Source organism: Drosophila erecta, unplaced genomic scaffold (assembly GCF_003286155.1).
Source record: "Drosophila erecta strain 14021-0224.00,06,07 unplaced genomic scaffold, DereRS2 tig00000055-arrow-pilon, whole genome shotgun sequence".
Classification (NCBI taxonomy): domain Eukaryota; kingdom Metazoa; phylum Arthropoda; class Insecta; order Diptera; family Drosophilidae; genus Drosophila; species Drosophila erecta.
This window is the reverse complement of record NW_020825200.1, coordinates 2,115,483-2,384,653: the sequence shown is the minus strand read 5'-3', so window position 1 is coordinate 2,384,653 and position 269,171 is coordinate 2,115,483. Positions and strand designations below refer to the sequence as shown.

The following is a 269,171-nucleotide window of genomic DNA, read 5'->3' as shown; positions in this document are numbered from 1 at the left end:
GTTTTCGCGGACTTTCACCGCGCGACGCACCAATCCGTCGGAGCGATTCATTCCGGAGAGTTGGGTAGTCGGGAAGTTCGGGTCGCGTTGGAGTTTCAGAGATGGTGAGATGCGAGCGAAGCACCTATGTTTTTCTGCTGCTGCTCTTCTTCCTCTTTCCTCGTTTTGTGTGTGTGGCACAATTTGCTGACTCGACGTTGGGAGTTTCACAAGTGTGTGTGGGTGTTTGTGTAAGTGCGGGTGTTTGCGTTTTTCTCTGTGTAACTTGTCTTCTGTTTTTGTGTGTTGTTGTTCTCACTGCCTCTTTTGCGCCCCCTTTATTTTGTATTCTTTTGCACACACGCACTTTTCACACTATCGCAAAAATGCAGGCCCTAAACTGCGTTTCGTTGTTGCTGCTTTGCTCGCCGTTTTTGAGTTGGGAACTCCACGATTTGATACACTGTTTGGTGGCCCGTACTAAATGTGCATTTGCATTGGCCTTGCATTTACTGGGGATATGCGAGTGCCTGCGCGAAATAAGCTTTTTCCTATTATTTGTGTCTTTTGTCGACGTTCCGACGTGACATGCTTTCCGCACTTTCCAGCACTGGCAATTTTCCAGACCCTTAGTGTTGGACAACGTTGCGTTTCGTTTCTAGAGCAATTAGAACAAAATTAATTGTATAATTGTTAATTTTTTTTTTAATTTGATGAGTTTAATATATTTAATCATACAGTTTTTGTCCAAAATATGGTTACAGCAGTTTTGGGGTATGCCTTGAAATAAACAACCGATACTGTTGCAGATATCAATAGAAGACTAAGAACTAAACGACATCAAAGTTAAATAAATAATACATTTTTGTTTAATTAAGAACATAAAATTGTTGCGAATTTTTTTATTGCAGTTTTTATCTTAATAATTTGATACTGTTTGAATCCGAACCGATAGCTTGGCCGATAGCTGTTATCGCTGCATGACCCATCCCTAACAAAAACACAAAACAAAACCTGCACTTTAATTGGTTGAATATTGCTAAAATACTTCACATACACTGCCGTTTAATCGTGTATAATGTCCTATTTGACCAACTTCAACAGTGAGACTGCCAAGCAAATTCTTATGGACATTATACGCTGTGTCAATCAGCCGGAAAACTCCAAAAAACTCTCAGAGGCAAAGGCTTCCGCTGGAAAAGAGATGATTCTCATGATGCAGCACGTAAATACCAAACAAATCAAAACAAATAACTACATAATTAAACAATTTACTGTTATGTAGGTGTTTCCCTTGGTGATGCAACTCCAGCTGGAGGTCATCAAGGGTCATGGTTTTCCAGGAAACCGCGAGGGATTGGTCCAGTTCTCCCAGCTCATCAGGGAAATGGAAAGGGACGACATGGAAATCGTACGCCTGCGCAGTCAAATCCGCGCCATATACCTGCCTCCCATAGCTATAAATACCACCAACGACATCCTAATCTAAGCAGGGGGTAAATACCCCAAACAAGACTGTAATTCTACCACCCGGTTTGGGGATATTTTGATTATATTTTAGACGACTTGCAATATTGTGTCCGTTTTACTATTATCAGTAGTAAACAGTTCTTTAGAGCTTCGGAACCATTTAAATGCAATTTTCTATATTCAATTTTTAATTATTCTTCAACGAGTATTTTAGCAATTTATCTAGAAAACCTTATTTTCAAAGAATCTTGAAACACTTCCGAAATATAAAAGGCTGAAATAGGCCACCAAAATAGACTTAAGTTTGATCTTCGTATAAAATGCATTTCTTTTGATAAATTTGTGATCTCTTGTGTATTTTTTGTTGATGTACAAATGTTTTTCTTGTTCTTGCTAACAATAAGTAACATGGCAAAGGTTGCTATAAACAATTAAGGATCTGTGCCGTTCCATCGTCAGCTTTTAGGATCTAGGATATGTTGATCAGTCACGGCGATAAATTAAACACATTTCTTTCGTACCTATATAATAAGTTCCTTAAAAGCTATACTTTTATGTACACGTCAAGTAGTGAGCTGCCCATCCAGCCTTCATCTTATAAACAATTAGGCGAGGATAACTAGTAACAATGTGGATTCCTAATGCGCGCTACCACCATTTGTGGTTCTGGCATTGTTGTTATTCCCGTTTTCGAGGTCTGTAGCCGTTAATTTAACCGGATTAATGGATTTAATGTCGTTAGCGTTTAGTTTGTGCTGCAAATGCTGCAGCTGCTGGGCGAGATGTTCGTCCTCCGCCTGCGTAATGCTCTCTACATCAATGGACATCGACATGGGTGAGTGAGGCGTGAGCGGAGTCACTGGATTGCTGACGCACAACTCCTCAATGGTGGAATCACTGTTACTTGAGGGCGTCGAGGAGCGTGACCGCACTGGATACGAATCGTCCAGGGGCAGGGCAAAGCCCTGGGTGATCATCAGATCGCCAATATTCAGTTCAGAGTTATCGGCTGGATCGAAAAGTTCCACTCCGGGCAGCGGGGTTCCCTCCTTGGCGGCGGAGTTTACAGCGGTTGTTGCCTGAGGACGCTCCTTGTAGGTCACCACTCGAGCAATCAGCTTTCTCCAGTGTGCCACTAAAAATGGTCGGTGTTTAATCATAAAAATATCTAGCAGCTGTTGTTGCTGAAATCATACCCTCTGTCAGCTCTTCGAATTTCGCGATTGAGGACTTTGGCCAGGTAATAGGCTCAGTCTGGATGGTAGACTTTACATTGGCCAAGAAGCATTCAACAGCTTGAAACCTAAAAGAGTGAAGTATAAAATACTGCTCATTCAATTAGCGGAACTTCTTACCTGAGCGTGAGGAAATCAGTGCGCAGCTCGCAAATATCAGCTGGCGAAATATATTCGCTATCGCCATAATCCACAAAGTAGAGATCAATCACCTGCTCCTTTGGATTGTACTGATTGGGCATAATGTCCACGATTTCGGCGCGATACCACTTCTCGTCGAACTTGAAGACAGCTGCCACAATCTGACCCACATAGGGAGCAGTGAGCACGTGCTTGGCTCTGTTTTCCGCACTACTATAATAGCTGGTCATCTCGTGGACCATGCTATCGAGCTTCTTGGACTGCGGTCCGATAAGCTGCACCCAGAATTTAGTAGGCGATGCCACGGCGGACACGTAAACCTCCATTGGCTTGCCCTCGCCCTTGGAGGCCATTAGCTTATCCCTGGGCTGTGTGTGAGAGCTAAGGGATGTCTGGGAGGAGTACATGCTGGAGGACGCAATGCTGTTGGTGGGAGATCGACGGGGTTCGCGACGCTGTTCCACCTCCTCCATGGATCGCACGAGTTCCTCATCCTCCTCTATCTGATCATCGAGCATTTTTCGCGCTATGTTCACTTGCTTTTGATTGCCGATAATCGTAATCTTGGCCTTCCCATTCCGCCCATTCAAATCGATATTCAGTTTGGCCAGCGAACTGCTCCGGATCTCCTGGAGGAGCTCGCCACCGCGTCCATTTAGTTTGCTGGCCAGTCTCTGCGGCACCTGTAGTTCCACTTTCACTACGGGCGCACGTTCAATCTCCTTGATCAGCAGGACACGAGCTGCCTTGACCGCATCAGGAACGCCGTTTATGTCGCAGAATTTGTGACCACTGTCTTTGTCCCTAGAGGAAAAACACGATTCTTGTTAGTCAGGTTTAATTCCTGGGTCGATTATTTTCAAATCCAATTACCGTAATCTTATCTTGGCCAAGGTCTTTTCTTCAATCAGCTTGATATTGGATCCACCGCGTCCCATTATCAGGGGCACATGCTCGTTGTCCACCACGATTTTGAGGCACACTTCCTTCTGGGGCTTCTGTTCATTCGACTGTCCTCTAATCCCGGGTGCCTGCCGTTGGCCACTTGCGTCCGCTTCCTCCTCGTCGTTTCGAGTCTTGAAGTAGGCATATAGCATGGCTCCTCCAAGGGAGCAGAGTCCAAAGCCCAGGAGTAGTTTGTAGGTGGGCGTGGCCCCGAGAGGCGTGTTACGCAACATGCTGGCGAAGTTGTTGTGGGGGGATGTGGGTAGAACTGGGTGATTGGGGCAGTCTTTTCAAGTCTGCCTCTCCTTATTTTTGAAAACTGAAATAACATAATTCAAATGGTTACTCTTTGGTTACAACATTGCATATTAACAGTACAAGCAACCAAATCCCACGGAAACAAATTGAAAATATATAAAAGACTTTCAAGGTTTCTTTTATATGTTAATATTGTTGCGTGTGCTTAAGAGCACAAAAATAGAACAAGTTCAAGGCCATCTGATGTCCCAAGTCGACTGGTACGAGCATTAATGTCGTCTTATGGAATCAATAAAGGTCTATGGGTTCGTAGTATCGATGTACACTCCCCCTTTTCTTATGTAATCCTATCACCCACTGGATATCAGTTTTGACAAATAGCCAAAGACAACCAATTCTGGCCGCAAGCAAACAAGATTTGGCACACAATTCTCGAATGACTTCATAATTGAAATTGTTTAGGTAAACAGTGCACGGAATAAATAGACAAGTGACGTTATTTGAATGCACTAGGCCACATAATTCAGCCACTTACAGCGATTTAATGCATTGTCAGGCGGATTTTCGCCATTAAAACTGCGAAATTTTGTGCCGATTGAGGAATCAAACAATTTCCAGACGAAACGAACAAATACTTTTGTGCTTTGAAAGGAAATTCAAGATTTGCTTTAAATAAAATTTAGCTTAAAAATGCATTTTTAATATTCCTTTACATTGAAGATAAAAAGTTTTCGGATATTCCTCGCACACAACATTTGCATATGTGTATCTCATATTCCACTTGTTGAGCCTCAATAAATCACAATATTCCGAGCTTTGCACTGGTTCTTGGACAAGTAAAACGGGTTTATGCGCTCATCGGCGTTATCGTATCATACCGGTTTAACCTTTGGGCTCCAAGCACGAATGCACTTCCGCCAAAACCTCCAAAACAACCTTTATCTCGAACTGATAAAAACGAGTCCCAATTATTTTTGGCCATATGTAAACAAGCAACAAACACACAATATAGTACTTTTTATCCACTAACCTTGATCGTGAATTCCTGTCAATGTTTGTTTTAAGTTAATTTAATAGGCTGGAGCTTCCTTAGATAAAAAGCACTTAAACTCAATGAAGCGTTTTATTTGAGGGCCACTCGCTGTTCGGGTTTTGCATTTTCATTTCTCGTTTTTCGTTCGAAAAGTCGTAAAAATTATTATGGGGCTAGAAAATAAAAATGCTAAATACTCGCGGGCGAAACTTGATTTCGCCTCTACATCTCCGGCATGACTGAGGAAAACTTTTGCATTCAGACGGTCAGCTGTTTCGCGATTGCAATCAATGCTCTCTCTTCTCTCTCTCTCTCTCTCTCTATCTCTTTCTCTCTCTCTCTCTGTTGTTTACTTTGCCGGTTGATTGGCAAATAGCGAATTGTGAGTTGTAGGAACTGGTAATTAACAGCGGTACTGGCACATAGACAAATAATGCAAAGCAAACAACGAGTAAATTAAGCAGCGGCCATATGTCTGATGAAAAATAAGGGAATTAGGGGGTCACACACCGAGAGAAAAGCCGTGGCACTAGCAGCGACACTTGAATGTAAATGCTTAGTGCATTCTGAAAATATCCATGTCGTTTAAGCATTCGATTAATATTACCAACAATTACAAAAATAAAAATATGTTGCGATATCAGCAAATTTTCTGAATTTATGTACCTTGAAATACTATAATTTATATTTTATATAAAGTTATATTTTTCTCTGTGTAAAGAGCGCGGAGAGAGTAGTGCGCAGAGTGCTAAATTTAGTGGAGTGACATAATGAACCGTTCGTTTCGTTTAAGTTGTGTTTGGGTTCCCCACTTGATTTATAACCGATTTTTGAATGGAAACCAGCAGCTGAAGCATCAACCATTAAAGCCAGCTCCAAGTCTAGATATTCTAAAATGTTTACCTTATTGTTTAATGGGTTTTCGGACGCTCTATTTCCTCCGGCGAAACCCATTCAAAAAACGCTGCGTTTTCGATTTTCAATGGGTCACGCGGTGAAAATGCCTGAGATGCGTCGAGTTTTGTTGGCAAAGTTTCAAAACATTTTCGCACACGAATTTATTGTCTCGATTTCTAAATAAAGCCAGTTCAACCAGAAAACACTACGTCACCAAAGGTATTTAATAATCCGCCACAAGCTATTTGGAGAGACCTTCTTTGATCTTCGCATCAAAATATAAATAAACTGTTAGCTGCGGCTTGACTACACATACATATTTGCATTTCGGTTTTGTGGTTCGGTTTCGGTTTTGATGCGCTGCAGGCTTTAAACTTCGGACTTCTTATTGGGAAAACCCGTTCTCGGGCACTCAGATTAGACAAAAGTGCCAGGTGTAGACACGGAACGAGTTGAAAAGGTCAGGTAACCGAACTATCTCTATTTTTATAGCTATCGTAGCCAAATATTTAATCTTAAGTACCAGTAAAAACAAATTCCGTCCACTCACATGCTATAAGAATTTGAGCCCCCACCCCCAACTTACCGTCTTTATATATGTATCCTGTGTATCGGCGCTGTCTTTTGGGTTCTTCCACTCACTATATCTTGATTTGTTTGTTTTGGTGTTATCACATAATATTATTAACCATTCACTTAAGCCTTACGAGTGGAAGCACGATTTTCGGGGCTTTAACAACTACAGATTTACGTCAGAAAGCAACAAAAAATAATAACGCCGCATAAAAACGTGCGAAGCGGTGTGACCGTTATCAGTTCTAACAGGAATGCTTATAAATAGTGCCTGAAAGTGTTGCAAAACGCACAGATATAACGCTTTCCACTTTCAAACGCAAAGCGGCAAAATATCTATAGTCCTTTATTTGAATGTAAGTATAAAATGCATTTGAGCAGCTAAAAGCTGATAGGTCATAAACACTAATGCTACGGGCACATCCCTTGTCTAAGTACAATGAACACTTCTGAGTTTGTTTAAGGCGCGCGCGTTGGGAACAAATCAACAACTTAATGCATATGCATATGGCCTGGGCGAGTAAGGGCTGTGGATAGGTGCTCCGGACAGCTAGGAAATGTCTCTCAACGTGTTCGGCTTGGTGCCGTCCATGTCGAAGCAGCGGCAGTTGCACGACGACACGGGGCACTCTGAATTTTGCCTGAGAAAGAAATGCGTACATTGGTCACAAATCAATTACGGATTGCAAGTCAAGAGACTTGGTACTCACTTGAACCACTGCATGATGTGCTCGGTGTGTCCACCGTGGCGACAGGTCTGGCACCAGGAGAACCACTTCGAGAAGGGCTTGGTCTGCCAGCCGGGTACGTCGGGCGTGGTGCTCGGGGTCTCCCCATTGTTCATGTTCACCATGGTGCCCATGTGCATCAGGCAGAGGGAGCAGCGGGGCAGGGGCTTTCGGCAGCTGGGGCAGGAGGAGAGCCGATTGGTGCTAGTGGTGGTGCTCCGTGGGCGCGGCTCGTCCAGCAAGGCATTGGACACAGACTTTCCGCAAAAGTTGCACGACAGGAATACCGTGCGGGATCTGCGGGAGGAAGGGCGTATGCTCTCGATCTTGATGTCCAGCTCGGCCCGCTTCTCCCACATACCCCAGCTATTGAGGTGATCCAAGTAGCTGGCGATCCAGTACTGGATGCGCTTGTCCGCAAAGTGCTCTTGCCGGAAGTAGTTGATGGCCACCAGGGCTACCGTCTAGGGAACGGATCCATTTATATACAACTTTACTACACATCTTCTGTTAGCGCAAGCTCACCTGCACATCGAAGCTGGTGTCCATGTAAGACTGCAGTATATTGATTCCGTCCAGCGACTCTCCAGTGAGCAACAAGCCATTTAGATCGCCGTGATCTATGGCCGCCTGGATTTGCTGCGTCACATAGTCAGCCAGCTTGGTCTCCGACAAATATTTGCAGGCGAAGGCCATGCGGTCTGATAAGGAAACGCCTTCCTCTTTAAGCACTGCATCAAAATTATCCTTCTCCATGGTTAGAAAGGAGAAGACAGCTCTTAAGTGTGGATCGTGTATCTGCATGTTGGCGCTAGATCGCTGATTCCGCCACGTGGAACTACACCGATCTGCATTGAAACTGGACAACGCGATGACGGTGATCCTGTACATGCTGGGATCCCTCATGTTGTCCGCCGCCGACGACAGAATGTTGCAGGCATGGAAAATTTGCAAGTGGAACACGCAGATCATGGCTGCCCGGCTGTACTCCTTGTTGGCATATAACTGGTCTATAAAGCGATCCAGCTCCTGCTCAAAGGCCCAGCCGCAAAGTTGGAGGGCCATATCTCGCTGCTCACTCCTAAATAAAGATTGGGTTTATCACACGTTTATCACACACAGAGAACAATTAAAATAAACTTACCTGTAGCATATGAGTTTGTTGGAGTTGTTAATGCCCTCTGGCCACTGGAGCACCTGAGATTCGATGCGGGAGCTGGCCATCAAGGCCTCCGAGGTGTGTCCCAAATTGATGCCCAAAGTGGCCTTTAAGCCCGTCAATCGATCCTCGCTGTAGACATTGTTTAAGGTGGCCCACACATTCCGCAGATACGGCGTCAAATGGAGTTCTCCAAATCGCTTGTTATCGGGCTTAATGCCGTAATCTTCCAGAGCGCGCTGACGCGTCTCGTCCACCAGATCCAGTTCAAAGAGTTCCGGTTCCAGCAGGTCCACATTGAAGGGCGAACCACCAGGACTGCTGAAGTCCAGGGAACTCGCGCTATTCGTGCTGCAGCTGGTCGTGGGCTGCTGCTGAGTGGGCGTGACTGCAGAGGAAGTCGGTGAGGCGGGTGGGTAGAGCGGACGCTGCATAAGAAGTGGCAATTTCCGGCGATTGCTGTGCGCCGTGTGCAAGGTGGCTGGCAATCGAAAATCCAGGATGTTCAACGCATCTGCCAAGAGCAGAGCTCTCTCGAAATCTCTCGAATGCCACGACAGACAATTAACAAACGTAAACTTTCCACTGTGCTGATATTTAGCCGGAAAGGGACTAATCTGCCGTTTTACGTGGTAGATCTCTCCGGAATTTTCTGTGTCCACACTCCGGATGTCGTAGAGAGTGATGTAGGAGGAATCCCGTTGCAGCGAGGAGAGCAGGCTTGTCCTGGTGGGACACCAAGCGATCTGCAAATGGTTCTTGGAGGACTGAATCTGCCTGAGAGGGCTCTTGATATTCCGCGGATCCCACAGAGTGATCACCGAGTCCACATAGCTGCACAGATAGTTGCCATTGGGGGAAACTGAAAGTCCCTGCACTGTCTTTGTTTGAATGCTTTGGCAGGTGGCGTTGCTCTCTGCGAAAGGGATTTCAAGATATCATCAGCAATGGGGCAATAAGTGATGGAAAGCTGATGCACTTAATACGTATGCAGTAGATGTGTACTCACGCCTGAGATCGAACAGCTTGATCATCTTCTGGCTCATCCCCGCAATGACCGTGCGATGATTGCGATCCCAGCATATGGAGTTGGCCGACTCGCCGACGCCGAAGAAGTTTGCCGTTTCCTTGGGAACACCACGCTCGATGTCCCAGATGGTGATGCAGGTGTCATTCCGATGGCGATCGTGTCCAATGGCCAGGATATTGGCATCCAGCTGGTTCCAGGCGAGGCAGGTGCACATGCGCTGCTGGCGAGGAGCTACGAGATAAGAACAACCATGAAATGCAGCTAAGAAACATCGTTGTCGGCCACCCACTGTACTCCCAGCTGCTGTCGTAGGTGTCCCTGAAGTTGCAAATCCCGACTTTGCCATCCGCCAGACCCACTGCAATTATGGGCTGGTCACTGTGATAGGAGGCGGCCACGCAGCGGGCATATTGATAGCGCGACTCGTTGGCGAGGTAGTTCACGGATATATAAGGCAGACGACCTGCAAAGAGGCGGTTAAATAAAGCCGAGTAATCTATTGGGGAAAACCTCACTTTTCTGGCTGTGGTCATCTTTGCGGCGCACCTCGTACAAATGGATTTCCTGGCCCCAGGATACGAATTTGTTGGGAAATTGTGGAAACCAGCTGAGTCCGTGTGTATTGCCGCTCATCGTGGCCGATTTTCCATCGATATGAAAACCCAATTTTCACTACAGACTAAATTGCGTCGCGTTATCAGTTTGCAAAAACAAAAACGTGAGATAAACACTGCACTACGTAGTAAGAAGAAGAAGCACACGCACACTAGCCGGTCGAACAGCTGTTGCCGTATGCTAGCCAACACTGGCCCATTTCGATAGTTAATTTTATCGATAAGCTGGTAGGTGATTTTGTTTTTCTTTTTTTTTCTTAGAAAGGAAACGTGTTTAATATTTAAAACTCCCAATTAAAATGCTGCCGAAAACACCAAAACCTGCCATTTGGAAATTCATCAAAGGAAGTGCCAAAACACTGTTTGTCCTCGAGGCAGTTTGCTTTGCAGCCAGCTACGGTGTTTATTATCGCATGAACACAAATCGAGGTGCGAGGATATTTATATAATTATTTTGATTGTTAATAACAATTCGCTCTTAGAGTTTCGCCAGCACATTCACGAGAACTATCCCTTCGTCTTGGACTATTACTATAAAATCGGTGAAATCGTGGGAGACAGCACAGTGCGACAGGCGGATGCGAATTATTGGAAACATTTAAAGAAAAGCGACTAGAAGATACCGCTGTCAAAATGCTTAGTAATCGCTATTTTAAGTCCATTTTGTGGTTAATTGGCTTCGGAGGAATGGGCTACGGCTTAATGCTGCTAACTGAGCCGAACGTCGAGAAAATAGAGCGCATCAAAGCCTCAGTTTCAAGTACCAAACTGAGTGAAGATGATCAGCGAAAGGCTTTGTTTATGAAGAAGTTGCAGGAGGCGTCCACTACCAGTGCCCCAATCTACAGTTCATCGGCAGACAAATAGGATAGTTAGATTTATTGTCAGCAATTTATCAATTTGTTATACTTTTTAAATATAAATGTTAAGCATTTAATTGGCATCAATTATTAAGGTACGGTCATTCCGTTGAAGAACATTTGTGTCATACAAGGCTGCAAAATGGGAAAAGAGGCTAAAATTACAAAATTATTAATATTCAACTGGCTTTAAAGGTTTGCAGAATCCTTAACATTTCTGTTACTGTTAACATGATCTGTTAAGGATCTTGACCACCCCTACTTGCAGTGTTCGAAAACGTCTGATTCTTGACAAAGCGAATCTAATCATAGCGCAATTGCATTTAAATGCTTATTTAGTTGCCATTATTGACAGATTCTAAGGCAACAAAGACGCACACCATGTCCGCGGGCGATGTGCCTTTGGTGGCGATGGCCAAGATGCCGCCGCCCATCCAGTTCGAGGCCACAAAGGACTTCCACACGCACACCCAGCAGCAGGAGTTGGATGTAGCTTTCCTGGGCAACGAGCGGCGTCCGTGGATTCGCCCGAAGGATCACAAGGACACGCGTCGGGAGAGGGAGATTCTCAACGGCCTGCTGTCCTCCACCAGCGTGGAAACGGACAACGCCAGTACCTGTGTGGACAAACTCATTGCCGAGAACATAAGCTACCGGGATTTGGCATCCCTCACCGACGAGGATTTAAAATTCTTAGGGTTCAACTCTGAAAAGTATCGGCAACAGCTCTTAGAGATGTTCGGAAAGATGCCGAACCAGAATCCCAGTTACAAATACACTTGCAACCATCCAGAGGCCGAAACCTATAACAATCAGATCCTGGGCAATGCTGGCAACCACTTCATGTCCCTGCGCGCCTCCTTGGCGGTCACCAACTACAAGCTGCAGGTCTCCACTCCCGAGGACGTCGTGGTGGGCGACAAACGATATGCCAGCTGCTTTGCCCAGGAAACTCTGAAGAGCGTAAAGCAGATCACCGAGGAGATAGCCCAGGATCTCAGAAAAATCGAAGCCAATGCCAAAAACACAACTAGCCACAAGAAAATGCAGGCTAACGAGAACCACAAGAAGGTGAATATTGCACGCATTCAGGTTTTTTTATTTACTTTCATTTTATAACAATTTTATTTACAGAAGAAGTGGAGCCTGGCCACTATTTTATACTACACCACTCTAGCTGTGGGATTTTCGTGCGCCTGGTTCTGGTGGTGGACCAAGTTCCGCAGCGCTCCCCGACTGGAGCACAACGAAGCATTTAATAGTTGCATTCCCCTTTTCTAATAGGCATTCACGTATTCCTTGGTTAAGCTTTAGCATAATTTCAAGCTGTATTGAAGTTTTACTGCCCAACATGAACATTTGATAGAAACAAAGTGTATTACCAGTTCTTTAATTTATTGCCTTAAACTGACTTCTTCGGCAAGGAGAACAAATCCCAGATGCACATAGGAATCCACGTGCTCGGGAAATTCCCATAAAGTTGTGTATGCGATGAGCTGGCTTCTTTCGGTAGAATGCGCAATGTTTTCTATAAAAAACAGTAACAGATTTAAGATTTAAGATAGTGAACGCTATTTAGAAACCGAGCTCTGTTTCTTAGAATAGAGAGATAAGTATTTCCTACCGGCAACTTCCCTTTTGACCAGTGCCTCCTCTTCATATCTTTCGGACAGCTCCTTTGCGAAAACCACGAATTGTGGCAACTTCCAGGACCTGTAGAATATCGTCTCCGCTGCAGATCCTGGTAATTTACATAGAGCCCTCAATTGTCTCAATATCTCTTTTGTATTATTTGCGATATCCCCGAAAATAGAGGCTATAATGGCCAACTTGTTACAGGGCAGAAGTAGATCATCCGGGTAAGTAGAGCTGGCTTCATCCTGGCTTTTCTCCAAACACTTGGTCTTCTTCGCCTCGATAGTATAGCAAATGGAGGTGCCCCGCTGTTGGGCCAGATGCCATTTGGCGTAGTTATCCTGAAGTTGTTTGACTACGGTTTCCAACCTCGTTTTGCAGTTGGCCAAATTCGCGTCGTGACTTGTGGGCGACTGCAGACGCTGGCTGTCCAAATCTGCGTACGATTTATATAAGGAATAAGCTATTTTTGTTCTTGGAGATAACTTACATCGAACTGGTGTCAGGGACGCATTTGTATTGGGTTCACTGGCTTTTTGCGGCGTTTTATTAGCTTTGGTCATTTTGTAAACAATGTTGTTTACTTCAGCCAGTGTATGCACTACTTCTTCTGGCGGCACATATGTTAGTTTAGTTTGAGCGTTTATCAACACTCATATCCCTAATATCGATATGTGACTATTATACAAATTGGCACTTATTGAAGAATACATTTTTATATGCAAGGTTCAACATTTTAAATTTATAGTATGGTACAGAGTAAGGACTCGTTTGGTGTTCTCCTTCGCTTAAATGCAAAGCGCATCTGTAAACACACTAAATTAAAAAGCTTGTCATCGATATATTTTAACCAAATCAATGTTCACACACCACATTCAGAAAAAAGTAAAGCTCGACAAAAGTGCCGGTAATTGTCTGTAGAAATCCTTCATTTTCCTTTGAATATTCAATCAGAACACAGCTAAATCCAAAAATTTGAAAATATGTTGACCTGGACACCACTTGAATCTAATCCCGAGGTAACGACTTTACCACCGAAGGCTTTGTTTAAAGCAGTTCTAGTTTTTACAAATTCATGGTTTCTTTGTCCCAAAATGTCGGCTTCCTTTGGGTAATAAAGTAGAAAGACGCCATTAAATTTTCCCATTCCCGCTTTTAAAGGTTTTGACCAAGTACATACATAAATTGGGCGTGTCGCCAGCCTGGTCGGTAACTGACGTCATCGGATTGGAAGAGGACACCTTGGAGTGGATTCCGCGTCCCGTGAAGGCGTTCATTTTGCTCTTCCCGTGCAGCGAATCCGTGAGTTTATCTTCAACTCCCCTTCTCATCTGATTACCCTGGCTAACCAGGTTCCATTTTCAGTATGAGAAGCACCGCGCCGAGGAGCACGAACGGGTGAAGGAGGTGCAGGAGCAGCATCCCGACGATCTCTTCTACATGCGCCAGTTCACCCATAATGCCTGTGGCACCGTCGCCTTGATCCACAGCGTGGCCAACAACAAAGAGTGGGTCCTTCAACCATTTCCTATATGAGATTAGTCCTAATTGAATAGCTGTTTTTCTTTAAAATTTTTCTTTCTCCAGAGTTGACATCGACAGCGGAGTACTGAAGAACTTCCTGGAGAAGACAGCTTCCTTGTCCCCGGAGGAACGCGGACAGGCCCTGGAGAGCGACAAGGAGTTCACCGCCGATCATCAGGCTTTGGCTCAAGAGGGCCAGACCAATGCCGCCGATCACGAGACGGTGATCCACCATTTCATCGCTCTGGTGAACAAGGAGGGTACTCTGTACGAGCTGGATGGGCGCAAGTCCTTCCCGATCAAGCACGGATCGACTTCGGAGGAGACTTTTGTAAAGGATGCGGCCAAAGTGTGCAAGGAGTTCATGGCTCGCGATCCCAACGAGGTGCGCTTCACCGTCTTGGCCCTGACTGCGGCACAACAGTAGGCTGGAACTAATCCCATAACTCAGAACCACCAAGATCCAAGATCTGCCAGAGTATACATTTATATATTCTCCATATTTTAAAACTGGCTGCAAAGGCGAACGAAGCCCCGCCTTTCAGCCGGCCAATAATTTACGCATATTTATTTTGCATTGAGCCAAAGCCGCATATGTATTGGGAACACCATGATTGTTATTAAAGAGTGCACTCTAGCTTGATGCTAAGCTTATATCACAGTATCACAGTGCTTTTACTTATGGGCGAACAAAGAAATTATTATTATACATATGTATAAGCTGGGCTGTTACGCATTTCAAACTCCCCTTTGTCCACCACCTCTGTGCCAACAGCTGATAACGATGTGGCCTCCAGTGCGCATGCCCTGCCACTTAGTCGTGCTCCACGTAAACGATTAAATCTGGTTTTTTTCTGCCCTTAGCACTCAAAACTCATTCCCCGTGAAGCGGAGCAATTGCCTGGAATTTTAGACGCTGGATAGGAATATAACAGAGCTATCTTATCGACAGAAACCCTCTAAGAGTGCCGCCCATCGAGTTGATGCCGAGGAGCAGCAGTGGAGCTAGAGGGCAGCAGTTAAGAGCCGGACTTTCTGGCCAGGATGAGGCTGCTCAAGGAACTGATGCGAGTGGCCACCCAACACAGAGCCTTCTACTGCTACGTGCTGCTCAGCGTCTGGATATTCCTTCTTATAGCGGGTGAGTGGCCAAAGAGACATCCATGGCAATTATAGCAAAACGTATAATATACCTATGAACGTTTATATAAATCTATAAAACGTTTCTTAAATTGGCCCAATTAGTTAAGGTCAGGACTCACTTGAGATGAGAAATAGTTTCTTATTTCCCTAAGCAAAAAGGTAATCCTAGCCTTTGATAATCCCTTCTAGGAATGTATCGCTACATGGGCAATGTTGAGTCGACTCCAGGCGGTGGCTCAGTTTTTGGACCCAGTTCGTCCGGCACCGTCAGTTCCTTGGGCGGCGATAGCTCAGCATCTTCCACTGCCCAGCGGTTCGCCAAGTACAGAGAACGCTGTGCTCCGTTGGCTCAGCTGCAGCGTTTGGATGATGGCGGCATCTTGGAGGGTTGGAAGCTTCAGGGAGTGCTCCTGGTCATCAGGCACGGGGATCGAGGACCCATATCGCATGTCCGCAGTGCTGGCATCAACTGCGGCGTGAGTGGTGGCTCAGATAGCCTGGTCAACAGGTGGGTATATCATAAATGCGAGTATGTAATCATTGTTCATGTGTTTTTCCTTCAGATATCGCAGCTTTTTATACAACTCCAGTAGCTCCGCTTCGGGATCGAATCACATGTACTGGAACAAGGTGGGGCCGTTCCATGGGTTTCCCCTGCTGCCGGCAACAGAACGTGGTTGTCCACTGGGTCAGCTCACCTACAAGTGAGTGAATGCACAGGCTTCAATCCCACTATTAATTCAACGTCTCACTTTTCATTCGCCAGGGGAATTTCACAGCTGCTACACGTAGGCGACATCATGCACCAGGTATATGCTCATCCACTGGGTCTCCTGCTCAAACCGAATCCGAACCGTGCTTCAGTGGAAACGACGCCGCACACGCTTCTGAATTCGGATGAGGTGGTGGTCTTTACCACTCGCTATCGTCGCACCTTCCAGTCCGCCTTGGCCATGTTGTTCACCCTGCTTCCGGCGGACAAGTGGCTGGCCCTGAATGTTCGGGAATCGCACAGCATGGCTTTCTGCTTCGGGGAGTGCAGCTGTCCTCAATCTGCCCTGCTGCGGAAACGTTTGGAGGCCATGGGAGATAAGCAGCTCTTGAAACGTCGCGATGTCCTGGATGTGATGCAGTGGATCGGAGGCACCATACTGCAGCACACTCCGAATGGCATTAGTAATCCCTTCGAGGTGGTGGATGCCCTTTTGACGGTTCTATGCCACGATGCCGCTTTGCCATGTCGCAGGAAAAAGCAGGTTTCCACTCCAAAGTCCCTCAGAAAGAGCTCCAATCAGGAGCTGGTGGATGTGATTAATATAGATCAGGATGAAACAGCTGCCAACTTGTTGCAGGTAATTACTCAAGAGCTCCTCCAATGTTGAAGGTTTCATGTTGTCTTCTCCCCAGGAGGCACAAACGCAGACGGAACCCGACTCCCCCGAGGTGGAAAATGGGAATCCCTCCGTGCAGGCGGATGAATCTCAAGAGGGCTGCGTCGAATCCAGCCACGTGGACACCCTGATGTCCTTTGCGGACGAGCTGTCGCAACGCTCCGCTGGTCACTCGTACTACAAGCTATCCGGATTGCTGCGATCATATGGAATGATCCGGCACATAGTGAGCTATATGCTAAAGATGATCTCTGGCGACAGAACGAAGTTTGTCCTGTACTCTGGACACGACTGCACCATGCAGTATCTGACAGCTGCCCTCGGAATCATCACCAGCCAGGGCCAAACCATCGCCTATGCCTCCAGACTAGCATTTGAAGTTTACCGGAGCGAAGCACACACGGATTACTACTTCCGGGTAGTTTACAATGGAAAGGATGTCACCCAACAGATCGACTTTTGCGAGGGAGGCAAAAGCCTGCGGGTCACCAGGGATTCCAGAGGCAACAAGGCCGATCTCTGTCCCATTGAGAACATCATTCGCTTCCTGCACGAGGATTACTTCAGTCCGCTGAACGCCACCAATTTTAAAGAAGCTTGTGGTGCTGTAAATCCCCCAAAAACTGGGGAGTTTTAGCAGCCCGGCAGGTGAAAAGATCGGCAGGAGAACCCATTTCCAACTGTGATAAGTAGTTAAGATGTCCAGGCTTATCCCAAACTGGAAACGACCGCTTTTTAGCGATGTTATCTTAGTTCGAATTTAGTTAATACATTCAACTTGTTGAGCCACAAATCGAAAACGATACATATCAATGGAGCACTTGTTAGATTATAAGTACCTCTTTCTAAAACACTCGCGTTTTTGGGAAGTGATTTAAATGAAACTTAAAGTCGCAAACATATCAGCTTTTTGAGGTTTATTATGAAAAATCTTAGAAAAACACTTCCACGAATTCTACCATTAATAAAATATTCTAAGGGACATATCAAACTAAACTCTTGGAAAATGCGATTGTTTAGTTTTTGTTTCTATGCCGTAAAAAACAAATTTTTTTTTCTCCTATTTAAGAACTAACATACACCAAATTATAATATGGATTCGGAAACAACACAAAAAATTGGAACGCAAACATATCAAGCCTAAAGTAATATTTTTAAGAGATCAAATGTAAATGTGGATACACAGAAGATTTGAATTGAAATAAATGTTCTCGAATTTTATTATTATCGTCGCCCTGAGTGTTTGCGAATGCAAATATGTATTTTCTTGAATCTCATTCATATAATATGGTTTTTATGATGTCATGGTTTTGGTCCATTGAAAAATTGGGAAACATACATACGTCATTGATTTTCATTCCATGCCCACCAGCCGGCAAATATTTACGATATATTTTCTTTTAAGTTCATTTTATGTGACTGCGGATTTTTTCAATGCCAAAATTTGGACGTTTTTTAATTTATTGACCGCAATGATTTTATTTATGGAACTACAGCTAAAAGGTACACTTAAAGCTGCTGCTCTATTAAGCAAAAATCACATCAAATTAGCCGTTCGATGGAAGCGGTAAGTAAGAACGCGTTTGTTTAAAACACTATTTACAAAGCCATTGCGTGTGCGATAATTGAATTTGTAGATCAAATATTTGCCAGTGATTTACTCTTTTTATTGGCCTCTAGAAGCGGCTATAGCTGGAAACATTTTATTTGGCTCATTAACATGCTTTTCGCGGCTATGAAAGTGTGTTTACAACCACACCATAGTCCTGCTATGGTGTTTGTCGCAGATAGCATATCTAAGATAACTCAAGTTTCGGCAATCTCAGCTCCATTGGGCACTACACCTAACATAGATGGCATTTTCCCGGAAGACACCAGCCAGCATGGACACCTACAGATTCGGAACGGTTGACTACACGGTCTTCCTGGGCGTGACCATACTATCCATCGCCATAGGACTGTACTTCGGCTGGATAAAGTGAGTAGTACCCCAAAACTGCGAAACTTGCGTTTCAGGGCAAGCAAATTGTAATCCTGAAACGCACCATAGGAAGACCAAGAAGACGGTGGAACCCGACACGTCGTCTTCGGATTCCCCGGTAACAACCATGCCGAATTTCGGATCGAAGAAGTTGAACGAGTATCTGATGGGTTCGGGCAATCTGAAGGTTTTCCCAGTCGCAATGAGCCTGATAGCCAGGTGAGAAAATCGGCTCCACTGCAAATATCATTCCTTCGATTTAGTTTCATTTCGGGCGTTGCTATACTGGGAACTCCTTCCGAGATCTACAACTATGGCACGCAATATTCACTGGTTTTCGTAGCCATTGCCATCCAAGGACTAGTTGTATCCTACATCTACTTGCCCGTGTTTACGACTCTTCAAGTGCGTTCATCTTATGAGGTAGGTAGGCAGCCAGCCTATAGTGCCTATGTATGTTTAACGAATTTACATCTAGTACTTGGGAATGCGCTTTCACCCGGTCATACGAAACATAGTATCCATACTCTTTGTCGTCGAAATGGTAAGTTGCACTCATCTGCAAATCGTACAGAAGAATGAATGCGAAATTTCAGCTACTTTATACGCCTTTTGTGGTCTATGTGCCGGCCCTCGCCTTAAACCAGGGTAAGAATTATTCGATCGACTCTCGCATGATGTATCTAGAACTTTTTGTTGACCACAGCTTCCGGCCTAAATATTCACATAATTGAGCTGGTGACCATTGTGGTGTGCGTTATATACACCCTATTGGTAAGATATTCCCCGAAATTCGGAGTAGTTTTTAACATATTTCCCGTTACTTACCTGCAGGGCGGCCTCAAGGCGGTGGTGCACACGGACATCTGGCAGGTGGCAATCATGTTTGTGTCCGTAATGGTTGTGGCCATTCTTGCCACCTGCTACATCACCGACCTGGATGCCTTCTACGAAAGTCTGGAGGTCGGGGGACGAATCATATTTGGCAACATCAATCCCTCACCATTTGTGCGTAATACGGTGTGGAGCGTGGTGATCGGTGGCATGTTCTACTGGACCTCATTTACGGCGGTCAATCAGACCATGGTACATCGGTATATGTCCTTGCCCAGCCTGCGGATGGCCAGGACCTCCATCGCCTACTTTGTCATTGGAGCGAGCATCTTTTACTGTGTTCTCAGCTTTTTGGGACTGCTCATCTATCACATGTACAAGGACTGCGATCCACTGACCGCCGGACATATCATGGTGGGCACTTGAAGTGTATTTGAATTCGTTGAGCCATGCATTTATGTATCTTATTTTCGATCTGAGCAGAATAACGATCAGCTGGTGCCCCTGTTTGTGGTGCAGAGTGTCGGTCACATCTATGGAATGCCCGGGCTTTTCATAGCCGGTATTTTTGGAGCTGGCCTGAGTTCGCTTTCCGTGGGGTTCAACTCCATGTCCTTGGTCATCCTACAGGACATAGTTCGAGGTTGTTTCAAGAGGCAGCCGAGCGAAAAGACATCCGCGATTATCGTTAAGTCCAGCATCGTAATCATAGCCGTTTTGATATTTGGTTCGGTCATTCTGCTGGAGAAGGTGAATGGCATCCTGAGCATCTGCATGTCCCTGGTGTCCATCGCAACTAGTTCCACTTTCGGAATATTTACCCTGGGAATGCTGGTTCCCTGGGCAAATACAGTGGGCACCTTTGTGGGCGGAATCGCGGGCTTTGTCTTGACCGGCTGGATAAGTTTCGGGTCACAGATTGCGGCTGCATCCGGACAACTGCATCCCAAAAGACTTCATATGTCCGTCGAAAGTTGCCTTGGCAATGTGACTGCTCCCGAAAATGTTGGACTGGACGAGGATGAGGTGTTCCCACTCTACCGACTTTCCTACCACTGGATAAACCCCATCGGAGTGCTTACAGTCGTCATTGTGGGCTCCCTGGTATCTCTGGTGACCAAACCCACGGATATCAAGAGTCTCCATTCGGATTTGATATCTCCAGTGATCCACAGGTAATACATACAAGTTAGGACAGCTATTACGACAAGTATTAAAGTAATTGTTCAATCTCTTAATTTCAGATTCCTTCCAAAAGAATGTTTTGTACAACGCAATCCCGATATAAATGCGGGCAACGTTATTTCCACTATCACCTAAAATTACATTTTAGATTGTTTATGAATCTAATAAATACACGCCTTAACATAGTTTGTGCTCAATAAATAAAAACTAAATTATATATTTGCCACATATTCCGCTGGCATTATTTATGAAGCACTTTCGATTTTGAATAAAAAAAAAGCTCTAAAAATCTATTTAAAGTAAGACTATGCGATATAGAAAATATGTCGCTCTTCTCTCAAGACCACAATGAAAATTCTTGAGATAAGTAATTTTAAAGCTTTATATTGTGAATAAAATTTTATTGCTTACCTTAGATAAGCCAAAAAAGATTCAACCGAAAAGATATATAGACCTGATTTAAATGGCATTTCAACAGAACGGCCACCTGGAACAGAAATCTACAGGTTTGGAACCGTTGACATGTTGGCATTGAGCTTGATAGCGAGGTAAGCTTATGACCTTAGACCAACTTACTATAACCTTAAACCGTAACCCCGTAATAGGCACTACTTCAGATTTATGCACTACTTACAATTATGGCACACAGTTAACAGAAGACGCCAATTACGACCAACATTTTGGGTATTATCAGTTAATATACTTTATAAATCATTATTATGTTGAATATTTCCCATTCCCACTTTGGATTTCCCCAACTTATCAGTATGCATCTCTTTGCAACTGAGAAGAGAGAACTGCACTTACATTGCAGTTATTTGCCCGCTCTCGCACACACAGACACAAAAGCGCATCAGCAAAACAGAGGGGCAACAAAAGCAAGAGTGATAAAGCAAACGAGAGCAAAGACCGCGCCAAAGGCGAAAAAACGCTGGGCAAGCGAGGGGGGAGTGGTGTGGAGTCATTGTACTCCGTGTTCGAAAGGGTGGGGGGCGGGTAGAACCAGAGCGCAAGTATGCCGCACACACACACACACACACACACACACACACACTCGCGCAGCCAGCAAAGCAGGCGAAGTATGGAGCAAGAGAGGGGGGCGTCGCGCAATGAGCGCGTGTACCGTACTGAGAACAGCGTAATGTAAAATCGTCGCTCTCCCCAAAACTGAGAGCCTGTTGGCATTCAGTACATTTTGTTACTTTTGTGCACGCAGCTCTCGGCCGAAGATGGGAAAAGCAACAAAAGTGAAGCAGGAGCGCGCATTTGCAAGGGGAATTTACGTGGCTCGCAGGAGAAGGTGGAGTTGTAATGTGGGGTCCCAGGCTTACTCCTTCGACGGCTGCTGTATTTTTCCTCCTCTCGTATGGCGGCGGCCCCCTTACGAGATCCTGTAAAATCAGCAGCGTACATATGTGTCGTAATGGACCCTAGGGGCAATCTTCGCTCGCATGGTGCATGGTTGTGTTACATTGGGAAAAGGAGCCCAGATTTCGCAGCCAAGCGATGCACTTGCCAAGCGAAAAAAAATCACAGTCGACGCGAGCGAGCGAGAGAGAGAGAGCGAGAGAGATACGAGAAAAAGGGGGGCGGAGCAGGTGCGCCCACCGACATGCGATGAGATTTTTGCACGAATCTCCGCGATACATGTTAGTGCAACGCACACCACTCAATGTGCACCAATACGCGTGCAGCGATGAATGCTTCTCTGCTTTTCTGCACGCCGCTGAGTGCGCCTTCGTCTTCTGGGCTGTTTTCGTGTTTTGGCGAGTGGGGGCACAGTTCGCAGCCTGCACTCAGTTGGTGGGCAGTTTCGATCCGCAGCCGATTCCGCTGCACTTGCACTTGCATTCACAATTGCTGTGCACCAACCCCCTCCCGCCGCCTTCCCTGCCTTTATCGCCGTCTCTGTCACGCTCAACTGCAGTTACACGTGCAGTGAGAGAGGCGAGAGAGGGGCCTTGCACTCGCACAGTGGGACGGTCATGTGTAAACTAGTGCACAATGCATGGTAAATATTGGGATCTTTTAATAACTTCAATTTAATTTAGGTACTTCGTGCGTACTTCGACAAGCAAGTAATATGATATGATTTTTATATCCATTCACCAAGTTTTCGTTCTCATTTGATACCACTGTGCCAAGGCAGTCGTCAACTGCATTGCTTTTTTGCATTGCTCTTTCCTTCGTTCGCCGCCTCGCTCGGCCGCATTGAAAAAAGCAACAACGCACACGCACACCAACTCAGAACTGGGGCATTGACTGCAGTGCGAGAGGGAGACGGCGATGGGGAGCCTCCCTCTAGCCCTCTCTCACTCGCTCTCGGCCCGTGCATTTTTATTTCGTTACACAAGCATTTCATTTCGAGCAGAGGAGCCGCTTCTGCATCGGTGCTGCGCCTCTGTTACAAAATATTGACGAAGAAAAATCATACAACGTTTTTTTTCAAACTTTTTCTCTCAACCATTTTTCATTGGTGCAACGCCAGCGAAATATGAGTTTAATCCCGAGTTTCGAAGCGCAGGGGCTATTCTATTGCGGGGCAGCGTGTCGACTTCTATGTGCGGTGGAGTTTTCCGTTTTGGGGAAAAACTATGCACAGGATTTTTCCTAGGCGCCCGAATAGATGCAACCAGTTGGAGTTGCACACACACAGGTGGTTTGCCACTTGCAACCGCAGGTCGGGCGCTGCATTCGAGGGGAGGCGCAGGAGGGATCGTCTAACAGAAAAGCAAACAGCAAACACGAAAGAGTTTTCCCAAGCACTCGGATCTAGGCTCGTCGAACTAGGCTTCGTTTTTCTTGTTTTTTTATATTTTTTTTTATTTCTGTTGCTCTTCGGCTGGCAGATGGCTGAACGTCGGGAGATGCACTCGCTGCACTCGTTGCACTCGATGCACTTTTCAAATGGGCGAGCGCAGGGGCACACAGTTTTCCATCCGCAGCCACATCCAGCAACAACAGCCAAAGGGGGCGGCGATAGGAGCCCTAGGCACCACCCCCTGCCCCCCACCATCCTCACGATTCTTGCACTCTCGTGCTCTCACACCCATGGGCCACAAACACAGAGAGCTCTTCTACACGAAGAAAAACTAATGGCTCGCGCGGATCCATTTGATTAAATTAATAGCATTTGGGAATCAGAGTATGGGATTGAATATGCTATGGGAGGACCGAAATATTGAAAATATCCTATTTCAGATTATATTAACTTTATGATTCTTACCAGAGTATCTAGTAAAGTGCAATAGCACATACGTTTTCTTTCAATGTAAGATATTTACATTTCAAATTTATTTTGTGAATAGATAAATATTAGACCAGAGCGTAGACTGCCTGCTGTCGTAACGTCTGTTTTCAAAGCTTATCCGAATAAAGCTTCTTGAATAAAAAGTTCAATGCTTGAATAATGCTAATATGTTTTAAACGTGTTCCAGAATAACCACTTATCTTTTTCTTTCTGTGCAGCCAGGGAGGGCGGACAGGAGGGGCCGATAAGTGCAGCTACGTGCACATAGAAGAAATTGCACGCCGTACGAACACGATGACGTTGGCGTAATTGCAGTCACTATGCAGCTGGCAAAAGGGCGCAATCGTGTGGAGGGGTGAGGAGTACCTGAAAGCATCGAGCTGACTTGGCAACAGTGGAGTTTCAGCAATAAAGCATAGTTCCCAACAACTCTGAGAATAAATACACTGAGCACCCGATTTGGTAATAAGTAAGGCACTTTGTCACAAAATAAGTAACAATATCAGAATCAAATGAAATACTATATATATCACGTATACTACTTCACAGGTAGTATGGAATATCCCACAGCTACTGTCCATTCCTGCACTCCATAACCATATCCAAATCCAAATCTGCGCCCCGTTTAGCGCTCTTTCTTCTGAGCCCAGAAGAACGAGCGAAGAGCGCGAGCGGAAAGATTGGAATGAGAGGGTGCAATGCACTGACCGCGAGTACATTGGCCCCACTCACACACCGACAGTCTAGACAGGGTTGAGTACGACCTTCTGGGGCCTATCGCTGTCTCGCTCGCAGCGTAGCGACGTTTTTTGCCGTTACGTGTTACGTCATCCGCTTAGCGAGCTCTGATCGCCTGTTCCATTAACATCGCATGACGCAAACTCCACCGAAAACGTACATTTTACAACCACACCGAGCACATGGAACCGCGAGTGGATCCCTCGGCGCAGCTCCATGGGGCCTCCCCGCCTTCCGGGGGCAACTGCTCAACCAGCGGCGGGCATAGAAAATCATTAGAAGTTACCCAAGAGCTACCAAGTTGTCATAGAAATAGCAAAAGTCTGGCCGACAACTTGGTGGTAGCCCAGCTGGGGAACCGGCAAACTGGCAACTGGCAACTAGCAACTGGGAAACTTGGAAACTGGGAAACTGGAACCGAGCTCGAGGTAGGGGTCTCGTGTGGAGCCGGGGATTGGGTTTCAGGTTTGTGGCTCCAGTGCGGGATTGGGATTGGTTTCTTCTGGCTGGAGCAGCGAAACGCTGCTAACATCGATTGGGTGGCCATGTGGCTGTAAGAATTAACATAACAAGGCCCACTCCTCCTGCTGAGCACCCCGCATTTTCCATTTTCGCGTTATAATTTCAAAAAATTTTATAGCGCAGTTTCTTGGAGCCTGTTCGTTTATATTTTAAACACACAAACGTCGCGCTTCCCACAGAAACGGCCCAAAATGCCCGGCCACTTGGGTTCCTCCTAGCCGCTTTTCGGCTCCGGGGCACGCCTTCTAAAATTATAATTTATTATTATTATATCTCGTTTGCCTAATTACACCAGGAAAACAGAAGTGACCCAGCACTCCAGCACCGGCGGTGCAGAGCAGCCGAAGTTCGCGACGTGCATTCACAACCGCAGCGGAGGCAACAGGCCACCATCCTCATCCAGACCATGGCCAGAAAGCAGATACAGTGAGCGGTCCAGACCCACTTCCAGCACCACATCGATCGCTCACCGGGAGAAAAGTCGTCTGCCTTTCCTGAGAATCGCAAAAGTGCACCAGTGATAAGGATATCATAAAACGTATGACAAATCGAATGAAGAATTCAATACAGTTCTTATCCTAGATAAAGGTAGATAACTTTGGAGCTATATATTCATTCATATTTTGATTTCATTTGTTTTTCACAGTGCATTTCCACAACAATCCGGGGCGAATGTTTCCCGATTTCTGCGCTTTCGTTTTCGCCTTGTTGGGCAAAAAATCGAAAAAGATGGCTACTAGCAGGGCGGGCTAACAGAAACCATAGCAGAGCGGACCAGAGGCGCCCGCCCCGCCCAAGTGGGGAGCACACGGCGTGGCAGCGGTCCACCACCACCTCAAAAGTTGGGGAAGATGCCACCAACTCTCAGTCGCCGAAGAACGGAACGGAAATGGTTGCTGGCGCTGTTAGATAGGGACGGCGGTACTATGTATTTAAGGGGCTCCACTACGGAACGTAGCGCAAATCCGAGACCTTCTGAAGGTCCCGTTCTCCAATCGGGGGCCTCCACATTTTTAGTCGCAGCGCACACACGCCGACATGGGGAAGTCTTGACTATCGTAGCAGGAGATCAGAAATCGCCACAGAGGCGGCAGGTGGCAGGTGGGGCGGTGGTTTGTGCGGGGAAATCCGATTGCCAGGCATTTCAATTGTGTGCTCGTGTTTGTTTCGCCGTATCAGTAAAATGCGCTGCCGTCTCGTTCCGCCCCCATCTGCGCTCTCACTCGCTCCTTCCGTTGTTTCGCCCGCTGGTTACGTCACGCTTTAGCGGCATATCGTCCGGGGTTTCGTAAGGGGACATCGACTAAGTGTGCTCAAGTCTTGGGACTCGTAAAGCTCCAAAAACTGGGGGTCTATGGGGCTTAAAATGGGAACAAATGGGTACTATATAGTTGTAACTTAGATGAATATATACAATAACAAACTATTAACTACTAGAATTCTTCATATGTTAGCTATGCGGATCCAAAGGATAAAGGATCTAATGTAGACGAAAGGCTTGTACCTTGCAGTCATAGCGCTATGACCCCTAATTTGTAATCCAACATTTCCAGGCAAGCCCCAATTTGTGATTCTTTCCCCCGCTAGTCAAACGCCGACAACCCAAATCAATATTCTCCAGCTCAAAGGCAAAGTTGACACAATCCACCTGGCCAACAGGTGCGGCAGCACGAGAATTGGTCTCCAAAATAAGAAGCCACCCCCAACTGGAAGCACCGTTTGGAGGAGCTCTGGGTATCTGGGTATGCCGCACCGTTTGCTGGGGGGCGTCGCCCAAAGGATACTTTCATTTCGTGCCCGGCGAGAGAGTGCAAACAATTTTTAGTGAAATTTTCGAATAGGCGAACAGCAAGCTCCCTTTTTTTGCGAGGGGTTTTTGGTTCCGATTCCGATTCTGCCGACGACACTTGATGATGATGATACTCGTACTGCTCGCTCGTACACACACCCGTATTTGGTTTGTTGTGTGTGTTTGCGGTGTGTTACGTTTTTTATGCCGCCTTCTTTTTTGTTTTTGTTCATGCGCACACGGAAAAAGGTTCTAAATGATGACGGGAGCGCCAGCCAGAACAGCAACAACAATCACGACCACCACTTAGAACGATAAAACAAACACAGCAACAAACAGGAGGAGCAACAACAACGCGGGCTAAGAGCACACACGCACACCACTGCGAAATGTGCTACAGAAAGCGAAAACAAGGTGGGTGGTGTGCGAGGGAGAGGTGGTCAGGGGGGCGGTGTGTCGGTGGGTCGGTGCTGCTTGTCTCGCTCGCACTCGCACGACATTGACTTTGAAACACATTTGACAGCCGCAGGCCGAAAAAGAACAAGAACAACTCGTGATCGTGATCACGACTAAAAGGCCGAAGCAGCAACCACAAGATAAGCAACATGCAGACCAAAACTATAGGCAACAGCAATTTGTTCGCTTCCCATCAGTGGTGAGAAGTTTGGTTATACAAAAAAAGTACTTACTACAATTCTAAACTCGAAGTCTCGTCCATAATTTATAGCCTGTGGTCACAATTATAGCCATCAAGTATAATTACCATCCGATTATATCGCAAACATATGATATTCAAATTAAAATGATCAAAAAAGCTAGACATATATGTTAGCTATAGCATAGCTTTTTCCCGCTGATTGAGCGCCACCTCCGATTGCCCAATCGTGTGCTCCCGCCAGGTAATTAGCATTTCTGTCTGCCTCTCTGTCGCACGCACAAGCAACATGACAAGCCAATTCACCACGCCAGAGCGAGCGCAAAGGTAAACGAACTGTATCCCCCTCCCCCTCGCAAACACATAACTCTCACACATGTGCTTGCTCGTTTCTTTGTGTGGGTAGGCATATTTCAATGCCAAGGTGACGACCTCGCCGCAGTAGCTCGCTCTCGCTCTTCCGCCGACTGGCCGCCGGTCGTCTCGCTTGCTCTTGCGGGGCATAGATCGACCTGCTGCTCTTGCTGCTCTACTGTTACCGTTAAAACTTAAACTTAAAACAGTTCAAACATTTTTTACAACACAAAAATCGCCGCCAGAGGAGCGCGAACCTCGACGTATCGTATCCACCATTATCGGCACTGAATGCCATTCAATCCACTCGGCAAACTCACTCGCACCTGCCACGCCCCGAAAAAGCGGGGGGCGGAGGATACGAGTACGACTACGAGTACGAGTGAGTGAATAGTGTGAATGCCGTATATTCGTAGCGGTTTTGTGAATTTTGTGACGGGCCAGCAGGAGCTGGAGTTGGTTGCTCGCGGCTGTCGTGCGGGCACGAAAGGGACGAATATATGCCGCAATGTTTGCTCAGTGCTCGCGCTCCCTCTGCTGCGTGCGCTGCGCGCCTGTTAACTGTTTTAGTTAAAGAGCAATCCATTTTGTTTTGCCCCACGAAAAGGAGTAGCGCCAATGTTCTGTCCCCATCGCAATCGCACACGCCATATCGTCGTCTCAACTGGCACGCAGCAAAGTCGCGGGCCACTGGACGCGAGAAAGAGTGCGAAAAGGGCAGCGATGCAGTCGTGGAGATTCTTTGGGGCAGCACTATGTATTAAGGGGCCATCGTGATGAGTTCCCCTTGCACCTGTTTAAGTACCAAATTTAAAGCTTTGTTTCCCTTAGAATAATAATTATTATTTTGCACTTAAGCTTAAAGCGCACTTGCACAAAAGCTTAGGTAGAATTTTCAACCATCTTCCAAAGGGCTCTGCAAATCCATAGCTTATTTTTAAAGCTTGGCGTAGGAAGAAGAATTGCTTGACATTCTTTTGAACCATTCTTGCTTTCATTTTGCTCCAAAATACATGTGCAATCGTATATCTAACAGCCCCAGCGAAAAAATGCTTGATATTCTTGTGAGCTGGGAATTGCATGTTCTTGTTGTTTATGCTGGATGAGATGGGGAGATGCTCCCCGCAGCCCCCTTTCCCAACATTTGGCTTTCTGATAAAACTTTCAATCCGCAAAGCACGAAAAAAGCATTAACAGCGCTTTCTGCAAGTGTGTGTGAGGTGCTTTTATTTAATAAACTTTAATCTATATCAATAAAATAATCTAAATAGTTCCAAATAGTGTGTTTTATGTATGTATTTTCTTCAGCACTTCAAAAGAAACATCTCCGTAAGGAGATTCATGGCATTTGAGCATATTACCCCCTCCACAATCTTGGTAAATACAAAAGTTGTTAAAAGGCGCAAGGTTGTTGCATTTTAGAATTTGATCAACTCCGCACATATTTTTTGCTTGTATAAATTAGAACCAACAGCATAGAAATTCATGGTGCATGGTTCGAGATAAAATATGTTCATTTAAGAGGAAAATGTTGGTCTTAATATATAAGTAACCGAATTCTAGTAGCATAGCTCCGTTTTTCACGCCATTAAAGGGAGCAAGGAAAAAGGTAGTGTTGAATAACTTTAAATCACAACCACGGTAACATAGATGCATTGATCATGGGGTTAGTGAAGATATCACCCACACTGTAAGGAGCAAGATCAAATGTTGAGTTAAGTTAGGACGCAAACCCCCCTACTTATCTTTATCTAAAGGGGTAATGAATGAATTAGGGCAAGAAAACCATGGTAAAATTTACCGCTAATCAAGGATATTACCAAAATAATCATACGCACAGTTCACACCTAATGTATGTTAGCCTTACTAATTCTTCACGTCGATTAAACAATCAATCATGAGATTATTAATTTAGATTTTTAAGAGGATGATCATGCACCAGAGAATCGGTATGTACATACATACAAAGCCATTGCTCACTGTACTCTACTGCTATTTTCCGAGCTCGAAAATATGTGATAAGATAGTGTACCAATTCGAGTTGCTCCAAATAGCTTAAATTCAGGATTGTTGTCCAGAAAATTTCTACCCATTGATTCCAGCGATCCTTTTCGGTTCTGGCATAATCCAGACATTTTCAATACTTGATTTTAAGACCCCTTCATAACATTGAAACGCTTTCCGCTAAAGTTCTTCCACTCATTGTGCTTGTGGACGAGTGCCCTAGAACTTTTGAACACTCACTCGAGGGGCAAATCGAGACGGAACTCCTCTTTTCGAGCGATGCAGCTTGCAGAACAAGTTTGCAACTGCAACGTGCTAGAGCGAGAGCCCACGTGCCACACAGCCCTACGAAGCGCAGTTAGAGCGAGAAAGGGCTGGTGGCGGACCCTAGAAGCTAGGAGTCAACTAGCCTGAGGAGAACCCGGGAATGTTGCCAAAGTCTGGCCCGCCCCCATATCATCCTCATCCATCGGCTGGCTATTTTAATGAAAGCACTCGGAGGTGAACTTGGCAGATTTAACTTTTTTCAAGTTTCGTTTCTGAATACCGAAAAGCGGCCGCCTCGCAACTTTGGCAAGTTAATTTAGCATGGAAGCTACAGTTTTGAAAGTTCTTTTGCTGGGCGCTGAAAATCGGCGATGGCTTTAGCAGGGCGATATGATATGTATTTGTTTCGTTTTGAAACAGGTCGCCGATGCTTGTGGGTGCCGCGGGGCGTGGCGGGGCGGCTTGGGGGAGTCAACCGATCCGAGCGTAAGCGTTTTATACACTTTTTCGGCCGAGAGAGCTTAAACAGCTTTTCAGACGGCACATTATACTAAAGAATTCATTTATTGGCCGCTGTGCTGCACCGATTGTGTAAGCAAAGTAAAGAACACAGGGCACCCGCCAAAAGACTTTCGAGTCTCTGAATAAGCAGTTGCAAAGATATCGGGTATAATTATCACTGAATTAATTGCTGGGGTAATGAACCCCACATTACCTAACTCTGAAAAGCAAAGCGACTTTGACAATTTCTTAAGTGCTATCTTTAAACTTCGAAAACGAGTTGCAAATCTCAGTCTTAATAATATTTAATATTTAAGTACCAAATTCAAAGGGTTGTAATTTTAATTGCAGAATATACTAATTGCAGCTCGGAGTTTCTCATGATTAGTCCGAAAAGTTCAAATTACACTCGAGTCAATTAGAATAATACCTTTTTCTCAAAAGCGCATAAAACTTCCACTAACTTGACTGCATTTAAAAACAAATGTGGCCTTAATTAGAATAGTTTTTAAATCTGCTAAAAAGCGGGGTAAGACAAACAGCTTACGTTGTATAGCATGCTTGAAGTCTAGTTAACAACATACAAGAAATGCACTCCGAAAGCCCGCCATTTTCACTCCCAAAGGAAAAGTTCACCACCCGCCGATTTTTCGTGCGCAAATCGCACACATGGCGAAACGGAAGCAGTTTTTTCGAAGAAATTGCACAACTCATTCGGTGTAGAATTATTGTAATCCCCACCAGGCGCACAGGAACCGTTAGCTGCTGGCTGAGCCCAAGTGGCTTCGGAGTGCTTTTCGCCGCAGGTGCTTTTCGCAGCGGGTGCAAGCGGGACGGCGGCTGTGCTTTTGATGCGCCACACTTGGCAGTGGTGGCGTCTCGCTCGCGCCCAGTGTTGCACTGGCGTAGAAACGAGCAGTGCAGAAAAGACGCCAAATCGCTGCCTGTTTCGCCTGCGCTCCTCATGAAAAATTCACAAAAAGCCAAAATAGCGCGGAACACACAATTTTTTCCCGAGCGGCGAATCACGACGCAACTCTAAAATCCGGCAGTTGCGATTTGAAATTGTACATCAAGTGGGGGATTTTTAATTAAGTCCATTTGCTGTGAGCGCCATTTAGTGTTTAGCTTTAGATATCATCTTTAATAGTAAAACTAATAGATTAAAATATTTCTATTCAATATTTGAGTCAATTATCGCAAGTTTGAATTTGTAACGTGCGCTGCGTGGCGCGAAATTCAAAAAGAGTTCAAGCAGTGGTAGAAAAAAGTGTATTAAGCGGCTTAAAATATAATTTAAATAAAATTATGCCTTTTTTATGCGTCTAATATTATATTTTTAATTTATTTGTTTCCAGATACATTTATCCCTACAACTTGACAACTCTTCAATTGCATTTCTTTGGCACTTCCCTTTTGCTAGAGATCATCTGTGATTTATTCTATTTTTATCTGTTGCAAGAAAGTGCAGCAAGTCAATTGCAATTCACTAATTGTCGCACATTCGTTAGAAGGTGAGTGTTTTTTAAAATTAAAGTGTATCTGGCATTTTAGGGAGAACATACAAATGCATTAAATGTGACAAAAGATTCACTGCGACGGAGATTCTTTGCTTAAATACGACTATTGCATTTTATTCGGCAGTTACATAACAGGCATAGGCAAAAATGGCTCTACCCGATGGACTTTCCAACAAAATGAAGGTTTTCCAGGTGAGTTTTCTAGAGACTGGCAACTTCGAATAAGTTTTAAGCCTCTTAACTTTTCAGGCCGTCAACGAGATGCCCGTTTTTCTGAAAGGCGGACCAGCGGATAAGATTTTATTCGGCATCACTGCTGGACTGTGTGGCATTGGCATCGTTAGCTTTGTCCACTTGGTCTACACAATGGGATTCGCCAAGAAGAAGGCCTAAGCTATGTGCTTAAATACTTCCTCCATTAAAGAGAAACTATTGTAATTAAGTAAAGTTGTTTTAATTGATTTCATTTCGAAATTCAAAAAGACCGCCCAAATAATATTCCTCTTAAATAGGTAGAGCAACACTGTTTTGGCTCACGCAATTGTGAGTTAGGCATTTTCTAGGTATATTTGCTATGGTCACACAGTTTCACACCGTTGAGGAAAAATATAAATACCGAACTATCGAAGTGCGATAGGCCCCGATAGGTTCGCCTCCAAATAAAAACAAAGAAAATTCGGTTTTCTTGAACGAATTTAGCGAAATCTTGCGCGGAAAACCAGTCAAATGGAGCCCAACGATGAGGTGGTGGAACGCCAGAAGCTGGTGAACGATGTGGAAACGGAGGAGGAAGCCCAAAGCGCACCGAAATCGGCCACACCCGCCTCGCCCGCCGTTCCGAATGTAAGATACCTTGGGATTCTGTTGCGCCAACCACACACTACATCCAGCTTTCCTTGCAGATCAAAATCAAAGGCATATCCAGCGGCGAGACGACGCGCAGCAGAAACTCCGCCTCCTGCTCCATCGAGAGGACGATATCCGAGAAGGAGAAGGACAAGAGCCAGGGCCAGGGTCAAGCGGCCACGAAGGTGACCTATGTGAATGAGCGCCGGCCACGCCCCCAGGCGCACGGCGGCAGCAGCGGGGGCGGGGGCGCCGGAGACGAAAGATTCGAGTTCAAGACCCGGCCGCGCAAACTGCTCAAAGGTGGGTGAAGCCATAATGTCCACTAACTCATCGCTTCTGCCCCCTTAGTGCCTTTCAGTCGCTGTGGATCGCGGTTTTTGGTGTCAGCTGGGAAGGCTTCGGTGTTCGGGCTTACAGACAGAAAATATTGCTCCAAGCAAGCGCAATCTTATATCCTTATACGTGCTTATCATTTTACTACTACTTTCTATATTTGAACTTAATTTAACGCAGTATGTTGAGTACTTCATTTATCGCGCACCTAGAAATACACAAACTGCCTTATGTTTCGCCATCAATGATAAAGTATCCGGCTAATTGCCGGCTATCACGGCCACCAACGAGCTTCGCCCGCGATGACGCACTTTTTCCGTGGCCATATGGCCGGAATACATCACATTTCATTATTCACAGCCCATGTACACACGTTCCCCACCCGCATCACCCGCACACAGACACTTTGATAGGTGGTTATAATTTCAATTATTGAAATTACAAGCCTTCGAGCCTTTCGCCGCCCTGTGCGAAAAGCTCGAAGAGAACAGCCTGCCAATCGTTTCGCTTGACACGGCGGTTGAGGTTTAGCTACAGTTGCTTATAGGACGTTTTGAGCCATAATTTGTAGCATTTATTTGTAATATTACTTATAACCGAAGTAGTTGCAAACATATCCTTATTAGTTTTAATTAGTATTTATTTAACATTTGTGCACACTTTTCAGTTCTTACTTATGATTTGTTCGTTTCTTGTATATTATTATTTGTACTTTCATATCCCCACACTTGATTTGCTGACCAACTCATGTCGAGACCAGATCGCGACGAGCTGGAACCCAGCCAAGGCAGTGCCAACAGCTTGAACGCGATCACTTTGGTCAGTAGCGAGTGGCTAGCACCTGATCCCACTGCCACAGGCACAACCAACCACAACACCCCCAAGAACAACAATAACAACAACAACAACAACGATAGCACGAAACCGAACAATAACAATCAGCACAATAACAATAGCAATCAAAACACGCCGCGAACGCAGCGTCGCCAGAATCCCACAGCAGCGATGCCAAACGCCAGTGTCCACAGCGATAAGTTCGACGATCGTCCAATAAAACATCATTCCTTTGTCTCCGAAGTGCCCGATGTGAAGCACATGGAGAGAGCCCTCCTCGGACTGCTGGACGACTTCCACTCTGGCAAGCTGAGGGCATTCGGTTAGTGCACAGAAATCCTGGAGAAGTCACGGTTTCGCTAATCCCCATGCGTTTTCTTCCCAGCAGGTTCCGGCTGCACTATGGATCAGATGACCAAGATCCGCGAGCAGCAGGAGAGCCTGGCCAAACTGCATTTCGAACTGGCTGCCGCCGAGGAGGATTCGCTGGAGCACGGCAACGAGTTCAACACCAACAAGGCGCAGGAGAACATGCTGCAGCTGATGCAGCGCCTGGAACAGCTATCCATTTCCATCGAGCAGCTGCAGACGAGCCACACGGGTCTCTGAGATTTGGCCCAGCCGCAGGCCTGGGATCAACGCCTGCTCTGGCTCTGAGCACACCGAACGAACCGAGGAATGCCAAAGTGGAGTGGTTGTGGAGGTTTGGGATTCAGGAGTTTTACACAAGACTAGCGACTTTTCGATTGGGGCGGACAGCTGGGATTCTGTGTAAATATTTTAAGTTGTACGCTTAAGTGGGAGGATTCGATGGGCTTCTCATGCTAAATAGTTTAGCGAACTCGCAGTGATTGTGAAACTAATTTAGATTGTCTTCGCGTAGCCATAGCCATAGCGTTAAATATTATAATAGACCAAGGGTGCCAATGGGTGGTGCTAAACGAATTATTTCATTGCAATTCGATTCGTTTTGATTGATGTGTGCTGCAGGTTATCAGGCTTCGATAATGATGGGAATCTGTTCCGCTTATTGTTTGTTATAGTTATTTGCATATATGTAAACACCTAATCATACACATGTACCAAACTCGGACCTATTAAAGTTATCATTTTTATACATACACCTCCGAGCTCTATGCTGCAATCTCGGTTGCTGGAAACAATGATTATAGCTAGTTTACGTGTATGTGACGGAGCAATAGTAATTGTTATTTCTCCTACACATGCGAATGGCCATAAATTGATTTATTTGCTGGGCAACTTGAAAGCGTCCTTAGTATTCGCATCACTTCTGCTTCGTGGCGCTTGGAGTGACAGCATTTTCGACCAGCTTGGGCTTCTAAGGAAACGGAATTCCCCACAACCGACCACCGACCACCGACCCGTACCCATTCCGCTTCCAAACTTCCAAAAGACGCCCACCGCGTACTCCGCGCTGCATGCACAATTTCAGTTCGGGATGGGCACATCAATTGCGAGAAGCCAGAAGCCAGAAGCGAGAACTGAACCTTTGGACAAGTGCATTCGTACATAGGAAATTTTATGCCGCCGCTGGCTGGCAAACTTAATTTATGCATTCGTATTCAGCTGGTGTTCGCCGTTCCCTGGGCCGGCGTGGCGCAGTCGCAGCCGGGTTATCTTGGCCGTTCCAAGCTCCAAGCCGTTGTTCTTGTAATCCGACTTTAATGTTGTGGCTACAGTCGTTGCTCTCCTCATTTCGGCCTGGGGTTTTGTTGTGCCTTTTCTCCTGGGCTGCGTGCGATCGGTAAAAGTAATTTGTTGCTCATTCTTTCTTTTAATGGCGGTGTAAATCCGGGTTTCAAATAACAAGAACTCCGCACTGCGAGAAAATACCCAGTATTTAGTGTACATATAGGTGTATATATATATTAATCAAAATGCGTTTAGCTTTTGCTGTACATGTAATGCTCGAAAAAGTTCTGACTTGATTAGGCTGGCATTTGTTATGAGTGCTTAGTGATTTTCTTGCAGTGCACTCCCACTTGTTGTCTGTTGGCCACCGTTCCCCTTTGTATTATTATGTCTTCGATTCTTTTGGGCTTCTCTGTTTGGCTAGCGGTTTGACGCATTCCTTGGGCCTCCGTCTCCGGTCTCGGGTCTCCGGTCTTTGGTCTCCCAATCCCCATTCCACACTCCCTAGTCACCGAGAAATGTAGAAGTAAACGCTCGGACCGTCGCATCCGCCACGCTGCATACAAATGCATACCGCTGGCCAAGGGCGTGGTAGGTAACATCCAACCACCAAGCGCAACACGCAACATCTATCCCAAATCGCTGCCACAAGTGCCACTGCCACCGCCACTTCCAGTCATCAGCCACGGATCCACGTTCCATCACGTGCGGGGATTGGGTTGGGGATCCCATCCCGGCGCGGGATTGGACATGGAAATGGGGAATATCCGCGGCAAGGCCCAACCCTACACTCGGAAAAATGCCAGTTGCAATCATACTATAAGACTCTTTACCCCATTTAAAGTATTGCTCAACATGCTTGTACAGTCAGTAGCTCATTTTCTTCGAGTACAAGTGCCGCCTGGTTTATTAAGGTGGGTGCAACAGGGGATCCGATTCGTGTCGCATCGCATCGAATCGGATTGGGATCGTTGGCAGTTCATCGAATCGAGTGTTATGTAAAGACGGCAACCGAAAGAAGTCATTAAATATGTGAAGCGCATATCAAATTTCGAATGAATTGAACTTACTTGGCTTGGTCACATGAGAATTTGATGAACTGCCAGGCGGACAAAGAGTCGTTGATACCTCCACCAGGAGGTGGGCATGGGCATGGGCATGGTGACGGGGATGGGGATGGGCAGGAGCAGCACTTGTTGCCCGGGCAATCCGATCCGATATGCTGTCGCTGTCGTCGGGGCACTTCATTAACCTGAACTCTGACTCCTCCAGACAGTGTGCACTCACCCAAATGCATTTCACCCCACATGAAGTAGCCTAACTGAAGCCTTGACTTTGTTTTCAACTTTGAATTCAACTAGTTCGCTTCACTCTCTGGATACAACGAAGTTAATAATTGAAGCCTGAAGACACGAAGTTCACTTATACTCTCCTTGGGCAACTCTCCCCCCTTTCTTAAAGTGTACTCCGCCGCACGAGCAGCTTGCTTAAAGTCTGTCCATGCCCCAGTGGCTGTCTGGACTCTTAATCCTTGCCCACCCATCAGCACACGGAGGCAGCTGCTCTGGCTGTGCGGAAATTACGTTGCTGATGAGCAGAGCTCTGGGAAAGCGGAAGACGCACGAAGCTTTTCCACCTACAGGAAGTGCGACAAAATTCAAACAGACTCTGCTGCTCTCCGCTCTCCTCACTCTGCATCCTGCATCCTGTATCCTGCTGGCAAAGCGGAAGCAGAAAGAGCAGAGCGAACGAGGAGCGGCGGGCGGCGGGCGGAGGATTGGGTGGGCGGAGGTGGGCTGGGTCAGTGGGTGGGCCCTCTGACAGCTCTGGGCTGGCATAAATGCGCACACGGCGCAAGGCAAAAAGTTTCCTGGCAGGAGCCAGGACTCCCAAAGAGGAAGTGACTAGTGGGGGCATGGAGTGGCATGGAATGGCATGGTGGGCAGTGGGTTTGTTATCGTCATTCCCTTCGGCAAGCGGCGGGGGAGAGGGGGAGGGGGCTGAGGGCGACGTACTTTATTTCCTGAAAATGTCCTCGAAAATATGAACATTATATCCCGGAAACGGAAGCTGCAGCATTTGCAAGGAAGTGACGCAAGGGGCAGGAAGCAGCCCGCCCGCCCACAGAGCACAAAACATTCCGTGGACATGGGACAGGGACATGAATGTGGATTTGGATGGGTTGATTAAGGCGGGTAAACAGCAGCGACAGGCGACCAGGAGGCCAACGAAACGAGGACGAGCGCCAGGACACCGTTGAAATGTACACACAAGTGAAACAGCACACAGCACACAGCACAGTGAAAAAATCAGCTCCAAGTGCTTTAATATAATGAAACGATTTTCCGAATAAAAAGGTTATAAGAATTTCCGACCATGACGGGACTCGAACCCGCAATCTTCGGATCAGAAATCCGACGCCTTATCCATTAGGCTACACAGCCACAGGGAGTTATTTTTTAAACAGTTCCTGCAGGACGAGATTATCCAAGTTGAACTCAGGGTTCGGTATTAGAAATCCGTTTTAATCGCAGACGAGAGGATGCCCCGCTTTTTTGCCGTGTTGGCCACAGTTGAGAGCGGGGGCGCATTGGACATCTGACTACGATGTCGCATCCTGCAGGAAGCGTGACGCTGCCGCCGGCATCTGTGGCTCCCTCCCTCCCCCTCGGCCATTTCCCCCTTTCCATGGTGTCCCCTTCCCGGAGGCGGAGGCGGAGGCGGAGGCAGAAGCCTTTACGTCAAGGAAATGACGGAAGCAGCCTCAGCAGCTGAATCCTCCGTCTCGGCTGCTCGGCACTGCATCTCCGGAATATGGACTACGAACTGTGGACGCAGGATCTGGTGGAGCAGCCTTAGAGGAGGCAGCGGTTGGGGCTCTCTGCTTTGGCAGGAAATCATCGTCCCGTGGGACGTAAATTAAATTCCATGCAAAGTTAATTTTTCTCACCCACCCAGGGAGCTGGGAATCAGGAGCAGCTTAGTCCGGATTCCGGACTGGTTACTGGGGCTGCTGAAGTAGTTCCATTTCCGCAAAACGGGCGGTTGTGGCATTTATGCTTGGGGCACAGACATGGCAAAACTTTATAAATCAAGGAAACTTTGCCATGGCAGTGCATGTGCTGCTTAAGTAGTATATCGATATGGATTGATGGGTTAGAGGTGATGGTTACTACTACTTAGTGCCAATAAATTCCAAGACCATATGCCCACCAGCTCCCAGTCGAAGTGACCGACTTCCTGGAGACGCAATTAGAAAGAAGCTACATCCTGCCTGGGATTGCCATTTCCCAAAGATTCCACTTACCCAAATCGAGACTGCAGCTCCTCTCTCTGCGCGCCGAGCCAGAATCGGAGTATTGGAGAAATATGGGGTGTGTAATTTACCTCAATGATTGCCAGGCCTCGCCGATCCCCAGATCCCCGGATCCACCGATCCCCACATCCAGCGATCCGCAATCTATGGCCAATGTACCGCTAGATGATGCGCTGCCTGGTCCATAAACAGCGATCCCAAATGCGAATGCGAGGAGCGGCGCACTGTAATTGAGTTCCTCCAGCTGGAAATGGTCAATTGGCAAATGGCAGCGACAATAAATGAATCTCCAGCGGATCTGCCGAGCTGCGAAAGCCTGGCCCAAACAGATTTCTTCGGCTTCGCCAGATTACGTGAAAGGTGAAAGTTGTCGAGAACCGCAAGGCAGGGGCCAAAAGGCTGGTGAGGAGGAGGAGGAGGAGCAGCAGCAGGAGGAGCAGAAGAGCCACAGGTGATCAGATACACGCACAGAAAAGAGACAGTCAAAAATGTAACTGGGTAATATAGCAATATGTTATATGGTTTCCAAGAACATAAACTTCATTCTTATAAATGAAAGATATATAAAAGATGTCTTATAAATAAAAGATGATGGGGATTAAAGATTATCCTATATTTTGGTATATCTATATTCTGACGTTTCCCTTGAGCACTAACCTTTTGTAGTTAACTTTTACACTTATGGCCTATGGATTTCTCTTGGTGCACCCTTGCCGATAGCAGGTCATGCTGAGATGGTGAGAAAAGCGATCCGATCCAAGTCGATGCGATCCCAGCCAGCCAGCCAGCCAGTCGAGGCGAACCGGACCCCACCTGTCGGCGACCTGTTGGCGGTGGCGATGTTTCCGTAATCCGAATGTGGAACAGTGGCACAGTAGCCAGTAGCCAGTAGCGGCAGTCTCCTCCATTTCTCCACAGCCGCATCTTCATCTCCCCCTGCCCCCTTGGCGACTCTTGGCCATTTATGGTGCACAAGCTGACAGCAAGACATCCACATCCACAGCCACATCCCAAGACTTCGACGACCCACTGGCTGACTGCTGGCGCAGCCACAGCTCCTCCGCTCTCCAGATCGCGGGACAGGTTAGCATTACCATTACCATTACCATTACCATCTTGTGCGCCGTCTTCTTTGGCGGCGCATTACCGCATTGCAAACCTGAATTCTTCTCGTCTTTCATTAATAATGCTCTTTAGCCTGCACGGCGGTTATGCAAAAACCATAATGAACCCCTAAGACAGACTAAAGTTAATAAATAGTTTAAGGTTTGTGTGTTTAGGCAAGGCTTTAACTTCTTGGGAGACATAAAAATGGGGAAAAAACATTCAATTTGTGTTATTACTAATTTGGTTTAGGTAAATGTTGCCTAAGCCAAGTGAACTACTCCCATTTCAGTTATTATCCAACCTTCCCAACCCCACATCTTTGTTTTCAGTGCACTCCCCGATCGTTTATTCGTAGTGCCGCTCGTTTCTTCTCATTTTTGGCATTCCTATTCCGGATGCTGTCTCCCTCTTTCTCCAGCTCCACCTGGAGCCATCTTGGAGCCCAGTCTTCTGCGGGGCGAGCGGTGGCCAAGTAGATTATGAATGTAAGGCAGTGGGTGTCGGAGTCTCCAGGTCGGAAAGTGGTGGTGTGGGTACCCACATCGGATTTCGACGGTAGCGTGTCTGCAACACTTTTACCTCCGCCGCCTGCCAGACTTTTGAGCTTTGTGTTGCTGGCGTCTTGGGGCTCGATCGAGGAAGTTATATAATCGAGGCAACATCGCGATATGTCGGCAATATGCCTCAATCAATTCAGCATTTATGAGCCAGCCTGCACCCGAAGAAAACCGGGATTCCTAACAGCCAAGCAAAACATGTCAATGGCAGTCACATAGTAACTCTAAAAATCCACATGCACATGCGCTGATTAGAAATGAAGATGTATTACAATAATATAATAATAATAATGACAGTTTCTTACGGTGTACCGCTTTCTGCCTGAAAGTTAATAACCGAAAAATGCGAAACTCTTCGGGCTTCGTACCTGGATCATGTGGGTGGGCAATCAGGTTGAGATGGTCGGATGAAGTGCAGGAGGGGAGCAAGGAGTCGGGGAATGGATAGCCATGTAACTGATCCGTTTGACTGCCTACCGGAGTTTTTTCGTGCTTCCTCATTAAACTTTGTCGGGAGTCGCTGAGATTCCCATTAGGTGACCGATATGGGGATCGGGTGAACATTTAGCAGACTTCGAGGACCGATCAACCTGCTCGACGTCTTGGGAATTTATGGGAGTTTCGTTTACGGCTCAGTGATTAGCTCGGTTTTTTGTGGGACACTGCAGTTTGGTTTTAACTGCATAGCTGGGAAAACTGGCTGAATGTATAATATACATTGGCTTGAGATCAGTTTCCATACTTCTGCCGCAATCCTTATGGTTGCTAACATAATCATTTCCTGCTTCTACGCGCCCCATTCTAATATACTCTTTACGCATAAAAATGCCTTGTAAGTGATCCTTAATCTACCGAAAAACACTTAAATATTTATGACCAAGGAACTGCGAGTCTACTTTCCCAACCCATTGAAAACGCTTCCTGCCAGCAATCTGCCCAAATGTATCTGGCCAAAGTGTGACTATTTGATTGTTCCGAGCGTATGCAACCAACACCCGATCTTCGCAAGACACACACATAAAACTATGGATAGATTTTCAATTAGAGCCACACAGCACTTTCCAACCGTTTGCCGCTCGTAAAACGGGGAATTTATGTATCTTACGATCGATTTTCATGTGTAATTTCCCTTTGCGCCGCAGAGGCGATAGGCCATGTGCTAGGATAACTTCCTTTCTTCATTTCCCGAAAGGTTCCCAGGCCACTCGATGCTGGCGATGTGTTTGCAACCTGCTGCAGCAGGTCTTTGTGCCTCATAAGCCCCCACCACTGCACCACTTGCTTCTCCGGACCCCCGAGCGATCCTCGGTCTGCGTAATTAATTACACAGCATTTTCATTTGGAGTGCGAGTGTGTACCTCTCGGCCTCTCATTTGCTGCCATTTCCACGCCTCGGAACGTTCGATCTTCCATGGCTCTGGCTGCTGTGGTTGTTGTTCTTGTTCTGGTTCTAAACGATTTCCAAGAAGCGCTCGAAGAGATCGAAGTGGACGGAGGAGCGGATGTTGGGCGCATTTTCCAAGCTGCAGCTCAGATGTAATGTGCGTGCACCAGCCTCTCTCTATCGCCATCCTAGTTCTTCCTCCGGCTGCACAGACGAGGTCGTTCAAATAGGTCAGCACAGAAGGCTATACTGCAGACCTATGCAGTAAGTAACTGAAATCACTATAGAGCGTGGGGAGACTTGGTGCATGATACACCCTGGACCTCCAACTTTGATCGTGGTGCTAAGTTTGTATCCGCGGCTATAAGTCCACTAATTTTCCAGCGATGCCTGCAGGGCTCAGCTGATGATGATGATGATGAGGCCCCCTTTTCATATAATATCGTCTGCTCATCTCGGCTGGTGCGTGTGTGTGCGGCGATTTTTTAATTGATAAAGATTTCCACATTCCAGCGATGCCCGGGGGAAGCCAAACACAGTGCGCATGGGGGAGCTCTGTCCCGGCTTATCCTGTCGCACAGGATCGGATCCCGAGCTCATATCGAATGCCCCGTTGCACAATGCCCTCCACGGCGATGTATGTGCTCCAGCTGAGCCATCTGAAACATCCAAGAATGCACTGAAATCATACTGTCCTAAGACTTCTACTTCAACAGCCTCTAAAAACTTTTCGAACCATGTTATCCAGTGCATATAAGATAATTGGAACAACAGAAGTTCAAGGAATTTTTCTCCATGCAGGCCTGGTACCTCGACAGCCATCGGGAAACATGAAACCCGAAACCTTTCACCGTCATTTGCACTGCGTTCTTGTGGTAAGGGCAAGGTGCCCCTCGACACGCACACTCTCCCAGATGAACGCACACCAGCGCATGGTGGCACCAACACACTGATAAGGCGAGGAGTGCCTCGACCTGCCAACACTTGTGGATTGCTGCGATCTGCGATCACTTTTTCATCCCTTAAGTGCACACTTGGGACTGCATACCCAGTCGTAGTTGGGGTATACGCCTTACACGATCAATATCCCAAATCAATACCCAGATTGCTAAAGAATTCGAGTTCCCTTCCACAATACTATGGCTTTCTCTCTTCTCTCTTCCGCACCTATTGTTCTTAACATGGGGTATCATATAGTCGATCACCCAGCCCCTCCATCAGCTGGGCCGTTCTGCTTGGCTGCGCTCCGCTTGGGCGCTAAATTGGAACGTTTCTGGGCTGCCATAATCCTGGCCAGCAAGGCAAACGTCGCCAGAGATCGATATTTGAGCGTTGGATGGGTTCTGAGTTGCCGATGGTTGCAGGGTTCTTCGATTCGATCAGTTTTCCGCTTTGGGCCTTTGTTCGCTCGGCACTCGCTTCCTCAGCTACGAGCCCAGACATTCGGATTCGGATTCGGGCAGGTTTCCCACGGTCTCTTCTTTCCTCGGTGCTGGGTGCACATTTCATATCCTGCAGACGCACAACTGCCGCGGCAAAGTCCTTAATGCGTGCGATGGCGGCAAAAATCTTACAATTACCCATTGTTGCACGAGGGGAATGTGTAACAATTAGGCCAGGACTCAGATTCAGGTCGAGGATCACCGCACAGGATCTCTGCCTAATATCCTTTTCGGCCGAAATCCGAGCAGAACACAATTCAATTGAGTTTGGGAAAAGTGTAACGAAAAGGATCCGCCGCGATTGCGTCTTGCTCGACCTTTATTTACCTAATCCTGAAAAATTACCGAATGTTATGTGGGTGGTTTCGGGGACGATCCCCTTTGGATCGGCTTCTGCGCGGGTGGGAAAGGTGTGTAATGATCCCTAATAACTGTGGCAATAATGCTAGTTTTTCCAGGAAAACTAATTGGACAATCTAAGCAATTCCGTGCGTTGTAATGGTTTATTTTCACTTTCCCTGATTGCCTTCATTTACTGTAAGTAGTAAAGGCCACAGATTCGAGCAGATATTAGCTTTAGATACATCCGCTCCAGACATGGACATTGGCTGATCATTGGGTCACCTGCCGCAGTCCCCACCCCCTTCTGCACCACCGCCCCTGCAGTTTGGTAAGTTTAGTAATTGGCAAATTACCAGCAACAAATGAAGGGGCGAAAAGCTAAGAACAAGAAGCGACGCGCGTCTGGAAATACTTCCGCATCGGGAGGCGACTTTGTCGGGGCTGCGACCAGACTTATTTATAGATCCGGGACTATACTATACCATATAGTGCAGGGCATATATCAAATCGCTGGCTGTCTGGCAGGCCTCCGCGGCTATATGTGCTCTGCTTATGTGCGGCCATATCTGTGTTTCGGTGTCTGATTCTAGAGCACAAGTGGATGCCACTTGGCTGCTCTGCCCCCGCCTCTGCCGCCGCTTCTGCCCCTGCCGCGGGCTCTGGACATTGGCATTCTATTTTAATGAATTATCTGCACTTAGGCATCGAACTAAGAACTAAGAACTAAGAGCTAAGAGCTGCGACTATAGCGATCACAGATTCGTATTCATTCGCTACTGGAGGGAGTGGTGAGAGGTGGATGGTGAGAGGTGGGCGGTGGGCGGTGGCGCAGCAGAGGCAAACTGGTTGCATTGCAATGGCGAAATACAGACGTACAGATGCTGATTGGCTCAATTGGACGACTATTTGAACTCTGACCCCTGTGCGATCCTCAACGACGGCTCTGCCCCCTCTGCCTGCTCTTCCACTTCCCCCACCGCCGCCTGCCACCCTTTCACCCTGGAATTTCCCGCTGGGCGACGCACCATGACCGAAGCTACTAATTTGGGCCAGTGATCGTCGTTGCGGCGATCACTTGGAAACGTCGTCATCACCATCGCAGCTATCGACGGAAAAGATAGCACTTGAAAAAATATCTCTATTGTATTTCTTAATTGGAGTGCAGTAAAAAGCGAAAGCATCAGAAATTTATAATCTTGAAGTTCTGTAATGTTTCATTTTCCTTTATTTTATCGATAAACTATTTATAGCAACGAAAATGCAAGTAACAAGTTATTATTGCAAAAAGCCTTGAATGGCTATCAATCGCTTTGGTCGATGGATTTTCTTCCAGTGCAGGACCATGGAACTGAGCAGGGGCGTGGAGGGCGTGGGCGGGGTCGTCCGGCTGGTCGCCGTTTATGGGCATTTGACTTGAAATGTCAACGTTAACGCTGCTCGGGCAGAAACTGGTTAGCCAACTGAGGCGACTGGAGACCCAAAGCGGATGCAGTGCAACTGAGCGCATCTTCAGGCCCACCGACGTACCGACCAACCGACCAACCAACCAACCAACCAACCAACCAACCAACCTGACAAGGAACCCCAGCCCCGCCCCCTTTTCCGAGGAGATTTTCAGTCGCAGCCGAGCGGAAATGTTCCAACAATTTATAATTAAAGATTGCCAACTGGTTTCCATGAAGATCCAAGATTTATGGGATCGAGAACACCTATCAGCTAGCACCTCCAAACATTTTGCATTACAATAGGGGGCTTTTTCCCAGGCGCGTGGCGTTTTTCATTTTCGGCCAGGGGGATACATAATAATTACGAACACTTGAGAGCATTATCGCACACTGATTACAGTTCCAGGTATATTGTCTTATCTATGTTTATGTGGACAAAGCTCGCCAATGGCCGGCCTAGATTGCGGTGTCATTCGGGTAATGGGCATTGCGTGTTCGATCAGTTTCAAATGTGGAGTGTTGGGCTTTTGGCGCCCATGCTGCTGGGCTATCAGCATGAATCGTTTGTTTAAACTTTATCTTCTATTGATTAACAACTAAATCTAGCGCCCCACGCGAACTCGACGCCGCCCACAGACAGACAGCGGTTTCCTATTGAGTTGTTTCGTAGTAAACTTGGTGGGTTTTAAATTATTTAAATTATTACCTCTGCGAGCTGTTTGCTTCGTTCGCTGCCGTTGCCAAGGAAGTGGATGGGATCTGTAAATGTTTACGCGCCTAATGATTTGTTTGTAGTCGTTGCACACACTCCATAATCGAGATTATTATGGCAATTGTGAGGAATCTGGGAATGTTAAAAATTACCAAAATAAAATACGAATGTTAATTGAGATAATTGTGAAATAATCCCGTTATTGGAATATTGTGGCGCATGCAAGTCTTACAAACTCTGATATGGAATTGTTTGTAAATATTTAAATATAACGCGTTAAAACTGTAAACTTAAGCTAAATATCCTATACAAAACTGGCGACGAAGCTTCACTGTACCTCGAAATAAAGCTCCGATTTAAGATATAAATCTTGGGCGCTAAAACGGATCAAAGCGCGACTTCCTTAAATAATTATCTTATTTTCGTATTCTCCGCGAGGCGCCAGTTCTTCTTTAACTGTTTTAACTGTCCCGCTCTCGCTCTCGCTCTCTCTCTCTCTCTCTCTGCGCATGCGCTGACTGCGACTGCGACGCCGACGCCGCTGCTTTGTTCGCCGCCTGTTCGAATCGAAATCGAATCGGCAGTCAAAACGCCAGAAACTGCCGTGCTGGGCGGACGTGTTGAAGTGTCGCTCCTGAAAGCAACTAGACATTCTGCTGTAAATGGCAAACTAATATGTTTTAAATTGATTAATTCACAATTAATAGAATTTAATTCGTGCGCGGCGTTGAGGTAATGAACGGTTCTTCCCGCAGACAACTTAACTCGGTGTGTGTTTACTTTGCCCGGAGTGCGAGAGTGTGTGGATGTGCGCGAAACGGAAATAAGAAATAAACAAGAGCGACAGCAACAGCAACAACAACAGCAACAGCAGCGAGAGCAAAGCGACGCAACAAGAAGTGCAAGCAAAAGTGAAAAGGAAGACGAAAGAGGAAATGCCAAAGTACAACAACAAATACACGAACAAAACGCCAGAGTGCAAGTGCATCGCGTGAGTGTCTTACAGTGTGCGTGTGAGTTTGTGTGCTCGCTTCTGCTTGTGTGTGCGTGCTGCTGAGGCGGCGGCGGAAGTAAAAACGCTTGACTTCGCCTTCTTCTTATTTATTTGCTCCGCTTTGCGGCTGGCATTCGTCGCAGAACGAAGCGAAAACAAAAACAAAAACAGAGAGCCAGGATTAGCCCCAAAAGCACACAACCACCGCCCACTCGGCGCCCGCCCCCCACCAAAAGGAAACAGCAACACAAACAACAATGGCAACTTGGCGCGACGCCCTCTTCGTCATCAGCAGATAACAACAAGAACAACATCGAATTAACAGATACAAAACCAAAAACAAAAAAAAAACAAGAAAGCGAAGCAAAAGCTAAAGCATTCTGGGATCTGGACATATCCGCTTCCGCGTTGCTTCTGTCGCTAAAAAAGCTCAAGAATCGAATCCGAAGCCCAACGCAAACAGACGAAATCACTCACTCACCTTTACAGTACGTAACCACAGTGCACAGTGGAGCAAACAGGTAAGAAACTGGCTCATTTCTATACATTTATTGGGAACTGTTAGGAATATCCTCTCAAAAATAATAGCAGAAAAGAAAGCAAAAAAAAATACATATTTTTCTCAATATGTATGCACAATGATTCTTACAATGTCTGGAGTCCTTTATATTCTTAATCGCGCAAAAGCAGCAAGCCATTAGGAACAATCTTTAATCGCTGTTAACAGACATTAACCTTGTATCATCCCATTGTCGCTGTTGCTTTTTTACGAATTGGTTAAAATACCGTCTCTTGGTACATCTATTTCCCATAAGTACGTCACAATGGTCATGAAAACAGAAAAGTGTCTTGTCTGGGCAGCTGATAAATAATTGCTCCACCTTAATCTGCCTTTGGTTATCTGTTGCATATGACTTCGCCACCGCGCTCCACCCGACGTCTTACAATGTCTCCGTTTTGGTCTCCGGTTGAGGTCAACAATTTGTCGGATCTACACGTGTAAAAAGATAAGTTGGACTATATTTCGTTCGTACTACACACATTTGGGATGGTAAAAGACTCGGCAACTACGGTTTATCTACGGTTTTAGTTGATTTATTTGGCTGTTCAGAGGATCTGATTGTGGCGTTTTCATTGGGGCTTGTTTAAATATTACGAGTTACAATTTTATGGGAATCTTGGGAGTGGTTTTATAGTTTAATTATTGTTATCTGATTTTTGTATGTTGAACTATTGTGGAAAACCTGTTCTTGTCTTCTCCAAATATGATTAGATATTTCTTACAGTCGAGTTGGATTGTGATGTATTATTAAATACGGTTGAGAACCATATGCAAATAACTCAGTCTAATAACAATATGATGTGATAGTAATTTCTCTTCCCAAGCCTACTGTCTTGACTTGCATTGTATGCATGGCACGCTCCACCGATTCCCTAGCATTCTACGATACGAACGAGATCGATTCACCTGGAAAATAGCCTCTTCTATTCACATTCCACTCCACATTACGGTACCTATGTATGTACCTAGGGGCTTTTCGTAATGCCCGTTGCATCATATTGGCCAGTCCCGAGTTTTCCGCCACGAAAATGTTGGAAACGGTAATTATCGGAGTGCATATCGGTGTGCTATGCGCTAATGCTATATACTATATGCTATATGGTATAGAACCGGGCTTTCGGAATGGTTCCTTCTGTTCGGTTCACGAGTCTCTTGTTGCATGCACTTTTCTATGGAAGTGAAGTGAAACAAAAGCGGAGCGTTGAGCTCCAATTAGGGTGACTCCGGCGACTCTGGCAAGCGTCAGCGAAATCTTATCGCCGGGGCGCTTTGGCGAAATAAATACCCACACTGCCATAAAAGCGTATGTACATACATATGTGCATATATATGTATGTACATATGTATATATAAAAAAAAAGTAAAACAGCCAGCAGAAATGTGTTTATTTATTTGCCTTTGCCGACCGACGACGTCGAACAAATCAGCCAAACAGTTCCTGCTTCTGCCGCAGCTATAAGGTATATTGTTTGTATGTATATGTGTATGATTTCAGGAGGTGGTGGTGGGGGGTGCGAACTAGACACACACCTGATCGTGCGGCCACCTCCGTTATTTTATTTTTTTTTGACGAGAGCAGAATTCTCGCCAATAAATTTCAATATGTATAAAACAAACACTCATACTGTTTGGGACACAAAAATAGATCACGGGAAAAGGAATACTTCTTTAAATGTTAAGAAATGGAAAAAATGTTAAGGTGATTGTCGTATTTCTATAGCCAGTCACTTTTAAAATTAAAGAAAAAGAATTGGAAGTTATATTACCTTTTAATATCTAATCGGTAATCACCTATAATAAATCAAAAGTAAACAATCCCCTAGGATGGTAAATAAGTTTATAACACAATGTCATTAAATTTATCGGTACCTATTAACCTGCCTACGACTGTGCGCACGGATGTATTAAGATTTGTTTCTCAAAAATAAACAGTTTCTCTCTTCAATTAGCGGAAAACGAAATAAAACTTGTAGAAGCTGCGATTTCGCTTGGCGGTTTTCCTTTCCTGGTTCTCTCTTTCCATCCGCTACCCCCTCGCCAAGCCCCTAGAGACTTGGCCTGGTGACCAGCCGGCGGCAGAAAAGCGGCAAAAGCAGCGTAAATACAATAAATTAAATTCACTTCCGCATTGCTCCCAACAAAAAGAAACAACGTAATGGGGAATGGGTGAATATGTGCAGTTGTGTCTGTGTGTTTGTGTGTGGGGCGTAAGACAAACGACGTAAGAGAAAGAGCACGGCAAGTGCACGGAAGAGAGCGGGTCAAAAGTGTAAGCGGGAGGGAGACAAGCGGCGATCGCAAGAAAAGAGGAAGATGGAGAAGCAAAGCAAACAGGTATAAAGACTGTTGATCGTGGGGAGAAAAAGTGTGGAGAACAGAGGGAGATGGAGCAAGAAAACATCGACCTATTCCCTCGCACTCACACACACATACAGTCGGCCACCAACTGACTCACTCGCACTCACACGTGCGAATCACAGCCAACCCGAACAACAACATCAAATCAACAACAACTTGCGGCGGCAAAATAATGAAGGGAAGAGGAAGAAAACGCCAAGCAGCAGCAAAAACAACAATAAAAAAACGCCTTAAAGCGGCTGAGATATTAACACAAAATGTCGAGCCAGCAAAAAGTGCATGTGTGTGCGTCGCTCTCTTTTTCCAGTCTGTAAGAAAACGACATGACAAGTTCTTCAGAAGGGCCAACTATTTGAGAATTAAACCAGAAGCAAATGTACAATTTCGGGATTATCACAGTTGTTTTTTATTTTGGAAATACTGCTCAGCGCTTATTCATTACTTTCATACAGAAATAACAAATAATAAAGATATGGTAACCACAAGCCTCAATTAATCATATTAGGGTCACTTAAGGGTTAAGGTCTCAGAGAACGTCGCCGAATACTCACACACTGATAATTCCGTGCATGTGTGTACTTTGTTGTGGTCTTCTTCTTGTCTTTCCTGTCTGTTCGCTTTTGTTGTTAGGCGAATGCTTTAGCTGTTTTTCTTCTTCTTTCTACATTGCTTCCTTTTCTTCTATTTCGCTTGCGTTTGTTGGTGTAACTTGCATGCGGAAGCTTGCATTCAATACGTATCGCACACATTTACATACAAAGACGCATTAAAACATACATATGTACATGCATATGAACATTCGTATATTGTTGCTATCGCGCAGCAGATGTTGCTATTGTTGTTGGCCGCTGTTTTTGTACATTTGCATTTAAAAAGCGGCGAACGAACCACTTGTGCGTACTATACATCCCATTGTAACCCATTTTATAGTGCAACGAAATCACACTAACCTGAATTTGCCATAAATGCAGTCAGCTTCCATTACGTCGCGTCTCAAATTCGCAAAAGAAATAAAGAAAGTAGTGCAAAAGGCAGGCGAGAAAAGCAGCAGCAGCAGCAACAGCAACACTCCAATCAACGATCGTGCGAATTTGCCATTAAAAGCGGTAAAATATAAACACAGCGCTTCCCTCTCTTTCACTCAGCTCATTCTGTCTCTTTTCATTGGCTACAGTGGTCAAGTTTCGGGAATTTATTTTAGAATTAGGCTTAAAGGATCTGCTCAGTGGGAATCTCTATAATGTATTCATGTATTCAGAAAAAACTTTGATATTGTCTGTTCCAATGAGATCATGCCTTTCAGAGAAATGAATCACTTTGTTTTCCAGAGGAATTATAAGTTATTTGTGTAGTCAAATGATGAAAAGCTAATCAGTAAAATAATACAGTACATTCATCATTTAAAATTATTTAAAAATATGTGTAGATATCAAATGACAAATTCGATGTTTTAATTTTAGGACAAATATCAGTAAAAATAATATTACGGGGAAGTGTTCAGCATTTATATCCGCAACTTGCTATGCAATCTATATACATATATTTAACTCTGCACTGGCAGATCTCCACCCAACGGGCGATCCATTCATCTTGGACTTCTGACAAGTTCCCGCAATCTTTTCTCACGATCATCATTTCCCCATGTTTCCCAATTTCTGCCCGCACCGAAATCCGACTAAAACCTAGTGCACTAATACTCGTATTACTCCACTAGTGTATGGGATGGTGCTGCCTCTGTCGCTCTGGCCTGCACCCATCTCTTTCGCTGTCTGAGTAACCTGTTGTGTGAATTATGTTACGAACGTAACGTGTTTCAAAATATAGGAAGTCTTGCTTGAGTTATAATACTCCGCTCAACTCGACTTTGGTGCTTTAACGGTGACTTGCTATTATCTAACTACACTGAGCGGGATAGGGAGAGTAGAAGATAGAGTGGGAGAGGGAGAAAGAAGCGAACGAAGCGAAGCAACAAACAGAAAAAGCCAAAACACACAACACAAAAACAACAACACAAATATTCGCCGCAATTTCTGCAGTTTGTGGCACATTTTCCTTTTGGCACACATACGGAAAGGGGAAGGGGCACCCAAATGGGGAAGTGGAGTGGGTGGAAAAGGGGGGCAAAAGTACATCAAGCAAGAAGTGGAGTAATGTTGTGGAAAGTCGCTTTTAAGTCGTCGTCTGTCGATGCAACACAATTAGGTAATTTTCCTTCTTTCTTCTTATTGAACTCCCATGGGTGGTTCAGGGGGGTGGAGGAAACCCCCTGGCCCCCATTGGGGGGATTGCGTGGTGGCGTATAACGTAACAGTTTTGGGTGCACCTAGCCTAAGCTGATGGCGTAACGCCAAAAAGGAAGTATCCGTAACGCTTGTCTATCGCTATAAGAGATAAAACCCAGAGACGAAGCAACAAGGAAACCTCGAGCTGAAAGAAAGAGACGGGCTACCCGGGGGGTACGAGAGTTACACACCCAAGTGTTATGGCCTGGTAACAAGAGATACTTGAAGCGACCCTTCCTACGTCACACACCGGCCGACGATTGTCCATTATAGTCTCTATCTAATACAAAGGGTAACTGTAACTATACGGAACTGATAAATTAAGTATGGGCACACTGAGAAAAAGTAACATATAAATCAGTTTGAACAAATCCCAAGTTATTTATCCTCAATTTACAATAAATGCCCCCATTTAAAAACGCGCCTATCCAAAAGGGCAATTAATATATTTTTGTGGTATTACGATAATCTGGATTAAGTCTCAAATGAAGAGCAAACCTAAATCAATGCCCAAAGGAATAAAAAACCATTACCTGTAGGATATCGAAGCCGTACCATCACCTTTAACCTACCTGTTGGACCTACAACAATGGGTCGAGTTGAAAGCGGAACAGGTTCGCAACTTTGTGGGTGGTCCCTGGCAATAATTGTCACTCTCGAGACCCTAACTGTGCGACCCTCTCAGCCTCTCACGACCTCTCGATATGATCCCGACCTAAATCGACCCCTCGACTTGACCCGTGCAAACAGAACGCACAATGGAGTTTTGGCATTTGGCACTTCAAGGAAATTGCATTCAAAAGGCGGAAGAAGGAAGAGGAGTGCACCGGGGGGCGGTTCGAAACAGCAGGCCCTCCACTGAGAACAATGCAGCTGGTGAGGAGCCGCATTCCCAATCCCGTCGTCCTCCGGATTGCCTACTTCAAGACTCAGCGGGCAGCGAAGAGGAAATTTAGCTAGTTATTGTGCCACACTTGCAATGAATTGTGCACGAGAAGTGCACAAAAGGAGGTTGTTTTTGAAAGCGATTTTCATTTGGTATATATTTCTACCATTTCGGTATGGTATTATGGTCTATTGATTCCTTATTTCTAGCTACGAGGGTACTTAGCGCTCTCATTCCTTTATTTTTTTTTAATCGAAACCGAATTTTGGCAAATCTTTCATAAATCAATTTGATTTCGGAGCCGATAGCACAGATAACGCTGCCCGAAATTCAGTTTTTTGGGACCCTCTAGCTGGTAAACCCTACGTGCAGTGGTAGTACTACGTACATACATACATAGGTATGTGCCAACAGGTGTGCGTTTGCGAGTAATCAGTTTGCGCTGACTGATAAGAAAAGTGGAAGGCAGCTCGGAACCAAAGTCATGTGGATGGTAAGGGGCGGGCGAACAGGAAGGAATCCAAGGGAGCGGGAGGCTCCAAAATGTGTTTTCGATACAGTGAGTGGTCTTTGTTGGGGAGTTGGGAGAGGGGAAGCTTGGGGAACCGGAAATGACGGCAGTACAAGAATTTACGCTTTTGCTATGCGCTCGAGTGGGTGGTTCTTGTTTTTTGTTTTGTTGTTTTTTGGTCTTAATTGATACAGTAATCAGTCGCAATCCATGTCACATTTGCCATTACCCTTTCTTTTGCTTTTGCTATAATTTATTTATTATTATTACACTTCTACACAGTTCCTATCTGGGCACACGTACAATCGAAATACGAGGAAAGCAAAGAAGCAGCAAAACAAAAGTATTTAGTTTTTTATTTTTGGCTCTTTTGTTGCTTTCTGTTTTGTTTAATCATATCGCACGGTATTCACAAGTGTTATTATAATGATTGCAGTTGTTGTTGGGCCGAGAATATTGGGCTGTTCAATTATTTACACCTTGATACGCAGAGATACGAGCTTTGAGATTATTTTATTGCTCCTTTCGTCAGGGCAGCACTTCAAAATGCGTTTACGCAATGGTGGAACCGCCGAATATAAATAGGGTTCGTTTCCAAGGTCGAAAGGGGTAGGGGTAAAGGTCGAAAAGGGGTAAAGTGGGGCATTTTCAAATAGACGATTCATTTGTAATATTTATTGTATCAGTTATTTTACTGTTTCCAAATATTCAATTTAAATAGTTCACTAACTAATAATCATATTTCTATTGTTTATTTTCAGGTAACTAAAATATTCTATACATAATATCTGCTTGTACAAGTAGATCGGGATCTCCTGAACGAAATTTGTAAGTCCCCAACGAACTCGATTGATTCTAAGACATTATTACATTACTATTAGGAAAAGAGCTTTCCTTAAAAGTTGCCCATTATACGTCTTACTACGGAAAGGGTTCATCTAAGGAGTCATTTTACTTCAAAGTCCACTTGGCAGTTCTCTTTTTCGTACTCAAGGAAGTCAGTTGTGTCTGCTCAAGTGGCAAGGAATCCTCTACCTATGCCTCATCTCCTCCACCAGCACCTAAGCCCAAATTGTTTTATTAATTCTGGAATTACAGTTGAGAAATTTTCAAGCCAACGCCGCCCTGTCTGCGGACCAAGTGTCAAATGAAACGACAGCCTCGAAAATACCCTCGGGCCAGATGAGATGAACCCACAAATGAGGGGATGGGATGGGATGGGATGGTATGGTATGGTATGGGATGGGGTCCGAGTCAAGCAGGAGATTATATTATAATTTTCCAAGTAAGGCAAACACGAATTAAAACAAACAACAAAATTGACACGAACAGCACGTAGCACAACGATGTTGAAGGAGCTGAAACAGAACAGAACAGAAACAGAAACGGAGATTCCGACTCGGATTCCCGGGCCGCAGATGGGCCACTCTGCTCCTCTATTGTCGCCAAATTCATAATTAGCAGCAGCTTAAATGAGTTCTTGGCCGCCAGCAATGCGCAGCAACCTCAAGAGATCCCCAGATCTTAGAGGGCTCTGTCTATTACAATTGTTAGTTCTTGGATTGCCAGATTCTGGGTATTCCTCTTGTTGTCTCGTGCGCCGAGTGCTGTGTCGGTGGTACTTTTTATCTCATTAGGTCGGATTGCCACGTTTTAGTGGCTACTTAAGAGCAACTTGCGGCATAGCCAGCAATTCTTTATTATTATTGTGTCCACACTCACTCCCCCCTGCCATTGTCCGTGCTTATCAAGCTTCAAGCTTTTGCTTCTCGTCCCCATATATGTGCGTTCATATAATTATCATCGTTATTGTGGACTTGGGTGAAAACAATCTCTGGAGAAGCCTTTTCAAAACGCGCGCTCGCCTGCTAATCAGCTCTCCTAGCTCAGCAAGAAGTGAAATGCAAAAAGCCAAACTATCAAAGTGCAGTCGGGAAATTCCGCCTGGAAACCAAAGTCAAATTAGCCCTTGAGGAAATTCTCCCAACCCCGCCACCACCTTCCAAGTGCTTTGGATGCAGCTGATTGATTGATACTACTCGCTTCCTTGATTAAAACTCAATAGGTTCGGTTGCTGGAGAGCTTCACATCGTTTCTGTTGACTATGGCATTTCCAGCTAGTAAATAAATAATAGTCAAACGGATTTCATTTTCCTGTGAAAAGCAACATTAATAAGTTTTCAAGGAAATCTTTCCTTTCGCTGCGCTGCACTTCAATTGATAGTTGATATGGAGCATGGGCTTTACCGTCTTATCTGCAATCCGGTTCCGATTTCAACCGTTTTTTATGATGTTTGTAACGCTCTTCTCTTAATCAATAATTCGTGTGCCGCCCTTTTTAAAAATCCCCCTTCCCACCCACCAGCACCCTAATCGCTTAAAGATATGGCCAATTTCCTGAACACACTACAGAGCATTAGCTCATGTATTACACATCATCAGCGATTACATGCTGTGGATTCCCACAATCGAACTGTCGGAGGAAGTGAGCGATGGTCATGATGATGACGATGTTCCTGCTGTTCCTTAGTGGACTTGGACGTGGACTCGGCATTTCCCGGCCTCCGTACAACCCGTGCTCACAACCTGCGGACGTACTACACTCGTATGGTATTAACTTACGCGCACTTACTCTTCATGCGATCGCTGATTTTTTGCATTTCCCTGTTCCCTGCGTCGCTTGGAACCAGATTGTGATTATAGACAAGCGTCAGCGTCTCTCTGTTTCTGTTTTCTGTAGCTCGAACATCCGCTTCCGCATTTATTAAGTGTCTTTCCACGACGACGCTTAAAACGTTCCCCACCGGCCAACTCGGTTAAGTTGAGATCGGTTCGGTTCGGTTGAGTTCAGTTCGTTTAGAACGTTTTTACAATTCAGGTTTGGCGGGCTAGCTCTGGGCTTTGTTTTTTCTTCGCTATTTTTTGCTGCTCGTTCTCCTCTGTAATTAAGATGCGAAGCGCGATCGTCAAAGTTCTTTGGCTCCAAGTGCGGGGTAGCAGGCGGATGAAGCCGCTTCGCCTCGCCATGCATGCCTAGATGTTAGCTATGTATGTGCTTGATTACTAGTGCAAATACTAACTACCGGTTTAGATGCCCGACCAGATTGTGAGCAAAAAAAAATAAGCAGAAGAAATGGACAGGCGATCGAGTCAGCTAGCGATCACTTATTGCACAGAGAAAAATTGGGTCTCAGATCGGGACTATGATCGTGAACATGAAGAGAAATTGGAGATCTAAGCACATTTATGTACGGTTTTAAATTTAAATTAATACCATACACAAATCATTCTTAATTAAACACGTACTTTGGATTGAGATACATTATATTTCAATTTGGATTACAATTGCATTTTTCTGGTGCCTTGTTATTGATTTTTAATCGGTTTATCAAGAAAGTGATAAATAGAACTTAGTTACAGCTCGAGGAATGCCATAGGCCATCCAGTTTACTTCAAACATATAACTTCCCTCCGGAAAGGGCAGTGTTTTGGTTACCTTATTATTTATACTATGATATGGCAACTTGTCGAGGACAATATCATGCTAAAATGAATATAATATGAATATTTATCTAATAAACATAGGGTATACCTACGTCATAGGGACAAGTGTGGTTCATGTTGGAATACTCTTTGTAAAAGTTGTAAAAATAAAGAGCAACCGGATTGGATTTCGGCGATTTTAGGAATCTGCACGCGTCAAAGGTAATATTGTAGAGAAAAGGCTTATAGCCATTCAAACGTTGATAAAGAGCAAAATTCACCTAAATTGAAGAATATCAACTTATTTTGATTGCTTAAAATATAAGGAAATATATTTAATGTATTACCTTAACTTTGTTTATGGGTCGCTTTAGGAGGTTTACTTTAATGGAGACATATTTGTAAGATCGGTTTACAGATTTCAGATAACAATATTCAACTAAAGCGAAGTCTTTATCCAGAGACTCGCACTGTACGTTTGTAAATTCCACTAGGGAATAAACCTAAAAGTATATATTTAAAGATGGGTTTTCAGTAATAACAATTTTTTACCTCTGTGAAAAAATATATGGAAATCATCAGAAAAGCAACAGACAAATTCAGCTTCATTGCTTTTTGTGTATATATTAAACTGGCTTATAAACTTGAAGAACACTTTATCTATAAAAAAAATAATGCAATTGTAATTACAATAACGCAGTTATACACAGTATAAAAGTCTCCAGTCTCCAGTCTCCAATGTTTAGCTACTTTTTTTTTGGTAAAATATGATTCTTGCAAATCATTCCCTTTTCATACCGCACTATTTTAAATAGGCAAATTTGGAGTATTGGTTCAAATTGTCAAACTATAAACTTCATACCACAATCGTTCTATTTTATAAATATGGCTCTTAAATACACAATCAAATCGGCAGTAAGCGGGAAAACGACTGCGAGAAAACCGAGCTTGCTGGTGGTTAAATACTTATGTATCAATTAAAAAAAATAGCTCAGTTAAAGACCATCAATTGAAATAGATAATACTATTCACAATCGGTTTGGTTTACTCTCATTTAAATAGTTTTTTAAATCGGTTTTGTTGGTTATATTTTAATTATGCAGCGAGAATATTGTGCAGTTGAGTGATTTCAGTGGATCTGAAAGAGCTGGAGTTAGAAAAAGTTTTCCATATGAATGAATAAACCAAAAATCAATTTAATTGGTTTATTATCATCGGTTGACTACGCTTTGTATAAAACTAAATAATTGCTGAGCAATAATTATGCTTGATAATAAGGGAAAGTACCTTTTATTTAATAATATTATTTATATAATCTCTGAAAAGTGTGCAACAGGTAGAAGGATGCGTTTCCGAACCTGTAAAGTATATATATTCTTGATAAGCATCGATAAGGATTATTTTTCCTGATAATTTCTATCAAAATGCTCAATTAAATGTTGAAATTTCAACTTCGCACTCTCTGATCTGATAGTCGAGGATCTCGCCAATACTATAACGTTCTCTCTTGTTATAACCTAGAATGACTTTAATCGCAGTGTATGCGGCTCAGCTAGGTTGCTTTACGCTGGACCCCGATCCAATTGTCCACAGGAAGCTGGAAGATCAGGCCGATCAATAGTCAAGCAGGAAGTCGCTAAAAGTCTTTCTTCGATGGGAAGTCAGTCGCGAGCAATAAAAAGTGAAGGGGAGTCCGAAAGACTGAAGTTGAGTCAAGTCAGATTGCTCTATGTATCTATGCGCTATCTTATCTGCGGAGAGAGGCATATTTGTTATGAACTTACTGAAACTCAAGCAAATCGTAAACATTTCATAATACATATAAACATTATGGTGGAAGTGTGCGACAGCGGATAGCGGAACATGTTGTATCTTTTATGTGTTCTGTCTATTTCTGTTGGTCTTTATCAAAGCAGCGACACCCAAGACAAAAAGTAATCCTAGTTAACAGATATATATCGCCATGTGAAGCGCCAAAGGCCTCCGCAGCAGGTGTGCGCCGAGGACGGGATCTGGAACTGGAAATGCGACTTGGGGATCTTATCAGCTTGATGGGCAAGGTTCCTTTAGTGTTCTTCATGCGAAGATTGCCCCCAGAAGATTGTGTTGATGGCTGGCTTGTGGGTGGTTCAGTGATGCTCAACGGAAATGTTAACTTGTGATATGAAATAGTTATACTCTTATCGGAACCGAATGCTATTCACCCACCTAACTACAATGTTAGGTTTTTTCTCTGTTTTCTGCATTGTCCTTCGTTGCTCCACGTAAACTCGACTCAAGAGTAGCTTATGGTCTTCGAACACGGAAGCTACTCATGTCAACCAACTCAATTGAACCCGTACTGACCCCGACCCCAAGCCAAAGAGACGCACATGAGATGTCCACTGGCCCCTTTTTCTGCCCCCTCGTTGGCAACCCCTTTCGATATAAAGGGGCAAACATTAAATTCTTGCTGCAGGCAGCAGTCCAACAATGATGATGATGATGTTGATGAGTGCCTTATTAAGTTAGGATGGTGGGCAGGAAAAGCATTGGGGAGGAGGGGCGGAGAAGATTGATGCAAGTGCGAGAAAATCGCAAAGAGTTGAAACAAAAACGCAGATGCGACTAATTGAATGTAATGGGCACAAATGATGCGGTTGATGCGGTCTAGGTCTATGAGTATCCAGCTCCTCACCAGCAAACACTATGTATACACAGAAAAAAATTGGGGAATCCCTATTGGTTGGATAATTCATGGTCACTATGTGTTTTAAGGGCAAAACTGTAATCAAGGAATCTATACAATTTTTGTTTCCCTCAGTGTATCTAAAACTCCCCATCATCAACCCCTTCTGAGAGCAAAAACAAGAATGATTCTGAACTCTTGTCTGGGCGTTTGATGAACTCATCCATCGTATGGAAATGAAATATCTGACTGGCGATCTCTAGTGTCTCTCCCTCTCTATCTCAGTGGTTCTTCTTATTCCTAGGTAGTTAGCTACCGATTCGATCATAAGCATTATGATAATGATCGTAATGATGCTGTGCTTTTGCGCCCTTTGTTTTCCGATTGTTCCGATGCTCTTTATGAAGTCCGATATCTACCTAGTCATGAGAATGATCAGCATAGCAGAGGTGTGTGTTGTTTGTGCTGTGGTTTGAGTTTGCATATTTATAAGAAATCCGAAGAGGTTATCGAACGTTTGATATCATTAGGCAGTCTATCTCTTTGCCCCTTCGAAGACCCGACAGCACATAAAGATGAACAATGAGACAGCAGAAAGAGTTCCACAAGAAAGAGGTAGAAAATAAGAAAAAAAAAAAAAAAAAAACAACGACTTGAAGCCGAGGTTTGAGCTACATTAGAACAAACACGTCACGTAACGCCTCCAGCAGCTGTGGATCTCGCCATCTCTCTTTTATTTTTCTACACCTCTCTTTCCGATCGAGCAAAACAGAAGAGCTCGAAGGTAAATCTGGAGAAGAGGTGGAGGACTCAATGTTGGCCAGATCTTGTCGCCTGATCAAAAGAGAAAACTACAGTGGTATGCACTATTTCGATTTGAAGGTTTCAAAAGTTTTTGAAGCTCTTGTGTTCCCTGAACATATTTGGTAGACGGGCAGTCGATGGTTTATATTTCTATATCGACTAGATCTTTCTAGAGATCACTGTATTCTAATGACCTAAGCAAGCTTTGAGTGAAAGAATGCCTGTGGCCCTCATTTCTTTCTTCATTTACAGCTACCGCGAGGCTTTCGGCCTGGCTCGACTTGAGCTCGCGTTTTGGCTTTTGGTAAAAAGTGCGTAACGATGATTGATTTGCCTGAGCTTGAGCTTTGAGCCTCCCTCGTTGTTTGAGGGCTGGCTTAAATAGTGACCGAAGAAATAACAATAAAACAAAAGAAAAGAGCCTGCGGCTCTCGAGTCTGAGCACACAAACTGACTATCTAGACAGAAAATGAACCACAGACATTTGACTTTATTTCCCCCACTCTTCTTCGCATACTTTTTCTATATATTTTTTTTTCGTTTTTTGTTGCGAAGAAGAACCCGGAATTGGCGTTTTTTATTTATATATATTTTCTTACTCTTTTTGTACCAACATACCAATACAGCTAAGCGAGGGCAAACACAAATAGCAAACACGATACGCTCACGCGCTTGTTATGCACGCTCAGCACCGTCTATAAGCGGTGGAGAAAATGGGGGGTAATACGGGGACAGTGGGGGCTATGGTAGATCAAGAGTTACGAGCGTTGTTGCTGTTTCTTAAATATAAGCGACGACGAGTGTTGTGAGCCGAGCAGTTATAAAAGCAAAGCAGGTCGTTGACTTAGCTATTTCGAATTTTGAATATATTTTTTATGCTTATTAATTGAGTATTTGATATGAGCGGGCACACAGACACAAATGGCAATATCCGAGCCTGAAATACACGTGAAGAATGTAAACACATCTATAGGAACCACATGAACTCGAACCCCAAGTGTACCTACACACCATTACTCATCAGAGCTTATTGATTGCTCAAAAGCCTGCACAGATCGGGGAATTGTAAATGTGACACTCTTTACGTTTTATTGATTAGCTAGTTACCTCTAGAAGTAATTGCCGTGACTGTTGATCTTTTCTTTTCTATATGAAATAAAAACCGTAGATACTTTACGATGTATTGCATTTTTAAAGAAACCATACCTCTTCTATCGACCTTAATATCAAAGCTCTTTATTGGCTAAGTGAATCCCCAGATTACCTTACATCTGGCTGTTAAAAGAACATCGTATACCTACCCCGAGCGATATGAATCGAACTGAGAACCCCAAGAAACTCATTGAATTACACACAATTTGCGGACTAGGGTCAAATCCCTTGGCTTTAGGGGTTGATTTAGGGCCAGAACGAAAACACCAGCCCAACAGAAAAGACGAGATAAACAAAAACGATGCTGCACTTGAGCTCGCTCAAGAAAGACCTCATAAAAGAGATCAAATGTCAACGACAGCAGCAACAGCAGCACCACCACTATATGCATGAGCACCACCATAGGCACCACATGCCTCGTCATTCTTCCTTTCAGTTACTTCATTCCATTCTTTGATGGGCTTCAAGGAGATCCGTAGCCCGGTTTCCAAGAAGTCCTACAAGATGTAAAGCAAAGTGCAGATCAGGTAGGGGAAGGACGGACGCATTTCCTCATTGCTGCTCTTCTACCTGATCGGCACACTGAGAGAAATGTGGGAGTGGGTTCGAGAAGAGCTCGAGGAACTGAAATAAGATAGAAAAACAAAAAAACATATAAACGTCTACTGCATTGAATGAAAATAGCAATGACTATACATTTATTCAACATTTTTTTTAAACAGTTCTTCAGTGTAGAAAGGGAGACAGCATCCCTATGACTCTCTCTTTCTCGCACCTTCCCTTCGATCGAACGCTGAGCCGTTAATCTTAATGCGCCATGGCTGCTGTCGCTTCTGTCTCTCTTCGGGTTCCTTTTCCCCGACATTTCTGATTTTCAGGCTATCAGATTTTCTTATTTTCCCATCGTTCTTACTGCGCACTTGATGCACCCAGTGTGTGCACTGGGCTGAGGGGCGGGGAGGCATGGCGGGGGTCCAGCGAGGAGAGGATGCGCCTGCGGAAATTACTCATTAACGTTCAACTCCTGTCCGTCCGGGCACTCACTCGGGTGATTCACTTGGCAAGCTGGAATTCCAGCTGCGTCTAGGAGTGCCGATCACAAATGCCATTTGAGTGTCGTCTTAAGGGGCTAAGCGATAGGGAAGTACTGTGTATGTTAAGTAATATGCGAGCTGGATGCCACTTTTTACTTAATAATATTAGAAGGCTGCACTGGTTAATCCTTGTCGTTTCCATTTGCGACACGTCTGTGAAATATCTCAAAAAAATTTAAAAGGTTGTTTCCCACAATGAAATTATCCAAGAATTCCGTAGAAGATTTCGTACAGCAGATAGCAATAATAGTGCAAAAATCCAAGCTGGTATGAACGTTTAACGTATCTTATCTGATTGCTGTCCCACATAATCCTTTCCATTCTGTTCCATAGGAACACTTAGCTCCTCGACTTCCTTATCCGTCTTTTAGATCTCTCATGTCCCATTTTCTAGCATTTCCGATCCCACGATCCCGCACACGAAAACCCCTCCTCCTTGGAAATGTTTTTTCTACGCCAAAAACGGAAACATTGGCAATACTCGTAGAAAGAGCTCATGGCATTCTTTAACCCATTTGCTTGTTTTTGGTTTTCCAGCTTTCCTTCCACTCCCCCAGGCATTTATTTCTTTCTTTCTTTTTCTAAACTGATCGTTTTATAATTTTCGTTTGTAATTTCCGTTGAAACCGGTTCCAGATCGCTCGCATACCTTACCTCTGATTTTGAACTACCTGTGTGCCTGACTTGATTTCGAGTTGTGCCAGAGAGGGAGAGGTGACTGAATGCTGCTCTTTTCGGATTCTTCTCTGCCGCGCCTCCTGTGTCGAGATTTAGAAATATTCTTTATACTCTTATTGCGTGCGTGAGAAGACGTGATGCACTGAAAGAAATCAGTATTACTTACTATGTTGAATCCTTTGTCCTTGTAGCTCTGTGAGCAATGCCCCACGGTGGGCGCCAAATCTTGTAATCGCGCTCTTGTAATGCATGACCCAAATCAGCTGTTTACATTTCTCTCAGTGAACTTCCCCAACTCTGCCTCTTCCTGGGCCTGCTGCTCTGCCTTCCTTTTCTTTTTTTTTTTTTTTGTTTCTGTGTTTCTGTTGCTGGCTGATGAGCATTCATTTGTCATTTTACTACGTTCCACCGACTCGAACTTTTAGCCGAATGTTTATTTATTTTGTGTTGCTGTTGCTGGTGCTGCGGAACATGTGTGCACTAGAATATATGATTTTATTTTAGTGAAAACTCAACCATGTGTTGTGGCAACCGAAATAACACGTAGGATCGCTCTGGTGTGAGTGTGGTGTGTGCCTGTATGTGGAGTGTGCACAATCAGCGGCGGGGCATCAGCATTTACCTCTAGCTCTCTTCAAAAACAAATAGATCGGATCGGTTGTGGATCGGATAGACCCCCTCTAAGCCCTCTACATGCACAATAAAATATTCAAGGCGATTATTATCATCCTCATCATCACCATCATCCTCCGCCCACCCTACACCTTTTTTCCCCCCCATCGCCGTCACAAATATTTCTTGTTCTTGCCCTCCCTTTCTGGCGCTCTTGGCAGCGCTCACTTGTTGAAAGCGCTTCCCGGAGAATGAGGAAGTTTCTTTCGGGAGAGCGAGGCAGTCGGATCCAAGTCGGTGAGGAGAGAAGCGCGATAAATCTGAACATGTGTGCAGCGAAAACGTCTGGTCCGGCTATAAGTGGGTATAAGTACAGCAGAGGACGAGCAACTAGTACCAACGATCTGAGGTCCTAACAAAAATCGACACTATAATGTTTTAAAATATCTTAAATATTCTTCGCCATGGTATTGGTATTTTCCACCAATTGTCTGTGGATAGGGTCCTCCATGAGTAGCTGATGTTACACGATCTCCCCAAGCTCCCAAACTCATCATCATTTCGATCCACCGACTGAGACTTGCTGCTCTCCTTACCCACTGGCGGATTTATTAGTTGCCCCATCGCAGCAGCGTCTTTCTCCAACACGGGTTGCTCCCATCCCATCCCACTCCCTCTTCTCCGGCTGCTGCTTTTGGAAACGGGTTTGCTGCTTGGAATGTGCACTTCCGTTTGCTGCTGCAGCAAGATACGAGAGTGGGCAATGGGCACGGCTTTCAAGTTTCGAGAGACGTTCGACTTGGCCGCTCCCCCGTTTGCCCCGCGCCGGGTGCCATCAATACATTCGCTTATGTTGAAATCTTTACAACAAAAGCAAATGATCACCGTCATGTGTGTATACGTCTTTCGGTTTTTGTGTGTCTGCGATCGCTTTGTACACATCCGGAACGGCAGTGTACCGCCGCCCATGCACACCCATACACCCGGAGACATCACACATTTTTGGTGGAAATTACCATATTGAGAAATTTACAATTAAAAAGCTGCCGTCCATAGGCTTTGGCGACTAAGAAATGCTCTAGGAACCTCAGCTAAAATGCTTACTCCTATAAATATACTAATGATTGCTTACTTACTGTACGTTGATCTGAAAGATTTCTCATCTCGTTTTTTACACTACTCATGGTTTTTTTTTTTTTAATTTTTTTTGGCAACCTCTAAAACAGCTATCAAAATATCACCAGGAAGTGAAATCGGAACCAAGGTTGTGGAAATTTTCTTATTTACGAATTTCTTTATTTCTTTTGTCGAGGTGTGAATTGTCAACTGTTACTTTATTAAGTATCCGGATATGATAGCGGAAGCGCCTAAATGGGACTTAAGGTTGGGCCCCACATTGGGCGCCAATTGCTGGGTATGCACATGCGGTAGGTTTTGATTGGCATGCATCAAAAAGCTAGTAATCAATAAGAATACAGCAATGGTATGTGAAATCAAAGTTACATAAATTTCCAGGTCAACAATCCATGTGGTGGGATTTAATTTTTCTCCGTGTAGCGCATTCCCGAGTTCGTTGTGGTTGAACCTTTTTTTTTTGGAACTATCTTCTCCCGCTCTTGCTCTTCCCCTCTCGTCGGCCAGCGCCTCGGTCGCTGCGGGGGTGTGTTGCTGGCGATGCCGATGCCGCTGCCGCTGCCGCTGCCGCCGAAGATGCCCGCTGAGCGGAGATGTCGAGGAGGAAGAGCGAGAGAGGTCCGGTCCAGACCTCTGCCGCTACCTGATCCTCTGCTGCGCCGCCCCGGTCTCAGCCTCAGCCTCTGCCGCTGCCAGTGAGTCACGCTCTGCGCTCTGCGCTCTCCGAGATCGAGATCGAGATCCCTCAGCCAGTTTGCGCCAAGTAGTGTTCGGATGCGCTTGCCCGCTATATGCCATATATCGCTGTACCATCACGCTCACACGCGCAAATAGATCGTTCGGTCGCGTTTCTGTTGTTTTTGTTGTTCTTGCGTCGGCATCGGAGAGATATATTATTTGTTTATTTCATCCTCGTCCATCGGCTGCCCCGCGACGATTATGAAGAAATCTGATTTGGTTGGAATGCGAATGTCTGTCTGAGTGTCGCTCTCCCGCTCGCTCCCGTTGACGGATCGAATCGGACCGGATCGTATCGGATCGGTATGTGTGGCGTCTGGGAGCGGGATACACTGGCTACCCCTACTACCCCCCTCCCCGACTAGGTGATGTGTCCGCTTAGATATTTCTCTGGCGGAAGTGTGTCGACGAGTGATCAACAACATCCATTGGCCACATCCTTTTGCGTTGGAGATTACTCAGTAGTGAACTTTGAACCGCCAGAGGAACCGTGTGCTTGCCAATCGTGCCAGAATCCATGGTAGTTTTCCGTATCTGCTCTTCCCAGAAGTTAAAATAAACAACAAGTTCGCCTTAAATGATTCAAATAGTGCTGTGAAGAATATTAAAAGTGTCTTAATACACATTCAAAAGGATCAAATAATACCACAAAAATCAGCTTAAAGGAAAAATAAATGTAGAGGGTTTGGAATGGATGTGATTCATGATGGCCAACATTAACATCGATTAGTCACAATATTACTGCAAAAAAAGATAAAAAACTATGTATATAGTGTTCCATGATTCAATATAACTCACATTACTATTTAATTCGCATACACTAAAAATGGGATTCCTAGTGTATGTACTATGTATATAATTTTATATCTAATGCTTACTTATTCCACTTAACTGATGTCAAACTTTTTATCTTATTCATTTTCAGATAACACCGCTTAAAAGCAATTCCAGTGGCTTCCACTAACCCACTGACACGGATCCGCTGACCAGGACATTTCCTTACACACTGTGGCTGCATGTCCAAAATGAAAATGCTCCCAGTACAGTTATCATTGAACTCGCTGAATCCCGGCATCTGGAGCGATGTGCTGTGGCGCTGTCCTCCGGCGCCGTCCAGCCAGCTGGCGGAGCTTAAGACTCAACTGCCCCCATCCCTGCCTTCCGATCCGCGCCTCTGGAGCCGCGAGGATGTGCTTGTCTTCCTGCGGTTCTGCGTCCGCGAATTCGATCTCCCCAAACTCGACTTTGATCTCTTCCAAATGAACGGCAAGGCGCTGTGCCTGCTGACACGAGCGGACTTCGGTCACAGATGTCCTGGGGCAGGAGATGTACTCCACAATGTGCTGCAGATGTTGATCATAGAGTCCCACATGATGCAGTGGCATCTGCCCAACAGTCCAGTGACGCCCACCAGTCGTTATCCCCTGTCGCCGCACAGCCATCCGCCGACGCCCACGTGGCCACCGCTGAATGCTCCTCCAGAGAACAGTCCCTTCCACAGTTCTGCTCACGGTCTGGCAGGTCATCATTTTATGGCGCCGAACTCGGTTACGCTGAGTCCGCCGCCCTCAGTGGATTCCCAGGCGAGTAGTCCACCTCAGGCACCTTACCAAAATGGAGGAGCCCCTGGAGGAGCATCAGGATCAGCAGGAGGACCAGCCCCAGCTGCAGGAGGAGCCACAAACACCAGCAATCCCACATCGTCGAGTGCCAGCAGCACCGGCAGCAATGGCTCCCAGCCGAACATTATGCCCATGAAGGGTATTAGCAGTGCCAGCAGTAATCACTCCGATTCCGAGGAGGAGTACTCCGAGACCAGTGGTGGAGTGAGCAAGTTGCCACCAGCACCACTGTCCTACAGCACGGCCAGTCCGCCAGGAACTCCCATACTGAAAGATATTAAGCCGAATTGGACGCAACAGCTCACGAATAGTTTTGTGAACTCATGGTCCCAGCAGCAACAGCAGCAGCAGCAGCAACAGGCTGCTGCAGTGGCCGCAGTAGCTGCTCAGGCGCAGCAGCACCAGTTGCAGCAGCAGCAGCAGCAACAACAACAATTGCCCCAGAAGCTGACCCTGGATAATACTGCTGGTCCAGTTGTGACCCCCGCTGGAGGATCCATCTCCGCACCGACCACGCCCAGTTATATGTACAAAGCAAAGAGAGAGTTCTTCCCCGAGAATTCGGAACCTAATACAAGTAAGTTGTTAAGTGAAGTTGTTACCTAAACATTGACTAACGTATATTCTTAATTGTTCATCGCAGATGGCCGTCTGTTGTGGGACTTTTTGCAACAGCTGCTGAACGATCGCAACCAGAAGTACAGCGATCTGATAGCCTGGAAGTGCCGCGATACGGGAGTCTTCAAGATCGTTGATCCCGCCGGACTGGCAAAGTTGTGGGGCATCCAGAAGAACCATCTTTCCATGAATTACGACAAGATGTCGCGTGCCCTGCGTTATTACTACAGGGTAAACATACTGCGCAAAGTGCAGGGCGAGCGACATTGCTATCAGTTTCTGCGCAATCCCACGGAGCTGAAGAACATCAAGAATATATCGCTCTTGCGTCAATCGACACCGACGAATGGCAATGGCGGCAGCCCATCGATGCCACAGGGCAGCAGCCAGGCACCTGGAAGTCCAGCTGGCCAGAACTGGAATCCCCAGCAACAGCAGCAGCAGTCCCAGCAGCAACAGCATCAATCGCCACCGCGACCCGCCTCGCGGAATGGTCCAATGAGCCTGCCCGCCGTTGCAGCGGTGGCAGCAGCGGCTGCTGCGGCCTACGGTCCACCACCCACATCGCCGCTCTTCATGCACGCTATCAATGGAGCCTTCCACTACCTTTCGGCGGCGGCAGCTGGTCCGCCACCCAATTCCCCTGCCCTAAACACCCCATCCACTGTTGGAGGACCCGACAAGTTCCAGTTCCATCCCCTAAAACTGGAGAATGGCTCGGGATCGGGTTCGGAAAGCGCTGGCGAGGATCTGAAGCCCACGGACCTCAGTGTGAGCAGCAAGAGCACTGCTACCAGCAACGAGGACTGTTATCCGTAAGTGGATTACTATTAATATACCATTTCAAAATCATTTAGCTAATCAAACTTTCGCTCTGCAGACTCATTCGCAACGCTGACGGCCTGACGACCATCAAGTTAATACGATACAACGAACACCAGGTATCCGCTTCGCCAGCGGGGCAGTCGCCCAAGCACGAGGACCAGCAGGGAGGCGCCTCCAATGCCAGCTGCTCACCCAGGCCCATGGATCAGGCCAGTGAGCAAGCACAGCCAGTGCCCATGGAAAGCGATTGCAATGGCGGTGAGTCGGAGGACTCCTTCCGACATATGCAGCAGTAGGAGACAATCACCGCACTACTTCCATCTTCCACTCCCTCCTGAACACACACACAACATTACCTGAGCTAAATAAAGTGGGACCAGCACAACAAGCGCACAGGCACATAGACAGACACTCTGCTGGATATAATTCTGGATGCCTTTCGGTTAGGATGGGTCGCTTAGAATGCAAACGAAACGGAAAAATCATTATTGGAGAATTTGTTGCAATTTCATTTTGAAATTCTCATTTTATGAGAACAGCTTGTATTCCTTCCTTACACGAAACTTGATATTCAATATTCAACTTCAAAATCAAAGGTTCTTCTAATAACTGCTGTTTTATACTTTCTTTGCGGGTGTCAAACGACCTGTCCGACTTTCTGTACATAAAAATCACATATGCATAAACAAACACACAATCATACATACATTTATTTTATAGATCAAGCGTATTTATTAAGCTAAGCTAAGCAAAAGCAGAGTGCATGTAATTTCGTTGTTGTAAGTAGATTTCTTGAGCCGGCGCAGCGCAGCCTTCGATTATGTGCCAATTTCTACATTTATCAAACAAACAAAAATATGCCTAACCATAATCAATCATATAAGTAATGAGTAGCGAATAAGGAGTAGAAATTAGCCAGTAGCTTAGACCGTAAGTGTTGCCACCTTTGAGCTTTACAAATGTTGCCTCAACAATGGTTTCAAATTTATGAAAACAAAAAAAAGAACAAAAAACAAACAAACATTGTTAAAATCGAAAGAAAGTGAAGGAAATATGAAATTTGAATTGTTGTCGAAATTGTTAATTAATATACAAATCAGCATAGAAAGAGTTTTTGTATACAACAAGACAAATTGATTTCTTGTGATAACAACAGAATTATCTTTGATTCACTTAGGCTGAATGCTAACGAAAAAGGAGCAGTTCCAAAAAGCGAAGCTGAAACAGTTTTGCGATCCTTCGTGCGAGGATGGTGCTGCTCTTGCTTCAAGATCAGCCAGAAAAAAAAAGAGCTTTCAAAATTCAATTTCAATTGAGCCCCTAGCCCTAGATACACTGCAACAAGAAACACAGATAGAAAAACATTGGCTTCCATTTTAATATAGCAATGATGATACACACAAGCACATATGTATACACATTAGTTTTCTATTGCTCTTATTTTTATTTGTATTATTTGTACGTTAGTTTAAGTGGCTGCAATCAAATGGCAGCCCAGCAGCAGTAGCAGCAAATGAAGGTGTTCATTTAAGCATTAACAACTTTAGTTTGTAAAACCGCTTACGATCTTACCACCACACCACCCGCCACCCACCACCCACAACCCACTCACCAGATAAAAACAATGAAACAATAGAAAATGTACATTTAAAGCACTTTATTAATTACATTAAACGGAGTGAACAGAGTAAGGAAGAGATATCATCCATGCACGTTCATACATTTAGCCTGTAGTGCAACTGTAATTATTAATTATTGTGTAGATCTACGGTAAAGATAATTTTCTATTTGTTTTTCGTACGCCTTAAGTTTAAACACCGCCAATAGCTAATAATTAGCACTCTAGTGTCGCCACAATACCTGTTCTTCCATTAAAAACGTTATCTTTCGATCAATACATAATTTATATATGTATAAAAAAGAAACAAATTTATATGCAATAAATAAATTGAAAAGTGAAATCCAAGATCGCAAGGATCGGCTCTATCTTTCTTGGGCCTCAATTGGGATTGTAGTTTACTGGGCTACATTTATTTATAAAAATTCATTTATAGTTCTTTTCTGCAATCGTGCAATTCACTGTGGCGTTTTAAAGCGAAGATTTCTAAAATCTGGATTTGAGTAAAATTAAAAATATATAATTGGTTTCAGGCGGTTATCCCAGGATAGGTAGCTTAACTTTTAGATAAGCTCCTGATTGTCCAAAAACTCGCGAATCATATTTCTGCAGGACTTGAGCAAGGACCTGTTGCAGTTGCGCTCCTTACTGGGAATTGGAGTCCTCGTTTTGGCTTTGACTATCGACTTGTTGCTGACTGAAGTCTCGGATTTAGCCGGTGTCAGGGATCTCCTGAGAAGGTGCGATGGTATGGAGCGTTTCTTCAACGGCTGACTCGCGACTGTCGGACGAACAGTCTGATCCTTTGGCGTCGTGTTATCGGCAACTGCAGGCGGTGGAGTCGGAGAGCAGGACTCCGTGTAGGATATAATGCTGTTGCACACTTGTCGATCATATTGGTAGCGGAGCAACAAGAGAGCGGCAGCCGCCTCCATTTCCAGAGCACTGTGGTTGGCCATGGACAGGTCTTCTGCGTCGGATTCTCTCACTGGCGAGGGAGTCGCCTGCTTGCGTTTGTTCAACATTCGGTACTTCATGATTGGACTGTCGGAAAGGAACTGGTGTCCTGCTGGTCTCAGCGCAACGTTTATATATCTTAAAGATTTACCTGTTAATGGGCTGCCGCCCTTGAGCTCTACCTACCAATTGGTTGGTAATCCCAGTTGCCCTAATAAGTAACCTTTGGCGCAAGCCAGGTAGGATCCTGGTTAAGCAGTGTGATATTTCGCGAATTTTATTGATCCTAGCGTTATTCGGCTTAGAAATCGGTCGCTAATCCTGCTAACCCTAATAAGCCAGGTGCAAGTTTTTTAAAGGGCAGATGGCTCAGAGTCCAATTTTTTGAAAATTCTGGAAAATATCTTTATTTAATTCTGGAACGTTGTGACAACACGAACAACAAAAAATAGGCTACGTGATTGGAGTAAAAAATTAAGTTTCTACACTTTATTTAAATAAAAATCAAGACAATAACCCTTAAGATTAGTTAAATGAGTGCTTCAGGATCAAAAATAGCATGTTTCAACATTGAAAATGATAAATATAAGCAGTTTAGGTGGTACGATCAATTTTTGTCAACAACTTTTTGGCGCATTGTTTATTACGAAAGTTACACACAATTCAACAGAAATCCGCTTGTCTACGACCCATTAGTATTTACATGCAGATATGCACTTTGCTGCTTCTTAACCGAATCAATGTCGTTGACTACAAAACAAGGTTTATTCCAAAAATAATAAAACTAAAATTTCTGTTGCATTGGCCCATTGCCGTTCGTATCCTGTTGCAGTTGCAAATGTACACAGTAAACACAGTTAAAGGCATTCGGTTTGGATCGTTTCTGTTCGGTGCGTGCTGATAAGCATATCAGGCATATCAGGATAGCCAGATCTTCTCCTTGGTCCCTAGGGACTCTATGTTCTCTACGCGTGAATCTCAAACAGTTTGGCCACCTCATTGAGGTCATCGTACTTCTTATTCTGATTGATTATTGTCCTAGCTAAGCCTATCCGATTGAAGAGGTTCCACAGCAGGATGCCGACGATCTTGTCGTTCTTCAAGTAGAATATTACACCCTTGCCGTAGTTGCCCGCCTCATCGGGATCACAGGTAACGCCATCTGGGCCATCCCCGGCATCGGATTTCGACGACTGCTTGGAACTCGTATTGGTCTCTACCTCCTCGGAATCACTGGACTCTGCCAGTTGGTCGACGCGCGTGGCGGATTCCGAGGGCAGGGCGAACACACCAACGGTGGGTAGCGAAGAATCCACCAAGCCGATACCCTCATACCCGATCTCTGGACCTAGGTCGGACCAAAACATGCTCTGATGTTGATATGGTTTTTCTGCAAATGGAACGGTGAACATTAAACTGGGTCGTTTATTAACTATAAGCTCAGTAACTTACTTGCTCCCGTCATGTTCTCGCCGGCCAGCCGACCAGAGACCACCGAGTGATCATGGTGCTCCACCCGTCGCCTGCCCAGCAGAGGATCGAAGAAGCAGGAAGCATCACCGGCCACGTACAGATTCCGTCTGGCCTCCAGCTCTGCATTGACCACAAACCCACCGAGACTCCTGTCCACCTCTAGCCTGCTGGGTCCCGCGAGGTCCGTGTTTGGCGTGCAGCCCACGCAGACCACCACCACGTCCGACATTAAAGTCATACCATTGTTTAACTCCAACTTCAGAATGGCTTCATCACGAACTGCCGATCGAATGCTGGCATTGGGGATGACGCAGACACCCTGGGCTTCCATTTTTGCCGTCGTCCAGCGACTCAAGTAGTTTGGAAGAACCTTTGACATGTTGGCATTCTCCTGGAACACCTGGTACACTTTGCCGCCATTGTTCTCTCTGGAATAGTGTGCCAGGGAACAGGCCAATTCACTTCCGATAAATCCATTGCCAACAATTGTGATTGAACGCTTTTCCGCCGCCAATTTTCGGAGGCGATCAAAGTCATCGGGTGTGCGATAGACCATAACTTTTTCGAGCACGCTGGGCGGCGCATCACGGAGCATGGTCAGGTTCTTGGGGGAACATCCGGTGGCTATGAGGCATTCGTCGTAGTTTATCTCGTAACCGTCATTCAACGTCACTATGCGTTTTTGCGCGTCCACCTTCTTCACAGAGAAACCTTGAGCGACGGCGATTCCGCCATTGGCATTATCATCCAGATCCTCGGGGTCTATGAAGAACTCATCAGGCTCAAAGAACAAGCTGTGGACAAGAAGGGGATAATTACATTGATTTGAATTATATGATTTAGATCTACCTTCTCTCGGATCCCGTCCATTGCTTAAATCGATAGTCCTTGATGGGATCCTCGTTTGGATTGGGCGTATACCACAGTTCCTTGGACAGTGGAGGACGCATGTAGGGCTTGCGGAACTCGTTGCTAATCATCAAAACCTTGGCTGTTGCATCGTTCGACTTGATGGCACGGAAAGCAGAGAAGGCAGCGGTTCCGCCGCCGATAATCAGGTACGGCACATGCTTGGGAAGATCCTCCGAACTGGGCGGACCTGCGCACAAAGACAAAATAATGTATTTTTGTCGTAATTATTATCCAATCATGATGATTTTGAGGTATACATTAGATAGTGCTTATCTGAATGCAGATTGCAAAATGATTTGTGCCTAGAAAGTTCGTTATGGCTATATAAATTATGTCATCTTGACCATCCTACCAATTCAAATAATCGTTTGCTTACTCGTGGCTAGTCCAGCAATTAATCTACGTTTTCGTTGCTCCTCCTCTTCCTGGGCTTTTTTAGCTTCACTGTCATCCGTATCCCGCGTCATAAACCAGGCGAGCTATTTGATTGCAAAGTAATTATAGAAAGTCTCCTTCAGATATTATCAGATTGTATTACCAATCCTCCGGCTAAAAGAGCAGCGAGGGCACCCAAAAGACACTTAAGCCGCAGGTCCTTCATGCGGCACTCGCACTCCTCGTCACCCCCACCGCCACCGGGAGCAGTACCATCCTCGTTGCAGGGCTGGCAGGTGGTCTCCTGACGTTTCCGCTTGAATTCCTCGCAGGGATTCGTCGCTTTGCAGGAATCGAGGACGGGCTGACTGGTGCTGAGCTTTGCACTGTCCGACTTCAACACATCCTTAGCGCTGCAGACGGACTTGACGTCAGCAAAGCCCTGAAAATGACTTGTATTAATATTTGTTTCGAAACTCTGTAATTCTTTAATGGGGACGCAAACTGGTTTCGGATTAGTAACCCTACATTTTCGCTGCTAATCAATTTCACAAGGCTTGTAGGAAATTGGCTACCGACTATTATAATCTTTGAGAGAAAATATAAGCCACCAACACAGTTTTTTTTAACGAGAATCCCTAGTTTGCTTCCCCGAACTTATCCAACTAAAATGGATGATGAATGGTGTGAGCAATGGGTACCACTTTAAAGAGTGGCTCCGACTGGGAATGGGCTTGAAACTGGGCATTGGCGTAGACGGGAACACCAGTCGCCTCCACTGCCGTCTCGTACTCCTCAACGGGGGGCGTGGTCGCGGGCTTGGCGACACAGACTTGATGATTCGGATATTTGTTGGCTTGCAATTTGGTGCGCGCCTCGAGGGTGCGTTTCTTTACCATTTGATAGAGGCTGCTGTGCGCGGGCCGAAGAGGAGCTGAAATCGAGGTGAATACTAGTTAGTTGTCAGCAAAAACATGAAAACACGGATCGGTTTGGCCAGCCATAACCTCACTTACCGTATGCCGGCGGCGACCGCTGCGGCACCGGACCCAATAGCCTCCTGTTGGCCAGGATGTACGCCTGCCGGATGAACTTCTGCGTCAGACATCGAACCCCCCAAATACTCATCGTGATTTACACTGGCTCCGGAACAGGTGACACCACAATCCACAATTGTGTAACGTAACAACGTTGTGCGGCGAAAGAAACGTGTGTTTTGCGAGTTTGTGTTTTGTTTACAAAAGAACCAATTTCTATGACAAATTTCTCCGTGTGAAGTCCGGCGGTGTTTAATTGATCTTGACTCCTTTATCCCTTCTTGCTTTTGGGTAGTCCGCGTTTAATTTATTTGTATTTTTCATTCCCTCGCCTGTCTTGTTTTTTTCTGTCTCTGTTTCAGTGTGACCGTCGTAGTGATAAGGGGAAATGCCAAGCGCCTTTGAGAAATTATTTGGCTCTAAAATTGCTAATAAAAATAGCTAAAATTTATATATTTAGGTATAAAAAATTTGTATAATTAGTTTTATTTATTTCCTGTAGATGTAGTTTTAATATCGAACTTAAAATTTCTTTGTTTTGGAAAAGATAAATAAATATTAAAAATGACGAAAAATAATGGTTAATTTAATTATATGAAATTAAAATAAGGATGTGCGGCCAATATCAAGTTCAAAGAAGTCTCACAAAATTCTTATAAATACCACTTATGTTGTCAGTAAAATTGTGCATTAATATATTAAATACATATGGGCAAGCCTAGCTTGCAATGCCGAACATTTATTTATCAGCATTCGCTTGCTGCAAAGCGGCTGCTGCAGCTGCTCCACTTACGGGAGGCTTGATGTCCATTAGTTGGCACAACTGATTCCTCAGCGGACGCACCTCCACCAGCGGCAATGTCCAGTCCGTTTCCGAGAGCAGGGTCAGGATTTCATCCATATTCTCCTCGGGCACTTCGGTGACATCGCCGTGTAGCGCCAACGCTTCGTACAATTTTGTGGCAGCGGTTTTGCGAACGTGGACATGCTGCAGTCCAAGGAATACTGAGAGCTTGGAGAGGATGCGTCTGGACAAACGAGGAACCTGGAGCAACTGGCAAAAAGCACTGATGCTGGTAGCAGTCTTATACAGCTTCTTGTAGCCCTTAACCTCCAGGTTCAGCAGCTTAAAGATATCCTCTGCAAAGGGATTTGCTTCATCATGTAGAACCGATTCCACAGTTCCGGATCCAATGAGTATATCTAAGAAACTGAGCAGAGGATAGGTCACACGCTCGTTCAGCAGGTGCTCCTCGAAGATCTGCACAACCTCAGAGCAGAGTCGTGGAACAGTCTCAGGATTGGAACGCAAGAAGTGGAATAAGGCACTGGAGGCATACTTGATCTGTAGAAAAAATATTTTAGAGATTAAGGCAAAGATTAACTATACAACTTACAAGAGATTCAGTTAGTTGACCAATGCTGGCACTGAGGCCCAGAAGAACTCTTTTAGAGTAATCCGGCAGAGCGAGAAGCTCACAGAACAAAGGGAATGTGTGATCAGCAAATAGCCAAAGCACGGAATCCGCATCGGCGGGCAATATTTCCAATAGTTTTGAATGCTCCCGTATGTGGGGGATCCTGGGCTGATGATGGATCAGTTGGCAACAAAGACGACCTCCTAGTCCACGAGTGCGATCGATCTTCTCCACCGCCTGCTGCATAAAGCCCACAACAATCTTGTGGACTTGCTCTTGGGCGAGGAGATCAGGCGGACACGTAGTGACGATTTCGTAGAGCGATGACATGGCCGCCTCCCTCACCCATGCTCCAATGTCACCACGGTTGTCCAGGGTGTACTCTTCCAAAGCTTTCAACAGGCATTCGATAACCTTGTTAAAGTTTTTCGTCTCAGCAAATGAGTCTGAAAAAGAAATTGTATACTAAGATTAGTAAACATGCTATATAACTATGCCAATAACTATGATTTAAGACTCACCAATTCCCCCTCCATATCCCACGGTCTTCACCAACTTGGTCAAGGCCCTCACGCTCTGTGTCCGTGCCTCACTCCACCTGTATGTCTGGATGTTCTCGCGGTCACCCATTTCACCCACCAGAACCGCTTGCAGTGGAGTTAGGCAGTGCTTCACTAGACTGTCCATTATAGCTGGCAGGTGAGTACGGATCATAAGGGAGGGGAGCACACCCAGAGCAGCAATGTAGCCCATCCGAATGTGCTCCTCCAAATCGTTCTCTGCTCCCCTTAGATAAGCACTGATTATGGCTTCGTTTTCCTGGTGTCTGGAATCCGAGCAGTAATAGGTGGCACTGAGTTCGCCGAACGCCTCTACAGCGCACTCTCGAATGGAGTTTGACTTGGTGACCAGACAGGAGTCGATGACATTCTGCCAGGAAGCTGAAAAGAATAAACATAATCAAATAAAACGCTTACTATACTTTGGTGACTCATTTCCTACCCAAGCACTCCGGCGTAGTCTGCAACTTGGCCTGACTGCAGTTCTTGATGTAGTTGCTCGTGCAGGATTTCATCAGCTCTCCGCTCATTCCGCGATAGCAGTTTTTGTCTAGGAACGTGGTTATTAACTCATTGAGCTCCACAACCCTTTGGTTGGACAGGTAAACCACTTGGGGATCACTCTTTTCCTCCAGCTTGCGCAGGGCCAGTGTTATTTCTCCCATGGCCAAGACACAGCCATGCCGGCAGTTAATATCGATGGTGTCAGTTTTGGCCAGCAGTTGAGGGAGCACCACAGCGGCCATGTACTCGGGCTCCCAAAGGGAGAGTTTGTGCAGGGCTTTGGCTGTCAGCTCCCTTATAGCCGGGTCCCAATGGTTTACCTTATGCTGTACCAGATGATTAATCAATGGTTCTCTGTACACTTCAAACTGTGCAATGTAGTCACTGATGTTTAGGTAGGAATTCTGCCGGATGCCAACGGAATAGAAGTCTGTTGTGGTGGAGATCTCGATTCCGAAGGGAAAGTTTCCCAAGCGTCCAACACTTTCCTGAAAAGCGGCAGAGGCAGCCCGCCTGCAGTTCACCTCGCGATCAAACACTGCAACGGTCAGCAAGCCAGATGAGATTTTGTGCACAAAGGGTTTCACATCATCCGGATTGTAAGCCCTGGCAAATGCCCAGCACATATAGCAGGCTGAATCTCGGATGTGCTGGCCCACCGACATGTAGCCCTTCATCTCATCGTAGAAGAGCGCCTGCATAAGCAGAGGAACCAGTTCCTCCAATCGATGTGGCAGCAACAATCCCCTTTTGGCCAGTTCTGCCAAAGCCAGGCACGCACCGTGCCAGGCCTCGTGGGGTTCCAGTGGGTTAAGTATATCAATCACTGAGCCTATAACCTCATCGGCCAGCTCCTTGGGCAGGCGATTGGTGACTCTGCCTAATCCTTTGGCGGCACTCCAGCGTATATCGTTTCCTCCGCTACGCAGTGCCTGGAGCAGCTCCTCAATCACCTCTTCTATAGCATCGGGTACAACTATTTCCTCGCCTTCCTCTAGCGATGGCTCCAAAACAGCTGGTTCACCTCGTGCTGCCGTTGTCTGGTTTAAATTGGTGGCCAGTGAACGAGTACCTAAGTAAACACTGGTTTATTATGTTTTTATGCGTGAATTCCGAACCCAAGCTTACCTCTTTTATACCGCCAGCTGGCAATACGTGGCTTCAAATGAACCAATCCAATTCTCTGGACGATTTTTACATAATTCTTGTACTTTAGGAAGTCATTGTCATCCTTGTACTGACAGGAAGTGATCCACTGAAGAAGTTTATCCGCATAGGGCAGAAGGTCCTCCCGCTTTCCGTGCTTTAAAATAGCAGCCACTGCAGCCAGCTGGCCGAACTTGACATCCACCGTGTCCGCTTGGTGCTGCTTCATGATCCACTCCAGAAAACGCTCCAGATATAGATCCTTGATGTCACTGCGAATGAAATACTTGGCGGCCAGGAATGCAGCCATGCTGCTGCAGGTGTCGTTGGAGGACACATAAAGCTGGATCAGCTCAAAGATGCGATCCATCTTGGTGTTCTTCGGCTGGACATGGTTCACGGGACTGCAATTGGTGGTGGGAGCTGAAGGCGAAGTGTCATAGGCATCTAGTCTCGACATGTGAAAGGGATTCAAAACCAGGATAGACATCCACAAGAGCAGTATATAGCGCGTTTCCCACTGCTCGAACTCCTTGGGATTCTGCTTACCCAGCAGATCCAGGACAAACTCAAGATCGCTCAGTTCGTGTGGCATAAACTTCACCAGGACCTTATAGGTGCGAACTTTACAGATGATGTAGAGATATTTGAAGGCGGCATGGAGTTCTCCCGTGTCCAGATTTGGGTTCCGAATCTTGTGGAGCAGTTTGCCGAGCAACTCCTCCAAATGTGGATCCAGCAGGTGGGGCTGCTCCTGATATCTGGACAAAACCTGGGCGTACTGCTCGAACTCTCTTTCAAAGGTGCTAGCGGCAATGGATTTTATGTTTTCGATCATCTCCACCACCTGCTGCAGTTCGCTGAAGTGCTCCAGCGTATTTGCGGGCAGGTCCTCATCTTTGCACTCCTCCACGGGATTCGACATGGCTGCTTAACTTCTTTATTGAGTTTTAAACCCACAGCCGGCAACAAAATCAATTCGTTTGTGAATCATTTGTTTTGCTACCAGGGTTGCAACCCCAACGAAAACATACTGCTGTGACACCACTCTTTTCAGTGCATTGAAGAGTAAAATGGTATGTAAATAACGTATTCTTATCCCTGAACCAATTGCTTTCGCACTGTTTTCCGACCGAAAGGGTCTTTCTTTTATCTTTTCTATCTATAAATTGACCTTTTTGTACACAACTGCAGTTATTTAGTAAGGTTTTTAATAAATCCTTCGGCGAAATAAATTCAGTTAGTGTCATGTTGCCTTTGGTGTGGCCGTTTTGCTTGCAGCTGGTAATACCGTTAAGCAGCTGTTTGGCCAGAGTTGCCAGGCGTAGTTACTTCTTTTATTTGAAGTGGCAAAGCGAATTTGCGAGATTTAGCAACAGCGAAGTTTTGTATATTCACTCAAAACGCAGCAAAGCAAGCCAGAATTTCGGGATTTAAAAGTCGTACGATTGAGTTGGTTCGCTCACACATTCGTTCAGTTTGCTGTGAGCGCGGTGAATGCTGTGAACATCGCGTTGAAAGTTTGGCATTCTCAAGTTCCGGGGCATTGCATTTGTTGACAAACCGCAGTTTCTGGTCTAGTACGCCATGAAATCAGATAACTACCGTCTCATAGTGGAGGTGTCTAAGCGACGGTGTCTGTGGGATACCAACATGTCCATGGCGTACCGCAACCAGGACGCAGCGCTCCAGTGGGCGAGTGTTGCGCAGATTATGCAGCAGGATGGTGAGTGGCGGGAAATCGAGACGGGTTTTTTGTTTTTATGCCTAGGAAACCTATAAATAACACCTGGCAAATTGCAGTCGCGCTCTGCAAGAAACGTTTCAAGGGAATGCGGGACAGTTACCGGGCGGAGGTGCGCAAGATACAGCAGAAACGCATCGAGATGTCCCACTGGCCGTACTTCCGCTCACTAGAGTTCATGCGCCACATCTTCGATCCGGAGCGTCTGGTGCCCTTTCCCCCGGAGCCCTTCGTTATGGACACCGATCAGCCGGACGTCTGTGACCCCACCCGCCTAGTTGACTTCGCGATCGATGTGGATTTGGACAATGATGACTCTGTTGATTTTGAGATCATCGAGGACATATTCCAGCGGGAACCGTCAGTGCCCCAGGACTCGGGCTCGGATAAAGGTTCGCTGATTAAGCCGTTGGACTCCTCATCCTCGGGCGCCCATCGCTCCGATCAGGATCTTTCGCCCACGTTGCCCATGCACTTGCCGAGCCATCAACAATTCCTGCCACGTCCACCACCGCCCTCGAAGAGAGTACGTCGGAGGAAGACTTCGCCGTCGAACGATGGCCCCCTTTTAAATGGATACGCCAGCCAGGCGACAAAAACTGTTACTGAAGCCGATGCTAAGAACGATTCGGACTTAAGTTTTATGCTAAGCATGATGCCTCACGTCAAGTGTCTGTCACCCATTAGCAACCTCAAGTTTCGAATGGAGATGGCGCGTGTTCTAGTGGAACTCAGGGAGGAGGATCAACAGATGCTCACAGCGGCGGAACCAGGAGCCGTTCCTGAGCGAGGGCTGCCCAAACTAACGCCCGCCCCGAATTCGAGTTTTGCCTCTCAGCTGGAGAAAAACCATTGCCATCTATCCAGTGCTCTACAATCGCCATCTACAATAGACTATGTGGACAGCTCCATGATTGAGTGCGATGTCAAGATAGAGAATGAACCCTTAGTATGAAAACTTCGTTTTCAGCTTTCTACCAAATTTATACGATTTTACATTCAGCAGTAATTTTCTAAGGAATTACCAAACAAATATTTCTTTCATTTATATTGTTGCAAGTTTTAGAGGAAACACTACTCAAACATGAGTAGTTGGCAAAATCGTTAGCATAAGAACATTGACTTGCTTGTAAAACATTGATTTCTATTGGGCAATAGATTGGACTCCGTTAATGGCAGTTGTGACCTGTTCTTAAGCAATATATAACATAAAGATAAGAACTGCTGATGCTGTTAAAAGTTTGAGGTTTGGCTTATCTTTGGGCTTTCATCTGGAAGGAGTGTTGATGGATTTGGATTGACTTCAGATTCCGATTTTAAATAGACCCCTTATTTATATGCGCATACAATTTATAAAAGAGGGAAAACATTTTAAGAGGGAGATAATCCTAAAATGGTTTCGGTTTCATTCCAAACGTTTCCTTGTTATACGTCACGCATTGTTATTAACAAATAAATCAGGCAAAATGTTTGAAAACAATCTCATTAGTTGAATTGTATTGTTTACGTGACGTAGGAAACATTTATATTTATTTTAAATATATAATAATAATATATAAATATAGTAAACTTCACCTAAAATATATTTCAAGATTATATCTTGTTTTATGTTCCATGTCCAACGTTCCAAAAAAAAGATATTGTGAAACTCGGATTTGGCAGTTGGACGTTTTCGTTTCGGCGAACGGCATTTAGTTAGGCAAGCGGCACGGTCACACTGGTCAACTAACTAAAAAAAAGTGTGAAAATTTGTCAAATATTTCCACAAGTACAGCTACTTAATCGATTCGGGAGCAGAATTCAGGCCCCACAGCAAACCGCCCTCGTGTTCCACCTGATTGGAGGATGCAGAGATCCACAGACCGGATACGCCGGCTGAAGAAGCTGAAGAGCGTTACGGGACCAAAGGATGGCGGTGGAAGCGGCGATGCTGCGGCGACGGCGGAAAACCGGACCTCCGCATCGTCGGACACGAACGGAGGAGCCGCCAGCAGCGGAGCCGGCGGCAAGGAGCCTGGCACACTGAATCCGGAGGTCTTCAAGCACCTCGACAAATCCGGACGCAGCGAATTGTACGTGTGTGGTACCACGCTCCGACACCGATGCAAACGCAGCCAGAGATATACGCACACGCGCCCAAACACTCGCACTCGCAGTACAGTGGCTGCCGTCAGTTTGTGTCTTGCTGCTGGATCGACTGTTTGGACAGACTGTTCCTCGTTCCCTAGCTAAATAAACCGTTTACTTCTAGCCTGAAGTACCTCAAGCAGCAGTTACAGGATGCGGCGGATACGCCCGTCTACGACAAGAACGGCGTCTTCAAGCAGGGCATCTCCAATGCCATCTACCAGCTTCTCTGGCAGGCCCTGCGCTTCACCCACAAAAAGGACATAGTACTCCACCTGCTCCTGGAAGTCGTGGTGAGTGTAAATCTGTAATTGTAGTTTTATTACTCCGTAACAGATGGATTACATGTGTTAATTTAAATATATTCTAATGTTTCAGCCCCTCCATGCGGACTTTCCCAGCCTTATAGTAGACGTGGTTAACATTCTGGACAGCGAAACCTCCCTCATAACCGATGGATTTCAGGAAGAACGACATGCCTTTGTGCAACTTGTTAAGGACCTGGATAAGGTGGTTCCAGAAAGTCTTTTAAAAGAGCGATTGGAAATCGATACCCTGCAGGAGGTGGGAATCGTCAAGAATAAAAGCTTCTACTCCAAGTTCATCAAGGTCAAAACCAAGTTATAGTATGTATTATAAAAGCGATTTAAGGTTGATACAATATGTAATTTCTACATTCCTTTTAAGCTATAAGCAGCGTCGGTTTAATCTTTTCCGCGAGGAGAGCGAAGGGTTCGCCAAGCTTATCACAGAGCTAAACCAGGAGTTCGACGAGAGCACCACCCCTGAGAGCATAATGGATATCATAAAATCCCTTATAGGTAACATATTTTCGTTAGCAATGTATATTTGAAAATAGTGTCATACCAATATATTACAAGCGCTTATCTAAGTTTACTTATTAATTGCTACTTAATTTGCAGGTTGCTTTAATCTGGATCCGAATCGCGTGTTGGACATTATTATTGAGTCCTTTGAAACTCGTCCGGATCGATGGAACTTGTTTATCCCCCTGCTGCGCAGCTACATGCCCACTGGTGCCATTATTTGCGAGGTCCTCGGATATAAGTTCTGCCACTTTAAGGACTCTCGCACGCCCCGCTCGTTATACCATGTTTGTGCTCTTTTGCTTAAGCACGACGTCATCACGCTGAACGATGTATACGTGTGGTTGACTCCGAACGATGGCAGCATAAAGGCGGACTGGGAGGAAGAGCTGGCGGATGCCAGGGAAATGGTCCGCAAGCTGAACCTTATCCAAACCAACAAGAAGGAAGACGAAAAGGATCCACCACCGCCTCCCACGGTTAAGAAGTTCAACGAGGTAGAGCTAGTAAACGTTTCGTAGGGAATTCTACTAACGATATCATTTTTTTCACAGGAAAAATACAATGCTAACCAAAAGTTTGGTCTCTGCGAGGCTCTGCTTAAAGTTGGCGACTGGGAAAATGCGTCTAAGATCATCCAGAAGCTTCCCGAACAGGCTGTAGTACTGCAGGAACCCATTGCCCGTGCCATTGCCGATCTTATTCACCTGTCCGTGGAGAATATCTACTACAAGAAGTGCTTTAAGGCTCCCGCTGGACGAAGACAAAGCCGAAATCGGTTGTATGACGATTCCAAGTTGGTGGCCAAGATGCAGGCAAGGGAATTCAGCGACTTAAGGAAGTACACTTGGCCGATGGCTAATGTTTTGGGACCTGCCATGCACTACGACACTGTGCTAATGTACAAGCTAATCCGTATCATGCGGAAGCTTGTAATCGATATGGGCGTAGACAGCCTAAATGGTCCTCCGCCGAATTCGGAGGCAGAGCAGCACTACTATGACATTATGAGCTCGCTGGATGCCTGCATTCTACCCTCCCTTCTCTATCTAGACAACAACTGCTCCATGTCCGAAGAGATTTGGGCTGTGCTCAAGTATTTCCCGTATCATTTTCGCTACAGTTTGTATGCGCGTTGGAAGAACGACAGCTACCAGATGCATCCCAATTTGATCAGGCGATGTGGATTGGCACAGAGGGATATCAAGGCGCTAATGAAGCGCGTCAGCAAGGAGAACGTCAAGCAGTTGGGACGTCTGGTAGGAAAGTACAGCCATTGTGCCCCAGGACTGCTGTTCGACTATGTGAGTTTCATTTAAGTACTTTTCCAAATAAGTTTATTTATTTTGATTACTATTTCAATAGATTCTCTTGCAAATTCAAATCTATGACAATCTAATTGGGCCAGTCTGCGACATGCTTAAGTATCTTACTGCCTTGTCCTTTGACTGTTTGGGATACTGCATCATCGAGTCCTTGACTTTAACGGGTCGTCTCAGGTTCAAGGATGATGGCACGTCGTTATCCTTGTGGCTGCAAAGTCTTGCCTCCTTTTGCGGCACCATCTACAAGAAGTACAGCATTGAGCTGAGTGGGTTGCTTCAGTATGTGGCCAATCAGCTGAAATCGCAGAAGAGCCTGGACTTACTGATTTTGAGAGAGATCGTGCATAAAATGGCAGGCGTGGAGTCCTGCGAGGAGATGACTAATGATCAGTTGCAAGCCATGTGTGGCGGAGAACAGCTCAGGGGAGAGGTAATATACTTATCTCTGTTATATTATTCTTCAGTTAATTGAGTGTATTTGTTGTCCTAGGCTGGCTACTTTAGTCAAGTGAGGAACACGAAAAAGTCATCAAATCGCCTGAAGGAGGCCTTGGCCAACAATGATCTTGCCGTGGCCATTTGCCTTTTGATGGCTCAACAGAAGCACTGCGTCATTTATCGTGAGACGGCGGCGCACAGCCATTTGAAGTTGGTGGGAAATCTGTATGATCAGTGCCAGGACACACTCGTCCAGTTTGGTACTTTTCTAGGCTCCACCTATTCTGTGGATGAGTATGTGGAGCGGTTACCCTCGATTATTACCATGCTCCGAGAGTACCACATAAACACAGATGTCGCCTTTTTCTTGGCTAGGCCCATGTTCACGCATCAGATCAATGTAAGTCTGGACAATCCATTCTGAGGCATACTATTTCAATTTAAACCTAATACCTCCTGCAGCAAAAATACGATCAATTGCGCAAAGCTGATCCCAATGCCAAGAAGCTTACCACGACGCAAAAGCTGCAAAAGTATTTGGAAGCCACGCAGCTGATCATGAACCCCATTGTAGAGTCTGTTCGTCCGCTGCACAGCTCCAAGGTGTGGGAGGACATTAGTCCGCAGTTTCTGGTAACTTTTTGGAGTCTGAGCATGTACGATCTGCACGTGCCGAACGAAAGCTATCAGAGGGAGATTGCCAAGCTGAAACAACTGGCCCAGCAAGCGGCAGAAGGCAAAGACTCTAACCAATCAAAGAACAAGAAGGAGCAGGAGCGCTACATTGCGCTAATGGAGAAGCTGAACGACGAGCGTAAAAAGCAGCATGAGCACGTCGACAAGATCTCGCAGCGGTTGCAGGAGCAAAAAGATAGTTGGTTCCTTCTACGATCTGCCAAGTCCGCAAAGAACGACACCATCACGCAGTTCCTGCAGCTCTGCCTCTTCCCGCGTTGCACCTTTACCGCTCTGGATGCGCTATATTGCGCGAAGTTCGTGCACGCCATCCACAACCTCAAGACATCGAACTTCTCTACCCTACTGTGCTACGATAGGGTAATAACACTAAATATCTTTACCTAAAATCGATCTAACTCATTCATCTTTTCCTTAGATCTTTTGTGACATCACTTATTCGGTTACTTCGTGCACTGAGGGCGAGGCTACGCGGTACGGACGCTTTTTGTGCGCCATGCTCGAGACCGTGATGCGTTGGCATGCGGATCAGGCGGTGTTTAATAAGGAGTGCGCCAATTATCCTGGTTTTGTGACCAAGTTTCGTGTTAGCAATCAATTCTCAGAGGCCAACGATCACGTTGGCTACGAAAACTATCGGCATGTGTGTCACAAGTGGCACTACAAGATTACCAAGGCGATTGTATTTTGTTTGGACTCGAAGGACTTTATGCAGATCAGAAATGCACTGATCATCCTAATGCGAATACTGCCTCACTATCCAGTTCTTGCCAAACTGGCGCAAATCATCGAGCGTAAGGTGGACAAGGTCCGCGAGGAGGAGAAGACAAAGCGACCGGATCTGTATGCCATTGCCTCCAGCTACATTGGCCAGCTGAAGCTGAAGACTCCCCACATGCTGAAGGAGAGTGTCTTTCATCAAATTGCCGAGCGGCCGAATAAGGAGTCGCCGACCAATGCTAGCGCTTCTGCCGCACCCATCAGATCCGATAAAGTGTCACCCACCTCTCCATCTGCACATACCCAAGGAACAAGGGCTACCAGCGGAGCTGCCCCATTCTACAGCAACGAACAAAAGTCAGGCAACAAAGAACCAGAAACAAAAGCAGGTGCGTTGAAATATCAAATGAATATAAAATCAATATTTGAGCTTAACAACAACAATCTTTTACACGTTTTAGCTTCCACAACGCGCGAATCAAAGAGCCAAAAAGGCGAGGGCAATACCGTCACCTTGGTGTCCACAGCCACTTCAACGGCATCCAACAGTGAACGCGAGAGCAAACAACGTGATCTGCCCGCGCCACGCGAGTCCCAATCACGCAGCAAGGATGACCAGCAGGAGCAGGCAAACAACGGCAGCAATGGTAACAGACAGAGCGAGAGCCGTAATCGGGATGTGGATCGAGACAGACAGGATCAGCACGACCAGCGAAGCATTAGTACCCATCGCAGTTCCAGAGACCCGGTGCGGGTCAAGGAGCGCACAGAAGCCGAACAGCATCAGAGGTCGCGGGAACGTCTCATGGAGGAGTTGGAAGCGCAGCAGCGGAAGCGCGAAAAGCAAACGCGACGCGGCGGCGAAGAGCGCAACCGGCATGGGGATGGCGTCGAAACGGTGGACTTGGTGGGCAGCACCGATAATCGTCACTACGAGGAGTTCGAGGGGCGGATGAGGGACTTGAGCTCAGTGTCCAACGAAAGCAACGGTTCGATGCAGCATCGGCAACGTAGCCATGAGACCATTGAATTCGAAAAAGGTGCGTAGACCATATAAATCAGAAGACTGCATTCTAACCATGCGTTTTAGTAGATTCAAAGCGTCGCAAATTGGAGTCGTCAACCAGCAGTTCAAAGGTTAGTAGCATATGGTTGCAGACATAAGTACGCTAAGACAACAACAGTATAAAACAACACTACGATGACGGTCAAATCTGGAGGGAGAGTACTCGAGGTTCTGATTGATTATGCGAAACTTAAAACGTTTTTCATCACCATTTTCTGCTCGAAGCTACAACTTCAAAATCAACGAATCAATAACGCTCCTGCCACCGCCATCCCAAAACAAAAAATCAATAATTTAAAACTGAATCTTGATGCGGATGCGATGGATCTTCTGGGCATCTTCAGTATTCCTCAGTTCTAAGTGTAGAACATTCCGGGGTGTTACTTTTAAGCTAAGTTATAAGAGAAAAGTGAATCATTGTAAAAGGATCTTCGTTATTTTACCTAAAAGGAATTTTTTTTTTCTAAATTTGTTAATTAATTGTAATAGTATAAGAGTAGTTGTGTAAATAAGAAACCAATTTGGAGAATCGGGACCATAGAGACGACAACGGATTGTAAGAAGACGAATCTCGCAGGAAGCGCGGAGGACAATCTTACAAAACCAAATTATCATGAACGACGAAGGCGGAAAGTTCTACAACCAACCAAAACTGGATTACATTTGACGGAAAAATAAATCAACTATATTCTACCCTAAAATCTTCACGGAAAAAAATTTAAATCATCGTTACTACGGCTGCCATAAGTTACAACAAATTACAAAGGCTTCAACAAATGTACTTTGTACTTTGAAAAACTACAAAAAGGACTGCAACAATAAGTCGAGATTCTGGAAACCTGTACTGAAAAGGGCATCTCTTTGCTAACTTGTGATAATCATTCAGTAAAAGTCAAAATACTGATTGATAGAAAGCACCTGTAACTCAAAACCAATCTTCTGAAGTCAAAATCGCAACCTATTTTCCAATGTGCAGTCTACAGTAAAAAAGAGCTGCATTTGCGCTGGATCAAACAACTTCGTTCAACAAGCCACTTTTACATTTCGAATCTGCAAAAGAATCATCAAATTTACATTTTGAATCAAATGTACGCTCCTCTTCTCCGACTGCCCATATGAAGTTATAAACGGATACCAACTTACAAAGCTAACGAGGACAAAAGTAATTCAATTAATCTGTGGAATACTTGCTGCTGAACAATTCTTCAATACCGCCTTCGTGAAAGCCCCAAAATTCCCGAGGATTCCTAGTGGATCAGCCTGAGTCAGCCGCTTCTCTGATTTACAACCTGCAGTTACCTGTGCAGCCCAGTTTAGTTGTTAATTCGTTGATGTTGAGACTGTGCACGGGTAAGTGATGAGCGCGTGATGGGGTCGGCGGACTTATAAACCATATAAGACAGAGGACACTTAACAGACACAGGCGAACAGCGAAACAGTTGTACCTTTTCGGTTTTTGTTGCAGTTTTAAGTAGTTAAACGCACACCCTTTAACGTTTAGAGGAAGCAAGTTTTTACAACCATTAATCCTGTGCCGTTGCAGAAGGTGGAGGAACTGGTGGACAGCGTAAAGAAGGCGCGCGGCCTCAAGACCAAAGAGCGCAACAGGGACAAGCTGTCGGATGAGGAGCGGGATGCTCGCAAGGATCGCAAGTTGGGGCGCAAGCGCGATCGCGTCGAAGAGTCCAATAGCAACGAACACAAGCGCCGACGCGAAGGTGAGAGAAGAATCATTTATCGGATAGTCAAGACTTTGAATAGCGAACGATTTTCAGCACAAAATGGTGAAGAAGAACTGCGGGATAGAGATCGTCATAGGGTGAGTGTTGTATCCAGTCGTCCTCAACATTGCCCACTTTTGGAATTGGTGGATTACAACTAATATGGTTCCCAATCCATAGGAAAAGTCACCGCGGGAGCGATCACACGAGAAATTCGATAGAGAAAGAGGAGGAGCCAGCGGCTCGCGGGGCGAGGAACGGCAGTACATCAGCAAGTCCACCCGGTCCTCCAGAGTCAACTATTGAATGCGATCCGGGCATTTGGTCGCCCGATCTGTGCATTGTGGAGCGCATTTTGTTTAACTTTTAAAGAATTTTGAATGGCCTATCCATCCATTGTAACAAAGAACGAAACTACTTTTGAAATTTTTACAATTTTTTTAGTGAATATTTTAAAAGAAATCCAACAATTACATTGTAAAATTTACAAAACCTTTGTGTTTACTGTATGGGAACTGTAATAGCCATAATATTTGTATGAAACGTTCATTCCCCGAATATAGATGTTCAGATTGTGTTTAAACATAATAAATAGTTCATTTGCAATAAGATTAAGATGTAAACTCGTCGTATTATTTATCATTCGTCGTATTATCATTCCCACAATGAAACAGCATGACACGGCTTTCTATTTCGAATCAAATTTTATTCAATTTAAATTATTTTTACATTTAACAGTTGAACTTGAGGTTTAATCTCGATTTAAAACACGCATATCCGATATCTAAACAAGCTTGCCACTAACTTTTATTACAACTCTTTCCATTATTTTTAATAGACTTTTTTGTTATACTTTGAAAGTGTTCCTGAGGTCTTTTTAGGTAGGTACCGTTGTTGGTGTTGTTGATTCGATTCCACAGTGATGAGAGAACTAGGCGAATTGTTTATCTTGATTTTTATTAAATAAAATATTAACAATTCTGGGCTGTGGCCCGTGTTTACTTGGTTAGTTTTAGTTGTTGCTTTTGGCGCCTAAACTTGAACTTTGACTTTAGCAAAAGTAAAGCAATAAAGTAAAGTAAAAATTAAAATAATATCGAAAATTGATTTAGTTCTGTGGCTGATCCTCCGGCGCTGGCAGCTTCTCCCAGGTGGGTTCGACTCCCCAGATCTCGCGGGCGTACTCGGCGATGGTGCGATCCGACGAGAATTTGCCGCTGGACGCAATGTTGTTGATGGACATCTCCAGCCACTTGGCTTGGTTCTGCAAGTTAAGCGAAAGAAAGGTGGCTTAAATAAAGATCTACTCTACTCCTGTTCCTACTTATTTTGCTACTATTTGACTGGTACTTCCCTAAACCACATGGCTAAATCAAGGACTCTCACCTGGTAAGTCTGGGAGACCAGATCCTGGGCCTTGATGTACGCATCGTAGTCGGCCAGCAAGTAGTAGTGGTCGTACTTGAGCAGAATGTCGGCAATGTTCTTGAACTCGTTGGGATTGCCGGGGCTGAAGAATCCGCCCTGGATTTGGTCGATCACCTGCTTGACCTCGGGGTTGGCGTTGTAGTAGTCGTAGGCATTGTAGCCCTTCTTCTTGAGCGCCTCCACCTCATCGACGGTCATGCCGAAGATGAAGATGTTGTCCAGGCCCATCTCCTCGGCCATCTCCACGTTGGCACCGTCCAGGGTACCGATGGTGAGGGCTCCGTTCAGCTGGAACTTCATGTTGCCGGTACCAGAGGCCTCTGTGCCGGCGGTCGAGATCTGCTCCGACAGATCGGCGGCGGGCATAATCTTCTCGGCCAGGGTGACACGGTAGTTCTCCAGGAAGATAACCTTCAGCTTATCGCCCACGATGGGATCGTTGTTCACAACGTTGCCGACGGCGCAGATGAGCTTGATGATCTGCTTGGCCACATAGTAGCCCGGAGCAGCCTTGCCTCCGATCATGATTGTCCTCGGGGTGAAGTTGGCTGTGGGATCCTTCTTGATCCTGTTGTACAGGGTGATGATGTGCAGGCAGTTCAGCAGCTGGCGCTTGTACTCGTGAATACGCTTCACCTGGATGTCGAACATGGATGAGGGGTTGATCTTAACGCCGTAGTCCTTCTCCAGAATGGCGGCCAGCTTCAGCTTGTTCTCCTGCTTGACACGGGCCACATTGCGCTGGAAGTTGGGGTCCTTGGCCCACTTCTTCAGGGCAACCAGTTGGTCCAGATGCACTGGCCACTCGTCACCGATCTTCTCGGCAATCAGGTCAGAGAGTCCGGGATTGCAGAGCAGCAACCAACGACGCGGGGTAATACCGTTCGTCTTGTTCTGGAACTTCTGGGGCTCCATTTCGTAGAAGTCATGGAACAGCGAGTCCTTCAGGATCTGCGAGTGGATGGCGGCCACACCGTTGACGGCGTGGGAGCCCACGATAGACAGATGGGCCATGTTGATGCGCTTCTCGCCATCCTCCTCCACCATCGACATGCGGCGCATGCGGTCCAGATCGTCGGGGAACTTCTTCTTCACATTCTCCATGTGCAGGAAGTTGATGTGATAGATGATCTGCAGATGGCGGGGCAGGATCGACTCCAGCAGGGAGACGGGCCAGCGCTCCAAGGCCTCTGGTAGCACGGTGTGATTGGTGTAGGCACAACTCCTCACAGTGATGTCCCATGCCTTCTCCCAGGTCAGATGCTCCTCATCGACCAGGATGCGCATCAGCTCTGGGATGGCCAGCGATGGATGGGTATCGTTCAGCTGAATGGCCACCTTGTCGGGGAAGTGATCGAAGGTGTTGCGGACCGCCTCCCGGGAACCGAACTTCGAGGCCTTGTAGCGGCGGATGATGTCCTGCAACGTGGCGGCGCACATGAAGTACTCCTGCTTCAGACGCAGCTCCTTGCCCTCGAAGAAGTTGTCGTTGGGGTACAGCACACGGGAGATGTTCTCAGCCAGATTGCGGTCCAGCACGGCCTGGATGTAGTCACCATCGTTGACTGGACAGGTGAAGATAGCGATAGGTTAGTTCTTGCCCTACAATCGGAACCGATCTCATCAGATACTCACAGAACTTAAGGTTGAAGTCGATGGGCGACTTGGCGGACCACAGACGCAGCGTGTTCACATGGTTGTTGTTGTATCCGGGAATCGGGTTGTCGTAGGGCATGGCAAACACCCTCTGGGTGTCCACCCACTTCTTGCCCTCGGGCGTGTCGATCACACGGCCATAGAAGTTGACCGGCAGCATGAACTCCGGACGGGCCTTCTCCCAGGGATTGCCATAACGCAGCCAGTCATCGGGCTCCTCCACCTGCTCACCGTTCTTGATCTTCTGGGCGAAGATACCGTACTCATAACGGATGCCATAGCCATAGGCGGCCAGACCCAGAGTGGCCATCGAGTCCAGGAAACAGGCGGCCAGGCGACCCAGACCACCATTGCCCAGACCGGCGTCCTCCTCCATCTCCTCAAGGTTCTCAATGTCCAGACCCAGCTGGTACATGGCCTCCTCGCACTCGCTCTGGATGCCCAGGTTGATCATGGTGTTGGTCAGGGACCGACCCATGTAGTATTCCAGCGACAGATAGTAGACGCGCTAAAAAACAGAGGCTATCATTAGGTCTTTCCAAAATCTAAAATCAAATATATAGTATCCATGATTCATTAAGTTATTTCATTAGTGCATTTCCGTAGTGATCAGCCAAGTGCAAGGGCCACTCAGTCCAGGTTCCACTGTACAGTGCATACAATAAGTATAATTCACCGAAAGCCTGATAAGAGGGGCGCCGGCTTCGGCTGAAAGACCTAGTTATGTTTGGCCAGAAGGTCACCCAGTTCCCAACTATACGACTCCCAATGGAATACCAGCTTATCAGCAAGAAATCGCACGGTGATTTCCGAGCAACCCAACTGGAAAACTATAAATAGAGGAAGGCATTCACAATCGCCGGTTCGATTCAGTGCGAATCTATCGATCGATGTTACGAGGGCATTAATTGTGTTTATAGCAACGCTATCAACCGATTGCAGGCATGCACTTTGCATGCTGGGCAAACATCATGGCAAAGCATGAATCTATACGGCTCGGAATCGGGGCCATTATCACCAGCCAATGCTGGGCTAATCATGCATCGATCTCGGATCACCAATCACCGATCACCATTGACGACAACATCGCCCACAGTGTCGCCAGTCAACAGCTAATGGCTCCCAGGGTATGCTAATCCTATCCCTTATCAGTCTACCTATGTAATCTATGCCCTAAAACGCATACCTATCGCGCATGATGGCTTCAGATGTCTGATGCTATGCGATCCGGCAAAAAACTATAGCTAATTAGTTCGGAATGTTTGGAGAGCGTGTTTCTGTGTGCATATTTGTAGGTGAATGGGGTTAAGGTGTCTATATAGGATCCGGGACTTTCGATTAGGAATACTTTGCTAACCATTTAGCAGATAAGATATGCAGAATTTGGTAAGGAGGGAGTATCAACTGATTTGGGCAATACGAATGCTGTGATAAAACCCATAATTGATTATATCAATATACATATAGAAGTATAGAAGTATTAGTTATGACTAGTAGGTGTTTGATAATCAGATAATCAATCTGGGACTTCCAAATTTTAAAATCAGTTCTAAGCATGACCTTTCTGCTGCACAAAAAAATAAGTGAATAACCTATTAGGCTTATCTAATCGAAGATAAAGAGCTCCACAACAAAACGTGAGTAATCTTTCAGATCCATAAAAAGCTTTTGAAGTCATTCAACTACCGGCGGTGATGTTTTCCACGGCAGTTTGTTGTGTAGGGTCTTTCATATTCGTTCTGGCCAGGTCTACAGATAAATTAGAACCCAGACATATGTTTTTTTGCGGCTTTGATAAAGACCAACGATCGGTATCTGTTTATTGTTTTTTTTCACCTACATATATGCAGTAAATAAATGACAGATGTGCATAGGAAGTTGGAAATGCAATAGTACTGCTGCCGCGGCATTGAATCTATCATGATCGCTGATAGCTAACGATTGTAATTGGGTTTCCATGTGGGTGATAAGTGGAGCAGTATTTTCGATTTGGTCAGCTTGACTAGAACGGCTGTGGAAAACTACAGCTACAGGAAAATAAACTCTTTTGTGTGACTATTCACCCCGCTGAACTTTCTTCAATTTGCATAAATTGGTTCACAGCCCGATGGACGGCAACTTGTCTTCAATTAACTCTAAGTACCATTCTACGCGCAACAACAGCTGTTCAAGTATCTACAAGATACAATAGTCAGCTAGCAGTACATATATTTCGGTTTATGTTCTGATGGTTGCGTGAGCTAATTGCATGTGGGGGGACAACTAAACAAAATCGGGCCTATAAAAGTTCCACAACCTGAAAGAACTGATATATACATACAGATATATACATATATGCACACGAACAGAAACCGAAATGGTAGCCAAACTAAAAACTGAGAGAGGAAAAATTGGGGAAAATTTTCCTTGATATTTTTGTCAGTTGGTTGTTGTTAATAACCTTTCATTGACCTTGAAAAAATGTGTGTCGACGCCGTGACGGTATCCACAATTTAGTTGAATTGAAAATATTTATCGCCCAAAAGCGTATATAGCTCGAAATTGCTCGAGTCAATGGAAAATTAATAGATACATTTTGGTGGGCTTGAAATTGAAAGTTATTTGAGCTGACATTCAGCAAGGACAAAAATGTTTAGCAGTCGATGCTCAGAAATTTGCAAATGAAAAGCTCACGGTTTGGGCACGTGTTTGGATACATGTATCTATATATATTGTGTATCTGACGGATGCGGCTAAAAGGGGGCACTTACAGTGCACACTTGCCCCACTTAAGCTGCATTTTCTGGGCTATTCGCCACAGCCCCAGGGAATACTTATTACTAAAAACTCATAAATATGTTTGACTAGATATAGAAGTAGCTCGGCAACAGCTGCTAAATGCAGAGCTATTTTTAAGCTTTTGTTGCTTCGTCAGCTGGCGGGGAAAATTGTCAAGTGGGCGCGGAAAAAGGGGGAGGCTGATAAATTCGCCGGCTTTATTCAGCACCTTTCCAATTTGTTGCAGTGAAAGTGTCACACTCTTTTTTTTTGGCGCTACTTCTTGGCATTGATCCCATTGCAGCCTTTGCTTTTTGGCAATTTCGCGGATAATTAAATGAAACGAAACAATTATGTAGTAGCAAAACAACGAAAGCGTGGGAAATGCACTAAAGCCGAAATTGCAGATGAACGAACAGTGAACACTCGGAAATTGATGGAATTATTGAAATAAGGGGTAAGAAAATAAGGAATTCTGTATGTGACAGTTAAACTATAACTAGGACAATAGCCGAATATAAGAATATGTTAAAATATAAGCTAAATGCAAAACGGTTGCAATTGTTTAGAACACGTTTTCAGATACTTTTGGTTTCCCACTTAAGGTTTTGGATTATGCAGAGTATTCACTGTAAATTCGTTGGCCAAAGCGCATTGGGGAATAAATCAGCAGCGAATAAAAGAGAATGGAGCAGGCCGAAAAAAATGTCGTAATAGCCAAAGAAATTTCGGAAAAAAATATTTCTAAGTGAATTATTTGAACTGTTTTCAATGCCGCAGAGAGGGTTAATCAGGCCAAAGGCCACCAGAGCCCGGACAAAGTAAGGTTAGGTGGTCCAACCACTGCTTTTTGGAAAATTCCACGGCCTATGTAAATCAATAACTGGGTGGCCTGGCTGGGCGTGGAACTCACCTTGGGATCCTTCTCGTAGTAGTGCTGCTGCGTGCGAATCCAGCGGCCCACCATGTTGTCCTTGACGGTGTTGGCCAGGGCGAAGTAGTAGTCCCGCAGGGTGGACACATTGCGATCCTTGACCAGGGTGTAGTGCAGGTGGCGATTGAAGTTCTTCTTCACCTCGGTGACATTGCCCACCTCGGCGATGCCGCGCACCGAGATCTGTTTGCGCCGATCGGCGTCCGATTGGGGCTTCGACATGGTGTCCTAGTTATGTCCCTTCTCTGTGGCGGCTCTATATAGTTCTCTGATTCCGTTGCGTGGGTGCGCGTGTGTGTGGCGTAGACCCGTTTGCGTGTGCGACAGCGAAGAGGAGACGGAGACTATAGACACAACACAGACCTGAACCTGAACAGACGACCGTTCGCAGCAAAATCCGGAGCGATTCTCACTTTATACTTTCGCTATACTTTCGGAGATAGCTTTTGCGCCAGAGCTTTTCTCTCATCGTGCTGCTCCCCTTGTAAACAACTCCCAGCGCACAGTGGGCCGAGTCCCAGCTGCTATGAACTAATACTTATCATCAAAGGGGTAAAAGGCAACAATATTTGTTATTACCTAAACCAAACAACTATATACTATATGCTGTCTAACTACCAGTTTGGAGTGAAAATCTTTTATATTTCACTACCAAATAATAGCTTTTTGCAGCGGTTTTCAACAAAACCGACCACTGTGCGTTGCTGATGCAGCGGTTCTTATCTCGCCGGTGCATTTCGCTGTCTCTCTCGCACTTCAGCTATGCTGTATTCCTGCATTGCTCCCCTGTGCTCTCACTCGCTCACTGCCTCTCTCTCACTGGCGCTCTCTTTTTGGCCCAGTCACCTTGTGCGAAGGTCATACATGCGTATTTGTTGTTTATTTTCTGTTTTTGTTTCATCTTGAGCATTTGTATGCTTTTTGGAATAGAGCGGGTGGCGCCCCCATGAATCGTGTTGGAGCTTTTCGAACACACGGCTGTCAAATGGAAGCTTTCAAACATCAGTTTAGTTGGGATAATCGTGGCGGGCAGGATTTTGGGGATGCCAACTTGCTCGGAGTTTCAAACGTTAAGATACTTTTGTATCTGAGGGATACTTGTATATCTCAAAGATACTTTTTTAACTTACAGATGCTTTTTGTAATAGATCTCTTTGGATACTTTTGTATCTTGAAGGTACTTAAGTATTATTATTCTAAAACAATATTTTATAACTACACGTATATGGTAGCTTCAATAAGGAATACAAATCTTATTTAACTTGTTTTATTTAGAAGCACTAAGACAACATTGCACTGAATATTCGTGCACTGGTGTGCTTCACTCTTCTTGTGCAACAAACGATAATCACAGCATAAAGGGCATCTGCAATTCTATCCAAACAATTCAGTTATTCCATTGTTCATTTCTTGTTTATTACTTCCCATAATGGCACTCCCATGTTCAACTACTTGGGAATGCATGCGGAAAAGTCCTTGAAAGGTGCCGTGAAGGGGGGGTAATATTGCAAGGACCAAGGCGCCGCTTGTTTCGTGAGCTCAGCATTTGCTCGGCTATTTCGTAGCAAATGAAAATGATTAGCACATTTGGCAGAAGGAAAGTGAGAGCAAACCTTTTGGACATCTGCCAAGTGGGCTGCCATCGAAGTGAACGTGCCATCATTCATAAGCTTGTCTGCTAAAAATTTAAAACTTAATTGGAATCCGTTGCCTCATTCTGCCAAACCCGTACGCCTCTTGACTCCTCTCACACATGTGCGCTATGCAACTAGTTTTGTTATGTTTTCTTTTAGTTTTTTGTATTCAGTTGCGAGTATTATGCAAAAGTTACACTCGGGCAAAAAATCAGCTCGCTGAGAGAAATGAAGTCATAAAGTCATATATGGGATCGCTGTAAAATAATATAGCGAAGGCTGCGAATGCTTTTAATAACACAAGAGATTTATCTCAAAACCCCGTTGTGCAGTTCTTGAAACGGCGTATTGCACTGATAAGCAGAGTGCTGAGTTCGCGGAGTAAATTCTAGGCGCTTGATTTCATTTCATTTTGAACACTCGTTGCGAAATGACGCTATACCTTGCGTTTCTGGCGACGCTGATAATCAGTTTTGCGAATTGCAAACACAATAACAAAAATCAGGTATATTTGTTGAATATTCGTTAAGATACATGTATGAAAAATATTCAGATGGAAAACTGGCCTGCAGGTACAATTTGGCACATATGGCAGTAATCGCAGCGAGGATCGGAGGATTGGATTGGACACATTTCCTTGGGTGGTAGCTGTGCTCGACCACGGGGATTGGCTGTTTCGCTATATAGGAACGGGATCTCTGATAAGGCCCAATGTGGTCCTTACTGCCGCTCACATACTGAACGACACCGCCGAAAATGATCTGGTGGTGCGAGCTGGCGAATGGGATATTTCGACTACGAGTGACCAGCAGCATGTGGATCTCGAGGTCCTGAAAATAGTCTACCATGAGCAGTTCAACAGATTCAATGCAGAAAACAACATTGCGTTGCTCATTCTGACATCCAAATTTAAGCTGACAACCAACATTAATATCATCCCATTGTACCGGGGAGAAGCCAACATGGAAATCTGCTTCTTCAACGGCTGGGGAAAAGTTTATTTGAACTCGACGGACTATCCCACCATTCTCAAAACGGTCCATGTCAATATATTGAGCACTGATGTGTGTAGAAGGCGGCTGGGAAGAAATCGGTTTAGCCAAATCTGTGGGGAAAGTCTGGAAGAAATAGATGACAGTGGCGACGGCGGTGCTCCTGTGGTTTGTCAAATGTTTTCATATACTGCCAATCCACCGAGGTACGCACAGGTGGCTATTGTCAACCGGTTGACTCATAAGCCTGGCGATAATACACCCACTATCTATACGAATGTACTTGGTCTGAATAATTGGATTAATTACCAGCTACGACTAAACTCGAATTTCCGTTCCAGAAATTGAAAAATGGGCAGGCAGCCATTTTTTGCAATTATTAAATTCGTATTCACGGTACAAGTGAGTAGTAAACAGTGACAAGTCTCAAAATGGTCTTCAATTGTTGTCTGCACGTATTTCCTAAATAAAAATGGCCTGTGTTCGAACACATAAGTAACTTTATTTTATTACGAAATTAGTCATATACATTTTGTGTAAAAGTACTACATGGTTATCAACATAAGCAAGCGCTCAATCCAATATTATCAGTTCGACAAGTTGCAAGTATATATAAATATAAGGAATCGTTCTATATTAAGCAAGATTATTATTTTATATTTACTAGAGCCCGCTATTCGGCTAAGTGTACAACGCAACAGAAATAATCTCGGCTAAAAAATCGCATTTAAAAGAGGGCAGGTAGCTGAAATCTGTAGAGGTGGGCAGAAGTTTTGTGGGTGAAACGGCGTTCAAAAGTTAAAGTGTTGCCATTTTTCATTTTTTGCACGCTACTTGTTTGTTGCTTTTGGTATGTTTGTTTGTTTGTCGCTCCACAAAGGCGAGTGTGTGCGCGTGTGTGTGGGAGCCACCAACACAAACATACGAAACATATGCGAGTTGCGTTTGCCGTGTGAAAAAAGAGCGATTCGAGTGCTTGTTAGAAAGAGTGCGAGTGCGGTGGGAAAGGGACGCCAGATGGATGGGGCACACGTGTGCATGTGCATGTGTGAGTGAGATCCTGAAACTCGTTTTGCCGCTAATTGGATGCTGAAGGTGTCCTCCGCGTGCATGTGTGTGTGTGTGTGTGTGTATGGCTGCGGTCATGTGTGTGTGTGGAGTTGAAGTTGCCAAACATCATTAACAGCAGCCCGACACGCCCCCCGCCCACTGACTTCCACACTTAAACACATGTATTTGCCATGGCTGCACTTTCTGTTGATCTAAATTAGCTACTTCAAAAACGAAGCCAAACTTAAATGATATGACTAATTGAAATAATGTACAAACGTAGCAATATTTGATTTATTTTTGGAATTTCTTTGTGATGGGATATTTTCCGCAGTGCACCGGCTGTCTGAGGCCCAAAAAAGCGGTGCCTCAATAATTACAATTTTTTGCGCTGCTGCCGCCATACTACTGCCTTTGCAGCCAGTTCTGATGATGAGATTAAAGTTTTGGCATAATGATGTCTCATTAAATTAAATGGCAGCATTTCCAAACAAAACTGATGTAATTTGCCGTCGTAGTTGTCTGATTGATGTGGCCTGGCACTCGACTGGGAGGCGGAAAATCCGGGAAATGGAGCTCCTCGCCGTAAACTGTTTGGCTTTTTCGACTCGGCCGTAATTCACTGTTCTGGGCCCTTTAAGTGTTTGCCATAAAATTGTGTATCAATATCGATATTGGCGGAGTGCCCAGTGAGTTTCAGGTGCCCCGGGCTGCCTCGCATACACAGAAATTGATATCGAATTACAATAAAATCTGCATTTATCAAAAGTTCTCACGCACACAAGCGCACCTGCACACACGTACGGCACACACATGCAACAGTTGTAAGCTGGCATTTGTATGCGTAACCCTTTCTGTTGCCCGGGCAGGAGGAAAATCAATCAGCTGTGCCTTAAACATGCTCAACGGGAATTAGGCAAACACTAATTTCCAATTTATGCAACTGTTTAAGCTGCGTTTCCCCATGAACCGAAATATACAAGAGGAACATAAATTGAGGTGCTACACCCACGCACTCGGAAAACTTCAAAACAGGATCCTAAGCAGGACTTCCAGGTTGGCCTCCCAGTGGGAACATTTGGGGCAAGCGCGGCCATTATGAGCTACTTAGCAACCGATTTGTGCAGCACTTGCCGCACCTCACGCACACATAAGCACTCCGCCCCTGATGGCATTAGTGTGCGTGAGATGGGGAAAAAAGCGGACTCAAGTCGCCGAGGATTTGAAGGTTTCAGGTTACCAGAGAGAGCATCTTCGGCGGCGGCGTTTGTTGAATTGAAATTGCTTAATTTAGCAGATAATTTGGGCAACAAATTGTTTTCTGTCCCCCCACAAAAACACACATTCAGGGAATGTAATTAGCTCGCATCCTGTTTTTGTTTGCCATTGCTTTTGTGGCTTTGTTCGAACGATACAAACACTCCCATGTGGCTATTTGTATGCGATTTATGGAACCGACTTGGTTCCGACCAACTTGGCACTATTGTTGCGACAACTATTCAATTACCCCCCTTACTTCGCTCCCAAAGTCGGTGTTTAATTGGGTGCCCTTTTGTCCGGATTGCAGTTTTATGTTTAGCAATACGTCGAGTTTGGTTCCCAGTTTGGGGTCAACTCGAAGCACTGCGAGAAAACACGCTTCACTGGCCTAAGAGCACTTACCTCTTCTTTCGGCAAGTGTACCTTGAGTAGGGTTGTCAAGCCTTCGAATAATTCAAGTTGGCGGCCCATTGGAAGTCATATTTTCAACAGAACTCGACTAAATTGACGTAATAATTGTCTTAATTGTTAGAATAAAGTTGGCAATCACGACAATTTGGCAACGAACCTAGCTAATTAAGTAATGGGTTTCCGATTGATTGGGTTTCATTGCAAATATCAGTTTGGCAGGTTTATTTTTTAGGTTTATGGCTCCCTCTGGAGCTAAATGTTCTCTAAAATGTGGTACATGTTTGCATTTTTAATTTATACAAATTTCTGCACATTGTTTGCCACAAGAATTTGCATATTCAAGTAAAAAGTTTGCAGAAGCCAGAATAAATTACATAACATTTATTTTGGCTGCTATTGCTTTGGATGAAAATGATGTGGAAACTAGCCGCACTATGCAATATGTTTTTTCCATTTCCAAGTAAAGGATGCACCATTTTAACGTAAACATGAATATTTGTGCATATTAAGTAAATATGAGCATATGAACCGTAAAACAGAAATTAAAATAAGAGTTCATGCTGATTTTGGACAATATTTGCAAGGGTCAACATATTTTCAAATTGAATTTTATTTTCATATTTGGGCTTGTAATAAACCCCACGGCAAGCCACAATGTCAATTTGGTATAACCAATTCGTTTAAGCCAAAGTCAACACTTTCTTAATCAATTTGCTCTTATTGGTTTCAGTCGAGTTAAGTAATTACTGCCTTATTCCAACGGCTATTTTACACTATTTTCATGCACAAATCCGATTGCCAGCCACACTTACATATGTTCACATGGATATTTATATTTCACAGCTCAAATGTGACTTTGTTCAGTTGCTACCCATGGTTGAAATAGGCATTAGATTATGCTGGGCTTGTGGCAAATTATGCAGATGGTACATATTATGGTACATATAATAAATATCAATTGCATTGCGGAAAATTCTGCTACTGGACACTAAAAAGTGCAAACTACTTCTGTGGATTTTATTTTAATGCGATTCATCTTTGTCAGGCAGATAAATCAATTTGATACGGATGTGTGAGTCGAATGTGATTTATTGTTATCCTGCCTGTGAGTCCTGCAACCTTTCGGCGATATTGTCATGTTTTACTCTTTTTATGGTTTATTTTTTGTCAGCTCTTATCAGATGCACAAACGCACAATGTGCATTCAATTTGCTAAGCGGCTTTAGGTGTGCAAAAAAAAAAAACAAAAGCAGTGAAACAAATCAATTTGCATATTATTATGTGCCATGATTGTTCTCACTTTGATCGAGTCCTGCCAGAGGAAAACTTCCCATGGGGAAGTCGAAAACACTTGACTGAAAACACTTGACTGCCTGGCAATAAATTTCAGCCTGTGCCCAACTCCCAAAAGACTCTCGAATGACAAGCCGAAACAAAGGAGTTGAATTTATTTGCCCCGAGCCTTGAATTATTTCAGATTTATTTACTTAAAGTCGCTTTTGACAACTCAGCCTTCTGGGCCAGTTGGAGCTGAGTTGTCTCCACTCAGCTGGAAGCGCTGAAAAAGGGCACTTCTTTCGGAGTTTTAGCCGAGTTTCGTCCTTGGCCCGAATCAATAATTCATTGACCTTCTGCGGTCGACAATGCAGCGATGGGTTTATTTGTTTTCTTTCATTTTATTGCTATTTTGCGGCTGCTTTTACTTTGAAAACAAGCGTAAATAAAAGGTCATTATAACACAGAAACGGCTGTTCCATATTTTTAAATAGCCGCGCATATTTGGGCCAGTGTTTATGCCAAGACCAATATTGAAAACTGTTTTAAAATTAGATGAGTAGAGACTCGCTTTATTGATTTTTCACTTCACGTTTAATAATGCAAGTAATGTGCATGGGTGTCGATGTTTGATTTATGTGGGCTGCATTGTAAAGTCTCTGGTGTGTCAACACTTTGCGTTTGCCAAATGAAAAGCCTAATCAATAATTGAGGTCGGGTGCTGGCCAAAAATTTATGGCCCGAGCCGCGGGCTAATTGCAAATATTTGGCCAGTGGGTTTAGTGCGTATCTGCATTCGATATGCACACTATATATCCCATAATCCCGTCCGATTCTCCAGTCCGATTCAGATTGTGACGATGCCTGGGGGTATCTTTTGCTCATGCGGCGCCTTTTGTCTGCGGCATAAGCTAATTGATTTGTATGCACGAGTATTTGCTTTGTCGCATAAATAATATCCGATGCCGCGAAGTGGATAAACTCCTCAAATGAAATTGAGCACAAATAATAATAATAACAGTAGTTTGTAGTAGTATTGGCATTGGAGGCGAGTGTCCTGCGCGCGAAGGACACACAATTTATGCAGGAGAATGTGCCAAACAATTATCCCGATAAAACGTGATTGATTATGCCGGCATAGTGGCTCGCAGTTTTTCCGCCTTCCTTGCCTTTCCCCTTTTCCCGTTTTCCCGTTTCCCGTCTTCCCTTTGGCATTTTCCCATCCGGCTAGCATTGGATTTTCAATCAATGAAATAATTACGTGTCCTTTCCCGGGCCCAATGGAGTGTGCAAAATTTTCAATCAAGGAATGCGACTGCGATGGGGAAATCTACTTAACCAAATTGATGACAATGCGATAAGTCAGAGGCTGCGAGTTAAGCCGCTTAAATGCTTATAAACAGCCAGTACGTCTTCCCTTCTCCGATATCGGCCATATAAATATATATTCGATGCCCCTATTAAGCTGCCTCTATGCCAATTGCTTGAGAGGGCAACTTTTTGGCCAGCTATGCGAATTATTTGCGATGCATATGTCCGTATTTCCACTGCCTGTGCACTGAAAACAAGCAGTGGTGGTAATATCAAGTGATTTACTTCTTCATTTGGCTATATCTACAATGTGTTATCGTGTTGATATTACTAGATATTACACTCTATTAATTATACAAAATATTTCAAAACTTGCAGAAATAGAAATAACTGGAATATACAAGGGTCAATTACTGTTGTTTATGGACAAAAGCAGATGAATTTCGAGTTATTCGCGTATTTTTTCCTCTGCTCGATTCCGGCTTCAGTTCGATATAGCATAAGTTGTTGACATGCATGGCCGCATTAAATTCAGACCCGGCACGTACAACAATTTGGGGGAGTGGCACAGCCAATTGGATCCCCCTGCGACGCCTCCTATTTTTGGTCAGGTTTGCCGAGTGTGTGCCGAGCATGAGATTGTCGCAAATATATCAAATATTCGTGCCGTGCCATAAATAAGCAAAATAAGCGACTACTTTGCTCTCATAATTGGCAATTTGCGTTTGCCACTCGTTAGTTGGATTGCCCCGCGTCTCCCTGCCCCCGAGCCCTGCATACCCGAGCTATCCTAGGTTTCCGGAAGAGTTACAGCTGCTTATTAGGCATTGACAAGTGTCAACAGAGGAGCAACACAGCATTACGTATACGCAGTGTGCCCCGCTGCGCAACCACAACTCAACTTGTGTTGTTCTCGATGCAATTTGTCAAGTTAAACGTACGACTTTCGAGGAAATGCCGTCGTAGTCCAGAATCCTGGACATTCCACACACGCCACGTGCAACCGAAGCAAATTTCGACTTTGCGGCTGGCCAACAACTTTCAAGCCACTTTCACTGCAAAGTCAAGACAAGGCAAGCGTTAAAGGTAAGCACAAAGTTGGCCAGGTGAACTGCGAGAAAAAGGGGGGAATGAAGTGGCATCCACTCGCTTATTAGCGCACAAGTATTTCGATAAGAAATAGTTGGCAATTGTTGGGTGGACTGGCACTGCATAATATAGTTTTGTTGCCCGGAAAATGCTTGGAATGCTTAGTTAAACTGATTGTGCCAGATAAATATAAATGTATATACCAAGCTGCCATTATGGCATTTAACTAATGACGTTTGCTTTCTTATGAATCAATTACAAGTAAGTACTTTTCGTTTCCAAGTGTAAATGGAATGCCGCAGGGTTAGTTTGGAAGGCATTTCCTAGATTGGCACTCGACGCTTGACCCTTTAGGTGATCAAGGCAGTGGCCCAGGAAAGGACTGACTGGCTGCTCCCGATGGAAACGACACCTTCGGACAGACCCTCCGGACTCCGGTCCCAAACTTAAGCTGGTAAACAACTCTCGCCAAGCAAACAGGACACTTTTGAGGCGGGAGCAGCAGGAGCAGCAGGAGCAGCAGGAGGAGGCAGTCTGGCCAGGTGGAGCCGAAGTGAAATCGTCTAAAAAGTGGCACCCGCACGTGAGCAGCTCCTTGGGGCTTGGGGCGAGCAGAACCCATGGCGGAAGTGATGATGATGCTGATGATTTCCGCAAACAAATGTTTCGTTTGTTCGTGGATGAGGACTAGGGAAAAGCGCGGCATTAGGAGAACATTAGCCCAAACAAATTTTCTAGGTTGCCCTGTTGCCGCCAGGTGTAAAAGTGTTTTTATTATTTTACTTTGTTCTCGTCTTTTTTTTTTGGTTACCTTTCAGCATTTCAGCACCCAAATGTATATGTGTGTGTGTGCGTGTGTGCGTGTGCATGTGTGTAAGCGCTGTACATTGTTTCACTTCCGGTTTGTGCGGTTCTGTTGCTTTTGGCGGCTGGAAAACGAGCTCAGTGGGTTAAATGGAGGCATCTCCGCATCGCCGCCATCCCCGCATCCTTGTCCATGCAAATGGGTTAGGCCCGTCCGCAACAAAATGCGGCACAATGCTGCTGCCCCAAACAAAACTAAGTAAAACAAAAAAATTAGGCACACAGCAGCAGCAGTAGCAGCACCCAAATAAAATGCTTACAAAGGATAAAAAAGGAGGAAATGTTGCTGTTGCAGCTCCTGTGCTTGACACTTGCAGATTTAGCGCTTCATTTGCAGCAGCAGCTGAACGAGATACCCTATATGCCATTTATGGTACATACATATATGGGGTTTTTGGAGGAGGGGCATCCCATTCCCATCACCATCACCATCCCCATCCTCATACACATTTGATGTCAAGTTTTGGTGGATTGTTTAACATAAGCAAGTGCTTGGGGCTAGGCAGGGATTTCGCTGGATTTCCGTTTACATTTGCATTTTCATTTTGTCAGTTTAAGGTTTAAACACACTTGACATCTGAGATAAATATTTTAGCAAACAATTTATGCAAACCGCTTGCAGTTTAAGGCGTCATTTTCCACTGTGGGATCATTGGAAATGCTGGAAAATAGAGTAAATTCATACATATTATCCTAATTACGTTTGCTTTATTGTTAATATTAATTCATTAATTCATTGATGGGCTGAAATTAAAGTTGCATCACACTTAAACGCGATTTATGAACTCGAATGTAATTGTGATTGATTGAATTTACCACTTTTAATTACCACTTGGGTTGAAAGCTTTAATATGGTTCCATGTATCAGCTCTTTAAAAAAATGCATATATTTTGCGCCTTATTAAGCAGTGATAATCCCAGTTTTTGTAAATACCACCAGCTCAGTTCGAATGGCTCCTCGGTGGATTTTCACTTCCTGCTGTTTTTCCAACAAATTGCCTAAATAAACAGCATTTTCTGCTTTGCCGAATGCGCTCCTCTTATTTTTTCCCTTGGTCTTAGGTCCTTGGTCCTTGGTCCTTAGTCCTTTCTTGTTGGATTGTTCTGGTTTTTTGGTTTCTCGGTGGCCGACTGTCTGCAAATCGTTTGTCGCTTAAGCTGCTCGCGCAATTCAAATTGATTTATAACGAAGAAATTTTCCAGCGAGTCGGTGGGGAAAAGTTTGCCCCCCGTCTGGGTGGAAAATCCCAACCCCCTCCCCCTCCCCCTCCGATTCATGCCACCCTGCGATGGAATGTTTTTGTGAGTGCCGGCTGCCCGACTAGATTTCTCATGACATTTGGCTCCACTTGCCGCTGTTGCTGCTGCTGCTCCTGCTGCAGTGCGATTTGGAGAATATTTTCCTTTGCCGACGCTTTTCCTACGCTTTTCCTACGCCTTTCCTGCTTTTCCGCTGCAAGGAAATATGCGAGGGCCATGGCAACGATGCTGAATCGTGCCCACGCTGCAGTTTGTTGTACGTGCAATGGCAGCCAATAGTCAAAGTTGTCATTTATATATGCCCCTTCCCCTTCCCCTTTCCAGCCCTATTCCCCCCTTCCCTGCTCCCCCCACCAGCCTCACACATTTTCCGACTTTTCCCCGACATGGGTGGTTCTGGGTGGGTGGCTATGATTCTGCTGGGGCCAACTGATTTATGACACTCAAATGAACTTCGACGCTGACTGAATAAATTTTGAGAGCGACTTTTGTGTCGAGTTCTCGATTTGTATGGCATTTTTTCTCGCTTTTCTAGCTCAAGTTCTCTATTTTGCCGCCAAAAATACCACAATTGTGTGCAACACCAAGGGAAAATTTAAATTAACTTAAATACTATGGGTATGCAGGAGAAATAAAATATTTAAAAGTATAAAAACCATAGAAACAAATGTTATCATTTAGCTGGGAAAAGTACAAACAATCACTTGTGTTATTTTGCGGTTTTCCAAATGTTAAGTCAATAAAAATTCTTTGAAGTTTTGATGCCTTTTTGCTGTGCAATATTTTGCGTTTTTTTGCTGATTTTTTAATGCTGTTGTTCTTCACGCCAGTTGTCTTCTTCTTGTTAGTTAGTTGTTGCTTGTTTGGATTTATGAACCTGCCACAAATTCGTCAGTGAAAATCCCTGGGAAAGTGCTCCTAGTTGCTGTGTTTTTGTTCCGTTCCGTGTTTTTCTTTTCGCTTCTTGTTGAGTTTGTCAAATTTTTGACATTGAATCTGCAATGCGGGTGGCTAGAAAAAAAAGAAATAAAAGGATAGCCGCAGGTGAAGGCAGAAAGGATCTGCAGGAGCAATGCAGTTTTTGCCTGACTGATTTTTCCACGCTTGGATTTATTTTCATTTTTTCCCAGCTGCACTGTGTGTTTCTTTTCCGCGACATAGAAAAAAACTGGCTGCTTGTGAAATAATTGATGTGCAAATGTTGAGAATTCAATTGAGTTCACCTTGAGTGAAAGTGAGGGGCAGAGAAAGCCGATAGATAGACGGCGGCTTTCACTCTTGCGAACGTTAAATGTCAATGGAATGTGGGTGCGGTGGGGTGGGGTGTGCTGGAAATGGGTGTGGGTGTGGGGGTGGGAAATCAGGAAAATGGTTGCGGAACGAAGGAGGTGTCTGCAAATTGGTGGCTTTAATTGATTAAGCTCCAAATGCAATCGATTATAAATTATGAAGAGCGGCTTATGCCTATTATACGTGGAAAGCTGATATATTGGCATTAGCGTATTCATAACAAGTTCATCGAAAATTCGCGGTAATTAATTATTTCGATTTTTAAATCCGTGACACTTGGGTTAAATTGGTTTTAATTGGTTGAAAACATTGAACAAATATAAGAGTATTAAGCAAAACTTTAAATGTATTATTAAATTATTGTGCTATTGTGGCTTCTAAACACTGGACCTAATATATTTTAGAAACTTAAATCTATTTAACATATTTAAATGTTCAAAAAATTGTAAGCGCCTGGGGAAATGTTTCTTTAAATGAAGCGAAAACTGAAGGGGTAACTTTATGCACATAATAAAGGGATTTTATGGATTTGTGGATTTTTTAGTACAAGAGGTTCATAAAAGCAGTAAACCTCCTTGAGGGAAATTTCCTGCAGTGAAATCGCAGCAAGGATTTTTTTTAGACTAAAAGAAGTACCGTTTGGGCCGAGAGTCCTTGTAAGCAGTGCAGGGAAAAGTACTAAAAGGGCATTTTAGCCTAACAAGGAGCATTTCCCACATGTAGGTTTTATTTAGAAGCTAAAAGATCCTTTGATGGACTAAAGAAAGATATCCCTCTGCAGTTGATCTAAAAAAAGCAGTGCAGATAATTTGCGGTTAAAGCAGGGGAAGAAAATGTTAGGCATAGAAGATTTAAAGCTGGCAGTAAGCCTCTGAATGAGTTGGATAAACAGAATCAATTAAATATTAATAAGTAATTGATGTCAAAGACATAAAAAAAATTATTAAAAGTGCTCTTGGGTAGAAATAAACATATTTTACCAATAAGTTAAAAGTTAATGAATGCCCACGATAGCCCTTTGACTTTCAGCTGCAGGGATATTTGGGGGAAATCACTTCCCCAGGTTTTCCGAAGCTTTAACACACATTCGGAGTGCGGCGAGTTGGGGTCCTTAGAATCTTTTGCCGACTCGTGACTGTGTGCGTGCAGCTGTTTGCCTGTGTGTGCGTGTCCTGTTCGTGTTGTTGTCCCAGTCGGTTTTTCTTGTTTTTTTTTTGCTTCCTTGCTCGGAAACCTTCGCTTTTACCTTCGCCTTTGCCTGTAGCCGCTATAGTTCATGCCGCCGATCTCAGTATTGTGACGGCAACCAGGGGCTGCGGAAGTGCCACACACTCGCGACCTCGAGTCCTTTCCGCGCACAACGGTAAATCGAGTGGGTCAGGCGGTTTTTTGAGTTTTTCGAGTTTTCCCCGTGTTTTCCGACTTTTCCGGCGAGCGAAGTAAAGGCGTAATTTTGAAGTGCGTTAACGAGCAGATTCGCCGGAATGGCGGCCTTTTCAATGGCCCCGTGGAGTGCAAAGCGGGAAACAACAATAGAAATTTAAATATTCATGAACAGTGTCGATTGTCATCAATTGTGCGATGTTGTGTTGTGGTTGTGGGCTCATAGCACCCGCCAAACATTGTGTGCAACTTTTCCCGCTCCTTTCGCCCATCAATGGCACGTCATTGTCAATTGGCAGACTGGAGAAACAATAACAACGAACAAACAGCAGATTACAGATTACAGATAGCAGATATCAGATGGAGAACAGCAAACAGCAACAACAATAAGCAACTGTGCCAAATGTCAGCCGTATAAACTAGGATTTTGCATATTTAATCTACTTAACATGCAACTGCAATTAGGCTTGTTTAAGAATGCCCATTATGGGGATTTTTCGGATTATGTCACGGGGTGGCTGAAAAACAAAATCACCCATTTGACAGTTGACATTTGTAACGGATTAACCATGAAATGAAGCCCCCTAATCGCCGATTCGTTCGTGCGTGTCCATAAAACTGTCAAAATGAATAAATAAACTGTCAATTGCAAGCAGCCCTTTGGCGCCCCAAAGTATGCAGCAAAATGTGCCGAATTCCCACTCAAAAACAAACATCGAACATCGAACACTGAGCACTGAACACTGAACACATATTCCTACTTTAGTCCTTCGTGTGATTTATGCTCAGCCAGGCGTGGAAATAGAAGGATGGGCAGGGTCCTGGTTTCATGCCCCAAGTGAGGTCGGAAAATGACGCGAAAATCGTCAAGCAATTTACTTTTTTATAGGAGATAGATGAGGCACGCGGAAAAATAATAGCGTATATGAAAAGGTGCATAGCTTTAGCCATTCGACGGAATGTGCTGAGATATTGGAGGAAATTAGTTTTAAAAATGAATTTCAACAAAACTATTTGTATTTATTTTTAATGTGCGGGGAGTACTTATTAACTAGATAAACGAATCAAAATATACAAGTCATAACACACAAGCCCACAAACTATACTAAATCACTATTGCTACATTATCTGATTGTCATGAAGCACAAATTGAATAAATTAGATGATATTACTTTAATACATCACATTAAGATTTCCATTGTCCAGCATGTGAGTTTGCATTATTTTGTTAATTGAATTGATTGGTAATTGCATAAAAAAAGCCATAAATAAATATTGTAAATCATGCAGGCTTATGCTAAAGGCCAAAATTAGATTAACTGATTTAAAAGGCGGCGGAAATGGTGGCATAAAAAATCAAATAAATCATTAAGATCCCCAATTAGATACGCCACGCATTTTCTCGCCGTGCACATGTGTGTAAGCCTGTGTACAGTGGAGCTAGGCCAAAATGTGGCCCAAACATGCAATCGGGCCGCGTTGATGGCTCTAATGCCAGCCCTTTTGGCCATGTACAAGTGCAGGAGTAGTGCTCGAGTTTGTTCTGCACTGGCTTGTTTGGATGGGTTTGGCGTGGTTTGGTCTGGATGGTCCTGGTTGGGAGTTGGGTTTGGTGGGAGTTGTGTGCTTGGGATTTTGAGGGGCCAACGAGTGGTTCGCGCTTTTGTTTTCAATGGATTAGCCGGCTTTCGAAAGTTGTACAACTGGCAGCAACTGTAGTTATGTGCATAAGTCCTAATTAAAGTCGCCCTTAAAGCGTGCCACATTTTCAGTGCAACGGAAAACCCCTTTGCGTACTAAAAATGGGAACTTCCACGGAACTTCACTTCTGTGACTTTGCTGAATTTCATTTTTAATTAAACACATTTTGAACACACTTCAGCAATTACGCAGACAAAGAATCCTCTGGCAATAATGTCATTTTAAGGCTCTTGACTCATAAGCCAATTAAAAACGGCAAAGGACACAGAACTGAAATCAGGACGACGGCTCAAAGTCTCATTTACATTGCCATACTCGTACATCCTGGAAAAGTCGGAAAAAGGTGTCCTGTTGTGTCCTTGCTTGCTGTGGCCCGGCTTACGATTGACACCTGACTATTCACATTCACCTGACTTTGGCAGGGACTTTTGTTCCGGCTGCCACCAATCAATCAAGAGCAGCAAGGACACCGGTCTCGTTCGATGGCTTAGGTTGCCTGTTCTTGCCCAAAAAGTTTTCCTTGTCTTCGTCCTTGGGCGCGCCGAAAATTAAAATTCTTCAATGTGAAGAAAGGCATAAAAATGTATGAAATATATATGAAAAGGCTGTCAAGGGTCGAATAAATAATGTAGAAAAGGGAAATGCTTTTTTTCCCCGGCGCCTTGGGGCCCGAAAAAAGTTCCTTAAGTTGTCTGAGCAAACCGCACGAATTTAAGCCCAAGAAATTTGGCCTGAAATTTCGGGCAGCATTTTCAACTCTAATGGAGTGTGAACCCACCCACACATCTATACGCTTACTTGTATACACAAACTATGGCGAACTAAGGACTTGGCTCACCTAATCACATTGAAAGCTTAACGCCCGCCCAAGGACATATCCTGAATAATGAACACCATTGTCGGCGGTTGGGCGGCATTTCCAGTTTCAAAGGCTGTCTTGGCAACTTTTTGGCTAGCCGGCTAATGACCGTGGCTGACCAAAAGGGAGCATCAATAATTCATTCAGCTTTGAATGCGCTTTGAGCGCATTACATTTAATCAGAAATCTTGCAGGACATAGTGTGTCGTGTTCGCATGTGTGTGTGTGTGTGTGCGAGTCCTTGTGATTGTTTATGCTAATAATTCATAAGCACGCGCCTCGAATACACGCACACATAACAGACGGCATCTTGTGGAGCAATGCTTATTGACAGACATCCCGCCCGGAGCTTCTTGCTCTCTGCTCCTTGTTCCTGCTCCTGGACCTGCCTTCCACCTACCCATCCTGAAGCATTCTTGATCCTGGACCAAGCCGCTTAGCCAGGGACATACACACGGGAAAAGTCATAGGCGGAGATAACTACCTAAAAAATAATTCATTAGAATTACATTTCATTTGGGGCACATGTATGTATTCGGAGAACCATGTCAACATCAATCAGCAACTTTGGTGACAGCAATTCGGGTGTATTGTCCGATTTCTTGCTGTGTACCCAGAGGACTTAGCAAACTCATAGGTGGCCTGCGAAAGGCTTCCCAAGCTGTTGGCCGCACTTTGTGGTCCGTGCTGGCATGCTAGGATAATAAAATGTTGCCAGGACTCACGTTTAGTCGTTCTGGGCTTGCTGCTTGCCTCCGCACATGTGTCCTGCCACATTCCGCTGCATCTGTTGCCGCAGGCCAAGGGAGAAAGAACAGGTTTTAATCTTTATGAAGCATATTTCATATCGTTTTTGGAACGCTTTTTTATGACTGCCCGGACGGGTCTTCTTTTCGACATTATTAAAGGGCATTTTATTGATTGGTTTGCCGGGGTTTCCTGTGCGTCTGATTAAAGTTCATTTTACGTGCGAATGTTAATGCCAAGCTGCAAAATGTGAGAGGAGCAGAAAATTATTTGCGGGTCATGCTTCCCTTTGTCATTGGAAACTTTTTCATTGGTGCCACGTTACCTATGTAAATAAATATTTGATATCATACCTCGAATTTCATAGGAAAATGGTTTTAATCACGAGCAAACCTAACGAGATCTTGAGTCCCATTTTTTTTAAGTACATCGTTTAAGGGAAAGTTTAATCTTCTCATCACAAACTTTTTAATTATTTTATTTTGCCTCTTCCCAGCCCTATACTCTTATACGCTTAAAAATGTATGAAGTTTTTTGGAGCTCTTCCCTTTTCTCTTCTTCATCACTTTGGGTGGGGAATTTGGTCCTGGGAACACTGCATTTATTTCTCAATATTGTTTGTAAATTAGAAACTTATTCTATGTATTTCCTTACAAGTATTGTTTATTGCCACCCATTCCCACTCATTTTATTTTCTAATTAATCCAGCTATTCGAGCTTAAGCGCTCGCTACTGGCCAACACAACACACACTTGGCTAATCAGCAGACAAGCCAGAGTCATTCGTTTCCTGCCACGCCCCCACCCGCAATGCCGCCCCTGCGAATCCACCTCCGCATCCAAATGCTAGAACTATTTATTTATTGTTCGGTTCAAGTGCAAGGCAATAAATCTGCGGCGAAGTTTTGTGTGTGCTGAATTTCATTTTCTGTATCATTAATTACGATGGTTTGTTTAAAGAATGGCCGCAAAGACCGCAATCGCCGCTGGGCCGCCACTCGATAATAAATCATTTACCTTGCACCCGAATATAAAAGTGAAAGTGGCGGCGCAGGGGCAAAACAGGGTCAGCAGGAAAATAAGGCAAGACCTCGGTGTTTGCCATTCGCTTTTTTGCACTGTTTGTTCTGCCGATTTTTTGCACTTGTTTGCTAGTCAGCTTTGTTTTGTTTTCTTTTTTTGTCGTTGTTTTGTTGGCAACTGATAAGGATTAAGGACATTGACAAAAGAATGCAGAGCAGAGGCAAGGACACGGACAGGTCAGGGCGTTGCACACTGCACACTGCACACTGCAAACTCAATGGATTTTCCACTCCAGCCCACCCTGCGTATACGTAACAAAACGAGCCACGAATGCAATTAAATTAGACTAACAGCAAATGGCCAAGAGAGCCCGTGGGGGCGAGAGATAGAAATGGCCACGTAAACTGATGTGCAAAAGGAAACTGGCGAAGAGACCAGCGAAATGGGTGGCAGCCAGACGAAGGACCTGGTGGGCAGAGGTCCTTTTTGGGGGCCAAGTGGAGTAGACTGGAGTGCCGGCGAAAGTGGCAGCTAAAATGGCAAACTGAAAGCTGGAAACTTTCCCACTCGCCGAGCGAAACCATAGAAAGCAAAAGTGTTGATGGGCCGAGCAACAGGCGGCTTACGAAAATACCCATTAAAGTGTAGGGTCTCTTAGACCACGAGGCAGATAATTAAATTGAATAGGCTATCTAGAAAGTTGGCGCATTACGTGCAGAGCAACAAATGGATTAGCACAATTTTATTGCTTAAATAATAAGTATTTCTGCCGGGTCTTTGCTAAAATAGAGAAGCAATCAAAGGCAGCCAATCACTTTTTACTTTATTTACCCAGAAAACCACTTTTGTCTTAAAACAGCATGTGTATTTCTAAACCAGCAAGCCTTAAGTATTTAAGCCCAAGTAGAAACAATAAGGAAAGCTGGCAATTAAAACAGAAGCTGCTTAAATCAACAAAAACTAGCATTTCCAATGCTCCCACTTCTTACTTTTTCTACTTGCAACTTTCGAATGGAAACATTTTCAATCCTGCACAAGAGCAGGATATCTCTATTACGGCAGTACCCATTAAACGGCAGTACAGTTTACACTCTAACTCTATTTCACACACACAAGCCACTCAATCCGAGCGTTTTCCCCCAGATACCCACACTTTCTGCCTCCATTTCGGCCAAGTTGCTGCGGGGTTTGAACAACAGAAAGTGATTGCTTCATTGCTGATATTTGCAGTGCAGTGAAGCAAAACAGAGGTAAAGCCAAAGTGAACCGAGATAAAACCGAAAGCGGCAGCTGAGCCATAAAAACACTACCAGCAATGTTGCTCTTGTCCGCTTAGCGCAAATATTTCATTGACGGCCAGCAAAAGTAAAAGTTTAAGCCAGCATAAAACATAAAAATATATATATTAGCGGCAGGAGCGAATGGCGCACTATGCTGCTCAAGTCGACAACGACGGCCGCAGCAGCAGCAACGAAAGCAGCAGCAGCAACATCAGTGGCAGCAACAACAGCGGCAGCAACAACAGCAGCAGCAGCCGCATCAGCACTTAAATGCAGCAACAAGAAAAATCAGCTGAAAACTGGCAAATAAAACTCAACGACAGGCAAAAACTATTAAATCTCGCTGGATGCCTGCGGCAATAGTTATTGTTAAACAACACAAGGAGCAGCACCAACAGCACCAGCAGCGCCGCCAGGACCAACAGGACCAACAGGACCCACGGGCGGCGAAACAAATTTGCAATATAAATTTATGCGGATTTTTGCGTCGCAGCGGCGCCGACGACGTCGACATCATCGAATCGCGTAGCCCAGGCCATGCTGCTGATGTCGACGTCCCCGCAGCAGCAGCAGCAGCAGCAGCAGCAGCAACATCAGTGGCAACAACATCGGTGGCAGCAACAGCAGCAGTGACAACAACAAGGGCAGCGGCGACGACGCGAGCAGTTATTATAATAATGGCGTTAGTTGTTAGCATAATGCAGCAGCAACAACAATCGCTACTCTGGCCATTCTGTAACGGTAAGTGCTCCAGCCCTTTCAGCAGATCTGCCACTTCTTTTGCCCTTTGACCTGGCTGCACTTTCGCCGGCCAAAATGCTGCAGAAATTTCCAAGCTAGCCAGGGAAATGTACACATTATGCGCAAGTATTCGGAATTAGTTGTAGCTAGGTAAATATTTTGAGTTTTTCCTTTTTATTTTTAATTATAACAGAAGCTAAACAATCTGGCATACAGCTAGCTAAAATCCAAGGGTCATCTCTGTGCTACTTGAACTTTATGCCATCGGTTTTGCAGCAAGGGAGCGGGAAAAGCAGCGGAAAAGCGGGAAAATGCTGCGCTGCATAGTTTTAGCTGCTGCCATAATATTTCCGAGCAATGCAAATTATGTTTACGTGCGTGGAAAATAGCTGAAATGGCCGACGTCCATTTAGCTGCGGGCCACGCCCCCAGGCGGCGAGCGCCAAACGCCAAACGCCCACTGCAAAGTGTGCTAAAAGTATGCTTTTAATAGTTCAAATTGCATTTAATGCATAATGCAGAAAATTGCTAACGACGCGAGAGGCAGCAGCATCTGCCGCATCTGCAACTGCAACAGCCGTAATAACAATAACACGAGCGAGCCATTCATTTGTTTCGCCTTCATGCTGAGCAATTTGTTAATAATTAATTTTCGAGCGTGAAAATCCCTCGGTGAGTGATGGGTTTTTCCACTTACGGCGCCATATGAGTCGAGTTTTCCGCGATCTGCGGTTGAGTTGCATTATACCGCACACTTTCTATTTGCAATCGCTGACATGAAAGTTGTTTGCTGTTTTGCGCCCAGCAATAATAATTATTATTCATTATAATAAGGTAATGAATTGTTGCGCTGAATTGGTCTAAGTGCTCAATAAATATTTAACAACTTTTGATTACAAATCGCTTGTATGGTGGCCATGTTAAATGGGGGAAATGCAAATATTTAACGATAAAAACAGTCATCAGGGTACGGATTTAATTTCTGTTTATATTTTGAATATAGCATTAATTAAGTTTAAGGTGAAATCCCTTATTAATTTGTGCAATCAAATGTTCAATTTAAGAAAGGCAAATATTTGCTCGTTACCAGCGTAATTTACCTCAGTAATATGTTTGTCTTCAGCCAATAATAAATTTATAATTAATTTCAGCTCGAAAGCAATAAAATGTGTGCAGTATAATTGAGTGAATTCTGGCTGCCTCCAGTTAGTATGCGTTCTAATTAATTTTGCCATCAAATTTCCACTATTCAGGTGTTTCTGTTGTTTCGAATATTCGACACTTTTCCCCCCAAATGAGAGTGAGTGATTGTGATGGCAACTGATTTTGCTCGGCTGCCGGCAATTTTCACTGCTTTTTGCATTTGCTTGGACGTGTCAAATGAAATTGAATTCCGGACACATTTCTAGCCAGCTTTTGATTGCATTCTCTGTGGCGAAGCTGCTCGGTGTTTAATATTTACACGGCGAGTTTTCCGGGCTGTCTGCCGCTTTTCCGCTCGAATTGTCCGCCCATATTGGCATAATTATCTGCCGCACCATAGAGCTGGGAAAACTGCTTAAATGCGTGCGAGCTTGCTGAGCTGGCTGAGCTTTCCCAGCCAGCATCGCACACTTTTCCGACTGCAGTTGTCTGCGTTCTGCGGCTGCTGATTTATGGCCTGGCTCATTGTCTAGTTTTGGGCCCAAAGCCCCCGTGCTTCCCCTCCTGCCGTGCCAATTGTCTGCGGTTCTACCGCAATAATCTTGTTTTATTAGTCTCCAGCGTAATTTTTCTACAGTTCGTTCTTTTTCAGCTTTGGTTTTGGTTTTGGTTTCGGTTTCGGTTTTTCTTTGTTTTTCCTTGTTTTTCTTCGCTTTTCCAATATTTTTCCTTTTTTCTTCTATTTCCTCTTGCGGTTTGCACTCGGGGGGATTCGCATTGGCTTTGCCGTTGCTCCGACTCGTTTTATTTCCTATTCCGGTTTTATTTGCCCGCCGCCTTATCTCATAAATAATTCATTAATATTTTCAATTGATTTATCCCCCAGTCCCGAATTTGTCAATGGCCAACGAGTTTCCTTTCAATCCCAAACGCAATCCCCATCCAGAATCGCCGAGCTTTATGTCTGGGAAATCCTGTCGAGAAAGTGGAACATTAGACGACTTGTTTGTTTATCATCGCCGCTTAAAGTTGGCCAAGTTTCACAGGGTAAACTTTTCAAATGTTTCGGCTAAGAGTTTTCATATTCGGCCGCCACTTTGCGGTTGATCTTGAGCAGCCAAGTTTTCCCACACAAGTGCTCATTTTGAGCTGACTTACTGACCTGCCGTTCGTAAATACCTTTGTTTAATGGCCTAAAAGGTCCAGTGGCAAATGACCGGGCCGCGTTAACAAATCTTCACAAATTGTTGCCTGCAAAGCGCTGGCCAAATTTTCAACTAATTAATGAAATTTATGTCGGTCAACTTTTCAGCGTTAGCAGCAAGAACAGCGGCGAAATGAGGCCATCGTGGCAGCTAATTAAATGCAATTAGAACGGCCTTGAGGGGCGGCCTTTGGGACTCTAGATACAGATAGTTGGATAGTGGGATAGTTGGCCCCTTGGAACCTCGAAAGCCCCTGAAAGTTGGCCCATCGGAAGTTTGTTTGCTGCTGATGGCAGCGGAATGTGCACAATTTATAAATCAATATGAACGCCTCTGCAATTTTGCCGAGTTCTTGGGCTTGATTAGGGCATTAATTCGCATTCATTTCACTTGGGCTCCCCATTCAATTGCTCTGGCATAGTTAGAGCCCAAAACACAACTTATAGTTAGTTGGGAATACAACTTTATGCTGCTCGTAATAGGCTAAATAACTATGCCTTCATTTAGTACGATTTGCATATGAATAGTTTCATCATTTGCCAATTAAAGTTGGCTTGATTGAAGGGCCCTGCCAATTAAAGTCGCCACCTGTGGAAACTTTGGCGACCTTGTTAGCAATTTGCCACTAGTTCAAGGTTCTTGCAACGCTGGCATTTTCATTTTCATTTTGATTTTCTTTTTTGGCCTGCTCACTTCCTCTTCGAGTGCACTCTTGATTTGGAAGGTGTGCTGCGAATTCATCTCAGAAATTCACCTAATTAACACGTTCTAAAAACATGTGTTGGCTGTTGGTTTCTGGGCTGGCTGTGTGTCCTTGCTGTTGCCAAGTTGGGGCCATGAAATTAATTTCGAGCCATGTGCAGAATTTGCAGCAGCCAAAAGTTGCCTGCTCGTATGAGTGAATGTCAAAAACTTTGCCATCGACAAGAACTTAATTATGTAAAGCACGGCATAAAAATAAAAATAAAACAAAACATACCACACACAGGTACTAAAATATTTTTGCGACTTGGACCACCAGAACCGCCAGCACCACCAGAACCACCAGGACTAGACCCCTTGAAAAGCTGCCATGAATTTTTGAAACGAGCTCGCACAGACAGGCGAAAAAATGGAAAAATATAAGCGGGAAATACAATATTGGGTAAAGTGCATCCTGCGAGGTGGCGAGCTGCACATCCTGCCGCACATCGCGACACATCCTGGCCGCATCCTGGCGGCAAACCAGGACCCGCAGCTAAACGGCGACCATTACCGCGACGTCGAGTAGGAAATAACTCGTGGCGGGACACGAGGTTCCCAGTTTCCAAGGATTCGAGGCTGGCAGGATTCGAGGGGCGAAATTAGGTCAATTGCGTGTACGACGCGTTGTGAATTCAGCGTCCTGCCTGCCAGTGAGTGTGTGTGTGTGCGTGTGTGTGTAGGTCCTGTGACCAGGATTTGCTCTGTGTTGTTCATTTTCGCTTTAGTTTTTTGCCGCATCTTGCTTTGCGGACTGTCAACGTAATGCGGTGTCCGTATATGCAGGAATTCAAGCCCACAGCAGCAGCCAAGTTAATAGAGCCATCAGCTAACAGAAACTATTAGATGGAGAGCTATATAAAATGCATATTTATTTACCTGTTGGTTGCTTCTGGCTTACTTCACCCTTGGGCCTAAATTCACCCTATGATTCTTTAAGGACTACTACTGATTCCACCGCCATAGTGCCACAGCACATAAGTTCGCTATATGTGCCGCTTTTAGCGACAAAGGAAACGGAAGATAAATTTAAGCGAAACTTGCTCGCATCGCCCCGAAAGTTGTTGGCCAAACTTGCGCATATAATTTAAGCGAAGAGCGAAAAATATCCAAGTTGGCCAACTTACTTAGGGCCCATAACACACTCAAAACAGAAAAAGTAAACTTTGGCCCGCTTAAAACTACGAGAAGAATTAAATTTGGCCGGCGGAAGAGTACAGCGCACCGAAATGAGGCAGACGCAACTGGCTGGGAAATGGAAAATGGAAAATGGGAACTGGAAAATGGGAAATGGGAACTGGGAAGTGGAAAATGACGTAGCAAAGCGGCATCTTTGCCGGGCAAAAACTCCTCTAATAATGTGAAACTTTATTAATTTGCCTCGCACTGCAGCTGCTGGCAGGAAGATGGAGAAAAGGCGCGGAGCTGAATTTACAGCTTGCTAATTTGGTTAATTTGGTTTTCTTGTAATTTTCCCCATTGGCGCGGCTGTGCAATTTTCACTTTCCTTCTTCCGCAGCTCAGGCCCCAATTTTGCGGCTATTTGCATTTCCCCCCCTACAGTTGCCTATCTGCCTTGCATATTTTCGCAGTCTGCGATGCATTTCATTAATTAAATTGCAATTTCTAGCCGGGTTTTTTTCTTTTTTGTTTTGCCCCACCAAACGTTTTTCTCGTGTTAATTTTGTACTCAGTCCACTAGTATTTTTTACAACTGGATTTTCCGCTTTTTTTCACACTCTCTCCATATATTCTTCATATACTTTATGAATTTTTCGTTGCTTTTTTGTGGCCCTGCCCTCGCTGCTGTGTTTTTTGAAGGGTTATAATTTTAAAATAGCTTTTATTCCGTACTCCTTTTGATGAGCCAGATTTTTCGGCGGCAACGAAGTCATTACTTTGACGGCAAAATGCATGCATCTGGGGTCCGGGAAAGTTTAAGCTCCTTACCCTCTGCATGTATGCGTTCGTATAGTCCAGCCAATTAAATTTCACGATGTGTTCGTGGTGCCACAAAAACGCTCTCCAGCTGCAGCCAGCGATATCAAAGCCACTGCCTCCTGGCAACGGTGCGTATGAGTGATGGCCGCTGAGAAGCTAACTTTTGCCCGTGGCATCTTTAAATTGAGCCACAGTCATGTGTGGCGCTTGAAGGTCAAAAACACATGACTGCCAATTAGCAAACGATTTGTTTGACTTGCGCTGCTCGAATATATGCGAGTATAGGCAAGCGTTCGAGCCCCGAAAGCTTTTAACCAAAGGAAGAAAAACCTTTCAGGCCCAAAATGCCACATTTCCGCCATCGATTTGGGTTTTTTTTTCCCGATTTTCCGCCTCCACTGCCTCTTTATATTTTCCTGCCCGTGAAGAAAACGGAACTGCTGTGCGAACTTAATGTGGACTTAAGCAGCCTTGTAACCGTAACATAAATATGGCGCAGAACCAACAATGGTCTTGCTGCACTGTGAGAAACTGAGCCCCTGATTCCACTCTGATGAAATTTGAACTCGGAACTCTTTCAACCAAATGGTTAAACTTCCTTGGGTAGTGAAAACAAGAACTATTGGAACTTCTGCAAGTGTCGTTAGGCACACACGTGTTGGCGGAGAACATGCCACAAAAGTCATTCAACCGCAAAAGTTTTTGGCGTCAGGCGGAATTAGTGGTGCAAGTATAAAAATTCACACATCAGCTGCAGTGCATCAGCACAGAAAATCGAATGAAAAGCCATTCCAAAGCTGCAACGTGTGGCAGATATCTAGTCTGCAGATTAAAATTAAACTTGTACTCATATGCAGTTATATAAGTCGGTTATATAAGTCGGTAATCTGGCCAAAAAGAATTCCTTCCCAACTTAAGCCGTAGCTTAAAAACCACTCGAAATGTTAACTTAATTGAAGCACTTTTCGAATATATAAATAAATCAAGTTTGTGACTTTATAATGCCAGCAAAAATGCGCACTTTTAAATTAATTATTCATAATAAGTGCAGAAAATATTTATTTGTAACAAAGACCTACAAACAAGTCAAACTTCGCATCGAAAATACAACTATTTTCGCTTGGAGTAGCGCGAAAACACAACAATAATTTGCATTTGCTGCCATGCGGCATGCCACAATCCGTCCGCAGGTTCAGGTGTGAGTGCCGCAGCAGCATCTGAGGCACAAACAGCAGCAGCAGCAGCGGCAGCAGCAGCAGCAGAAGCAGATGCCGCATTAATTGTGCCCGGCCAAATGCAGACAGCACATCATTTGTGTCAGCATTTCGTGTGGGCTGGAAAAGCTGGGTGGAAATGTGGGTGGAAAATGTGGGCGGGGAAGAAGGAAGGGCGGCCCACAGCCGGCGGGCGAGGCAAGAACAGCTAAACAGGCCAAATACAAATGGTAAACATACGGATACAAGCCAACAAGACACACACACAGCACACACAGCACACCCAAGCGTTTTGCATTGCGGCAATAAAATAAATTGCAGACAAAAATAAAAAAGCGAGCCGCAGGAAAATAAGGAATGAAAACATATGTTAGCCGGCACACATGAAAAAGAGAAAACTACTTGCCGGAAAATGCTGAAATGGGAAATACGCTTTGCAGCAAAGGTTTCCGAAATGCTGCTTGTGCGAGGGTTTTGGCCGGGGTTTGATTTGATATTTATCAGCGCTTTTAGTTTTATATTATATTTCGAGGAGCAGAGGACAGGACATCGAGGACTCGCATTAAAATGCTGAGCATGAAACTGCGAGTGTGAGGGGAGGGAATTGCGGGCCAATGATGAAGTCATCAGCAGCATTAGCATTTCGATGATTGATTGGGCAGCGCATAAAAGTCCCCAAATGTGGGCATCCCCAAGGAAATTATTCTATTATTCTATTCCTGGCAAGCAGATTAAATTATTTACCAGTCCGTTTTATCCAAGCAATATTTTCTCAGTAATGTTACTAAGAGATCCAGTCTCCATTAAAAGATTTTAATTATCCTCAATGTGTTGACTCCATTTCAGGTGCGGTAAACTTGTTAGGCTGATTAAGAATCAACATCCTGGCTGATTCCGAGATGTCCTTTCTCATACAGCCACATTAGAGTGTCTCCTGCTGCATGCAATGCAAATATACTCATATATGTGCTCTGTACACTTCTAGTGCAAACAAGAACAGCTTTTCCGCTTTTCCTTGCTTTCCCGAGTCAGCCTGCCGCTTTCCGTTTTCCGCTTTCACATTTATTTTTAGCTGCTGCGCTGTGCTTAAAATAAATAAAAATACTTGTAATGCGTGTACCAGCTGAAAATGGTTATAGTGCCCTGCTGTTCGCCATCTCCCACACACTTTTACACGCAGAGAAAAGTTTCCGCGGTTTCTTGTGTGCCTAATTTATCCAGATTCGCAAATTCATCAATCTATTAGCACTAAAACTATCTTTGACATGCTGACATTCTGCTCTCGCTTCGTTCTAAGCATAAAAGTTGTATATTCTGCTGTTTAGTTTAGTTTAGTTATTCTTTCTCGGATCTTCACCGATTTTCCTTGAATTTTCCCGCTTTTCCTGGCGGCTGACACTCCTGTTTTCATCGTCTTGTTGCCGTCGTTTTTCGAGCATTTTAAGGCAAAAATGGAATTGCTTTTGGCCGACTGCGTGTGTGTGTGTGTGTCTTGCGGTTGGCCAAAAAGAATTTTGCTAGCGTTGGCTTTGCTTAACCCAAAAGTGCAATGTTTGCAAGGATGCCCATCGCTAACAAACAACAGAACCCCAAGCTCCCACCACCCACCACCCCTTTCATGTGTGTCAGTCAAACAGACATTGTAGCCCGTCTTGTTGGCTGCATTTCATTTTTGTGGCGCAAGGACATCGAAATGCCTGCGGCTGTCTGTGCCACACACACACGCACACACAACATAAATTCGCCTAAGGATTGACCAACAAGAAAAAAGGGAGGAGGTTGGGCCCAAAACTGATGTAAAATGCAGGCGAGGTATATGCCAGTAAACAATGGGCGAAATAGAGACGCAGTCGCAGACGCAAATAGACTAAAAGGTCAGGATCCGGATAATTTGGGCACAAGATGGAAAATCCATGGCATACACTTTGGGGCAGACTGTCTGGGTTCGTCGGGCCGATTGTTTGCAAATGAACTTTAAGCCACTTGCCCTCCGACCACTTGCCACGCCCCAACGCCCATCTCCCGCCGCCCCTCACCCCTCTCCCCCCTCCCTTTCCCTATTCATTTCAATTTTCTTGGCTTCCGTTTCCATGGGACTCTTTGTCCTTTTATTAACACATTTTCCTCGGAATTGTCGCAGCGGGTTTTTTATGACCCCAGCCAAAGGGTTCTGCAGCCTAGGAAAACGCGGGAGGCACAACATTAGATCTGATTAGATTGCACTGCATGCCGGCTGTCCAATTTGCCGAGAAAATGGCTTGCTTTCTCTCAGGGAAAATCTGCGTAATGACAGTAAGAGGAGTTCAGATAAAAGTCCAATAACTGAAGTGTAACCACAATTATGTACATTTCAAACGATGTACATATTTTTTTGCAGTGCGCTTGAGGAATTTTAGAGCGTGGGACTTTCCGCAATGGAAAGTTCAAAGAATGCATTTGCTTCAGTTTGATTTGTATTGCAGTGAATGTGGCATTCACAATTAAAGCTATTGTTTTGAGGAATTCGATAGAAAAATATGCGGTAGGCCAACAAAAAACCTATAAAAACATAAAGTAAGCGGAATATTTTTGTAATTAAAGGCATAGACGGAAAGCAGTTTAAATTTGTCTGCAATAATATTGTGGCAAAGCATCCTAAAAGCGGATCCATACTAAACTTGAACTATTCCTCTCGCTAAGGCATTTTCCAGCAATTTGATTTACGACCCCGGAAACATTTAGTACGTGCACTTTAAGTTTCGCCAGACTTAAGCTTTCTTTTCCTTGGCATCCTGACCTTTCCTACATTTTCTGCGGCATTTGTTTTCCTTTGCGAGAATTTCTCGTGGCTGACCATCCGTTTGCATTTGTATCCAAATAGTTGGGTCAAAGTTTTAATTTGTTTGATACAAAATTGTTTTCGTGGCCTTGGTGCGGACAAAAAACACAGCTGCCTCCTGCGATAGTTTAATGATTCATGATTGGAAAGTAAAGTTTATGCTGTTCATGATTTGTGACGGGAGTTAGAAATAATTTATTACGCGAAAGGATAAGAAAAGTCGGGCAAAAGTTTGGCCAAGAGCGGTGAAAGTGAATAAAATTTCCCGGAGATAATTAATAATTGGGGTACTAGATCGATAAGTTATGGCCAGCATAAATCCACGAAATATATATTGTTTTTCCATTTTAAGCGGACTCAGCGGAAAACAACTTTCCAATTCATCTCTGATTGTGCGAGTGTATACATTTTTCCGGCGAAGGCAAGTTTAAAGGAATATTGAAAGAAATATGCGTGCACTCCTAATATAAATATCCAAGGGACTTGGTCGACTTGTTTCTCAACTTGGCCAGGAGCTCCTTTGCTTCCAGGTCGCTTCCTTGGCCTCTGATTACCTGGCAAATGCCTGGCCACATCAATCAATCGAGGCGGCAAAGTTTTATGCAACTTTCTGGTCCGTTGCGGTGTCTAACCAAGCCAATTAATTTGTGGTTTACATGCCATTCCGCTCGTCAATAAATAAAGTCCTCCCACCGCCCCATTTGCCACCGCACACCCCGGGGCCTTTTAATAGCGCCGCCCATGAATAATGAAGGCCCACACTGCCAATTTCCCCCAAGAAGCTTAAATGGCTGGGCGAACTGAGGGCACTTTGTGTAATCATCGGCACTGTAAGCCACGTAGCTCCTATTTGTGCGGACGGCAACGTTCGCATTCCAACGCATTATTCTGCTCACTTGTTGCAGCAACAGAAATCGGCACAAAAGTTTCGATTGAGGCATTTTTTCGGTTTAATTAACTGTTTTGTCTTTGTTCACATGCGCGTGTATGAGGCGATTGAATCAAAAGCAGCGAATCAAACAGATGTGAATAAATAGCGCCGTTTTCATGGCAACCCATTCGCGTGAATACACTCCAAATTGGCAAAACTGCATTTGATAGGGCTAAATAATGCAAATAAATTAATTAATAAATAAATGCATATTATTTGAAATCAGCAGCATGACTAAAATTTCTGGAGTGTGTATAACTTGTTTTTTCCAGTGCACTGGATATTCGAACGAGTGAGTTTTGTGCTGATTATGAGTTTTCATCTAAGAGGCTCATTAGGGGCTGCGTGCGGAATTTGTTCTTGTTTGTGGTAATCTGCCAGTGCATTTAGCTCTCAACAGTGGCCATCATCAGCTTTCCCAGCTTTCCCAGCTCTCCCTGGCATTTTCCTGGCACTTTCCCGGCCGTTTAATGCAGTCCAGAGAGCACTCGAGCAGTGGCAAATGCGGAAAATGCGGAAAATGCTTGAGGGGCGGCCGAGAGGAGAGCCTCTCACGGAAAAGTTGCAGTTGACACCATCTTATGAAATTAGTTTCTTTTTTCCCCAGTTTTGACTTGACATCGTTTTGGCCACTGCTGCCTCTTGGCCACTTGAGCCTCGCTCCTCCGAATCCTCCGCATCCTCCGCATCCTCCGCATCCTCGGCTCATTTCTCCGTGTCCACGGCTGTGTAATGTGAATATTCGTGCGGACATCCCTGCCAGCTCCAACAAAAGGCCATGTCCTGGCCAAGGCAGCTCCTTCTCCTCTGCTCCCAGCTCGGCCTTCCGAGCTAAGCGTTTTTGTTTAACTTTACACTTGACCCCCGAAATGGCCAGCACTTGAGTTGCCTTGGATTTATGCTAGGCTATTTTTTGGCCGTCTGCGGGCGAATTTTGCCAGACTTGCAGGTAGCTTATAGATCCATGGGAATGTTGCACAACATGCTTGTGCCGACTGGAAATGCATTTTGTATGTGATTTTTGGAGAGAATAATAAATTCAAACACTGCCATCAGATTGAACGGATTTTTACAAATTTATGGCATTAAACATTAAGACTACAAGATTTTAGTTTGATCAGATGAAAACACCTTTTGGGTCGATACTTTACGGCCAAGTGCTCGAGTTTTAGTGCCCGGATAAATTGACCTCCGAAGACGTCTTCGAAAAACGGCAACGTTGTAATTTTAGTGACAGTAAAATATTAGAAGTGAACGGCAGCTGGAAAAGAAAGCAAAACACAGACACGAGATACTGGGATCATGAATCTCATTTTATTGCAAATTAAGGATTAGCAAGTGGCAGAGTGTCATCTCGTTGGAATTTACGTTGTATGTTTATGAGGTCAGGCCAGCTAAGTGGAAGCCCTACAGAAGGCTTATGGAAGCCAATAGATATTGAAAACCGAGTACGGGTTTGACCTTTCTGGGCTGCCATAATTCTTGGCTCACTCTTTGTTTAGACGGGCGTGGTCGGGTCGAAACACACACTCACTAGTGGGCAAACAAATCTGTTTAATTAAGGCGAAAGTCCACTCCGGCCCAGAGGAGACGCACTGCCTCCACTGCCGCCACTTTGCCACTCACCATTGTTTTATCTCGCCCATTGGCTCTTCGGCTCTTTGGCTCCGGCTCCGTGTGAGCGATGAGGTGTTGGTTAGCCTTTGGGCCAGGCAAATTGCTTGGTCAGTTCTTTGAGGCCGGCAAACACACTCGCACACCCCGAAGAGTTCATTTCAGTCAAGGATGTGCAGGGCGGAAGACTTCCGGGGGAGGGCTATCCGGCGAGGGGATCGGGGGAGATGGCTAGGTGCCAGGCCGATAATTTGTTGCCAGCCAGTCGCAACCTCTCGTAACTTAGCTGCTGCCAAAAAAACAGAAGCTCAATTTATAAATGAAATCGTTCCGTTGCCTCCTTCACCACACGCAGAAAAAATGTCAACTAAGTGCTGGGATTATCCGAATTAATCACAAGGTAATCACCTTTAAAATATAAATATACCAGCTTTTAGCCAATTTGCCTAGAAAATTGGGTATAAATATAGGGAAATATGTACCCAAGAGTGAATTACGAAAATATGTATGTGAAAATGTGTAATTTTCGTGCAAATTGGGGTTGGCGATGGGTATTATTTTGAGTGCACATCCTATATACGCTTGGGATGTCCTTGCTTTTCCCCCAGGTTCCGCCTCTTTTGAGCGGGATTTGAATTTCTTTTCGTGTTACTTATCGCCCTGATAGATACACTTGGGTCCATTTGATTGCTTTGATGTATGGCTAGGAGAAATGGCAACTGCGAGGGAAAGTCCTGCAGAATAGTGGGAGAAAGGTCGTTGAGGCGTCTTTGATTTGTTGCGGGCTGAATGCACTTGAATTTGTTTGCCTTTGATGTTGGCACATTAGTTTCGGGTTGATTTGAAAGCACCACAGCATGCTCGCTTTATTTTATTTTACTTTTTTCTCTGAAATGAACTCTTTTGCACAGTGGAGCTGCTGTGCTGCAGAGCAACAGTTCCGCAGACCACAGGAAATGCATCGGCTAATCTATTTAAGCCATCTCGCCACGTGACGTTGCCCTCCCCCTTCCCCTTCCCCCTCCACGTGTTCTGCTGGCCAACAAAATTGCGGCAGGTTGTCCGTTACCCAGCGACATCTGCTGCATGCGACATCACGGCAAGTGGGGAATGGAATGGGATGGCATGGTTTTCCTGCCAAATCGCTGCCACAACAAATTCCGAGCGTCTGGCCAAATGAAATAGGATTCCGCAGTGAACCACATGGGTGGGGGTTGGGCAAGGAATTGTATAAAATAGAAATCGTGGCTCGGAGGAAACGTCATAAAAATCGTCTATTTCTCACACAGACTCTCCTCGGCAAATGTATACTTGAAATGCCCTGGTATCGTCATGGCAGCTCTTGCCAGGATTGCCCCAAAGATGCTGCAGCACTTGACGTGGCTGGAGCACTGCAGGGGGGAGCGGCGGTTCCTGGTGGGGGGCAGCGCGGAGTCAGTTGTTCAGGTGGAGCCTGTTGCCTGGCAACTTTTGCTCGACTTTCGCAAGCAACGCAGAAATCCACTGACATTTGGGCTGATCTTTCGATGCTACAATTTAATTTAGGTAGATGTTTTCAATAATTATTTTGCACGAAAACGAGCACTGCGAAAGAGCTTCAATGGTATAAGTTACCATGCCAACTAATTTATCGAGCATTTTTAATTAATTTAATTATTGTAATGACCATTAGATGTGAAAGTATTGCATTAATATATATGGCTGTTATCTAGCCATCCGAAAAAGTTCGAAAAGAGCATAGCATTCCGCTGTTTTTATTATCTAAACATTTCCAAGCATATCCAATTACGTGTTCCGCAGTTTTCGAGAGTTGCATAGAAATGTTTAGAGCTATATTTAATCGTTGGGCAGTTGGTTTCCGAACAGAAAACTGGCCAAAAATCAGTTGCCCCTCATGTTGTTTCCATTTCCACACGCTTGACCTGCTGGAAAAGCGAAGTTTGTCTATCAATGCATTGTCATAAACTTGGAGTGGTTTTCCAGGACATACCAGCAGACACTTGTTGGAAGATGACTGGGGGCGTGGTCGTTCCCGCCTCAGTTTGATGTACTTGTCCACGCTTACGTAATGGAGGGCATCACCTTGCTCACGGAGCATGAAACGCTCACAGCGTTCCAAGCTATCGGCGGCTTTTTCCTCTCTGTAGCGATGATCGGATATGTACACCTTTTCCATGGTCTCCGCAATGTCCTGCATGAAACTGAAGTTGATCAGGCAGCTGCCGCAGTCCTTGATTAAGTTCTGGTTGATATCCTGGGGTGGAATATCGAACTTCATCTGGACGAAGCAGTAGTTCTGCAAATTCGCATCGGGAAAGACTGGCCAAGACTTCACTGGGTAGGCATTGCTATCCGGTTTGCTGGGATGTCTGAAAAGGGGTTTCTTAATATCCCTGAAGCTGCCATCAATGATCGCCTTTTGCAGCTCCACGCTGACGGGCTCCAGGTTTCCCGAGGCCTTGGGCACCACCGAAGAACGCTGTAGTCCTGCACGAGGACGAGGCGCCTGGACCCGCTCCTTGGCGAACATCTGGGCGCACTCCTGCTCGCGACTTGGTCTGGCGTGGTCACAGTGCAGGGCTTCAATGTGCTTGAGTAAGGCTGCATCTCTGGGATCCATTGGCTGCACATTCTCGGGTAGCTCATCGTAAGCCTTCTGATTCATCAAATCAATGTCGAACAGCTCATGCAGCCCTTTAAAAAGTTGCGAGAAGCGAGTCTCCAGTCTGGGAATCAAGACCGGGTCCTTTCCGTACTCCCGGATAAGCTGTCTGCAGGGCAGATACTTGCAATCCTTCGGAGGAGTGGGCATCTCATTTGTGTAGACAATGGGGCAGATGAACTGATTGCTGCGATTTTTGTTGGTTAAAATTGGGTCCTCTGGCTTGAATTTCTACTTACTGCTCTTCATCCCGATTCCACTGATTGTACACGACCTCTGGTGCCATAATGGAGGAGTTTTCTGTTTTTCCTTGGCTTTTTCAGCTTTTCCTGCTCTTCGAGCTTCTCCGTCCCAATCGCTCGACAAGTTTTCCGATTTGTGCTTCGTCAGTCACTTTTCATTCTGACAGGTCTGTCAGCTGCAAGTTGGCAGCTCGGCGTGGAAAAACTAGGTGCCGATAGCGTCTCCTGTTGGAAGTGGATGGATTACCGCCTGCGGTTGGGGAGGGGAAACGCTGAAAATTAAACTTTAATAACAATTACACAACCATGAAAGTATATAGAAATTTACTTACTCTTGGAGCTACAGGACTTGCAACCAAAAAATGTGTTTTGGCTCTGAATAAAAAGGTGAAAGAAGCGCTGGCAGAGCCCAAGGAAAGCGGAAAGACCATTATTTCCCAATCAAAGCAGAATTAATTAAATGCTCAACTATCGATAAATTTTAGGAGCTCACTTAGTGTTGATAAGCTGGTGCGAAAAAGCATTTCGATTGACCAAAACGCGTTCCTAATCAGTTTTAGTTCGTCGAGCTGCCCACCTCAACTAAACTTGTTCGTAATCAGGCGACTTTAAAATCCCTTCCGTTTCACCAGCACCCACACATACCCCCACCTACCCCACCTGCTCCACTTGCCCCTCGTTAACCCCCACGAACATCCGCAGGATGCGGGCCACTCGTCCATAATGGACTCCGACTTGGCCACCTTAGGTTTTGGCCAGGGCTAAGCTCATTACGTGCCACGCCTCCAAATACAATTGCAAACTGCTGTGGTGGTGGTCGAGAATGGAAATTATGCACTGAGAGAAACGGGACGAAGGCCAACTGTTCCCTTCATAAGATGTAATCATAGGTATTGCCGAATTCCCGTATAACAGGGTAGGGACATATAATAACTGGGCCTCTGTAACTGACATATGAATAATACGGGCCAATTTGCAGTGTAGCTGATGGAGGGTGGCTCCTGGTGTTGATAAGAGTGGTTTGAGTCCTGCTCGTGGCTCGTGCCGAAATTAATTGATGCGACAATGGCTGAGCAACGACTAACTTGGGCCTCCAACTCAATTCAGGCCGCCACATCACGAGCTCATCATCATCATCATGGGTTGCAGGGGGCAGGAAAATTAGGAGGATGAGCAGGAGGATGAGGAGGAGGACGAGCAGGAGGAGGAGCTGCTGGGATGGGAGGTGTGGACGCCATGTGGATGCCGCATTCTGAGGGCTGTGCAATTTGGCGTGCGGAATTTCATTAGAGCCGCCGGAGCGGCCAAATCAAAATTTAATTTATGCTGACATTGAAGTGTCTGTGGGGCAATTAAATCGACAGCGGGGCGTGGCAGCCGCCTCCGCCGCCTCCGCCGCCTTTGTGTTGATTAAGTACCGCCGAGCAATATTTTAGCATAATGATGTCCTGGCACGCAGCCTGTGCCTCATCCGTTTGGATTTTTCCGTGCCCGCTCCTTCGGTAAGCCTTTCACTTGAGCCCCTCCAACGGGCCAAAGGATTCGGACCGCCTTTGATGGCTGATGGCCTGATGGCCTGATGGCCTGATGGGCTGATGATGGCTGCGCCTGATTAGCCGCGCGATTATCCTTTGTGTCCCGGGATTTACGACAGCTAAGCAAATTTTATTCGAGTTTTTTGACTAATTTGCTGATGGCCTCCTCGACGAACCGTCAAACATTTTGGATTGCACATAGTTCAGTTAGCAGAAGGGGAAGGCAGCTACACGCTTATGTTTAATGGCCGGAAATATGTTACGGGCAATCCAAAAATATACAAATTGATATACTTTATCTCAAGGGCGGACACTTCTCTCGGGATTACACATTTTTAGATGCAATTTGTCTGTGCTATCAAATGTATATTTTGGCAAGGAGTAGTTGCTGAAAACATCCTTGCGCGGCAGCGCAAACTTTGCTCAATTTTTTGTTAGCTTAAAGGGGTATTCGGCGGCTAAGTAGCAAAAGATGATTTTACGCAGCTAGAGATACTTTGTAGACAGATCCGCTACTTTACTGTTCAGTGGCTTAAAGTACTTTACGTTTTCTTAAACTACTTTTCAGTTGTTGCATTCTGCAGTAACTTTTTAAAAGCTGCAATTCGGCTGCAGTATACTCACTGGCATCTAAGTAGATACTTCTGCGCGGGTCAAGATACTTTTGTATCTGGAAATTGTGAGCGAGCTTAAAGAGTTTGGTAGGTGCTGTGGCTTGGATTCACTTTTTATTACCAGTTCGGAATAGGAAACCAACTTGCTTATTAACTCTTCTGCCTTTTGTCCTTGCCAGTCCTTCTAATCCTTCGAGTGAACCGCGTTACCCACTTTTCCATTTGCAGGACACTCCACTTTCAGTGCCTTTCATGTCATTTCCGGCTTAATCGCATAAAGAATTTCACTCTTCAAAAGGAAACCCTAAACAGCTTGGGAGTTGGTTTTGGTGAGGAATGATTTTCCTGTCTATTTTGCATTCATTTACGATTCTCGTTTTCCCGTCTGCCACTCGATGGTTTTTAGAGCCCGCATCTGGCCGAGTACGATTTGAAATGGTAGTGAAAGTCGGAGCTGTAATTAGGCTCCACAGCTGATTGGACACGCCCACTTTTAAATCGGCCATTCTACTAATTAAGTGCGAATGATGCTCCACTCATGGAATGACTACTCCCCAGTCCAGCCCACTTTTCCACAGGGACGTGGCGTTGACAATGCGGCATCGTTTACTGATTTTTCAATTGTCCCCAGCCGTCGAGAGGGAAAATCCTTTGTGGCATTGCGAAATGGCACTGAAAGGAGTGGGATTAGGAGTGGCAGGGGCAGGAGCAGGGGCAGGCATACCGATTCATTAGCATTATGCGGCCACCAAAGAATTCCAGGAATCCTTTCGTTCGCCCAGGTCCTGATCCTGTCCAGTCTCAGGTCAAGTTGAATTATTTTAATGATCAAGGACTAGGTAGCGGGAGAGGTGAAGGTGTCGCATTAGCATGCATTACATCAGCACGTCCTGTTGGTCCTGTTCATCCTGCTCAGTCCTGTTTTGGTGTTGGCGTTGCTGTGGCTGTGGGTGTGAGCATCCTGTAATTACTTTATCCGACATTCGTGTAGGATTTCCACTATTTTCGGCTGGCTTGACATAATAGCACACATATTTGGGGGACAAGGTGAGCAGAGGGCGGGGGGAAATGATGGAGATGGGCGTAATTGTAGCCAACGCCCGCCCACACAATTAGACGCCTTGCACATTCTCCAAAGCGACATAAATCATAATTACTGGCTCGACCTTCCCCACACCCTCTACTGGTGGGGCGGTGCAGAGGGGGTGGCTGGGCGGTGCCGAGCGCACTCGAGTGAAGACGTTTATTAGGCGCCATTACCTCGGCATATAAAGTGCTTTTGGAGGCACTGCGTCCGTGCTCTCGGCTTCCTCCAGCGATTCCTCCTACGGTTCCTATTCGACCGAGTGTGTTTTCTGGACCACTACAATTGATTGCACTGTGGTTATGGGTCGGGTAATTTGTTGGTGCCGTTTCGGTTTGCTTCCTGTCAGCGATTCCCCGGACTTCTCTTACTCCGTTTCTCCAATTCTCTTATTCTCCTATTCTCTGGGTCCCCGTGGCGGAAAGTTTCCTCTTGCTTTGCAAATGCACCTGATGACAAACTTTCTGGCCACTATTGAAAAATAGTTCGGAAACGGAAACTAAAAGCCTTTCATGGGCCCCTGGCCTATGTAAATAGCGATTAATAACAATTCGACGTTTATTTTTACAAATTTAACCAATTTATATACTTTGTTGTAGTTGTAGCCTATTTTTTATGCTAAATGTAACAAGAAGCTAAAACTATCTATCTAACCTGTAACAGCAATTTGTAGGATTGACATCACCTTGAATCCGTAATAATACAACCAAACTGCTTTCAACTTGGTTTCTACTTGAGCGGATTGAATGTAATATATTGTAATAAAAGAGAAAGTTATATAAATTGTTAAAGTTATATAAAAGTTGTGGACTCTTTTATCGAGTTTCCAACCTAAGTTTATGACACAGCAAATTTGATGTCATTGAAGGGAATTCTTATGTTCGACTCGAACTTGCCTCCTACTTTTTGTTCTTTATTATTGTTTATTTTGCTTTTCACTCGTAGCTTTTGGTGGCTCCACGGGTCAGTCGCAAATGAAAATTTAAGAGGCGTACATTATTTATCTAGCTTGCTGCTGTTTTTTCACTGCCATCGATTTACGGCTCTGTCAGCCTGTTTTTCACCCAGACCTTAGTATTTAGTTGCATAATTAATAGATATTAATTTGTTGAAAATGAAACATTCGCGGCTTTTGGCTGCTGTCTGTCCGCTTAGTGGTTTTTAATTTGGCATCGGGCATTGAATGGCGACACTTATCAACGCGTTTGGTATTAACCAAAATCCAATTAGACGTATGAAACACGAGCCCCTGAAAATGGTTGCATTGTTGAGGTCAATCGGGTCAATGGAATTCATTAGCCTCATCACATGGCGTAATTAGCCCGTGTTGGGGCCCTAACACACAACAGATTCAGCTAGCCTGCAGAATTGGTAGGAAGCATCAAAGAAAATAGTTGCAAGCGTAGAGGAAAATGTGTAGCCTACTTAAGGGGGCTGCTTTGGCCCGAAGCAAGTATCTATGTGTGTGTGTGCATGCAGGCGTTATTTAATTAATTCAAAGCCCGTTTGGTATTTTCGAAAGTTGATTATCTGCTCGCCGCCCCTTGTCGTTACATAAGTTTTTATCAGGGCGAAATTGCCTAGCTGTTGCAAAGAGGCAAACAGAGGGGGATTTCCCACACTTTCCCTGGGGTCGGAAAATGCTAGCATAGGTGTAGGGTGTAATTAGTTTCCAATTAAAGACCGCCAACCTCTGATCAAAGCCGAGTTCTCCAACTAGGGTGTATGACAGGACTCAGGACTGGGTAGCCAGGACTTCGAGCTCCGCCACTTGTTGTCTTTGTGCGCCTGTTTGTGTTGTGACAAGTAAAAACCCGCAAAGTGTGTGTTTACCTTTCCAAAAACCATGGCAGTGGCCCCAAGTCTGCGGAAAAACAATGAGCGCAGCCGGAACTCTTTAAAAGAAAAGTTAGCATCGCTGCTTTGCCATTCAAATTAGCCCTTGATCATTTATAATGCACAGCCACAAAGTGTGTTGCAAACAGGTCCTGCAGAGAGGAAAAATGCCGAGCTGCCGAGATTGCCGGGCAATGTTTTCACTCTTAAAGTGTTTCCATTTGGCATAAATTGCACAATAAATTTTTCAATTTCTAAAGAAGTGCTTTTATGAATTCAGCATGTCTCACTTAAATCTGCCCCTTATTGATCCACTTATATTCATAATTGATTGGACTAATAGTGAGGCAATTTTCAATTGAAGCTCTGTATTTTCTCCAGATGTAGCCACTGTAGATGTACAGTCCCATTCTGTTCCCCTGTTTTGTTCTGTGGCCGGCCCGTGTTTACATCATTTGCAATTCCCAGTCGGCCAAGTTGAAGCAGTCTGGCTCGGACTGGCGGGGTCTGAGAACCGGGCTCTAAGAGCAGAAAACTAGGTTTCAGGTTAATTAAATTTTATTCTAGTTGCCGTCCAGCCGGAAGAGGCGGTGGCCAGGCCGCAGATCCCGCACAGAAAGGCCTTTCAGCTGGCCAGTGGTTGGGTCGGCGGCATCAAGGGAGCAACCACAACAAACGTTTGTTTCCAGGTGGGCCACACCGGGCGTATACGTGATGCAGATGAGGCGCACCCCTAAAGGCCAGTCACAATTGTGTGCGTCAGCGTGTGCGTGTGTGTGTGCGATTGTAATACACTTCTGCCACTCGTTCTAAAATTCATGATGAGCTCCTTATTATTGCTTTGTACTCGAACTTTTCCACAAGAGCAAAAGTTTCCTATTTTCCGCCGTTGTTGCTTGTTTTGTACTGTTTGAAGCCGAAAGGTGGTGGCAGCAATTGAGTCGGTTTTGTTATTATTTTTTTCCAGCTCTGGCAAAAGTTTTCAAAATGCAATCGATCCGAGTTGGGCCAGCAGTTGCTGGCGCGGGGAAAGCAACCTCACGCGGAAGGGTATGCAGATCATATCCGGTGGCGAGTTGTGAGTCATTACCCCAATAATACCCCACTGCATATTGCCTGGCAGCCGCTCATAAATCCAGGGAGCCTTTGTTTAAAATTTCATGTAGGGAAGTCCACTCACTCACGCTTTAATGTATGCATTTAAGTTCCCACTCACATCGCCTAGCTCGAATGGAAAAATGACTTCAGATCCTGGCGTACAATGGCTGTCACATAATATATTCAATTATCCTGAAAAAAGGGGTTGCACTTGCCGAATTACAAGACCCAACGAGTGCGATGAGGGGCTCAAAGGGCGCCAGGATGCAGGACGCTGGCTGGCAGGACGAGGAGCGAAACAATCATCCATCAGCGGACGCAGGATAATGCAATTGAGCAGCAGCTGTCTGCTTGGACACGCCCCCACTTCACACGCCGCCCCTCGAGCCGCCCACGTCCTTGGGCACATCCTTGAAGAGCTGAGCAAAGCACAAGATAACGGAGCCCGACTGACACAATGATGAAAGTGTGACAATGTAAATAGTCACACACACACACGCACACTCTTGCCGTGCGAAAGGATATAAGGAGAAGGTCAGAAAAGGGGGCGGCGTGGGAGTGGCAGGACGAGGCAGGACGTGCGTGGCTTAGCACAACATTTCCGCTTTCGTTTTCCATCTGTTCGAGCATCAAATTCTTTGCTCCTCCTTTGGCGTGCAATTTTCCATTGGAAAACGAAGCAAGCACTTGATGCATGTCTCTTTCACTGTGTGCCTGCACAGCGGGAAATGGTTTGTACTCTGTAATCCTGCCACATTTCGATATCACAGATATGTGATACAGACAGCCCATTGTGTCTGGATGTATACAACAATGGGCTGTAAGCCTCCAAGTCCGACAGTTTTCTATGCGAAACGAGTTTCTGGTCTGCATTTCTCTCACTGTACTCTCAGCCATGTGTGGGTGGGTGTGTGCGTGGGCGAAATTGAAGCATTACATTGTCGACTGCTGATGGCATGCTCCTGCTCCTGCTGCTGCTGCTTCGATTCTCCTGACACCTTTCACGCTTCAAGGAAGAGAGGGCAAGGGCAGCAAGGACCCGCCCTGAACCTAATCCTGGCCTGCAGCTCTGGCAGGAGCAAGGAGCCAGGAGCTGATAGGTTGCAGGTCCTGCTCTTAGCACTGGCTTCGCATCCTGGCTGCCGCTGGCCTCATTTGCAGCTTTCGAGTTGCCGCACCGTTTCACGTTAGCTTGTTATGCTTTTATGGCGACCCTTGTACTTTTTCCATTATGCCGGCAAGTGTTGTTCCTCCTGCTCCCACCCACTCAACCCCTCAACCCCTCAAATTCTCTGCCCACCCAGCTAACACTCCGTTCGCCCAACCCTTTGCTGCTGTTGTCCTTGGGCTTTTATTGCATGTTTTATGGAAATTTTCAAACATTAGACGCACTCTGCACATCAAACGCATTTAACGCATTTCAGGTCTTCCACTCTAGGCCTTCCCCCACCCCCTTTGGATATGCTTACCTTTCCGCCCACTGGGCCAGCCGTGTTTGTGTGTCCTTCGTGTACGCTGTCAGCCAATTTAGATGGCCCAAAACGCACCTGTGCAAGTCATGAGCATGGCTCAATCTCTATGACTGCACTGGCAAAAAAAATGTAAGCGGGAATGTATGAATGTAATGCTAATTGCCATAACGTGTTGCTTGTGGAACCGAGTTGAATTTGTAGATTAGGCCATTAGTGATATTTGCTTGTATGATGTGATTAAATAAATATAATAGCATCGAGATAGCTGGGAGTATCATTACTTTCTTTCTGTTTACCGAAGGCTTCGCTTTCCCCTGCCAGTAAATCTCAAATCTCTGGCCCCCACAACGCTGTGCATTTTGGCTTTTCGAACATGGAACACAAACTGCTAATTTGGCCTGATGTATTGCTCCAGAGACATCCATCAGCAGCTGGAGCTCCACTTCTCGCCTCCTGGACATCTGTCCCCCGAACCCCGATCCCCAATACAATGAAGCCAGGGGCCTAAAACCAGAATTGATTATGTGAAATTTGTCTGACGGTGCGAGTGTGCGTTTCTGCTTTCGTTGTGTGTGTGTGTGTGTGCGTGTGTGTGTGGGCCACAAAAATGTTTTGAGCTGTCTTCCGCAAATCGATTCTTCGGGGAACTATTTGTTTCGATTTTCGTTTTGCATGCGGAATGGAAACGGACAGGAGATAACCGAGTTGCAGATATGATTCAGTGCGGATCGGATGAGTTTTGAGTACAATAGCTGGTCCATGATTCATCAGTGCTCTTAAGCATCATAAATTCAGTTTGATTGCCAGATTGCCTTGATATTCCCCGAGTTTTCAATGTGAGTGCCGTAAACTAAAATTGCCCCAATTAAGTGTAAATTAAATAACTTTCACGCCGCCCATTCAATTCGCAGACAATACTCGAACGCATTAGTGCGCTCATGTGATGAGGCGAATGAAAAAGGATTGGATTGCAAGCCCCAGTTATTAACAGCAGTTAATCTTCTCACCTGGTTCAGCCCGAATAAGTGCATTAAATAAGTTCACCTGAGTGGCGAGTTAATCGACTGTTTTTTTGGGCAAATGTAACCGTCAAACTGCATCAATTAAGCGACATTGCAAAACGCTTGTTGGTTGGCAGCAATGTTGCAGAAGCCCCGTGGCTGAAATATTATCGCTGGTCGGGTTAATTCAATCAATCCGCTGGCCCAAATGCTATTAATTTTGTGAGGCTGAACGGGCGGGGGAACGGGGCGAAAAGTCGGCTATAAATTCATTTATAACTTTGATACGGGGCAAGCCAAATGGCCACACAATGTTTGTCCGAGTCAAATCCACTTTCACTTGACACATAAATTGAGTTAAAAGGAAAATGCCAAATTGAATTTTATTTACGTTGAACATTCACGCTCGATTTCACACACGAAACAAATCCGCTCGATGGCAGCTCGAAAATAAAGAGAAAATCAAAGAAATCAACAAAATCAAAAAAATGGAAGGAAAAACCAAATCTGGGCAGTGAAAACCCACAAAACACATGTGTGAGCCTCGGTGGGCCGGAGGTCCTTTAAGTCAGCAGAATGAAATTTACATGAGGTCCTCGGATGAAGTCGCATCTCATTGTTATGCCAAGACATTGTCGTCATCAAATTATGGGCATGTAAAAATAGTTGCCATCCTCGGCCATATTGTTCGGCATTATGTAAATCTCTTTGGCTCAGATCCTGCGTCCTTTCCCATGAACAGGCCTTTAATTGCAGAACAGAGGGCGCGCCAGCGGGTCCTTTATGGGCGACATTAAACGAGTGTTAACGATGACAATGAGCGGCCAGGATGTGAGGTCCTGCCACGTGAGTCCTTCGGTACGTGAGTCGCGCCGAGTCCCGAACTCATTATGATTCGTCTGGTGTTTTGCTATTTTTATAGACACTTGCCACTCCGCTGGGACTCCTAAGGCCCAGGAGTCGGGACCTGGGACTCATGACTCAGACTTCAGGACACGGAGCTTAGAGCAACCGGCGAGGCACTTCATAAATAATCAGATTTCTGGGCGGGCAGCAGACGAATCCGGCTATGGCGTGTATTGAACCCCGTCCAATCTCTTGACATTTGCGCCGTCTTCTCGGTGGGAAATTTCCGTTCTGCCCGGCTGACAGCCGCATTTTCATACACTCATATCCGAAGCCGGAAAATTGTATATGCTTATGCGGCGCTAAGCCAGACAGAGTCTGACAAATCCATGGGTAGTTTTCAATTGCCTGCCATTTCAATTTATTTGCTTGTTTTTCCCCCCAACTCCAGCACTCGCCCTTAGGCGGCATTTTTTCGAGGCTTTAAATAGAAAATGCTGTCAGCAGGGGCATCAAATAGTGTTCTGAAAAGGGTTCGTCGTGGGCCCCAAAAAAAACCCTAAAATAGGAGACATTTTATATTATTTATGCCGCTCAAATATGTATTACAAGCAAACACATCAGGCCATGCAATCTTTAAAAACATGTATCTTTAAAAACAGTATCTGCTAACTGCATGGTTCGAATTTCACTTCATTTAGATACCACTGAAGCTGGTAAGTTTACCAAGTTTAGTGGCAGCTCTAATTGCGTTAACTGGCTGCTTTAAAGCGTTGCCTGTATCCCCAGAACGCTGACAACCCCAAGCCGAAGCCAGATACAAGATACTAGATACAGTGGAAAGGATTGCGGGAACAGCCCGTGCAGAGCCGAATGCTTGGCAGGATTCGGATCCACCTCCTGTCCGCTGGCTCGCTCCTTTTGTACGCCTCGCTTGTCTAGAATTTGCTGTTATTTTTGTCATTTTAAGTGCTTTGCCAAATGCACACGAATCGCTGCAGGCGCAGCACGAATATTTCGCCGAAACACTTGTGGCAGCTGTGTATGTGAGTTTTTGGCACAGCAAAGGAGCGAGCGGTGGGTTGGAGGGGGGTGGAGGAGTGTAGCAGGTCCTGGCCCGGAAGCGCTGAAGAGGCTGGAGAGGGGGGCGTGCCGCGACCTACAGCAAACATTGGCCAAAAACACAAAACGCGGCGACCAACTTTTAGCCGCCTTTGGCTGCAGTGCGAAATCAGTTTTGGGGTTTGACGGGGGGTTATCCCCTCTCAACAGCCCCCCACCCCCCCGGGGAGTAGGCCCGAAAAAAAGAATTTGGTAAAGGAAATACTCAAAAAAAGCTTTGCGGCTTAGTGCAAAAAGTAGCCGGAAAATCCACAGAACAACAGAGCTGCCACTGCTGCTTTATTTGTTTAAATTTGTTTAGAAAGTTTCGCTGTTTTTCCGGCGGACCTTCAAGCGGTTGCGAATGGGAATGGCCTGGAAAACGGCATGCCAATGATGAAGTTATTGATGGTGATGATGGAAAATCGCTTACACAGCTGCTGCTGCCACCGCAGCTGGCGGGGAAAATGGCTGGGAATTTCCCGGCAGCACTTCGCTCACCGTCGACTTTCCCTTTGAGCATTTAGCTGGAAAAATTCCTTTAGCGGCCGGGGGAGAATCACTCATTCGCAGCGTTGGCAGACGCACATTTTTTAGCTTTCTTTTCCGTGTGTGTGGGTGGTGTTTTTGCGCTCTACCCGCATTCTTGCCGGCGACAAACAATAAAATACAAATTTGCTACTTTACTTTACAGCAGCGCATAAAGAAAACAACAAACGGAAAGCATTTCCATGACCTCATGTGGTGAACCCAGACGACTCACAGTCGGCATCCGCGGCAGAGGGGCAGAGGGGCGGACGGGACGGGCGGGGGGCGGAACCCTTAAGTAGGTCGCAACAAAATAAAAAGTTTGTTTGCCAGGGCACTCCGCTCGAGAATCGCATATAACATGGCTTCGACGGCGGCCCCGAATGCCAGGATACCCTAGGAGGTTGCGGCCAGGCCGCAGGACGAGGCAGGATAATCCCAGGAATTGACTGAAAATTATGTGACAATAGAAACAGGATTAAGGCAGCTGCAGCAGTGCTCAAAAATCTCCTTACACATTTTATGGCCGTGTGCGTGCGTAGAAGAAACCATTTTACGGAGGGCCTCTGCTGTAAATAGATGAGAAACATACAGGATACTTGAAGATATGCATTTCCTAGATGGTCTACATGCCCAAAAGCCAATGATAATTCCATTTGAGTGTTAAAACTGTTTCCTCCGATGACTTTACATTGGGCGATCCAAAGCTGTTGTAGTCGAAAATCCCCTGGCTGCCAAGAAAAATTCTATTTTAACTTTATTGCCAACTTCAAACTCAATCCAATATCCCCAATTTCCCGACTCTCAGCTGGGCATTTTCCCGGTACCACCCACCACGCCCCTCGACTGCCGCTCGCCCACATTGAATTCCCTGTTGATTTGAATTTAAAAGTAATTTTTTATATTTCGCCTGCTTTTTTTGCTGTACTTGTGTAGTTGGCATATTTGCAAATATTTGCTGTCGCTGCTGTCGAGACAACGTGGCGGATGCTTAATATTTCGTTTTGACTTTATTTGTAGCTTGTTGCATATTATTTCCCCCATTTCTGTTCCGTTTATTGTTTTGGCGCGCACAAATTGAATTTGTCACTTTGGCTCTGTGGATTCGCTTAAATTGTTGCCACGCAAAACGGCAGCTGCATGGATATGCAAAATATTTGTGCACATATGCAGTGGCGGATAAAAATGCGAAGCGCTAATAAATTAAATGCAAATTGGGCGCGGCCCGCACTTTTAAGCCAAAACGGAATTTATTTGCTTAAATTGTGCGAGTGGCGAGGGGCAAGGGGCGAGGGGCGAGGGCGGCAAGCAAGGATGAAAGCGAATTGAATGGAAGTTACTTTGTGGTCGCTCCAGCGGGGGGAGGAAAAAGTTGTGGCCAAAGTGGTTACAAATCAAATCAAAAGACCCGGCAAGATGAATGGGTGGAAGGAGGGGCAGTCGACCGAGTTATAAATTCATTTGGCCAACAAGGCGATGGAGAAAAACAGCAAGCAGGCGAGCGCCTTACACAGTGGCAAAAGAGGGTGTATTTGATTTGGTGAAAATACAAGCAGAGGAACGCCATGAATATTATAATGCTCGCACTTCTTTAAGAGCTCCAAAATGTATGCAATAACGCCTGTCCTGAATGTCGCAGTATTTTTCTTTCTATGAGGAAGTGATGTATCACTTTTTTCTTAGTGTCCTCATCCTTTTCCTGCTTCTCCGTCTAGTGCTCAGCCCCCTTTCCTTTGTCTTCTTGCAGGACTCGCTGCGGCGGCCGCCTCCACTGGGCATCCGGATGACTCCGGTGATGGGCCAACCCTGTCGACATTCCTGTCATCATCGTCGCCATCGCCCTCAGCATCATCAGCATCCGCATCCGCATCATCCCCATCTCCAGCTCCATCCAGTATTTCATCGTTTGCGGTGGCGCACGGGCCGCAAACGGAAGCCACGAATCACACTTTCAAGAGTTTAGCCTTCCTGGACGCGTCCTTTGGCTCCGATCTGTTTGCCCAGACGGACGCGGAGCGGGGGCGGAGTGGCGGCGGGGCGGATGAGGAGTCGCAGGATGCGGACACCTCGCAGTCGCTGCCAATTTTCGACTTTGGCATGCCGCGCAACATCACCGGACGCACTGGCCACACGGAGGCCATAATTAAATGCCGCGTGGACAGTCTGCATGATAAATCGGTGAGTCCGGGAATGCCCTTCCCTCCCCCTCGAGTCCTGCGGGCGCAAAGTGATGAAGATGCGTGCCAAGGACATCAAGTATATCATATGTATGTGCACTCGTTAATCAATTTTTGTCGCCCTCTTTCGCCTTTCGTTTCGCTCAACAGGTATCCTGGATACGGAAACGTGATCTGCATATCCTGACTGTAGGCACTGCCACCTACACCTCGGACAAGCGATTCCAGGTGGGTTCCATGTCGCGGGAGTCCTCCGTTCGCTGGCTAATTGAATGCGATGCTTAACTCGGGTCTCAAAGTCAGCAGATACAGTGGCTCACTGTGTATAATGAAATGTGGGGAAATGATACTCTGAAGGGCTCTCAACTCTCAACGAATTTTCCTTCCGACACTGTGGATAGTGATATCCCCACATATATTTGAGCACGAACACTAAGTTACCAGCTGTCAGCTTTAGTTTACGTTGTACCTGTAAATCTATTCCAAAGCACCAGGGGCATTGCCCAGATCCACTCACAGATTAGCTGGCAACACAGCAAATCCCGATAAACTTTCCACCTGGCATTAGCCACAACCTAAAAGCTAACTCCGGCTCTCAGGGGAATTATGGCCATAAGGCCACTTTCATTATGCATGCATAAACGATATTTCAATGGCTAATCCAGCTCATAACTCAGGCAAGTCCGCAACCAACTCTCAGCCCCTCGACGTTGTTTTTATTTTTGGCCACTGTGCTGCAGTTGCAAAACGGGCGGTAAACAAACAAACATTCAATTGTATAATTGCTTAATTTCCATGAAAAAATGCGAGAAACACACACTGGCAGCCGTGCAAATTGTTGCCTCAAAAGCGAATAATTATTCCGCCGAGAATGGCAGGACGTATGGAAATGATGCGAGCTGAAGCGAAATCTGTAAATCTGTAAATCTGAATTGTGTCCTGGCAGGTGACTGAATCGAAGGACTCGCGGGAGTGGACGCTGCATGTGAAGTCGCCGCTGGCCAAGGACAGCGGCATCTACGAGTGCCAGGTGAACACGGAGCCCAAGATGTCCATGGCTTTTCAGCTGAACATCATCGGTGAGTGGTTGTGGTTGTGAGTGAGTGGTAATGCCGCCCAATGCCATTTGAGTCTCTAAATAAATTTAATTTTATTGCAATGATTATTTGAATGGGATTTGCCGTGGCCCGAATGTTTACTGTTTACCTCTTCGCCGCCGGGCTTATTAAAAATGTTAATTCACTTGTCGGGCGGCGGCTCCTCGCAATTATGATTATTTCATCCTATCCGAAGGGGCACCGGTTTCCGTTTCGTTTCGTTTTGTTTGGCTCGAGCGCCTAGGGGCATACATTTTTAATTTCGCATTTCGGCCCATAAATAAATAAACAAATAAAAAGCGAGGTCGAGGTCCTGTCACTCCTGCTCCTGCTCCTACTCCTGGTTTTTGGGCCCAGCAGCTCATGGATCGCATGGAGCTTACATGGCGCCGTAGTCGCTGAGTTAATTAGCATGTCAACCCGGCGGGATTTCGAGCACCGATTGGAAATGTATTCGGCGTTTTAATGAGCCATGCATAATGCGTGTGTCCGCATATAATTAGCAGGCAGTGTGTCACCAGTCACCAGTCACCGGTCCGGTTTCCTGTTCTACCATCGCAAACAATGTCTATTGTGTGCATTAGTGACTTCGAAATCTACCGACGATGATTAATTGATGATGGCCTGATTTCGAAACGACATAATGGGTTTCTGGTTGCAGGGAAGTGGATTTCTTAATAACATGATTTATATTCCACACTTTGTCGTATCACCTGCAAATTTAATTTAAAAAATTAAATTTCTAAATTTGAATGCAGATTTTTAGAGAATTGCACCAGAAACATGTTGAGGTATGCCACTTCAAAATCCGATTGAGATAAGTTGAGTTATGGAGTATAGAAGTTCAGCCTTAGGACATTTCTTAATTTATTTGAATTTCTATATCATCACATCAAAAAAATTCCAAAAAAATAAAAAAAAAATAAATTTCTAAATTTGAATGCAGATTTTTAGAGAATTGCTCCAGAAACATTTAGAGGTATGCCACTTCAAAATCCGATTAAGATAAGTGGAGTTATGGACTTTAGAACTTCAGCCTTATGACATTTCTTAATTTGCTTGCATTTCTACAACATCATACATCAGAAAAATTACAAAAAAATTAAAAAAAAATAAATTTCTAAATTTGAATGCAGGTTTTTAGAGAATTGCGCCAGAAACATTTTGAAGTATGCCACTTCAAAATCCGAGTAAGATAAGTTGAGTTATGGAGTTTAGAAGTTCAGCCTTGAGTCATTTTTGAGTTTCCACAACATCATCACATCAGAAAAATTACAAAAAAATGAAAAAAAAATAAATTTCTAAATTTGAATGCAGATTTTTAGAGAATTGCGCCAGAAACATTTTAAGGTATGCCACTTCAAAATCCGATTGAGATAAGTTGAGTTATGGACTTTAGAACTTCAGCCTTGAGTCATTTTTGAGTTTCCACAACATCATCACATCAGAAAAATTACAAAAAAATGAAAAAAAAAAATAAATTTCTAAATTTGAATGCAGATTTTTAGAGAATTGCGCCAGAAACATTTTGAGGTATGCCACTTCAAAATCCGATGAAGATAAGATGAGTTATGGAGTATAGAAGTTCAGCCTTAGGACATTTCTTAATTTATTTGAATTTCTATATCATCACATCAAAAAAATTCCAAAAAAATAAAAAAAAAATAAATTTCTAAATTTGAATGCAATTTTTAGAGAATTGCTCCAGAAACATTTAGAGGTATGCCACTTCAAAATCCGATTAAGATAAGTGGAGTTATGGACTTTAGAACTTCAGCCTTATGACATTTCTTAATTTGCTTGCATTTCTACAACATCAGAAAAATTACAAAAAAATTAAAAAAAAATAAATTTCTAAATTTGAATGCAGGTTTTTAGAGAATTGCGCCAGAAACATTTTGAAGTATGCCACTTCAATTCCGATTAAGATAAGTTGAGTTATGGAGTATGGAACTTCAGCTTTTGGTCATTTCTTAATTTTATTGAATTTCTACATCATAATATCAGAAAAATTATAAAAAAATGAAAAAAAAATTAATTTTTAAATTTGAATGCAGATTTTTAGAGAATTGCTCCAGAAACATTTAGAGGTATGCCACTTCAAAATCCGATGAAGATAAGTTGAGTTATGGAGTTTAGAAGTTCAGCCTTATGACATTTTTGAGTTTCCACAACATCATCACATCAGAAAAATTACAAAAAAATTAAAAAAAAATAAATTTCTAAATTTGAATGCAGATTTTTAGAGAATTGCGCCAGAAACATTTTGAGGTATGCCACTTCAAAATCCGATGAAGATAAGTTGAGTTATGGAGTTTAGAAGTTCAGCCTTATGAAATTTCTTAATTCGCTTGCATTTCTACAACATCATACATCAGAAAAATTACAAAAAAATTTAAAAAAAATAAATTTCTAAATTTGAATGCAGATTTTTAGAGAATTTCGCCAGAAACATTTTAAGGTATGCCACTTCAAAATCCGATTGAGATAAGTTGAGTTATGGACTTTAGAACTTCAGCCTTGAGTCATTTTTGAGTTTCCACAACATCATCACATCAGAAAAATTACAAAAAAATGAAAAAAAAATAAATTTCTAAATTTGAATGCAGATTTTTAGAGAATTGCGCCAGAAACGTTTTGAGGTATGCCACTTCAAAATCCGATGAAGATAAGTTGAGTTATGGAGTTTAGAAGTTCAGCCTTATGAAATTTCTTAATTTGCTTGCATTTCTACAACATCATACATCAGAAAAATTACAAAAAAATTAAAAAAAAATAAATTTCTAAATTTGAATGCAGATTTTTAGAGAATTGCGCCAGAAACATTTTGAGGTATGCCACTTCCAAATCCGATTGAGATAAGTCGAGTTATGGAGTATAGAGCTTCAGCAGTGGGACATATTTTTGAATTTCTACATCATACATAAGAAAAATTACAAAAAAATTTAAAAAAAATACATTTCTAAATTTGGATGCAGATTTTTAGAGAATTGCGCCAGAAACATTTAGAGGTATGCCACTTCAAAATCCGATGAAGATAAGTTGAGTTATGGAGCTTAGAAGTTCAGCCTTAGGACATTTCTTAATTTTTTTGAATTTCTACAACATAATACATCAGAAAAATTACAAAAAAAATAAGTTAAAAAAATGTTATAAATTTAAATGCAGATTTTTAGGGAATTGCGAATCTAGTATGCCCTTTTACTCTACGAGTACCGGGTATAAAAAAACACAATTACCTACGCAAAATGTGATTGCTGCATCCCTCGATTGCCTCATTGTATTTTCGTTAATTCGTAATCTGAATCCGTTTAAAAAACAATCAATTTACGGATTGATTTTAAGGGCTGTGTAAGGCACTTTCGGGCTTAAGGTGACGCTATTAAGATGGCAATTGTTGGGTCTTTAAATCATCGGCACTTTGGGGCGACAAGTGGATGAAGTGAGGGGCTGCAGGATATATGGGATGAGGTGGGTGTGATAAAGGACAACTCGGAAGCGAGCTGCTGACAGGTCCTGTCGGCATCTGCTGTCAGCCACTTATGCAAATCAGTCGGCAATGCCTTTTTAAGTTTCCGATTATGCACTTGGGCGCAATGCATTTTTGTCTGTCCGCTTGTCACAGCAAGCTCCTTTCCTGATTTCCTGATTTCCTGCTCCGACGCTTACAAACGAATTTCCGATTACATTTTCTTCATGGCCGTATGCATTTTAATTTACGTTAATGAAACAATTTCCAAAGGAGCATGACAGCACTGTCCACTGGTCACTGGACACTCCGCGCTGGCCACTGCTGACAGCCTGGCAAGCTGGAAAACTGGCAAACTGGCTGCGTCCTTAATAACATTATCGGCATACGTGTCGTATGAGTGACTTTCGCAAGGCGCTTAACTCTTCGCTCCTGTGTCGCCTTCGTTGTCCATATCCTGCTCCTGCTCCTGCTCCTGCTCCAGCTCCTGGAGCTCCTTGCCTCGTTGTTGCGGTGCATTGCATTTAATTAATGTCATTATGTAAATTTATGCGTCCCACCCAAACGATTTTATTTTCCCTCAACGTTTCACAGTTTTTCCCATTTTTTTTTTTTTCGGAAACGAGATTTATGCCTGATATAAATTCTGCCCAGGGCGTAACGTCCGCCACGGAGCACCGTAAAATAACCAATATAAATATGCATAAAGTATGCCCTAAGATGACAATTTAAAAGGTTGTATTTATGCACGCATAATTTAAGAAAAATATATTCCCACCATATTTCAACAGCAATTAGCAGGGTAATTGATTGTTTAATCCCTTGAATGAAGGATACAAACAACGCATTCCGTAAACAGAACTTTCATCGTTTCTTTCACGACTTTAAAAATGTGCCGCTCTGTTATTTCAATAGGTTTTCATATGCAAAATGCACTATTTCCACTGCATTAAAGAAGCGTATGCAAGGATTGCCACAGTTTCCACTTCATTTAGTTTAAAGTATACTTTTCAGCGCATTTCCAAATCCCATCAACATTTTCGCAGAATTTAATGCGGCTTTTGCCTTGATACCATTTCTATTTTCGTGCTCGTCTAAGTGGTAATTACAGCCATTTGACCTTAGAGAAAGCCCACTTTTGGCCCGCTTTCTGCTCTAGTTTTGTTGCTGCTGGCAGGTCGCAGTGCATTTTATTTTCATGAAATATTTAAATTAAAAAACTTCATGCGCCGCCACACAAAATGCACGCAGAACTTTAGCGACAGCTGCTGAAAAATGAAGGAAAAATGAAAATCTGAAATGAAATGAAAAACAGTGGGTTTGGGCAAATTGTTGCTGCAGCTGCCTGTCGCCGTCTCTTTCCGCATTTGCCCTCTCCCTCCCTCCCTCCCTGCGTCGGGTGTTAATTGCCTTTAACGCAGTGACACTGCACAAACACTCTCCCAAAAGGGGGCGTGGCCGAGGGGGCCCAAGCAGATACAAATACACACGCACTTAATGGCGCAATGGGATTTTTTAACTCACACTTGGCACATATGCCACAGACGCAAACAAACAGCTGGAAAAGCCAGTGAGAATGGAAGTGAGCCGTGGAATGAAGCCAGATCTCTGGCAGACACTTTAACCCCCCGAACACCCGGCACCCCCTCTCACCGCCCCTGCCCGTCGGGAAACCCCTGAGCATCCTGCGACCCATGTAATCATCATCATATGCACTTTTATGAGCTGCTCCGTGGTCACAGTGGTTCAAAAGAGCCCGAATCGATTGAGGTTTACCTACATATTACTTATTACATATTACATATCACTTAGCACCTACAATACCACGGGATTTTAATAGAGCTAAATGGTTAATAGCCGTTTTGAAATACCAATTCTGTGCACATGAAATCCCACGGTGCGGCGATAGAGTTTTTTATTTCATTCGGCCACGCATGTCTCCCGTTTTTGGGTATATTTTTTAATTATTATTATTTGCACAGTCCAATGCATAATAAATATTATTATTAACCCAGTTTCGCAGGAGCAGCCAGTGCGACTTTCCACATGGGTGTGTGTGTGTGAGTGTGTGGCACCCACGCACACACACACTCGCACCCTGCCATACAAGTTCATTTACGTGTGTGGTGTGATTTTGCCACCAACTGCCCACTGCAGCCTCCCTTTTCGTGGGCTTACTTAAATTTAGTGCAATTGAAAAGTTATTCCATAAAGTTTTATGATTAAAAGTTTTTACGTTCATTCAGTTGGTTGCGAATTCGTTTTACGAGCGATTGCCCCAAATTGATTTCGGTTTCCCACCTACGATGCATGTTTTCCAATTCGTTTGTGGCTTGTTTTTGGCAGAAATCTCCCCGGATGCCAAGGCGGTCATCAGTGGGCCACCCGATCTGCACTTCAAGGCGGGCAGCGCCATAATCCTCAACTGCCTGGTGCAGCAGCCGTCGGTGAAGGACATTGGGCCTATATACTGGTATCGCGGCGAGCACATGATCACACCCTTCGATGCGGATGATGGACAGCCGGAGCCGCCGGCCGGCAGGAGCGAGCATCCCCAAAGGAACCCGGAGGACACGTCCCTCAATGACATAATGAGCGAGGTGGACCTGCAGATGGAGTTCGCCACACGCATCGCCATGGAATCGCAGCTGGGCGACACCCTCAAGTCCAGGTGAGTGCACCTCTGCCCCCCAGCTCCTAATTGAGTTGCTTCTCAGTGCGCTGCTTAATCCTCCGCAGGCTCCGCATCTCGAATGCCCAGACCACGGACACCGGCAACTACACGTGTCAGCCAACGACGGCCAGCAGCGCCAGTGTCCTGGTCCATGTGATTAATGGTGAGTCCTGGGAATGTGTGAGCGAGTGTGGCCTACACTGGGAACAATAGCTGACTAGTCTTACTCCCTTTTTTGCAATCCCACCTATGAGCTATGAGCTCCGATTGCAGAGCTCCAGGCCAAAGGATTCCCCATGTAAATCCATTTTGTTTTGCTATTTTCTTTGAGTGCACCAAAGCCTACGACTGTCGTCTCAGGTGCTGGCCAGGTCGGCATAAGCCTATCCGTTACACTGTCAGCCAGAAGTTGGTGCACAAAGGGTGGCAAAGGTAGCGGCTTCCCGAGGAGTAGCTAACCCCCAAGAGCAAACTATCATTTAGTAGCACAGCCCTTCACTTGGCAGATGGGTGAATAATTTTATGGCCAGCAGTGTAGCCAACGCCAGACACGGCCTAAAAACTAAAACTTTTCAGCCCCACTCCATCATTTGGTCGACTGTTTGCTCGGGAGTCTTTTGGGCTGGCATCCGTGGCGTATGAGTAATGCGAATGGAGGAGCACAACTCAGTGACTTGGCTTTGCATATTTTACACATAAATTAGACGGGAATTAAGACATTTTAAGCTGCGAAATGAGGGGCATAAACTTGACGCGTCTTTTGTCCGGCAATTTCCACTGTTTTTTATGACCTTTTATGGCAGGACATTCGCAGCAAATTGAAGGCCTCGCCCAGTCATTTCGCTCGTAGTCTTAGTTCTTATGCAGCATCAAATGTTAAGCGAAATGTCCAGCACTTAAGTTGTTAAGTTGTTTATTCAAATGAAATTGTTGTACGGACAGGCATTTACATTTTAAAGAGCCGCCATCCGCTGCGCCCACTACATCCTCCGCTGCAAAGCCGTAATAAATATGATTAAATGTCAGAAGTAAGTTGCAAAAAGGCACTTAATCATGCCCCACATGTGGCACAGAGGCCGCGAGTTGGGTTCGGGATGGAATGGATGGGCTGGGGTGGCGATGGGAGTCCAGATAGCAGACAAGACGTAGAAGAGGAGCTGCTGCCACTGCCACTGTGACTGTGGCTGTGACTGTAGCGGTGACTGTAACTGTGACTGGCGCTGTGACAGCTTGCATAAATACAGATAATAAATCAAAGGCAATAAAATTTTAAGAAAAATGATAAGGGCAAAGTGCTGGTCTAGGCGGTGTAAAGGCGACCAGGGAGATGCTCTACCGGGAGTTTCGCAAAGTGAGCGATATAATAAGTAACTCAAGCTAAGGCCGAGTGATGTCTTAATTTTTTAGGATTTATGGGCACTAGGAAAAGTTTAGATAACGCACTTGAAAGCCGCTTCCTTTGGGGCTGGCAAAAAATGATTTAGCCGAAATGGAATTCCAATTTCGTGTCTTATTTATGGAACCCCTCACCAGATACCCTGCCCTCGTCGAGCATATTCCACCCATTATTCATTGCCCACATCCCGACGCGCTGGGTCCTTAAAAATCAGTGCCAGGATGGCGGGAACGGGGGCGGGGTCGTGGGCAACGTATCCTTTGTGACGAGTCAAAACAAAGCATTGACAAATGATGCGCCTGGAATAACATTTGCTCGGCGAGAAAGGCCGCAGAAATATTGCGTATACGCAGACGCACATATGTCATTTATCTAGTCGGAATAAACAACAACAACCACGCCCCTGCTCCACTCACCCATTTCTCATTTCGCAGTCACTTCCAGTGCTACATGGTGGAAAATCAGTACCAAAGTCAGTTATCCATACTATATGCCATATGCTATGCTACTTTAAATCAAGAAACTTGCCGAAGTAAATGAGGAAACTTGTTAAAATGCAATGCATACTTATAAAATATTTTTAGGCGCAAGAGGATGCTAGCCACATCCATTATTCGCACAGCAATTGTTCGCAGTGTAGGTCACAATTAAATTAAGTTATTTGCTCATGGCGCTGTGCCCTCGTCGAAATTTGAATACACATGTTCATTATGCCACTGTTTGTCTCCCCAGATGAGAATCCCGCTGCGATGCAGAAGAGCGGGGCGTGTCCTTGCGCCCCCGGTCCGCTCCAGCTGCTCCTCCAGCTGCTCCTCCAGCTGCTCCGCCATCTGCTCCTCCAGCTGCGCCTGCTGCCGGAGCCGGAGTTGTTGTTGCTGCGAGCGGGACTGGCAGCTGGCAACTGAAAGCGCAAGTTGTTAGCACTCTAATTGCAGCTGAACGAGGAAATTATGTTCCATGACGTCGGAATTTTTACTCTGTGTGCTGTGCTGTTCTGTTGTTTTTTTTTTAGGAGGGGGCGCCAGTGGGTAGGAGGAAAATGGGAAAGGCAAACAAGGCAGGCGCTTTCCCTTTCAGGCGAATGTTTGTTTTCCTTTTAATATTTACATTTCATTGTGCAAAATGAGACACTGAGCCGGGCACGAGAATGCAAAATGCAGAATGTGAAATGCACGGACCGGAGGAGGAAGGGGCACAAGGCACAAAGGACAAAGGAAGGACGCAGGACGCAGGACACAGGACACAGGACCAGAAGGACGACACTCTGTAAATACCACAAAGATGCGGCCCCGCTCACAGATATAGTTACAGATACAAAAGTGTGTATTTTATTTCATTACTGCCGCTCTTTTATGAAGGAGCCGCACACGCATCGACTTTATAAACATTTCATGCTGTCTCAACAGCAGCAAAGCTAACCGAAAAAATGGAGGATATGATAAGAGAATGCCACGCCCCAGTCACCCACACAAGTAACACCCAAATACCCCAACACACACAAGTAACACCCACACTACCGAAAGATTGTAATATATATGAACAAAAACTCTCATCTGATCAACTAAAAGCAAAAACTTAATTATAAACACTAACTTGTGCGGAATTTATTTATGGGCAAAATGAAATTTAGTCACGCGGCACTCGCCGCCGAAATGGGAATGGCAATTGAATAAAATAAATGTGAATGTGAATGCGAATGCGAATGCAATATGCGGAAAGCGAAAGCGAATTGCGATGGAAATCAATTGCGGCATGCTCGACTAAGTTTTGTGTTGCACATGCGAGTAAAAGCATGGGTAGGCATGAATTTACTACACGTAAGCCAGTAAGCAGATTTTAGATAATTTATGTGATGATAAAACCAATAAATAAATCAATGGAATGAACTCTTTCAACAATAAACCGAAAACGAAACTAAACGAAACGAACTGATTCGAATCGAATCGAATTGAATCTGAATCTGAATTGAAACGAATCGAATCGAGTCGAGTCGAAGCAACGATTGCGCTTTTCATTTGGGGCTGTGGCAAAGTTTTAATGTCTTTCTGAAATGCGGTGAGTACTTAGCAGATGCACAATTTCAGTGAGTTTCCCAACTCAATTAGTTGGCAGTGATGGGAAACAAGTGAAAATCCCTTTGAAGAGCGGATGCCAGCGAACCGAGCTCACAGAAATGCAAATGAAGTGGTCGAAGAAAAAAGCAAATGGCATATAAATTCATAGGGATTTATTCACGTCATTACTGCAGCCGAGTAAATAAATTACGTATTTATTTGTGATGAGCATAAAGAAGTTTATATGCCTTTGATTTTTTCTTCTCTACAGATGTTCTATGCTATAAATATTAAAATCCCTTTAAGCCCTGCATTAACTTCCACCACACTTGGCCAACAGTCTCGAATTTCACAAATTATAATTGATATTTGCTGCTGCTGCTGTTGTGGCGGAGAAAAGAATAACGAAAATGTTGTTACGACAAACACTCGGCAGACCTCAAGATGGCGCCGTAAAAACGCCATTACTGTCTCCGCCGTGGAGCAACCCCATCCAGTGGCACCCAGCCGCACCATCCCCACCATTGCCCCACTGCCCCACCGACGAGCCAATTAATGCGGCCATAGCCGCAAGTGTTTTTCATTAGTTGGAATCCGCACGCGGAGATCAGCGCAATATTTAAATGAAACAATTACGGCGAGGACAGGCGGCACTTGTTGAGCAACCGCCCACCCGTCCACTTTTATTCACAGGCAATTTGAGGTCCGTTCGGCTGCAGCTCTTCATTTAAACAAACGGGCGGCGAAGGACAGCCGCCCAATCCGGCATATCAATCATACGCCGCGTGGGCTTACAGGAACGTCTTCAGCAGCGTGATATATGAGCCGGCTGTTCTGAGTATCTGCAGTGGCCAGGGGATCGAAGTGGCAGCGGAACCGAAAACGGAAACGGAAACAGAAACAGAAACATAAACATTTATTATCATAATCAACGCATCGCATGCCATTCCATACAGATCCGAATGCTGGCAGTGCGGGCGTAAAAAACGGCACCGCAATTGTTTTTGCCCGCTGCGAACGCCGCAATATCATTAAAATCACTTTCCTAGTCCTCGCATCGCATTTGTACCACTCAATGTCGTACAGCACGTCCGCCACAGCAGCGCTCTGTGGAAGGAGAAGCAAGTGGTCGGTGGGTTGGGTTGTGGCACGGAATCTGGACCAGAATCGGGTGGACGGATGCTGGGTGGTGGGGGTGGGTGCACATTCCCACTTCCACTTTGTTGTGTAATTAAAATTTTATCGCAAGTGCAATTTGTGAATGGCACATCATTTTTTATGTGGCCGCCTGGCTGCTTAATGCCTAATGCTGAATGCTTAGCGTCGAATGGAAATTACGCGAGTGGTGAAAAATACACATAATATTCTTAAAAGCAGGAAAGAACAAGATGGCAATGGGGGAGTAATGCGAAATTTATAGAATTTAATAAATATTCATAAGGTGTGTGAAAGAGTGCGTTACGGAAAAACTAAATTATTCGATTAGGTAAGTAATAGATGCCATGCACGGCAGTGACAACTCCTTCGCAAGAGTATCTAAAGCCGAATGAATGATGAAAATGTGAATGGCGGAGTCCAGCAAAATGGAAAGTGGGTGAGCTGGGGAGCTGGGGAGTTGGGGAGTGGTCAGGAGCCGTACTCACACTCTCGCTGACGTGGTTGCCGCCGAAGCAGTAGAGGAATAGCTGCGTTAGGGCCGCGATGATATAGCAGATGTAGGTTAAGCCGCTCAGCGAGGACGTGTTCTGCGGAGACGGAAGACGGAGAATTGGAGGGGGAAGGTGAAAAGTAGGGGCGATGCGGGGCTGGGAGCGTCATTAATTGGAGCGAAATTGCTGGTGGTGAAAGACTGCAGGGTATTATCTAATATATATATATGTATATGCCATATTATGTGGCGCGTGCGGGCTTGAAGTAGTTGCGAAAATGGAAAACATCAGAGAAATGCACTTTGGCAAATGGTCTGCAGTCTGATTGCTTTTCCTCTCGCTTTTCCATTTTCCACTCGCCTGACATTCCCACTGTGGCATTGAAAAAGAATTATGCATCTTATGCATGTCGTCGAGCGCCTAAAACTGTGACAATGCTCGATTTTATAAGTGCCCCACGGGATTGGCCAACAGTAAATTGCATTTCCGCCCTTTCTGAATTAATTTTCCTTCTTTTTCGGAATGAGCTTGAAGGTCGCAAACTTCAGGCTTACATGGCTTACATATCCTTTTTCCTACTATTTCTATTAAGCTTGACAATCAGCATGTACTTGCGTTATAAAATTGATCACAAAAATAGCTTCAGAAAAGAAGAAACTTTTGGTATTCATAAGTCCGTTATCAAGCACGTGTCAAAACTCTGTCTTATAGGTTTTCCCACCCTCTTGCCGCAGCAGACTTAAAAAGTGATAATAGATCGCTGGTCGCAGGATCCCCGAGCGATAAACAAGTTTCGAATGGATTACTCAACACCACTTTGGGCCGAAAAAGAAGCGGCAGAAGGGCTAAGAAATTGCTGGCAGCATTTATCCCATTGGGGCCAGAAGCCAGGAGCCAGCAGCCAGGATCCAGGAGCCTTTCCCGTACATTTCCACCATTTCCACTCCGCTCGCCAGTTGCAGCAAACAGCTTATGGGTCTCCGGTGTCCGGGACACCGGAAAACGTGCGAAAGTCGCATTAAAAACTTTTTCGGGAGCGGTAACAATTCATGCGCTTATAAATTGCCACCGGAGAGTCGCAGCCGCAGCCACAAAGCAAACAAACAAATCGGGGAAAAGCGAATCAGTACGGAGCGGCTGGAAAAGCCAGGCAAAAACAGCAAACAGTGAAGCAGGGAAAACAGGGAAAAACTTTTAAAAGAGCCGCCGAATGCAGGCGATGCGAAAATCCAGTGGCGCAACAAACTGGCAAAATGTTGAAGGGGTCAGCATGGGATTACAAAGTTAAGCGATTGCCAGGCCCGATTGCTAATTGCAAACTAAGTGGATGCGGTTGAGCCCAAGGATACCCCTGCCAGGAACGCCTCTGGAAAAGGACTCACCAACATGATGTCCAGGATGGTCGAGCAAAGGACGAAGGCGGCGAAGAGGAAATGCATTAAAACGATAACGGTGAACTGGCGTGTTAGGTCCGTGCAGAAATCGATAATCGCATTGTGCCGCTCGACAACTTGGACCAGTCTGTGCCGCACCTCGGCGTTCGTCTCCTCCGTGAACACATCCACTGAATCTGCAAGGGAACGGGGCAAGGAAAGTCAACGGGCGATGGGGAAGCCATTGTCATCGTGCCGCCGCAGGAGAGGCAGACCCACCGTCATGCAAATCGGCAAATATCCTGCGAATGTCCTGCTGCACCAGCCGGAAAGCTCCGCAGATGTAGAGGCACGAGCAGACGAAGAATCCGTCCACGAAGCTGAAGGCGAATACGGTGCAGGCACCGGAAGCGGTCAGGAGCACGTAGGTGAGCGGATAGAGTCCTGGCTGCACGGCAAACGAGGGCAGTCTGTTCAAAAGGAGCTGCGATTAATGGCGAATGGCGGATGGCGTATCTTAAGTGCTTCTGGCGGGGGCAATTGGAATCATTACTTATGTATCACCCGCCATCAACCAAATTGGTTGAGGAACTTTGCATCTTAACGGATGCGCGGTGCATGCGTAAGTAGGAGCTTCAAAAGTAGCACAAAATAATTTTCGATTGGGATTGAGCCACAAAATCAGCTGTTACTAGCCCATATAAAAGACATAACTCACATGATGTTAAAGGGCAGCTCAATTTCACCTGGCAGCTGCATAATCCTGCGGTACAGACCCATAATCAGCGGTTGCAAGTTGAAGGCGGCATTAGTTGCCGTGCCGGAACTGAGCAGCAACAGGCTGAGCCTGTTGGCCGTGATGGCCAGTCCGACCAGCATGCTCTGGGCCTCCTGCCGCCGCGATTGCCACAACATGACCCTCATGCGCTGCACCAGCTCCGCCCACCGGCGATTGGAGCGGAAGAAGACCCACAGCTTCAGAACGCAGACCGCCTTGGTGGTTCCGGGGCAGAAGGCCTCCAGCGCCACCACCAGGTTGTCGAAGTGGACACAGCCGTAGGACACCTCGCCCACCGCGCCCAGCAGCACCGCGGCGAAGGAGAACACGAAGAGCAGGTGGGCGTGCCAAGGACGACCACCGCCACCGTTCTTGCTCCTCTGCGGCCAGAGGCCCACAATGCGGCCGCAGATGCGGGGAATCCGGTAAAAGTGGCCGGCAATGGCAGGCTGCCCGCTGTCAGTCATTCCGGGATGAACTCAAGTGGATACTATCGATGGTGCTGCCGCAACTCGAGTGGTCAGCTGCTCCCGGCGAGTGTCAGACGCCATGTTGGCCTCCGCTTTTATAGGCACTCGATGGCACTAGTGGCGGGTTGGGCGCCATAATTTGGGCACTGCGAAAAAGAAGTAAAATGATTTACTGTAAAAAAGCTGTTACCTCAGAACCAAAATATATAAATCTTTCTCGCAACATGGCCTTAAATTCCTGCATATTTATGCAAATAATGAGCAGCAGATATTGCACCTCCTTAACTTACAAGTGCACACTGTGCACTGGGGAACTTTCCGTGGGTTGTGTAACAAGTACGTATTAGTTTTGACTTACAACTTAAAACTAATTTCAGTGCAGCGTTGGCAAGTTGTGCCTTTGGCAAAGTTTTAATTGTTTTTATGCTTACGTCTGCGCTTACACATCCTGCCGCCCACTCCGCGCACTCCACCCATCAGTCAAGGTCCTTCCACCCCACCTGAGTTCGCCTCCGCCCGTCCCGCTCTAATTATACAGGACTCAGTTACAGTTGGAATATATTCCACTCGGTGCAAACAACGGCCATTGTTTGACATTCAATATTTTGTGTGTGTTGCACAACAAACGACACAAAGGCAGGAAGGCAGGAGGGCAGGAAGGCAGGGAATACAAATTTAATTAATTGTTATGCGGCAAAACTTTCAATTTCTTCGGCTACCTTCACTTCCGCTCCTTTGTGTCTTGTGTTGTTTTTAATTGGGCTTTCGGGTGGGGAAACTCCTCCATTTGCCTAAAAGTTGTTAATTGAGGGTTCTTGGCCGAAATGAAAAGCAATCGGAGCACGAATAGAGTTTGACTAAAAATGTTTATCAGCTCAGAAAATCAATTTACATCGTAGGGAAAAATGGAAATTCCACATCAATCGAATTTCGCAAGCAATCTACTGCTTTTAGTTGAATTTGGAAGGCTATATTTTTCGTATGCTCCATAAGCCGACTAGGAGGAGACTTTCCATTTGCATGGCCAAGTGAATCTGGCAATACAGTCAGTGCCAATAGTTAACAGACGGGGCCAGACCAACCAATTAAAAGCCCACAAACCCAGCAGAGCACACACACTCGGCCATTTGATAGATGGGCAATAATTGCATTTTATTTGGGGCCACAACGAATAATATTTGACTGGCGCAGTGGCCGGCAATGCAGTTGAGCTATTTCATTGAGGTCGTTCCATTAACTTGCAGCTCTCGTTACGGATTTGACTTGCCCAGTGTTTCAGAGTCCCCATTCCCGCTCCCGCTCCCACTCCCACTCCCAATCCCATATCCATCCATCAGCTGGCGGGCAAACATGGGGCCCATGCCTAAGCCAAATCCGGAGCTAATCCTGTTACAGCAACTGTATCAACGCCTAGCACTATCATCGATGGCCAGTAAGTAGGCCGTGCCACGCCCCCGCACAGCCTGCGCCCCCTTTGGTGCAGTTTATTTTGCCGGTCTGTGTGACATATATAAACACGGAGCTGCTGCTTCCCGGGCTACGGCTATAGCCATGGCTATGACTATGGCTCCACCTGCATCAGCATATTCAATGTGCGGTCCACACGGCGTATGCGCAACTCGGTGCCGCATAAGCGCACGTCAAGTGTTTGCCTGCGGCCACCTCGACCTCGTCCTCCCCCATCCGTGCATCCGTGCATCCGACCATTCGACCATCCCACCATCCGTCCATCCGTCCTTCTGGCTATCAGTGCTTCCCCACAGCACTTCCTCTGAAGTACACTTGCTGCCCCTGGCAGTGCGATTTGCGTTCAAGTGACCATAAAGCATTGCCTCAATGTTTGGGTCATATCTGCCACTGCACCTCGAGAAATATTATTTGATTTTCATAATGTATTGGGCGCATAAAAAGGGCCGTCTATACTCACAAATCCAAATAGCTGCATATATACACCAGTAAATCCCATCAATTCTGCAACAGATTTTGTTATTGAGTCTATAAGGTTTAGGTATTTTTCCGAGTGATCGAGCACGGAACCCCGTTCCGTCCATTCAAGCGATTATGTAATATGCAAATTGAAAGATTAAGCGGTAGGCATAAAGACAGAACGGAGCGAGGAGCGACCTGCTCCTTTGAAGGATATTCGCCTGCCACCCACTTGCTCGGGGAGAGATTTAACAAATTGATTTGCGTACCTGTGCTTTGGATTCGGGGTGGCTGGGCTTAGCCCCTTTCGATAAGCCCCTTTTAGTGGGGATCACCGCCCAGCGGCAGTGACGTCAGAGGGGGGAGGGCTACCAGAGGGGGGCCGGGCCAGCCCCTTCGGTGTTTCGAGCCCTGTTTTCCTGGCCCTTGTTGGCTGTCACTCCGGCGGACTTGGCCTTTTATTAGCCGGGCGTATAGAAATGCTAGCTTCATTTATAGCCACGACGAGTACACCAATTTTCCATTAAAATTTCACCCCGACTGCTGCTTGAGCGCGCGTATGTGTGTGTGTGACAATTGCATTTGCGCATTTCCATTTCCGTTTCCGCTCTGCCGTCGTCAGGCGGCAGGCGTTTTCTTTTGCGATCTGCTTTTGGCAGCCACGGCAGCGGCGCATGGCGAACGGCAAGCGGCCTTGGCCGCACCCACCCGCTCCACCCCCTCACCCAGCCATAAATTGCCAGCCGCATCCATTCATATCTTGAGCTGGCTACTGGCTCGCCATGCATCATCGTCAGCGGCATCAGCGCCGCCTTGAATTATGCGCCAATAAATTTGTTTGCTAAAAACTCCACCTAAATCGGATTTCCCCATGCGGCATTTAAGTATATATATTTAATTATTTTGCGTGAAAACTCGATAATATTATGTCTGCAATCCCCTGCCGCAGTAGTCCTCATTACCTGTGCATTCGCCTGCGAGCATCAAATTAGCAAGTGGCGTTCGACTGCCGAGCGGCAACAGTGCGTATGATTAACACTAAATGCGTTCCCTGTCAAAGTGCATAATTTGCATTGCCAGTGCAATTTCGTTGCATCGAAATGGAAAAAACGGGGAGTGTTCGAGCCGCCCGTCACATAATTTAGCTTATTTTGGCAATTAGCTGGAAAATTGACGCTTGAAAATCAGAGTTCATTTGCTGGCGAGGGTGGATATGAAAACGTTTTCAAAATAACTATTTCAACAAGATCTTAATTTTCCTCAGGGATATTTTAGTAAATCACCCAATATCAAAACGTGATATTCGCAAGCTGTTTTTCAGCGAGGGTGGGCCGATGACTAATGGAAACTCGTTAGTTCTCAAAGAGCCCACTAATTAGCTGCCTTATCCGCCGACAATTTTATACTCTGCTCTCAATAACCACAATAATAACCTTGCCAATCTATTTTCCATATCAATCTGTCCTTTAGTGGGCCATAAACAATTGGCTGTAAAAGTGAAAGATTTTATGCTCTTGTCACATGATAAACTGCGCTGAAATTATGTTTATTAAACATTGAAAAATGCATCGCAAATCTTCTATGCATAAGTGACACTTACTACCCGCCGGGTGCTTTTTATGGGGCAACGTAATTCAGGGGCAACTTGGGGGAAGGAGCAGAGGGCACGGGGCGCGGGGCACGGGGCACAGGGCATCTGCATCTGGGTGAAAACTACTAAAGCAACCCACGTGAAAGTTATAACTTGGCATTAAATGCGCAAAACCGAGCGTGGATATCGTGGATACACGGATCCCTAGCTCACACACACACAAACACACACGCAGCTGTATCTGTGGCAATAAAATGCAGTTGAGTGCCAGGAAGGGGGCGCGTGTGCGGTCGGTGGGCGTGGCTGGGTGGCAGGCAGGCAGGCAGGCTGGCAGGCTGGCAGGCTGGTCCTGTGAAGATGCTGCTCCTCCAGATGGAACAGACGGGGCAAATGTGTTGCGCATTTCGGTGGCAAAAGTTGCACAAATGTGTGAAAATTGTACAACACAAACAAGCGAAAGGAAACAGGACCCCGGAGTCCTGGAGCACGGAGCCGGCAGGATCCGGAGCTGGTGGCGCAACTTGCAGGACGAGTGTAAAATGCAATTGAAAAATGCCACAGTTTTGCATAAATCAGCAGGAAAGCGCCGAAAATGGTTCACAAACAAGCGGCAACAACAGACCAGGATCCGGCTCAGCAACACAATGGGTGCTGGCTGGGAAGAGGGAGCGGGCAAGGGCGCAGGAACAGCAGGAGCAGCAGGAGCAGCAGGAGCTGGCAAACATGGCCGCAGGCAACCCGTAAACATGGCCAACATGTCGGCTCTGGCAAAGGGAAAAGTCGGCAAATGGGGGCCACGGACCGCCGCAGATATAATTTACTGATAATGCAATTGCCGTTCGAGCAAACGCACGCGCCACCTGCTGCAGCAACGTCCTGGCCATCCTGGCATCCTTGCGTCCTTGCTGCACGCCCGACTAAGCAAGCAACTTCCCAGAGCCGAAAACCGCTGAAATGCGCAGAAAAAATTGAGCAATAACAATTACACTCGCCACAACGAAACTTTAATGCACTGCCGCGGAAGTGAAATAGTCGAAACAAATTACTGCAAATGGGAGTTTAACGCAAAGCTGTGGAAGGTGCAGCAGTATGCTTTTGCTAAAGATCTAATTTACTAAAAAATATAAGCGATATGTTTAATATTTCTAGGCTCGACAAGTATTTATAGTTCCACTCGTTTTCGGAGCTCAAAATATATCAGAACAAGTATAGATTTTCCGTTGGGGTATTGTAATTCAGACAATCCTATGATCGTATAGGGCTTCAACTAGCATTGGAACCAAATGGTTTTCCGGCGCAACTGGGCTCATTACAGTAATGCTGGCTGGAAGGATGTGGCCCAGAGTTCCTACAGCCGAGCGGAAGAGCAACTGTCAAATATAGCGAACGCTGCACTAACTGCATAAATATTGCAATCGCATGACTCGACTGGATCGGCGGGATTGGGGGGATTGGCGGGATTGGGGGACGCGGACTTGGTCACGCTGCAGTTGACGTTTTTCCCTTCTCGCTCCGAGTGGCAACTAAACCGGAGGACACATAGAAAACAGTTCAGCCGGCGAGTCATCGCCATCATCCAGTGGCTACCAACGCCGCGCATACAAATTTTATTCGCTTCCTTTGGGGGATTTCCAAATTAAAGCTGCCGCACTTCAACCTGATGCACGGGGAATCCCCTTGCATCGTCCTGTTTCAATTTAAACAGCAACAATCGTTACTTTCCATTAGTGCCTGGGAGAAAAAAGAAAAAACAAAAAAAACAAAGGATGTCGAAGAAATAGTGCCTTTTGATTTTCGGCGATTCTTCCTTTGCACTGGGAAATTGGCTCGAGCGTTTTTCTCTTAAAAATCGGAGAGTGAATTTCTTTTGTTTGTTTGACAATCGAATGAGTTTGAAAGTTTCCACATGAACACAGGGAAAGTACAGTGACCTCTCGCTAAATAGAACTTCACAAGATTATTTCTTGTTTCTGGGAAGGAAAGAAAGGATTTATTTATTAATGGTGTATCTTAAGAATTGAATAGGAATTGATAAGCAACTGACAATAATTTATCACCCATTAGAAATTGCGGAAATACTGCAACGTCGATTTGATGGAGAACAGAGACCTGTATTGCTTCCAGGTAGATTGAATTAAATCCAATTTGCTTAAGTAGCACATAGAGGCAATGTAAATATAAATACCTTGAATGGAGCTCCCACTGCCGGAGCCCCACGACACTTTCCATTTGCTGGAAGTTCGCTGCTCGGCTAATTAACTCAATTGCAGCTTTTCCGGGCTCGGGCTCCGCAATTCTTCATTAGCTGGAAGTCAAAGTTTACGATATGCGATTATTTCACTCCAGCGAAGCTGTCAGTACTGGATGCGGATGCTGCTCCTTGGTGAGTGACTGGTGTGGCAGCGAGGTGGGTGAGTGTTTGTTTTATGAAGGAAAATAATGTACGATACCAGCGCCACACCATAAACCACCCACCACCCACCACCCAGTTGTCATTTTCCAGAAGCCGCACGCCTTAATTGTTCTGGCCCGACTTTTGGAGCCCAGTCTTGACGGAGCTGCCGAGCATTTTTGGCCACGCAGTTGGAGCTACATAGTACAACCTGCAACTTATGACACACGATGTGGGCCAGATAACTATTTCCAGGTCGGGCCCGGACTAAGTGCTCCATGGCATAGTCTTGGAATTTGGACCGCTCCTTCTTGCCACTGAGACCACACATTTCGCCACTCGAGGTGGAGGTGTAGCTGTATGTGCTTTTTGCCTCAGTGGCGTCGTGTTGTTATTGTTTAATTTGCGCAATATTCAGCTTGTTGTGTGTTGTTTTTGGCTGGGGAATTTGCATTCGAAATGTTGGCATTGTTTGCCCTAGGAATTCGCATTTCCATTACACTAATTCATGTATTTTATTACACTTGCCTGCTCCGCACTCTCACTCGGCTGTCGGGATTCGGAGGATTTGCAGGCGGGCTTTAAACATTTTGTTGCACTGGAATAATTTATGCAGTTCACTGTTTAATTGCACAGCTCCGTTTGCGGGTGCGGTGCGGTCATAGTTTCCAAGTTTATACTCGTGCCGGGGACTGGGCTGCCTTGCATCTCTTCCAGTTGAGTAATAAGATTATTAGTTCCACTCCGGGGCACAAACACAAACGCATTATAAATCTATCCCCAGCACACGCACACGCACACGCACACAGCCGCACAACCGGCCGCCCACCGAGCCACTCCCCCTCGTTAGGGGACGTCCTTGCTGCAGGACCTCTAAATTAATGCCAATCCACAAGTCTTCCACAACCAAGCAGCAGCCGAGCTTGGCCAGCTACTCAGCTGAGTAGAGTTGTGAAAACTAGTTCTATACCTTTTCCAAGAAAGTGCCAATCGAATGACACACCAGTTTTAATGGTTATTATTTCACAATTCCTATTATCTACGAAATTAAAGTGACTCCTTAAATATTATTTATTCCACTTGACATGGAATGCTTACAACGGTATGACAATAATGGAAACTTTAAATAACGAGACGATGGCACAAAATATACCAATAAAATGGTAAAGCAATTTTAAATATTTATGCAAATCAAAGCTAAGCTGCTTAACTTTGCAGCTATTTCCTTTGACTTAGTGTAGCCAAGCTGTCGATGACTCATTTAAATGTCAATTACACGAACTTAAATCCAGGCCAGGACATTGCCGGGACTTTCGGTTGATAAATTCAATTAAATAAATCTGTGAAATTCAGGAGAACTACTAAGCCGGGAGCTTAGACGGTGGGTTCTGTGTGCAACTTACGTAACACGCAAATATTTGCTTAAATTAACTGGGATTCAATGAGGGATGTGGCTTATGTTCGCCTAAGGGTTTTCCTCGGGCGGCTTCATGTTTAGCTGTAGAAGATTTGAATAATTATCCTGATACAGTCGCTGCAGTTGCTCCATGCGTTCGTGTAACTGCTTCTGCTCGGGATTTTCGTTCAAATGTAACTGCGTTAAGAGGCCGATATTTCTATTTCTAAAAACCACGAAGTCGGCCAAGTCTTGTAATTGCTCATTAAAGGCTTCAATGCTTTGCTTGTTACCCTCATAACAGCGTTTTAATTTTATCATGGCGAGGCTCACGAGCTCGGAAAACTCCTGAAGACGCAGACGATGCAGGTGCAGTTCATGAAAGTTCTCTTTTTGAAAATCCAGGAGTGTGGCGAAGTCCTGATTCCCATTCCGCTCCTTTACTTTATCAATGTCCTTGGAAACGGGGGATTCCGCCTTAAGAGATGCTTGGTAATTGCTTAAAGTTTCTTTCTCTATTTTTATATTTTGAAACTGCTCTTGCAGGCTCATTACATCATAAGATGTACCAGATGCCGATGTAAGTTGTTCATTTCTCTGCTTTTCACAAACAACAGGGCGCAAACACATGCCTTTTCCTTTTCGATGTTCGAGGACACCCAACAAGAAATTGAGTAATTCCAGCACATGGGCGACGGCTTGTGCACTGTTCGGCGTTTGAAGCCAACTTTTGTTCACCTTTTTGGTGTACTGCAGCTGCTGCAGTGCTTCCATCATCTGCTGCACATAGCAATCCCTGCTAAGATGCGAAAATGTTATCCCATTAAAGGGTAGGAGGCGCACTAGTTGTTTCACAAAATCCGAGATAAGCTGCCGTAACTGGTAGTCAGTCTTTTTCCGCCATTCCTTTGCAATCTTTTCTAGCTCCCGCCGCAGCAAATCGGTCCCCAGCTCAGTTTTGAAGTCCAACTTTCGCTTTGAGGTGGTCAGCTTGATTGCTTTGCTGGATTCGTGAAGCCTTTTCGGATCCTTGGGGTACGAAAATCCCATCTGAGGCACCAGCAGCCTGCTCGATGTATAGCTCGTCCTTGGTGGCTTTGTTTTTATGCGGTCAATGGAAGTTGATACCAACCGATTGGTTATATACTCTTGGCGCTCCCGTTCGAGGATCAATTTTGGGCGGATAGGCTGTGGTTCCGAGGTTGGTATGAATGCATGGCTGTCGAAGAGCGGAAATCACTTTAGGCGTTGAAATATGGGCTAGGTTTAGTATGGGGAAAGCTGCATCAAAAACCCATTTTTGTTATTTAGCAGCACTTTAATTTGAATAGGGATTATAATTACGCACATATGGCTTTCAAAATAAACAGTCAAAATAATTAAATTCAAAACATAAATAATCGACAACGCATTCTAGAGCCATTTCACTTTAGAAATATCCTTAACACACCTCTTTGAAAGTTCTTTGTTTTCCCGATTGAATTGGGGCGCCAATTTCGTGGCAGAAGCACCTCGATACTTGGACCTAAGATCCTCCAGTAGTTCCTTAGAACGTTTTGGACGAGGTTCCGTTGAGGGTACGGTTTTGTTGGTACGGCTATTGGGAATAAAAATGTGGTTGATTAGAAGTTAGGTCATCGAAATTTCACATTACCGGAGCTCTGGTGTTTTGGGTCCTTCCCGGGCTCGCTGCCTGCCTTGGGATGCCAACAATGCATTTTTTGATGGTGTTGATTGATATAGTGTTCTCTTCAGGCGTTCTGACAATTGATTTGGGCGCTCCAAGCCGATCTCGGCATCGGTAATGACTACGGAAGGTATCCGCATCTCTGGCTTTTTGGTGCTCTGGTGGTTTCGTGGGGTTAGATATCCTTTTCCGGAAGTACACCTGGCGAACTTCTGCCTTTCCAGCAGTTCCTTGGTGTGCATGGGTGAGCAGCAGCTCGGTGTTCTAGTGGAAGATGCCAAAATTAGTGTGCGAAATTACATAAACTCATTGCCAAACGCACCGCACATCTGGCGATGTAGCCATACTACTTATTTTTCGAGTTGTTTATGGTAATGCTTTTAGTTATCTTCAAGATATAACAACTTTTTAAATTTCTACAAAATCAAGCCGCCAGTGACAAGAAATGCTCAGCTGTCAATGACATAACAGCATCTGGCAACGCTGCATCAGCAGATAGAAGTGGCAGCACTGGGCGATCAACAGTGGCAGCGCCGAAAGGATCGATTAAATTATAAAACGCAACGGTTTTTTAAAACCAAAAGTGAAACCGATTCATGTTCATCCACCAGACAGCTGAAAATAAGTGGCACTCTCCAGCAATCACAAGCAGCGCCGACCGCTACCTTTATTAACTTTAAAACTGCATCCATTGAGCAAGGCGACCCGGGCGGTGAACACATAAATCATGGATGAAAGTGAAAATTGGTTGCACCTACCACGACCACGGGATCCCAGGTGGGCGTCGAAAGGTGCTGCGTCCGCCGACCCATGACCCCGCCCATTTGCGGCGTAATTACGAAACAATACACGCGTCGGAAGCGAAGCCAGCAGGATGCCAGCCAGGCATTGAGAGCCAGAGGAGCCAGGAGCCCGGGAACACGGAACATGGGGCCAGGAGCATGGGTTCATCAGCCAGGGGGCTGCAGTAGCATAGCCGCAATCCCCAGAGCTCCGTGAAGGTGTTATTTGCGGGGCTCCCGAATAAACACTATAAAAAACGTACGATAAGGTCTACGATAAGGTAGAGTAACGATGGAAATTTAAATTCAAGTGGAAAATAGTCAAGCCACCCAATTAGTTTCTCTATCGCAACTATTTAGTAGACTTTGATGAATCCACCACCAAAATCCCCTCAGTGCACCTACACCTGTATACTGTATAGTTTTCTTGTTTTGACTGCTGTGTTTTTGCAATTTAACCGCAATAAATAATGGAGCAGCTTGTTAAATTTGAGCGCACGCCCACCAGGAAGCGCTGGAAAAATTTAGGTTGGACAGTCGAGGATAACGATAGTGATGATGGTGATGATGGTGGTTATGATGGCGATGATGATGATGTTATCAGTGGCCATTTCACTGGCTGACCGAAACGAGCCTCGTTTGGTGTGGAAATGCGATTTATACATATGTGATATACATTTTAATTGCGGGGCATTATAAAGCAAGTGGCGGCCAAAAATGCGCTTAAAATAATTACATTTATTGCCGCATCGCCGATTTGGCAGCCGACTAAGCGAAATCAAACCGCAAATGTCGACACAGCACATCCGAAACGCCATCAAGTATTTTGCCTACGAAGAATTATTTCATCGGCCATGTATCACTAAATAATTTTGCATTTATTTTATATAATACAGTACACATTGCATTAAACTAAATAAAATCTATTTAATATATAATATATATTTAATATGTACTCGTACACAATCAACCCTATATACGCCGCACCTCCTCCTAATTCTCCGATTTGTCTTAGTCCGCACTTTTGTGTAGCGTAGTTAATATACGAATCGCTGCGTCGATCTCTCTTCGCTACCTTTAGTTTTGTTAACAACAATTATTGCTATTTGAATTCATTCATTATTGGTTTAAGTGTATTCCTTTGCTTGTCCTTTAAAATCCTAACGTATTTTGTTTGTTTGCGGTGTTTCAAGTTCTCACGATGTCTCCGTCGTTAGTGTGGATATACATATTTAAAATATAGTTTCTATTTAGATTTCTGTGTATGCTTGATAAACAATTGAACAGCTAAAACAGTTTGCCGGTACACCAAACTCAGTTCGTCAACAATTTGAATTCGGTCGAGTAAACTATTTACAAGTGGAGCGTATCAATATAAATTCACCAATAGTGGTTAAAAACATGCAAGCCGGGGCTCGTTGTACAATTGAACTAGAAGCAATCAGTGTGCAATCTTATGGCGAAAACGTAACATTTAGTTGCGATTGCTAAACGGTTTGATGTGGGCCAAACGGAGGGATGCCTTAAACAAACCCAAGTTCAAATGATGAATTTATTCTGGCAATGGCGGTGCTTGAGTTCTTAAAGGCTTAGCTAAACTGGTAGGTGGTTTTATTTATCGGCGTAAAACAAAGACCCAGAGAAATGTATCGGCAATTACATTTGAAGATGGTCGTAAAAATATTAACAGAAGCGAATCTTTTAAACCGAGTTTTAAATTTACAGAGCAGAGTTATGCAGTAGATAAATTATGCCTAAAAAATTATAAATATCTCTAAAATAGGCTCTCTCTCAATACATTCATACATCGTTTTCAAGTTTCGCGCACTTTTAACAAATATTACGTTTGATATCGGTAGCGAACATAGGAATAGACAGACAAAAGTGTGTGTTTGGTGTTTACAGTATACAGTAGTAATACATACGTATGTAATAATAATAATAACAGTAACTATTTAACGCAACGTGGTCGTCAAATGGAAAGGGGGTGGGGACGGTAAAGCAGGCGCTTAACTGGAATTAAACATTAATCAACAAACCGACCACAAATCGACTGCCACTCATTCCTGGCAGAAGCCCTCAGTCTCCTCGATGGCAAAGGTCAGCTTCTCCACCAGCTGATCGTAGCTCTTGTACGGCGGCAGGTCCAATCGATTGAAGCAGGTGTGCGAGCGCGGCAGCCACGTCTCCTTGCCCACCTTCTCGATGCAGAAGCGCTGTGGCCCGTTGGAGCCCATCAGCTCGGCGAATCCTCCGACCGGCACGCGACACGTGCCCGTCACAAACTGCAGCAGACGAGCTCGCTTCTCGTTATCCGTCTCGCGCACAAACTGCGGGGGCAATTACCCGGATTAGCGAATGGAAGGGCACAAAGAACAGAAAGGAAACCCACCTGCCAGAACCAGACAACTTGCTTCGAGTTGCGGTTATAATGCCTGTAGATTGTGTTGCGCTGCCAGTCCTCCACGTCCACGTCCTGCATGCCGCACAGAATAAGCTCCAGCTCGCGCTCATCAAAGTACTTGAGCCACTCCAGAGGCACCACCTCATTGAAGCCTTCCAGGAACGTCTTTGTCTGCTGCTCAATGCCACTGTAATAATAATAAGTTAATACCGAGTCAAAAATTCCCCCCAATAAAGCAAATATATTGACAGCATAATGTGACTTATCAAATAAAATGCTTACCGCGTCATCCGCCACTCTGTCATGAGCGTGATGTACTCCTCCTTGTTCTCCTCCGTAACCCGCTCCTTCTCCCCGTTCTCCTTCAACTCGTGATGGATTATCTGGCCAAGCACTTCGAAGTCCACGCTAAACCAGAGCTCCAATCCGCACTCGTCGATGTTGTTATCTTTCACCCAGATAAGCGAGTTGTAGAACTCTGGATCGATCGTCTCGATGTCCTTGATGGTCAACTTCTTGTTCAGCATGCGCTTGTAAAATGGCATTGTGAATCCACTGTAGATAAACCTTCCATGATACAGGGCCATCGCGATAAAGCGACCGATGAACTTGAAGTACTGCAGGTGATCGGGGTTCACGTACGAGGCGGGGTTTATCTGCAGGCTGTAGTTGTTCTTGTTCGCGTACTCAAACAAGCAGTACATGGGATTCAGCACCTCGTGGGAAAGCAAGAAGAACCACTCGCGAGATACTCCACCATAATCCAGTCCCTCCTCGCCACGGAATATTATATAGAGCCGCCTTCGGAGTTCGTATGCTGGCAGACGCATGATCTGGTGGTATGAATCCTCGAACAGAGTTTGTCGCGTCACCGTGATCTTGATGTGCGATGGCAAAGCGTTACTCTGGCACAAGTACCGGAACTGCGACAACTTCCAGCGAAAACTGCGCTCGTAGGCGCGTGGAACTCCGTACACTCCCTTGGCGCCCTTGGGAGCCCCTGGCCGAGGATCCTCGAAGGTGGTTCGTCTCGTATTGTGATCCACGAAGAAGCGCTCACCGGCGGCTGTATAGCGGATTTCCCAGCCGGGTGGAAGCGGACCCTCGTTGATCAGGCTCACCTCCTGGCCCTGCGTGCGTGGATCTTCCCACTGGGTGGTTCGGTTTTTGTGGTTGACAAAGTACACTCTGTTGTCCGATTGAATCTGTTCATGGTAAATTAAGAAATGCGTTGAAATAACTAGTTTTTTGAATGTGGAGAAACGGCTTTACCTTCTTCTCCCATCCATCTGGCAGTGGACCCAGTGCATCCTCGTCGTCTTGCGTCACCTGCGCTGTCACCGCCGTTGGTTGCTGCTGCTGCTGGGAGTACAGGTATCGCTGGTTACCCTGAGAGACAACGTGAGCCCGCTGACCTTGCCAGTGCTGGAAGTGCATCAAGCGCTCACTATTCGGCCGCTGCCAGGTAGTTTTTCTTGTGTTGTGGTCTACGTAGTACACTCGACCGCGCCCATCTTTTCTGATTTCCCAGCCGGGCGGCAGCGGTGTCGGTTTCTCCCAGTATGTGGATCGTGTATTGTGATCTACGTAGTATCTCCGACCATACTGGTCCAGACGGATTTCCCACCCTGCAGGCAACGGCTCATCATCCGCTGGCTGTGTCTGCAGTTGCGGATCTGTGCTTTGGCTCACAGGCAGTCCAACTCCGGGCTGTTCAATTGGTGGGCCTGCTACTCCAGGTTGTCCTACTGCTGCTCCTCCTCCTGCTGGCATATAAACAGCAGCTGGTTGTGTATTCTCCGGTAACGCTCCGTACACTTGGGTTAGAGGACGAGCTAGTGCGGGAGCTGGTGGCTGCTGGGGATACGGAGCTGTCTGCGGCACGGCCGCCCCACTTCCATTAACCATTCTCAGGGGTTGTGGTTGATTCTGGGATTGTTGCTGCTGTTCCCACACCGGAGGGGCCTGCGTAGATCTCCTTTGATCTCCACCTCCATTCGGCAGAGGAGAGCGGCTTTCTCCGCCGTTGCTATTTCCACTACTCGAGCGTAGTCGCATCCGTGCTCGTACTCCACCGTAGATCATGCAACTTCGTCCGGCGGTCGCATCACTGACCACCGACGGATTGACTGCCTGGACGGGTGGATTGCCATTCTGTTGGCCACCAACTGGCTGAATCTGCAGCTTGCTCATATCGAGTTTGAGGCCATTGAGGATGGCCACTAGCTCGCCGCTCTTCGTCTGGCGATTGTCCGACTTGCTGGTGACGAACAGGTCGATGGTCAGCTCAAGGAACTCGCACCGCCCGTTGTAATGCTGCAGAATGTGCGCCAGGTTAATGATCCGCTCCCCAAGCATGGCATCTTTACGGAAACTGGAGTGATCCAGCACTTTGAAGTGCAGCGTTGAATTGGGTGTGATCTATCGACGATAAACCAATTGGATATCACAAATAATTGGCTATTATTATTTCTTCTACTCACCAGCACTGTAAACTCCTCGTTCCACTTGGGCAAATAGCTGTTCTTTACCAGGTCCGTTTTCCGCTTGCTTTTGCTGTCAATCAAGAGCTCCACGTAGGGATTTGGCTTGAGGAAGCCATTGTTGCGCAGCGAAGCCTCCTCGACTGAAAGGATTTTAGGCCATTATTGATTGAACAGAATGTTTTACTTTCTTTTGTTTGCTCACTTGTCACGCTTAATTGATGATATCCTTGATTGCCACTCCCACTGGCCCCCGCCCCCGAGCTGGAGGTCGGCGTTGGGCTGGCGGATCCCGCTCCGTTCACCGTCTGTCCGGCTTCCATGCTGCCGGAAGCTGCACCCGCTGGCAGCCCATTTCCATCGGCCATTTAGTGGCTGAGTGTGTGAGTGGTCCTGCTGCTCCGCCTCCTCCTCCACGTTCTATTCCTCCCTCTGGGTGACCTTCACCACCTCGGGAGCTGTCGTTCTGAAAGAGAAAGCGAGTATTGAGTATGGTGGTGTCGACTATTGGTGGTTGAAAGCATCGAATGGGAAATTGCGTGTTTTGGAGCTGATAAGATAAGACCGGAACACAGTCTACATACGTAAATGGTTTATCAATACCCAAAAATATACAACGCTGTTGAACAGTAAGCTTTTATAGAGTGGTAATAACTTTCCGAAAAAAAGTATAGTGTACACTATTGTTAGAAAACAAATAATTAAATATGTACATATGTTTACTAAAAGACTGTGCAGCTAACAGGGTGATATTGGAATTGGGATTTTCTAAGCACTTTTTTGGTGTTATGCAGTTTCCCTTAGTCGCATTTAACTCGGCTACTTAAGCACCTAATCTTGAGAGGCAGATAATGCCTGACTCTATATCATTGTGAATGCGACTATCCGGAGATAAGATATGGCCTTTTTAGCTTTGTGTATTACACATATAGTGTAAGCGCCAGTATGGCAACCAAACTGTGTTTGCGAATAGGGCTTCACTTTTTTGGTGATATAAACTGCTTGAACAACAACTTACTCAACTCGCTTACTAAACAATTGGGAAAACATCAATACTCTTACAGAAAAAGTATGTTATTTATATTCTAAAACGAAACAAAATATAAATTCAAGCGAAATTATTCATGATTACTGGTTTACTGATTATTAAAATACACATTAATTTTTCTGCTTCTGCAAAATACATGCATTGCTGTGACTAAGGGACGCCAAAGTTCCAATTGATTGAAGAAAGCTTAAATTCTGAAGAAACTCCCTTGAAAAACTTTAATGATTAGTGCACTTTAATTCGTGGACTTTACACTTCTGGGAAGCACCGTATTATGGCCTATTAATTTTCTCCATAATTTGCGACTGTCACGGGTGTGTGCGTGTGTGTTTCCCTGTACTTTTTCGTACACACTCCGCGCCGATTGCTGGTCATCCATAATTTTGATAGCAAACACCCCAACACACAATAGATTGTATAATAATGTTGCCATGTGAGTCATCATCGACCGCACGAAAAAGAAAACGGCAAGTGAATTCAGTTTCAATTGTTGATAGCTAAAGCACATTGATTGTGCGTAGGAAACGATATAGCGATACACAAACCAAGAAACACATAAGGAATTTAGTTATGTACTTATGTACTGTAGTCTGGGCTGAAATCACATTGCTTCTTTGCTTTGCTTTTCAAAATGCTGATAACCACATTTTTTTCTCGCCGTGTACCGCTTGCGATTTCCCTTTTGCTGGCGTTTTCACTGCATTAATTGGCCCAGAACACGTGAGCAAGTGCAGCTCGTTTACCATTAGTGTTTACTCATCAGGTTCTGCGGCCAGATTGAAATCGATCAATGGGACACATTCCTCCGATCAATTAGCACGCACTATCCGGCTCATTTCGCTTATCATTCGAGTGCTTATCAGTGGGCCGATGAACAAAGGGAAGCTATCTGGTGGGGCAGCCGGAGCGCGAGCCAAGCGAAGTAATCAGCAACAGCTGTCAATAAGTCTAGAATGCACTTTCCACGGGCGGTCAGGGGAGGGTTGGGTGCTGAGGGGAACTTGAACTTCCTTGAATTATTATCGACCGCAGGGCTTAGTCACCCACACAGCGGCACTATATAGTACACATATATAAATATATATATATGTATATCCGTGGTCATGTAACGCACGCCAAAAAAAAGGTAACTACCTCTCCCACTCCCACTCCTTCTGTGGGTGGGCGTGTGTGTGTGAGTGCTTGTAATTGAGGCAAAGGTCGCGACTTCCGTCCCGCTCGCACTCGCTGCGCCCGCTGCTACCGCTGACAAATTCCAATGCAAGAGGCGTTCCTTTTTGTTTTTAGCAATTTCTGTGGGTTTCTCTCCTCCGTTTTCCTTTCTACCTGCGCCTTACCTTCTGCTGCTTCTTCTTCTGGCTCTGGTGCTCCTACAACTTGCGCCTGTGTGAGTGATTGTTGTCTCCTGTGTGCGGCTGCATGTGTGTGTGTGTGCGGAATTCTTAATTGAGTTTCCCGGGCCACGAAATTGATGGCTGGATTATTGCACTAGTTGGCGCTGCCGCCCTCGCTTTGGTCCACGTAATCGCGAGTAGTTGATATCGCTGCACTAATTGTTTATTTGTTATTTTGTTTCGCTTGCAAGCAGCAATTTCTAGAGCTGCAACTTTGGACGATATTTTTCGATACCACTGATGCTGCCACTCAGTGCGCGAATCGATAGGCTCAAGTAACTTCGTGAGGTTTGTACCCTCGCTAGACGAGGTTGGCGTACTCGCTATATTGCCAACTTACGTGTGCAACTAGAGCTGCCGGACGTGGCTAAAATAGAGTTACCAACCAGATTTGAAAAAGACCGCCAACGATCATTATAATCACCTAACTTTGAGTAAATAAAAGTATTCAAACAAGATGGACGTAATTTAATATTCGTTCATCAGTGCCAATAACCATACACAAAGTCACACACAAATACTGAGCTGGTACTGCTGGTCTATCCGATTTTATTTTAAATTAACTAAGTTTATTTCATTATATAAATTAGCAGGTTCATTAATATTCATTACTCAATGGCATTGCTCATTGAATTTCTTTCAATTTTATTTAATGAGGTGCTTCCCAGGTAATATAAAAGCGGGGACTCAGTGTATCGAATAACTTCGCGTTTGGCGTTAAAAGTTCTTAAATGTTGAAATTCGCAATTGCTTTGCTGTTCGGGCTTCTTGCTTTAAATTTGAATGGAACTTTAGCAGAGTCCGATCTAAATTGTCCTCTGAAGGACCCTCCTAACCAGTGCGGAGGATTCTGCCTAATTGTACTGACGCCATTGATAAATCACCTGACCATTCCCCACAATGTGTCGAATTCCAGTGATGCGAGCAAAGCTAACGAGGTCCTGGTGAGACAGTACACGATGGAACGCCAATTGTCTGCTCTTCAGGAAAAGCAAACAAGCCTTGGGGCCGCACTAGATGCCCAAGAAGGAAGACTGGATATCAACCAACAGAATTTAACTGGACGACTGTATGACTTGGAAAGCCAACTTTGGGCTTTACAGGCAACACTTCACAATGTGGAAATTAAAATTAAATACCTCGGCTTCGAGCAAATCGGCTCCAAGTACTTTTACATAGAGAAAGTATCTGAGAAGAACTGGCCCACTGCTTCAAAAACTTGTCGCAATATGGGAGGTCACCTGGCCGACATTAAGGACGAGGCAGATCTAGCCGCCATTCAAGCAAATCTCGAGAAGGACACTCATTACTGGCTGGGAATCAACGACTTGGGCAAAGAGGGCGAATTCTTGTCCATGTCCACGGGCCAGCCAGCTACCTTTTTAAAATGGGCCTCAGGGAGACCCTCTCAGTTGGACACCTCCAACTGCGTATTCCTATACAATGGGGAAATGTACGATTACCCATGCAACTATACCTTCCGGTTTATTTGCCAGACAGAGGAGGAAGTATTAGGTTAAAAGAAGTGTTTTCTATAAAAATAATAAAATCTTTGCTGATGGCGTAACACCTGTGCTCTTTTTTTCAATCCCGCAAGCCTTCATTAGCTTATCTCTATTACTTACTTTATGGTTACTAAATCTACCAGTTTCACGTTATATTGCACTTTTAGCCAAACAAACTGCGCACAAAAAGTGAAATTTCCTTGATTCTCCGATCTTTCCAGTAGCACAAAAACTATTTGTTTAAACAATTATTAGCACTCGTTTTAAATACGAGCACTGAGAGCGGAGAGGCTAAGAAAATCCATCGTATACTGTGTTGTTTGTTCGCTTTCGGACTTTTTCACACATTGTCCGAGTTTCGGAGAACGCGGCTCAAAGTGAAAATTATCAAAATTTAATGTGCCGACCGCTCTGGATCCGCAGTCATTCGTGACGCGGGCTTCGAACGGAGCAGATCGGAAGTTACGGTTACGGACTGCGCATAAGGATACGCGGAAAGGATACGCGATGAGGCAGCTGTTGGTTTACGCGTTGGTCGCGGGTTTGTTTTACTTTTCCGAAGGTAAACTCCGGCAGGAAGTGAATTGTGACAGAACTTTACATAATTAATCGATCAGTTTTGGTTTTCCTAATTTTAAAGGAAAATGTTCATAAATGTATTAACATAACTAACTAAAGAAGTTGAATCCCACTTAATGAAGTATTTATAAATATCATATGTCTTCAAATGAGAAGATACAATTGTTACAAAAATGTGGAAAACACATTCCATTGCTTTTAAAATATATTAAAATTGTAGGAAAACCAAAACATTTTATTCAAAAATTTCCGTTAAAGTCAAAGTGCTATTTTTCCCATATTAATGTGTACATAACTCCTTTCCCCATTTCTGCACTTGCTTAACCCAGGCAAACCGTGCCCTGAAAAGACACGCCCCCACAAAACCCGCTGCGACGCCTTCTACAGGTGCCGGGAACTGCCCTCCAACTCGCACGTTTGGATTCCGGTTAAATGCAACGAGGGACTGGTGTTCGAGTCCAGTTTGGGCAGCTGCGTTCTGCCTGGCGAGGATTGGGAGTGCATCACCCCGAGTGAGATGAGCTCCACGCAGTCGCCTGGAAGGCCGGACGCGGACTTACTGATAGTCAACGACATGGATGAGGCGGGTCTGCTGTTGAGGGAGTCAGCCAGCCACAAGGACGATGGCACCGTGGAAATAGTTCTGGACTCCACACTGAGCAGTGAGGAGAATGATGAGAATGAGGAGGCGGCCAAGAGCAAGGCGGTACCGGACGAGGACATCTCTTCCAGTCACAATTTCGACTCGAGCGGCGATGGGGAACTGGTGGAACTGGAGTCTCCCGCTGCTCTGAAGCCTGAGAACCGTGAGGAGGTGACTTCCAGCAGCATGGAACACAGAACGGAGGTGGAAAAGCTGAGAACGGAACTTAAGCAGGCGGCTGGTATCAGCGAAATAGCCAAGCCAGGATCTCCCATCGATCCCAGCTTGACTGCTCACCTGCAGAGATTATCCCAGCTGATTGATGGACTGCAGCAGACCTACCAGAAGACAGATAAGCCTCAGACGGAAATGCGCCCAGACCAGTTGAATGCCTTCCTGGCGCACTTTGACATAAAGAACCGGTATGAAATGATGAACCCCCTGGAACACACCTCTGCCAAGATTACCACCACCAGCAGTACCACAGAAGCACCCAGAACAACGCCAAGGCTACCGGAACCCACCTCGAATAAGACCCGCCTGCAGGAGCACCTCAGCCACCATCGCCTGGAGCCGGAGACGAAACTAATCCTCAACAATGCCGTGCCTTACTCCTCGCATGGTACCACTGGTCAGGGATATGCCAACTCCCAGATAGTGGTGAATCGCCCCGAAGGCTCTGTGATGTTCGCCCTGCCGCCCAATTATGGATTGAGCCAGGAACAGGGCTCCTATGTAAACCACCATCCCGCCCAAAGTCACGAGTACAGCGATCATGAGCCCAAGATATCGGAGGACACTTTAAAGACGGTTCTGGAACTGTCCAAGCAGATGATAGCAGCACAAAACCTGCCCAAGGTGCTGCCCAATCCGGGCTTCAATGGTGCCTACTACCAGCCCATTCTGCAGCCGCTTTTTGTGTCCCCCCAGGGCAATCCCTTCCAGCAGTACTACGGCATGCCGCCTCCCTTAAGTCCGCACTACATGCAGCACAAGAAGCACTCCTCTGGAGGCAGTTCGTCGAACAATGGCTACAGCAAGCCAAGCACCACCATTATTCACAACAATGTGATACCTGTTCACCTATCCAGCACGAGTTCGGGCGAAAAGGAGGTGCTGGACACGTATGGCAATAGTTTGGGGGTATATCCCAGCATGGATAAGCATGTGACCGCCAGCCAGGCCAGTGGCATGGAGTACATGACCACATCTCGGCCGGTTACGATCGCGACCACTGCCAGCACCTACTCCGCGCAGTACGCATCCCAGTCCCCGTTCGCCAGTGACTACACCTTGACCACCCCGCGACCCTTTGAGCAGCAACCCTCAGCCGCCACAGTGGCCACCTACTACACCCCAAGTCCGCATCTGGGTGAGCACAACGCCAATAGGGTATACCAACCCACCGAGTCGTATCCCACGATGAATATGCCCCGACCCATGGACATGTTTCCGGGGCAAATCGATGCGGACAGGGTGAGCATTCGACCCAATTCGCAGAAAATCGAAAGCATGGAGATGGACGAAGATATGATTAAGGCCAACTATCAAAGTGGCTCTGGAATTGGGATTGGGAATGGGAATGGGAACACTCTTCCTCACGTACTGACCTACAGCAGCGACATGAGCCAGCAATTAGCACCTTCGAATGACTATCTGGAGCAGAGTTATAACCACCAGCAGCCGCAGCAGCACCACCATCCATATATGCCCAGGCCCAGGCCCAGACCCACCATGAGCAGCAGTATATATAGCGACTCGGAAGGCAACATGGAGATGAGCATGTTCACCAGCAGTCCGAATCTTAATCCGTTCAAGGGCGGCAGCATGAAGTACCCAGGGAGTACTTCGGCCAACGGCCAGCTGGTAAACTTCAATGGGAACTTCATCAGCCTGGATGTCTTCCAGAAATCCATACTCCCCCTGATGACCAAGTCGCCGTCCGCCCTCAGTGAGCTGGGAAACGTGGAGGTCATCACCTGTCAGGCGGGCGTTAGGCAGCCCAATCAAACTGACTGCACGCGATATTTCGTTTGCAGCAAAAAGGATGGCAAGGTCCTGTCCTACTCCTGTCCGCCTTACACGGCCTTCAATAAGCAGACCAGGATTTGCGATGCCCCCACCTATGCACAGTGCAGCAATGTGATTCCTGCCTTCAGTGGCTACACCATAGACAACAATAGGAGGCTCCAGATGGAGGCCATCAAGATGCTGAGTGAGGCCAAGAGGAGGCAGGAGGCTGCCTTGAAGGCCCAGAGCATAGCCAGTCTGCTCCAGCAATACGGAAGCACTCAGCAGTCGCAGCCTGGCATATCCTCTAACGTGGAAAGTGATCCTGTGGACTCGTACGTAGTCAACCTGCCAGAAGTCAGTCTGGCCACCACCACCAGCAGACCCACCATCATCCAGAGCAGTAGTAACGTGAGTAGTGGTGGATCGTCGAGTACCGCAAAGAAGAGGAAGTACTACTGCAAGGAGGGCGATAAGATCCCGGACCAGACCTCCATTTCCAGCTACTTTGTGTGCTACAAGAATGCCCAGGGTCAGATGAAGGGCCACAAGATGAGCTGCTCCAAGAGCCTGCTCTTCTGCCCCAAGACCCTCATGTGCACCCTCGCCTCCAAGTGCACCGACTAAGCCGTTCCAAATTGTTGAGAATTTTTCCACATTTGCCACCTTAAGTTACTTGCATAGACGCTAAGTTATTTATTCTAGATTTAGTTGAGACCGAAACGAGAGACCTATTAAACTTCTGAAAACCCAAAAAATGTAGCTGCGTGTTTGTTTTCTTTTTTGGGAAAGTTTCTTGGCTTGTTCTAGAGCGAATAAGACCTTGCCCTTCCGGTTTCTGGGCTCCAGCTGGAAAAACTGACCTTCTTAAATGGCCCTCCGAACGTGATATATGCCATGCGGTCACTAAATCCCAGGGGCGGATTTGGGTTGAAAGGGGATATTCCTATATAGCCAATAATAGATATAAAGTATCAAAACATTGAGAAGAATAAATTGCTCTTTGAGTAGGAGAAAAAACGTATTTCTTCTTTTAGTTAGTAGTAAGAAGTGATATACTAGCCACATGCACAACCCATTAAATTAAAGGCCTTTGTAGTATTAAAACCTGTTAGAAAAGAGTCGTACAGCAAATTGCAACACTTGAATAATATAATATAAATCACACTAATGATGGATTATAAAATAAGCAACAGTTCCCACACCAAATAATTTACAACAACTTGCTTTCCTTACTCTTGAGTTGATTCCGTCCCTGTTTTTGGTCACTGACCAAGGCATCTAAAATGATTTTCACTTTTTTAATGGCTTCGTGAATATTTTACTTGTTTGTTTTTAGTGCGCTGCCCAAATGGTCATTATTACATGAAACACTTGACATTTACGCTCGTTCAGACAAGATCTAGTTTAATTATAAACGCACAAGAGTAGCATAAAAAGTGAGTGCTAATGTACCGAGTTCACAGTGGTTAAATGAGCTACAAATTTGCAAGTATTAATAAATGTGATTTACGCGAGCTTTATAAAAATAGCTTGAAAATTAAACGTTATACTTAGTTAAGTATTTAGTCAAGCGTCAAAAAAAAACGTTGCATCGGCCGGGAATCGAACCCGGGCCGCCCGCGTGGCAGGCGAGCATTCTACCACTGAACCACCGATGCTTGGAAGTTGGGTGTCGGAATGCAAATATGTGCTATGGTGATGAACTGATCATTCTTCACCCATGTTGGCTGAGTTTAAAAATAGATCTTATCTAAGTATATTTGCATTCGCTCCAACTTATCACTTAACGGCAGCAAAACTCAGGTTATCATTGCCAAAACTATTTGAATGAGATGAGTAGGGCTTAGCATTTGTATAGTAGTGAGAAAAAAGTTCACGAAAACTAACCTGAAGTTAAAACTTAAGGTCAGAGATGTCTCTTTCTAGACTTTCTTCTGATTCTTGCATTTCACTTTCATCTTTGCCTCCCGAGAGACATTAGCCAAAAATCATGAAGATGCTGCGTTTGACCCTGCCCGGAGAGATTTTGATTTTGGCGCGTGTGCCCCTCTAGAAAGTGACAGTTTGAGTGCGTACTTCTAGGTAAAATCCACTTTCTCCTTCTACCGCACTCAGGCCCTTCCGTGCTATCCATGCTCTAATTAGTTGCTAATAGTTGGTTAAATGCAGACGCACACTTGACTGGATGAGCACGCGTTCGATGGCTAGAAATTGTTGATTGGTGGTACCCAGTAATTTGACACTCACGCTCCTCCAAACTCTCACTGGGCCATATTTACTGCATATATCTGGTCAGAAGAGATCTCGGACCGAAGTACAGTTCACAGTAGTTACAGTTCCCCTTCTACAAGGGACTTGCGTAATCCTCCTTGAGTTCATTGGCTTTCCTTGGAGTCGCGTTACTGCAGTTGACCTTTGGAGACCTTGGAAAGAAAGTCGAACGACTCTTATGACACCGGTTTCTAGGCTATTTAACATCAACAGGTACAATTTACCATGGACAAATATAAAACTTATATAAGTGTGCACCTTGGGAAGTGCTTTTTATAATGTGTTTCGGAAAGGTGAAACAAAACTATCTTACCATGTAACGAGACCCATGAATGGTGCCTTACACCAATAAAATACCAGCAGTTCCTTTCTAAACAGTAGATTTTTATTACTTTTAACCATTTGAACCAACCCTCCGCCAACCGATTGATATATGTATAAGCTTTTAGAGTTCTCTCAACAACTACAATTCCATTACATTTACTAAATTTGAATTAGTATGACATCTTTGATTTTTGCTTTGCGATTCAACAACATTTAAGAACTACATTTCAACATTTGCTTCCACATATTGCTTTAGGAGAGCACAGCGAGGGAGAAGGATTTGGGATTGTATTCGAGTTGGACCAAATTTGGTCTTATATATTTCGATTTTCGATAGAAGAAATGCATATTAACATTGCTCATTGTTAATGTTTTGACAATATAACGATTACAATTAGTTTTTAGTACAGTATGCTACAAACTCTTGGGTTTCTCTGGGGACTCTTTACACAGCGCATCTAACATCTTAATTAGAGTAGTTTTCGGAATTATGGCTACTTATTTGCATTACCGATAGGTAGTTTAAAAGATTCCCATAACGCTTAGGTTGCATTAGTCTATAATACAATTATCACATTCCTTTTGATGATGATATATATTCGGTTTTAATTTGCATCTTGACTCGATTAAAACTACACTCGCTACGCCGGCTAATCCGTGATTATTATTGCTTAAGGAATCACCCGCCGAGGGATAATACTCGTAATATACCTAGCCAGGGACTGGATTTAATGGCATTTATCACTAGGCAGGCTTACGGACTAGTTCACTTAGTTGCTAGCATGACATATAAAGCGCACGGAAAGGAACACAGTAGCGTAGCAGACAAAAACCGAGGGCTATCGCCAGCCCCTCCTCCATTATCCTATATATCTAGACCATGCCGAATCCTTCGCTGCCCTCGCTGATGGCCAACAGCAGCGACTTCTCGAACTGCTCATAGCTCTCGTAGTCCGGCAAACACAGCTGGTTGAAGCTGCAATCGAAAAAGTTTCGTTTTTAGAGAACGGGAGAGCTAGATTAAAGGCAAATAACGGCCGATGGAAAAAGTTCACCCACCAGGTGTGCGCCGTGGGCAGGTTGCCAAAGGTCGGGGCCGCCGTTATCTGAAATTGCGGATTCAGCTCCTGGAATCCCCCGGGCGGCAGCTGGGAGCATCCCGTGGTGAACTGCAGCAGCCGGGCCATCTCCGTCTGGCTGAAGTTGCTCACTCCGGCCCAAAACCAGGCCAAAACCCGCCGGAACTCAGCCGAATTGCCGTTGGCGATGTGGTGCGCCTTGAAGTCGCTGATGGAGTATTCCCCAGTTCCGCACATCAGCAGCTGCACATGAGAAAATATTTATTTAACGCAGTGCAATTAAATGAATTAATGAACTTAATGTAGCTTCTGCATTTTCAGTTGCCAGCCAATAATAAAAGTTTATTATAATACTCACCTCCAGTTCGTTCTCATCGAAAATGCTGAGAAGGTTATCCGGTATGATGGAGTTCAGACCCTTCAGGAAGCTGTCCACCTCATCCTTGACGTTGTTGCACAGACGCTGCTGAGCCAAGGCGTCGAGGTACTGGTTCTTGGTGGCATTGGTCACCCGCGTCTTGGCCCCGTTGGGTATCAGTTCGATGGTCTTGCTCAGCTGTCCACTGCTGGAGTCGTACATCTCTTCCACGAAGTACAGCTCCAGGGTGTCCGTGGCATCCAGATCCGTGTCCAGAATGTACTTGATCTTGGACAGGTACAAGTCAGGATCATCCTGTTCGAAGTACTGGTAAGGAAGGAAATTAGGTAAGATGACTATATAATAGTTTTCCGTCTTACCTTGTAATGCACCCTCAGACCAATAAGTTGAGCCAGAAAAGAGCGACTGAATCTGGCCCTGACCAGTTGGCGATAGGTGCCGCCCAAGGCGCTCTCAAACAGACACTTTCCCACCATCTTGCCGGCGAACTCGAAGTGCTTCAGCTTCAGATGGGCTGGACGCGTTGGATTCGGATGGACCAGCGCCTGGTGCTTGTCGTGGAAGGTGCAGAAGAGCCCTCCGCGGGCATCAAAGAGGGAACTGCAGACCAGCTCGAACCACTCCCTCCGCAAACCACCCCAGTCGATGCCCTGTTCGCCCTGGAAGGTGACCTCGAAGTTGCCACACCAGTCGGACACCGAGAAGCCCTTGGCGGCCTTCATGCTGCTCTCCAGGATCTTCTCCCGTTGCACCTTCAGGGCCATCTTCTCGTGGTAGTAGCTGGCATGGAATTTGCGAACCTCATGGTAGAAGAAGTCCTGCTTGTCCTTGAACGTCTCGGATCCACCAATGTTCTTCAGCAGAAAATGGGTGAAGGTAGCAGCTATGATATTCCTATCCTTGGAGGCCAGCTCGATCTTGGGTTGGGCTCCGTCGTCTATGATGAAAACTGGTCCGTGCAGCTGGGACACCAACTGCGGCAGAAAGTGGAACTTGGTCGAGGGACACAGCCGGAATGTGGCGATCCTCTTGGGGATGAACTTTAGGATCATCTCCTTGATGGTCACCTGGAAAATCAGCGAGTTCTGAGCCCTCACATTTCACCCGATATCAACGTGTTGCCGAGACTACCACTCACCTGTTTGGGTCCCACATAGCAGAGCACCTTCCTCGGCTTGTTCTTGGACACACCGAAAATACTCAGCAGTTTGGCCTCGTAGCAGATGTTGTGCTTCCGGGAGGCTATGTTCTTGTGCACCAAGGTGGTGTCGCTGCCTAAAAGGGGATTCAATTAGTGTATTCCTTGCTAAGACTATTACCTCCGCACTTACTGCTCAGCACAATGATGTCGAAGTCGCCGTTGGGCAGCTGCTGATCCCGGTAACTGATCACAGCCCGCAGACAAGTGGGTTCCGGAAACAGAGCAGTCACGGAAACACGCGAGTTGACCCTGTCGTAGGCGAAGACAATCGCATGCTGCAGTTTCTCCACTGGAACTCCATGCAGGTCGTATATTGCCACTTGGTAGCCCTGCAAAGTAACAGAAAATAGTCAGCCAAAAGCGTTCTCAAGAAAATGAGCATCCTGTACCTGCAGCGCCTCATCCGATTGATTCTGGTCGAAGAGACAGGAGTTGCCGAACTCATCGCGCGGCTCGATGTGCATCAAAGTGGGTGCACCTGCGCAGCAGATGACCGTGCTGGCGGGCCTGATGAACCTGGATCGCCTGGCATCGATGGCTCCGGGCAGAAAGGAGCGCAGGAAGGGCGATCCGGCGATGTGACTGGCGCCAATCAGCACGGATATCTTGTACTGGCCCGCAGTGCGAACCGTGAACTTGACCTTGGCAATGTTGGCGTTGTTGGGATCGGTGGAGGAGCCCAGTTCGCTAATGGTGACCACCTTGCGGGTGCCCTCGGTGACCTCGACGAAGAACTGGTCCGTATCACAGATGGGATATGGCTGGCCGTTGCGCTGGAAGAAGCGCACCACGAAGCACATGGTGCCGCCCACGCTGGCGGGATCCTTCCAGTCCCACTGCACCTTGCAATTGGCGGGCAGCAGATACTTCCCGGTGACATATTGGAGCAGGGAGTGACGGGCCTGCGGTTAAAAATGCTTTTAAAACCCTTTCTAAAGCCCTTCCCCTTGGCGTTTACCTCTGGGGCCAATGAAGGCTGCGTCATAGCAGCCAAGGTGACGAGGCCGGCGACTGAGACGGATACGACCAGCATGCCGCCCCATGTCCATGCGTCCTGGTGCTGGCTGCTCTTGACCACCGTCGACCAGAGCTGCGCCTTCAAGGCGTCCAGTTGCGCCTTGGACGTGGGCAGGTTCTGCCGTGCTCCTGACCACTGCTGCCAGTCCTTGCCGAGGATCTTGCTGGCCCGTGAGTCCTCCAGCCAGTAGACGTCCTCCAGCGAGGCGACCTCCACGGCCAGCAGTCGTTGGTAGTGATGCTGCAGCCGGTGATCCCGCAGCCACTCGCGCAGGATCAGCTTTTGCTGCAGATGCAATGCGGCCCGCTGAAGACGCTGCTCGTCCAGAGGGGGCAGCTCCGGCAGACGCTCCGGATCGCCGCAGCTCGACAAGGAGGAGATTCCTAAAACGAGCGGACAATATGCGACGTTTAATAAAGGATTTAACTAGGCTCAGTACAAATGTAAAACCCAGTACACATTATTAATAAGTATTGGGATTTCTTGTTGCTATCACATAATGCTTATAATTGCAATTTGGAACTTGCAGTTGGGCAATTAGGAGGAGGCAATGAAGCAGCCCTACGAATAGGGTCCAACTTTTCTGGTAATTGAGTTTAATGGTTAAAGTTTCGGAAACTTTGCCGTCATGTCAAATGTTTGCCATCAACGTCGAGGCCTCCATTCGTCACCATAACTCCGGGCTCAACGGCTTCCGATGGTGTCTAAAATTACAGGACAACTAATTTGGCCAGGCGACTACGTCAATGCCGTCGATTCCCACCATTTTTTTTTTTGGCCCAACAAACTTCCAATCAATTACGTTTCAATTTTTTATGACTTAACCCAATGCCAAGCCGAAAATAGCCGGGGAAACGACACTTAATGCGTTGTTTGCCGCTTATCGCTGGCTGGAATCGAAAACAAGAGGTTCCCCACTGTCACGTAAGGACCTTTTTTCCACCCCATTCCGATTCCTTGAAAGCTTAACCCTGTAGTTACGTCGCTCCCGCTGTTTCCCCCAATTTCAATTCGGCGAAAAACTTTCATTTGCCATTATTGTAGTTCAGTCGTAAGTTGTGAGCTGTAAGTTTGACTTTGCACCATGTAAAAACGTAAGTGGGTGACACAAACAAAGAGGAAAAACTGAGAGGAGGTGAGGAAAGCGAGGAAAGGGAAAACAGTGGTTTCATTTAATATTCCAAGTGACTTTGAAGGGGAAAAGCAAGTGCAACTGTCCCGGAGCAAAGAAAAATTATAGTTAAAATATTCATGAAAAGCGCGAGCCAATTTTCCAATTTATGTCCCTGGAAAAGAAGACTATTTTCCCAGCAGAAAAGTATAAATGTAGAATATGTAGATTTAAAATTAGAATTATTTTATTACCACTCAGCAAAACGGAGAAAATAACATTCATGAGCAAGAAAGCAGCGCCAAGAAAGTGTAATAATCTTTTGAGGCGAATGGGGAAGCCATCTCTGAATCTCTGCCGATGGTAAGCCAAATTAACCCCAGGAAAAGTCAGACCATCCGGCTAGTTAACCTCGGTGAAATGCACTTAAGCCCGGTTCCCACAGCGGACCACAAAATCCAGCTAAGCCAGGGACCGCAGGAGTGCGAAAAAACTACGGACCACGATGGACCGCAAAGCGAGTAACGTGCAAACGAAACCCAGGCCAATTGTGGCTTTTCCCCCGTCGGAAAAAGTACAAATAATAGAATATTCGAGGTAGGTGGGGTGGATGGTAGGCAAAGTTTGCGTGCCTGACATTCGAAAACGAATTCATTTCGTTACCAATTTCTTTCGTATTTCCAAAGCCCCCATTGGCCACACGCCCAGAATTCCTAACTTGTTCATATTTCGCGCGAAACGAACAACTTCCGTTTGATTTGGCCAAGGCGATAGGAAAATATACGTATTTCGATGGCGGAAAAATGCCCCAACAGCCCAAAAGCGCCAACAATGAAAAGTTACTTTCCGCAGAAAACTCGCTTGCTTGCTTGCTCTTTTTAGGCGTCCAACTCTGAATCGCTGGTTATTTGTATAATTAAAGAATTTCCACTGCATATTTAATGGCGCTGCAGCAAACGACCTTTGGCCCGATGGCTGAACAGGAATTACTAATCGTTTTTAATTAAGGACCAGCGACAGGGCGACAGGCGACGGCGGAAAAGCTGGGAAAGTCACTAAAGTGGCGAGCTGACAAACAAAGCCGAGGGGAAGCCTGCTAAATGAAAATGCCTTCTGAAGGTTAAAGCGCGACGTGCCAGGATGATGATGATGGTGCTGATGATGACGATGATATACAAGTAGATGATGGGCATGGGAGCGGGCATGATGATGAGGATAAATGTCAAGTGAAAGCTTCGGGGGCAAACGGGGGAGCGGCAATGACTGATGAGGCCGACTTTTGACAGTCGCAGCTGAAATGATGAGGGAAGGCAGGTGACTGAAACCCAAGAACACCCACTCAGAAAGGACCGAATAGAGACAGAGATAATTCCCTTATCAAAAGTTGCTTAACGACATCAAAATAAAAGTAATTAAAAGAACTTAGAGCTCGTTCTAATTCTATAACGCCGAGCAATTCGATTTGCAGAGCCAGAAGTTAAGCCTGTAATAGAATATTCACACTTGGGCACTGGAAATTCGGTCGATTGTTTTCATTATATTTTCGGTCAGCCCGATGAATGACTGAATTATAAATAAGTCTATTTCTCAGCCGAATCAATTACTTATGCTTGATGTTTTCATGACGTCCTGCCTGCTGATAGCCATCTATAATTAATTAGGTTTATCGGGTGGAATAATTTAATTTGTGGCATGTACACAAAAGGAGAGCAATATCAATAGCAATAGCAAATCATGGCACAGTTTCAAAAGGTGAAATAACTCTACTGAAATTCTCACCCCTTGCTTCACCGAAGCACAATTTCACTTTGAGTGTGGGAAAACTCTTGCCACTCGTGGCACGCATGGCACCTCCCACGTTGATGTGGCCCACCATCAGCGATATATCGTAGTGGCCGGCAGAGTCAGGTGGACGTCCCTTGTAGACGACATAGCTGCGGATGAGGACCAGGTCCGACCTGAGACAGGCATCTTCTGGTGAGCAATGCATCTGACCCATACGCTTCTGGGAGTATTTCCGTTTAGCCTGCGTTAATTTTGACAAACAACTCTAGAACGACCTGCTGACTCTCGAATTCGCCCCTAATAGTGGGGCCTTTCCCTCTGCCAAGTTCTTTTGTTCGCTCATTAGCCCAAGGATGGCGGGTTGGCCCAGCAAAGCGCCGCCAAAGTGCTGGGCAAATGTTTGCAGAACGAGCCAACTTGGCCTATTAGCCAAGGGCTGCTTAAGGCCAGTAAATGGAATGTCCCCGGCGAAGGGTACAGTGCTTAATGGCTAAGGAGGTTTTTTTTGATTTATCATAAAAGAAAGCAGCTTACTCAGGCCCTTTATTAATTAGTAATGTCTGCTATTTTACTCAACGAACTTTACCAAAACTGTTACTTCTTCGAAAGAACTCAAATTGTAAGCTCATTTTTGTGCTGCACGTTACTTGCGTTTATCATTCTCCCCAAAATTGATTTTACAATTTCGAGACGCGCTGTTGTTGCACAATGCCACATTTCCAGAGGGATGCACGGAATGATTTCGCTGTTTAATGTTTGCTTTTGACTGTCTGCCCCCGCTTTTCCTCCGTTTTCCTCGTGGAATGCCCCGCTTTTGCATCGTTTTCCCTCTTTTTGTGCTCCTGCACCATTGTTGTGCCGCCATTGTTGTGCTCTTTGCTTTATCCTTTTTTATCGATTGTTCTCCGACGATGGAGGCTGCAGGAATTACAATTTGAATGACATTCGATCGCAGTGAGGCGCGGGCGCGGGGGAAGGGAGGGGGTTTGGGGACGATTAAGGTTGCCACAACAAAAGCCGCAATATTTTCCTTAACCCCCTTGCTCCTTTTGTGTTTGTTTACCAAAGTGAAAAATGATAAAATTGCCAGCTTCATCTTCCAGCGAGGACATCCTGTGTGTGCTCCCGCCTCCCTCCCCTCATCTCTCTTTGTGTGTGCACTCAAAAAATATTTTCTTATATTTGAACGAAATACAAAAGCATCAGAAAATACATATTATAAAACTTTCTATTCTTACAATAAACAGATATGCTCTCTATATACATTTTCAGTTTGAAGTCAAATGTTTTTCCTCTGAAACTCATTCGAGACATATGCAATATGCATTTTTCATAAAGCTCCCCGTTTTGTTGGTCTGCTTAAGTTGCATACTCCACTCGGAGAAGCTTAAAGTTGCTAGGGGCAATATTCAAGCGACAATCGTGGAGCTGGGCGAGTGAACAATGTGCGCTGGCTGCACTCGACAGCTGCAACAAATTCATCCACAAATATTTCATCTGCTTACAATAATTTATGTTCGCTGTCTGCAGCAGACAGGCAGCAGAAAACAAGGATGTGGGTGCCAGGAATATTTGCATGTTTAATTTAAAATAAAGCGCACTGCTTTGCAGCTGAAACTCATACACTTGCGTTGGCGTTTGAGTGCAGGGGAGACTCATACGAATGCAGCAGCACTCACCCTGGGCGTGCCACACTTGCCTCAAGTGGCGGCATAAATTCAAATGCCACTTTGGCAACAGACTCGGCAAATTACGTATACGCAGTGTAGGCACACAAACGGCAACAGTCACACCTCTCTCTCTCTTGCTCTCTCTCTCTCTCTCTGTTCTTCGTGTTGGCTCCCAAGTGTCCTTACAGCAAGCTGTGCTCACCTCTCCCCATTTAGGGTCCCTTTTCCTCGCAGGACACCCCGCTTCCAATATAAATCTCGCAATTTGGGCGAAATATGCAGCCAAAATACTATGTGCGACTCAAATGCTGTTGGATGTGGCAACACGACGTAGATCTGTTACACTTTCCACTGCTAAGCTTCATTTTGTCTAGTTACGGCAGACTAAGTAGGAAATGCGAGTAAGCAACGAATTAAATATTTCATTAAAACTTCAAATAGAGAGTTTAACTGTGGAAAGGCACTTATTAGCCCTACTGCCTAGTAAGAAACATAAAGGCCCTAGGCAAATTCGACACACCTGGGGTAAGCTCTATAATCTCGAATCTCGCAACATAGCGCCCTGTAGACAAGCCATACTCCAGCATACTCTTTCCAGCCAGAGAACAATTTCATTTATTTGGAAAAACATTTAGGCATACACACACAAGCACGAGGATGTGCAGAGAACACAAGGATGGGCCTCCGGGGAGCGACAGCAATGGAGACAGGACGAAGGATAGGGCCAGGGAAAGTGACAGGGACGCAGGCGGCGGAAGTGCAGGAAAATAAGCCATCATCACATAGTTCCCCAGCCTGAGCTGCAGTTTACCTAAGCCTGGACAGACAAAATGAGCGTTGCAATGAAATTTTTAAACACTCACACCAGGGGCCAGGCTTTTGGAAAAAAGGCGCAGTTTGAGCGGAAGGTGTTGCCTTGGCAATTGCCTGCAAATGATGCCACAGCCGAGAATCTCGGACGAGATGACTGCCTCGTTGCCAGGCGATAGGGAAAAAGCAGGCAGCAAAAGGCAAGAAAGGCTCCACGAGCAGGTGGAGCACTAGAAACTATGGAAACTAGGGGCGGAAATGGGAGTACAGAGAAAATCTTTTACTTGTTGAAAATGCAAAGGGTTATTAGACATGCATAAGTAGCAGTGAAGTAAAGCTTGTATTACTATCAAATGATAATTTCTGTCAACGTTTTTTCGAGTGCATTTCAAAAGGCGAAAAGGCTTTGACTTGCAGGCTCTTTTGGCCATCGACGAGCAAGCCGCAGCTGTTGCACCTGTCTACATAGCTCACCATTGCCTCCGCCTCCCCGCCCCCCGCTCGGAGTCGCCTCCCCTGCTTCCCTTTCCCACGCTGCCGCACATTTTTGTGGCAAGGATGCAAACTCGTATTCTTTGCATGCGGACAGCCCGCACAAGCCGCACGGCACAACTTTGAAGGCAAACAGATGTTCGCCGCTCACCGCGCCCCCAAACCACGCCCCCTTTCACCAAGAAGGTGTGACATTAAATGTCGCTTAATTTGAGTGCCCCTTGGCGGCAGCAGCTGTTGCCGATGGAACTCCAAGTGGCAAGGATGCTGGGTGCTGCATGCTGGATGCTGGCACACATTTGGCACTGCGGTTGCTTTGGCTGCATTAGAAAACCGCACAAGGATGGGGCAAATCATCAGCCAGGGGCATTATTCACACTCAGGAATGTCAGGGAGGAGGGAAATAAATTCTCGAAATAAATTGTACGGGCATGATATGCAGCTGCAGTTTGCATTCCATCGATTTATAATTGAGTGGGAGTTTTGCCGTCGAGCGCTGGGAAATGAAATAAAATACAGTGTTGGCACAGAAATGCAAATGCTATTAGAAATGGTGATTGCAATTGGTTTATGAAAACACATTAAGTTACTCTATATCGACCATAATTGCTTGGCCATAAATTTCCAATAACGGATTAGCCAGGTTGAAAATGGCAAAATGTGAGTGGTCCAATTCCCACAGTTGCTTAATTATTTTAAGCAATTATATACACATAGTTTTGCCTTCATTGCATGACATTAGTTTTAGTAGATTAATGTGGCTTATGTGATATAATATTATAGTTTATTCGTAATCTGCAAATACCGATGTTCATTTTGCATCTGGCCCAAATTCACTGAACCAACTCTGCACAATGCCAATCGTATCTCAATTTTATGGCATTATTTCAGAAATTTCAATGAAATTTCAATCGGTGAATTAAATGCATTACAACTCTGGCCACCAACTAGGCATTTGCACAGTTGTTATGCACACAATGGCAGCAAAAAAAACCCTTAACCTACTTCAGGCTGCCATAAATTCCATTATTTATTCATTAAATTAAGGCCATTAAAGCCCAGGGCTGAACCTAATCAAAATTTGCTGGTTCTCGCACATGACATAAGCGTAGTTTTCAAAGTTTCGCTATTTGATCTCTCCTCTGTTTCGAGCAATTTAATTAAGCACGTGGCCTTTTTGTTTCGGGCTGGTGGGCGGAAAACTGCATTTTCCCCAGCCTTAGACGCGAAAATCCACAAAAACCAATTTGCAACTTTAATGCACACACCCCCAACACACACACACACAAATACACAAGCGAAGCGCAGGGGCGGAAAATGCCGCCGACACGCCCACTGTAAAAAAGCAGTGAAAAATCCACTGACATGAGCCTGCAACTTTTACCTCCGCTTCTCGATTTTTCCGGATTATTTTTTGCTTTGGCTGCATCTAACTCGGTAAAGAGAGGCCAAATTGGGTTAAAACCATAATGCCAAAGTATTAATGTTGCAGCTAGTGGACGGAGAGGTTTTCCGGGGCGCAACCGCAAACATGAACCGATTTAGGTAACCGCTACCTCTGTATATATACGAATGCACACATACATACGAGTAAATGTGGCAAACATGGCAGAAAACATTTGCCAACTGCCATCAGCACCGACTGCACACTGCAGGAGAAAGCCTTTCTCTCCAGCCCGGCAATTAATGGCCCAAAAGGTAGAAGGGCAGCCATCGGAAGTTTGCACTACAGGTGCGGGCCATGCAAATACCCTTGCGGATACTATCACTTTAGAGTAGATAAACATATGGAAACTAATATAATGGTTCCTTAATGTGAAACCCCCAGAGGTACATATACAGCACTAGTATATAGAGATTAATTTCAGCAATCACGTTTCATTTTAGGTTTTATTTAATTTCCATTAAAGCTGTCGTACATTTGAGTGCGTACAGAAGCCTCTAAAAATAACCAAAATTTATTCATGAATTCCTGCGGGGTGCCAAGGACCTCCTGTATGGAAGGCAAGCACCTGCGCCCAATTGTTAGGCCCTGCACGAGGGTATGGAAATTCGGAAAACGCAGGTGGAACATGGAATATTTGCTTGCCTACGCTCGCACACATGCATACATGAGCAGGATATGCGGCTTCTCCTTTCCCCATTGGCCCTCTCTTTCGCGCACTGGCAACATGGAAACTCGCATAAACAAATTTACACGAACGAAGCTGCATCACTTTGGTATTTGCCAATTGGAGTTTCGAGCTCGTATTTGTATTTGTATTCATATGAGAGTGTGTGCGAGGAAATAGGCATATGTGTGTGTCTCGAAGGTCCTGCTGCGGAAAATAATTCACTTATTGCGAATTAGTTGAGCCAAAAACGAGAATGCTTTAGACGAGTTCTCGACTATCAGATACCCGTTACTCAGCTAGTGCAAGAACAAACGAGAAATTTCAACATTTTCTGGAATATTTCTTTCAACTTTCAACTTTTCAACTTTTTCTTAAGATAAGCTGAGTTATGGAGTATAGAACTTCAGCATTGGGACATTTTTTAATTTTTTTGAATTTCTACACATCATCACATCCAAAAAATTCCAAAAAAATTTCAAAAAAATAAATTTCTTAATTTGAATGCAGTTTTTTAGAGAATTGCGCCAGAAACATTTAGAGGTATGCCACTTCAAAATCCGATTAAGATAAGCTGAGTTATGGAGTATAGAACTTCAGCATTGGGGCATTTTTTAATTTTTTTGAATTTCTACACATTATCACATCCAAAAAATTACAAACAAATTTCAAAAAAATAAATTTCTTAATTTGAATGCAGTTTTTTAGAGAATTGCGCCAGAAACATTTAGAGGTATGCCACTTCAAAATCCGATTAAGATAAGCTGAGTTATGGAGTATAGAACTTCAGCATTGGGACATTTTTTAATTTTTTTGAATTTCTACACATCATCACATCCAAAAAATTACAAAAAAATTTCAAAAAAATAAATTTCTTAATTTGAATGCAGATTATTAGAGAATTGCGCCAGAAACAATTAGAGGTATGCCACTTCAAAATCCGATTAAGATAAGCTGAGATATGGAGTATAAAACTTCAGCCTGGGGGCATTTTTTAATTTTTTTGAATTTCTACACATCATCACATCCAAAAAATTACAAAAAAATTTCAAAAAAATAAATTTCTTAATTTGAATGCAGATTATTAGAGAATTGCGCCAGAAACAATTAGAGGTATGCCACTTCAAAATCCGATTAAGATAAGCTGAGATATGGAGTATAAAACTTCAGCCTGGGGGCATTTTTTAATTTTTGATGAAGTTCTACACATCATCACATCCAAAAAATTACAAAAAAATGTCAAAAAAAATAAATTTCTTAATTTGAATGTAGTTTTTTAGGGAATTGCGTCAGAAACATTTAGAGGTATGCCACTTCAAAATCCGATTAAGATAAGCTGAGTTATGGAGTATAGAACTTCAGCCTGGGGGCATTTTTTAATTTTTGATGAAGTTCTACACATCATCACATCCAAAAAATTACAAAAAAATGTCAAAAAAATAAATTTCTTAATTTGAATGCAGTTTTTTAGAGAATTGCGCCAGAATCATTTAGAGGTATGCCACTTCAAAATCCGATTAAGATAAGCTGAGTTATGGAGTATAAAACTTCAGCCTGGGGGCATTTTTTAATTTTTGATGAAGTTCTACACATCATCCCATCCAAAAAATTACAAAAAAATGTCCAAAAAAATAAATTTCTTAATTTGAATGTAGTTTTTTAGGGAATTGCGTCAGAAACATTTAGAGGTATGCCACTTCAAAATCCGATTAAGATAAGCTGAGTTATGGAGTATAGAACTTCAGCCTGGGGGCATTTTTTAATTTTTGATGAAGTTCTACACATCATCACATCCAAAAAATTACAAAAAAATGTCAAAAAAATAAATTTCTTAATTTGAATGCAGTTTTTTAGAGAATTGCGCCAGAATCATTTAGAGGTATGCCACTTCAAAATCCGATTAAGATAAGCTGAGTTATGGAGTATAGAACTTCAGCCTGGGGGCATTTTTTAATTTTTGATGAAGTTCTACACATCATCACATCCAAAAAATTACAAAAAAATTTCAAAAAAATAAATTTTTTAATTTGAATGCAGTTTTTTAGAGAATTGCGCCAGAAACATTTAGAGGTATGCTACTTCAAAATCCGATTAAGATAAGCTGAGTTATGAAGTATAGAACTTCAGCCTTGGGACATTTTTTAATTTTTGATGAAGTTCTACACATCATCACATCCAAAAAATTACAAAAAAATGTCAAAAAAATTAATTTCTTAATTTGAATGTAGTTTTTTAGGGAATTGCGCCAGAAACATTTAGAGGTATGCCACTTCAAAATCCGATTAAGATAAGCTGAGTTATGGAGTATAGAACTTCAGCATTGGGACATTTTTTAATTTTTTTGAATTTCTACACATCATCACATCCAAAAAATTACAAAAAAATGTCAAAAAAATAAATTTCTTAATTTGAATGTAGTTTTTTAGAGAATTGCGCCAAAAACATTTAGAGGTATGCCACTTCAAAATCCGATTAAGATAAGCTGAGTTATGGAGTATAGAACTTCAGCCTGGGGCATTTTTTAATTTTTTATGAAGTTCTACACATCATCACAACCAAAAAATTACAAAAAAATTTCAAAAAAATAAATTTCTTAATTTGAATGCAGTTTTTTAGAGAATTGCGCCAGAATCATTTAGAGGTATGCCACTTCAAAATCCGAATAAGATAAGTTGAGTTACGGGGTTTAGAACTTCAGCCTTAGGGCATTTTTTAATTTTTGATGAAGTTCTACACATCATCACATCCAAAAAATTACAAAAAAATTTCAAAAAAATAAATTTTTTAATTTGAATGCAGTTTTTTAGAGAATTGCGCCAGAAACAATTAGAGGTATGCCACTTCAAAATCCGATTAAGATAAGCTGAGATATGGAGAATAAAACTTCAGCCTGGGGGCATTTTTTAATTTTTGATGAAGTTCTACACATCATCACATCCAAAAAATTACAAAAAAATGTCAAAAAAATAAATTTCTTAATTTGAATGCAGTTTTTTAGAGAATTGCGCCAGAATCATTTAGAGGTATGCCACTTCAAAATCCGAATAAGATAAGTTGAGTTACGGGGTTTAGAACTTCAGCCTTAGGGCATTTTTTAATTTTTGATGAAGTTCTACACATCATCACATCCAAAAAATTACAAAAAAATTTCAAAAAAATAAATTTTTTAATTTGAATGCAGTTTTTTAGAGAATTGCGCCAGAAACATTTAGAGGTATGCCACTTCAAAATCCGATTAAGATAAGCTGAGTTATGAAGTATAGAACTTCAGCCTTGGGACATTTTTTAATTTTTGATGAAGTTCTACACATCATCACATCCAAAAAATTACAAAAAAAAGTCAAAAAAATTAATTTCTTAATTTGAATGCAGTTTTTTAGAGAATTGCGCCAGAATCATTTAGAGGTATGCCACTTCAAAATCCGATTAAGATAAGCTGAGTTATGGAGTATAGAACTTCAGCCTTGGGGCATTTTTTAATTTTTGATGAAGTTCTACACATCATCACATCCAAAAAATTACAAAAAAATGTCTAAAAAATTAATTTCTTAATTTGAATGCAGTTTTTTAGAGAATTGCGCCAGAATCATTGAGAGGTATGCCACTTCAAAATCCGATTAAGATAAGCTGAGTTATGGAGTATAGAACTTCAGCCTTGGTGATGACGGACAGACGGACGGATATGGCCAGATCGACTCGACTATTGATCCTGATCAAGAATATATAATATATACTTTATATGGTCTGAAACGTTTGCTTCTGCCTGTTACATACTTTTCAACAAATCTAGTATCCCCTTTTACTCTACGAGTAACGGGTATAATAAGCTCCTTTTTTTTTTAACAAAATAGTGAGGAGTAGGACGGCTGCTATATCTTAGTATTACAAGTAGTTTCCAACTTCCATTGGGAATTGGCTTTAATCAATTGTAAAAATGAATTTCAGCTCTGTTAAATGACACTTATTGACACCGTTTAATTGGCCGAAAGGAAACAGTGGATGCGCATTAATGCACTCATTCCTTTTCAGTCGACTAAATGGTATTAAAAAAGCGCCAATTAATCCTATCAGCTGTCGGCCATCGGAATTAAAGTGGACAATCAGGTTGAGGGCTGTCATTAATGGGGTTTCAAGGATTATCCTTTTGACACAATGCTGACTCGCATTTAATTGAATTTGTCTCTCGATTTACAAGGCTTTCTGCACGCTTTTCTACCATTCCTGCAGTTCAGTTTTTAAACGACTTTAAGGACTGAAGTCGTGTTTGAATTTTCCTTGGCCAAACACTGCCGATGTTGCATCATTTAGCCTGCACTTTGCCATTTCGATTTCCCGGTCTATAACTGCGGCCAGACTTAGGCCTTCCCACACCGAAAACCGCTCATACATTACGTGCATAAGAGCACTTTGCTGCCCATTTGCGTTTTGCATTTCGGACTTGCTTTCAGGGGGTCCCAAACCCATTTCCCTTCCCATTACCGCCCAGAATTAGCCCACAATCCCCTTTTCGCAGGGTTATGTCACTGGCATGCAAGCGAATGGGGGAAATCCAGCTCGAACCGCACTTGACTTTCGTTTTAATTAGAAATGGGAAAAAGTGCACCGCTTGCACACGTGAGACTCAATTCGAAGGTTAAGCCAGCTTAATTCTGGAGTTCCACGGCAAAGGCTTTTTTTAAATAAACAATATGTGTGCATGGGTGTTATTCTCTGTGCACGGTTATAGCTGCTCAGGGGAAGCGGAAACGGAAGCACTCGAGAATGAGCGCCATATTGCGCATACGCCGCATTAGCCAAAGTCAAATAAGGAAACCGAATTAGAATTTGATGCACCCGCTGGTACAGGCGGCCTAGTGCCACCCACTTTCTATCAAAAAACTCACCTGAGGACGAAGACTGCGAATGGCGCATTGTGGTGGCCATGGCAATGGAGTTTATTTCCGACTCGGGCGACCACATCGTGATCTCACTTCCTTTTGCACTTAGCGTTGCTGGTAATGTAACCAATATATCGGACTCGTTCACAACTTAATGGCTAAGTCATGTTGGCCACGGCCTTTTGTGATATTTGTTACGCCCACTTTTCGTTGTTTTGTAAATTTTAATTTATTAAAAAAGTTTTGCTCGCAAAGTTTTGGCATATTTCATGCATAGCTGCGGATTACTAAACGACGGCAGCAGAGGGGGCGGGGGGCGTGGTCGTTGGTAACAAAACTCTATATATATGCACACTTTTTGTATTAGTTAGGTTAAAGTTTATGGAAATTAAAAGCAAATGCTTAAATAAAAGTGCATGAAAATTTGAAAGAACTTATAACGGAGAATTTATAATGGAATGAAATGGATAGCTCGTTGCTAGTTGGATTGAAGAAACTGTTCAATATAGTCACTTGAATTTATTGAAGAACTCAACTTTAAAGATATAACATTCTTTTCTATATTTTCCACACAAATTCCATCTACTTTTCTGTAAGCTGCTTTATAGTGATTCTCGTTTTCCTCATTTCTCCGCATTTTCTCCTCCAATTTCGCAGTAATTTTCGTTCTTTGTCTGCCAAGAAAATATATGAAACTTGCCAAAAGCTTAAATCAAAATAAAAAGTTTATTCCCTCCATCTCCCCCTGCCACTTCGTCCCGCCGGCTTTTCTCTAATCCAGTGCCTTCATGACCGCCATTAGCTGGCAGGAAAAGCCTCGCCCCTCTGACCCCCCGCAGCCTTAATTTTAAACACATTTTCAAGTGGCAAGTGCCAAATGACAGTGGCAACGAAACAACAACCCCATCTATCTGCATCCTTGGCAAAAAGGGGCGAAAAAGGGGAAAATCGAGGGAAAACTAGGAGCGTTTGATGGCATTGTAAGCACACACCTCCCCACTCCGCTTTTGGCCGCCTCAAATTGCTGTCATTAACTTGAAAGTGCAGGGAGCAACAAAAGCAAGTACACCGAAGGAAAATAAAGTCCTGTTCTTCAGCAACTATACTATAATAGTTTTGCCGATGACATGGACATATGTCCTATATTTCGCAGCTTGACTTGTATTTATTAATAGGCGCGGACTTCCCTTAGTTTCCAGTGAATCCGAGGCAAAAGCTCCTTGCTGTTGACCTGGCAAGGACACCTATTCCAGATCTAGTGTACATATAGCTCGTATTCAAGTAGCTCAACCCATTGCGTGTGCTGTATTGCTGGCGCTATGTAGTTGGCCTTTCCTATATAGTTGCGCTATGTTTATTTACGCAGCTGAGACTCAATTACAGTCAAGTGTGTGAGACGTGAGCGGAGGGAGTAGTGGAGAAAGTGAGGAAAGTGGAGAAAACGGAGAAAACGGAGAAAGCGGAGAGAGGGGCCATGGTCCTCTGCGAAGAGAAATTGCTGAGAACAGCTCAATAAAAACTACAAACGATTTGCGCGTGCCATCTCGACAGGGATAATAAACAAGCCAGTTTGCAGCCGACAGGACAAAAACATCGCATCGAAAACTTGGCCAAACTGGCAGCAACTTTCGGAGAGAAGAAAAATGTATTCTCAAATAAGAGAAATCAATTTGAAAGATAAGTGTTTCAAATGCATTCAATAAATTGCCGAAACTTTGGTGGCTTCAAGCTCAACGCAATGGAGATTCAGATCTATTGAAACTAGTATACATCGGATTGAATTTATACTTCATAACTTCCTCCAACAATATCGGAAACCATAATTTCTGCTGGGGAAATCTTCCACTATCTACCATTCAAACTTTAGCTATCTCCGCCGTAATCCCATTTTCACTGGGCAATCAAATCCTGTCGGTGGCTGCCACTTCGATGTGCAGAAGTCACCCATCTTGATTCGTGGGCCGTGGGTCGTGGGCCCAAAAGGAAAGGAAAACCTCTGGACAGGGCCAATATTTATTGATGGCGCTCTCGACATTGACAGTGGGGCAAAAACGTGCGGGAAAATTATGCGGAATCGCCCCTTCTGTCCACCGAAGTCAATAATTTCGTAACAGCCACCGAAGGCAGCTTCTTTGGCGATGATCATCAGCGCCATCATCATTACCATGGGGCAAGGTGGCCATTGATGGCGCCATTTTTGTTTTTGTTTGCCCAACCAATGTGCGATTTGTATTCCTGTGTGTCAAAGTCTGTGAATGTGTGTGAGTGTGTGTGTGTGGGGGTCCTGCGACTGTGTGCGAGATATCTGGTAATGTGAGCTGACAAAACTTTCTCCGTGTGTCTGGCACTTGTTTGTCTGCGTTCGTGTGTGTTTACTGTCGGAATATGTAATGAAAGTGAGCTGTTCATTTGCTTTGGGGTCATCAAATGGCCCACACACTGGCAGAAAAATTGGCAATGGTTGGTTATGATGATCAAGCAAAAATTAACTATATATAACACTTCAATTTGAGTTAAATATAAAAATAATATGCCATCTACTTCATTTCCAATCAAATTGCATTACCTAGTATTCAATTATCTGATTTTCGCAAGTGCATGTTCAATCTGCCCTCCATTTACCATTTCCTTTTCCTTTTGTCTTGCGTGCAAAGTAAATAATGGCTCGAGCCATATTTTGTTGTTTTACGAGTCGACCAAAATATAAAACCAAAGAAAAATAGTAGAGAGTGGCAACAGAAAGGGCAAGTAAGGCTTGTGCTAACCATAACTTGTCATAAGTCTGGCGGTTCTTGAGTTCTCAGGTCGAAGATACGAGTACAGCCAAATATAGGCATGATACTGAAACTTTTATGACTACAAATTTCTTTAGTGCACAGCCGGGTCGAAATGCGTACTTTATGCTAATACGAAGTGCAGGATGAAAACGGGGCGAGGACTTTGGGGCCAGGAACAACTGGAGGCCGGGAAAGTCGCAGATGGGGAATGACTAGGGATATGGGGAAATGCGGCTAGATTGAGAGACTGCGGCAAAGTTTTGGTACCGCGCTTGTCGGGGAATATTGGACCAAGAACTATAGCATTTTCCCTTTCTCACACAAAATAAATTTTTGATTGGTGGTGCCTAAAAGTAGGCAACACACACAGTATTCACATGAAAACAAATATTTATAAACCAAGGCAATATGGTTAAGATATTTTATAACGAAAATTAAGAATTTGGAACATTTTACATTGTATATTTTTCCAGGGTATCTTACAAATTAAATTCGTTTCTATTTCCTATAAAGTGAGCTCTAAACTGTTTTTCATTTTCTTTGGCCTGCTCACTTTTTGCTGCTCTCCGCTGCTGTTATGCAAGTGGAAAATAATCTTTTGCGTTGAAATGCGCAAATGTTTTTTGTTTTCCCCACACGCTTTGTTTGTCCATTCAAGGACGCCACCAAAGCAACCAACAATATGATAATTTCGCAACGCAGGAGACGGCTGAAGCCAAAACGAGATGTGGGAAACTTGGCTGCTGCATTATTATAATTGTGGCTGACAAATGCGACAAAAACAAGCAGCAAAAGCAGCAACGAGGATATGCCACAAAATGCTGTCGAGGGCCGTGGCAATAATGATAACTAACCGCAGAAGAGCGTCGCCATAATAGGTAGGTACAGGTAAAGGTCGGTACAAGGGACTCAAGGCGTAGATAAATGCTGTTAGATACTATAAATAAAACTGACGCTATAATCCAACGAGTCTATAGAAACTATGGGAAGGGGAATCTCGATCTAACCGAAGTTATAAGATACAAAGATATAAAGATACTAAGACACTACTAATAAACCTAAGCTGAATGAAATCAAGTTCGAACGCTTCTACTGAGATCTTGGTAATATCATTATCAAAGGAGAGGTATCTATGGGATGTGTTCCTTATAGGCGATTAACTGTAGGCGGAATGTGTGTGCGAGAGGGACGCCTGCAGGCAGGAGGCGTGTTTCCGCCCTGACATCTTTGGCCTACATAACAAAAACAGTTGCAGCTGTTACGGCACCCAGAGAAAAGAGGGGTAGAGAAGGGGAGAGACAGTGATAGGGAGGCCCAGGAGGAGAAAGTGAGAGGAAAGTGTGTGTGAGCGAGAGGGAGGACCCACAATGAGGCCTCTTGTTATTTGCACATGTGTAGCCTCTTGTTCTTGTGCGCCTTACGATGTTTTTTTTGTTTTCCTTGTCGTTTTGTTTACTGTGTTGTATTTTTGCGTTTTCATTCTTTTTTACTTCGTTTTCTGTCTCTTGGCACTTGTGTCACTTTTAACTGCTTGCGAGTCTCCGCAGGCTCTCGGTTGGGGTATAAAACCTTTTAATTTGCTCAGCCGCATACTCCACAACCCCTACTAGCCAACAAATCCCCCCTCTGCCGACAAAACAAGCGCAATTTCCTTTTAATTTCCTTGCCAGCCGGAATGAAACAAAACATAAGGAAAAGCAAAGGAAACCGAAAAAGGTTTTCGGCCCGCAAACGATGAAATGGGAATATTTTTGTTTGCTTTCCCTGCCTCCGACGGACATTGGTCAATGTTTACCAAACAATTATTTCCTCTTTTTGTCGCACAAACTAAATGCTTCCGAATCTCCACTTTCTTGCCTTTTCCTTCCTGCAATTCCCCCTTCGATTGGGCAACCAATTTTCTTCGACTCGCATTGCTGTCTTCATGGAAATATGCAAATGTTTACTTTACACCGATTTCATCTTTCTTTTCTGCCTATCTCAGCTCAATCAACTTTCTTCGGCCGTCGGGTATTTTTGGTAGCGGAAATCGAAGGGAACGATTTGGCGACGGCTGATCAGCGCGGTTCCATGGTGTAATGGTTAGCACTCAGGACTCTGAATCCTGCGATCCGAGTTCAAATCTCGGTGGAACCTGAAGAAGTTATCTTTTTTCGTTTTTGTTTTTATTTATGCCTTTCCCAATTTCTAGGTGAGGAGAGTTACATAATTCACTGTATATAAATATTTATTTTCCCTACGAAACTGAATACCTTCAAATTTATTGTTTAACAAGAATTTTAAAAATAAAAAACGATTCTTTTGCATTTAAACCCAAACATTCCTCGTTCTCTGGCATTATGTAAGAACAGGTTAAACAACTTTGGCCTAACCTGCCCCCAAATATGGGTACACATAAACATTATACAAATAATTTCCCCAAATGCCACTTTATGCATAATTGACCGAACAAGACCCTTTTTTTCTCTCGTGCCGTTAACTCATTAATTAATATGCAGGTCAAAAGTAAATGCGATTTAAAGGTTAAGCGCGTGTGTAGAAGAGGAAAACTGAGGAGAGGGGGTAATATGGGCAAATGGTGGGTGCGACAACAAGATTTCGAGTGGACATGGACATGGACCAAGTGCGAAATGGAGATACTTGGTAGGGAAGAGTGTCATCAACATTAATTGCCAATTAATTCTTTATGAGCAGGCCGATCTGACCAAGCCAAAAAAAAACAACGACAACCAATGACAGTTGAAGTAACAAAAATAACAAAAAAAACAACGTAAGGAAAGGCACACTGAGAAAAGCAGTTAAAAAAAACGAGAACTAGAAAAATAATAATTAAGTAAGGTATTTCAATTTAAGCTGCTTAGATCCCTAATATAAACGTATTACGGCGTATTCGTTTATGTATTTTTTCAATACTTTCCACGCTTCTGTTGCGAAACACTTTGCTGTGCACACACATTGGACAATCCGGAGATGAGTCAGTCAGTTTATTTAGATGGGATAATGGAGCACACGAGCCGAAAACACAGCGGAGGCAATTCCTCCTGGAGGTTGGAGGCCTATAAACTGGCTGCGCACTGAAGTGTGATGGGAATTGGGGTGGAGTTGGGGGTTGGGGAATAATCTCACTCCGCCGTTCATGCCAACAATAAAAAATTAATATGCCAAAATGTGGAAAATTGTTCGGCGCGAAATTTGCTTTCTGCATGGACCCATCGCGTATTAGCAGAGATTAGCTATGGATCATTAGCTCTGAGTGGGCGTCTCAAAGGAGGGAGCTAAAAAAAAACACGTGCTTTCCTATATAGGTTAGGGCTCTTTTCGTGGCTTTGTTGCCCTCGTTGTCACGGAATGTTGTGACAACTTTTGCGTGGAAAGGATGGAAAGTGGAATGAAATATGAGCAAAAACTGAACGCGATGGAGCACAACAAATCATAACTTTTGGCGTATTTCGGCCATTTATATTGGTCTTTTTTATTGGTTTTATCTGTTTCTGTTTTGTTGGTATTTCTCTTTTTGTAATATTTGTTTTTGCCGTAGTACCAAGGAAAAACGGGGAAAAACGCGGCGGTTTCCCAGGCGTGTGGAAATGTGAAACCAGCGCGTCTCAAAGTTAAACCAAAACTGAGCATTTAAGGACTTTTACGATTGATTTTATACCGAAAGCCACACTCCGAAAACCGAAGCCGAGTGACACAGAAAACGCTCGTGTCCCGCGAAAGGAGCCGAAAATGCACGAGGACCCCTTTCGGACACAATGAGCTTTTGCTGCATCCTGGGCTCCTCCTCTTCCAACTCCTCCTCCCCAACACCCTCCACAAATCCAGCAGGTTGTTTTTTGTTTGGCGGGCTTTATTAAAATTACATTATCATTAGGCACGGCACCATGTGCTTGCTTAATTAGCTTATTTCATTATTTCTAAGCAACCAATTCCAAAAGGCTTAAGTGAGCGCCCTTACTGTACTCCAAAACAACACTTTTACCTAATTGATTTTTGAACTTGTTGGTTTTATTATTGTTCTAAATATTATAAATTAAGATATTTAAAAAAGGAGAAGAACATGTATATTTAATAATACATTAAGTGCGATAGTAATTAAACAAAATATTTCCGATTCATGGAAGAACTGTTAAGCTTAACACAAAACTAAAACTTTGTCTAATAAACAAGCCAACAGGAATTAATTGATTAACGAGGGTTAAACAATTCCAACGCCGCGAGGTCATAGACAAGTTTATCAACCTTTTTATAGCCCTAGCAACAAAGAAAATATTAACTATCTTTTGGCGTTCTGCCAGTCAACAAAAAACAATAACAACTCGATGGTACAGAATTAGATGGGAATATCATTGAGCAACTTTCTTTTCCATGATCTTCGGCTGGTAATCTGTCTACTTGCACTGGAAAAGTAACTCTTGGCATTTTTCGCTCATAGAGGTTCTATGGTGTAATGGTTAGCACTCAGGACTCTGAATCCTGCGATCCGAGTTCAAATCTCGGTAGAACCTATACGGACTTTTTTTTTCTTTTTTATTTAGGTAAACTAGTGTTCTTTATAAATTATATTATTTGATTTTGATATGTATTAAATTAGATTTCGATATTTAACGAATTTACACGTTCCGATGGTATTTTTGAGCCTCTTTAGAAAAACGGGAGATCAGTGAGGTTCCATGGTGTAATGGTTAGCACTCAGGACTCTGAATCCTGCGATCCGAGTTCAAATCTCGGTGGAACCTGAAGTTCATTTTTTCTTTTAATCGGAAATAAAATAAATGATCATTCCATTGTTCTAACGAAATCATGCTCCATTTGTTTGGTCGACCGAAAATAACAAGTTTTATCGTAGCACGTGTGTTAAGAAAGCTCTGAAAGCTCAATTCGTCAACAAAGTACCGAAAGTTTCAGTGAGCGGGAAAGAATGGGACGGGGAGAGACCCCATCAGGAAATACAACAATTTTAAATTATAAACAATAGCCCACAGGCAGCGACTTTTAACCTTCGATAAGCCACAATGCAACGGCCCCTTTGATAATGCACTTGGCGATAAATCAATCACTTGCGAACTCACCTTTATCTCGGAATAACTGCTTGTAGGACGCTAGGTTCTCCGATTCCAGCCATTCGTCGACAGTGGGAAGGGGCGGGGCGCTGTGCGGGGCGACGGGATGCGAGGACCAAATCAATAGCACTATTTTAACCAGCGAAACGGTGAACATCAAACTCAACACCACGGCAATTAGGACCTTTAGCGAGCGTTTCAACATAATCTTGAGAGTCCGATTAAACGCGCAACCGTCTCTTTCTAGCGGTGGACGAGAATTTTTGATTTGGCGCTACGAATGCGGAAAATTAGCGAGCAGCAAAACACTATCCATAGCCACACGCGATAAACAAGGCGAGCATTATTTCAGGTATTAAGTTACTTGTGCCGAATGATTTATGCAGAAAAAAGCGCAGAGTGTAAAAATGCAGCGAGAGCAAAATAAATGCACTGCGCTGCTTCTTCTTCGATTTTGGCTGCAACTGTCAATCTGATACTGCGGAAATCCACTGTGACCATTCACAATGGCAGCCGAAACAGCTGTTTAGCGGGGACACCTATCGCTAAGTAGATGCCACAACCACGATAAGCCACTCACGGCTTGATATAGTTTAAATAACATTATCATCTGTAGTTAATTTAAGTATTGTTGATTTGGTATAAAGTTTTGTTTTAAATATATAAACACTATATATAATGAAGTCAAAAAAAAAAAATATCTATAATAAATTTCTACTCAGGTTCCACCGAGATTTGAACTCGGATCGCAGGATTCAGAGTCCTGAGTGCTAACCATTACACCATGGAACCAGTTGATGGCTAAACGACAAAACCCATAAAAATTCTACAACACGTGAAAATGCTGACTTTGTTGATGGCTGTCATTAACTTTGATTTAAATAAATATAAATATTTATATTATTATTTAACATTATTGCTTATTTATTCAAATATTTTCAAGTAAAAAAATATCAACCGTTTTGGTTCGAATACCATCATACAATTTTTCTAGTTTCTGTGAGTCCTTAGAATTTAAGCTGATGGTACTTACCAGTCTATACTAAATTACACTAAGGATTATTAATATAGGTCTGAAGCTAAAGAAGAGTTTTAATTAATGTATTAAAAAATAAAAAGATATAAAAAATTTTTCTCATTCAGGTTCCACCGAGATTTGAACTCGGATCGCAGGATTCAGAGTCCTGAGTGCTAACCATTACACCATGGAACCGCTTGTCGCTGTGGCGTCCACGGCACCTGAGAATTTCCGCTGGCCCTTGATGCGGATGATTTTCAAAAGGTAAAAGGTTTAATCGCAGAAATGCATGGTAATTTGCTCTTCAACGTTTAATTTGTTCAACTTTTGTTATTTTTTTTTGCATTTTTCAAGCACTTATGACTAATTTGATTTGCCAGCACGCGCATATCCGTAATCCGTATTCAGATGCATAATCACGAGTCGTTTGTCGGTTTGCATTGTCCAGGGCACTTAGCCGTAGTAGGAGTAGGGCGAAGCGTAGTATCCTCCGGAGTAGGCGTATGGGCTGGCTCCATAGTAGAACTGGGGGGCGGGCTCGGGGCTGGCAATCGGGATAGGAGCGGGATTGGCACGGGCAACTGGAGCGGGCACAGCCAGAGCAACGGCGAAGAGGGCAGCGAAAACGACAACCAGCTAGGAGAGGAAAAAGGATGGTACAACAATGAACTTTAACGATTTTTGTATGGTATTAAAACTTGACAGTGAAGCTTCAATTTAGCTTGCTCAACTTTTCCTATGCACAAGGATTCTGCTCGTGTTGCCCCAAACTCACCAGCTTGAACATGTTGTTTGCTTTGATTTTCCTTGAGGACTTGAGGTGCTTGTGTAGCGATTGCAGTTTGTGATTTGATGCTGTTCCCCACCTGCCAGCACTCTTATATAGTCCTCTGCCAGCCGGCCAAATACGGCCAAATTCGCACTCATGACTTATTTATGATGTCGCACTTCTGGACTCTGATCCGATTTATGGCCATTTCTGTTTTGCTCACATCATTCGGCCATAGGTTTATTTTCTATTTTTACTGCGATAGTTTTTGTCAAGCCAAAAGCAAAATTTCCTTCGCATTCTAATGACTTCTTATTCTCCGGCGATCTATGGTGATGGAATCGCCTTGATATAGACTGGCCTTGAACGTGATTTCAGTCCGAGACTGGAGAATATTTCTTACTACGCTCATTGCATTTTAATTGGGAATTTCGGGTCTCGAATTTGGTCTACCATTCAGGTGATTAATGATTGGAAGACATCGTCGGGTGTACCCAATGTGATTGCGAATTATATTGTGTTTGATGCGATTACTATCGTGATGACAATTGTTTGCGGAATTAATATTGGTAATTAGTAATAAATTGCGCAGAATAATTTTATTTACAGAATACTGGCTCATTAAATATCACTGGTACACCAGGTGCTGTATTGATTCCCTTTTTGAATTCAAATCAATTCCAAAAGGCTAGAAATGCACTTGCGACTTAAACTTTTCAGGCTCTTTTTCATAAACACTATTCTAAGATGGCTTTTAAGATTATTATGCTTACCCAATATAGTTAGTCTCATTCACTCATACACGAAATCGAATGATATTCCAAACGCATAACACAAGATTCTATATAGAATATAGAGTATATACCTATAAGTATATAACTTCTATATTCCCTCGCTTAACAATTCAAAAAGCGGTTTCAGTATCCCTCTATCTTCAACAAATCCTCTTATCTCATCGACTTCAATTCCGGCTGCAAGTGTATTGCATCAAAATTGCGAAATCATGTATTCTTAAACTCCCATCGAACTCGATCGAATTGACAATAAAGCCAAATGTTTGCCGCCGGCCAAAACGAAACCAAAAGCCGATATAAAAAGAGTCAGCGAAAGGACAGTGAGTTGACAAAAAGAACGACACACATTTGGGGCTTTTGGGGAAGGGGTTAGTATGGAAAGTGGATGCCTCGCCGGAAGAGGGGCACACTTACTGATGATGGTGATGGTGGTGATGATGGTGGCGATGTCGTCAGCAAACAGATTAAGAAACAATAACGCTGTTTTGTGCTCAGTACATTTGGCAGGCATTAGACGAGCGCATTGAGAGCCGTAATGAGCCATAAACTTGGCTGGCGGGTATGCATGTGGAATACCAAAGTGCGATGCAGTCAGCGATGAGGGGAGGAGGCAAAGCGGTTCAGATCCGACTCAAAACGCCAATGTTTGTGGTTGTATAAAAGGCTGCAATCTGGCAAACATCGAGTGCAGTTCGATTTTGTTTGTCAAATCGAGAATTAACCCTTTCGTCATCATGCTGAAGCTAGTGAGTGTTTGCCTTGCCGGAGGACATCAGCCTTTGATCTCGTAACCGCTGAACGAATGCCCTTTGTGTCCGCTCCCACAGGTACTACTCTTGGTCGCCGCCCTCCTGGCCGTTGCCATGGCTGTTCCCGCTCCAGGACCCAGTCCAAATCCCGCCCCGGTACCCCAGTTCGTCTACTCCGCCGGCTATCCGGCCGTGGGCTACGCCTCCCCGTACGTCTACTACGGCTGAGCCCAGTATCCGGATTCACTGAATAAAGCCTTTTGACATGTGCATGGACAACCAGTTTGTTTCGCTAGATACAAATAGTTTGGCCTATTTCCCATTTTTGAAGAACAGTAAATAAATTGAAATCATACATTTAAAAACTTTTATATGTACTTTCATTTCTCCTGGGAAAAAGCTTGTACGAAAAGCTTTACAGCAATTTATAAAGTTTTATTGCACAGAATGGTTAAATGTAAAATTTTTGGAAATGCAATCCGAAACTTGGTTTTATTTATGGTGAAAATCTGTGAATCTACAGAGAATTTTGCTGTTAACTGTTATAAACGCCAGGAACGACATAGTAATTTAAGCACAAAAGCTCTGCTTTATTGCAATCCTGTTGTGTAAAAGCACAGACTACCCCGCAATAAAGCTCAAAGAATGCTTTTCACCCCATGCATCCTTGCCCCTGAGATGCCGTCCTCAACATTTCGAAATGCAAATGCCTAGATACATGTGCCTGTAAGGAAGTTGCCAACTGAAATGCCGACGAAAAGTGTGCCAACATAGCGAAGTTCCTAATAGATGAAGTTTTCCCTTTTCGGCCCGACTTGCTGGCGATGGGGCAACAAGGATGTGGCAGGACGAGCGATGACTTCAGTGTACTTTCTGATTTCGCAACGGTTCGAACGTGAGCGCGGCTGCAGGAATCGAAGGACTCGCTTTCTGGGAAAGTCATCCCGAGGACTTCGTACTCGCACTCGCACTCGCACTTCGTCAAGTATCCGCCGTGGATGCCGAGTGTCCTGTGGTGCAGTTTCAGTCGAATCTCGACGTTCGCCTGCAATGGATCAGGGGATTCCCCAGCGGCGGCTCCGCACGTCAGCCAAGTAGAGCGCGGAAATTGAACGTAAAAACGCTCGCCGGATATGTTTGCCGGATATGTCAACCTACGCGGACCTCTACCTCCGTCCGGTGGCCTCCTCCTCCTCCGATCCGAGTGCTTCCTCTAGTGCTAGTGCTTAAGAAGCAGATAAAAAAAAAGGCGAGCAGGCCAGGAACCACAAAGCGAAATAGCCAAAAAGAGATATAAAGCATAAATGTTGGCCCTGAGTTGGATGATGATGTCATGCCATTGTGCTGGCCGAAAGTGAAAGTGTTGTTGCCGCTTTTCCGGCTTTTCCGGGTGACACATGAGCGGCTCAGTCATGTGCCATTATCCCTCAAGTGCACGACCAAGTAATTAACTGCGCAAGTTACTCTACGAAAAAAGAAACGTGTAATAAACTCACTGCGAAAAATTCGAGATTTAGTGGAATTGCCCATTAAGGATTATAGCCACATAAAGGATACCCTCGCTGAGCTATGGATACTCTAATTGCGCTCTGCTCTCTGCTGTTGTTACTCCTTTCGCAAAATGGTAGGATAATCTTAGATCCAAGCAGGATTTCATTTGTCCCACGTTAAGTTGGACCGCTTTTGGGGCAAACTCTTTGCACAGGAATATATTTTCACTTTGCCTTTCCACTCTCTTTGTTTTCAGAATAATGAAATTCATAGCTGAATGCCAAATGAGTTCATTTGTTTGGCCAACACTTTTGGCATTCCTTTGTTTTCGCATTTTTGCAGAGTGTTGTGTTTGTGGATTTCTTTTCAAATTTCTTGATGAGCTAAATATTTTATAAGCGGCAAAAGAACGATTAAGCACATAGGTTATCAGCTCAAACATTTTAATTGCTCTATTTGAAACTTTAGTTCATATGGTTTTAGTTTTTAAACCTTTTGATATTCGTACTGCTTTTAGCTTCAGTTGCCCTTAAATTTTCCATTTTTCGTGCGCATCCAACTAAGACAAATATTTGCTAACAGAAATCTGCTTTCAAATGTTGCGGAAACAGCCTCTCAAAGGGAAACTTTTTGTTGGGCCAACCGTTTTTTTCACCAACTTCTCTTGTCCCTGACCAAACACACATTTTTTATCTTTTGCGGCTACGCAATGTGGCATGGAAATATTACACATACGCCCATTGCGCCCTCAGCCTAAAAGTATGCAATGGCAAGTGCCGAGCGACAGAGCAGGATGCACAGGCATTTAAGTAGTGCTAAGCCATGTGCAAGCGCTTTGTCAGCGTCGGAGGAGCCTTCAGCCTTCAACCTTCACCCAAATTAGCCCATGGCCATGTGCCTCTCGAAGATGAAACGATTCATGGGAACCGTGCTAAGGAATTCATTACGGCGAAGGAAGGCGGTGGGGGCGAAATGAGCATGTGCCCAACTCAGCCACTTGACGGGCTTTGAAACAAGTTACCAGTTAAAAAATACAGAGCCAAAGGGAAAGATGGAAGATGGGTTCTCAGCTGAGGCATAAAAACTACTACACTGCCTAACACAATCAAGATGATTGGTGGCTGCGTTTTGCTTAGCAAAACCTCCATAATAAGTTTGCAGTGTATTACCTCTGCAATTTCACGTATCCCTCTCCTGGTGCCCCTCATCATATCGAACTTGATTGATATGCAGCGCACAAAGGAGCCAAACCCTAACAATCCAATTGCAGAAATTGTACCTCCACTTATGTGTGTGCTCCTATATTGCTTACGAATTTGAATTTTTATTGAATTTGCTTCAACGTTCGCCACCCACACTGCCTGCCCATCAAATAAAATATTATTAAATTCAATTTGATGGATTTGATGCTCTCTGTGCCAAGTATTTCAAATGGCAAGTGGAGTGCGCTTCTTGATTGAGTTGAAAAAGCGCAATTCGATAATAGATGAAATTCGGCAAATCAATTGCCTAAAGTTTGTTAGTTGCTCGAAATGGCTTCCATTTCCAGATTTATTTGCATGCAAAATGAGTTGCAAAAACGCAGTACAAGCGTTCACGTTATTAAGCAAGCAGTTTTTCGATAAGACCATTCATTAAATAATTGAAACATTATACACGTACATACAACATCAGCAACGTATTGGTTTCTAGCTTACATTTATTGTGGAAAAATGCACCAAAAACTTCGGCAAACATATCATATCCCGGCTTATGTTTTCAATGGTTTCCGTTTGTATGTACACGTGGTGCTATAGATTCAATTACCAATAATTAATTTAGCCAGCCGTCAGCAGCATGTCCAAAAAGAAATCACACACAACATGTTGTAAAACAAGCTCTTATCCCTTTTGCAAATAGTTTCGGATATTTGTTTTCAATTTTGTCTGCACAAAAGCTCTCCAACTGTTTGACTGAAATTTTAGCCGGCCAAAGCTAAGCATTCCAAAGGAGGGTTTACCCTCCATTTTGTAGCTGGGCTCGGAAAAGTATAATAAAAAATACGAACGCATTTGGGGAATTGAGGAATTTGCCGCTTTGGGATGCGCCATAAAAAGCTGACGAAATCATATGAAAATACTGGCTAAAATACAAAAAGTGTGACATTTAACTAAAAAAACTGCTACAATTCATTGTAAAAGAAACAACAGGCGAGTTACAACTATATCAATACAGCTAAATAAAGAAAAAATTGTGCCAATATAGCATTGTTACTTTTTTTTGCTGTTTGCTGCATCCTTTGTAATAACAAAATGATTGTTGACCATAGTTTGCCCCAACTCCTCTCGCTCTGCTATTTATGAAATGAAAATGTCAGAGAGGAATTTCTATTAAAAGTGCAGCCCAAATGGATGAGGCACTCGCATATTTCGCAAGAAATTAAAATATTCAGAGCAATTCGGACAGCTAATTAAATGCTGGGCAAAACAAATAAAAATTCGCGTTAGATTGGGAAAAAAGGCGTAAAAAAGAGGGGGGAACTGTCCATATAAATTATGATTATTTTTATGAGCTGCCAAGCCAAGTCAACAACACTACGCCTTGAAAATAAATAAATTTAATGCAAAAAGCGCCACATCTTGCCATCTTGCCCCTTGCAGCTGCAATCCTCGGACAGCTGGACAGCACGAGCAGCGGGGGGAGGGGCAGTGGCAGCCTGCCCCCCGCCACACCGCCCCCGCCCCCGCCCCAGCCACCCCTCAGCCTGCAGCCTTCGACGCCATCAATAATGCATTTTGTAAATGAATCCTTCATCATCTTCTGCCAGACAGTACAAAAGGATATCGACACCAAGTGGCGCGATCCCAGCGGACAGACCCGTGAGAACACCAAGGGACGCGTCCACATCGAGAAGAAGACGACGGGTAAGTGGTAAGGTGGTAAGGTGGTAAGGTGGTGACCCCGCCGAGCGGATAAAGTCACTGGCTGCTGTGCCCGCGCATCCTTGTGCAGGATGCACGGGAGAAAGTTGAGCGGAACGACCTGGTTGTGAATAATGGCCGCCTTATTAAATCATTGCCAAAACAGGAAGCTATTAAGAGTGCCCAGGCGACCACAAGACTGCTTTGAGCATAAATAATGGCTTTCTTCCAAGAATTCAAGAATTCTCGACTCAATTTAAGCAGCAACTATGATTCGAAGTAGTGAACTCCCACTATTTCCCATCCAGCCAGTGGCCCAGTACCTGTGATTGACCTGAAACTCACCATGGAGTTCTTGCCGCCGTGTTTGTCCTTTGTTTCAGGACTCCTGGCATTAGTTTTCGAGCACATCGCCCTGGAGGACAGGGGGAACTGGACCTGCGAGCTGAACGGAAGCGGAAACGGGAACGGGAATCGCAATGTGAATGTAGAACGTGAATTTCTGGCCTCCTTCGAGCTGCTCGTAAATCGTAAGTTGACTTCAGCTTTGGGGACTTGAAAGGCATTAAAGAAACGGGGTCGTAAAATCTGCAGCTGGATCTGTTTACTTGTCCTCTTAGTTGTGATTCGGCAGGACTGCCAATTGCTGGGCAAACGAGTGCAGTTTCCAGTTGGTAACTAAGGAATTAAACATTTATGAGCTTAGCCAATGGCTACTTTATTTAGATAACGAACTCACTTCTGCATGCATTTCAACTTGATTATTTGGCTGACAAAAAAGGTCAACCTCATTCAGCATCTTTAGCCACAGACCACAATGCTCTCGACTACTTTGTGCAACCACAATTCCGGACCAATTTCCGACTGACAAATCATTTAATGTGTTTACAAATCGGAGTGACTGCTTCGCCAGTCACATTTAAAGTAAGGCAATGAACCAGAACACAATCTGTCAACTTTCCAATCAAAAAGGGACCAAGTAAGCCAAGTGGAGGAGCAGCAAAGAAGCTGCTTAGTTATATATACACTGCGTAGCATAGTGGCATAGTATCTATAGGGTGGGGGCTATCATGCCTGCATATTTACACACGGAATTTGAACAACGCACTCCCTCCCCTCTTCCCCCTACATCATCTAACTTGGCCCGCAGAGAAAATCTCATTTGGCAAGACGGAGCAAGTGCAGTCGGTGCGCGAGGGACGCGATGCGATGGTCAATTGCTTTGTGGAGGGACTGCCCGCGCCGGAGGTCTCCTGGCTCTACAATGGCGAATATATAAACAGTAAGTGGCACCCTGAACAAAGGGTCAACCCGGCTATACTATAGCCTATATAATGAATGCCCATCATAGTGGTCATAAATATTTGAATACATTTAAATATGTCATGCATCTTTTCTCGGAATGAACTCTTACTTTGCTTTTATCATTTTCAATGCACCATCTTATTTCTCAGAATTCATTTCCGTTGAAGCCTGCTTACCCGGATTTGTTTGGTTTCATTTTCTGGTTGCACCACGCACTTGGCCAACTTCTTGACCCTCTGCTTTGTTTCGTTCGCAGCCGTTAACTCGACGAAGCACAATCGCCTGTCCAATGGCCTGTACATCAGGAATGTGAGCCAGGCGGATGCCGGGGAGTACACGTGTCGGGCGATGCGCATAACGCCGACTTTCTCGGATTCCGATCAGATAACGATTTTGCTAAGGATACAACGTAAGTGTCGCCGCCCCACTCCGGCTAACGGAGCAGGACACACGCAGGACGTGCCGCACTCGATAATATTTAATCTGGAATTTATTCTGCTCCCCACTTGTTGGCAATTGCATTTGGCTGCCGTTGGCTGCAGTGCAAGGAGCTGTGCAACAAAATCTTTGCTGATGGCAGCTTAAAGTTGTTCAAGTCCCCTCCGATTTGCCCCCTGGGGAGTGAGCATGCTTCGTTGGCTTTAATGAGATTTCCAGCTCCGAGCAAAGTCCCGATTGAAGTTATCCGTATACCTCCAGCAGTGGGAAACGAATTCCTTCCGGATGTCAGGGTCAAGTAGCTGGCAAATGCAAATTATTGATGCAAATTTCATAATGAACATATTACGAGCCAAGACGGGATTCACTTCAAGGGGAATAGGGACTTATGCTCAGTGGTGTCAGGGGATATCCCCGGCAGTAGCTAAAAGTGTTGCATGTCGCATCAAAGTGTACACAAGAATGATTAATGAAGTGATTTATGATTAGCCTACCGTATTGCTCGTCCAGTTATGGCCCAAACACACGAGAAAAGTTAGCTTATCGCAGTCAATAATTCCTGGTGTGTGCAAATCCAAAAAACGGTCTTCTGGGACTCATTTGTTTGGCTGACACGGCCGAGTTGCTGCCATCGATATCGCAACATATGGCTTCATAAACAAACCAACACCAGGCGAGCCAAGTATCCAGAAGCTCGGTCAACTTGATCCGAGCTGCTCGTCCAGCATCCTAATCCCCTTCGGAATTGAGTTGCCGTCAAAATTTTACTAATGACTGCCGCTCGAATATTTGCACAAGTCAAGCTCAGCACACTCAGAAAAATCGATGCTCGTTTGAAAGAACTATCTATGGATACTCATTGTAGGACTGGGTTGGTTTTAGTTAGAAGTATAGGCTAGGAAGGCTTGTGGAAGTTGCTTAGAGCTGCCTCAGTTGCCCCTGTTTTTTCTGAGTGCAGCTGGGTCCAGCCAAGCGGAGCAATCCGTCGGACTGTTGGCAACTGGAGGGCAAACAGCAGGCGAAACCGAATGGATACCGAAACTAATTTGCTGCCCAGCAGTACACAGTAAGGGGATTCCGAGTGGAAGCAGAAACAGTGGCAGCAGTTGAAATGCTGCAAATGCGGCAATATATAGGTTTGCATTTTCCCAGCAATAAACTTCAATGGACCGCATCGGCGACGAAGGCGACAAGGACCCCAAGGACACCAAGGACACTGGCAGCACTGCGAAATGCTAAAATGTGCTATTAGCCGGCGGCAAGGGGTGGAGGTCCTGCGAGTCCTTGGGCAGCACACAACTTACAGTGGGAAACAGTTATTGAAACTTAATTGCTTCGGCTGCCCTACAATTTAGCTGGACACCTTTAACCAGAAATGATTTACTCACATTATGCAAATATAAGGCTGCTAGTTCCAAGGCAGATACTATTACTTCGAAGGACACTTTGATCTTCCTGAAAGCCATCGCGATCTGCCCTTATCTGGCTATCTTTATTGAACCAATTCCAATAGACTTTCCACTATGCAAAGATGGCTTTCCAAGGGGGCAGAGAAAGCGAGAAAAATGAGATTCGCAGCAGAGACTGATTCAATTTCTCGATACAATGCTCAGTTGTTCCTTGCTATCCGTTCCTCGACTCAAGTCTAAAGCCATTTCCTGATATTTTTCCCAGGGAATTAAAGGAAAATGTAAGAAAAAGTCGGATATCTGTTGTTCAAGTGATTTGATTATTGCGGTTTCTTGCACTTCACGTTGTGCAGGCGGCAAGGCAGTCAATATTGGTTTGGGTACACTTTAAATATGTTTTGTCAGAGTTCGATTTTTAGGTTCAAAAGGTTAAGTTTGCTTCATTTAAAGGGTTAAAGACAAATACGTGGGGAGGAAGATACTCGTATCCTGCCATAAATTTTGCCACCTTTTTAGAAGTGAGAACAAGCAAAACGGCGCACAAAGTTTCTGTCAGCATGCGGGCGCAAAAACGTACACTGGGAGAAAACTCGATTGCAAATAATCAAGAACTTTTTGTACTTATGTACGCATATCTTACACTAAATACTTTTCAAAAGCATATGCCTAACAACAAGTTCCTGCCAGTGAAAGCTATATGTACTCCATATTTTTCGGAGTGGACTCGCCCCACTCACTGTCTTCCCAACCACGAAACGCCTGTTACCCCTTTCGTATCTATTTCAACCCCCCGCTCAGATAAACCCCACTGGTTCTTCAACGAGACCCTGCCCCTGCAGTACGCCTACGTGGGCGGGGCCGTGAACCTGAGCTGCGACGCGATGGGCGAGCCGCCACCATCCTTCACCTGGCTGCACAACAACAAGCGCATCATGGGCTTCAATCACCGCATCTTCGTGGCGGACTACGGCGCCACGCTGCAGCTGCAGATGAGGAACACCTCGCAGTTCGGCGACTACAAGTGCAAGGTGGCCAATCCGCTGGGCATGCTCGAGCGGGTGATCAAGCTGCGGCCGGGACCCAAGCCCCTGGGACCGCGGCGGTTCCAGCTGAAGAAGCTCTACACCAATGGCTTCGAGCTGGACATCCAAACGCCATGGATGTCCAACGTCTCCGACGAGATGCAGATCTATGGCTACAGGGTGGCCTACATGAGCAACAACGAGTTCAAGTTCAGCGCTGGAAACTGGAGCTATGCCAAGCAGAGGGACTTCTCCTTCCACGGCGGTGAGTAGCTAGTGCTATTGCATATAATGCAAGAATGGGGTTCAAAGTTCGCAATTTTATTGCAAGCCTATTAATATTATTATGCACTCGTATAATCCGCTTTCATCGATTGTTTGCATATGCCTAAAATTTGCTGCCTAAAATTCGCTTCAATGGCAACAAGCGCATTTTATTTTGGCTCACTTCACACAACACTTTTCAAAGGACTAATTAAGCCCATTTGAATATGCGTTAGTGCACTTAACGTGTTTTTCATATCATACCACTTCCAGGCAAGCACTTCATTATTCCCCACTTGGAGGCGAACACCACGTATCTGATGCGGGCGGCCAGTAGGAATCTGGCAGGATTGAGTGACTGGAGCGCCGTGAAGACGTTCACCACGGCCGCAGGATGCAGCTGGAGTCCTTGGCTATATCCGGCTTATGGACTCATACTCGCTTTGATCTGGACATAGAGATGGAGCTATTCCGATCACCAATACCAAATGCAATCCCATCCCGAACTCGTTATTGTTGCGCTGAGTTTTCTGTTTTCTTGTATCTTCTGTGATAGAACTTTGTGTGTGCAATTCACTTTAACCTAACCCAAGAGTGTTGATGGAGGGAATTATTAAACGAAATGCTTTTAGCTATATATAGACGACATTTGTTTAGCCTATTGCCAATTTTTGCTGCCAACTTTCATTCATCGAACGCATTTTTTGTACGTTTTTTATGAGAAATTATTATCGAACGATTTTGATGAGGGTGGAATCCTTACGATACATACAATACATATGCATTGTCAACTCTACCTTATAGTTAAATATGAAACGCCCAACTCTACATAAATGTTGTTCAAGCTAAAGATAACTAAAGACGATATACAAGCAAAAACACACACAAAAGAACCGAAAACTTTGATGAATTTTACAAAACACAAACGGAAGTCCAAATTATTGATTACAGAGTAAATGGATGCAGAGCAAATCAATAATAGAACATGGATTGAATTAGCTTAATTGAAGTGAAAAACGAATACCAGAAATGAGAATCGAACCCCGAGTAAAAAGTAAAGAAATGTTTAGCTGGTAAGCAGTGCGTATGAGTAATATGAAAATAAATTCAACTGAATGTGTATAAAACTGACTTTGATTTGAATCTGTTTTCTGGGGTGGAAGAAGGTAAGACTATTATAATTACATCAAGGTATTTTCTATGCTTTTATACTACAAATAACATTTTCTTTTTAATTACATTAATAGTGCTCTTGTTTAATTCAGCAGCCAGCCATTTGTTGAATATTCTGGCATGCCGCTCCCTTAAAATGATTCCGCCCTTTGATGATTCTCCGTCGACCTTTGTTTGTCACCTACCGTCATAAAAATGTTTATCATACTCATTAGCGCACATCTCGCATTGCTTTCAGCCCATAAACATCCAAGGACAAGGACAAACATCCTAGAACAAGGACAAAGCCTTGAGCCAAATGGAGGCTCATTGGTTATGCCAAGCAGGCTCCCAATTACCAGGATGCTTCTCCACCCTGCTGCCAACAGTTTACCCCCTTTGGGGCAATAAAAAAAGAACATAATAAACTAACTCATAAAAGTCAATAAACTGTCAAATGGCAAAGCATTTACATCACTTAAGCATAAATCTCTCGCCCATCCGGACACTTTGTCCTGTGCATCCTACGGGTATCCATAGCATAGCGTATGGAAGGAGATCAGGGTGCCGAGTACCATTTACATAAGCCCACAAATTCGCCAGCGATAAATGATCATTAACGCAATCGGCCGTAATAACTTATTGTACTTTATTTAACTTTTATTTCTGCGTGTGCGGAAAAAATCGCAAAATTGTTACGGGTCAGTGGGAATTTTCATGCAGACGTGACAGCGTGAAACAGAAGTAAGCAAATTATGGCGACCAAATAAATACAATTCATTTGGCTCGTGTTTGCCTCTCAACTCATTGCGTAAATGTGCCACGCCCACATGTGCACAGTGGCAGATTATAAACACTCGATTTATTTTCCATTTTTTCCACACACCACGGAGTGACGAAAGGCGCTTTTTAGGGATAATCTGAAGAGGTATTTTCAGCCAAAGAATTTCGCTGGTTAGAGCCGGCATTTTATTGCACGAACTGTTGTTGCTAATTGTATTAATTTATTAATTTCGCAAGTGATGAACAATGGGCCAAAGTCGCTGTCTCAGTGCAACACACTTACTCGTAATTAATCGGCCTGCCGCAGCAATCACTTATTGGCCCATTCTTAACCTGCCTCATATGGCCCATAGGCCACGCCCACTGAAAGTCGTAAGTTAACCAACTGATCAAAGTTGGCCCAAACGGAGCAAGATGTCAGTTGCAGTTGGCATTTCCCGGCGTAGTTGCAATCATTTCATTATTTATTGTTGTTTTTACTTGGCCGGACTCGTCTTTTACCGGGCAATTAATGGGATTTTTCATATGCATATACACACATATATAGAGGTAATGTGCGGTGGGTGGCTTAAAGCAGCAAACATTATTACCTGGCCAACGGCAGCAGTAGAGCTTGCCCTCTGCCACTGTGTGTCCGTAATCGTTTCGGTTTATTTTAATTAAAATTTACAATTAATACTTAATGAGTCGGGCGAGTGACATCAGCAGCAGCAGCAGCAGCAGCAACTGCAGCAACATCAAATTGAATTTCCGTGCAGCATCGCTGTGTGAGTGGCATGTGGCAGCAACACCAACACCATCAACCAATGTGCATGATAATTTCGGAAAAGTAATTCCCACCCACACACACATAGCCCAGATTGGATGTTGTGTGCATACAGGTATTTAAACAAATACACCCGAAGATAACTTACCTTTCTATCAATAATTGATGTTTGTCGGCATATTTAATTGTTGAAATCCACATTCAATGTTGCTGCAAGACGCAGAATGCAAGTGTGAAGGCCGTTGACAGTTTCCTTGCCCTTTCAAATGGCCCAAATTGTCTGGCCAACTTCAAAAATATATGTGGGTATTACGGATTGAGATGGAAAATTGTGGAAAATTAGCATGTCAAAGACAGGTGTCGGGCGAAGTTTTCCCCAATCCGCCACAGACGATAAACAGCATGTGTTTTATTTAAATATACAAAGGATTCTTCCCTTTTTAGGCACAAACTTGCAATATGGTTAACCCCAAGAGGATACTTTCAAACCAAATTATTTATGCTGCTTCCATTTCGGTAATCCAATCGCAGTCGGGCTCTCTATAATTTGTCCGATAAACTTTCCGGCTTGATTTAATCCCCCAGAGCTTAGTAAAACACACATGAGGCCAACTTTTCTAATTACCATTTGCAGGCGTACGTACGTCCAAGTTTTGGTTAAGTAAAGAGCCATTGGCAAAGTTATGAACAAATCATTAAGCTGTCAATTTTGTGTAGTTTGCCGATAGGTGTAATAAATGAATGGGTCATGAGTAATTCATGCCCAGGCAAATGAGAGCGGGATAAATTTGAAATTGATTGCCGAGACTTCTGACTGATTGAAGTTAAATCTTTGCTGAGGCAACTCAATATTAGCCCCATTGAAAAGTTATGAACATTTTCGGTCCAAACTTCGTCCACACATCCCGAGCTGAATCTGTGCTTAGTGTTTGGCAAAGGAAAAATTCGGAAAAGCTGCAAACTTTCTCTGCTATTTTGTGTTTTCGTTTTCGTTTTCGTTTTTGGCAATTAAATGGGAATTTTTGTTTTCATTTTCCCCCATTCAAATTGATGACAGATACATCTCCTTGCCTCCCTGAAAGCCTAAATGGGTCAGAATCGTCGTTCTTTTTCTGCGTTACCATTGACATACTCGTATGTACAGGTATGCAGGCTACTATAAAACAGCGTTTTCCACTACTATTTCCCGCACTTCAGTGTCATTGTCTCTCTTCCTGCCGACTGTATATTTTGACATAGAAAACTTTTGCACCTTGTAACGACTTTTTAAGTGCCACCACTCGCGTTTTCCACAGCTAAAAAAATCACAGAACGCTCAGAAAGCATGAAATGTGGAGCAAAATGAATATGTAAATCTAGGACTCTTTGGTGGCAACATAGCGAAATGAAACAAAAATGGGCGAAAGCGTTGGGAATGAAAATAAATGTGAATATTTATGTGATTTATATGGAAGGACGCTTCAACTGGGGGCCAGGAAATCTCGCGGGGCACAGCAATGTGGTTGGCAACAGGGGGTTAAGCTTCAAGGGTTGGATTTAATGGAAATTCGCATATGCATGTCGCTGAGTCTGGCTATCCTTTCAGACTTTGTCTGTCTAGACAAATGAGTGAGGGTCTAAAAAAGTGTATTTTGAAATCCAAACTATTTAGCGACATTGCCAATGTATGGCCGCGCATTTTAATTGCTTTTGGTTGCCAAAAATGGGAAGAGGAAATCAATAGAGCCCGCAAATAAACATTGAATACAGCACAGCATTATGCGCTTATTTACTGAAACCATTGTGCTATACATTTTACCTCATTTGGCATTTTGGCATTACGCATACGCCGCATGGACCAAAGCATATTAATTGAACAACTCTTCGGGCGAAAGCGCCACGGCCCACTGCAATTTTTACTTTGTTTATGTCTGTTTGTGTTCATGGTTTTGGGTCGGAACGGCCTTTTGTATCATTCCCTCATTATGCAAATGGCTGTGCTCTAAGTGCACTAAATATTGCGCATACGCCGCGTGTGCCCATAGGACGTCAAAGCCAAAATTCATTCGGGCCATTTGTATGTGCTTAATTCAATGTTTTATTTTTGGCACAAAGTTTAAATGCAGTTTGACTTCCCACTTAATATGCGGAGCGGAAAATGTTCGAAAAATCCGAAATGTTAATGAGTAGTGCGTTTCCCTTACAGGCGAAGCCTGTTCAAACAACTTTATCATTAAAGCGGCGAAATGGCTGATGTGCAATGCAACTTTTATATCATGTTCATTGTAATTACCCAAGCCAGAGGCAAGTACTTGGTTTCATTGCACTCTGAAAAAATCATTTAAATCGATACAGCAAGACTGTCACTTAATCATAAAACATTCTATGAAACGCAACATGATCATTGTGATAATAGCAGAGTAAGCTTTCAGCATCTAAAAACCAGTAAACCCATGTATTTCAATGCAGAATCTTTAGGTATGTGCTGCAGGCTCACTCCCTCTGCCTTTGTTTGTGGAAAAATTAATTTAAAATTAATTTGTTTTTAATCGCGCTCATTGCGGCGAAATGGTTGGCGTTCCAGGATAATTTGCACATGTGGGCAAACAAATGAAAACGCATTAAAAATGTAGAGGTAATCACGATGCTAATGACGTCGACGGACAAGCAAACGGACAATGGAGTTGGCTTCTGTTGCGGGGCAGGGAGTAAACAAATTAAGCTATCTGTTTCGCCATTTGATTAATTGCAATGCAATGCAATTTCAATTTTTTCGCCGCGCCATCCTTTGTGCCTCATGTCCTGCCATATCATAACTGTCAGCGTCAGGACTGCAGATTGTTCCTGTTGTGATTTTTTGCACGGTTCGGCTGGCAGCTGTAGGAGAAAAAAGCCGCTGAGGAATTGACAGGTCGTGGCAAACCCATGCCCGGCTACCCTTTTTGGCCATTTGGCCGTAGTTATGGCATTCAATGCGCTTCCATGCTGTTAACAACGAATGCCAGCCATATGCAAATAATTAAGATAACTGCAGCTCCCTCTGACAGCAAATGGGATTTATTTAAAATGCAAAAACCGCAGCCGGAGCACAAAAAATGTGCAACTCTTAAAAGTAACAAGGGATTAAAAGTGTTGCGGAGCTGAAAAGCCATTCAAAGTAGATGCGTGCCACTTTGATCGGCAACCGCAAAGCCAGTGGTGCTCTATATGGTAATTTTGAGCGTTTTCATTACACCTTTGGGCATTAGTATTGGTATTTGGAGCTGAACTTGCTTACTATAGTTCTTAACGCGTTCATAATCCTTAACTAGCGTGAATAATGGTTCTATATAAGGTGCAGCTGCGATATCTGAAAGCTGCAATCAAACCTATCTGCGAAATGCAGTGCTCGCTGGCTTCCGTACTTCTGCTTGGCCTCTCAGTTTTGGCCACTAAGGCAGTGAGTGCATCTATGACATAATATGCCTATACTATATATTTCGCACTATTTGCAGCCTGAAGAAGTTAAAATTGCAGGCGAGTGTGCCAAGGACAACCATGTTCATAAGAGGGAGGCGCTGGACCTGATCATGACCTACCATCTGAAAAAGAAGACTCACAATGTCAAGTGCTTCATAAACTGCCTCTTTGAGCGAACCAACATATTGGAGAAAGTGAGGAAAAAGCATCCGAAGAAAAATCACAACTGCGACTCCATCAAGGATGCTGATAAGTGCGTAGAATCCTTCCACAAGTTCCAATGCTTCGTTAAGATTGAGGAAAAATTGAGGAGGAGCAAATTGTCCTAACAATAAACGAACTTCAATTATACTACAAGACATTTTGCATTGAGCGTGTGTAAATTTGCCTAATAGGGGCATCCAAATAGTTTAAAGCATCATGTCATGGTAAAATATCGACATTATCCCCCTAATTATTACGGCCATAACTCAGCAACGACATGTGCCACAAACAAAGCCAAAACTTTAACAATTAATCAAGCCACTTTGCCCCCACACGAATTTAAAGTTTAGACTTCACTAAAAGCACTTCAGCGCGCGAACTGCGAGAAATATGAAAACATAATGAGTACGAAAATAAACACAAAGTTGGGCGGACTGTCAGCGGCAGATGGGGGCTACTAGCCGCCCCCAAAAGTGGGGCCTCGTAATTAACGGAATTAAATGCCGCGGCGTCCTGCAAGAAACGCGCTTTGTGCAGTGACCAAAAAATGACATGGCCAGAACCGGAGTTCTGACCAAAAAATTTATTTACAACGGCAAACCGCATGGCAGCGAAAATTGTTCATATAACATTAACATTCGATTGGGGCGGAAGTTGCATTTTGCTCTTAAATGCAGCGAGTGCGGGAATGTTTTTATCTTTATTTTTATTTTCCATTTTCATTTTTATTTCCATTTTCATTTTCATTTTTGTCCACAGACAAAGAGAGATCTCCGCACATGCTGCTATTTATGCAAGAAATTCTCTGCAGACACAGCGGCTTACAAGGGGGCGGATTTTGGGGGAGGGAAGGGGCGTGGCGCCTGGTGGGTTAACTCATACGATATGCGGCCAGAAGCAGAGATACCAGATCAGAATGCACGGCAAATAAAATTAAACAATGCCCGTCCACATGACCCATTTAAATAATAACATTTAAATGCCGAGGCAGCAAATCAAGAGGAAAGTGCTGCAGTTCTTCAACACTTAGGCAGATGCAAGTTTGGATGCCCTTTAAAGGGGCTTTTCTATACGTTAGCTACAAAAAAGTCAACTATTTCAAGCAAACCCCATCTTTGTGCTCAGCTTTTCTTGCAGGACAGTGCTGTTTTTTCCTAGTGTACCCACATCCGCCTACATTTCTTTTCATTTCCCATTTTTATTTTTCCTGGCCACCCCATACCACCCCATCCCACCCCCACTTTTGCATGCAGCGTTGTGTCAAGTTTTTAAACGTCAGCTGTGGCTGCAGATGGGTTAAGGGGGCGCGCGGCGGCGGCGGCGGCGTCAGCGGGTTAAGAGGATGGACTCGGGGGCTTGGCCCACATTCCTTTGCAGTTTCGGACTGCCGTGCTTTATGCGGATTCATATGTAAATCAAGTGAAAACATCGCAGCCAGCGGACTGCCTCCTTGCAGAGCTGACTAACCGGAAGCCCTAACCGGAAGGTGAAAGCTAAAGTCACTGCCTAGGATTGCGAAATATGTGTGCACGGCTCATAGAAGTCCGATCGACTACTAGGTCCCATTATCAAGGCTTTAAAGGGCATAACTATTGGTATTATTTTAGCAGCTCCATTTGGCATATATCATTTTAGGAACTCCCAGCGAAATCATGAATCCCCAAGTTCTACGGGCATAGTTATGCAAACAAGCCGGATCAAACTGTCTTTAAGGCCACAAAAAATGAACTCCCGAAAGGAAACCGAAATCCGACACCGAATCACAGGCGGAATTGCATTTCAAGCGATTCGTGGCGCAAAGTGAATGTAATAAAGCGATTTCTTTGCTTAAATATCCCGGTGCTAGCGCACTGCGGATAATTCTATCTGATGCACACCCCACCCACTACCAGCCCACAACGCTTTTCCACCCACCACCCCCCGCATTATTTGCATATGGCCATATGGCCCGGGAATTTGAGTGTGTGCTTGTGAGTGTGTTTTGGCTGAAAAAGGAATGGAAATTGAGAAAACGAAATGGAAAGCTCTGCTGCAGTTGATTTGTGTTTTTACTTGCCTTCAGCTGCTACCACCCACCAACCACCCATCACCACCCACCATGCATCGCCTATTTCTGCGATGTTTCAGTTGTTTTTGGCGTCTTATCAGGCTATTCTTTGTTCGGAAGAACGGAGAACAGAAAACGAGTGCGAACTCTGGAGCGTAATCGAAACCAAAACCAAAACACTGGCGAGCATTGTTTTCGATTCCAATACAGCAGCGGGCTCATTATCATCATCAACGTCATGTCGGTGAGCAGTCTACCCAGGAGCTGGGATAACAATGTAGTTGCCAATACCACAATGACTGAAAGCAGGGCTAGAAGATAAGCCATCGGGTCAAGTTTCAGGATTGCAAGAGTAGCGCACGGCCATCTTTCCATTTCGAATGAAATCGAATCAGGGCGCTCAGTTCATATTTCAAAATCATGAGTCACTGTTCTTTCGCCATAATAAAACACTTGCCAACTTGCATGTAGTTTCTCTCAGTGCGCTAAAATTAACCCACTGATATCAAATTATCGTAGGCACAAAGAAACCAGTGATTATTCACTTTTTACGTTCGAGGGTGGATCGAATTGTTTGTCCACCGCCTTCCTCTCATTTTCAGCAAAGCGGAAGAGGCAATCAAAGCAAACAAAAGGAAATGCCAATAAAAAGGCCTACAAAAAGAGCGTCACAAAAGATTGTATCAAATTTGATTACAAAGGGAGAGAAAAGCTGAACTTGAGGCTTCCGCTCAGAGATTGCCGATCATTTCCAAGATTAGTCATTCTACACAATAGCTACAACTGTAATAGAAGTAATAATAGCTCATATTAGCTGTTTAATTCTGAGTTCTCACATGATATGCTTTGATTACTAATTTTAGCACTTCTTGGCCGTCCGAATTCGAAGGAACTACAGATTTAAGTGTAAATTTATTTATTTTAAATTAGATTACAATGGAGAGGGAAAACCCGACTGCTCAGCTCGCTCTCCTCAGAATTTCGAGGTTAACTTAGAGGTTGGCTATCACTGCCTACTGAATTTTAGCGGGAATCTCCACGCAGATGATGTCCGCTCGGTCCTGGTCCTGCAGCTCCCACTTGACGAGCACGGACACCTTGGGGTAGGACCTCAGCACCGGCAGGGTGGCCGTGTAGCGGTACGACTCGCCCTTCTCGAGCGGGCACTTGAGGCCGCTGGCCACACAGGCATCGGGATTGGCCAGCGGGAAGGGCATCTCGATGCCCAGGACCTTGCCGTGGACCACCGTCTTCACCGCCGTTGCCTCCTCGGCCAGGGCGAAGTCGATGGAGAAGCTGACCGTGGTGTTCCTCTTTAGTATGCACTCCGCCTTGGTGGTGTCGCAGCCCTCGATGGCCACGCGGGTGAACTTGCCCGTCTTCGAGCCGCAATCGCTGAACTCCAGGGCTCCCGCGAAGGCCACCAGTGCAGCACAGGCAATTACCGCGTACCTCAGCATTTTCCTCCACTTAATTGAATTACAAGGTAAGCGTTTCAGGTGTCAGGCTCTTTCACTGGCTTCCGCCTCTTTCTGCCTCTTCACAGCGCTACGAATCTACTGAATCTGGAGAGAGCCCGAAGACAACTCAAAGCTTTCTTCTGAACGCAAACAGCTGCGCGCGGCGACTCAGAAGGAAAGCTTTCTCCGCCGACTAACGGGGTGCGGCGAACTATCGATTGGCAGGAAAATATATTATATACGGTACAAACGATACTAACCCATATTTTAAAATAAAAAAAAAAATTTTTTTAAATTACTATACAAATAAAATATTTTGTTTCGTATATACGCCAATATATGTGTCTTATGAACATAATAGTTAGGAATTAAAGTTCACACTTAAGCGGTTTAAAGTTAAGTTTTTATTGCCTACTTATGGACGTATACTCAAATGCTGAAGCATACATACTTTCACAATGCCTGATACAAATGTTTATTTTATCAAATATATTTTTATAAAAATCTATAATATATATTTTTTATTCAGCCAATTATTTTTCGACAAGAAGCCATGCGATCGGTTGGAAAAAGTCCGAAAGGGGAGCACTGGAGAGCTTTCACCCCCGCGATAAGTATCGAAAGCAGACCGAAAGCTTCGGCTCACGACTTTTTGCGCTTGCCGCTTTTGGCTTTAGTATTCTCTTGAGGCCGCCGGCGATTGGCAGCGATTATTGCAGTTTGTAATTCTTATTAACTCACGCATAGTACAACCACTCAGTGCATTTAGCCATGTCGCAGATCTGTAAGCGCGGTTTGTTGATCAGCAACCGATTGGCGCCTGCCGCCCTCCGTTGCAAGTGAGTAAGCGGGACGGAGCGAGCGCTCCCAGCGGGCCAGCGTGCGCTGGAAAGAGACGGCAGGCCGGGGGTACACGTTGCAGATGCAGCGGTGTCATTTGCCAAGGTCATTGCAGTTGCCGGTCGCACTGCAGCGACACACTTGTGTTTGTTTTCACCAGCACTGCATAATTTGTTTGTCCTTGTGGCTCGTTCTCCAGTTTTAGCGGGTCTACTAAATCTGTTCTCCGGATTTATTGTTATATCAGCAGGGCCTTTGATTTCATCACCATTTGCTCCAATCGCAAATCTAAAGCAAATATTTCCGCTGTTTCCAGCTGTTTTTATCTCGTCAGCCAATATTTGCATATGTTTTGGGCCCTCCACCTATATAGTATAGACTGAATTGCCAACGGACGTATGCGTATTTATTTTTAAAGCCAACCTTATGACGCTCCATGCTATTTTTTGCCATTTTTATTCCGCTCGAAAGAACATTTTGAAACCACATGATGGACAGATAGCTTGGTAGATAACGAGTGGCAAAGGGCCTAAATCACTTCACTTCAACGCTCTTGAATGAATTATTATTTATTTAGTGGTTAGGAAAATATGAAAATGTTATTTTACTAAATATTTGAACTTGTACGAAATCAACTATGGAAAAAATCTCAAAAAGTATTCAGTTTACATCAAAATTAGCAAATTTTAAATCGCCCTTACCGCTGAGGTATTTAGAAAGTCATAAACGCTATGAACCGAACCCTCCTGATGACGCTGAAGGACATTGTGCACGTGTGGTCCAACGACCCGGGAGAGCGGATGAGCCGAGCGAACAGAGTGTAGGGTATTCGTGGCCATATCACGCTTCTGTCGCGTGCTCTTATTTCCATTTTATGGAGCTCCTTGGGTTATGGGCGGTTTGTTTTATCGAAGTGAGTTGATGTTTCCTTTTGATTTCCTTCGGCAAATCAAACAATCAGATTCGAAGACAGGTGGCGCCTAATTAATTTAAGTTTGATAACTTCCGCGATTTATTGCGGCTCTGAATATCGAGAAGGAGACTCGGAAAGCCGGCTACGTCAGCACACAATCATCGACCTTATCGCTGACGTAGGCTGAAATGGGGATCTATATGGTATACTTTGTAATCGCCGACCGAGTTCCAATAACATGTTTACAGCTGATAAGGGGCGGGGGCCATTTAAGACCCCCATGTCGTTGGGGTTGCGAGGTGTTAACAGTGGGGGCGAAATCCAAGAAAACCTCTAGATGACTTTCAAACTTTAGTCATGAAAGCGAAATGATAAATGATAGCCACAAGTGGCCAGACGAGGATGAGATAACCCACTAAACAGTTTCGTAATCTACCTATTAAGTTTAAAACAGATAAGAATTTCGTGGCGCGTGAGGGCATTCTTGGGTTAAAGGTTGACGGAAAATATAAATCACTTGGCAAGTTTGCCAGATATTGCGATTACAAATATTAAAAGTATTATCATTTTAGATCAACATGGTTCTCCGAGGTGCAGATGGGTCCACCCGATGCCATCCTGGGCGTTACGGAGGCCTTCAAGAAGGACACCAACCCGAAGAAGATCAACTTGGGCGCTGGCGCCTATCGTGATGACAACACCCAGCCCTTCGTGCTCCCCAGTGTTCGGGAGGTGAGTTCATATCATACTTAAGCTAAGCCGTACCCTAAACATAGTATTTGTTTATGACCAGGCCGAGAACAGAGTGCTGAGCCGAAAGCTGGACAAGGAATACGCCACAATCATCGGCCTTCCCGAGTTCTACAACAAGGCCATTGAGCTGGCTTTGGGCAAGGTAATTATATTCCGGATAGCTAATCAATACCTTGAATAATAACCAATCGAATTACAGGGATCCAAGCGTCTGGCGGCCAAGCACAATGTGACCGCCCAGTCCATCAGTGGAACTGGAGCTCTACGCATCGGAGCCGCCTTCCTGGCCAAGTTCTGGAAGGGCAACCGCGAGATCTACATACCGTCGCCATCCTGGGGCAACCATGTGGCCATTTTCGAGCACGCCGGCCTGCCGGTGAACCGATACCGCTACTATGACAAGGACACCTGTGCCCTGGACTTCAGCGGACTGATCGAGGATCTGAAGGTGAGGATTTAAATTACCACTGATTCATTTTCTTTAGCATGCTTACCAATGGTCGTAATGTATTTCAGAAAATCCCCGAGAAGAGCATTGTTCTTCTGCACGCCTGCGCCCACAACCCCACTGGAGTGGATCCCACTTTGGAGCAGTGGCGCGAGATCTCGGCGCTGGTGAAGAAGCGCAATCTGTATCCCTTCATCGACATGGCCTACCAGGGATTCGCCACCGGCGACATTGACCGCGATGCGCAGGCTGTCCGCACCTTCGAGGCCGATGGCCACGACTTCTGCCTGGCCCAGAGTTTCGCCAAGAACATGGGATTGTATGGTGAGCGTGCTGGCGCCTTCACCGTGCTGTGCTCCGACGAGGAGGAGGCTGCTCGCGTCATGTCGCAAGTGAAGATCCTGATCCGCGGTCTGTACTCCAATCCCCCGGTCCATGGAGCTCGTATCGCCGCCGAGATCCTCAACAACGAGGACTTGCGCGCCCAGTGGCTGAAGGATGTGAAGCTGATGGCCGACCGCATCATCGATGTGCGCACCAAGCTCAAGGACAATCTAATTAAGCTGGGGTCCAGCCAAAACTGGGACCACATTGTCAACCAAATCGGCATGTTCTGCTTCACCGGCCTGAAGCCGGAGCAGGTCCAGAAGCTAATCAAGGATCACAGCGTCTATCTCACCAACGATGGTCGTGTTTCGATGGCGGGAGTCACCAGCAAGAATGTCGAGTACCTAGCTGAAAGCATACACAAGGTTACCAAGTAGAGTAGACCAGTGGAGATCGAAGTAGAGATGGAGTTTCTGTAGTACCTTCTAATCGGCACATGTACGAATTTTATAGCACCAACGAAATTGAGAAGTCTAGATAAAACAATGCATTTGGCACACTCTCTATCCATATCTCTGTATATAAGCTAAATGATCTGCCTTTTAATAAATAAAGCATTTAAAATGTTAGTAAACAAGATTCGGAGTTTTTTATGGTAAATTAACCGATTTGTTTAAGCACACACTTTCTTTAGTAGCAATGGTATAAAAGATTGGTGTTCATTTCGCATTTAGATAATCATATTTTACTAGCATCCAATTTTTATATACAACTAGGATCACGGTTTGTTATAACGATATCTTAACTTATCGCTCGGTTCGCAGTACTCCTTGATAATGAGCTTGCACAGGAATATGTGGAATACTATGATTATTGCACACACAGAAACCCAGAAAAGCGTGGGCAATCCACCCAGTTGGTGGCCATGTCGATGCAGGGCGATCAAATGCTGCTCATGCGCGGGAGCTGAATAAGTGGTTTTAATAATTAGTTAACTTGAATATGGTTTCCTTGTGAAAATGCTCACCCTCGACCACTTCCTTTACGTGGATGGCATGGTGCAGCTCTTCCATGTGCTGCTTGTCCTCAGTTATGTATAATATTGCTGTAAGTGGTTCAGTCAGTTTGACTGGGAATTGTCGTCGATTTTGCCTGCAAAATTGTACAATTTCAGTAAAATATTGCCAGGGGATTGCGTGTGGTCTAAAATTACGTGAGCAGCACGGGCTCATCCAGGCAGCCGCCATCGCAAGCGTAGTAGCTCCTGTCTGATCGATCCAGGGCGATGTTGATCACCGCCTTGTTGTCATCATCCACAATAATGGTGACATTGACATGGGTTTTGTTGCCGTAATTGAGGCGCCTGAAGTGGAAGTCCCTATGCAGAAATTTCGGATGAATGTTGCACTCCAGATGCTGATTGCTGAAACGAAAACTGCCAAAGCTCAGGACCATCGCTTGGATGACTCCAGAAGCTCCCGCTCGGATGAGATTGTGGCAGCCCTGCTTCTCCAACGTTAGCATCCACGATGTAACCAGGGAGTTGAGCTGCTGAAGATTGGACATCTCCCGCCAAAGATTCTCCGCCTGCAGAGTGTGATACGAATCGTAGCAGCCTTCGGCGTAGGTCAGCGCCTTTGCTATATCCTCTTTTTTGGAGCCACCTGTCTCCTCGAACTCGAAGCTGCGCACCTGGGACAGAACTGCATACATAGTGGCATTGATGCGATCGCCGTTCAAGCTGTGCTCCGCCTTGGAGGTGCTTATCGTAAAGCCAGTGGCCCACAAATCAGTCCAAACGTCAATGTGCTCCTGACGATAGATGTTTACGCTGTTCAAGGATCCTGGGTTCGAAAGCTTGGAGCCAAGCTTTTGAAGCAGCTTGTCCATCGCATGAGTGGCCTCAACGGCCTCACTTATATCACCGATTTGGGCCTCCGCCACTGGTTTTGAGTAGTACACTGCTGTGGGATACACAATTCGAACTGTGCCTCGCTTTCTCAGCTGCAGTTTGGAATCCATCTGGGGCTTCACTATGCTTATAAGAATGGATTTACTGGGGTTTTCTGCCTGAAGCTGAACTGTGCCCGTGAGCACCTCCAACTTTGTGTAGGTAAACACCCCAACGGAGACGGGTTCACTGAAAGGGATAAATAGGCATGAACATCTCCGCTAACCAAACTGAAGTCCAAACCAAACCTGAGGGGCATTGTCCGCTTGGTAAGCTTCTGGAGATTGACGCGTGGCATGATCAGTTCTATGTCCTCCAAGAGGTTCCTGGTATTTGTGATCTGCAGCTCCTGCATAAAGATATTCGGCTGAGTGCGATGGGCGTAGTAGGTGTACGAAACGAAGTAACCGGCAAAGCACTGGAATCGATGGACCATTCCCGTCAGATACTCCACGACAGTGGCCTCTTTTTCGCCGCCAGATACGGAGCCTCCCGAAACGGAGACCAGCGGCTGGAAGGGAATAGGCAGCTGCATGGCCCTGCCATTCTTGATGTTCAGGAAGGCGTCGTGTGCGATCTCCAGCCCCAGATAGCCATTGCCGACGTAGGGCGTGAAATCGCGTTCATCGGCCATTTTCGCTGGTGACACGTGACGGATATTGGCATCGAACTCGAAGTTTTGGAGGATGAAGGGCGTCAGGCGGTCGTCCATGCACACGCTGTGGGGATCTGCAATGGGCGGGTGTTAGTCCAGGACGTAGAACGCGCTCCACTCACCCTTCTGTTCGGGGGCACTGAGGAAGATATAGCGAAAGATCGGCGGAATCATATAGAAGACCACACAGACGCAGAGGAGCAGAAGGAACAGGCGGCGATACGAGGACATCGTGCCCTCCGCCAGGCGCTTCATTCGACGCATCACGTCGCCGGCGTCGAACTTGCTTTTCGCAGAGCGGAACAACATTTTCCAGCAGTGTTTTGGAGCCCGGAAAATGTCGGAAAACTGAAAAACATTTCAATTTTAGACCATTTTTGCGCTTTCCAGTGAATGGCAACTGTTATAGTGATGGTACGCCTGGCCTGTCACAAATCGATATCTGTGTATATCGGTGTGACTTTTTATTCCCTCGAATTACAGGGTATGTTCCTTGATCGGATGGAGTTTATCCATAGTTTGTAACAGTGAAACTAATATGGTAGTTTTAATATTATGAATCCCTGCTTTACTATAAATTGTAAATATTAATTAAATTTCTTTGTACGTTTTTACGGTCGTGGCTCCCACTGCGATGTTTAAACTGGGCAGTAATGAGATAACTTCTAATTTTATATTGCACATCTGCAGTAACTAAACGCATATCACAGATCCCGGCCCTCCAAGTCCAGAATCGCATCATTGGACTGCAAGAAGGCAATGTCAATAGGTGGAGAGTAAGGTAAACAAAGTTCCTTACCTTTTTGAACCAGAATGAGGGCATGAAGCTGATCCTGTTTCCGAAACTCATGTCGGCAGGCGGGTAAATGCCGTGCAGATGGAGGTGGCGTACCGATATAAACGGCGGCAAGTGAAAGCCGACAATCGCCTCCTTGGGATCCACGTCCTTCGATCTCAGGAACTCCATCATGCCCTGCTCCATGCGCCGGACTGCGTACGGAAATGGCCATTAGTGCGGCTGCCAGTTATGCGAAACGTGGCTTACCCAATCCTACGTGGGATTTATTGAGCGCCTTCAGGCTGTCGAAGTGCTCCTTGGGAATGGCCAGATAGTGATGCTTAGCTGCCGGGTACTTGTCCTTGAAGATCACGTACTCGGCCGTTTCCACCTCCAGGACGGGCGGAGGTCCTTGGCGGCGGTGGGCGAAGTCGCAGAAGAAGCATTTCTGGCCATTCGCCTGCCGACTCTCGCTACTCGTACAATTGTAGATCGATACCAAAACGATGAGGCCCAAACCGGCCAGGCCGGCTATGTACATTTTTGCCTTCCTTTTCATAGGGCTTTTTGACTGGTTCGGCATGTACTTAAGTTTTCTTTTCATGAATACGTTTGTATCTGAGATCGTTTAGATAAACGGAGTAAACATCGCAACGGATATTAATCGGTTAACTATCGATCGGTCTTATGTGCACTTCCAATGCAAATATCCCAGTGCTAGGCGGGAACTTTAAATCTTGTATTTACATTTAAAAAAAGGAATATAGGAGATAAAATACTAATAATATAATACTAATAGTACTAAGTAATTGATATCACAAAAAGCACACAGCTAAGAAACACTTAGCTAAGTTCATAATAACACCTGTGTCTATTGCTTGGCCTAGCAATATTCAAAGTAAAATCTAAACTGTTTTAGCATTGCAACTATTTATATTTATATTTTTGGTTTTAATTTTGATTAAATGTATTATATTCGATATATCACTGGCCTACCACCTGCGATAGTTCGATACCTTTATTTCCTCCTAGCCGTAGTGTGACCGCACGAGCCTATCGCTCATCGATAGTTCGATATTCTTATTGCTTTATTTTATTAGGAATAGCAAACCATTTATCCGTATTTTTTGAATTAGCGACTTAATCCTGCGTTGGTCAAAGCTCAAGCAACCGGAAAAGCACGGGATCGCCGCCGGCCAAGGACGTAAATCACGGGAAAGTCGGGATGTGGCCGCAAACGCTGGAAATGTCGCGGGACGAGTGCCGAGGCATGCTGCGTCGACTGGGTGAGAGCTGAGTGGTCCACGAAATTGAGTCCCATGCTCGGGAGCTCTCGAGGATCGGCCGCCGTGTGGAGCGCAGCGAACTAAAGCACATTCTTTCTGTTGTCTCTGTTTTTGTGCCCACCAGAACTCGAGTCCTATTCGCATGTGGTGAGCGTTTTTCGCGCCCAAGGAGCACTCAGTGAAACCAAGGCAAAACTGCTGGAGGAGCTGCGCCAGCAGTTCCACATCAACCAGGAGCGCCATAGGGCGGAAGTGCGGAGGGCGGCCAACGACGAGCAGCTCTGCACCATAGCGGAAAAGTGAGATTACGCCCGTACTCCAGTGAAAACCCATACTAATCCCCTGTGTATCTGTACTGCCCTTGCAGCGTTTGTGGTCCCAACACCTGGCAGGAATGGTCGCGCGAGGGACGACGCCCTTATCCTCTGCTTCCTAGGATCAGTCCACAAACTGCTCTGAGCATCGTTGCCAATGATCTGGCGGCCAAAGTCTGCGAGGAAAATGCCAAATTGGCGGCTCCGGCCGAAACGGCGGCCCTCTTTGGAGAAGCCCTCATGGAGCAGGCCTCGCTGATGAGCCTGAAATACCTGCGTGGCGCCAGGACCCAGGACCCCGCCATGGTGATCATGGAGGAGCCGGTGAGTTACATAATCCCAGCCATGTCGTTTCCCTCGCTTGAGGATAGCGAATGTGCAGACTGTACCTGCCATGAAAACAAGTGGGTGGCTGCTTTTGGGCGCTGCCAAAAAAGTTGCCTTGGGCTTATTCCCTTTAGAATATTAGCGGAAATGATTGGAATGCTCAGAATACAAGAAAAAATCTAAATTCCAAATGAAAATAAAAATGTGCCACTTAAGCAATCCAGTTGGGTTGTTACATTCCAATCAGAAAGCTAATTAGGCGGGAAAATTAAATTCAGCTCGTTTTCCTTCGCACTAAGTACCTTTACACATAGTTGCATGCACCCTCTGAGTTTTCCAATCGCTTTTCGTTTATTTCTTGATATATCTCTGGTAATCAGCTAATTTAACTTTAACTGTCGGTAACATAAACCTGTAAGTATCTGTTAACTTGTCATAACATTCTGTTACCGTGCAGCTGTTATCGATAGAGGGTGAACTTTCCGTGCCGTTCAAATTGGATTTTGAATTGGATTATATAACGAGCAAAAATAACTATATTTTTAATTTCTAGGAGTGCGTTTCAAACCTAAATATTTGATTCACCATTGCAAAACTCAGACACTTTTTCCTCTTTTAAATGATAATAACGCAATTTTTGTTTTAAATAATTAAAAATAATAATTATATACAAAAATTCCTTAGTTCAAAGTTCCCGATGTGCCCAACGAGGTGAAGAAAATGACACAGAAGCGCAAGGAGAATGAGAGCGGAATGGAGGGCAAGCCCAACAAGAAGAGGCACATGCAGCAACCACATCCGCAGCAGCCGCATCTGCCGGCCGCGCAGCAGCAGCAGCAACAGCAGCTGAATCCAACCTCCAGTGCCGGCGTGGAGGAGGCAGACCCCGTGCCTCCAGAGAAGCGGCTAACTCCTCGAACGCTACAGCAGCGCTACTTCTACCAGCAGCAGATAAAGCACAAGCAGCGGCTGGCCAGCAAACGGAATCTTAGCAACAGCCTGGGATCACCCTCCGCGCAGGCGGGCAGTCCATTGGGCGGCAGGAACATGCCCTGCTCAGGAGCAGAGCCTTCAGCAGCAAAGCGAATAGCCGCACCCGCCAAGAGCGGCAGACGGGCGCAGAAGCAACTGCAACAGCAGCTGCAACAGAAGTTGCAGCACCACCAGCAACAGAAAGTATTAATGCAAGTGCAGGAGACGGTGCCCAATCACATGGTGGTCCAGCCGCATGTGGAGTATGTGCTGGATGAGGCGCTCAAAACGCTGGCGGCATCCACTCCCCCCACGCCCACATCCACAGCCACTTCTCCATACACTATCCTAAACGAGCCAAGGCCACTGGTCACACTGAAGCCACTGAAGACCATTAAGCCCGTGATCTATGGGCCGCAAAGTAGTCTGGCGTCGGCCGAAATTGGATCGCCCACAACGCCGGCCTCTCGGGGATTCGCCAACTCTCCAATTGTGTTCAAGGAGAAGCTGCAGGCGACGCCCGTGCAGGTGTCCACACAAGGTCAGGGCTCGCCCACCAAGAAGTTTGTGGCGGAGGAACGCCACTCGGAAGCGGTGCCCGCTGCGGCCACTGCAGCCACTACACCCATTTCCACCGCGAATCTTCCATTGGCGCCGCAGATAATCAGTGTTCAGAAGATCCCAGCTCCCTCGATGGGCGGTAAGCTGAGAGCAGCCGTGGCCTCGCCCACCAGTTCCGCAAACTCCACGCTCCTGCCACCGGGCGCCAAGACAACGCCCAAGAAATTCAACATCCTTGAGGGCGATGCCAAGCCCAAGACCTTGCCCAGTTCAGCGGTTCGCCTGCTGCCTTACACGGAACCCATTGGCACTCCATTGTCGCCACTCAAGGATTCTAGGGTCCACTCCAGCAGCGCTTCCACCGTCAACATCATCAAGAATATACCAGCTAGCAGTTTAAACAACACACTGATCACTCCGCTGCCCTCAGCCGGAACCACCATGCCGGCGAATCTGTTTCGAGCGAAGGTGACGCCGCCGATCAAAGGAGCCAGTGGTGCTGCAGGCGGCGCAGCCGTTATTGGTGCCGCAGGAGCAACGGGAATCGGTGGAGCAGGGGCTGGGCCCCAGATTCTAGGGAATATCAAGCTAACCAGCAGCTCGGGCGGAGCAGCCACTATTAAACAGGTGCCCAGCAGTGCCCTGCGCAACATAAAGATTTGCTCACCCAATGGCAAGCTATTCCTGCAGCCGGGCAAACTGCCAGCTGGAAGCATTATTCACAAGTTTAATAACGCAAGCAGCACTGCGGTCTCTGCAGCGGGAGGAGTAGTGACCACCACCACCACTGTATCGCCAACAAATCTGGCGGCGAGGGAGCAGAGGATCAGCATACAAAAGATACTCCAGCCGGCGACAGGAAGCGCAAGCAGCGGAAGCAGCAGTCCCACCACCACCACGACGACCATATCCGGCTTGACCTCCAGTGCCAAGCAGCCAAGTTTGGGCAGCAAACCGACCACTCTGACCTTCGCCACTGCGGGCGGTGGTAAGAATAATCTGGTCTTCCTGCCAGCGAGCGCGGCGAGTGGAATGAGGGCACTCACCCTGGCCACCAAGCCGAAATCCAATGTGCTGGTCATCGGAGCAAGCACCTCGCCAGCGCCCACAACCAGTTCATCCGGCTCATCTCCCAATCCCTCAGGCGGTACAAAGCCCAAAGCCAACCAACTCATCACGGAGGACACACCCATCGATATTATCAACATGCCCATCATTGTGGCAGACAACGGAACCGCTGCGGAGCTCAATCAGGCGTCGGTGAAGAACTCGCCCCTGGTGGTGTTCAATGCCACCGATTGGGAGATGGAGCTGGATCAGGCAGCCACCAAATTGGCCACCACAACCTCGAAGCAGGCTCTGGACGATGTAATCATCGAGGAGGACGAGGACACCGAGGAGGAAGCTGGGGAGCGCAGTGAGCAGCCATCTGCCATGGACCTGAACAATAGTAGTGAGTCTTCCTTTTCGCCCCTGTGCAGCTAATGTGCACGTAATCCGAACTTCTGCATTACTTTCCAGTAATTGAGCTGCATCCGGAGGATGACAGTGCCATCGAGTATGTGGACATGGACCTGGAGCAGCCCATTGAGATCGAGAGCACCAGCAACATATCGCCAGAGACGGCCACCACCACCCTGAAGGCGGCCATCGTCTCGACGTCCCCCCAGCAGCAGAAACAGAAGCAGAAGCCCCTGGAGCATCCACTGGAAGCAGCAGGAACAGGGAGCAGCGCAGGAGCAGCTACCCAATAGATCGGTTGTCCAATCAGCAATTAAGTTACCTTAAACGATCCCCATTTCGAGATATTCGAGTGAGAGAACGCACACACACAGCATACAGCATACCCGGTTAAATTAGATTTAGTTGGTAGTTTAGCGTCAATGTCGAAGGTTTTCCCACTAATTTCAAATGATCGCACCCTGCAGCCTTGGAGCAAAGTGCAAGATAATCGTAAACAGTTCTCTATGCTTGTGTTTGTGGAGCCTAGGTTGAATCGCTCGCAATAGTTAAGTTGCCAAATCACACAACCACCACTGTTCTAAACATAGTATCGTATAGTGAGAAGTATACCCTGGAGTTCGTGTTAGTTTAGTTTTACGCGCCCATTTCATTCGCCTGCAAGCTGCGGAGCCTGGAATCGATCACCCACTCTCCTGTAAATAGGGCAGAAGCCTCTGCGAACGGACTACCTTAAATTGTACAGCTTGTATATAGATTCCACACTTCGCCGCAACCTCCTCACCCTTTGCCTAGCATAATTTCATTCTAATTTAGTTGCCTCATTTAGTTGGATTACCCAGAAGGAAGCGAAAATGTACACAAACAAACAAGTTCGAGCAGCACGCCAGAAAGCGAGGATATTGTTTAAATGTTCAACTTGAAAGATTCTTAATTGTATGAGATTATAGCCCCTAGTTGACCCAACCCGAACATGTAAATATCTGAAGAATTTCGAAATGCAAACCCTATCGCACATATAAATATACACTTGTATAGACCTAGTTCGGCTAAGAACCACTCATGTTTCAACTTCAACGGAAGGAGGACCCATGCCACACCCAAACAGATGATTAACCATTAACGATTTATAATGTTAGGTATTTTATGCGTCGGTTTTGTAAATCCAAATCTTAGGAGGAATGTTGTAACTTTTCGACCAAGCCCCCCTCCCCAAACGAAAGAAAAAGAGAAACACACGGATGAAGCATCAAAACAGAGAATTTCCCCCTCCACGAAAAGTGAAAAATGTAATACAAAATATTGTTGAACGATGCGTGTCGCTGTAAAATTTTTAGCATAGACATTTTAAACGAAATAAATTTAAATGTAACAAAAGCAGCTCGTTTTGTTTCACCAAATCTATGCAAATCAAATCAACGGGTGATACTTTTGTCTTGTTTAATGATTGTATATGTACAAACATATATTAATATAATTTCATCCTGCCACTTAACATGTTAACTTATTGCTGTCGCCAGAGAATCGAATCGAGTGGTGATTGAAAAATATTGATAGTTGGAAAAGTATGGGCTTTGTAAAGAGCTTGGTTGAGAAATAGAGGAAACCAAACCGTAAAAAAGGGAATTAGTCTAGTGTTTTGAGGATCAGCTTGGAGCTCAGTTGCGGCCCAAGGTCATGCCCCGGCCCCAAGGACTCTCGGGAGCCTGTCTAGGTGGTGCTCTGCTCTCCGGTGGGAGTCCGAAGCCGCCGAATCCGCCGGAAATATCCGGCACCAGGCGCTTCCTGAAAAACAAATCCGTGGGTTATTTTCACTAGCCCACAAGTTATGCTCGTCTGCTTACAAGAACTGAGGTGTTTCCAGCAGAGCGGTGCCGCCCAGATCCTGGGAGTATTGGAACTTGAAGAAGTAGTAGACATGTCCCACGAATATGCCCACCAGCGAGGCGAGAGAGCTGCAGAGGATTACCGATTACAATCAGAAGATAAAACGGATGACCTTGTGCGACTTACAAGTGGAAAATGAACTCGAAGGCGGCCAGCACCCAGGGCAGGTACATGGCCTTGAACCTGGTGCCGAACCAGAAGCTCACGGTGACGTCCTTGTTCAGCTGGCACCAGATGTAGGTAATCGCCAGCACGAGCATGTCCATGAGGAAGTACACGTTGAAGATCATGCCACCGATGTTGGCCAGCACTGCCGCCACGATCAGCAGGTACAGGTAATCAGCCGGACTCCGGCCGTACTGATCCTTCTCCAGCTTGGAGCTGCAAAGCAGGAGCAATCCGCAAGTTGTAACCATCTGGTGTGCTGTGCCCGGCTGGCCGACTCACCTGTACTGCACGATGAAGAAGCAGTTGATGAGGAAGTGGAAGGCCGTGTTCGACGATATGGGAAAGACGAACAGTGACGTCACGCAGCGCCAGAGCTGCAGCTTGCCGAAAACAGCCGATCGGTCCAGATGCAACCAATAGAGGGGTATCACATCGAAGCGACAGAGCATGCTCAGCACCACGGTGGCCGTCAGCCAGTACCTGGTGAAGCGGGGCAGCGAGCGGTACCACACGCCAGCGTCCATTGTGTGTGCTTCTCGTGTGCGGTTCTGTTTAATTCATTAAATTTGCCACTTTTATGCGGAGTGATTTTCTCTATTTTTGTTGCTTTACGTGTCTTTTTGGAGATGGCACTTGGCGGCAGCTCGGGGCGAATGGCAAGTGTCGCGCCTATCGGCTGGGGTGACCGTTTGCTGCTGCGAACGCGCTTCCCTGTGAATGCCTGTTGCGGCATTTCAATTTTCCTATGTTTTTTGAAAAGGATTTTTGAATTTTTGGAAAAATTCAACATCTTAAGATTTTATTGGCTTGTTAATCTATGAGCTTGATAATAATAAGTTAGAAAAATGTTCTAGAATGACTGACGATCTACTTTGGAATTATAATACTATTTTATTGAAACACACTAAACTATTTTGAATTTATACAAAAGCAGATCTGCCTTGGAATCAAAGTCAATTACGCCAATACAATGCTTGCTTTATTACTTGACGTATTTAATACTCCATTATATTTATAAGTAACCCTGAAATGTGGGAAATCGTTTTTAATTTGAAGCAATATCCATTTTGTTCTGCAATTCATTAATACCTAAAATCGTTTTTCCTTTGTTGTCAATATCTGCAGCCTTATTGATGGATTTAAGTTATTTTCATTATATTTTTGGTGTGCCCCTTCCGTACTTCTTCACCTTTGATCCCGCAATTTGTGATTTTTTGTGGCAACATTTTCGAGGACTGACAAAGCGATGGGCAACAACAAAGCGCTCAGAAACGCGCACACACATGCAGAACACTTAATTCATAACAGCCGAGAGCACACAAATAAATAGCGGAAATTTCGTTACGTGTTTTTTGGCTACTTTTTGTGGTATCTTTGTGGCGATGCCTTTGTTAGCCAACGAAAAATGCGGAAATTTCTGACAGGTAAGAAGCGTGTGCCACTCTCTCTCACACGCACACACACACACAGGCACACACGAACGCACACAATTGCAATGCAGTGGTGCGAAATTAATCAACTTGGAAAACGTGCGCTTTTCCAATATCCTGCATTTTCGAGTGGACTCCGCTGTGCTGATTAATTTTGGACAATATTCCCCACTGTCACAACGTAATATACGTAGAGTCCCGAAATTTCTAGGCTACTTTTTTTCTGGTGGACTTTTGGTAACGAAAGTAAAAGCCGGTTTTTCGAGCGATAAGTAAAGTTCACATTTTTTGAGTGCCGATGCATTCGAATGCTCGTGCTGTGTGAGTGAGTGAGCTGGCAACAGTTGGTGTGGGTGCCTGTTGAATTTCCAGCGCGAGCGAAAGAGATGCAGGCACAGCGAGAGGGCAACAGTAACAAAATGTCCAGGCTAATCAACTGTGCGTGTGAGTGTGTATGTGAGTGAGCGAGGACACACCCACCGATTGGCCATGCGAAAACATGGATGCTAGAGCAGTGCGACGCATGCGCTGCCATTTTGTGCGCCGACTGCGCTGCTCCACGCCATTTGATACGCCCACTAACGGTGCTTCGTGCTCATCATCAAGTTCCACCCACTACTGCTGCACACATAGATGGGCTCTATTTACCCACCCGTTGAGCCTTTTGCCCGGGAACTCGCAGGTGAGTTACCTGGATCTCTCGGTCCACCTGGCTCCGTCATTTTGTTGTTGCCGCCGACGATGGTGCACGCGAAAAAATACTTAGTTAGATGGGCAGATATGAAGAATCATCACCAGGCAGTTACAAATGATAGTTCATGTTATTAGCATTTTCATTCACTATTTAAAGTTTTTTATTTCGTTGCCTCAGTAAGATTCGATTAATGCCCCTAATTTCGGGCAGTGTGCTCGCTCATTTCGTTGCGTGCTATGTAGAGAAGGTAAAGGCTCCTCCGCTGCTGCTTCACAGCGTCTTTTATTTAATATTTTATATGCAAACATTTTATTATCCCTTTTTTCAACTGGGGCTCTCGTCTTTTTTCCTGCCTTGAATTTTGGCTTTTGTCCATTTCAATTGCTGTAATGAATGCCTTATCTCCTCTCCCCGCCCTTCGTCGCCAGCATCCCTCCGCTTTCCTCCCTCCGTCTTATTGTTGCAGACACTTGAGGTGTGGAAAATGCAAAAAGTTGATTTCTTGAGCGCTGTGCGGAAAGTCCCATGGAAAAGTTGTCGTTAGTAAATGTTCTGTCTTCCCTACATTAAAGAAGTCTGCAAACGGGGGTTAGCTGAACATTTCTCCCATCTATATAAGCAGGACTATCAGAGGTGCATCGAGATCTATTTACTATTTACATCGAAATCAATGTTGGTCCTACAAAATGAACAAAAGCGCTTCTCGCAGAAAATCAGGACCTTTTCAGTTCAGCTGAGTTCACAATGAGAGGGAATACGAGATCGCCTGCCAATGGTGAATTCTCATAGAGTTTCCCTGCGCATGGGAATTTCGTGCGGGCTTTTGACGTTTGCCTTGCATCTAATTACTGTAATTATTTGATTAAAAAATCTCCCAGGGTGCCCAATGGCTTCACCTTTTCCCCTGCACCCTGCCCTGCCTCTCTCTCTCCCTCCTTCTCCATTTCAGCGAAACAATGGCCTCACATGTGGGTATTTGTGCTCGGTTGTCATGGACTCGGGTGAAAATTCAGATGCCCGCGCTGGAAACTGCACAAAAATGCGATTCCACAGGGCATTTCGTATTGATTCTCGCTTGTTTTTTGCCTTTGCCCTCCGATTTCGATAAAGGCGCAGCGGGAGAGGGAGGGGAGAGTCGGGAGAGGGGGCACCCAAAAAAACAAAAAAAAAAAAACAATGAAAACTACAACTAAAAAGAAAATACAGTAGGTGCTGCGTACTTAGAAAGTGACGAAAGAACGATGTCCGCTTGGGAATTATAACATCCTTCATAACAAACCCTGTCCCTTTTTCAACTTTAGATACATATATTCCCATATATCATCATATTTGATGATTATACATATAACGTCAGATTTGTTCCAAAACTAGACTGTTCTCACCGTAATATTAAGCAAAAAGAAGGCTTCAAAGAACGTTAATTTCGATGGCTTTTGAGGCTTATATCTGCTTATATCTACTAGGCCTTAGACCTAAACTATCCTTATTCGTAGCCCAGAAACCAAGGACATTCGCCCATGCAAGCGACCACTGTACTCACCTGTGTAAATGAGAGCGCAAAAAGAGGCAAATCACAAGAGGAGCAGCCCGCGACGATGCCAAATTGCAGTGCAAATATGTACACACGGGTGAGGGGAGCGGGGGGCAGCGGCAGGGGTGCTACGAACAGCAGATGGAGTGAGGTTATGTAGCGCTTAGTAAAAGGACAGTCAGCAGCTGCAGAGGCAGGAGGAGGGGCGAGCAAGGCGGAGAGTGAGGCAGATGATGAGCATGATGGCGTTAATAGCACGCACACACACACACACTCACTCACACCAGCCCCTTTTTGTCTAGCTCGCTCTTTCACCCCACCCCACTCAGTGCTTATCCCATCCCCGAAATGGGTGCGAGCGAGACGCGTTACGTGATAATGACGTTTGCGGCACTCCGCTTTCCAGCTGTCAGTTGGGCGAGAGCGAGAGAGCGCGTCGGACGCTTGTTGTTGCTGCCCCTTTTGACTTTTCCCGTCGGCAATGCCATTTCCCTTGGCGTGTGGGAGTGAAAGCGAGATAGTGATAGGCGAGCGCGCTCTCTTATTGATCAAATTTACCGTTGCTTTCGCCGTCGCCATATTTCATATATATGTCGCCCAAAGGACATCGCAACTTGGCTGTTGCGTTTTTGCCTTTCGCCTTAATTTACTTTGGCGCATAAGTCAAATATTTACATTCCGAAATTGACGTCTTGAAAGCGCGGTCGCAAACTCACCGTTCGTCGTCCTTTGGCGGTTGTGTGTGTGTGCCTATGTGTGTGTGCAGGACTTAATACCAAAGACAAACAGTTATTTGACCTCGAGCCGATTAGGAGAACACAAAATAAAGTTCCCAAAAATAATAAACACGCTTTGAAGTGAGCACCCGTTAAATAGAAACACAAGCCATCTTGGGAAATTCAATTTCCCCGAACAAATTTCATCTCAATATTAACTCAAGCTCAAGACATCAAAAAAGGATATTAATTGCTGTGCGTAAACACTCGGTGCCTGGATCCTGGCAAATAAAGCGTGCCGAAGAGCCTTGGCCAATTTTCCACCCACCCATTGGTAAGTTTTCCTCTGTTTGACTTCCATCTATGCATTTTAATGGCTGTTTGCGTAAGGTTGAGATGAATTAGCAATTTCGGGGCTTTCTAATTGGTTACTTATTCGGCACAGATTGATTGCATGTCAGTTTCATTTGAAGAACTAAGTGTTTACTTGAGTTTGGATAATTCTTTTTTACAGCTTGATTAACTATGTTTTCGAAATTCGATAATGTAACTTGCCATTTTCAAATTATACTTGTTTTTTCTCTGTTCATAAGCCTTTTAGTACTTTGAAATGACATCTAACCCGAATCATATTTCAAAAAGGAAAAATATCACTGTGTTAAACTATTTATAATAATAGTATTTTCTAATGTATGTAAGTTAAATAAATGTTTCTTTTACGACTCCGAGCTACCTCTGCTCATAAAAAAATGCCCAAGTCCTCCCAAGAAGACATTAACCCCTGGGGAGCCGAAGTGGCGACCAGAAGAACTAAAATATTTAAGCCGGCGCCTGGTAAATGCCAACTAGCCGCTAAGCCGGCCACTCGACTGGTTTTCCACTTGCCACTTGCCACTTGCTCCTAGCCCCTTTTCACTTGGCCCACTGGCTAGCTGGGAAAATGGGGGAAAGCGCGGAAAACGGGGCCACTCGAGGCGAGTGAGCTGCCCCGGGCGGTGGCAAAGGATCAGACCCAGACGTGTGTGAGTGTGAAATGAAACGGAAAGTGTCCTTACAAGCTGCCAACTGAGCGCGACAATCTGTCAAACGTTCAACCGTTCAACCGTTCAACTGTTCAACTGTTCAAATGTTCAACTGTTCAGCGGTCGTCTGTCGGCTGTCGTCTATCAATTGTTAATGTCACAGACGCCCAGCGTGAAGAAAGCATTTGGTCCTTGATGAGGGTGGAGGTCCTACACGTTGGAAAACAAAGTTCAGCAAGATTACAGCAAGGCATTTTCATGTTTCATATGTGAGCTTAACTTAGACTTACTTAACTGCATTTGAAATGAAATCTGTGCCACAATTTCAGCTGATAATTGTACCATTCGAATACTTTGAAATTTTACTGAAGAACATATTTTTCCCCACTTACGAGTTATTTCTCTGAGTGCAGACGCTTGACTTAACTTGATGTTTTGGCCAGTTTAACTTTCGCTCGGCTGACGCGGGCCTTCTTTATTTTTAATTGGGATTTGTGCCGCTGGGTTGGGCCAACGCCTTGGCAGGAGTCGCAGGATTCTCGCAGGATTCTCGCAGGACACCCGCCCACGCCGTCAGTCCTCGACTCAGTGGGCAAGGAGCCACGTGGTTGCCCCTCGGCTTGCCCCCGCGAAATGCGCTTTTGAATAAAAGCACACAATGTGCAGTCCTTTGAAATAAGGGAAGCGTTCAGCGATTTCTACTTTCCATTTTGTGGCTTCGCTCGCTTTTTATTTGGTTTGCTTTTGGTTTGGTTTGGTTTGGTTTTTTGATTTCCTGACACGGGTACGCCGGCAATCGTTGTGACATTTTAATTGTTTATTTGCTCAGAGTCCTTGCCCTCGTCCGCTCCACTCCACTCCGCATCCTGTATCCTGAATCCAGCATCCCAGCATCCCAGCATCGCAGCATTCAATCCTGCATCCCACTCAAGTGCTCGCAAATATATTTGTTCCATTCGAAGATTTGCGGGTGAGAGCAGTTTCCTTTTGTTACCCATGGAGGAATCGAATTCGCGGCCCGTCCTGCGGCGGCGAGTCCTTCGCGGAGTCCTCCACTTCGCTGGCTGGCGTGCATTGGTTAATGTAAATATTTGGCTTTTGTTGTCACTTCAAGGGCTCTCCGCTGCTGTTTATTATTAGTTCCCCCCTTTCCCGGGCACTTTGCATTTCATGCGGTCATTTTCTGCAAGTCGCCTGGGAATCGAGTTCCACTACGCTCAAAAGAAGTATGCAAAGCTAAAGTAGCTTTTAGGGGAATGAAATATGAGAGCACTCTAGCGCTCGTTATATTATATGGTATAAGCGTTATTGTTTCAGGCCAGACTTCATTCTAGGCCAAGCGATTTAAGATTTAAGATCACTTTCCCATAAGCATAAGCCCACTTATCAATCCAATACACGCCGCCTTGTTGCCCCGCTACCCGCCGAATTAAACCAGCTTATCAGATGTATCTTTTACATGTCGCTGACTTGTGCGATATCAATATTTAATAAAAACTGCCCCACACCCCGGGCAACACTTGAGTAAAGAGCCGAGCGAGGAACGGTTAAAAAATCAACATAATCAACTTGGGAGTGCAACAGTGGCACAGTGGCAATGCCGAAAAGTATCTCAACCACCACCACCAGGCGCAATCCGTAGCTCTGTGAATCCGTAGCTCTGGGCACCCTCATATCGCCGCCTGGTTGAACTCAATCAAACATTTCGGGCAGTGCCTAATAAGCCAGTGGCTTGCATATGGCAGTTTATTAGATACAAATTGTTGGCATTGCGACTGGGAACTGGACCAGTTCACCCCCGTGGAAAATCGACGTCGCCCATTTTGCAGCTCGGCTGCCCGGATAGTTGCTCTGTTTTTCGGTGCGATTCGATTTGGGTGCCTGGCAAGGGGTTGCTGCCAAGGATGAAGGATGGCCATGTGTAGCCATTTTTTGGGCCGTGATTCTGGAACAGGACTAACCCCTATGAAGGACTCGATTCAAGTGCGCAAAAAGCGGAGTACAGCACAAAAAAGGGAACTCGCAACAGGAAAGTGCGGAGCGGGGTTCGTTCGCTTGAAAAACCGAGCAATTAAGTGCTGCGTTTATGTAACATACAAGTAGTTTCCTTCCCTCCACTGTAACTTTGTGTTTATTATGCCTAATTGCAGTTACTCCATCACCATCAGCATTATCCCTGTGCGCTTTTGTCTGCGCTCCTTTTGCAGCTGCCTTCATTCGGCTCGTCCTTCGTCCTTCGTCCTTCTGCTCGAAAGGACGCCTGTCCCACATGGCGCATGCTTGATATTTCGCAACTGCAAGGCAAGTTCCTGCGAGGCGTTTCCCCGCGCCACTTGCAGGCTTAGATACTTGCATTATTTGCCACTTTTTGCGGCACTGCTCTAAAAATAATTCCAGCGCTCGTTAGGGGTTCCCTTTTTTCAGCCTTGTTATTTATTTTCCACGTTGCCTCTGCCTTTCATGTGGCGAAAATTGTTAGTTTCGAGCCGAGAAATGCCGAACTACTTGGCTGTGCACAGTGGGCGACATTGTGCTGTGCTCGCAGGAATATCCTGGAGAAGGGTTACGAACTTACGAACGGGGTGGATCTGTGGGGGTCCTGCCTGTGAACGGGACTACTCTTCACGCTGCTGAGTGCCATTCAACTTGTTTCGCATTTGAATAGTTCGGCAAGTATTCAATTTGGCGAAGAACGGCAGCAGATTCTCTGCATACAATGGTTGAGAAAATCAGAAGAAGAACAGATCGCTTACTAGCAGTTTATGAGAATTTGCTTTCGCGGCACTTTCCACTGACTTTCCACTCAGGCCGTGGAAATCATTTAAGTGGAGATTGCTAGTGCCAACATGCAAGTGCCACGCCAACAAGCGAGGTCGATGAAAAGTAAATTATAGTGCACAATGGCATTTGGGGGCTGGCCGCAGACAGTCGGCAAATTACCAGTCGCAAATGGGGATTTATTTTTAAAACCCCACTTGGGGTCTAGGTTGGGGCCGCTGGAACCGCGATGGTTGCACTTTTGAAGGCGTGACAAAATGGCGGCATCGAATCGAATGGATTGCATTGGATTGGATTGGATGGGCATGGCCGTTGCCTGGGTGTGCGGATAATTTGCATGTGCGCTGATCATTTGACAAGCGACAACAAATTGCCGAGGCCAGGATTTATGCCGTTTGCATGGCTAAATCAACCCCGCCTTGAGCAGTCCGTGGAGCATTGTGGCAGTGGTGGCTGCATCCTACTGTCAATATTTGCGCTGGTCGTGTAAACACTTTAATGGCCTGTTTATCGGCTAGTTGGGTGCGCGATGTATCTCGCAGATACTTGACAGCTGTTGCAATTCGCGCTCGAACTGCGCGGTTCATGAGTTTACGCCTTATTTGCGTTTGGGCTTGCGGCATCCGCATCCGCATCTGAGATTCCTGCCCTCCTGCTCCGCCGAATGTATCTTTCAGATAGCTGTGTACGCGTACCTTTGCTGTTTGCGCTGGCCAAATAGTTTTGAAGAGGGCGCCAATTTGTTTGCCGCTTCTCAGTTTGCATTTAATTGAAAATTACATTTTTCCAAAACAAACTCAAACCACAAAGAGCAATATTTGTTCTGCTTAATGAGGTTGAAAAGTGGGCGGCAAATCCCTCAACGGTTCACTAAGCCAAGCGAAGAAAATAAGACTATTTAATTGTTTAATATTTGTTGATGTTCGCTTACCTTTGCCAAAAAAGTAGCACAGCTAATGGCAATCAACCCTTGCGGGAATCGAACCCGCCACCTTTGGATTAGAAGTCCAACGCGCTATCCAATGCGCTAAAGGGTCCTACGAGATTCGCCGGATATCAGATGCACCCACAAAGGCCGCGAATCGAAAAACACTCACAACCTGAATGACGAATGGCCAACATGAATTGTGAAACACACGAAACAGAGAATTCACGGGGGAACACTCAGCAGACACAAAGAACTGTGTACATATTTCCCCAGCATTTTTTGGCTGCGATGTGAATTTCAATTATTTATAGAGCGCATCGGGCAGATACGAAAGTATCTGTCGGCTGCATCTTGGCCTGATGAATAAATTGTCGCCCCACGAATGTGCCGTGCTGTCTGCTTTGCTTTCTGTGTTAATCGATAGATCGTTCGATGGAGATTACGTCCTCGAGGAGCCATTTACTCACCCCTTTTACCGAATTTCGCCCGCTGGGGGCATTCAAGTGCTCAATTCGGTTTCTTAGCCCGTTCGGAGTTCTTTTCTGCCTTCTTATCGGCCCGCTGCGATCTTCATGCGCTTTTAGCTAATAAGGGGGTGGTGGGAATGGGGTATTTCGAATAGGGGTAGCTGTCGTAGGGGTTTTCGCTCTCGTGACTCTCGACAATTACTCAACTCACTTTAGCTGCTGTTGCTACTTTCGGTTTGTTAACGAATTAATCAAATCGAACCAGACCAGACCAGGCCAGGCCAGACCAGACAGCCCCTGCTTAACCCACGACAGCCCTAAATGGAGTAATTTACCCATTTGCAGTCGTGGCGATTTTTTATCTCTGCCCTTTCGCTTTCGTCCGTGGAAAGTGTCCCCCTTTTTCAGTTTCTGGGGGAGTTTTCTCACTTGTTCGGCATTGTCGCCCCACGTGATTTATCTACACCTTCCGACGGCTCTATTTCAGTCTGGAAAATACGTGCATTCACAGTTCGCTGTCCTGGGGCAGATTATGCAAAGTATTTCTGCTCGCTGCTGCTTGCACTCGAAACGGATATTAAATTTTATTGCTCATGTTGCCATGGATTTTCCCGCAGGAGTTGGGCTGGCCAGCTGATGAGGGGTGGGGGTGGGGCACCTGGTTTTGTTGTTTTTGCCGCTGCCTGCTCAGTGAGCTCTCAAGTGGCCGACCGGTCAATTAGCCAGGTCTAATCGCAGTGTGGAATGTGGGTGCATTTTTCCAGGGGGCGGGTGATGGGCAGCAGGGCATTGGAGAGGAATTCCAAATATTCCATAAATTTATAATTGAACATATAGGTATTTTTCTGATTGGAGTGGCGGCCAAGTTAAATAAGTTGAATTAGTTGATTTGAGATAGAATCACATGGCACACCTGGTCATTTGGCATATTATTCGACGGGGCAACATGATCGCTTCCTGCAAATTGCACATAAATTACCGCTTGGCAATCAACGCAATCTGCCCGGCTAGGCAAATCCTCAAGGATCAACATCCTGTCGCCTACTCGCATTACCAAGCAAGCTGGCACGAGCCAATTTAGAATGCCAAATTCGTCAGCGTTTGGGAAAGAAAAGCGCACATAACCGGCAATTAATGAGCAGTTGTGCCAGCGTCGAAGCACTCGAAGGACAATGGAGGAAGGACCTCGGAGACGACGACTGACAGGCGGCATAAAGGAATTCGAGCCCAGCGTAGGGAGCACAAAAAGCCGATAGCATATGCATTTGATTCTCGAACCGAAAGCGACGATTTCGCTTTCGTTGCGGGGACTTTGGCATTGCGGAACATAATTAACCGGAAGCGCGGCACACGCGCCAGGACGAAAAACAGGACTCGAACAGGATGATCGGCACACCGACGCAGGATCCTTGCGATCGCAGGATCGCGTGTCAACAACCGTAGAAAGAAAAAGCATTTCCGCTGCCATCGCCATCGCCACCGCCGCCGAAAGCGAAATCAAATGTCAGGCCAGTGGCGGAAAAAAATCGAACAACGCCCCGCAGGAGCAACCGGTTTTTCGGGCAGGATAATCAAGGCTAGAGATGATCATACACTTGCAGAAAAATACTCCTTGAAAATGTACAATTCAATGTGATTGTACTTATACATTTGGGATTTATTGCATTAAAGGCAGCTAAGGCAAAGTACACGAATAAGAAACTACATGTTGTGCAGCTATTTGTTTTCAGTGTGGCAATGATGCTCAATTAGAGCGCGGGCAAACAAGTCGCCTGATTATCCTTTTCTGCCCACTTCAAGGAGCGAGAATCTCCGCCGGCAGCTGGCCTGCAGAGAAAGGAATCTCGATCTTGGTGGCTGAACAATTGTTCGACTGCGCACATTGCTTCCTGTCGTCCTGCGAGCCACCGGAAGGATCAGCGCCGTCTCCGAGGGTTGCTCCTTGCTCCAGGATCCTGCTCGCTCCTTGTTCCACATTCCTAGCTCGCCTCGCACTTTTTGGAGGCGTGTTCGCTGGTGTGCGTCGCATATGTAGCAATTAATTTGCCTCAATCCTGTCGCAGGACATGTGCAAATACCACTCGCATGTTCTTGAGCGCGTGCCGCGCGTCCTTAGGCGACCTTTGGGCGTCTTCAAAAGGGGGCGTGGCGCCTGCTGCACCGTCATCCGATCCTTCGAGCGCATTGTGATTCGTTTCCAGATTGAAGGAGGTGTGTTTGCGATGAACTGGAATTATTAGTAGGTGCAGCTGCCTCTCTATTTAATGAACTTCTTATGAGGGAAAGATGCAGGGAGTTGGGTTCGAAATAAACAGAGTTGAACATCCTGAAAGACTTATGAACTATGGCTACGAAGTAAGCCGACACACAACAATGTTTTTCTATTTAATCAATAATGTGTGAAACTAAATATCGTGAGAGCTTGTACTCAAAATTTAATAATAATCCCCCACCACCTCGAACACCACCTCTAATCCACTTAGAATCTGTCACAACCATTTAGTGCCCATTTCCACTACCACTTCCATTTCGCGCAAGCTAATTACCTTGTCACACATCTCCCCTTTTTTAACGCCGCATGTCCTTTTTATCCCTGCCATGTGTAGCAACAAGCCCTAACCCAATATTTAACTATCATGTAGCAGGAAGGAAAAGCATTCTCCCACGAGCGGACCAATCATAATGGTAAATAAGGCACTTTCCGGCTGATTAGCATAGGGATATGAGAAGTGTTTCGTGTTCGCTGGAAAACTGTTGCCGTGTGCCGTCGCTTCGCTTCCTGTCATAAAAAGCAACAACAACCGCAACACCGCCCCCTTCTTTTTATGCAGCAGGTCACAGTTCACAGGTCACTGTGTGCAGGTCGCAGGCTCAAGGGTTGAGTGAAAATATGACAAAAAGTGAAACGCGTGTCAACGTTTTGGGCGGCAAATTATTAGCATGCTCGCTGGCCACACCCACGCCGCCCCTTGCTGGCCTGCGGTAAGCGCATTATGCAACACTGTGTCAAGCTCGATCGGAACAGGTCACGCGACCCTCGGCAATACAATTATAATTGCGACAAATTGAACGCCGCCGGCGGCACGCGCCCTTATTGGCTCATCTTCCGGTGGCTCGGAAAACAGATTGCAACTTTGTTTTTCCCCCGCCCCGAGTTTCCCCATTAGCCGCGTGCTTTTCCTCATTGACTCCACTTCCTCTCGGGTTGATTTATTGCCCTCTACTTACTTACTTGCTTCCGGTCCTGGCCGATGATTCGATGTCCTTGCGACAGTTGAGCGCCCAATTCAGCTCGAGCACTTTTTATTGGCCTTCTTGAGGAGCGCTTTTTGTGGCTGCCACATGGCGCTGACTTCTGCGGCTGCTGGTAGTGATTAGATACATTTCACTGTGCTGCAACACTCAACTAAAATGAAGTTATAATTATGCTCCTTAAAGTAGTACCCATTAGTGCCGACCTCCCGCGGTGCTGCCCTTCATATTTTTGCATACTACTTTGCATACTTGCAGATAATTTGTTGGGTTTTCATCAGAAGCAAACCGCAGCTGCTAACCACTGGTCAGCCGCAGGAATTGAGCGTAATTAGGAGCTCACATTTATCAGATGGTTGATCAACATTGAACAAGAAGCAAATCACGGCGGCCAGCTGAAAAATCAAAACAAAGCAATTATTTGTGCCAGAGTGGAAACGCTCAAAGGATTTGGGCAGTAATTTGTGCTGATTTGGGTGCAGCGGATAGAAGATGGTAGAGAGTGCCCCTCTCAGCACAGAAGCTGGATTAATAACCCATCAAAATATAGTGGGAACACGTCAAAACACTGTCAATACATTTCCCAAATCCCATCTGTATCTCAGGCTGCACTTGTGCGATAATTGTTCTCTGGAGAGCGAAAAGGGAACTGTTTTCCAGCTTTGAAAGGACCGACAATTCCCGGGCTACCTACACACCCGCATCCACGGCTCCTAATCCCTGTGTGTGTGGGTGTCCATTGTGCAGGATCGCAGGGAAGAGAGGTCCTGGCCAGGATTATGCCTGTAATTTGGCCTGCTTAGTTGCTTAATTGTGCTTAAATGTATGCATAGCTTGTAAAATATTTGCCTTAAATATTTTGGTTAAGCGGTGAAAGGGTACCAAACACGCTGCTGGCTATGATTTTCTATATCCTGCAAAGGATGTGAAAGAACTAGGATGTGGCATCTTGAAAAATACCTGCCCTTTAAGAATGCATATTTCATAAGCTCAGCATTACTGCCAACGGAATGATTAGGATTTCGAATTCCCCCAGCAAACCATAGAGTCCAATCCACTTAACATGCTCCCAAACAATGAGGAACTCCCACAGAATTCCGAATGCTTCTTCACAGTCAATTTCGCTAATAAATGTGTTTTGCCAATGCTGGCGAAAATAATTCCGCCACCCCGCCTGATATTTAATTTCCCGTTTTCCCTTTTGCCTAAGCCGCAATTTCCGGTGACACCCCCCAAAGGCGAAAATCAACGCCCCCAACAGACATCAAGTCTCGAATTCGAAGCTGTCAGAATGCAGGCCACAAAAAGGAATTATGACAGCAGGGAGGAGTTCCGAAAGTGGGTGTTCGAGTCGAATGTGTGGTTGTCAAAATGCCGGCATACGCATCGAAAGCCAATTAGGAAACATAAATCACGCTTCACATGGCCATGCACTGCGGAAAATGGGGACTACCTAGCCCAAACACAGGGTGCCTAAAAGTACTCATAGCACATATGAATATGCACCATGAATTAATTGCTTATCTGGCTATCTTTATTGAAACACTCTGCCGATTCTCCCTGTGCACGATACAAATCCTTCAAGCAGCCCACAGACAAAGAAATCCAGCACGCACATTGATGCACAAGTACAGTAGTCATCCCCCAACCACAACGAGGCGGCAGCGAAGGAAGCCGAGCAAGTGCCAAAAGCTGATTTCACTGTAATTACAAGTCACACTCCTTTCGGGTGGTGGGACTCGCTTTTTGGGGTGTAAACCCGTCGAGGGGAAAATGAAAACATCCTGCAAATGTGTTCTTTTTGTTTGGCAGCACTTAAGCGATGGCCTCCCCACAGCCACCCCCTCATTCCATCAGCAGATTCCTCTTTTTAGAGAAAACGCTTCTGAGGTTCATGATGCTGCTGGTGATGAGTTGGCGAAACCCGCAGAACAGACACACCCACCGAGCGGAGTGGGAAACTCCTTTCGCCTGCACTCAAAGAAAATGCTGGAGCTAAAGTTATCATCTATTGCTAGAGGTTTCTAGGCTTCTAAGCACACAAATAGTTGGGATATTGAGTGCGATCTCTATGTGCATTATACACACTATTTCCATCTGGTTTCCAACTACTTTCCTTGGAAGTTTTTCTTCGAGTGCCTGCTTTTCCACCTTCCGTGTGGGCGTTAAACGCGTGTCAGGCCTACCACTAAGTAAACAAAGCCAGCCTTGGGTTGGCCGTGGACCACCAGTCCCTGGGGATGCAGTAAGCCCGGAAAGCTGGCTGTGGGCTGTGGGATGTGGGGTGTGTGGGCAATAGAAATGTCACAAACAAACCGATTAAACAAGTACTTGCCAAACAAACACCCACAAAAAACCGGCGACACCGCCCAGGCGAATCAAAGCTGCGAACCGAAGCCCCGAATGGCAGCAAACAATAACCGAAAAGTTTCCAAGGGTGACCAAGCATCATGCCATTCAGACCGGGAGACCGAGAAACCCAACAACCCTTTTGGAAAGTTTGGTGGAAATGTGATTTCCCTTTTCCCGGGCTTCCGATTAGGTTGATGGTGACATCGTTTTGTGGGTCACGCGACCCAGACTCACTGATTCAATTCAGCTCTCATCTGGCAATCTGCTGAATATGTTAATGCCCGCCTAAGCCTATTAGTGTCAATTAAAAAATAATCGCTAAAAGGATGCGTTCTAAACTTTGTTTGCAGCGGGCAAATGTCAAATGCACGTCCTGATTTTACATTTTTGCGTTGCGATTACGCGGTCAACTGGTTATCCTGGTCAATATGGTTGCCTTAGATGGTGGGAACCCATAAAACACACACACCAGTTTCAGAATATGTCAATTCTTCAATCTACCTAAGGCAATCAAGCAATTCGCCAATCAAACTCACCTGGGAAAGTAGCGCAGAAGAGCAGACAGGACACTCTTCACATGCATTCAAATTCCAATTCCAATTCCAATTCCAGTTCCCATTCCCATGCCCATGGCTGGTCTAATTTGTGGGTGTTGTGGGGAATTAACCTCTTAATGAACTAATTTACTCAAGATTAAGATGGCCAACAAAGGAGGCGGCCGCAGCTAATTGTAAAAAAGAGCGGGACGCAAGGAGCAAAGGAGAGCAGGACGAGAAGGACGAGGAGGCCTGAAGTTCGGCTAGGTAGCAGATCCTTCGTCGCAGATAGGAAGCCGAGCAAATTGCAGGCGGTTAATCTATTTAAACGCGCCAAATACGCGCGACACAATGGCAAATCACCAGAAGCTGAATGCGTATTTGGTCGAGTGCACAGATTTAGGGATAGAGGGGATCAAAGGACGAATGGCCAAAGGAAATCCGTCTATGGCCGGCAGCGGACAAAGGCCAAAACTCGTCTAATTGCGCGCCTATGAGGGAAGCGAAGAATCCGCAGTTCCGACTGTGGAATCCCGAGCGCAGAATGCAGAATGCAGAAAGCAAAACGCTGAACGCAGAACGCAGAATGCAGAATGCAGAATGCGAGAGAACCTGCCAATTGTTTGGGAACATCCCTTAATCTGTGTCGGTAATCGGTAATCGGCGAAAATCGCAGGACGCGCGGCACAAAGGAGCGGCCGAGATCCTTTTGAACTTTGCTTGGGCGCAAAAGAAGGTTAGCAAAATATTATTACAAACCTACGGAACCGTAACCCACATAACATTAAGTTGTGCACTCGCAAAAATACATGGTGTACTGCGCAAATATGCAACTAATTATGTGAATAGGATATGCCACACCTCTTCCACATAACTTTAAACTATTTAGTAAAGCATTTTAAACTTAAAGCAGAACATCTTTAATTGTAAATGGTTCATGTTTTTCTATGACCGTATTTCGGTTTAGATTGGCAGTTCCCAAATGAATGCCTAATTGTGCAGCTCTTGTCGTACCACATTTCGCTCAGTGTAGCTGCTTACGCTTGTGCCTGTGTTTACTCTTGAATGAACTGAAAACATTTCAATTTGACAATCGTAATGGAGGCAAGGATGCTGAAGCCGCTCATAGCTAATATAGGCGATTTAGGGGATTACATCAATTGTAAAATTGGTCAAACACCGCAATTGTTTCACTCTGCAAATCGGATATTCCACTGCCCCTGGATACGCGCTCACCCACACACAGAATCGTTCCCACAAAGGAGCGCAGGACGCAGGACGAAGGACGAGTCCCCGGGCAGCTGTCGAGTTTCCCTTTGAGAGGCCCTCATCGCCGGCCATTGTCCACGGCCGCCTTCGTCCTAGTTACACATATGCAAACGTATCTCAGGGATACGCCGGACCCGAGGTCCTTGTTCAATGCCTTGTAATCGCTCCTGGCTTACCGCAGATTATGCAAGCCGCTCTGCTTCGCTTCCCCCGGAAAGCGATTTTCCCATAGCATTGATTCATTTCCCTGGAAAAATCGTCCAAAATCTCTGCTGCAATCTGGCATCAGCCCAAGCTCAGTTCCTGGCCGAGGTGTAAATCTTCAATTTTAAGGTTAATTTGCCGACGAGGTGCGGGAAATGCGAAGCGTTTTATTGGTTTAGTAGAGCAGTCAGTAGGCGGTGCTGGAAAATCGCCAACTAGCCCTAGATTTAAGTTAAGATGGGTAGGTGGTTACCAAGTTCATGGGAAGTCCTGCAAGTGGAAGGAGCGCACACCTTTGAGGTAGTATTTAAGTCTATAAATCAACAATTTTTTAATTGAAAAGCCTGCTCGCTTGGTACACAAGTTATGTGCGATTCCGCGGCGACCTTTAACCCCTCGAGAGCGAAAGAGTCCTAAAAATAAAGCGAAATCCCAGAGCACCGCAACCATTTTGCAAACTCATTAAAATTTAAAAAAAGCAGCGGCAAAAAAGGACACACAACAACAGCAACAACAGCAAGCGGAGGTTGCACTCTGTTTGCATCTCTTTCCCGCTGACCTCTGAACTCTGAACGACATTTGCATCTGCGCTGTGCATCTCCTTCTCGCACAGCTTTTGCACTTTTTGTTTTATATTTTATTTTTGCACATTTTGCCGGATTTTCAAGTTCCTTTGTTGTTGTTTAGTTTAGTTCGTTCTGCATTTACAGTTAGTCCACTCGGCCACCCCCTCGCCGCCCCTCGTCCTTATCAAGGATACTCGCCCCTTCCACTCGTTTCAGTGTGTGCGTGTGTGTGTGTGTGTGTGTTTGGTCATGCTTGCATGGCCTTTGAATGGAAATGAACAGAGGTGAAAAGGAGCAGAGATAGTGGAAGAGAGATAAGGTGCAAAGATAGCTACAGTTAAAAAAACGATGTAGTGGTCTGTTCAAAAACTCCAACAGCTGAAACTAAACAAATACTGTGAAAATTGCAGCTTAAGCGGACTTTTACACTCCCCTCTTTTCTGTCAGTGTAGCAAAGCTGCATAGGCCGCGGTCGTTTTGTTTGTTGAATGTCCAGTTGGTTGTTGTTTGTGCTGCCATTTTCCATTTTCCCCTCGTTGCTGCCTTTTTTCACTGCGTTTATTTATTCAACTAAATGCAGATTGCACATTTCAGCATGTGCCGTTCATTTAGCTTCCAGTTAATCACGCTGTTTTGTCCGCTTTTGTCAAGGATATTCATTGGATTGTTCTTGTTTCGGGATACGTAGTCCAACTAAAATAGTGATTATCACAATAAATCAGTAGATGAAACTTTTATTATTTAAAGTAGGAGTTTTCATGTCATTTTGAAGAAGAGTAACCCGTCGGCAGCGCCTAAGCATGAGTGAAATTTAACTTGTTAGGAGTATAAAGTATCTTTCGGGCCCAATGAGTGTGTCTAATCAACAAAGAGCAGATATTTGCATATCGATTTCCCCACACAGAAGTCTGGCACAACAAGCCAGATTGCCGGAAAATGCAGTCGAAATGGCGGCCATAGTCCTTCAAGGATCTAGTAAATCCCCCACGCTCCACGTTGTGCTTTTGTGTGGTCCTGCAGCTGCAGCTGCTGAGCTGCTGAGCTGCTAAACTGCTCAACTGCTCAACTCCAGCAGGAGCAGCCATGTGCCCTGCACTGCCCAAGAAAAGGTCCTGGACCGTGGTCCTGCAAGCGGGAGAGGGGCGGGGGCGGTGGAGTTGGTGGCACAGGACGACAAGCATGGCAAAGCACACAAAGTCAAGGAAGCCGCGCTGGAGATGCCATCAAAACGAATATGAGATTATATTTAACTAGTGCTGGCTGGCGATGCAGGGGCTGCAAATTAAACGAATGAGAAACGTGCACCTAGAGAAGAGGACACTGCACTCTACAATTTAATTGATATTAGTTTCGAAGCTGCGGTATAAGTAGTTCTTTAACCAACTGTTGTGTATTTCATTATGCATCGTTGACAGAAAGTAGGTTCTCCACTTTGGACATAAATGTCGCTGATATCCTGCGACAAACATTCCCGCGTAGAACTGGGATTACTGATTGGATTACGGCCGAATTCTTTTCTCTGTATACAGCTCAAGAGTTGGAGAATTGGGGGCAGAGTACCGGAGAATCCTGGCCCGCTGGCGGGCTAAAGGTGAGCAAACAAAGACGCTGATAAAACGAAATGCCAAAACGACAATTGAAACGCCCAACAAAAGGCATGAGCATTGCAGGGGGCGGGGGTGGGGGGCAAGGGGTGGGGGCGGGGGTGGACCAGTGAAAAAGTCAACTCGAGAGTGATCCACGAGGCCGGTGGCTGCCATTTCTTGGTGTCTGCGTCCCATCCAAATCAAGTGTGAACGGAATACGGCCAAAGGTGGCTCATCCATCCAGCCATCCGTCCATGCGTCCGTCCGTCCATCGCTCTCTTTCCAGCAGCCGGGTGCCCGCATAGTGCGCTCCCGCTCACGCGAACCTCCTCCATCTCGTCACTCCGCTATGTATCATCTTCATCTTCCCGGGCTCTTGAGCTCTATCTCTATATAAATATTTTAGGGGCGGGCTCTGCTCACTGCCTCTCTCTTTCGCCGTAATATTCCAATTCGACATTTTGTCTTTTCATTCATAATGCAGTCGCTGTCGGCGGCGGCGGCGGCGGCGACGTCGGCGTCAGGACATATCATCCAATCTGAACGTGATGATTAAGTTCTCCTCTCGCCCGTCGCTCCCATACATCCATCTCGCTCGCGCGGCCCAGGACATCTGCATGCCTCTCCCTCTCGCTGCCTCTGTCTGCAAGCCAGGCATTTCAGCTCTCACTCTCGCACACGCAGGCAGCGCGCAGGACTCTCGGGGGTTGTTTGGCCAGGATTCACCCCAGCACTCGCCGTGTGTCCTTTTCATATTTCTTAAGGCCCGCACCGCTCGCTGTTTGCCTTCATTCCGCTTCGGTCGCTGATCCTGTGCTGAACGCGTCCTGTTCCTCGCGTCCCTCGATTTGCATTTGCAGAGCGTACATATCCTGTTCCTCGAAACAAGTGAACTTTGAATAGTTAAAAGGACCAAACGTGTTGAATTCGTGTGTGCCAACAGTTGTGTTTCGCCGCTTACAAGTGGAGATCGGCCGCCTGCCAAGGGAACTGGATATCCACTTAGGCAGCGCCTGAATATGGTTTACTTTGTACGTATTTGTTTACTAAAATATGCTAGCTTATTACGCCGTAATTGGAAAACTCCGACGGGAAAGCGGGCTTACTTGTAAGCTATAAGGAGTTTGCTTTAGATAGTTTTTAGTCCTCCAACAGCTTGTATCGCACAGAATCCTTCCGATTTCGATGTACCTAATCAAGAGCCAGCTTCAAGTTATGAACTCTAGCATGTGTTAGAGCCACTTGCTCGACCGAAGGCAAAGTTTCCAAGTGCTGGTGTGTTGATTGAGTATCCACGCACTTGGTTAATAAGCCTGATGCGGCTCGCACTCATAAGGGCAGAATTTTGAAGTGGCCACTAGAACACCGACAAAATTTGGGCTGCTTAAAAGTGGAACTACGCGCTCGTGTAGTTGGGCACCCGGGAAACTTACGGCTCGAGGGCTGACCGGGGCTGCCTCCGGGTCAGCGTGTGAAATGGTGCCCGCCTCCGGTTTAATGAGATTAAAGCGCACTTTGGGAGGGAAGCTGCAAGACGGGCGAGTTGCGGACCCAGACTTGCTGAGGCGTCAAATCAAGTTAATTAAAAGCGGCAAGGAAGTCGGTAATCGCACCGGATGTCGCACATTAGCCACACTCGAGGGCACATGGGGAAGATGGAGCCGGAGACGGAGACGGCGGCCTTACACCTCCAGTGGAGTGTAAGCGATTTAATGATTCGCGAAGGAAGTCGAGACCCGCGCCAAAAAACAATTCGCATACTGCACACTGGCTCTGTGTTATGATTGATGGCAATATGCTGGCGAAAGGATTGAGGCCATTGTTTGGGTGAAGTGGAGTGTAAGCCAGGGCCAAGCACGGGTTAAATGCAAATAGCATGGGCATGGTATGCAAAATCAATCGGGCAATATTATGAAACGCACTGCGGTTTGCGCTTAATTGCAACCCGCTGGCTGGCCATGCATTATCCTGCGGAAATGTCCTGCCGCTGGGAGCACGCCCTCCGCTGGCGTTTGTTTGTGCTCCCGAATTGCCAACGCATTAGTCGCACTTGACTGGTCAGGCGGTAAATAGTACGTACAGCTGCGGTCAAAACAATAGGGACCATTTCCAAATCCTCGAAACTGGCAGGCACTGCGAATAGGTGTTGTTATTACATTCATAATTATAACCCGAATGGTTAATGGCTTATGCTTTACATATTTGCTCTAAGAGCCCACAAGTATGGGAACCAGAAGTGTTATTTATCCTAGTGGTCTCCCCCCAACTGTGGCCACAGTCGCATTCATAGCATTAGGCACACACAATGGAGGCGTATGCCTTCGATTAATTGATAACCCGTTGCTTAGTTTGCATACTCAATTTGGTTCTTTGTTCCCTGCCTCCTTGCAGAGTCCGCGTGGCATGCAACCGTGTAGTCCAGCGGGAGAAGTCGCAATGATGCCGCCATCCAAGAGTCCCGTGATGGAGAGCGCCGCCTCCGACCAGAATCCTGGCCAGCAGAGCCACCAGCAGGAGGAGCAGAGCGCCAAGCGGGCGTGTCCCCTCAAGTTTTCGATAGCCAAGATCATGGAGCCGGATCACAGGCCCAGCCAGGTGCCACCGCCGCAGCCGCAGCCGCAGGCGCAGCCAGCTGCCGTTTCCTTCGCCACCAACGATGACGACGAGGATGAGGATCCGGAGATCGATGCCGACTCGGAGCGCTCCTGCAGCCCCATCGAGGTGATCAGCCTGGATCAGTCGCCATCCACCGTGAACTATGACTCCGCTTTCAAGAAGTACGTGCCGGGTGCCTGCTCGGGCGCCACCACGTCGGTGGCCTCGCCTCCGAGCACCGCCGCTGTGCAGCAGTTCGTGAGCTCCCGCCACCAGGAGCTGCTCTCGCAGTATCCCCTGCTCTACTATGCACCCAATCAGCTGATGTGCGCCGCCGCTGCCGCCCAGTATGCGGCCCTGACCGCCCAACAGCAATCGCTGGCCAGCGCCGCCCACCTGAGCAGCTTCACCGCCTCCCTGAACGCCAGCTTGCATCACTCGCAGTCGCTGAGAAGGAATCTGGGCCATCCTCTGGCCGCGGCAGCTGCGGTGGCGGCGGCGGCCCAGTCCCAGGCGGTGCCCAATCTGCAGCAGAGCCTGGAAAAGTCGCCGGTGGCGCAGAGAAGTGCCCAGAGTTCGGGATTGCAGGCCAACTTGAAGAGGAAACGATCGCCGCAGGATCAGGGCGAGGTGACCCCGCCGCCAGTGTCCACTGCCACTTCCGCCACTGGGGCCAGATCGCGCTCCCCCTCGCCGCAGGGCTCCATCGAGGACAGCAGTCCGGGATCGGCCAGCGGCGGCAAGCCCAAGACCTTCTCCTGCCTGGAATGTGGCAAGGTGTTCAACGCCCACTACAACCTCACCCGCCACATGCCCGTCCACACCGGAGCCCGGCCGTTTGTGTGCAAGGTCTGCGGCAAGGGATTCCGCCAGGCGTCGACGCTCTGCCGGCACAAGATCATCCACACCTCGGAGAAGCCGCACAAGTGCCAGACCTGCGGCAAGGCCTTCAACCGCTCCTCCACCCTCAACACCCACTCGCGCATCCATGCCGGCTACAAGCCCTTCGTGTGCGAGTACTGCGGCAAGGGGTTCCACCAGAAGGGCAACTACAAGAACCACAAGCTGACCCACAGCGGCGAAAAGGCCTACAAGTGCAACATCTGCAACAAGGCCTTCCACCAGGTGTACAACCTCACCTTCCACATGCACACGCACAACGACAAGAAGCCCTACACCTGCCGCGTCTGCGCCAAGGGATTCTGCCGCAACTTCGATCTGAAGAAGCACATGCGGAAGCTGCACGAGATCGGCGGCGATCTCGATGACCTGGACATGCCGCCCGCCTACGACAGGCGGCGCGAGTACACGCGCAGGGAGCCGCTTGCCTCCGGCTACGGCCAGGCCTCGGGTCAGCTCACGCCGGACTCCAGTTCCGGCAGCATGTCGCCGCCCATCAATGTGACCACACCGCCACTCTCCAGCGGCGAGACGAGCAATCCCGCCTGGCCCAGGTCCTCGGCTACGCAGTACCCGGCCGGCAGCTTCCACCACCAGCTGGGAGTGGCTCCGCCGCACGATTATCCCAGTGGCTCCGCCTTCCTGCAGCTCCAGCCGCAGCAGCCGCATCCGCAGAACCCGCAGCACCACCAGCAGCAGCAGCGGCTCTCGGAGACGTTCATAGCCAAGGTGTTTTGACAGCGATACTATGCGGAAAGCTTGAACAGCTCCACGGGGTCGACCTCGACGACCAGCTCCACGGTGACCACCACCACCACGGCCATATCCTCGATGGCCAGCTCCAGGAGCGACCTGCTGATCGACTGACTGCAGTTTGTGGCGGCGGCGGCCGCTGCTAGCAACTCCAATTCCGGGCAGGACACCGGCCAGTCCCCATCCCCGGAGCTCGGATGCACGGCTCTGGGCAGTGCGGTCCGCGCGCTGAACGGACTCTTCTAGGCAGCTGGTCCTGCCCACCTCCACCTCCACCCACCCCGAAGACCTCAGCAGCCACCAAATGGTTTCAACTTGTGCAATATCCCACTCAGCAGATCATGATGATGAGTCCACATCTCCAGCAGCATTTTGTACATAGCGCATCCCTAAGATGTCCCACAGAACACTCTACTTAAGCAGCTCTCTCGATGTATAGATGTAGTTAAAGGATTTACCTAGTTAGTCGCCAATGCCGAAAGTCCTGAGTTCTGTGTAGATCGGCTACACGGATACTCCAGGGCTCGTTTCGATATAGGAAATGGTGTTTTTAACATTGCGTTAGAGCTTTTTGGGGTCTGTCAACCGAATACATAGATGGAAATGTATCTTAGAGTTGCACTAGATATCCGTACTGTACTGTAGCCCTAAGTGTCTGTGTAACCCAACGCAAATTAATGGAAAATCGAGAACATTTTAACGAAGATCCTTGAATGCATTGTATTTGTTTAGGTCTTAAGTGATATTATTGATACTGTTTAAGCAATAAATCAATTCTTCAATTATTAAACGGAAATGCTGTTTACGTTGGAAAAGCGGGAGCTGTGGCTTTAAGATCCCGATATTATCCCCAGATGAACATATGCAAATAACTGAGCAGCGGTGTGGGCAGCCATTGAGTTGAGTGGAGGGATCATAAAAGATGCAAATGGATGCGAAATGAAAACAATTATTGCTGCATTACTCGGGCCCAAGAGTCGCGTTTAATGGGCTCTAAACTGTCGCCACGTCTGCCGCATGACATTTGCAACTTAATTAGTGGCGACCAGCCCCCACTTTTCCAGCTTCCGCCCGGGAAAACTCCGCAGGTGGCAGGCCCAGCCACACGCCTCAATCATTTGCATAGCACTTTGATCTGCGGCTCGAGAAAAGCCCAGGAATCCCGAGTGGAAATGGCTCTGGAGCAGGAAGGTTGATGTGCTTGAGTCCGCTCATAAAAATGCAACAGAAGCATCCTTATTAGTCAGGCAGCTCAATTAATAAGGCAAGTCAGAAGTATGTGAAAAATATACAAACATACAGGTCCATATCCTTGGTTATTACAAAACAATATTCAAGTACTCAATATGAATAACTTCACTTGACAAGTTCAAATATTTACGTTTATTTGGGCGGGCTATTGTAATCCTGCTGTCTTGGGTTTGGTGACATCGGACTATTGTGAAGCTTTAAAACGCCAGCCAGGAGTGATGCATGTGATGTCCACTTCAGTTGACATCCTTCCCCTTTTCCCTGGCCAAATCGCATGAATAATTCAGAGCGCATTGAAT

At 45.2% G+C, this 269,171-nt stretch overlaps 41 protein-coding genes and 8 non-coding genes across 66 annotated transcripts in view; 25 read left to right on the top strand and 24 right to left on the bottom strand.

Moving 5' to 3' along the window:
- Positions 1-738, bottom strand: part of LOC6541454 (Golgi phosphoprotein 3 homolog sauron) — a 4,446-nt gene extending 3,708 nt beyond the window's left edge. Inside the window, exon 1 of the mRNA XM_001968339.3 lies at positions 1-738. This exon is cut by the window's left edge and continues 162 nt beyond it. Within this exon, the coding sequence (XP_001968375.1) occupies positions 1-51 (51 nt within the window). The 5' untranslated portion in view covers positions 52-738.
- LOC6543196 (protein C10) overlaps positions 1-1,751 on the top strand; it is a 2,734-nt gene extending 983 nt beyond the window's left edge. The window contains exons 2-3 of one of the 2 annotated variants that reach the window (XM_026979415.1): positions 1,084-1,204; positions 1,265-1,751. In XM_026979415.1, coding sequence (XP_026835216.1) covers positions 1,084-1,204; positions 1,265-1,468 — 325 coding nt within the window. In that variant the 3' untranslated portion in view covers positions 1,469-1,751. Of the gene's footprint in view, positions 1-926; positions 1,205-1,264 lie in introns of those variants that run through there. The other variant, XM_001968338.3, reaches the window with a different exon arrangement.
- A 1-nt stretch (position 1,752) lies between these two features.
- LOC6543086 (tudor and KH domain-containing protein homolog) lies at positions 1,753-6,764 on the bottom strand. 2 transcript variants are annotated; one of them, XR_003407809.1, is made up of 5 exons: positions 3,699-4,089; positions 2,805-3,629; positions 2,646-2,752; positions 1,971-2,584; positions 1,753-1,918 (listed from the first exon to the last, which is right to left on the bottom strand). XR_003407809.1 is itself a non-coding variant. In XM_015159785.2 (5 exons), the coding sequence occupies exons 2-5, from the start codon at positions 4,001-4,003 to the stop codon at positions 2,088-2,090; spliced, it is 1,734 nt and encodes a 577-aa protein (XP_015015271.1). In that variant the 5' UTR covers positions 4,004-4,089; positions 6,545-6,764; the 3' UTR covers positions 1,753-2,087. The 2 variants fall into 2 exon arrangements, 1 of the variants encoding a protein (XP_015015271.1); XM_015159785.2 differs by adding an exon at positions 6,545-6,764 and having other exon boundaries at positions 1,753-2,584.
- On the bottom strand, positions 4,020-10,262 carry LOC6542993 (GATOR complex protein MIOS). Its single transcript, XM_001968336.3, has 8 exons — positions 9,964-10,262; positions 9,738-9,911; positions 9,428-9,679; positions 8,404-9,334; positions 7,785-8,340; positions 7,242-7,723; positions 6,545-7,172; positions 4,020-4,089 (listed from the first exon to the last, which is right to left on the bottom strand). Exons 1-7 carry the CDS (start codon positions 10,079-10,081, stop codon positions 7,082-7,084), a joined length of 2,604 nt encoding a protein of 867 aa, XP_001968372.1. The 5' UTR covers positions 10,082-10,262; the 3' UTR covers positions 4,020-4,089; positions 6,545-7,081.
- A 1-nt stretch (position 10,263) lies between these two features.
- LOC26526530 (protein CEBPZOS) lies at positions 10,264-10,859 on the top strand. Its single transcript, XM_015160036.2, has 2 exons — positions 10,264-10,491; positions 10,545-10,859. Exons 1-2 carry the CDS (start codon positions 10,362-10,364, stop codon positions 10,676-10,678), a joined length of 264 nt encoding a protein of 87 aa, XP_015015522.1. The 5' UTR covers positions 10,264-10,361; the 3' UTR covers positions 10,679-10,859.
- LOC6542652 lies at positions 10,264-10,992 on the top strand. The gene is made up of 2 exons (XM_001968335.3): positions 10,264-10,491; positions 10,545-10,992. Exon 2 carries the CDS (start codon positions 10,696-10,698, stop codon positions 10,927-10,929), a length of 234 nt encoding a protein of 77 aa, XP_001968371.1. The 5' UTR covers positions 10,264-10,491; positions 10,545-10,695; the 3' UTR covers positions 10,930-10,992.
- Positions 10,993-11,153: 161 nt separating this feature from the next.
- LOC6541180 lies at positions 11,154-12,295 on the top strand. The gene is made up of 4 exons (XM_001968334.3): positions 11,154-11,160; positions 11,191-11,201; positions 11,262-11,993; positions 12,057-12,295. The coding sequence occupies exons 1-4, from the start codon at positions 11,154-11,156 to the stop codon at positions 12,201-12,203; spliced, it is 897 nt and encodes a 298-aa protein (XP_001968370.2). The 3' UTR covers positions 12,204-12,295.
- LOC6542259 (cyclin-dependent kinase 2-interacting protein) lies at positions 12,280-13,203 on the bottom strand. The gene is made up of 3 exons (XM_001968333.3): positions 13,048-13,203; positions 12,547-12,993; positions 12,280-12,450 (listed from the first exon to the last, which is right to left on the bottom strand). Exons 1-3 carry the CDS (start codon positions 13,118-13,120, stop codon positions 12,317-12,319), a joined length of 654 nt encoding a protein of 217 aa, XP_001968369.1. The 5' UTR covers positions 13,121-13,203; the 3' UTR covers positions 12,280-12,316.
- A 137-nt stretch (positions 13,204-13,340) lies between these two features.
- LOC6542462 (ubiquitin carboxyl-terminal hydrolase) lies at positions 13,341-14,745 on the top strand. The gene is made up of 4 exons (XM_001968332.3): positions 13,341-13,576; positions 13,719-13,859; positions 13,923-14,065; positions 14,145-14,745. The coding sequence occupies exons 1-4, from the start codon at positions 13,541-13,543 to the stop codon at positions 14,506-14,508; spliced, it is 684 nt and encodes a 227-aa protein (XP_001968368.1). The 5' UTR covers positions 13,341-13,540; the 3' UTR covers positions 14,509-14,745.
- Positions 14,746-14,786: 41 nt separating this feature from the next.
- On the top strand, positions 14,787-17,529 carry LOC6543090 (2-phosphoxylose phosphatase 1). Its single transcript, XM_001968331.3, has 5 exons — positions 14,787-15,222; positions 15,414-15,732; positions 15,788-15,928; positions 15,991-16,576; positions 16,632-17,529. Exons 1-5 carry the CDS (start codon positions 15,126-15,128, stop codon positions 17,250-17,252), a joined length of 1,764 nt encoding a protein of 587 aa, XP_001968367.1. The 5' UTR covers positions 14,787-15,125; the 3' UTR covers positions 17,253-17,529.
- A 614-nt stretch (positions 17,530-18,143) lies between these two features.
- Positions 18,144-20,609, top strand: LOC6541889 (sodium-coupled monocarboxylate transporter 1). The gene is made up of 9 exons (XM_001968330.3): positions 18,144-18,182; positions 18,442-18,593; positions 18,666-18,815; positions 18,860-19,019; positions 19,075-19,140; positions 19,193-19,244; positions 19,303-19,370; positions 19,431-19,844; positions 19,914-20,609. The coding sequence occupies exons 2-9, from the start codon at positions 18,469-18,471 to the stop codon at positions 20,607-20,609; spliced, it is 1,731 nt and encodes a 576-aa protein (XP_001968366.2). The 5' UTR covers positions 18,144-18,182; positions 18,442-18,468.
- Positions 20,610-32,109: 11,500 nt separating this feature from the next.
- Positions 32,110-32,657, top strand: LOC6541948 (cytochrome c oxidase subunit 7A1, mitochondrial). The gene is made up of 3 exons (XM_015159697.2): positions 32,110-32,209; positions 32,340-32,407; positions 32,465-32,657. Exons 2-3 carry the CDS (start codon positions 32,363-32,365, stop codon positions 32,606-32,608), a joined length of 189 nt encoding a protein of 62 aa, XP_015015183.1. The 5' UTR covers positions 32,110-32,209; positions 32,340-32,362; the 3' UTR covers positions 32,609-32,657.
- A 124-nt stretch (positions 32,658-32,781) lies between these two features.
- Positions 32,782-35,352, top strand: LOC6541734 (coiled-coil domain-containing protein 28B). 4 transcript variants are annotated; one of them, XM_015159699.2, is made up of 4 exons: positions 32,782-33,058; positions 33,118-33,364; positions 34,476-34,553; positions 34,620-35,352. In XM_015159699.2, the coding sequence occupies exons 1-4, from the start codon at positions 32,942-32,944 to the stop codon at positions 34,838-34,840; spliced, it is 663 nt and encodes a 220-aa protein (XP_015015185.1). In that variant the 5' UTR covers positions 32,782-32,941; the 3' UTR covers positions 34,841-35,352. The 4 variants fall into 4 exon arrangements, with proteins under 4 accessions (XP_015015185.1, XP_015015186.1, XP_001968364.1 ...); XM_015159700.2 differs by having other exon boundaries at positions 34,617-35,352; XM_001968328.3 differs by having other exon boundaries at positions 32,784-33,058; positions 34,158-34,553.
- A 2,903-nt stretch (positions 35,353-38,255) lies between these two features.
- On the bottom strand, positions 38,256-38,328 carry Trnar-ucu. Its single transcript has one exon. It is a non-coding gene; the product is annotated as a tRNA-Arg (tRNA).
- An 8,438-nt stretch (positions 38,329-46,766) lies between these two features.
- On the top strand, positions 46,767-70,492 carry LOC6541292 (ets DNA-binding protein pokkuri). 4 transcript variants are annotated; one of them, XM_015159702.2, is made up of 4 exons: positions 46,767-47,704; positions 67,071-68,344; positions 68,411-69,200; positions 69,266-70,492. In XM_015159702.2, the coding sequence occupies exons 2-4, from the start codon at positions 67,162-67,164 to the stop codon at positions 69,504-69,506; spliced, it is 2,214 nt and encodes a 737-aa protein (XP_015015188.1). In that variant the 5' UTR covers positions 46,767-47,704; positions 67,071-67,161; the 3' UTR covers positions 69,507-70,492. The 4 variants fall into 4 exon arrangements, with proteins under 4 accessions (XP_015015188.1, XP_026835019.1, XP_001968361.1 ...); XM_026979218.1 differs by lacking the exon at positions 46,767-47,704 and adding an exon at positions 65,806-66,985; XM_001968325.3 differs by lacking the exon at positions 46,767-47,704 and adding an exon at positions 66,157-66,448.
- Positions 57,143-57,874, bottom strand: LOC6542210. The gene is given in 4 exon segments (XM_026979221.1): positions 57,143-57,332; positions 57,430-57,546; positions 57,613-57,768; positions 57,818-57,874. Coding segments are annotated over 4 exon segments (492 nt in total). The 3' UTR covers positions 57,143-57,170.
- A 706-nt stretch (positions 70,493-71,198) lies between the features above and the next one.
- LOC6543400 lies at positions 71,199-71,922 on the bottom strand. The gene has a single exon (XM_001968324.3). The coding sequence runs from the start codon at positions 71,863-71,865 to the stop codon at positions 71,392-71,394; it is 474 nt and encodes a 157-aa protein (XP_001968360.1). The 5' UTR covers positions 71,866-71,922; the 3' UTR covers positions 71,199-71,391.
- A 609-nt stretch (positions 71,923-72,531) lies between these two features.
- Positions 72,532-75,979, bottom strand: LOC6541375 (putative apoptosis-inducing factor 1, mitochondrial). Of its 2 annotated transcripts, none has more exons than XM_001968323.3 (7): positions 75,562-75,979; positions 75,247-75,479; positions 74,709-74,987; positions 74,547-74,649; positions 74,108-74,357; positions 73,238-74,052; positions 72,532-73,175 (listed from the first exon to the last, which is right to left on the bottom strand). In XM_001968323.3, exons 1-7 carry the CDS (start codon positions 75,671-75,673, stop codon positions 72,751-72,753), a joined length of 2,217 nt encoding a protein of 738 aa, XP_001968359.1. In that variant the 5' UTR covers positions 75,674-75,979; the 3' UTR covers positions 72,532-72,750. The 2 variants fall into 2 exon arrangements, with proteins under 2 accessions (XP_001968359.1, XP_015015269.1); XM_015159783.2 differs by having other exon boundaries at positions 75,442-75,479.
- A 299-nt stretch (positions 75,980-76,278) lies between these two features.
- Positions 76,279-80,501, bottom strand: LOC6541972 (tubulin-specific chaperone D). Its single transcript, XM_001968322.3, has 5 exons — positions 79,193-80,501; positions 78,003-79,136; positions 77,522-77,941; positions 76,980-77,446; positions 76,279-76,927 (listed from the first exon to the last, which is right to left on the bottom strand). Exons 1-5 carry the CDS (start codon positions 80,133-80,135, stop codon positions 76,322-76,324), a joined length of 3,570 nt encoding a protein of 1,189 aa, XP_001968358.1. The 5' UTR covers positions 80,136-80,501; the 3' UTR covers positions 76,279-76,321.
- On the top strand, positions 80,500-82,345 carry LOC6541558. The gene is made up of 2 exons (XM_001968321.3): positions 80,500-80,936; positions 81,014-82,345. The coding sequence occupies exons 1-2, from the start codon at positions 80,798-80,800 to the stop codon at positions 81,907-81,909; spliced, it is 1,035 nt and encodes a 344-aa protein (XP_001968357.1). The 5' UTR covers positions 80,500-80,797; the 3' UTR covers positions 81,910-82,345.
- Positions 82,346-82,633: 288 nt separating this feature from the next.
- Positions 82,634-90,361, top strand: LOC6541377 (THO complex subunit 2). Of its 4 annotated transcripts, none has more exons than XM_001968320.3 (15): positions 82,634-83,026; positions 83,206-83,374; positions 83,460-83,707; positions 83,769-83,902; positions 84,005-84,405; positions 84,463-85,212; positions 85,274-85,663; positions 85,724-86,071; positions 86,134-86,727; positions 86,786-87,476; positions 87,549-88,127; positions 88,181-88,224; positions 89,697-89,871; positions 89,929-89,972; positions 90,055-90,361. In XM_001968320.3, the coding sequence occupies exons 1-15, from the start codon at positions 82,800-82,802 to the stop codon at positions 90,178-90,180; spliced, it is 4,920 nt and encodes a 1,639-aa protein (XP_001968356.1). In that variant the 5' UTR covers positions 82,634-82,799; the 3' UTR covers positions 90,181-90,361. The 4 variants fall into 4 exon arrangements, 2 of the variants coding, with proteins under 2 accessions (XP_001968356.1, XP_015015190.1); XM_015159704.2 differs by having other exon boundaries at positions 88,178-88,224; XR_003407819.1 differs by lacking the exons at positions 89,929-89,972; positions 90,055-90,361 and having other exon boundaries at positions 88,181-89,503; positions 89,697-89,732.
- A 397-nt stretch (positions 90,362-90,758) lies between these two features.
- On the bottom strand, positions 90,759-97,063 carry LOC6541582 (glycogen phosphorylase). The gene is made up of 4 exons (XM_001968319.3): positions 96,629-97,063; positions 92,938-93,466; positions 91,261-92,867; positions 90,759-91,138 (listed from the first exon to the last, which is right to left on the bottom strand). The coding sequence occupies exons 1-4, from the start codon at positions 96,869-96,871 to the stop codon at positions 90,983-90,985; spliced, it is 2,535 nt and encodes an 844-aa protein (XP_001968355.1). The 5' UTR covers positions 96,872-97,063; the 3' UTR covers positions 90,759-90,982.
- Positions 97,064-98,706: 1,643 nt separating this feature from the next.
- Positions 98,707-99,638, top strand: LOC6541630 (phenoloxidase-activating factor 2). Its single transcript, XM_001968318.2, has 2 exons — positions 98,707-98,788; positions 98,856-99,638. Exons 1-2 carry the CDS (start codon positions 98,714-98,716, stop codon positions 99,621-99,623), a joined length of 843 nt encoding a protein of 280 aa, XP_001968354.1. The 5' UTR covers positions 98,707-98,713; the 3' UTR covers positions 99,624-99,638.
- A 10,737-nt stretch (positions 99,639-110,375) lies between these two features.
- Positions 110,376-154,066, top strand: LOC6541404 (the record flags this gene model as incomplete). Its single annotated transcript, XM_026979372.1, has 8 exons — positions 110,376-110,448; positions 116,033-116,818; positions 144,192-144,622; positions 144,772-144,849; positions 145,568-145,700; positions 151,534-151,858; positions 151,927-152,024; positions 153,990-154,066. Coding segments are annotated over exons 2-8 (1,536 nt in total), but the record flags the coding sequence as incomplete, so codon positions are not given.
- Positions 130,318-131,383, bottom strand: LOC6541465. The gene is made up of 3 exons (XM_001968317.3): positions 131,327-131,383; positions 130,416-131,274; positions 130,318-130,350 (listed from the first exon to the last, which is right to left on the bottom strand). The coding sequence occupies exons 1-3, from the start codon at positions 131,371-131,373 to the stop codon at positions 130,318-130,320; spliced, it is 939 nt and encodes a 312-aa protein (XP_001968353.1). The 5' UTR covers positions 131,374-131,383.
- Positions 154,067-156,102: 2,036 nt separating the features above from the next.
- On the bottom strand, positions 156,103-159,578 carry LOC6541936 (odorant receptor 22c). The gene is made up of 6 exons (XM_001968315.2): positions 159,052-159,578; positions 158,613-158,803; positions 158,343-158,530; positions 156,955-157,056; positions 156,266-156,418; positions 156,103-156,153 (listed from the first exon to the last, which is right to left on the bottom strand). Exons 1-6 carry the CDS (start codon positions 159,576-159,578, stop codon positions 156,103-156,105), a joined length of 1,212 nt encoding a protein of 403 aa, XP_001968351.2.
- Positions 159,579-166,841: 7,263 nt separating this feature from the next.
- On the bottom strand, positions 166,842-168,871 carry LOC6542626 (kinetochore and Eb1-associated basic protein). Its single transcript, XM_026979334.1, has 3 exons — positions 168,541-168,871; positions 168,337-168,483; positions 166,842-168,105 (listed from the first exon to the last, which is right to left on the bottom strand). Exons 1-3 carry the CDS (start codon positions 168,813-168,815, stop codon positions 166,956-166,958), a joined length of 1,572 nt encoding a protein of 523 aa, XP_026835135.1. The 5' UTR covers positions 168,816-168,871; the 3' UTR covers positions 166,842-166,955.
- Positions 168,872-170,556: 1,685 nt separating this feature from the next.
- On the bottom strand, positions 170,557-176,951 carry LOC6542319 (E3 ubiquitin-protein ligase Su(dx)). 2 transcript variants are annotated; one of them, XM_001968313.3, is made up of 7 exons: positions 176,628-176,951; positions 174,448-174,708; positions 174,243-174,385; positions 173,032-174,180; positions 172,042-172,964; positions 171,748-171,946; positions 170,557-171,685 (listed from the first exon to the last, which is right to left on the bottom strand). In XM_001968313.3, exons 2-7 carry the CDS (start codon positions 174,608-174,610, stop codon positions 171,416-171,418), a joined length of 2,847 nt encoding a protein of 948 aa, XP_001968349.1. In that variant the 5' UTR covers positions 174,611-174,708; positions 176,628-176,951; the 3' UTR covers positions 170,557-171,415. The 2 variants fall into 2 exon arrangements, with proteins under 2 accessions (XP_001968349.1, XP_026834521.1); XM_026978720.1 differs by lacking the exon at positions 176,628-176,951 and adding an exon at positions 176,034-176,400.
- Positions 176,952-177,415: 464 nt separating this feature from the next.
- Positions 177,416-178,204, top strand: LOC26527019 (accessory gland protein Acp29AB). The gene has a single exon (XM_015160103.1). It carries the CDS (start codon positions 177,416-177,418, stop codon positions 178,202-178,204), a length of 789 nt encoding a protein of 262 aa, XP_015015589.1.
- A 400-nt stretch (positions 178,205-178,604) lies between these two features.
- LOC6541966 lies at positions 178,605-182,166 on the top strand. Its single transcript, XM_001968312.3, has 2 exons — positions 178,605-178,751; positions 179,098-182,166. Exons 1-2 carry the CDS (start codon positions 178,697-178,699, stop codon positions 182,046-182,048), a joined length of 3,006 nt encoding a protein of 1,001 aa, XP_001968348.2. The 5' UTR covers positions 178,605-178,696; the 3' UTR covers positions 182,049-182,166.
- Positions 182,167-183,011: 845 nt separating this feature from the next.
- Trnag-gcc lies at positions 183,012-183,082 on the bottom strand. Its single transcript has one exon. It is a non-coding gene; the product is annotated as a tRNA-Gly (tRNA).
- A 1,223-nt stretch (positions 183,083-184,305) lies between these two features.
- On the bottom strand, positions 184,306-208,894 carry LOC6541981 (apoptosis-resistant E3 ubiquitin protein ligase 1). 3 transcript variants are annotated; one of them, XM_015159780.2, is made up of 9 exons: positions 208,402-208,894; positions 187,637-188,079; positions 187,068-187,580; positions 186,809-187,007; positions 186,616-186,752; positions 185,837-186,562; positions 185,457-185,783; positions 185,079-185,341; positions 184,306-184,995 (listed from the first exon to the last, which is right to left on the bottom strand). In XM_015159780.2, exons 1-9 carry the CDS (start codon positions 208,595-208,597, stop codon positions 184,893-184,895), a joined length of 2,907 nt encoding a protein of 968 aa, XP_015015266.1. In that variant the 5' UTR covers positions 208,598-208,894; the 3' UTR covers positions 184,306-184,892. The 3 variants fall into 3 exon arrangements, with proteins under 3 accessions (XP_015015266.1, XP_015015265.1, XP_015015267.1); XM_015159779.2 differs by having other exon boundaries at positions 185,837-186,544; XM_015159781.2 differs by lacking the exon at positions 208,402-208,894 and adding an exon at positions 200,559-200,959.
- Positions 205,394-205,465, top strand: Trnaq-cug. Its single transcript has one exon. It is a non-coding gene; the product is annotated as a tRNA-Gln (tRNA).
- On the top strand, positions 207,766-207,837 carry Trnaq-cug. The gene has a single exon. It is a non-coding gene; the product is annotated as a tRNA-Gln (tRNA).
- On the top strand, positions 207,997-208,068 carry Trnaq-cug. Its single transcript has one exon. It is a non-coding gene; the product is annotated as a tRNA-Gln (tRNA).
- Positions 208,895-209,112: 218 nt separating the features above from the next.
- Trnaq-cug lies at positions 209,113-209,184 on the bottom strand. Its single transcript has one exon. It is a non-coding gene; the product is annotated as a tRNA-Gln (tRNA).
- A 349-nt stretch (positions 209,185-209,533) lies between these two features.
- On the bottom strand, positions 209,534-209,605 carry Trnaq-cug. The gene has a single exon. It is a non-coding gene; the product is annotated as a tRNA-Gln (tRNA).
- Positions 209,606-209,700: 95 nt separating this feature from the next.
- LOC6543386 (neuropeptide-like 4) lies at positions 209,701-210,304 on the bottom strand. The gene is made up of 2 exons (XM_001968308.3): positions 210,186-210,304; positions 209,701-210,046 (listed from the first exon to the last, which is right to left on the bottom strand). Exons 1-2 carry the CDS (start codon positions 210,195-210,197, stop codon positions 209,864-209,866), a joined length of 195 nt encoding a protein of 64 aa, XP_001968344.1. The 5' UTR covers positions 210,198-210,304; the 3' UTR covers positions 209,701-209,863.
- Positions 210,305-211,666: 1,362 nt separating this feature from the next.
- Positions 211,667-212,086, top strand: LOC6542645 (neuropeptide-like 4). The gene is made up of 2 exons (XM_001968307.3): positions 211,667-211,719; positions 211,801-212,086. Exons 1-2 carry the CDS (start codon positions 211,708-211,710, stop codon positions 211,948-211,950), a joined length of 162 nt encoding a protein of 53 aa, XP_001968343.1. The 5' UTR covers positions 211,667-211,707; the 3' UTR covers positions 211,951-212,086.
- A 494-nt stretch (positions 212,087-212,580) lies between these two features.
- On the top strand, positions 212,581-221,672 carry LOC6542669 (neural cell adhesion molecule 2). Its single transcript, XM_001968306.3, has 7 exons — positions 212,581-213,346; positions 215,853-216,116; positions 216,497-216,643; positions 217,264-217,395; positions 217,675-217,827; positions 220,064-220,552; positions 220,825-221,672. The coding sequence occupies exons 1-7, from the start codon at positions 213,292-213,294 to the stop codon at positions 221,007-221,009; spliced, it is 1,425 nt and encodes a 474-aa protein (XP_001968342.2). The 5' UTR covers positions 212,581-213,291; the 3' UTR covers positions 221,010-221,672.
- A 4,938-nt stretch (positions 221,673-226,610) lies between these two features.
- Positions 226,611-227,041, top strand: LOC6543201. The gene is made up of 2 exons (XM_001968305.3): positions 226,611-226,670; positions 226,726-227,041. Exons 1-2 carry the CDS (start codon positions 226,611-226,613, stop codon positions 227,017-227,019), a joined length of 354 nt encoding a protein of 117 aa, XP_001968341.2. The 3' UTR covers positions 227,020-227,041.
- A 2,793-nt stretch (positions 227,042-229,834) lies between these two features.
- Positions 229,835-230,586, bottom strand: LOC6542017 (NPC intracellular cholesterol transporter 2 homolog a). The gene has a single exon (XM_001968304.3). It carries the CDS (start codon positions 230,399-230,401, stop codon positions 229,955-229,957), a length of 447 nt encoding a protein of 148 aa, XP_001968340.1. The 5' UTR covers positions 230,402-230,586; the 3' UTR covers positions 229,835-229,954.
- Positions 230,587-231,021: 435 nt separating this feature from the next.
- On the top strand, positions 231,022-234,319 carry LOC6541450 (aspartate aminotransferase, mitochondrial). The gene is made up of 5 exons (XM_001968303.3): positions 231,022-231,240; positions 232,727-232,886; positions 232,948-233,049; positions 233,107-233,355; positions 233,424-234,319. Exons 1-5 carry the CDS (start codon positions 231,173-231,175, stop codon positions 234,117-234,119), a joined length of 1,275 nt encoding a protein of 424 aa, XP_001968339.1. The 5' UTR covers positions 231,022-231,172; the 3' UTR covers positions 234,120-234,319.
- On the bottom strand, positions 234,307-236,750 carry LOC6543350 (uncharacterized protein KIAA2013 homolog). The gene is made up of 5 exons (XM_001968302.3): positions 236,411-236,750; positions 235,882-236,362; positions 234,896-235,822; positions 234,710-234,834; positions 234,307-234,648 (listed from the first exon to the last, which is right to left on the bottom strand). The coding sequence occupies exons 1-5, from the start codon at positions 236,595-236,597 to the stop codon at positions 234,461-234,463; spliced, it is 1,908 nt and encodes a 635-aa protein (XP_001968338.1). The 5' UTR covers positions 236,598-236,750; the 3' UTR covers positions 234,307-234,460.
- An 80-nt stretch (positions 236,751-236,830) lies between these two features.
- On the bottom strand, positions 236,831-237,731 carry LOC6543068 (histidine triad nucleotide-binding protein 3). Its single transcript, XM_001968301.3, has 3 exons — positions 237,334-237,731; positions 237,088-237,278; positions 236,831-237,034 (listed from the first exon to the last, which is right to left on the bottom strand). Exons 1-3 carry the CDS (start codon positions 237,668-237,670, stop codon positions 236,993-236,995), a joined length of 570 nt encoding a protein of 189 aa, XP_001968337.3. The 5' UTR covers positions 237,671-237,731; the 3' UTR covers positions 236,831-236,992.
- A 380-nt stretch (positions 237,732-238,111) lies between these two features.
- On the top strand, positions 238,112-243,364 carry LOC6542732 (BRCA2-interacting transcriptional repressor EMSY). Of its 2 annotated transcripts, XM_001968300.3 has the most exons (5): positions 238,112-238,352; positions 238,477-238,651; positions 238,720-238,990; positions 239,678-241,979; positions 242,048-243,364. In XM_001968300.3, exons 1-5 carry the CDS (start codon positions 238,292-238,294, stop codon positions 242,278-242,280), a joined length of 3,042 nt encoding a protein of 1,013 aa, XP_001968336.1. In that variant the 5' UTR covers positions 238,112-238,291; the 3' UTR covers positions 242,281-243,364. The 2 variants fall into 2 exon arrangements, with proteins under 2 accessions (XP_001968336.1, XP_026834739.1); XM_026978938.1 differs by lacking the exons at positions 238,112-238,352; positions 238,477-238,651; positions 238,720-238,990 and adding an exon at positions 239,353-239,548.
- Positions 243,365-243,410: 46 nt separating this feature from the next.
- Positions 243,411-244,784, bottom strand: LOC6543291 (derlin-1). Its single transcript, XM_001968299.3, has 4 exons — positions 244,322-244,784; positions 244,001-244,255; positions 243,832-243,942; positions 243,411-243,772 (listed from the first exon to the last, which is right to left on the bottom strand). Exons 1-4 carry the CDS (start codon positions 244,564-244,566, stop codon positions 243,646-243,648), a joined length of 738 nt encoding a protein of 245 aa, XP_001968335.1. The 5' UTR covers positions 244,567-244,784; the 3' UTR covers positions 243,411-243,645.
- A 3,496-nt stretch (positions 244,785-248,280) lies between these two features.
- On the top strand, positions 248,281-268,408 carry LOC6542359 (fez family zinc finger protein erm). Of its 2 annotated transcripts, none has more exons than XM_026978901.1 (2): positions 248,281-248,747; positions 265,765-268,408. In XM_026978901.1, exon 2 carries the CDS (start codon positions 265,777-265,779, stop codon positions 267,604-267,606), a length of 1,830 nt encoding a protein of 609 aa, XP_026834702.1. In that variant the 5' UTR covers positions 248,281-248,747; positions 265,765-265,776; the 3' UTR covers positions 267,607-268,408. The 2 variants fall into 2 exon arrangements, with proteins under 2 accessions (XP_026834702.1, XP_001968334.3); XM_001968298.3 differs by lacking the exon at positions 248,281-248,747 and adding an exon at positions 264,158-264,404.
- On the bottom strand, positions 253,178-253,250 carry Trnar-ucu. Its single transcript has one exon. It is a non-coding gene; the product is annotated as a tRNA-Arg (tRNA).
- Positions 268,409-269,171: the final 763 nt, after the last annotated feature.

Bases quoted from the DNA above. Each gene is read 5' to 3' on its own strand.
- LOC6543086 (XM_015159785.2), bottom strand. From the start codon at position 4,003: ATGTTGCGTAACACGCCTCTCGGGGCCACGCCCACCTACAAACTACTC. The intron at 3,630-3,698 runs GTAATTGGATTT...TTTTTCCTCTAG, and splicing joins TTGGCCAAGATAAGATTACG to GGACAAAGACAGTGGTCACA. The intron at 2,585-2,645 runs GTATGATTTCAG...GACCATTTTTAG, and splicing joins ATTCGAAGAGCTGACAGAGG to TGGCACACTGGAGAAAGCTG.
- LOC6542993 (XM_001968336.3), bottom strand. From the start codon at position 10,081: ATGAGCGGCAATACACACGGACTCAGCTGGTTTCCACAATTTCCCAAC. The intron at 9,680-9,737 runs GTGGGTGGCCGA...CTTATCTCGTAG, and splicing joins CGACAGCAGCTGGGAGTACA to CTCCTCGCCAGCAGCGCATG. The intron at 8,341-8,403 runs GTAAGTTTATTT...ATCTTTATTTAG, and splicing joins AACAAACTCATATGCTACAG to GAGTGAGCAGCGAGATATGG.
- LOC26526530 (XM_015160036.2), top strand. From the start codon at position 10,362: ATGCTGCCGAAAACACCAAAACCTGCCATTTGGAAATTCATCAAAGGA. The intron at 10,492-10,544 runs GTGCGAGGATAT...ATTCGCTCTTAG, and splicing joins TCGCATGAACACAAATCGAG to AGTTTCGCCAGCACATTCAC.
- LOC6542652 (XM_001968335.3), top strand. From the start codon at position 10,696: ATGCTTAGTAATCGCTATTTTAAGTCCATTTTGTGGTTAATTGGCTTC.
- LOC6541180 (XM_001968334.3), top strand. The intron at 11,994-12,056 runs GTGAATATTGCA...TTTTATTTACAG, and splicing joins CTAACGAGAACCACAAGAAG to AAGAAGTGGAGCCTGGCCAC.
- LOC6542259 (XM_001968333.3), bottom strand. From the start codon at position 13,120: ATGACCAAAGCTAATAAAACGCCGCAAAAAGCCAGTGAACCCAATACA. The intron at 12,994-13,047 runs GTAAGTTATCTC...AATCGTACGCAG, and splicing joins GTCCCTGACACCAGTTCGAT to ATTTGGACAGCCAGCGTCTG. The intron at 12,451-12,546 runs GTAGGAAATACT...TGTTTTTTATAG, and splicing joins GGTCAAAAGGGAAGTTGCCG to AAAACATTGCGCATTCTACC.
- LOC6542462 (XM_001968332.3), top strand. From the start codon at position 13,541: ATGTTGACCTGGACACCACTTGAATCTAATCCCGAG. The intron at 13,577-13,718 runs GTAACGACTTTA...CCGCTTTTAAAG, and splicing joins CACTTGAATCTAATCCCGAG to GTTTTGACCAAGTACATACA. The intron at 13,860-13,922 runs GTGAGTTTATCT...TTCCATTTTCAG, and splicing joins TCTTCCCGTGCAGCGAATCC to TATGAGAAGCACCGCGCCGA.
- LOC6543090 (XM_001968331.3), top strand. From the start codon at position 15,126: ATGAGGCTGCTCAAGGAACTGATGCGAGTGGCCACCCAACACAGAGCC. The intron at 15,733-15,787 runs GTGGGTATATCA...TTTTTCCTTCAG, and splicing joins TCAGATAGCCTGGTCAACAG to ATATCGCAGCTTTTTATACA. The intron at 15,929-15,990 runs GTGAGTGAATGC...TTCATTCGCCAG, and splicing joins CTGGGTCAGCTCACCTACAA to GGGAATTTCACAGCTGCTAC.
- LOC6541889 (XM_001968330.3), top strand. From the start codon at position 18,469: ATGGCATTTTCCCGGAAGACACCAGCCAGCATGGACACCTACAGATTC. The intron at 19,020-19,074 runs GTAGGTAGGCAG...ATTTACATCTAG, and splicing joins AAGTGCGTTCATCTTATGAG to TACTTGGGAATGCGCTTTCA. The intron at 19,245-19,302 runs GTAAGAATTATT...TGTTGACCACAG, and splicing joins GGCCCTCGCCTTAAACCAGG to CTTCCGGCCTAAATATTCAC.
- LOC6541948 (XM_015159697.2), top strand. From the start codon at position 32,363: ATGGCTCTACCCGATGGACTTTCCAACAAAATGAAGGTTTTCCAG. The intron at 32,408-32,464 runs GTGAGTTTTCTA...TTAACTTTTCAG, and splicing joins ACAAAATGAAGGTTTTCCAG to GCCGTCAACGAGATGCCCGT.
- LOC6541734 (XM_015159701.2), top strand. From the start codon at position 32,942: ATGGAGCCCAACGATGAGGTGGTGGAACGCCAGAAGCTGGTGAACGAT. The intron at 33,059-33,117 runs GTAAGATACCTT...CTTTCCTTGCAG, and splicing joins CCTCGCCCGCCGTTCCGAAT to ATCAAAATCAAAGGCATATC. The intron at 34,554-34,616 runs GTTAGTGCACAG...TTTTCTTCCCAG, and splicing joins TGGCAAGCTGAGGGCATTCG to CAGGTTCCGGCTGCACTATG.
- LOC6541292 (XM_015159702.2), top strand. From the start codon at position 67,162: ATGTCCAAAATGAAAATGCTCCCAGTACAGTTATCATTGAACTCGCTG. The intron at 68,345-68,410 runs GTAAGTTGTTAA...TGTTCATCGCAG, and splicing joins GAATTCGGAACCTAATACAA to ATGGCCGTCTGTTGTGGGAC. The intron at 69,201-69,265 runs GTAAGTGGATTA...TTCGCTCTGCAG, and splicing joins AGCAACGAGGACTGTTATCC to ACTCATTCGCAACGCTGACG.
- LOC6543400 (XM_001968324.3), bottom strand. From the start codon at position 71,865: ATGAAGTACCGAATGTTGAACAAACGCAAGCAGGCGACTCCCTCGCCA.
- LOC6541375 (XM_001968323.3), bottom strand. From the start codon at position 75,673: ATGAGTATTTGGGGGGTTCGATGTCTGACGCAGAAGTTCATCCGGCAG. The intron at 74,358-74,546 runs GTAAGCAAACGA...CTTTGTGCGCAG, and splicing joins AATTGCTGGACTAGCCACGA to GTCCGCCCAGTTCGGAGGAT. The intron at 73,176-73,237 runs GTAAGTTACTGA...TTCCATTTGCAG, and splicing joins CGAGAACATGACGGGAGCAA to AAAAACCATATCAACATCAG.
- LOC6541972 (XM_001968322.3), bottom strand. From the start codon at position 80,135: ATGTCGAATCCCGTGGAGGAGTGCAAAGATGAGGACCTGCCCGCAAAT. The intron at 77,447-77,521 runs GTGAGTCTTAAA...TTTCTTTTTCAG, and splicing joins GGGATATGGAGGGGGAATTG to ACTCATTTGCTGAGACGAAA. The intron at 76,928-76,979 runs GTAAGTTGTATA...TTTTTTCTACAG, and splicing joins GTCAACTAACTGAATCTCTT to ATCAAGTATGCCTCCAGTGC.
- LOC6541558 (XM_001968321.3), top strand. From the start codon at position 80,798: ATGAAATCAGATAACTACCGTCTCATAGTGGAGGTGTCTAAGCGACGG. The intron at 80,937-81,013 runs GTGAGTGGCGGG...GGCAAATTGCAG, and splicing joins GCAGATTATGCAGCAGGATG to TCGCGCTCTGCAAGAAACGT.
- LOC6541377 (XM_015159704.2), top strand. From the start codon at position 82,800: ATGCAGAGATCCACAGACCGGATACGCCGGCTGAAGAAGCTGAAGAGC. The intron at 85,213-85,273 runs GTGAGTTTCATT...CTATTTCAATAG, and splicing joins CAGGACTGCTGTTCGACTAT to ATTCTCTTGCAAATTCAAAT. The intron at 88,225-89,696 runs GTTAGTAGCATA...GTGCCGTTGCAG, and splicing joins CGTCAACCAGCAGTTCAAAG to AAGGTGGAGGAACTGGTGGA.
- LOC6541582 (XM_001968319.3), bottom strand. From the start codon at position 96,871: ATGTCGAAGCCCCAATCGGACGCCGATCGGCGCAAACAGATCTCGGTG. The intron at 93,467-96,628 runs GTGAGTTCCACG...TCTGTTTTTTAG, and splicing joins ACTACGAGAAGGATCCCAAG to CGCGTCTACTATCTGTCGCT. The intron at 91,139-91,260 runs GTGAGAGTCCTT...CTTAACTTGCAG, and splicing joins TGGTCTCCCAGACTTACCAG to AACCAAGCCAAGTGGCTGGA.
- LOC6541630 (XM_001968318.2), top strand. From the start codon at position 98,714: ATGACGCTATACCTTGCGTTTCTGGCGACGCTGATAATCAGTTTTGCG. The intron at 98,789-98,855 runs GTATATTTGTTG...ACTGGCCTGCAG, and splicing joins AACACAATAACAAAAATCAG to GTACAATTTGGCACATATGG.
- LOC6541465 (XM_001968317.3), bottom strand. From the start codon at position 131,373: ATGGCACCAGAGGTCGTGTACAATCAGTGGAATCGGGATGAAGAGCA. The intron at 131,275-131,326 runs GTAAGTAGAAAT...CAAAAATCGCAG, and splicing joins TGGAATCGGGATGAAGAGCA to CAATCAGTTCATCTGCCCCA. The intron at 130,351-130,415 runs GTATGTCCTGGA...TCGCTTTTCCAG, and splicing joins CTTCCAACAAGTGTCTGCTG to CAGGTCAAGCGTGTGGAAAT.
- LOC6541936 (XM_001968315.2), bottom strand. From the start codon at position 159,578: ATGACTGACAGCGGGCAGCCTGCCATTGCCGGCCACTTTTACCGGATT. The intron at 158,804-159,051 runs GTGAGTTATGTC...CCTTTTGAACAG, and splicing joins GAGCTGCCCTTTAACATCAT to ACTGCCCTCGTTTGCCGTGC. The intron at 157,057-158,342 runs GTGAGTCCTTTT...CCGTCTCCGCAG, and splicing joins CCATCCTGGACATCATGTTG to AACACGTCCTCGCTGAGCGG.
- LOC6542626 (XM_026979334.1), bottom strand. From the start codon at position 168,815: ATGCACACCAAGGAACTGCTGGAAAGGCAGAAGTTCGCCAGGTGTACT. The intron at 168,484-168,540 runs GTAATGTGAAAT...TATTCCCAATAG, and splicing joins CCCAAAACACCAGAGCTCCG to CCGTACCAACAAAACCGTAC. The intron at 168,106-168,336 runs GTGTGTTAAGGA...GCTCTTCGACAG, and splicing joins AACAAAGAACTTTCAAAGAG to CCATGCATTCATACCAACCT.
- LOC6542319 (XM_001968313.3), bottom strand. From the start codon at position 174,610: ATGGCCGATGGAAATGGGCTGCCAGCGGGTGCAGCTTCCGGCAGCATG. The intron at 174,386-174,447 runs GTGAGCAAACAA...AAATCCTTTCAG, and splicing joins TCATCAATTAAGCGTGACAA to TCGAGGAGGCTTCGCTGCGC. The intron at 172,965-173,031 runs GTAAAGCCGTTT...TACCATGAACAG, and splicing joins CAGATGGATGGGAGAAGAAG to ATTCAATCGGACAACAGAGT.
- LOC26527019 (XM_015160103.1), top strand. From the start codon at position 177,416: ATGTTGAAATTCGCAATTGCTTTGCTGTTCGGGCTTCTTGCTTTAAAT.
- LOC6541966 (XM_001968312.3), top strand. From the start codon at position 178,697: ATGAGGCAGCTGTTGGTTTACGCGTTGGTCGCGGGTTTGTTTTACTTT. The intron at 178,752-179,097 runs GTAAACTCCGGC...TGCTTAACCCAG, and splicing joins TTTGTTTTACTTTTCCGAAG to GCAAACCGTGCCCTGAAAAG.
- LOC6541981 (XM_015159780.2), bottom strand. From the start codon at position 208,597: ATGTTGAAACGCTCGCTAAAGGTCCTAATTGCCGTGGTGTTGAGTTTG. The intron at 185,784-185,836 runs GTAAGACGGAAA...CTTCCTTACCAG, and splicing joins GTCTGAGGGTGCATTACAAG to TACTTCGAACAGGATGATCC. The intron at 185,342-185,456 runs GTGAGTATTATA...TCTCATGTGCAG, and splicing joins TCGATGAGAACGAACTGGAG to CTGCTGATGTGCGGAACTGG.
- LOC6542669 (XM_001968306.3), top strand. From the start codon at position 213,292: ATGGATACTCTAATTGCGCTCTGCTCTCTGCTGTTGTTACTCCTTTCG. The intron at 213,347-215,852 runs GTAGGATAATCT...TGCCCCTTGCAG, and splicing joins GTTACTCCTTTCGCAAAATG to CTGCAATCCTCGGACAGCTG. The intron at 217,828-220,063 runs GTAAGTGTCGCC...CCCCCCGCTCAG, and splicing joins GATTTTGCTAAGGATACAAC to ATAAACCCCACTGGTTCTTC.
- LOC6543201 (XM_001968305.3), top strand. From the start codon at position 226,611: ATGCAGTGCTCGCTGGCTTCCGTACTTCTGCTTGGCCTCTCAGTTTTG. The intron at 226,671-226,725 runs GTGAGTGCATCT...CACTATTTGCAG, and splicing joins CAGTTTTGGCCACTAAGGCA to CCTGAAGAAGTTAAAATTGC.
- LOC6542017 (XM_001968304.3), bottom strand. From the start codon at position 230,401: ATGCTGAGGTACGCGGTAATTGCCTGTGCTGCACTGGTGGCCTTCGCG.
- LOC6541450 (XM_001968303.3), top strand. From the start codon at position 231,173: ATGTCGCAGATCTGTAAGCGCGGTTTGTTGATCAGCAACCGATTGGCG. The intron at 232,887-232,947 runs GTGAGTTCATAT...GTTTATGACCAG, and splicing joins TGCTCCCCAGTGTTCGGGAG to GCCGAGAACAGAGTGCTGAG. The intron at 233,356-233,423 runs GTGAGGATTTAA...AATGTATTTCAG, and splicing joins GACTGATCGAGGATCTGAAG to AAAATCCCCGAGAAGAGCAT.
- LOC6543350 (XM_001968302.3), bottom strand. From the start codon at position 236,597: ATGTTGTTCCGCTCTGCGAAAAGCAAGTTCGACGCCGGCGACGTGATG. The intron at 234,835-234,895 runs GTAATTTTAGAC...ACAATTTTGCAG, and splicing joins GATGAGCCCGTGCTGCTCAC to GCAAAATCGACGACAATTCC. The intron at 234,649-234,709 runs GTGAGCATTTTC...CCACTTATTCAG, and splicing joins CGTAAAGGAAGTGGTCGAGG to CTCCCGCGCATGAGCAGCAT.
- LOC6543068 (XM_001968301.3), bottom strand. From the start codon at position 237,670: ATGAAAAGAAAACTTAAGTACATGCCGAACCAGTCAAAAAGCCCTATG. The intron at 237,279-237,333 runs GTAAGCCACGTT...TTCCGTACGCAG, and splicing joins TAAATCCCACGTAGGATTGG to TCCGGCGCATGGAGCAGGGC. The intron at 237,035-237,087 runs GTAAGGAACTTT...GCCTTCTTGCAG, and splicing joins CCTCATTCTGGTTCAAAAAG to TCCAATGATGCGATTCTGGA.
- LOC6542732 (XM_001968300.3), top strand. From the start codon at position 238,292: ATGTGGCCGCAAACGCTGGAAATGTCGCGGGACGAGTGCCGAGGCATG. The intron at 238,353-238,476 runs GTGAGAGCTGAG...TGTGCCCACCAG, and splicing joins AGGCATGCTGCGTCGACTGG to AACTCGAGTCCTATTCGCAT. The intron at 238,991-239,677 runs GTGAGTTACATA...AAAATTCCTTAG, and splicing joins TGGTGATCATGGAGGAGCCG to TTCAAAGTTCCCGATGTGCC.
- LOC6543291 (XM_001968299.3), bottom strand. From the start codon at position 244,566: ATGGACGCTGGCGTGTGGTACCGCTCGCTGCCCCGCTTCACCAGGTAC. The intron at 243,943-244,000 runs GTAAGTCGCACA...AATCCTCTGCAG, and splicing joins TTCGAGTTCATTTTCCACTT to CTCTCTCGCCTCGCTGGTGG. The intron at 243,773-243,831 runs GTAAGCAGACGA...TTTGTTTTTCAG, and splicing joins CTGGAAACACCTCAGTTCTT to GAAGCGCCTGGTGCCGGATA.